The sequence below is a fragment of the Dama dama genome, chromosome 1, assembly GCF_033118175.1.
Source record: "Dama dama isolate Ldn47 chromosome 1, ASM3311817v1, whole genome shotgun sequence".
NCBI lineage: Eukaryota > Metazoa > Chordata > Mammalia > Artiodactyla > Cervidae > Dama > Dama dama.
In genome coordinates, this window is record NC_083681.1 from 68,723,063 (window position 1) to 69,011,420 (window position 288,358).

A 288,358-nucleotide genomic window follows, 5' to 3' on the forward strand; every position below is an offset into this window, starting at 1 on the left:
CCCTGGTGGTTCAGTGGCTAAGACTCTCTGCTTCCAATGCAGGGGGCCCGGGTTCATACCCTGGTCAGGGAACAAGATCCCATGTGCTGTAACTAAGACCTCATGCAGTCAAATAAATAAATAAATATATATAAAATATATATATATATATGTATATTTCTAGAGATAAAGTGCTTTGTTTGTTATTCATTATATTTCTTTGTACAATATTGTCACATGATCTAGCTTTCCTAGTGAAACCTATCAGATTTTTATTTTTACCTGAAGTCTTGCTTTCAGATGAGTAAGGTATTAAAAAATTTCAATATTCTCATTGTGCAGATGATGGGACTGAGAGAATTATCTAATAACATAGTCATAGCTGGTAAGAGAAAGGCACAGCATTTTAGCTCTGCTTTACTGCTCATTTAGTTTCATACTTGGGCCAATTTAGTGTCAGTAAACCTGTTCTACACATTAGAGGAAGAGAAGCTTTGGGTTCTTGGTAGATTAGCATATATAATTTTCAAAAGAAAACTAAATATAGAACCAACAACTTTGCAATTTTATGCAACTTAATGTACTAGTTACATTTGTTGTTAAGCTAGGTCCAAAGTAATATGACCCAGGACATACATAAAATTGTGGTCTTTCTTTGTAGCTTAGTACCTAGAGTAATAGTGACTTCTTTCAAGGTTTTAACATGACCTTCAGTTAAATATCTACATTCCAGGTGTTCAGGAAGAATTCATTTAGAGTGTGAAATTGGATTTGAAATTTCCTTTAGTCAAACATATTCACAGATTTGGCATTTCTACATGTTACATCAAAAAAGAGGGGAACAAAGAAGGAAGAGAAGATCATGCTACGTAATGTGATCAAGGTAAGGGGACAAATAGGGCAGGAAGAAGAAGCAAAGATGAGACCTGAAGAGTTAACTACATTGACTATTCTGTGCTGTGCTTAGTCGGTCAGTCGTGTCTGACTCTTTGAGACCCCATGCATTGTAACCCACCAGGCTCCTCTGTCCATGGGAATTCTCCAGGCATGAATACTAGAGTGGATTCTCATGCCTTCTTCCAGGGGATCTTCTCAACCCAGGGATCGAACTCAGGTCTCCTACATTGCAGGTGGATTCTTTACCATCGGAGTCACCAAGGAAGCCCACATTGACTATAGAGACCAGCACAATTATAAGGCAAAAACAAACGATCTGCAAAAGTTTTCTCCATGTTCAAGTTGTATAAGTCGCAACAAGACAGCTGGAAAACTGAAAGATCCAGATTGAACAAGTCTCCACTCAAGGCCAAATTCACACAGATATGTGCAGATTAAAACGTGGGAGGTAGGTAGGATAGAGTTTGGTGTAAGTGGTTGAAGGAGTAACTGTTCTTATGCCCAATGCACAGTGAGATCAAACAAACTGAAAGTCAGAGTTTGGAGCACAGAAAATTTTTTTGCAGGACTATGCAAGGGAAACAGGTGGCTCAAGCCCTACAAAGCTCCAAACTCCCCTAAGTGTTTTGGCAAAGTATTTTTAAAGGGCAAGTCGGGGTAGGATTCCATGGTCTGTGATCAGATCACACACACAAGTCTCCATTGACATGGTGAGGCAGCAGAGCAGTGTCCCAGGGATTAAAGTTATCAGTCCTTAGGCTCTTGGAGGCCTGGGGCTGTGTGCACTCCCTATTATCAATTAGTTCCTCCATTTTGGGGGCGGGTCACGTCTCCAAAACCATTCAGGAAATTTGCATCAAATACTATTATCTAGGTACTTTGGAGAGGAGCTAAAACAGGATATGGGAAAAAGCCTTTCCCAGGAAGTCTCTTTGGGGTTCTGCTTGGTTACTGAACCAAATGGCAAGTCAGAGGAATCCACTTGGCCAAGGCTAAAACCAAACTTGGGGAATTCAGTCAATGCAACGGTTAATTTTATGCATCAACTTGACTGGGCTAAGGGAAACCCAGATAGCTAGTAAACCTTACTAGGTTGTATATTCTCTTTCTGGTTTTTAACAATTTTAGTTAGTTATTTGTTTATTTTTGACCGTGCTGGGTCTTCCTGGCTGTGCTTGTTTTTTTCTCTAGTTGCAGGGAGATGCGTTACTCTCTACTTGTATGTGCGGGCTTCTCCTGGCCGTGGTTTGTCTCGTGGAGCCCAGGTTCTCGGGCACAGGCTTCAGTAGTTGTGGTGCCCGGGCTTATTTCCTCCGCGGTCTGTCCTATTTTCTGGGATCAACAATGGGGTCTGTGTCTCCTGCGTTGGCAAGCGGATTCTTTACCACTGAGCCACCAGGGCAACCACTCTTTCTCTCTTCTTAAGTTGGGCTACCAATCTTATTCTTCCCCCAGACATCAAAGCTCCTGGTTCTCCTGGTTCGAACTCAAACTGAATTATACCACCAGCTTTCCGAGTTCTTCAGGTTATAAGTGGCGTATCATGGCGTCTATCAGCCTCCATAACTGCATGGGCCAATTCTTATAATAAATCTTCTTTTGTATATTTATATGTACATCTGATTAGTTCTGTTGCCATGGAGAAGACTGACTAATATGGTCCTAGAGAGAAGTCGTTCTAAAAGTATTTTGGCTCACAAAGGGCCTTTTAAAGAAGTAGAATGACTTCTTTGTCTCAGTCGTTTAAATCACTAGGTGCCCCAGGCTGTTCCTGGTAACAGTGATTAACAAATATAGATTATAAAATTATCTGGAGATCTGAGACTAGCCTGGTTAGTTTTGAGTAGGTTTGACCTATAACACCACAGTGACTATGATGCACCATTTTAGAATAACTACAGTTTTCATTTTTTGATTCAGGAAGGTAGCGTTGTCATAAATATATATTTGTAAATGTATGACAATTTCTTAAGAGATGGTTTCTACTTGGAATATACATTCTTAGCTTCTGAAACCTTAACAACGAATGCTGCTCTTCTTTTGCCCAACCCATCAAGTTTCAAATTAGTTTGAAAAGGCTCTCTTTCATGCTGTTTCTTCTAAATGTCTCTTTAGAATTTGACTTTCTTGTTAAAATAGAAATGGTAAGAATACACTAAAACAGACTTGCTGTGGGATAGCCAACATGCACACCCTCTGTGATTTTCCCAGTCTGAGTTCAAAAAGATCTCTGGTTCCCTCCACCCTCCCAGCTCACTCAGAATGTTCACTTCCATCTTGTTTATTCATGTTCAGCCTGGATATTAGAATGAAATTCACACTGACTTAAAGGATTCCTGATGAGTGGTAAATGCAAAATTAAGTTTCTTAAAATTTCAAGATTTATATCAATGAAAAGAAGAACTAAAGAAGAAAAAATTAAAGGCCCTAGGTGGGTTCTTCCTTTAGATCTGTCTAAATGGTATATATTAATATATCTTCAAAAACAGCATAGATATAAAAATGTATAGCTTATAAGCTATATGAATAAGCAAGTGACATTCCTAATTTTCTTATCTGTAAAACAGTGAAGATATTAACTCTCTTCAAGGGTGATTATGAATGAAAAAAAATATTGTGTTGTCAAAAATGCAATGCATGCCATTATTATAATAACTAATGTAAAGCTGTATCTGGATTGGTCATCAAACAAAAGGTCACCAAATGTTAGATAGATGGCATAGAGATGATCACAGTAATTACTCATATTTAGACGTTGAAAAAATATAATTCATAGGGCCTACCCCAGACCTGCTGAATCAAAATTTCTGCAAATGAATTTGAATTTATTTTAAAAGTTCCTCTGGTAATTTTGATAACTGGCCAAATTTGAATTTTACTGAATAAACTCATGTTAAAAACTGCTATTATTAATACCAGTTTTAACAGCTCATTTCTACTGTGTGGTTATGGTTTGCTTGGCAGTTTAGTGCATGTGATACATGATACATTCTTGTAACCACCACAGAAAAGAAGAGCCGTGGGTTAATCTCATTTGACAGATTAGGAAACTCAATGAAGTAACTCAATGAAGTTGACAGAGTAGGATGATGGCAAAGTTGGGGTTGAAGTCTAGGTCTTCCAGGAAACTTAGGTTTCCCTAACTCCAGAACTAGCCTGGCAATCTTCAGCAGTACCCTATTCTACCCATTCTAAAACACGACCCAAACACCCCTCTATTTTTGGTCCTATGGTGTTCAGTAGCTCCACAACAACTAAAACTATTTGAGCACACTTTTTTTATTGGGTTTTGAGCAATGGGTAGGAATATGTTCCCAAATTGAAAATCCATAAGAAATTATGAGTAGATTCCCCTCAATTCTTCCTTCTGTTCTTTTTATGGTGTCAACACATTTGTAGCTTTTAGAATTATCTACACATTTTAGAGCTAATTAGAAAACTTCTAGAAAATGATGAAATATTCACAAAACCTTTCTGTCTTGTTTTTTTTTCCTTTCTAAACATGAACAAGAGCAAATACCCTTTTTCTTTTAGAAAGCTACTCATCAACAAAAGAATCTAATGCTTCTAAGCACCATTTTTTTTCTTCTTCTTTTTTTTTAAAATCTTTATTTGTTGGCTTCCATTTTAACTGACTTGTTAGTTTCTAGACATGAATATGGATCTGTATATGATATGGACTTAGAATTATATGTGAAGGATCAGTTATAGTTACTAATGTGAATTGGTAACTTTGTATTAGGTAAGGATGCTTACCACACCTCTGCAATGAGAGGTCCAAAAACAGAACATCTTATATAGTACACACATTTATTTTATTTTACATGCTCATTTAGGGCTGTTATAGAGGGTAAAAGAGATCGAGCATCCAGGGTTCTTTTATCTTTTGGTCTTGACCTTCCTCCATGTGTGATACACAGATCATGGTTTAAGGATAGCACTGACCCGGACTTGCAGTAAAGCCAGTGTGAAAAGATAAAGACAGGAAGAGTAGTGCACCTCTTTCTTGTATTTTCATGACCACAAAGTTGCTCACTTCTCTTTCCTGCCTAATCCATTGCAAAGATCTGAGTCACATGGCTACACCTAGATGCCTGGGAGACTATACAATATGGCTAGATGTGCAGACAGGCACTCAGGTAGGACTTACACTTCTGTATAAGAGGAAAATGGACGTACAGGAGAAGGCAACTGGCAACCTCTGCCACCATCTTAAAGATCCCATTGTTTAGGAGGTAAACATTTATGAGTGTTTAGAAGAGGTACAGTTCTATTTTCTTCACCTTGGTGCTGTGTCTTGACCTAGTTCACCTAATTCATAGTTAGAACTTAATAAAGAAAGCCTATTTAAGACAAAACTTAGAACACAGACACCTACAGCATCAGTAAACACTTCTTCTTTTTTGACTGCGCCTTCTCTCCAGGTACTAATGAGGTCCTGATGGATGAGAACCTTACAATAAATACTAAGAATTTTTTTTTTAAAGAAAATATTTTCTATTAATGTAGTGCAGCTTCAGCGCCTTCTGTCAAATTAAGCACATCTTCTGCTACTGAAAGCAGCATAAAAAACAGAAAGGGCATTTAACATTCAACAAATGTCAGAAAACATTCATCCTACTCTTGACTCTACAGGTGACTAACTGAATGGCCTTTGGCAAGATATATTGTGACCTTTAAAGGGTTGTGGTCTAAATAATGGTCCTCCAAAGACTTCCAGATCCTAACCCTCAGAACCTGTGAATAGGACAAACGGGAATTTAATCAGCAGATGGGGATAAAGGCAGCTAATCAGCTGACCTTGAGATAGTGAATTTTACTGTATAACCCTTGTGGCTCCAATATGATCACAAGGGTATTGTTTTAAATTGTTATATTTGTGGTAATTGTTATATCAATAATAGAAGGTGAATATTCAATTATATTTATTTATTTTTAAAAGATTTTTTGAAAGATTATTTTAAAAGATTTTTTTGAGGTGGACCATTTTTAAAAGATTTTACCAAATTTATTACACTACTGCTTTTGTTTTATGCTTCCCTGGCTCTGAAGGTGGCATCTTAACCATTGGGTCACCAGGGAAGCCCCTACTTTATATTTAGATTCAAGAGTTTACTACATGATTCAAATCATCTCTGGACTGGCACATTAAGTACACCATCTTGGTTAATCCTTTTGACTTTATGAAGTGGTAATAAAGGAGACCCAGTAACAAGGAAGTTAAGTAATTTTCTCAAAGTCACAAAGAAATTGCTTTAGAGTTTATGATCTCTTATTTAAGACATTGTCTTTAAGAATTTTAGAGGGGTTCTGATGCATTAATTTTAGGTTATAATGAATATCACAGAATAGGAACTGACAAACTTTTCTATAAATAGCCACACAAAAAATGTTTTAGGCTTTGGAGGTCAAATATTCTCTGTTCATCTTTAGTTCCACCATGGTGTCATGAGAGCAGTCACAGACAGTACGTCCAACACAACTTAATTTATACAAATTTACAAAAATAAACAGTGAGCCAAAATTAGCCCATGAATATTGTTTGCCAACTACTGTTCTAGAATAAGAGAGTTTAAATATAGGGAAATCTATAAAATTGTTCTCCTCAATGGAGATTATCCACTATGTGTTGGTAAAAACTTAATAGAAGGTGTAATTAATGATGAATAGGACTTTATACTGGTACTTCCCTAAATAAAATTCCATATGATAATATCAGGGAAGTGAAAAATAGATTTAAAGAATTAGATCTGGTAAACAGAATGGCTGAAGGACTGTGGATGGAGATTTGTAACATTGTAAAGGAGGCAGTGACCAAAATCATCCCAAAGAAAAAGAAATGCAAGAAGGCAAAGTAGTTGTCTGAGGAACTGAATGCAGTTTCAGAGAATAGCAAGGAGAGATAGGAAGGCCTTTTTAAATGAACAGTGCAAAGAAATAGAGGAAAACAATAGAACGGGAAAGATAAGATCTCTTCAAGAAAATTGGAGATATCAAGGGAATATTTCATGCAAGTATGGGCACAATAAATGACAGAAACTGTAAAGACTTAACAGAAACAGAAGTGCTTAAGAAGAAGTGGCAAGAATACACAGAAGAAGTACACAAGAAAGTTCTTAATGACCTGGATAACCACAATAGTGTGGTAACTCTCCTAGAGCCAGACATACTAAGAGTGTGAAGTCAAGCGGGCCTTAGGAAGCTTCACTACCAGCAAAGCTAGTGGAGGGGATAGAATTTCAGCTAAGCTATTTCAAATCCTAAAAGATGATGCTGTTAAAGTGCTGCACTCAATATGCCAGCAAATTTAGAAAACTTATCAGTGACCACAGGACTGGAAAAGGTCAGTATTCATTCCGATCCCAAAGAAAGGCAATGCCAAAGAATGATCAAACTACTGCACAGTTGCAGTCATCTCACATGTTAGCAAAGTAATGCTCAAAATTTTCCCAGCTAGGCTTCAGCAGTAGGTGAATTGAGAATTCCAAATGTTCAAGCTGGGTTTAGAACAGATAGAGGAACCAGAGATCAAATTGCCAAATCCATTGGACTATGGAAAAAGCAAAGGAATTCCAGGAAAAAAAAAAAAAAAATCTACTCCTGCTTCATTGACTATGGTAAGCCTTTAACTGTGTGAATCACAATAAACTGGAAAATTCTTACAGAGATGGGAACACCAGACCACCTTACCTGTGTCCTGAGAAACTTGTATGCAGGTCAAGAAGCAATAGCTAGAATGGGGCATGAAACAACAGACTGATTCAAAATTGGGAAAGGAGTATGACAAGACTGTACATTGTCACCCTACTTATTTATCTTCTATGCATAGTACATCATGAAAAATGCCAGGCTGGATGAATCACAAGCTGGAATCAAGATTGCCAGGTAAATAAATAAATATATATCAACAACCTCATATATGCAGATGATACCACTCTAATGGCAGAAAGTGAAGAGGAATTAAAGAGCCTCTTGAAGAGTGTGAAAGAGGAGAGTTAAAAAGCTGACTTTAATCTCAACTTTGAAAAATCTAAGCTCATAGCATCTGGTCCCATCACTTCATGGCAAATAGATGAGGGAAAAGTGACAGATTTTATTTGGGGGGGGGGGGGGTTCCAAAATCACTTCAGAAGAATTGATGTGTTTGAACTGTGGAGTTGGAGAAGATTCTTGAGAGTTCCTTGGATTGCAAGGAGATCAAACCAGTCAATCCTAGAGGAAATTAACCATGAATACTCATTGGAAGGACTGATGCTGAAGCTGAAACTATAATAATTTGGCCACCTTATACAAGGAGTTGACACACTGGAAAAGACCCTGATGCTAGGGAAGATTGAAGGCAAAAGAGAAGGGAGCCTCAGAGGATGAGATGGTTAGACAGCATCACTGGACCAATGAACTTGAATTTGAGCAAACTCTGGGAGATAGTGGAGGACCCAGGAGCCTGGTGTGCCACAGTCCATGGAGTCTCAAAAAGTTGGACATGACTTAGGGACTGAGCAACAACTAGTTCTTTCCAGAAGCTACTTCCTTCCTGATTTGCATCCCTCCCTCCCTTCCAGCTCCCATATCTACACAGCTAACTCCTCTCCTCTTGCTCTATCATCTAGTCTCTTCTTCTCTTATACCTACTTTGATCAAACCATTAAAAATGACAACATTTTTGCCATTATGGCATGATAGATCCTATTTTCTTTGTTTTGCATATTTTCTTCTAAGATATTCCTTAGCTTTTAATACATAAAATATTTATATACTTTATCCATAACTTAGTGCCTATTTTCTCCTAATAAAGATGACCTTTGCCTGGTTTGTTTGCTGATGTATCACAAGTACCTAATATAGTGCCTGGTACATAGCACACTCTCAATAAGTATTTGTTGACACTTATTGTTTGTGATATCTTATTTGTATTTTTTTTATCAGTCCAGATTTGTAAACTATTAATTTCCCACACTTTTAGTGCATAAGTGGCCACAAGATTTCATTTAATAATAAATATTATTTTCCATTCAGACATTGCATCTTCACTGCCTGGTTAAACATAAACCTGATTTCATCTAACCTACTGAACCTTCCCGCAATTCAAATGGAGATGAGATTTTCTATTCCTAACTCAAAATTCACCTTCCAATGCAGTTTTGAATGTTTGTAGCTTTTCTCCCCAGAGAGTCTCACATCAGTGGTCATAAAGCACTTTGAAAATATTTCAGAAACAAGTGGCTATTTAAATGCAAGCTCCAATATGATAATGAAGGAAAGGAAAGACATTGCAAGACACAAGTGAAAGATAGAGCATGCGTGTGTTTATCCTAGAGCTGTATTGGGATTCCTATCATGATTAATGATGCAATAATATAATAAGAACTCAGTGGCCATGAGGCAGTGGCATTTGCAAATAAAGAATGAGATCGGAAAGTAATCAGCAGCAAGTCTGAACTTAGTTAAGGTTCCAAGTTATGCACCATTTTTTATATCATGTTAGTTCATTTCCTTTCATATTACTACCCTAAATCATTTTGCTCTAAGGAAGAAAGAACAGCTGAGTGGAGTATGAAGATTAACAGGCAGTATATCTATTTCTGTTTGCTACGATGAACACCTAAAGTTTAGAAAGCAAATCAAAACTTCTTGATTTGCAAATTGGATGGGAAAATTGCTTGAGAACAGATTTCCTGCTGAACATACTCTCTAAACCTGGTTCTACTGGAATAATGGAACATTGGTCCTTGTTAAACCACATTCAAGCTGTGAAGAGACCACGAATATATAGGCTAGCAATCACAGTAAACAGAAAAAAAAGAAGTTTTCACAACACGTTAATCAAGTTGAAAGTCTGATGATCTGAATGGGGACTATTTATTAATTCAAAGTCTGTGTCTCTGGAATTTTGCATTTCTTTCTTGATATCATTTTGGGAACTCAGGCCTTATTTTTTTTCTCCCCCAAATTTCCCTCCCATCCAGGTTGCCACATAACATTGAGCAGAGTTCCCTGTGCTATACAGTAGGACCTTGTTGGTTAGGTTATCCATTTTAAATATAGCATGTCTATATGTCAATTCCAAAGTCCCTAACTGTCCATTCCTCTCACCCTTCTCTTGGCAACCATAAATCTGTTCTCTAAATCTGTGAGTCTGTTTCTGTTTTGTAAATAAGTTCATTTGTATCATTTCCTTTTAGATTACACATATAGAGGATGCCATACAATATTTCTCATTCTCTGTCTGACTTACTTCACTCATTATGAGAATATCTAGGTCCATCCATGTTGCTACAAATGGCATTAAATCATTCTTTATAATGGCTGAGCAATATTCCATGGTACCTATCTATCACATTACTTCACTTCTAATTGACTGCTTGACTTCTCCATCTAGAAATTTTGCCTAAGTCCATTGACACTATAAATCCATCATCCCCATGCGGAATTTGTTACCTTCCCTTAAAATGCCTTTTTATAGCACTAGTCAGGCTTCCCTTTTAGCTCAGCTAGTAGAAAAATCCACCTGCAATGCAGGAGACCCTGGTTCAATTTGTGGGTTGGAAAGATGTCCTGGAGAAGGGATAGGTTACATGCTCCAGTATTCATGGGTTTCCCTGGTGACACAGACTGTAAAGAATCTGCCAGCAATGCAGGAGACCTGGATTCCATCCCTGGGTTGGGCAGGTCCCCTGGAGGAGGGCATGGCAACCCACTCCAGTATTCTTGCCTGGAGAATCCCATAGACAGAGAAGCCTGGTGGGCCACAATCCATGGGGTCGCAGAGAGTCAGACATGACTGAGTGACTAAACACAGCACAGCACCAGTCACGCAGATTTGATTCCTCCTGTACTTTTACTACTTAATCACTTACTAAAATCATATAAATCTTACAGGGCACCCCCCACCCCCCTGTCCTGCAATTTTTCTTTCTGCAGTTTCAGTTACCTGTGATCAATTACAGTCTGAAAATGTTAAATGGGAAATTCCATAAATTAGCAATTCATGTTTTAAAGTGGGTGGGTGCTGTTCTAAGTAGCATGATGAAATCTGGCACCATCCTGATCCAACCTGTCCAGGACAAGAATTATCCCTTTGTCCAGCATATCCTGCCTGTTAGTCACTGAGTAGCTAGCTTAATTTTCAGATTAACTGCTACAGTATCGCGGTACTTATATTCAAGTAATCATTATTTCACTTAATAATGGCCCCAAAGCACAATAATAGTGGTGCTGGCAACTCAGATATTCTATAGCGAAGCTGTAAAGTGCTTCCTTTAAGTGAAAAGGTGAAAGCTCTCAACTTAATAAACAGAAAAGAAGTTGTATGCTGAGGTTGCTAAGATCTATGGTAAGAATGAATTGTCTACTTGTGAAATTGTGAAGGAAAACCAAATTCATTCTAGCTTTCCTCTTGCACCACAAACTGTATAAGTTATGGTCACCTTGTGAGATACACATTTAGTTAAGAAGGAAATAGCATTACATTTATAGACTAAAATATTCACATAACTTTTATTACAGTGAATTACTATAATTGCTGTCTGCTGATAAAGTAGAGATATTACTTGGCTGACAAAGGTCCATCTAGTCAAAGCTATGGCTTCTCCAGTAGTCACATATGGATGTGAGAGTTGGACTATAAAGAAAGCTGAGTGCCAAAGAATTGATGCTTTTAAACTGTGGTGTTGGAGAAGGGTCTTGAGAATCCCTTGGACTGCAAGGAAATCCAACCAGTCCATCCTAAAGAAAGTAAGTCCTGAATATTCATTGGAAGGACTGATGCTGAAGCCGAAGCTCCAATACTTTGCCCACCTGATGCAAAGAACTGACTCATTGGAAAAGACCCTGATGCTGGGAAAGATTGAAGGCAGGAGGAGAAGGGGATGACAGAGGATGAGAGGGTTGGATGTCATCACTGACTAGACAGACATAAGTTTAAGCAAGCTCTGGGAGTTGATGATGGACAGGGAAACCTAGGGTGCTGCAGTACAAGGGGTTGCAAAGAGTCAGGCACAACTGAGCAACTGAACTGAACTGATCAATATTTCATCATCAATTGATGTCATTCATCTCTTATTATGCCTAACTTGTAAATTAAATTTTATCATAGGTAAGTATGTATAGGAAAAAATACAGTACATATAATGTGAGGCTGTGTGTGCTTAGACACTCAGTCATGTCCAACTCTTTGAGAACCCATGGACTGTAGCCCATCAGGCTCCTTTGTCCATGAGATTCTTCCAGCAAGAATTCTGGAGTGGGTTGCCATTTCCTCCTCCAGGGAATCTTCCCAACCCAATGATCAAACTCACAGATCCTGTGTCTCCCACAGCAGCTGTCAAATTCCTTACCAGTAGTGCCACCTGGGAAGCCCATAGGGTTCAGAACTGGCCACAGTTTCAGGCATCCCCTACGGATCTTGGAATACATCCTTTTCAAGTAAGGAGGTCTATTGCATATTCTCAGTGTCCTTCGTATTGTGCTCATTTTCACCTATATTACACTAAATCAGGCCTTTATAACATTTCTACTTTGTCATTATAATAGTCTTCTCACTGGTCTATTGCTTTTTCCCTCTTCAAGGCAATATTCTGCAGCAAGATTAATCTTCCTAAATTATAACTCTGACAAGAACCTGCTCATATACTCACCAACTCTTCAGCACCTCCCAAATTAAAGAGGTACTTCTCTTTGCAGTCTGTTCCTCTGAGATATTGTTGAACTACTCTAACAGAAGCATCTCCAGAATGCAGCCAAACACAGAGACCAAACTGTGGCACAAACCTCCAACGTTAGTGCTTTTGCTCATAATATACTCTCTATCTAGAATGTCCTCCCTTAACTCTCCTGCCTGGGACAATTCTACCTGTAAATTTCACATGTGAATCTCTTTGTTAACATATTCCTATTTTTCTTAAAATGTTGTATCCTACTTCTGTTGAATACATGTGATCCTTTGTTAGTATTGTTTATATCCTCAAGCCACTCCAATCAGGGCAAGAAGAGCAGTGCTTCCTCCACATTTGTATCTTTCTTGGCTTCTTGCACAGGCATCATAGTGAATAATCTCTGATTACATGCATGTGGGGGCTTACAAAGTAGCAATAGTGGTAAAGAATCCACCTGCCAACAGGGGAGACCCAAAAGACAGAGGTTCCACTGTTGGGTCAGGAAGATCCCCTAGGAAGCGATAACCACCCTAGTATTATTTCCTAGAAAATCCAACAGACAGAGGAGCCTGATAGACTACAGTCCATGGGGGCACAAAGAGTCAAACATGACTGAGCACAAACGTGCATGTGGAAAAAAAAGTAAGCTGAAGCCAGGAATATGAACAAGAAAATGCCTAAAGATTTCTAGAAGCTAGTGATTTTCAATCTTTTAAAATTACCCTATTCTGAAACTTTTGAATAATGCAATTCTTTTTCACAAGGGAGATCTATGTATTGGTATTCAGTTAATCAAGTATTTGGAACAGTCTAAGTTTATTAGGGCCTAGAAAAATCTAAGTTTCTTCATAAGCACTTTACATAGCAAGATTTAGCAACACATTTGACCTAGAAACAACACATTTGAAGTATTGATGAGTATAAATGTTTTGGAGAGATGTCTACAACTAATATAATGGTCTATAAAAATATCCATTAATTAAATAATTGACAAATCTCAGGTGTCACTAAGATTTCTGTGATTTATCATTAAAGTTATACATAATAAATTAGGTTTGTTGCCTATACTGAGAACTAAAAGTGTAAAGAAATATTTCAGTTAAAACTTAATGAAAAAAAAGCACAGTATTCTCAACCTTCTAACTTTGCTATTGTATCTCTATTTCATCATGGTAAAGTAATCTCAAAGCACATTTATATATTTTAAAGAATCTTAGTTTTTTTTTTTTTTTTATTTGCAATGCCCACTGAGATACCCTACATCATTCTAGAATGCCTCAAAACAATAGATTTGCCTCAATATCCAAAAATCTACAAATAATGGCTCCCAAGAAAATTCCGTAATAATTATTTTACAACTGCAAAGACCCGATTCCAAATAAGGTCACATTCTGGGTTCTGGGTCAGCCTTTTATTCAGAGTACATTATTCAGCCTACTGTGATGGTTGCTCAGTTGCTCAGTCGTGTCCAACTCTTTGCGACCCCATAGACTGTAGCCCGCCAGACTCCTCTGTCCATGCGGATTCTCCAGTCAAGAATACTGGAGTGGGTTGCCATGCCCTCCTCCAGGGGATCTTCCCAACCCAGGTCACCCACTCTGGAGGTGGATTCTTTACCACCGAGCCACCAGGGAAGCCCAAGTCAGCCTACTACAATTACTAAAACAGAAATAGTTTCCATTATTTTGACATCACTTTTCCAAGAAAGGTCCGTCTAGTCAAGGCCATGGTTTTCCAGTAGTCACGTATGGATGTGAGACTTGGACTATAAAGAAAGCTGAGCGCTAAAGAATTGATGCTTTTGAACTGTGGTGTTGGAGAAGACTCTTGAGAGTCCCTTGGACTGCAAGGAGATCCAACCAGTCCATCCTTTAGGAGATCAGTCATGAATATTCATTGGAAGGACTGATGCTGAAGCTGAAGCTCCAATACTTTGGCCACCTGATATGGAGAACTGACTCATTTGAAAAGACCCTGATGCTGGGAAAGATTGAAGGCAGGAGAAGGGGACGACAAAGGATGAGATGGTTGGATGGCATCACCGACACAATGGACATGAGTTTGAGTAAGCTCCAGGAGTTGGTGATGGACAGGGAGGCCTGGTGTGCTGCAGTCTCAAAGAGTCGGACATGACTGAGTGACTGAACTGAACTGAACTTTGTCCTAAAGTAATCACCAATAGAGACCAATAGTCAGTCTCTAGTGTAAAAATAAGAATTAAGAATAAGAATAGTGAGAGTTGACATTACTTTGTTGGACCCTAAATTTATGAATGACTGGTTGTGCTCAGTTGCTCAGTTGTGTCCGACTCTTTGCAATGCCATGGACTGAAGCCCACCAGATTCCTCTGTCCATGGGGATTCTCCAGGCAAGAGTACTGCAGAGGGTTGCCATGCCATCCTCCAGGGAATCTTCCCAACCCAGGGTCTCCCACATTGAAGTTGGATTCTTTAACATCTGAGACACCCGGGAAGCCCGGCCATGCAAACCCAGGTCTCCCACATTGCAGTTGGATTCTTTACCATCTGAGATACCAGGGAAGCCCAGCCATGACTAAATCCTTATAAAAAGTGGAAAAGACATACAAAAACAAATGGACAGAAGAATTGCTACAATGCAGTTATAAGCTGAGGAATACAAATGATTTTCAGAAATAACCAAAAAGAAAGAATTCTTTCCAAGTTCCTCAAAGGTTTGTTGTTGTCCAGTCACTTATTTGTATCTGACTGTTTGCGAACCCATGGCTGCAGCACACCAGACTTCTCATCTTTCACTACCTCCTGGAGTTGGCTCGAATTCATATCCATTGTTGGTGATGCCATCCTACCATGTTGTTCTCTGTGGTCCCATTCTCTTCGGGCCTTCAATCTTTCCCAGCATTAGGGTCTTTTTAAATGAGTCAGCTCTTTGCATCAGGTGACCAAAGTGTTGGAGCTTTAGCTTCAACATCAGTCCTTCCAAGGAATATTCAGGGTTGATTTCCTTTATGATTGATTGGTTTGAGAGAGCTCACTGCAGGCACCTTGATTTTGAAACTCTAGCCTCCAGAAATGTGAAAGAATAAATGTGTCTTGTTTTAGGCCACTTACTTTGTGTCAGTAGCACCAGCAAATAAATACATTACCTAATGTTTCACAGAAATTCTATTTTCAAGGGTCGTGGATAATCATATTTAATTTGTCATGACATTTATTAAGAAAAGCTAAATATCTCAGGTGTTAATAATCCAAATGTTTCACAATAGCTGACCTCTATATAAATACTTTAAGGTATATGTATATATGTATGTGTGTATTAGAAGATCTATATATATATGTATATATATGTGTGTATATATATATATACAAACGTACAAAATAGTGGATAAAAGCTTAGGTTGTGTAGTCAAATAAAGCTGGATTTGAATTCGAGCTTCACCCCTTATTATCTGAGTCTTTGGATAAGAAAGGTAGCATCTTTATGCCTCAGCTTTTTATTAACAAAATTGACAGTTAACTAGAGCTATCTCAGAAGGTTTTTGCAATAACTGAAAGACATAATGTACATAAACTCCTTTCGTAAATGGTACATAATAGGCATACTACAATGCTAGCTATTGATGTTAATTTGGCATTTTTCTATAATGTAATTGTTGCTATGTATCATTACTGTCTTTAGGGGAAGGGATTAATTCCTCTTTCAAAGTTCCTGCAGTCTGATAAAATTAGAACTTCCATCAATGCTTTTCTTCCCATTTTAGGGGAGAAAAACTACTTCCATAGGCGGGAAATTTATCTTGTTGGTAAGATGGAGGTTTGCTATTTAGCAGAGTCTAGCCAATAAGCTGCAGTTTGTGGGATCGCTAAGAGTTGGACACGACTGAAGCGACTTAGCAGCAGCAGCAGCAGCAGCCAATAAAAGATCAGTTTTCATTCCAATCCCAAATAAAAGCAATGCTAAAGAATGTTCAAACTACCACACAATTGCACTCATCTCACACGCTAGCAAAGTAATGCTCAAAGTTCTCCAAACCAGGCTTCAAAATTATGTAAACCTTGAACTTCCAAATATTCAAACTGGATTTAGAAAAGGCAGAGGAACCAGAGATCAAATTGTCAACATCCATTGGATCATCAAAAAAGCAAGAGAGTTCCAGAAAAACATCTACTTCTGCTTTATTGACTACACCAAAGCCTTTGACTGTGTGGATCACAATAAAGTGTGGAAAATTCTGAAAGAGATGGGAATACCAGACCACATGACCTGCCTCTTGAGAAATCTGTACACAGGTCAGGAAGCAACAGTTAGAACTGGATTCGGAACAATGGACTGGTTCCAAATAAGGAAAGGAGTATGTCAATGCTGTATACTGTCACCCTGCTTCTTTAAATTACATGAAGAGTATATTTTGAGAAATATTGGGCTGGATGAAGCACAAGCTGGAATCAAGATTGCCGGGAGAAATATCAATAACCTCAGATATGCAGATGACACCACCCTTATGGCAGAAAGTGAAGAAGAAATAAAGAGCCTCTTGATGAAAGTGAAAGAGGAGAGTGAAAAGTTGGCTTAAAACTCAACATTCAGAAAACTAAGATCATGGCATCTGGTCCCACCACTTCATGGCAAATAGATGTGGAAACAGTGTCAGACTTTATTTTTGGGGGGCTCCAAAATTTCTTACAGATGGTGACTGCAGCCATGAAATTAAAAGGCACTTGCTTGTTTGAAGAAAAGCTATGACCAACCTAGACAGCAATTAAAAAGCAGAGACATTACTTTGCCAATGAAAGTCCATCTGGTCAAAGCTATGGTTTTTCCAGTAGTCATGTGTGGATGTGAGAGTTGGACTATAAAGAAAGCTGAGCACCAAATAATTGATGCTTTTGAACTGCGGTGTTGGAGAAGACTCCTCAGAGACACTTGGACTGTAAGGAAATCCAACCAGTCCATCCTAAAGGAAATCAGTCCTGAATATTCATTGGAAGGACTGATGCTGAAGCTGAAACTCCAATATTTTGGCCACCTGATGTGAAGAACTGACTCATTGGAAAAGCCCCTGATGGTGGGAAGAATTGAAGGTGGGAGGAGAAGGAGATGACAGAGGATGAGATGGTTGGATGGTATTACTGACTCGATGGACATGAGTTTGAATAAGCTCTGGCAGTTGGTGATGGACAGGGAGGCCTGGAATGCTGCAGTCCATGGGGTCACAAAAAGTCGGACATGACTGAGTGACTGAACTGAACTGAGTCAATATTTTAGGCTTGCCTGGTGGCTCAGACTGTAAAGAATCTGCCTGCAATTGCAGGATACCCGGGTTCCATCCCTTGGTCTGGAAAATTCCCTGGAGAAGGTAATTGCAACCCACTCTAGTGTTCTTGCCTTGAGAATTCCATGAACAGAGCAGCCTGGCCGGCTACAGTCCATAGGATCACAAAGAGTTGAACACAACTGAGTAACTAACACACACACACACACACACACACACACACACAAAAGCCATGTTACATTAGCTATTCGCATCCTCACCCTGAACCTCAGAGGTTTAAACCACCAAAGATTTCTGTTTCACTCATCCTACATGCCTGTTTCAGAACAGTTGGTAGCTAAGTCCCATACCTACCCCATTAAGTGGCCCAGGCTGATCTCATATCTACCATCTCTATGGCAAGAGAGTGAGGAATCTTCCTCTAAGAAATTATACCTTTTCTCACATGTCATTGGCTAAAGTTATATCCAACTCTGTGGGTGCAGAAAAGTGCAATTTTACTATGTGCCTAAAAGCAAAAAACAAAACAAACAAACAAACAAAAAAAACTGCCTAGTGAACATTCCTTCTAACTGTCATGGTGTATCTTGTACTGACCCATGCATTTTACTGGGCAAGTGCAATATGAGCATTTTCTCTTCTCCACAGAATAAAGATGCCTGATACCCCCAGGCATCGTTATCTAGTTCCCCACTTCCACAGGGGGAGTTGTGCAGCTCTGTCTATCAACTGAGCCTTTGTCTGAGAGAGTAGCTCAACTCAGGAGAGAGAGGACTCAAGTTTAAAGTCTATTATATTAATCCAGCTTTACAAATAATAGAGCATATGGTTTAATCCCTATGTAACTCCAAATTCTATTTCTCCACTTAAAAAAATATCTGACAGTAAAGAGAATAATTTGTCATTATTAATAAATGGATTCATCAGAAACCTCAACATTTAAGGACACACATCACCCTGCAGTATGTGTTTGCCAAAAATTCATAACTTTAATTTACTCCTGAAAAAAAATCAGACTCAAATGGGAGCATTTTACAAAATTGTTGGCCAATTAAATATATAAAGATCATGAAGACAAAGAAAGACAAGAACTCTTCTAGATTAAAAGAGAGACTAAGGAGATGTGAAAACTAAGTGAAATGTGGGATCCTGCATTGGATTCACTTTAAAAAGGAATAAAAATGAAAATACTGAGATACTTGACAAAATTTGGAACAGAATTGCAGAAATGCTAATTTCATGTCTTTGATTGTTGTGTTTACATAAAATACTACCATTTAGGTGTGTGTGTGCTTAGTCACTTCTGACTCTTTGGGACTCCATGGACTGTAGCCTGCCAGGCTTCTCTGTCCCTGGAATGCTCCAGGCAAAAATGCTGGAGTAGATTGCCATTTCCCTCTCCGGGGGATCATCACGACTCAGGGATCGAACCTGCATCTCCTCAGTTGGCAGGGAGATTCTTTACCACTGAGCCACCTGGGAAAAAGGCAGATGAGAATGCCTTGGTCTATTTTTTATGATATTTTATATAAAATTATTTCAAAATCAGAAGTTTAAAAGGAAAGAATAAAGTTTAAAGAAAGAGCACAACAATTTTGAGAAGCAAAAACCTGGGCCGAAGCCCTTTCAATTTCTTTTCCCAAATCTTTGTCTTCTTGGAATCTCCATTTTCAGTTAATTCAAAGTATTAACCTTTCCCCTACCACTGTTGTTGATGGTGGTGTTGTTAAGTTCCTCAGTCATGTAGGACTCTTTGCAACCCCACGGACTGCAGCAGCACCCCAGACTTCCCTGACTGTCACCATCTCCCAGAGTTTGCTCAAACTCATGTCCATTGAGTTGTTGATGCCGTCCAGCCATCTCATCCTCTGTCATCCCCTTCTCCTCTTGCCTTCAATCTTACCCAGCATCAGGGTCTTTTCTAATGAGTCTGCTCTTTGCACAAGATGGCCAAAGTATTGGAGCTTCATCTTCAGCATCAGTCCTTCCAATGAATATTCAGTGTTGATTCTCATAGTACCAAGTCTAATGATCTTAAGCATATTTTGTGGTTGGCCCTGTTGGATTATCTTTATCTCTTTTTTTTCTTACTAGTTGCCCTGGGAATTGAGCCATATCTCTGAGACTCCTATTTAGAACAAGTCACTTGTATACTTGTGGAATTTATTTGCTTAAAGAAAAAAGAGATTTCATGTAAAGAAAAAGTGTATCTTGTATATCACAATATAATTTAAAATGCAATTTTGCCTTTGTGAACTCAAGGAAAATGTAATTATTAATTATTATGATGCTGTTTAATCATTACATTTGCAATGTTTGCTTCAAACCTAGTGACAAGTTCTGTTTTGAAAATGACCACTTTTGATGAGACAGTCAATAATTAGAAAACCAATGTTCAGTGAACTTACTCAGACACTTGAACCATCAAAAGAGGACACAAACTAGATCCAATCTTTCTAAGGAAAATTATGCCTCAATGCAACTACTTAGTTCCACTTACATAACCTGGCTGCTAAATAGGGTTTTTCTTTCCCTCTTACATGCATGCGCAGTCTCTCAGTCATGTCCAGCTCTTTGTGACTCCATGGACTGTAATCTACCAGACCCCTCTGTCCATGGAATTTCCCAGGCAAGAATACTGAAGTGCGTTGCCATTCCCTTCTCCTAAGGATCTTCCAGACTCAGGGATCAAATCAGCATCTCCTGCATCTCCTGTATTGCAGGCGGATTCTTTACCATTGAGCCACCTGGTTCACCGTCCCACTTACTTATTACTTTCCAAAACAAATTTATGCATTTATTCAAAGGCAGGAGATTTCAAAACTAGTGTTTCTACATCATGTCCCATAACCACTAAATTTAGAGTTTTTAATATCCTGTGCCTACAAGTTTGTCATTACTTGCCTTTTTGCCTCACAAGCATGAGCTGAGACCCACAACACTACATATCACCCAAACCTCACACACTCACAAACTGCAAATCTATCACACACATGCCAAACAAACAAATAAGCAAATGCTACCAATTCATAAAGGAAAATGGTCCAAAACTCTTATTGTTGATTTCAAAGTTCTGTATAACCTGGTCCCTCTCCAGTCTCCTGCTTTGTTATCACACAGTAAAAATACTCTCCCTTGATATGCCTCTGCCTGGGATGGGTCTCCGGGCCTGAAATCTCATCCACTCCAATGGCATCAATTAGTAACATTATGTTGGAGAATTTCTCCACCCTGTTAGTAGCCCAGTTTTCCCTACTGAACTCCAAACCACATTTTCAGATGTTTATTGGTCTTCTTCAGTTTCATGTCTTACAGTTCCTCAAATTCAAAGAGACCCTAAAGAATCACCACCTTATCTACCACCCAAACCTATTTCTTCTTATTTGTTCTCTATATCCAGGAATGAAACTATATTGCAGCAATGACCTCAAGTTAGAAATTAACCATTTTTTTTCTCTCTTGTATACCTTATGCATTTGTTGTTGTTCAGTTGCTAAGTTGTGTCTGAGTCTTTGTGACCCCATGGACTGCAGCACGCCAGTCTTCCCTGTCTTTCTCTATCCCCTGAAGTCTGCTCAAATTCATGTTCTTTAAGTAGGTGATGCTATCCAGTCATCTCACACTCTGCCACCCTCTTCTCTTGCTTTCAATCTCTCCAGCATCAGGGAAATCCAATGAGTCAGCTCTCCTCATCAGGTGACCAAAGTAGTGGAGCTTCAGCTTCAGCATCAGTCCCTTCAGTGAGTATTCAGGGTTGATTTCCTTGAGAACACTGGTTTGATCCCCATGCAGTCCAAGGGACTCTCAAGACTCTTCTGCACCACAATTCGAAAGCATCAATTCTTCAGTGCTCAGCCTTGCTTATGTTCCAACTCTCACATCCACACATGACTGAAACATACCCAAAGCTATATCTTGTTAAAGATCTAACAATATCTTGACTCCATCCCCTTCTTTCCATTCCCATTTCAGTGCTCTAAATGGACACCATCTTATCTCTAACTATGATTCTTTAACTATTTTCTCTAGTCTCTTCATCTGTCCTCCTAAGTATGAGGAGACTTTCCTGTGTATTTTTTCTAATATAGATATCAGCCTCCCCAACTAGACCACATCTCTATTTTTAACAATTGCAAAACTTTTGCATGCCTTGTATAGCCTATAGTGTATATTCAGTTTTTGTCATTATTGTTAAAAATGTATAAAAGTATTGGTGAAAATTAAAAGTGACTATTTTGTTAGCCACAACAGAATGAATAGAAGAGAGCTATATGATACAGAAAAAAAAAAAAAAAAAAGACTATTTTACAAAGAATAGATCTAGAACCAATTTCTTAACAGCTGATTTGTTCTGATAGCAATTTGAGAATATAATCGATAGGAACTGGAGTCTTGATTTGTATATGTATGTAGTTTCCAGTTGCCTAAAATCATTTAGTTCTTCACCTTCACAAAGCCAAAGCTAGACTTCTTGATTGTTAAGACAGTCTCCCATTCTGAACACTTGACACATCAAAAGATCTGAGGGTCACTTACATCAAAGGATCCTTGATGATAAAAGAGATTTTTCACCTAGCTAAAACCTAAAAGTCTCCATGGGATATTGATTTATTATTGGACCCTTGCTCTAAGATCAAACATGTCCCAACTCAGCCAGATATCAATCTATACAAGGTATCAATTGATTAAAAAGTGAGAAGCTAGAAGATGAAACCAATCAAATGCCAGGATTTGTATACTTTCATTCTTGATCACTGAAGTTCTTGAAGAATGTTCCATTCACATCCTTGTAAAAATGGAGGCAGCCTCTTCATTTAAGCTACCCACTGAGCATCATGCAGGGAAGTGTGAGTCAAGTTTTATAGTCAATCAAATCAAATCAAAACAAAAAATTAAAGTCACTAGTGTCAAGAATTAATAAATCCATTGACAAATCTATTAAAAATCAGAGTACCACTCTTGTTTCCTTGTCCTAAACGTTTGACCCTAGGGCTTTGGATTTGTAATGGTATAAGTAACACGTCCTCAGTCCTTTAAAAATAAATACTTTACTATTTCTGCTTTGCAAATAAGTTTATCTGTACCATTTTTCTAGACCCCACATATAAGCATTGTGTGCATTCATACTTAGCTGCTCAGTCTTGTGTCCAACTCTTTGTGACCCCATGGACTGTAGTCTGCCAGGCTCCTCTGTCCATGGGCTTTTTCAAGTAAGAATACTGAAATGGGTTGCCATTTCCTCCTCCAGTGGATCTTCCTGACCCAGGGATTGAATGTGGGTCTCCTGTATTGACAGGCAAATTCTTTTCTGCTGAGCCATCAGGGAAGCCCCACATATAAGCATTAATATACGATATTTGTTTTTCTCATTCTGATATAGAGAACAAACATATAGCTATGAAGGGGGTGGGGCGGGATGGATTGAAAGATTGAGATTGATGTATTTACACTACTATGTTGAAGCAGATGGCTGGTGAGTGCCTACTCTATGGCAAAAGGAAAAATAAAGAAGATACAGTCTGTTTGTGGGACATATATTAAATTAACTAAAATATTTCATTCCAATATACATTGGGTACAGACAAATACTGTTTGATTATACTTATACAAGGTACCCAGAATAGTCAAATTCATAGAATCAGAAACTGCATTAGTAGATGTTAGTGGCCAGGGAATAGGAGGCTGGGGAGGGGGAATGGGAATTAGTGTTTAATTGGGACAGAGATTCAGTTTAGGAAAGTGAAAAATCTGAGAGACTGGGTGGTGGTGAGAGTTGCACAACAATGTGAATGTTCTCAGTGTCTCTGAACTATACAGTTAAATGTGCTTAAAATAGCATGTTTTATATTATGTGACTTTTACCACATCAAAAATATTTAAAAATTATAAATAGATAAATAAATAATTCCCTCCATGAACACAGGCAGTTAATTCAAATCTGTATCATTTTCCTACTTGTTCGGTGTTCACAAGCCTCTTCCATCAACTTTAGGATATATGGAAGCAGATTCACTGTTTTTTTTTTTTTTTTTTTGCTGATGCTCAATTTCAAGCACCAGGCCTGGCACTTAGTAAACAGCTAAGTGTTAATGAAGAGACTCACTGATCATATCTGGGAAATTTTGGTACTTTAACTTCATTCTACCTGATATCTAACCATCCTCAAGAGAGATATTTTTCCTACCAGGAGCTCTCAACCTTGTATGTAAAATTAAAATCACCTAGAAATCAATTTTTAAAAAATTCAAATTGCTTCATCCCCTACACCAATTAAATCAGACAAAGACTAAGGGGTCCAAAATGAGTACATCTAAGAATTACTTTGGAGTGCTTGTTAAAATTCAGATTCCTGGGCCACACAGAGAATTTGAGTCATTCTACTTAGGTGGGGCCTTGGAATCTGCCGTTTAAGAAGTACCCCTAGGTTGTGATCCTTTGTGTTCACGTTAAAATGGCAGCGCTAGATTGAGTCTTTTCTGTAATGTGTTTGTGTACAGCTCAGCCTGGATTCAACTCTTAAAAGGTTAACAGAGTTTGCGCCTGTGTTCAGAATTTGTTTTGTTCAACGGACACTAAGTCATGTCTGAGTCTTTGCAACCCACAGACTGCAGCACACCAGTCTTCCCTGTCCTTCACTATCTCTCGGAGTTTGCTCAAATTCATGTCCATTAAGTCGGTAATGCTATCCAACCTTCTCATCCTCTGTTGCCTCCTTCTCCTCCTACGCACAATCTTTCCCAGCATCAGGGTCTTTTCCCATGAGTCAGCTCTTCACATCAAGTGGACAAAGTATTGGAGCTTCAGCCTCAGCATCAGTCCTTCCAATGAATATTCGGGTTGATTTCCTTTAGGATTGGCTGGTTGGATCTCCTTATAGTCCAAGAGACTCTCAAGAGTCTTCTCCAGCACACAGTTCGAAAGCATCAATTCTTCAGTGCTCAGCCTTCTTTACAGTCTAACTCTAAAATCGATACATCATTACTGGAAAAACCATAGCTTTGACTATATGGACCTTTGCTGGCAAAATGATGTCTCTGCTTTTTAATACGCTGTCTAGGTTTGTAATAGCTTTTCCTCCAAGGAGCAAGCATCTTTTAATTTTACAGTGTTTACAATAGCCATGGACTAATTATACTGGAAGAAGAATCCCTTCCAGAAAATCTATATTTCAAATAGAAAATAATGCCTTCTGAGAAAGCTTTATTATCATCACACGCTAATAATTGATAGCTGGGTTTTGCTGTAGTAAATTTAATTCTTAATTGTTGAATGCTCTCTTGCTGATTTGCTTTATGTTAATTCTACTCTGCCAAACTCCTTGAGGTTATGAATGGTTATAATGATAGAATATGGAGTCAAACCTGGATTTTAGTCCCAGCTCTATTACTTTCTGACTAAATCATATGTCCACACAGTCTACTCCTCTGTAAAATGAATACAAATTCATCTAATTCATAAGGTTGATTTGCCATCATTTAAATGAAATGCTTAGCTCAGCACACAGCAAACATTTTGCATTTTTTTAAAGCTACCAACTACTTCTTTATAATATTTTGTATACTTTCTTGCACCACGAACAAGCCTGGGCCTTTCACAGGTATTTACTAAATACTTTCAATTGCACAATAGTAAAAGGGACTCACATCTTTAAAATGTCTACTGGACATACCTTACTGTGCTAATGTTTTGCATTCGTTTTCTCACAATGTCACAGGAAAGTTGACAGGTAGAAAACCACATTCAGGGAGTCTGGGTAATTTAATCAGAGTCAGAATGTGAATGAGAAGCAGCAGTGATATTGGAAGCTACAGTTGACTTCAATGCCAATATTCTTTCCATTGCACTACACGGAATCAACCTTGAGAGGGGCATATGCCAGGGTTCCCTGCATTCAGGTGGCCCACTCTGGCTGTCGGACTCTGCTTTCCTATGGAGTAAAGACATTACAGGGAAAACGTTCAAGACAGAATGCCCACTAATGTTTGCACCCACATTCTAATCCACACATCAGTTGCCCAGGACCCCAGATTTCTCTACCCAAATACCCCTTGGCCAACTGAAGGCAGACTATGACATGCTTCAGGTCCTGAGGGAGGGCCAGCGTGGTAGACCTGGGAAGTTTATAGTCTTCGTGGTCCCTGGAAGAGCTGGATGAGACTGGGTTGGGAGAAGAGGAGATGGGGTGTCAGCATGAATCGCCCCCCGAAATCACCACGTTCTGGTGGTCCAAGAAAGTCAAATGCTCCCCTGCCTTCCATTCTGGCATAAAGGCAGATTTGTCAATGTATTTTGTTTTCCAGTTTGTTAGCTTAATGTTGGAGTCAGACACAAATGGCTGTCTCCATGGGATCACAGAGTCAGACATAAATGAACACGTGTTGTGAGGCCTAATTTATAACTTTAATGATTTAGTATGTAAATATGGTGTGTGGCTTTCCCTTCATAGCCCTTCCCAGAACTCCATGAATGCTATGGTGTGCTGAGTGCTAGGTTGCTTCAGGTGGGTCTGACTCTTTGCAACCCTGTGGACTGTAGCCTGCCTGACTTCTCGGTTCATGAGATTCTCCAGGCAAGAATACTGGAGTGGGTTGCCATGCCCTCCTCCAGGGGATCTTCCCAACCCAGGGATTGAACTTTCATCTCTTATGTCTCCTGCATTGGCAGGCAGGTTCTTTACCACTAGTGCTACCTGATCTGTGGTGTGAACACCTGTAAATAAATACACATTTCTTGTTTGGTTTAGGTGAGAAAATTATTCTTTAGCTCTGATATGTCTCAGAAGCAAGATTATAAGCATTTTTTAAAATATATTTAGCAATTACAGTTAGCTTACTGACTTCAAATAATGATTTGAAGTGATTTATATTAAAAGACAAAAAGAATTAAAATAATCAAAGGAGAAAATTTTTCACTTACATAATTAAAGGGGAAAAGAAATACAAATGTGGAGGCTGATAGATTTTATAAATAGCAATAAAAGGCACATCAAATTAAATAGGCTCTGTTATATTTGTATTGGGGATCTGGGAAGTGCTAGCTTTAAGTCAACTTATGTCCAGAAAACTATATTAAGAAATCTTTCCGCACTGTGAACTCCTCACAAAGTGAAGCCAGGGAGCCTCCTCCGTGGTTTAATGTGCCTCTTTGTTAGCATAACCAGATATCTGATATCCCCGAACTGAAACTTTCTAACAAAAGGAGAAACCAGCCAAAGACACAGGTAAACCCCATGCTTAAGCTTTTCAGCTCTTTAAAATCATCTTTTATGCAATATCCACATGAAGACATACACATTGGATGACACCAAATAGAAGGACATTCTGCCTCTAGAAGCAACAAAAAAATAATTTCCTGTTATTACATATACTATGTTTCTGAAATGGTTTTGAACAATTTGTATTTTTAAAATCTGACTATTTTAAAAAATTATTTTTCCTCTATTGGTAAAATTTTAAATAATTGTTTTTAAGAACTCTAACAACAAATGTTGTCTCTATTGAAAACTGGTGCAGGTGAGGTTTAGGAGTAAAGTGAAGAATATGTTAACACATTTATTGATTGATTCATCTACCATATAGTCAGTGAGTGAGTGTCTGTCACTGTGCCAGGCAGAGAGAGAGGTGCTGAGTAGGTAAGAGTCTATATATGATATTGCCCCCCCTCCCCCGCCATACTTGGAGCTTCTAATACTGCACAGGACCAGCAAACTAAATAGTAAATTTCTGTACACACTAAATAGCAAATACTTTAGTCTTTGTGGGCCAAGAGGCAAAACAGAGGTTGTTAGCTTCCCAGATGGCGCTAGTGGTAAAGAATCCACCTGCCAATGCAGGAGACACAGGAGCCGTGGGTTCGCTCCCTGGGTCAGGAAGATCCCCTGGAGGAGGAAATGACAACCCACTCAAGTTTTCTTGCCAAAAGAATCCCATGGACAGAAGAGCCTGGCAGACTAAAGTTAGTAGGGTTGCAAAGAGTCAGACATGACTGAGCATGAAAGCACACATGAAGGTATTGAGATATTCAGGCAGAAAACAAACTTCTATAAATTTGATATAGACATGAGAAATTCAAAACCAGGGTGGAAGGGATGGATCTGAGCCACTGCTTTAGTTTGATAACTCCTTGCATAGTGTATAAATAATCTTCTTTCACTAGTAATTCAAGGCATAGTGTGAACTTGCAGCTCAGCTTTGACTTCATTTTATACAGATGCTTTCAACCATCCAATGATTCATTCACTCATTCATCAAATATCTCTTATACCCTTACATTGTGCCAGCCTGATATAAAGGTCAATCTTAGTGCATCCTCCTTCTCTATTTCTTTTTAATAAAACTACCCAGCTAATAATAATTATTTGGGAAAATATTTTTTCACACACACATTTTTTTCAAGTATTCCATGTACCATATCACTGAAGAAATATAAGCCAGCCCCAATTAGGAGATATGAAAACTTAGAGCCGATATAAGAATGTAAATTTGAAGCCACTACAAGAATGAGAATTTCTTTTTAATACTTAGGTTATTTATTTATTTGGCTGTGCTGGGTCTTACTTGCGGCACGGAAGAGCTTTACACAGAGTTTTTAGTTGTGGCATGTGGCATCTAGTTCCCTGACCAGGGATAGAACTTGGGCCTCTTGCATTGGGAGTGCAGAGTCTTAGCCACTGGACCACCAGGGAATTCCGATAATGAGAATTTCTTAGAGGCATTCGGACCGACCCCAAAGACATGCTTGTTTAAGTAAAATCATCTGAGCACTTTCTTGGGTTTTTGTTTGTGTTTTCCAGTAGAAAGCAGAAGTGTAGGGGGGAGGGCCATGCCTTTTATTCATACACCCATTCATCCATCTGTCCACTCATCCATTCCTCCATGTTTGTTGGGAACCTAGTCTATATTTGTTGTTGTTGTTCAGTTGCTCAGCCATGTCTGACTCTTTGCAAACCCATGGACTGCATCATACCAGGCTTCTCTGTCTTTCGCCATCTTCTGGAGTTTGCTCAAACTAACGTCCATTGAGTCAATAAAGACATCAAAACCATCTCATCCTCTGCCGTCCCCTTCTCCTCCTGCCTTCAATCTTACCCAGTATCAGGATCTTTTCCAATGAGTTGGCTCCTCGCATTAGGTAGCCCAAGTATTGGAGCTTCAGCCTCAACATCAGTCTTTCCAATGATTATTTAGAATTGATTTCCTTTAGGATTGATGGTTTGATATTCTTGCTCTCCAAGGGACTCTCAAGAGTCTTCTGTAATACCACAGTTGAAAGGCAGCTATTCTTCAGTGTTCAACCTTCTTTATGGTCCAACTCACATCCAGACTTGACTACTGGAAAAACCATAGCTTTGATTATATGGACCTTTGTCGGCAAAGTAATGTCTCTGCTTTTTAATATGCTGTATAAGTTTGTCATGGCTTTTCTTCTGAGGAGCAAGTGTTTTTTAATTTCATGGCTTCAGTCACCATCTGCAGTGATTTCGGAGCCCAAGAAAATAAAGTCTGTCACTGTTTCTATTGTTTCCCCATTTATTTGCCATGAAGTGATGGGACTGGATGCCATGATATTAGTTTTTGGAATGTTGAGTTTTAAGCCAGCTTTTCACTCTCCCCTTTCACCTTCATCAAGAGGCTCTTTAGTTATTGAGGATAAGATATACACCTAGCCACATGAAACAGACTAACTAACTTTAACATACAATGCCTCTCTCTCTCCTGAAGGGTAAATTATAAGCTTATCTCAGGAAAGGGCTTAAGAAAATAAAAAAAATTATTGCTTTCTCACTGGATCTCTTATTTACTCAGGTAAACTACTAGCCTGACCTCATCCACCCATAGACAACCCCTTCCCTGTGAACAAGACATCTGAAAAATAGTCATTGAGTAATTCCATCGGTACCAATATCTATTCTTGATTTTAATCTTCTTCCATATGGAATGATTTTAAAATACAGTCACATCCAACTTAGGTCAAACAATTCCCTGAAATAAATCTGTGACAGCTCTGGTCCCCCTTGGCTTCTAGTGGGGTCTTGCTGTAGGCTGTCCTAACCTAGGACACTGGAAAATATCTCTTGCCTAGATTGGAGAAAAACAACTTATAAATTTGCTGTTTTTCTAAAATACATAAGTTCTTCAGTCTAATAGTTGACCAGTTATAAAAATTCTATTTTATTGGCAATAATTTAGTGGCAGAGGCCATGCTAATACTTTACTTAAGATATATTACCTCCCATAAACCCTCATAACTACTTCATTGTGTCATAAGATTATTATTCCATTTTATAGATGAATAAACTGAGGCTTCAGAGCTTAAATTGTTTCATTTCTCATGAATGGTGGCGTTGAGGTTCAAATAGATATTCTGAATCCAGGGGCTTAAACTTTTAAGGACATTACTATAGAGTTGTTTCCTTAGTTGTTGCTATAAGAAATATACTTTCTCCTGCAGAAAACTCATATATAACATTATACAGCAAAATGCAGTATTTTATTATATAGATATATATTTCCTAGCAGGAGCTTAGGCAGACTAATCATGGGAAAGATAAGAAAGATTAGACTTTTAGGTTGCTTCCCTAGCACACACAAGTAGTAAGTGTCACCTTCACATATTTTTCTTTTTTATTGGTTCTTCTGTTAAAAACAGTATATATTATCATTTTGCTGTACATCTGAAACTATCACAATATTGTTAATCAACTATACTCCAATATAAAATAAAAAGTTAAAAATAAAAATAGTATACATTGATTTGTAGTTTAAAATTAAAATAAAGAATAAAAATTTTAAAAAAGATGAAGAAAGGAAAAAAAATAGTAACATGATTAATCACATAGGAAATATCAACACTGATAGTGAAATAAACATTTTGAGATAAAACACGTTTTAAAAAGAGCTATAGATGGAATATTTTTATCATAAATAGAACAATGTAATATTGAGGTGTTAGAATTCATTTAAGTACATTTGTGAAGAAATAAGGGCTTCCCTGGTGGCTCAGATGGTAAAGAATCTGCCTGCAATGTAGGAGACTGGGGTTCGATCCTGGGTTGGGAAGATCCTAAAGTTATTTTGAAGTGTCTTTATTTTCATCCTCTAACCTGTGATCTCTTAAGAGGTTATTTTCAGCATAGGCTTCAGTATAAATATCCAGAAGCAGAATCACAAACTTCCACCATATTGCTAAATCTGGAGGTAAAGCTCTTCATTCTTCCCTCCTCCATTTATCTTCCTCTGTCTGAGGAGAAATACATGAAAGGAGGAACCCTAGACCACAAAATTTACCTACAAATTTATCTGTAAAATTCAGCTTCCTGTTTTCTGAGAAGCTTCTATCTTTCTTATCCTATAAAAGGCCTGTGATTGTCACATCCTTAAAGATGTCCTTTGGTGGAAAATCACAACCTTTTTTTTCCTACATCCCAGGTCCCATCTATACACACAATCTGAAAAATATTAACTCCTTTGAGCCTCAGGGATTTTCTTGGTCATTTAAACTCATCATAAAAGTACACAGTTGGCAACTAAGACCATACTTTGCACAAGTAGCCAGTTTATATGGATATACATTTAGGATCATTCAACTGTCATCAAGTATTGTTGTGGTTGTTCAGTCGTTAAGTCGTGTCTGACTCTTTGCAACCCCATGGACTGCAGCACCGAGGACAGACTTCCCTGTCCATCACTATCTCCTGGAGTTTGCTCAAGCTCATGTCCATTGAATCAGTGATGCCATCCAACAGTCTCATCCTGTCACCCTCTTCTCCTCCTACACTCAATCTTTCCCAGCATTAGGGTCTTTTCCAATGAGTCAGCTCTTTGCATCAGGTGGTCAAAGTGTTAAAGCTTCAGCTTCAGCATCAACCCTTCCAAGTCCGTTTTAACCTCCATTGGAAGCTTTATGCTTTGCTTCTACGGATACTCTGTTGGGTTTGCCTGTGTGTGTGTGTGTGTGTGTGTGTGTGTGTGTGTGTGCCGTCATGTACAACTCTTTGTGGCCCCATAGGCTGTAGCACTCTATGCTCCTCTGTCCATGGGATTTTCCAGGCAAGAATACTGGAGCAGTTTGCCATTTCCTACTCCAGGGGATTTTCCTGACCCAGGAATAGAACTTGTGTCTCTTATATCTCCTGCATTGGCAGTCAGATTCTTTACCACTTGCACCACCATTACATATGATTAATCTGCATGTGGTTACTAAAGCATCTAGATTGGCAGTTTTCACCTCTAGCTTATACCAGAACTGTAAGCTGATCTTTAAAAAATTGCTGCTTTAGCTCCATCATAGACCAATTCAATCAGAATCTCTGAAACACACATGGAACATGAATATCACAATTTTGAAAAATCTTCCAACGTGCTTCTAATCTAGAGTCAGAATTGAGAAAGGCTGAGTAGGAACAGTTAAGTGGGAAGCAGAGGCTATGTATAGAATCTTTATGGGAAAATAATCTGGGTAGGAACTTTTCTTTTCTAGGATTACCAGGCAAAGAGAATTTCCTCATTGCTTATTATTCCAAGTGGAGATTTGGAACTTGTTTCAAAGCACTTGGAAGATAGATTGAAAGTTGAAATATATGTCAAGTCAGAATCCTCAAAATATTAGATATTAGATTTAGTGAATTTTGGGCACATTTCAACTGGCCTGCCAACTTTCAAACGCTCTGCAATTATTAACCAAAATGTACTTGAAACCAGCTTAATTTATTCTTTTATCTTCTCTTTGATGTAACTATAGATGGAAGTAGAACGCAATGTAATTGTGTTATTTCAGACAATAAAACAAATCATCTACCACAGGGAAGTAATCAAGCCATTTAAATTTATCATGGTTGCCTGAACACCTGTCTTTTTTTATTTTTAGGCCTAACTATATTCCCCTAATAATTCTAGTTGAAAACGAATCATCAACACAGCAAAGTAAATATTTCTTCAGGAAAACAGCATGTAACTAAATCATCTACTCAATGTATAAGCTCAGCATAAAATAATGTGAAGGTTTCTAGAGAATACTAGCATTTTAGAGGCATTGATTTGATTTCTTTTTTTTTTTTATAAAAGGAAAACCTTCTTGATTAAAACCTGTGGGCTGGTTTTCTTTTGATAATGAAATTCTTGTTAATTTGCTTTGATGTAATGAAAAACATTGAAGGTGGTAATAAATTCTGCAACCAATGAAGCACTAAAGGCATTTCAAAGACCTATTTTAAGTCATGGGCAAGTGTCCAGTGCAAAATTTTACTTATGCATAAATAGCACACTGTTTCAATATCTATAATACTAATGGGCAGTATATAAATGGGAAAGTGAGGAAAAGGTGTTTCTAAAGAATGCAAATATGGGACTGAGTCAAACTATTACAAATTTTTAATCCATATAAGTTACTGTTTGACTGCTTATGATCATAGAGACTAATTTCTTCCTAAACCAGGGATTTAGAGACTATCTATGAAATGTCAAATAATAAATATTTTAGACTTTTTGTCATGTTGTCCCAACTGCAACTAAACCCTGTCATTACAGTATGAGAGCAATCATAAACAATAAGTATATAAACTAATGGGCTTTGCTGTGTTCCAATAAAATTTTATTTACTAGTGGTACTTATTGACAGGTAGGGAGTAGTTTGCTGACCCTGATTCAAATAACCTTTTTTGAAAGTGAAATTCTGCCTCTTGGACCCACATCACTAATCTGGAGATTGTCTATATAGTTTGCAAGTTTTTGATGTATCTGCTGCTTACTGGTCAGTTGACTTGAGATTTCCAAAACTTTTTGCTAGCATATTTTAGAAAAATCAAGGGATTGGATAAGTCTAAAGGAAATTTGACAGAAAAGAAACCACATTTAAAATAAGTCTGGGGCTTTTAAGATCCCTTCTGACGCATTAAACAAGTAAGAGTAGGGAGATTAATTGGGTAAAAATAACCACAACCTGTATATAAGTTTGAAGACTTGAAATTAAAAAAAAAAAAAAAATAGCTGTTTTGTAAAGGTTTCCTTTAAAATTAACTGACATATTTCTATGATGTTTGGTAGCTGTCATATGCATTTTACTTTAAAATTCATTGCATCTTCCTATGTGACACCTTTGTGCTTCAGTATAATTGTAACCAAGAGTTCCATTTCTCAAGCTCCCCTCAACCCCTGGATTTAGAGAAAAGCAAATGAACTCAAAATTCTAGAACTGCATCATGTAGACATTTTCTAAAAGTCTTCAGACTTAAAACACACTGCTTGGCAGAAATATGATTGAGGCTAGGAGGTGACATCCCAAGAGCCCATATTAACTCAGCTCTGTTGAGGAAGCTAGTCCTTAGAAGTATTAAGAAGAGAGACAGACTCGGCATCAGCTTTGCAAAATCATAAACTCTGCTTTTCAGGATGATTTCTTTTACATCCCTAATGGATTTCTTCAGGGCCACATTTCAAAGTCTTGGGTTTCAGGTCACTGAAAGGATTCTGTAATGCTGAAACACATTTCTAAGACACAGAAACGGTTTAGGACCAGAGTTTTTGTGTATGCTTAACCTTTGTGGGGCATGTTCCCTTTTATGGATCTGTAAAAGAGAGGCTTAGTGAAATTAAATTATATTATTAGCTTCTTTCTTCAGTTCTTTCTTTGAGGAACTTATTTATCAAACAGGATTTAATAAAGCAGTCTTTATATGTAAGCAACAAATATAGTAGAGTTCCTGTTTCCTGAGACTAGGAATTATAAGAAGAAGAATAAAAAGGATATGCAATTCTGGCCCAAGTTTTCTCTCTCTGGGATAGACTCTAAATTCATTCCTTATTCTTCTCTCTCTCTCACATGCAAAAAGATATCACATAGTCTTAATGATGGGGACAATTGGGAGACTTGAGGAATATAAAAACAATTTCATGAACCTAAGAGTGGTCTGAACTGTTAATTCAATAAATGTTATCTATTAAAAATTTAACAAAAGTGAAATAATATTAATTAACATTATCAATAACATAGATACACAAATGACATACTGGGAAAAAACTTTTTCTCAGATGGAAAAGAAAAATCAAAATGTGTAAAAATGATCTGGCTTTAAAGTCAAAACCATTTTACTTTCACTATTTTGAATTTGTCTGAAGCCAGTGCTTCCCTGGTGGATCAAATAATAAAGAATCTGCCAGAAATGTGGGAGACCTGGGTTTGATCATTGGGTCAGGAGGATCCCTTGAAGAAGGGAATGATAACCCAATGCCATATTCTTGCCTGGAGAATCCCATGGACAGAGGAGCCTGGAGGGCTACAGTCCATGGTGTCACACAGAGTCAGGCATGACTGATCGACTTTCACTTCCAGTGCACAAATTGATAAAAAGCAAAAGTACACTATTCAGCTTTCTCTTCTGCTGAATTTAAGCTATTAAACTGCTAGAAGAGATAAACTACTCTTCTATGCATTCACTAAAAACATGTGTCCCTTTTTGCACCAAAAGAAAGAAGAATATGAGCATGGGAAAGAACCACATGGATTTACAGCCTACCCCCACACCCCAGCCCACCTCCACCTCACGCACACAACTGTTATAGTCTTGAAATTTCAAAGAAGTAAAAAATGTATGGGAATTTGGAACCTTAAAAATAAGAGCTAAAGTGTAATAACTAGCAATTGGGTGGCTACTATGAAAATAAAAATATTTGAAATTGAAAACCTGAATAGTTGGGATTAGAACAGATGCAATGGTTTGATGATATTTTGTCCTTTTCCTTTAGGCTATTTCTATTCCAAAAATTTATGAGTGGAACTCAATGACAAGTGGATCAATCTAATAGATATGACTTGATCCAAGGAAAGTTTGGCTAAATAGCAATATTTGTGCCAAATGCTGAAATAAAGCTTATAAGGCAAATATTTTAAAAGGTAGGACATTTTCCATAGCCATAGAATAGCCAGACAAAGATTTTCAGGTGTCAAATGAGATGAGGAACGATAAAAATCATGTGTTTTGCAAATATGTTTATGGTCACCCTTTCATAACCAAATGAATAAAAAGATAAAGGGTAAAAAGAAAAACTCAATACATGTATTTTTTTCATTGGATATAGAGTTTAAATGCTTAGTGAACTTTCATTAACCAATTAAAATATGGAAATTAAAGATCATCAACCTCAGGCAAAAAAATCTATCTAAATTCTACACTAAATTTTCCATTTTGTAACACACTTAGAAGGCATGAAATGAAATGATGAAGGACTTCCATGGATGCATGCTGCTAAGCAACCTATCAAAGAACCATAAAGAAACTAATGGAAAATTCAAACCACTAGTATTACGTTTACAGACTGAGATTGTAATTTCTCTAAAGATCTTATATCTGATTAAAAACTCCTCTCCTTGCCTCTATTGTGTCCCTAATTCTAACAATTATTATCTCAATCCAGGTGATGTTACCTGCTCAGCATCCTTGATTTTTTCATTTAATAGCATAGAAAGGAGAAAAGGGCAGTAGAGTTTAAGATGGTATCATCACAGACTCAATGGACATGAATCTGAGCAAATTCCTGGGAGATAGTGGAAGACAGAGGAACAGAAATATTTCACTCTGATCTGCACTCCAAGCATGGCAAATCCAGTCATCATGACTCAGCAAAGATGATCCAAGTCCCCTTTTCTAAATGTTGCTTATTAATACAAAGTCAATTATTATTATGTGATAAATGTGTATCTTGCTGAATATTGCTGTCAACATGAACAGATAACTTGATAATAATGTTCTACTGAAAAATAAATTAAAAATCATTGTCATTTACTTACCTAGTTAACTTTTCTCTTGGAACAAGTACCAAAAGTTTTGAAAAGCTTTCAAATCCTTATATTAATTCTACATGTGATACAATTAAACATTAACTGGGAGGCCTTTGAGATGGAAGAGATGTATTATAATGCTTCTCGTCTGTCTTGGTGTTCACATCTTGCGATAGTTATCTGCAATCTGGTTACCTGCAATCTGGTGCCTAGAGATTTTATTCAATTCATATTGGAGTTTTCACTACTTTTTTTTTTTTTAAACATTATCCTCTAAATTGTAGTCACAATTATGCTGTGCTGTGCTTAGTAGTTCAGTTGTGTCTGACTCTTTGGGACCCCATGAATTATAGTGCACCAGGCTCCTCTGTCCATGGGGATTCTCCAGGCAAGAATATTAGGGTGGGTTACCGTGACCTCCTCCAGGGGATCTTCCCAAACCAGGGATCAAACCCAGGTCTTCCTCATTACTGGTGGATTCTTTACTGTCTGAGCCACCAAGAAAGCCCTCTCACAACTATAAAAGCCTTCTTTTCTCCCATTCACCACAGTTCTTATCTCACTACATTGGAAAATGGCAACTGTGCTTTTTTGCTCTGAGCTACCATGACATCAATTAATAAGTTATTTAATAGGTAATGATAGTGGTAAAGAACCTGCCTGCCAATTCAGGAGTAATAAAAGATGTGGGTTTGATCCCTGGGTCAGGGAAGATGGAAAAGGATACAGCAACCCACTCCAGTATTCTTACCTGGCAAATCCCATGGACAAAGGAGCCTGGTGGGTTACAGTCTATGGGGTTGCAAAGAGTCGGACACAACTGAAGTTACTTATCATACACACACACACACACACACACACACACACACACAATCTAATTTCATTCCCATAATGGACTCCCTAATATTTTGAATTTCATGTTCCATTAGTATTCCATTAAATGCAAATTTTATTACTCCATTGTATATAAAAAGATGAAAGAACCTCCTAAAATGGATTCTTTTGTTATTCAGGGAACTTATCAAAAATATCTGCTTCTTATTTCTCTTGAAATGTTGTGAATTATAAAGCAGTCTGTATATAGAGATCATGAGTCCATGATTATTCAGGAAATTTTCTTTATCTCCCACTAATAGTGGTTCACCCATGTCATATAGATAAGAGAGTACAGTTAATTTTTTTTAAATCTAGGGCATTTTTCTATCATTTTTTCAAGCCTAGAAAGATCGAGATTGACAACTTCATTGACTGACCATTGCATTCTCATAAATTAATCATTCTGATATAAATTTTTGTCCACATGTATTTTTCTTTTCCATGGCTCCTTTATTACCTATGGAATTAAGTCTAAATTCTTTAGACTAGCAGTTAGCTTCCCTTGACCTCTGTCTGGTTCTTATTTTAGTTAATATCAGCTCCCACGAATCTCTCTACTTCCACTTTTCATTTCAAATTCAAAGTAGTCTATCTCATTGACTCCACTTATGCCCTGTCAATTAATTTCCTCTCTCCATGGTAACATAGTTTCCTTTCCCCTTCTCACTCACTCACATCAACATATACAATCATTTACTAAAACTGTTCTTGCTAAAGCCATCACTAACTTCTGGACTGGCAATTCAGCAGCTATTTAAAAATTTCTCATATGATTGTATTTATGCCCTTTGTAAAACTCTATTTGTCTGGCTCTTGTAAATCTCTTGGCTCTCCTCTTCATTTTTTTCTCCTTCATCTCCTTGTTCATCTGCTTCTTTAAGTCTCAGGAACTTAGCCCACGTCAGTTTCTATTTCATAACGCTCTCCCGTTATCTCTCCTTGCTTCACTCCTCTTTGCCTGGCAGCAATTCATTTCTTCTCTTTTCCCTTTCAAAGTCAAATAATCCCATGGACAGAGATGCCTGGCAGGCTACAGTCCATGGGGTTGGAAAGAGTCGGATGTGACTTAGTGACGGAGCACGCATGCGTGCATTAAAGAAACCTACACTAAAAAAAATTCCCTTGTTTTACACCCTCAATTTTCTGATCCTAAAATTTTACTTGATGGCACTTATCACATCTGTAATTAAACAATTATCTGTCTTCTGGCTTCCCTTTTTACCCTGAGACTTCTCTTCAGAGTAATAGGATGGAGGTTTAGCATAGAGCCTGGCATGTAGTAAAGACTCTAGGAATATTTCTTTAATGGATTTCAAATAAAATTTCTCTTCCTTGCCACACCTGTCAAATGTTGCTATTTCTCACTGTCCTATCCTTTACCCACTGTGTACTGATTGGTGCCACTCTCTCATCTTGATGACAGCAAGATAAATATCAGTAGTCCAAAAATACTTCCTGCTGGACCACTCTACTTGGATTCCCCATCAGCATTGTAGAACCAAATTAAAAGGAAGTCACTTATGTCAGGGACAAAATGGAGACAGTCAAGCACATGCATAAACAAAACTTAACCTAACCTAACTGAAATGTATGGCTCTAAGAAGTCAGCAGAGATTACCAGTCAGTCTCCAAACATTAAGTCTGTTCACCCCGTCTCTGAACTTGTTCACATAACTCAGTGACCCTGATTCAAATAGGTAAGAATAGTAGTCAACCTATCAGCTGAAAAAGCCAGGTAGCTTTTGCATTTACCCCATAAACATCCCCAAGTCTGTGAGCAACTCAGAACTTGAGTTTTCTAGCTTGCAACTTGAAAGCTTGCAATAAACTCATCTTTCTCCTTTGCATTACTCAGTGTGAAGATTTTGGTTTTTGACAGTATTCAAACTTTGTATATTTAACATTTAGTGAAGATAAAACCTTGCTTCCCCAGCCACCACCCTGAACAGCATACTCTACTTGAATTGAATAAACATTTTCTACTCTTGATGCTCGGATACATGGAGGGCAGGAGGGAGAGGAGGTGATAGAGGATGAGATGGTTGGATGGCATCATCAACTCAAGGAACATGAGTTTGAGCAAACTCTGGGATATAGTGAAAGGAAGAGAAGACAAGAAAGCCTGGCGTGCTGCAGTCTATGGGGTTACAGGGTCAGACACACCTGAGCAACTGAACAACAACAACAACAACTCCTTACTTGTCTCTGTATTTCTACTAGTTAAACAAATCTAAGAAATTGTATCTCCCCTCTCCTGTCCCCCACCATCCAATGATACACCAAATCCAGCCAACTCAGCTTGATTTTTTGTTTGTTTTTTAACTGGATCCTTCAGCACATCCCACCTGTAATTTCCATTAATCATCTCTTTATGCTTGTAGTGAAACACGTTCCTTGAAATTTTCTTCTTCTGGTATATAGACAGCCTATCTAAAGCTCACATGTGAGGAGCCCACTCCATTGCTTAGATAATGTTGATAGTTCATCATCATCAATAAGCTAAATTCTGTAGATCAACATATTCTACAAGATCTTTAATCATTGTCTTAGCTTGTTTTTAGCCATCTCCAAATTGCATATTTTGCTCCACCAAAACCACTTTCAATTCCATCATATGTGATGTTGCTTATTCCTTGACCTTGCTGTCCATTGTGATGGAAAAGTTGATGAATGCCCTCCTTTCACCTGACTAATTCCTAGACATCCAGTAGGACTCAGTGCAGGCTTCATTTCATAGAAGAGGCAAACCTGATTTCCCCTCCCTTAATCACACAGCCCAGATATTGCCCTTCTTTCTGCTTTCATTGTATGTACTGTCTCTTCCATCTGATGCATCATATTATATTTGTAACACTGTAGTACAGAACTCCTTGAATGCAAAGTCTGTCCTTATTCTTTGTATTTCTGACAAATGTACTCATTGTAGGCACTCAACGAATGTTTCATGAATAAACAAATAAGTGTATTTAGCGATGAAAAGATGCTAAAAAGTGTCAAAGATTTAAAACCAACCACTCATGTCATATTAAAACGTCTACAACCAGAGCCCTATTCTCAAGTCTATCACTCATGCCTTTATGTGGAGAGAAAACTTTCCACTGTACTTCATTGCTGGTCCATATTGACCATTAGTTCTCTCAGGTACCCATCTATTTTTTTCTTATATATTCGCTTTGGCTGCATTCCTCATGAATCAAAAGTAATGCTTTTACTAAGTATGAAAAACAACAAATGAGCATTGATATATAGATGCTTAAATGTGTCAGGAGTTCTTGGTTGGTTAATTTTTTAAAATTCAGAATTGTCCCTTTGACTCTCTAGTTTTCAAAAGTTAAGCTCTAGACTTTGGGGGTATGCTCTGTTTTTTCTCTCTTTGAGCTACTAAAAAATAGCCTGGTGTTTACTTCTTAAGTTGTTTAGATAGCTTTAGTATGTTGTAGCCTAAGAAAGATAAACATTGACTTCATAAAAACAGATTATATGTTTTCATATAAGCAGTTTAGTGTGTGTATTCTAACGAAGATAAATATTGACTTCACGAAGCGGTTTATATATTTTCACGTAAACATAACAATTAAGATTGTTAAAGGGATTTTTTTTAGTGGAAAGGAATTGGAACATAATTTTTTAGTTACTGTGTTATTCATAAATGTATCCATCAGTGACATTTGATTAGAATGTAAATCATTATAGAACTTTAAAAATAAAATACCTAAACTTCATTGATTATGATAAAATTAGTTTCACTGATTTATTTTAATCTTTGAATGCTAGCTGATATATAGTGTTTCCCATTTGAAGTGTCTCTGTGAAATTCAATATTGGTCAATATTCAAAACATTGCCATATTAACCAATCCAGTGCTTCAAAGGAGTTGGCCTACCTAGTTCATCAGTACATTTGAAGGAAAAAATAAGGCTAATACTCAATTACCAATTGTATCCCCAAAGAGAGGGGCTTCCCTGGTGGCTCAGATGGTAAAGAGTCTGCCTGCAATGCAGGAGACCAGGGTTCAATCCCTGGATTGGGAAGATTCCCTAGAGAAGGGAATGGCTATGCACTCCAGTATTCTTGCCTGGAGAATTCCATAGACAGTCCATGGGGTCACAGAGAGGTGGATATAACTGAGCGACTAACACACACACTAACATCCCCAAGGAGAAAGCTGTTTTCTAGAACATAATCTAATAGATTGTAAGAGATAAGTATTCTTAGGAGATGGTTAACAACTTCTATTCTGAATAATAAATGCCATTGCTAAATCACCAATATTCTTCTTTCAATCTTAATTTTCTATATAATTTTTGTGCCTTGGAAAGAGTTTACTCTAATGCTTTCATCTCTAAAGTGGAGATAATGTCTACCTTACAGAGCTTTATAAGGACTGGAGATAATGAGTGTAGACAAAGTACTATAATAATATGATCCTTGTCAATCCTTGACTATAATTCCTCCTACAGGGCATTGTACTTCTGTACTTCTGCTGCATCTACAGAGAACAATCTAGAAACTTTTGTACAGAGTTTGACATTACAAGCATTTGCGTTTATGACCTTGCCCAACTTAGAAACAAACGTTCTGGCCACTGCATACTAGTGGCCAATGTTATCTGGCATTGCCAATAACAATGACATAAGAACATTAATATGATTAATAGAATCAAGATAATAACCAAATGATAAGGTTTGTATGACAAACCTAGACAGTATATTAAGAAGCAGAGATATTACTTTGCCAAAAAACGTCCAGCTAGTCAAAGCTATGGTTTTTCCAGTAGTCTTGTACAGATATGAGAGTTGGACCATAAAGAAAGCTGAGCACCAAAGAACTGATGCTTTTGAACTATGGTGTTGGAAAAGACTCTTGAGAATCCCTTGGACTGTAAGGAGATCAAGCCAGTCAATCCTAAAAGAAATCAACCCTAAATATTCAATGGAAGGACTGATGCTGAAGCTAAAGCTCCAATACTTTGGCCAACTGATGCAAAGAGTCAACCCATTAGAAAAGACCCTGATACTGGGAAATAATGAAGGCAGGAGGAGAAGGGGATGACAGTGGACGAGATGGTTGGATGGCATCACCGACTCAATGGGCGTGAGTTTGAGCAAAGTCTGGAAGATGGTGAAGGACAGGGAAGCCTGGCATGCTGCAGTCCACAGGATCACAAAGAGTCAGACACAACTGAGGGACTGAACAACAACAAAAGGTTTGTAAAGGTGGCGAAGTGATAAAGAATCCATCTGCCAATGCAGGAGATGCAGGATTGGTCTCTCAATTGGGAAGTTCCCCAGGAGTAGATAATTGCTCCAGTATTCTTGCCTGGAAAATTCCATGGACAGAAGAGCCTGGTGGGCTACAGCCCATGGGGTCCCAGAGTTAGACATGACTGAGCGACTGAGCACACACACACACACACACACACACAAGCTTTGTAAGTAGTTTGACCAGCCATCCTGGTTTGCCTTGAGCTAAATGGTTTCCAGGATAGAGGACATCCAGTAGTGAAAGAAGGAAAGTCTAGGCAAACCAAAGTGAATTGGTCACTGAATCACCTAGGGCTGACTTTGTTTTGCTCACTGTTGTATAACCAGAGTCTTGGACAGTGCTTAGAATTAAATAAGTTTCTCAATTCCTATTCAATATGAGCATGAATTCATTCTAATACAAAAATAATCTAACCATGTTCTATACTTTACCATTTACTTTTTTTCCCCCAATGATTTTTCTTTCTGTCTATATTTATGGATTCAAAATATTAATACTTTTACATAAAGACAAATGTACTATTCAGGGAAAATTTGATACATTAATTAAAATGCACTTACATACTATTCTTCCATGGCTTAACACACGAGAAAACAGGTGAAAGCACTTTCTGAGCTATAAAGCACAGAGTTTTTGTTTTTGAATTATCCTGTGAATACCTAATGGCATCCCACTAAATTCCGTAAGCCCAGTTCATCTTTGACATTAATCTAATTGTAGATTTTCACTCCTGAACATCAGAGCTTTCTCTGATTACTAATATGGTTTTTAAATAACTATCACAAATCACTCTCAGGATTTATTAGAAAATGAATTTTATAAAAGTTTAATGATGTCAATAAATTGAAACCATGTTGACTAATAAATGAGATTTTTATCTTAGTTGCATTTATTTTCTGATGAATAATCTAACCTATATTGGCATTTGTCTTCAATAGGAAGTATGGTAAACAAGTTTATGTTCATAAAATTACATATATATGTGTGTATATATATATATATATACACATATATTCTGCATATGTATTTTTCGGCATTGTGAATGTCCTGCCTTCTTCCTTTTTCTTGAAGGTAGAAGATATATTAATCATAATAAAAAAATCAGATCTCTAAAGTGGAGTTCAAGAATAGAAATAAAAAGAGGCATCACTCTGAAAGTGCCTAGGAAATAATTTATTCACCTCTATAAGTTGTCCCCAATATTGATAGGGTTGAACTCCAGATTGAATAACTAAATGTTGTGTAGAAATGACAGATTCTCATTTTATAGTACTTATAGAAAATTTGAAAACATTCTGAGGAAAGAAAACAAGGGATAAAATATACTTCCACATAAAGGTATGTCCTAAAAAAACAAAATGCAATTGAACTCATAAAGGCTAGCATTAACTTTTTAAGAGTGACTTATTTGCAAGACTCTCGAAAAAAATTTAGGGGGAAATACATAGCTACATGACGTTTTTATGGTCAACATTAAGTTCATTTTTTAACATCCATTTACGTTAAGAAATATCTTTACAAGCATGTGTTAATCTGCTTGAGGGCTGCTGGAAAGAGAAACTTTATTACTTCTCCCTTTCATTTTGTAAAACTTTATTTTTAAAAATAGAACTAGCCATAGGACCAGGAAGTCCAATTCAACATTTGAGTTTTGAGGCATTTTACAAATTTTGCTATAGTTAAATTTTTTCATAATGATTCCATTAGTAAAGAAACCCATGATTTCCGTAGTGTTAACAAATTATTTGATTTAAAGTTTTATAGTATCTACCATAAAAAACATATATACCAGAAAATACATCATAATTACTCTTGTGTATGCTTTAATATATTTAGTTCAATTGAAGCTTCATTTATTTCTTTCAGAGAATTAGACACTTTACAAAACTACCAACTGTATTAAAAATGGAAATTAAATTCCATTTTAATTTACCACTTTTAATGTGGGACTAAGGACTGAAAAGAAAGAATTACTAATTGTCATTCAGAAGCCTTACTGATACATAGACATGATAAAGGGGAGGGATTCCCATAATGGATGGATTTTTGTCAGGATCTCCTAGGGCTGAGCTAGGTGGGTGTTCTGCCAAGTTCTCAGGGTTGGAGGACATAAATCAAAATGGGCGCTGCTGCCTCCACAGAGACCAGCCTCTCTCTGTCAAATAATATTGAATCTTCTCTTTGATCCAAGTAAAAAGCTATATATTAACTACTTCTGCCAAACAGATAAGGACAGGACTGATACCATTTGGACAAATTCAAATTCAGGGATTCAGCATCAAATATATATATAATACAGTGTAGCATTAATAACCTGGAAAATGAAATTAAATTACTGGACCAAATATTGAAAGAAAATCTTCACGGTCTGGAGTCTTGTAGAGCTTTGCTTTCTCTATTTTGCCCAGATGATGTATGAGTATCCTCATTTACTGTGCATTAACAAAATTTATAAAATAGAAGGATTTTCCAGTAACATGTGCTTTCATTAAAATAGCTTAATGCATCGCCTATTTTTGCAGCAACACTTCATTCTCTCTCTCTCTCTTTTTATTTATTCTGGAATAAGGCAAAAAAAAAATGGTTTTCTCACTGCTGCTAGGCACTTGTTATACAATTTAATTATATAATTTATATGTAATTTTTATATTTTCTCAATTTAAGAAAAATTGAAATCTCAGAAGTTTGGTTAGCAGCACTTAAAGACACAAAATGACAGGAATTGGTTTTTAAATGTGTTTTAAGAATGCTTCTTTGAGCTTCTACACTTGGATCTTAATTGACAGTGTACTAACAGTAATTCTAGGGGAATTCTTTTTTCTCTCCTAGAACCAGATGTATCTTATTTTATATCCTGGAAAGACAATGGCATCACAGCTGGCTTTTATCTAATACAGAGTGTGTAGGAATTCATATTTCTTCTTATGGCAGAAGAGAAAAAATAGAAGGTAATTTGATGTTTTAAGGCAACAGCTTGACTTATTTTTATCTGGTTGCTTTTGTACAGAAATCATATTCTAATCAAATATAAGAATGTGTGTATAGTTTGGGGAGAGATTTTTTTAAAAAAGAGATTTGACTTTGTGAATATATATTTTATGAAAAACAGACACCTGGCTTCCTAGAAAACCATGACTCCTCACTCAAGCATTCATGTATTATACCCGTGATATTTAGTGATACAACTGTCTTCAATATCCTTATTAATCCCAGTAAGCTGAAGCACTAAATAAACAATTTAAACATTATTTAAAAATTACATTGTTCCAAAGCACCACACTATCCATAAGCACACGTCTGACTCTGACTTGTCTAAGTATTTTGAAGATTATGCCAAGAGGATAAAATGTTTTTTTTTTTTTTCACCTTGATCAATATTTATTTTGGAAATGTTGAGTAGCTTGGTGCAATCCACCTTATACTTTCCTCATGTTTCAGTAAATCTTTTTCTATAAACGTCTTCTTCCTTTCTTTCTCCCATATAAATAACCCTTCCATTGTCAAGTTATTTATCAACAGATCTAAATTCAGAATTTCAGAGTATGCAGGTCTCAAAGAATATCCTGATTTTTGACTTTTTGATTATAAAGCCTAAAAGCAATTATAGCAATTAAGCAATTCCTCAAAAAAAATAATTGAACAATGTTCCAATCGTTAACCAATGGTCCAAAATTCTAATTACCTACTTTAATCTTTGGAAAAGATGACATTTGATTCCAGAATGTTCAGAATATGAGGAAAAATGACTAAAGCTATATCAGGTCCTATGTATGTGAATTGTACCAAATCCTTCTCATATTTTGCCACCATAAATGTGTTTGGACACATGCAAAAGAATTTAGGAGTTTGAGGTGATAGCCAGTTATAAAAGAGCAGGAGTCCAGAATAGGAAAAAAAAATATTAGAGAAGATACCTTCTAAAGCATTCTTTGATATTTTCCCAAAGTCAGCTGCATATCTTTAGTAGGAAAAATAAATATACAAACTAAAATTATCATTATTTTAACTTGGTTAATTGTGAATGACATATTTTTGATGCACATGAGTATTTAAGCATGCTGCCACTTGGTTACCTTTGGATAGAATAAAAACAGTAACAGACATAAAAGGTGTGTTTTGCTACAAGGATAAACCAGATATTTAAATAGTGAAATGGACTTTCTGCTGAACCAAGGAAGTCCATTTTGAGTGATGAACTCTGGTTAGTACAGCTACCTTATTGAAGCTCCCAAAACTAGTGCTCAATGCAGAGCAAATACAGACACTGCTAATCATAAAATCATAGAATTCATTTTAGTGTACTTTAAATAATACTTTTATAGCACTATGCCCTTCATCCCTAAAACCTGCAGTGAGGAACTTTTGTCAAAAGTATTTCTAAATTGATTGGAAAAGTCAAGTGTGGATTAACAAATCTTTCATCAATATATGTAGATTTTTGTTTAAATTTCTAATATGTATTCCTTAGGGCAACTATAATCTCTTATGCCACTGAATTGTATTCTTGGCTTTCTTACCTAAATTTTTAGTGCAAATTCACCTTTTATTCTAGTAGAATTTATCTAACTACTCAGTCACCCCTCACAGTTCAGTTCAGCTCAGTCGCTCAGTCGTGTCCAACTCTTTGCGACCCCATGGACTGCAGCACGCCAGGCCTCCCTGTCCAATCCCAACTCCCAGAGTTTACTCCAGAGGAATTGCGTGCTGGAACCAACTTCTTAAGAATTAAAAGCTCAAATGTAAGAAAGTTTATAATCAACAAAGACAGAGCTCAGAGACCAGAAACCAAGTAGAGAAGGCAAGATTCTTTTCCTTCTGGGTTTATATCAGTCTTCTTTCTATTAGCACTTGCTATTCCTTGGTGAGTTGTTTGGTTAGTTTCTAAGCTGATCTGCAGCTTAGAAATATGAAGTACATTCAATACTGCAGCACTTGACAAATGACAGCCAACATGTGTTTTCCCTTGAGTCTTCTGCACAGTAAAAGCTAATGTGAATTGTATTCCTAATAAAGAAAGTAGGATACGAGGGAGAAAAAGCCACTAAAGAAGTGGTGTTAAAAAAATAGAGGTGAGTTCCTTGTGTGGTCTCATTTGTTTGCTATCTCTTCCTCCCAGCTCTCTGACCCATTTTGCTAGTAATAATTGGTTTTTCATACCTGGAGATCACAAAACCCTGGTGTGATGTCCAGCCTGTAGAGTTATGTGTGAGGATCTGAACTGCTCATTCATTAGGAGCTGCAGTTTTCTCCAGCTTACCTCTAGTTTTCTCTAGTTTAACATTTATCTCACCAATGATATGGCAGATTTCAAGGGCCAGAAATAAGAGGTGTATATTTGGGAAGATCCCCTGGAGAAGGGAATGACTACCCACTCTGGTATTCTTGCCTGGATAATTCCATGGACAGAGGAGCCTGGCAGGCTGCAGTCCATGGGGTTGCCAAGAGTCTGACACGACTGAACGACTAACACACTGTTATGCTACTGTTTTCACTAAGCTTCACATAGATAAAGACAAAAGTCAGACATATACGATATTAAAATATCAGGAGAGTGCTGAGGTACCAGTAACTAGAGAGTTCCTTTTTAACTTGCAAGATAATGTATATTCTTATACCAAAAATACCTTGTTCCTTGAAGTACCTTTAGTGAATTGCTAGTGTGTTAGCATTGCTATCTCTTGGTAAACGTCCATTGCCTGTAGCAAATCCATACTTACACTTCTTTACCACTCTACAATCTGCATTTGGAAGAACAGAATCAGCTCTTCCAGAAGAATGGAAAAAAATCACGAGGAGATTTTGGTCATAACAGTAAACTGATTATTTCAAAACTCTAGGATCCTGCCACCTGCCACCTAACAGGAAAATTAGAACTGGCCCTTGGTAATCAACTGATGTTTCTTTAATGGTATTACATAGAGGTCATGAGTGATTCAAGTGCAGAATCCAGGTCTTACTAATAATGTGTCCACAACACCAACATCAGTGTTTAACACATAGTAGGACTTTAACAGTTAGTGTTGAACTGAACTGAGCTTGTTGACACTCAGCACCTTGGATAATTTAGCATTCTGTGATTGTACTTCATCTAGACAGCAGAATTTTATTTAGGAGCTAGGGAATAAATTATACTGAAACTTTCTTTCAAGTGGAATTGAATTTACTTCACAAAAATCTAAAAATGTGAGCATTCTACAAAGGGCAACACTAACGAGAAGAAAAGAAGACCACAGCATCCTTGAATATAGATCAGAAACTCACATCATCTAATGAAACAGGACCCTGTAGAGACTGGTGCTGTGACTGAAGATTACTGTAATATTACCTTTCTCAGAAATCAGGAAATCTAGTTACCTTCAAATCTCTCACATTTGTGCCAAACTACAAATGAGTTGTATCCAGGTACAGAAAAACCAACAATATTTTATTTATAATCTTATTTTTAGTTTTTGAACTGCAAATTGTATTCTAGATTTGTTTAAAAGATCATGGGTTTTATAGATGCTCATATGTAAATTAATCTGTTGCTTGCTTCCTTTTTTTTCTTTCCCATTGAATGGTCCTCCTCATAAATGCAGAACAGGTCATTACATGAAAAATATAAGATCTTGCATTTTTTCCTTGCTCTCTCTTAAAAATCTATTTCTAATATTGCATTCCCCATTGGACTACTTCATAAGGGCATGAGGGGGAGGAAAGAAAAGAAAGAGAGAGAAAGAAAAAAAAGAAAGGCAAAATAGACTGGATCTCACCACTAGAATTCACCATAAAAATCTCAACGTATAACAGAATTCTTACAAAATTTCCTAGACTAGTTCTTTAGGGAACTGAGATCTCCTATGAAAAATATGGCAATAGGGAAGGCAAGGACGAGATGTGGGAAATAGTAAATAAGTGCAGCAAAAACAGGTTCTGAGGAATACACATAATTTTGTCTGCTTTAGATCACAATAGAATTTTTAATAAATAAATCTTTTCTTTTTTGTTTTTTTTTGTAAAGACACTTTTTTGAAACAGTAGATTTAGCCCAGTCATTTGTGTCATTTTTAATAAACTGTCTTTTTTTTTTTTTTTGATTGTTTGTTTTCTGTAACTGTCAGTGTTTTAGATTTGAGTCTCTTGGACATTGTCTTTAGAGTTCATCCGGATCAATAACGGTTCATGCACTGAACTGTGTATTGAATTTATTGTGTTAACTGTTGTTGTGTGGTTGAAAGGAGATTTGTAAGAGTTATAGTGATTGAGGTGCTCATGCTCAATCGCAGGCATGGGCAGGTGGCTTTCCATGGGTGTGTCTCCTGTAATCTCATCATCCACATTAATGATTTCAACAGTCCTCGTTGGGGCATGATGATTTTGCCGATGATGCTGCTTCCTCATCTTGTAGAAAATGACCAGCATCACTGCTGCCATGAGTGTGATGGCCACGAAACAGCCAATGATGATTTTGGTAGTCTTCATGACCTCATCAATTCCTGGGATCCCACTGTTGATATCAGTCACAGGGATGGTGAATGTCTTTTCTGTTGACCTTGTGCTCTGTGGCGTGAGGGAGGTGGTCACATTAGTGGTCTCCCAGTCGATCACTGGAGTGGGACCCACATTGTTATCTGTGGTCCGTGCCTCATCCTGAGAAGGTTCCATAGTCTCTACCGTGACGGTTGAGAAGTAAGAGAACGGGGTGGTGGTTGCTGCAGTAACATTCAGGGTGGCTGAAGCGGTGGTGTTTCCCACGGAATTACTCACCATACATGTGTACATGCCTGTATCTTGCACGGTTACATTCGTGAAGTTTAACGTGCCATCGCTGAGCACGGCTATCCGCACTTTGTACGCCCCATGTGTCATGACTGTTCCGTTTGGAGTAATCCAAGATACGGAGGTTAGGGACGTGGAGGCCCGACATTTCAGCTCAGCTGCCATGCCTTCAGTGACATTGAGGTCTGCTGGGGGTTCCACAATGACAGGAGCATAGCATGTGAAATAATTCTGGTCAAGCTCCCCAATGTACCTCCCTTTCAGGTTGGGAGGGGTGTTACACCGGGCACAACAAGCCGTATTGGAGGGGGCCATGTCTTTTATCCACCAGCTGAGCCACAGGATGTCACAGTTACAGTTCCAGGGGTTGTGATGTAAGTGTATCCGCTCTAGATGATGCAAGGGTGTGAAGAGGTCATGAGGCAGCAATGTCAGATTGTTGTGTGCCAAGTTGATCTCCACCAGTGACTGAAGGTTATCAAAGGCATTCCGTTCAATCACTTGAATCTGGGACTGTATCATCCACAGTTTCTGAAGATGCATCAGCCCCTGGAAGGAGCCAGGTCTGATGGCAGACAGATGATTCCCAGAAAGATCCAGCTCATCTAGTTTTATGAGTGGCGTGAGGTTAGGGATTTCCCGGAGGTTGCACATGGCAAGGTTCAAATACCTCAAGTTAGACAGACCTTCAAAGGCACCTTCTGAGATGTATGAAAGCCTTTTCAATTCCCCCAAGTCTAGCCGGCGCAAAGAAGGGATTCTGTTAAAAGCATAAGAGGGGATGCTTTCGATGGGGTTGTTTCGCAACCAGAGCTCCTTCAGTTTAGACAAATATACAAAAGCTCCATTCGGGATGGTCGTAAGACGATTGTCAAAGAGTTCCAGCGTGTTGAGGTTTGCCAGACCATTGAAGGCCCCGATTTCGATTGTTCTGATATGATTCCTACTCAACTGTAGGATTTCCAGGTGCCTCAAGTGTTTGAAGCTGTTCACTTTGATGATCTGGATTTGGTTCTCATGGAGGTTCAGCAGCCGGGTGTTGGTGGAGATGCCATCTGGAACGTCACGTAGGTTTTTCCGAACACAAATCACCTTGCTGAACTGGTTGCTGCAGGAGCAGACGGAAGGGCAGGTTTGAGCCCGTACCAGACCAGCCACCACAAGAAGTTGAAGAGCCAGCAGCACCACAAGCAGGGGGTCAAATAAGGCCCTGTTAAACCTAGGACCTATCATTATCTGCTGTGGATGTAAGGTCATCTTGTTCAACATTCATAATTTATCTGGTGTTGGTCCTTCTGGAGTTCAAATAATCTGCAATGCAATAAGAACAAAAAAGAGTGTTAGATCTCCTCCGAACGTCTTTCTCAAGTCATTGTCAGTGAGACAGTGTATCAGCTCAAGCCTTCAGTTCTCAAACTAAAATAACAATAAATCTAATCCCATGTACTGAGCAATGGGGCTCATATTTATTGAGAAGTGTTTCCATACTTTGAGTTATTGGCCAGCCACAGCCCATATTCCATCATTTGTGCAATCACAGAGAAATGGAAGAATGAGGTAGGGGGTTTTACTGTAATGTTTATCAACCAAGGGTGACCTGAATGCATGAGGACACATGAAATGTACCCTCATCATTAGGTTCAATGTCCAGACCAGATTAGAAAAGTTCAGAAAATAAGATTGGGGGACTATACCAATAAACTAAAAACTCCCTTGCAAAATTATCAATAGCTGACAATTTATCGAGGAGTCGTCTGTGTGCCATAGGCTATAGACTTCACAAACAATCCAAGAATGGCTACACAGCTTGCAGGGCTCAAGGCAAAAGGCAAACATGGGATGTCTTGTCAAAAATTATTAAGAATTTCAAGGGGTTCCCTGAGAGTCCAGTGGTTAAGACTTTGCCTTCCAATACAGGGGGTGTGGGTTCAGTCCATGGTTGGGGAGCTAAGATGCTACATGCCTCTTGGCCAAAAAACCAAAACATAAAACAGAACACAATAGACTTTAAAAGTGGTCCACATCAAAAAGAAGTCTTAAAAATTGTATTAAGAATTTCAAATCAGTTATAATAGAGCATTAAGTCAAGCATGGGCCCTTCTCAATACGGAGTCCTTTGTAACTGCACAGGCTGCATGCCCTGATCCTTTCTTTTCCTTGCTGCACTTCTCCGAGGAAGGAATTGTTATAGCCTCCATTTTCAAGATGAAGATATTTAATTGTAGGGGAAGTAGCGTGCATATAGTCACACGGTTAACAAGTAGAGAATCAGGATTCAGATATTCATCTCACTGGTCCAGGAGAATACGATCTCAAACATTCCATGAAAGAAGTTTCTGCAAGAATGATGGCAAAAGCAAAATATTTTTCACAGTTATTTTTGTTAAAATACCTTTCCTTTGGGGGTCACCTCAGCTTGAAACACTGGCAACTTAATGTATGGTACCTGTGAAAATACACTGAAATAATGACATGCACAAATATGTGTAAATTTCTAGAGATTTTCATATATAAAACTCACAATAACAGAGCCAACTGCTACCTGTAGGTAGACATACTACCAATTAAATCACATCTCATGAAACATAATGTTTATGTACAGAAAAAATGATAGTATTAAATATAACAGGATTGTATATGTATTATGTCTTATTGATACTGCTGATATTGATACTACTCTTGTTGATTTCTGGGAAGGGAAATAAAACAACTTACTTTCTGCAGTTCTTACAGCACAAAGAGGAATTCCAAAGCTTGTGTTACCCAGTATACACCCCATTCAACTGGCTTATCATGAATTGGGCACCTGTGTGATGACTTCTCCCAAATTCCTCAATAAACAGTGCCTCTTCTAAGAATCTCTTGGGAAGAAAAAAAAAATGTGGAGACTTATCATAACCAGTTCAAAAAGGCACTAAGACAGTAATTTAGTATTTACTATGTGTCACCTTGGGAGGGTGACTTATCCTCTCCACGGCTCAATCTCATTTGCACAATGGGGATGATATTATTATGTAACCCTAAATGTTATTTTTTTTTTTAATTTTTTTTTTATTATTATTATTATTTTTTTCCAGTGGGTTTTGTCATACATTGATATGAATCAGCCATGGATTTACATGTATTCCCAATCCCGATCCCCCCTCCCACCTCCCTCTCCACCCGATTCCTCTGGGTCTTCCCAGTGCACCAGGCCGGAGCACTTGTCTCGTGCATCCCTCCTGGGCTGGTGATCTGTTTCACCATAGATAGTATACATGCTGTTCTTTTGAAATATCCCACCCTCACATTCTCCCACAAAGTTCAAAAGTCTGTTCTGTGTTTCTGTGTCTCTTTTTCTGTTCTGCATATAGGGTTATCGTTATCACCTTTCTAAATTCCATATACATGTGTCAGTATGCTGTAATGTGCTTTATCTTTCTGGCTTACTTCACTCTGTATAATGGGCTCCAGCTTCATCCATCTCATTAGGACTGGTTCAAATGAATTCTTTTTAATGGCTGAGTAATATTCCATGGTGTATATGTACCACAGCTTCCTTATCCATAAAAGCAGCAAGGGAAAACCCTAAGTGTTATTGTCAGAAAAAAATTAATATCATAAAGAGTTTAGAATAATGCCTTCATAATGAAGGAACTCAATAGACATTGCTATTACTACTACTACTGTTTTATTTCCCTTAGTTAGACATTTTGCTAAGTGCTGAGCATACAAAAGTGAAGACTATAACCCTCACCCTGGAGGGAATTCTAGTTCAGAAGATAAGACAGGTAGGCAAAGAGATGAAACACAATAATATATGTTCATTGCTATGAGACCAAGCCACACTGGCACATGGGCACTAAAGTCAGAGCAACTAAATCTGTGATGCTATAATAAGTCAGGGGAGTTTGAAAGAGGAGAGTCACCTGATCTAGATTTTGTAGAAGTTGATAAAGAAAAGAAAGAAGAGCAGAGGGACCAGCCTGAACCAAGACAAGGAAACAAGAAAGTACTAGAACAACCAAGAAATCATAAAATCTCCTATAGCAGGAGACTGGAAGGTCCAGAAAAGGGAATGAGAAAGAGGTTGAGATCGGATCAAGACTCAATGTAAGCATTCCCATTTATCCTGCAAGGGACTATTCAATATTCTGTTTATAGAAAGAAATGCTGTCATCAGCTTTGCTTTCAAGAATGGTAATTCTACATTAATATAGAAGACAGAAAAGCTCTAGAAGAAACCCTCAGCAAGGAGAAAGATTAGTAAAATCTTTCACTTGCTCAAAATGAACCTTGGAGAGAAGTCAATGCTGGAGATACTTGGAATTTCTTGGCCACTTCTATGCATACCATCCAAGGTCTTGAGAGATTGGCTATATCCTCCTTAGGACGTAACCCTTCCACCAGTAGTAAGATTCTCAGTGTAAATTAGCATTTGTAAATAAACACGTTTTCTTAGAGTACACAGGACAGAGAGGAGACTGTTCCAAAACTAGAAGATGCTTCATTCAGTAAAGGCATCTGTCATGAGCAACTCTTAAACACACACCCACAGTCACAGGCTGTACAAAGGGACCCGAGTCTTATGAACGCGAGGTTTAAAGTCACAGATGCTTTCTGGCTTTAGGGCTTGTTTTGGTCTCCTTCCCTGTGGCAGCAAAGAAACCTGAGCAGTAGGCTGTGGGTTGTTACTCTTTTCCTTTGTGACCCATGGACTGCGGCCCGCCAAGTTCCTATCTTCGTGGAGTTCTCCAGGCAAGAGTACTAGAGTGGGTAGTCATTCCCTTCTCCAGGGGGGCCCAGGGACTGAACCAAGTTCTCCTGCATTGCAGGCAGATTCTTTACCATCTGAGCCAGCAGGGCTCTGCCCATCCAAAGGCTAGCCAGATCCTAGAGATAGTAAAGGGCAGGCCTACAGGCATGCCTGCCGTATTTAAACCGACCGTTCTAAAGCAGGTACCCCAGCCACTTCCTTTATCAGTTCTTACAGCGCTCTTTGCTCTCAAGCCACTACCCCTCTGCCCTCATCATCCCAGGGTTAGACTCCAGGCAACTGGACAGACCCTATGTCCCAGCATCCACTGAATTTACTCACATCACAGCAGTGTGGCTGGCAGGCTTCCCACTCTGAGTTAGATTAGGAGGTATCTTTCATTGTAAATTGAAACACGACCTTGAAAACCCTTGTAGATTTCCATTTTAAATAGGATGCTATTTAAGTTGCCAGTAATCATAACCATTGAAAAATTTTCATTCCTGTGATTCAGTTTTTCATTCATATGTTCCCCTCTTCTCAAAACACACTTCTGAAAGTAATTGGGAATTTGAAAGGAAGAAAGAAAGAGAGGGAGAAAGGGAAGGAAGGAAGGGAAAGGAAAAAGAATATCACCTAAACTCTAATATATTACCTGATTGATGCTTTTAGGATGGGGTTCCTAGGGCCCTACTTTTCTACCCCTCCTCCCACCTCCCAGCCCATGACTCTCCCTAGAGTCCTAGGGTCTCTGGCACTAGAGGTCAAAATAACTGGTGGACTGGAAATAGCACAAAGTGAAAAAAAGTAAATCTTTACTCTGCCATTTGCTACTGAATGACTTCACTTTCACTTTTCACTTTCATGCATTGGAGAAGGAAATGGCAACCCACTCCAGCGTTCTTGCCTGGAGAATCCCAGGGACAGAGGAGCCTGGTGGGCTGCCGTCTCTGGGGTTGCACAGAGTCAGACACGACTGAAGTGACTTAGCAGCAGCAGCAACATCCCTTTAAAATATGAAGTAATAAAGACAACCAAGTCCAATGGGCAAGAGAAGAGGCTTATGATGAAATCTTGAATTCATATGCCTGCTTGAACACCCACAACCCTATTAATGGGAAAGTTACTTCATCTATCTATAATTTACTCTCCCCATCTGTAAAAATAGCAGAGCTACTTAATCAATAGGCTCTTGTTAGTACTGTCATATAATATATACAAAGTTACTGACTCAAAATAAGTAATATATAATACTGAATAAATATTTAATATATATTAAAATAAAGTGATGTAAGCTTCTTCCTCTTAGATAAGATAGGAATAACACTAATACCTATTATTCAAAGGTGTGGCAAGAATGAACTGGAATGACCAGAAACACACTATCAGTAAAACGTATCCAAATATGATGCATTGCTCTTAATTGTAGAGTATATGTGTCTCCCTTGTTTCAGTCTCTGTGTTGTTTTATATTCTACTTCTTCCTTACTTCAAGGTCTTTTTACTATTGCAATTAATGAGATTGCCTGTAAATCAGTCATAGGTAATGATTTATGAATTATAGCTGGTTCAAAGCTAATTTATAACCTGCAGCAAATGAAGTTTGGTACACACCCAGAATCGAATAAACTACTATCAACAAAAGATTCCTATTTTAAAATCTAAATTATGTTACTTTACATCAAAAGCCAGGTTTCAACATCTCTTTCAGAAGATGTTTTTATCACATCAAAAGGAAATTAATTTAAAGGTGCGCACTATCCATTATGATGTCATCTCACAGCATTTATTTACAAATGGATCTGTGTGGGTTTTGAATTAAACTATAATACTCTTATCCTTGTCCCAGAGGATATCCTGACTTTGTCAAGAGACCTTTCTTCTTTCCTTACCCATGCTTCAGTACACTGAGAGACACAGAAGGGACTCAGGAGGGAGTGTAGCTAATGGGGATGCTTTATTTAGCACAGTATCATTGCTAAGTCAGCATAGACTGCTGTCTAGACGGTGGAACTAGTTTGCAAGCAAGGTGGGAGAAAGATAAATTTAGTTAACCACAATCAGTCCTCATATCTCAGTAGACCACACATTCACTGTCAAATATACATTCAACAAACCTCTGTAAACATTGAGAAGCCAAACCATTAACCCCCATACACAGAATGGACACTGAGACCTCCCCTTACCATCAACATCTACTTGACTTAGCTCTTCCATGATTTCTATTAGCAAATCTATCCTCCTCTGAAACTCTCCTGCCAAAGCACACAGTTTCATGGTCCTTACCGAAACTTGCCCAAAGATCCTTCAACCCTTTCATGGAAAGCATTAACTGTGCTCTAAGATTCTTTGGATCTTTTGCCTCATGTTGGTGTTTTCTCCAATCCTGGATCTTTGTATCATGGTTCTTACTTGATCCTCATCAAGTTCCCTTATTGAAAAATCCTCCTAAAAATTAAACTTCTAAGTCTCAATAAACTCTGGCTTAATCATTACCATCCCATTCAGACTCTCCTGGACTTCTGTAGGATCTTAGTAAGGAAGAAGACTCAGATCTGTCTTACCAACCATTCTTGCTGGTAACATTTTCAGAATCAACTGCTTTATGAAACTAAAGTTGGGTTATTCACTTGAAATATGCTTGGACTTCAATCTCTCTGTCTTCTTCTTCTGTGAATTTGTTGTATACCCAATATTCTACTACCATACTCTTTCATTAGAAAATTTTGTTCAGAAAGATTCAATCTCTTCCTAAAAAAAAAAAAAAAAAAAAAAAAAACCCAGAGAATTACATTATCTGCTTTGGGAGAAGGTTATCCAGCCTTCATGTATTAATAGAATCTGGCTTAAGTTAGGACTAAGCAAACTTTTTCTGTGAAGGGCCAGATAGTAAATAGTTTAGCTTTTTAGACCATATGGTCTCTAGTTGCTACTGCTCTGCTCTGCCACTGAAGCTTGAAAATAGTTCTGGCCAAAAAGTCAATGAATGTGCATGGCTATCGTCCAGTTAAACTATGCACATTCAAATGTCTCAAATATTCTTAATATTTTTTCAACCATTTAAAAATTTATAAATATTCTTAGTTCACAGAGCATGCAAAAGCAGATGGTGAGCTAACCTTTGGACTATTGTTTGCTGAGTTCTTGTCTAAACAAACACTGATTGTTCCCTTCCTATTGCCAGAGACTGGTTGGTTCTGAACATGTGACACCATCTGGCCAATAAGAGGTAAAGAGAGGCCAGCTGAGGGGATTCTGGGAATTTTTATTTTTCTCCCCCTAATAGGAAGAAAGACAGGGGAAGGAGTAGTTCTTTATTCTGTTTCTGAATGTTGTTGCGGGTATAAGATACTGAGAATTGCTACAGACAATTTGTGGCCAAGAAAGCAGGCAGCCTGAGGACAAAGCTGTTGTGCTAAGGAAGGAAAAAATGGAAAGAGGGAAGAATTTGCATTCTTGATATTGTGACAAGCAGCTACATTAACAAATCCTGTAACTGTTTTTCCTATTTTATTACTACATGCAATAATCAGTTCCATACATCATAAGCAGCTCATTATTTTTCTGGTTACAGGTAGTCAAACCTACCTGATATTTTCATATTTGTTCTCCTCTCTCCCTCTCCTTTTATCTATCTCTCACTATTCCTACTTCTCAAACCAAGAGCAAAGAAAAGGCAAAAGAAAAAAAATCTAATTTCTTAAACCACTATATATCTGAGGCCTATCAGAAAGAACAGAGTAAGCTGAGGCGACATGATTTGCTTGTAAGAAAGGAAGTAAGGCTCATCCTCATCTTACTAAGAAAGCTTTCTATTATAATCATTTCTCAAGATAGCTCTTTAAATTTTTAAGAGTGCTTTAATACACAGGAAAAGGGAAAACAACAAATTAAATAACACCATTATCAAAGGTAGCTCACCCCTCCAAATAAAATTTATTTTACAAATATTTCCTAATACAGTTCAACTTTTTCCCATCTGAAACCCAATTTTGCAAATCTGTTCAGCTTTCCACCCCTCATGGAGGAATATATGGTTCTGCAGATTTTCAGGGAAAGAAAATTTTTGTAAATATGCTCAGGGCTGACCCTCAAGGCAAATGTAATCGAAATGATGCAAGGTTTAAATGGCTATAACCCAGGTATTTAACCTGTCAAGTCAACAAGAGGCTCTTTAGCTATATACACTGACCTTGCAATGTTTCTAGAAAATGTTGGGACTTAAAAAAAATTGATATTTAAGGAAAGAAAAATCACCTAGGTCTGCATTTCACTTTTCTAGAAGACTTGCTCAATTTACAGTAAAAAACAAAAAACAACTACATGTATTTAGTGTTTAGAGGTGACAAGATTACAACATCATTAGATAAGAAGCAGCAGAGTAGAGAAAACTACATATTTATATATATATATATATATATATTTTTTTTAAGTAAGAAAAAACATAATAAATGATGTGGCCAATATGTTGCTATGTTCTGTTGAGTATAAAAAGGGATATAAAAGAGTCTAAGGTGACTATACGTTTTAGAGCTTTACAAACTTACTGGAGCTATAATACAAAAGCATCAGTTCAGTTCAGTTCAGTCGCTCAGTCGTGTCTGACTCTTTGCGACCCCATGAATCGCAGCACGCCAGGCCTCCCTGTCCATCACCAACTCCCGGAGTTTACTCAAACTCATGCCCATTGAGTCGGTGATGCCATCCAGCCATCTCATCTTCTGTTGTCCCCTATACAAAAGACGTCTGTCTATACAATGTTGTCTGTCTATACAAAAGCATAGATACCTATCAAAAATAAAAAGCACACATATGTGTATCTAGGAACTAACGTAAATCAGCGTAGTCAATATTCAAATCCCGTAAAACATTGTCAGATGTCATAGATAACCTGAGAAAGTTTTAAGAGGGTTTGAGATTTTATGTAGGTCCTGAAGGGAATATAATTTTGTATTGAGGCAGGTGGTAGAGGAGATAATGGATGACTTGTAAAAGCAGAGGGTCTTACCATATGGCTCAGTGGTAAAGAATCCACCTGTCAATGCAGAAGATATGGATTTAATTCCTGAATCAGGAAGATCCCCTGGAGAAGGAAATGCAACTCACTCCAGTATTCTTGCCTGGGAAATCCCATGGAGAGGAGCCTGGTGGGCTACAGTTCACAGAGTTGCAAGAGACTCAGACAGGACTCAGCAACTAAATAACAGCGACTGTAACAAAAGCAGGGGAGTAGGAGCTTGAAATAAAAGAAAATGACTTAATGGAAGCAGGTGACTTATACAACAGAATTAGATTGTTAGTTGGCCCAACTGAGGGGCACTGCATGTCTGGTAGGAGAGTTTGGGTTTGCTTCAGTGATGAAACTCAAGGGGAAACTCCAGGCTCTTAAGCAGGAGGGGTGAGGGCATTATTTTAGGGAGGCTCTGCCCTTATGCATAAAAGAAACTGGAGAGAAGAGGAGTTGATGGAAAAGTCAAATGACTTCAATGATCGACATCCTTAGCATTACTTTAGAGCTGAATGGAGCAGATCTTCAATCCAATTATCTGTTGATATAGATATCAATCCAATATCTATACATTATGAGACATGTGTAACCACAAACTAATCAGTCCTGCTTGAAATCCTGTAGAGGGTGAAATACCAATGAAGGCAAAATTAGCTTCTGTATGCAGTCACATTAAAAACTATCAGGTTTCACAGAGGCAGCAGTCTATCACTTTGAAACTCTGACGAATAAGGGAAGATACAATTTTTTTAAATCTCTAATGTGGTTCATGTCCACACTGTAAATTACATACAGAGAATGATTAAATATACATTCAGCTTTTGTTCTTTGATGATATCATGTACTTCAACTTTATGTTGAAATATAGAAAGACATCCAATCTATATTAGCAAAACCCAGTGGGACAAAAAAACAGATTTAGAGTGAAATCAGGTGGGTTAGAGGGTTGGCCAAGTATTACTAATCATTCTTTGGTAAACTGGCTTTCTCTGAGCTGCACCTTCCTAAGTGGGAGTGATGATAACATTAATAGACATTGAGAGGATCATATGAATTATATGCTATAGCATCTACTGAAAGAAAATTCCCAAACCTGCCCTATACCTTCATAAATGCCACTACCACACATCCAAATGCTCAAGGCAAAAATGTAAGGATCTTCCTTGACTGTTCCTTTTCTTTATTTACATTCAGCATAACCCTACTCATTAAACCATTGACTTCACTATTAAAATATAAGTGTGTTCCTCATTGTCCCTTTCTAGATAAAATCATCTTCATTTCCAACTTGGACCACTGAAATACCCTCTTTTATCAGTTTCTCTAATTTTGCAAATGTTGTACCACAGTTAATTCTTTATACAGCAGTTAGTGGAGTGGGAAATAGCAACCCACTCCAGTATTCTTGCCTGGGATATCCCATGGTCAGCGGAGCCTGGTAGGCTACAGCCCATGGGGTCACAAAGATTCTGACATGACTGGGACTGAGCATTCACACACAGCATTGAGACTGAAGTTTGGATGCCCCTGGTGGCTCAGATGGTAAAGTGTCTGCCTACAATGCGGGAGACCTGGGTTTGATCCCTGGGTTGGGAAGATCCCCTGGAGAAGGAAATGGCAACTCCAGTACTCTTGCCTGGACAATCCCATGGATGGAGGAGCCTGGCGGGCTACAGTCCATGGAGTCGCAAAGAGTTGGACATGACTGAGTGACTTCATTTTCACTTTAGAAATATAAATATGTTCATGCCATTCTCCAGTTGAAAATGTTCCTATTAGCTTCATATCCTTTTGGAGCAAAATGTAAACATTTTTGCCTCTAATATATGATTATCTGATACTTGCCTATCCTCTTATCTTTATACTCCTCTCAAATTCCCTCTCTCTTCAACCATACTGAATTTCCTTCACTCCTCAGGTGTCCCCAACCTTTTTCTCCCTCAGGACCTTTGCACCAAGTTTCCCTCGCCTGCAACACCTGCCCTTTGGTTTCCGCATGATTGATATCCCTTGTCATTCAAGACTCCCTTTAAATTTTACTTTCTCAGAAAAATCTTTCTTGATTACTCAGCCTAAAGCAGATCTTCTATCACCATCAATCAGGTTACCATTTTTATTTTATTCGTATATTTTAATTTTTTTTTTTGCCCATTCCATGTGACACATGAAATATTAGTTCCCTGACTAGGGATTGAACCCATTCGTCCTGCATTGGAAGCATAAGGTCTTAACCACTGGACCATAAGGATAATCCCCAGATGACCATTTTTAATTTTCATTAGAGTACTTCTAATTTGATACTTTTCTCATACACTTCAATGTTTATTTTCTTTTTTTTTTTTTTCCAGTGTTTATTTTCTTACTGCCTGCCTCATCTGAGTAGAATGGTAAATTCCTTGGAGAAACATCTTATCTACCATAGTGATATTCTTCCAAAAAACACTCATCAAACATTTGTTAAATGCAGGAAAGAATGCATAAGTGCCCAAGCAGACAGAAACAGTGTGTAGATAGTTAAGACTATCCACTCACTGAGGACCTAAATAATGTCATATCACTATTTGATCCTTAGCATCTAGTAGAGTCCAATTCACACAATGGGGCTTCTCAGGTGGCTCAGTGGTAAAGAATCTGCCTGCCAAGCAGGAGATGCAGATTCAATCCCTGTATCAGAAAGATCTCTTGGAGGAAGAAATGGCAACTCATTCCAGTATTCTTGCCTGGGAAATCTGGAGGAGCCTGGCAGACTACAGTCCTTGGGGTCAGACATGACTTAATGACTAAACAACAACAACAAGCTCACATAATAGAAATTTCATTAATTTCTGGAATGATCCTTGTTCAGTTTTTAGTTATTTTCATAGAAGTCTTCCTACAAAGAAAAGCTGGAGAGAACAAAGCAATATAAAGGTCATTCCACTGTCTCCTTGCACTCTTTATTTATTTATTTATTTTGCAGGAAAAGCCTTCTCTATTTCTTCATCTATTCTTGTCAATAGCAGTCCTGTTTTAAGTCTGGCCAGACAATGCCCTCTGCTGTATGTGCCTAAAATAGCATGAGTGCCTTGAAAATCCCAACTAGATGATGCAATGAAGCCTGTTCCTTGATTTGGTTCATGCGGCACCCAGATGCACTGCAGATCTAGGGAGGTTTGACTCAGCTTTCAGGCCTTCCATTAGGCAGACCACTTAGAGCAGAAAACAAGAGTTCTTATAGGCAGAAAGTCAAATCATCTACATATCTTCTTTCAAATGGAAGAGTATCTTGATCATTACACCCCTGCTTCTAGAACACATCTGAAGCATTAATTAGAAAATCCTTGTGTGAAAAAGATCTAAATCTTCTGTCACAATCGAAAAGAACAAGATGGATTAGGCAACGTATTGGGGAAGGCGGTGACAGTTCCAACTTTGCCTTAGCAACAAAAAGTCAAATCTATTTCATGTTAGGAAAGCAGACCTAGAAATACAGCCAAAGACTTGGCAAGGCTAAAAATAAAATTAATTTGTTTTTTCCCTGGTTTTTTAGCCTCACATGATACAGGAGAGCTAAAGTGTGCCTAGTATGAAGCTTTTGACTGTTTATGCATCCTTTGGATCATATTCACTTTCTGAGCTTGATTATTTATGAAGAAATGAAATATAGATGATTCCCTGTTTCTCGAATTAAAGGGTGGGATTTGAGGTGTTCAGGGCTGTGTTTGCCTTTTTATGATAGTTGTCGACTGTGTTGGTTTAGTGAAATGCCTCGCCAAGGAAAAAAGCTTAAAACCTCAAGCGTCATATACTGCTTGATATGTCAATCTTTAGGAAATGAAATCAGACCATTCCAATGATCAGAAATGTTGCCTGCCTGTTACAATGCCTGCATTCACTTGTGCACTATTATTTTTTTTAAGTCTGGAGCCTTCTCCACACAGGAAAACTTCAGTTGTCCCCCTTTCCTATTTGTTCTTTCTTTTTACTCCGATTCAAGGTTAACCAATTGATTCATATGTGCTATTCCTTATCTCCAACATTAGTCTTGTCTTTTCATATTGTTCTTGAGGGAGATTTGCAAAGTATGCTTTGCACACTTTGTGTAAGAACACACAGGGACCTCGGCAAATAACTGTCCAAGAAAACATAACTCAGCAATAGTTCCCCAGTGCTTACAGAATAAAAACTAAGTCTCTTACATCCTCTACCCCCTGGATGCCAGGAGCACCCCCAGTTGTGACCATCTGCAGAGCCTCCAGATATTGCCAGTGGCCTCTGTGGGGGGAAATGTGACCTCTTGAAAACTGCTGCCTTAGTGCGACACGTAAGACACTCCACGATGCTCAGCCATACTGTTTCCCCATCTCCTCCCCCACTGTTATCCATCCTACAGTCTAGGCTACAGTCTGTTTCTGAGTCTAAAAATACACTCCCGACTTTTCTTCTTCGGAGCCTTGCTCCTGTTTTTCCCATGCCCTGGGAAGTCGTACCTGGATTTTTCTTTCAAAATTGTACCCTAGATATAATTTACAGTGACCATTTCTAGTAGATCTTCCTTGGTTTTACTGGCCAGTATAAATTCATCCTTCCCCTAAGGATCTACAATACCAAAACTACAACATTTATCAAATGTGTGCTTGAATGCAAATGTTTGGGAATGCATTCAATCTAGCTAATCATAAGCCTCTTAAAGGCAGGAATTGGATGATGTCTAGGCACTCAGTAAATATCTGCTGAATTGCATTATGGAATGTAGTCCACATTTAAATTCACAGTCAGGAGCCAGGTTTATTAGGAAATTTTATCAAGGTTTACTGATAAGACCCATATGTAAAACAAAGCAAAAAATTTAAAACACAACTTAGTACAAACGGTAAAGAGGGGTCTCATTAAAAACTTCTTTTCTTCCTACCCCCCATAAAAACTTGTAAATACAATAACTTTGAGAAGAAGTAGATTATCAAAAATCAACATGTATGTGGGTGATTAAAAATAATTGATTAGGATAAGAAATAAAAATCTATCCTTATCAGCAATAAACTATATCCTAAAGACCATATCTGAGTTCCTGGCACGTGGTATATACTAAATATCTGTGTATTGAGAGAGAGACAGAGAGAGAGAAGAAAGGAGGGAAGAAAAGGAGAAAGGAAGGAAGAATTAATGGGCTCAGGAAAAAACTGGTTGGTGCAGATTATCAACTACTTACATAACTAAGTGAATACTAATGGAATATAGAAATTTGTTTAAAAATAAGAGATTGAAATGTGTGGAGTACTGTCTATAAAACTGCCTATAGGTTGGATATAATACTTTGATTTATATACTCCATTTGTGAGCATACATGAGTTAATATATAAAGAAGGATTTAGAACAGTGTCTGGTACACGGTCAATACTGTATGAATGTTCGTTGCTGTTTTTCTTGTTATTTGTCTAATCCTGGTGACAGCTGAAATCCAATTGTGGAGAATGATTGATTCATCAGGCTATCATAATCAGATGCTAAAGCAATCCAAATCATACAATCACATTTTCTTATTTTGATTTCTTATCAGCCACCTTATTTAATTATAATTTGCTTTTCCATGAAAATTCATAGTTCAATCCCTGGATTCCTAAGACATTCATGAACGGATTTCAAACCATTTGTAAATCTCTTGAAATCATATGTAAATTTTCATATAAATGTGATTGTGTACTTTTATAGGAAGATTATTCTTTGGCTTTGTCATCACATTTTCAAAGAGATTTATGATTCAAAAAAGTTTAAATCGTACAGAAAAAGATTTGACAGACTAAAGTATTTGAAGGTTCTAGTTATAATTTAGCAAATTAGCATTCTGTTCTCTATTCTATATTTCCTATGTGTTTAGTAAGTGTGACTACACCCTTCTCATGATGAGCTACCAAAACCAAATTTCTGAAATGAAGAAACTAAAGACTTGATTGAGGTCTTGAGTAAATTCTTCCAGACAAGTGTCCATTGGGAAAAGTCTTGGAGTACAGTCTTCTCTGGTGATGATGTGACCTGTCATATACCTTATACATTGGTACTCAGGGATAATTTGTCACTCCATGTCATTTCTTTAAAAAATTCGTGTCAGCATAAGATTCAGAATGATGCACAATGAAACAGGATCCAGAATTTCCTCCACAGAAAAGAAACAAGGACTTCTCTGCTCTAGAACTTTCCTTCATTTTGCTAGCTGAATTGCTATGTTTATCTATCTCAGAATAAGTTTGGATAATCATGACTAATGCCAAAGGAGAAAATAATTATTATTATTATTAGTGAAGGTCAACTGTATAACAGGGATGAGAAAAAATAATATTCCATTAAAGCAAACACAACTAAACCCTAATGAGAACCACCCTCTCCACCGAAAAAGAAAAAATCTAATGTTTAATGAGGTTGAATTGCAAAAACTGGACACACATTTTAGCCTATCAGGATGCACAATACAATGATCCTCTCTAATCTTTCAATTTGAAAAAGGGAATAAAAGGAACAAATAAAAGAGGGTGAGAGTTTCCAATTATATTTATAATTATGTTTAATCAAAATATGAAAACTTAATTTTCACATTTCCCTGTGGGTCCACAGAGGCTAATGTTTATTCTTCTGTCTTTTTACATATATTTGTGTATTAACATAAATAGTTTTATACATTTTCTGTCTGGGATAATGAAAGGGCAAGTAATTAAAGAAGCTTTTGAAAATCTAACAAGCCCATCCTAAGCATAAGTCCTTGGCAAGGTAGGTAGAGAAGGATTTGATTTTTGGAAGTTGGTCATACAGTTAATGACCTATATTCCCATGCTTCCTTTGGACTTAGCTGAGAGGAGCTGATAGCCATTAACACCCAACTGATCAAGAATCCTTAGGAAATGCACTGTGCCAAGGTCATCATTGCCTTTTTAGGTTGAAAATAAACCAACTAACAATAGCAACCAAAAGACATATGGATTTTTTTAAATTATTTTTAAAGCAATTTAAACTGCCATGCAAAGAATCTGAAGAGAATAAACGCTACATATACAAAGAAATCCAGATTTTTAAATCACCTTCTAATACTTCGTCAAGTACTTTCTCCCCTGTTTATTATTAAACTGTACAAAGCCATAATTTCCCAGATTGTGATCACACACACATACACAAACACACACACACACACATACACACACAAACATATATGTGCAGGTGTACTCAGTCAATCTGTCAGGTCCGACTTTTTGCGACCCCTTGGACTATAACCTACCAGGCTCCTCTGTCCATTGACTTTCCCAGGCAAGAATACTGGAGTTGGGTGTCCATTTCCTACTCCAGGGAACCTTCCTGACCTAAACCCAGGGACTGAACCTGCATCTCCTGCCTCTCTTGCATTAGCAGGCATATTCTTTACCACTGAGCCACCAGGGAAGCCCTATATGTATGCATGCATATATGTATGAAAGTGAAAGTGAAGTCACTCAGTCATGTCCGACTCTTTGCAACAATAAATATATACATATATACCTGGGCTTCCCAGGTGGTACTAGTGGCAAAGAACCCACCTGCCCATGCACATAAGATGTAAGAGACCTGAGTTTGATCCCTGGGTCAGGAAGATCCCCTGGAGAAGGGAATGGCAACCCACTCCACTATTCTTGCCTGGCGAATCCCATGGACAGAGAAGCCTAGTGGGCTACAGTCCACAGGATCGCACAGAGTCGGACTCGACTGAAGCGACTTCATAGCAGCAGCAGCATATATGTGTAAATATATACATACATACCTACATGTATATGTAAAGATGTCTGGGATTCATTTCATAGCAGGATGCTGGGAAAGAGAATCTCCAAAAGTCATTTCAACTCCAATAATATATGATTCTAAGTAAGTTCGCCAGCACTGTGTGAATTTACCTCTGAGGGAACTCCTCCCACTCTGTAACGGCCTGTCATTTGATCACTTGAAACAGCGTGCTAAGACATCCCTAACATAAACAACAGTCATGAACCAAGGCCATTGTGTATCCTGAGCGTATATGTGACTGTGTGGATAATTACAAGGAGGCTGGTGTTCAGAGAGAACCAATAAGATTTAAACAGTCAGTAACAGCTATGTAGACATGAGATTTATTAGGATAAGTACATTTGGATAAGCAAAAGCTCTGGCATTCCAAGAGAGAGAGAAAGAAAAAAAAAAATAGGCATTTGTTCCTTCAATAATATTTGCTGAGTGCTTCCCAAGTGTCAAGCAGCATGGGCCAAGTGTCACTCACCCATCAAGAATCTTAGAGTTTGCAGACTTCCCTGGTGGCCCAGTGATTAAGAGTTTGCCTTCCGATGCAGGAGGTGTGGGTTTGTTCCCTGGTAGGAGAGCTGAGATCCCACACCCCACATATCTTGAGGGCAAAAAAATGAAACATAAAACAGAAACAATATTGTAACAAATTCAACAAAGACCATTAAAAATGGTCCACATCAAAAAAAAAAAAAAAAAGAAAGCAAGAAAATCATACAGTTTAGTGGGATTCCTAAGGCAGTGAACAAGGAACACAGCAGAAAGTGCAAGGGAAGAATGCATGTAATAGGAAACACACACAAAGACAGAGAGAGAGAAAGAGAAAAGAGTTTGCAGGAAAATAGGCATGTGGTGTGTGGGAAAAGTATGGCAGCGATTATAAGCATAAAACAGTCTGATTTCTAGGCATACAACCTGATTTCTACTAGGACTCTATGCTGAAAAACAGGCGGATAAGGTAGACTAAGTAAAATAACACCCGATTGTGAAGAATAGACCAAAGAAATGGGACTCTATATTGATTCGTAGGATGGATTGCTGGGACTTGATTTTTTTTCCTTTTGTTGGTAGGGAGTAGAACAATGAGAAGAGTAAGGAAAAGCAAATTTGAATAATATGGGATACGGCTAGGAAAGAGAGCACTGTAAGGCCTGACGGTCAACTACAAAATTATGTCAATAATTGAGGTTTGAGTTAATAAGGACCTGTACTAAGCTCTGTTTTTTACCTAAAATATAGGGTGAACATGACAGCATGCTTTTTTCCTACATCTGGTGCACAGTCCTTAACTTGGTGAGCCTCCCTTTACACTTCACGAGGTCTCCTGATTCCTGACCCATCACTGACTGCTTCACATCTGTATATATTTGGGACTCTCTAAAAGATAAGACTATGCCAAAGCCTTTGACTATGTGGATCACAATAAACTGTGGAAAATTCTGAAAGAGATGGGAATACCAGACCACCTGACCTGTCTCTTGAGAAACCTATATGCAAGTCAGGAAGCAACAGTTAGAACTGGACATGGAACAACAGACTGGTTCCAAATAGGAAAAGGAGCACGTCAAGGCTGTATATTGGCACCCTGCTTATTTAACTTATATGCAGAGTACATCATGAGAAACGCTGGGCTGGAGGAAGCACAAGCTGGAATCAAGATTGCCAGGAGAAATATCAATAACCTCAGATACACAGATGACACCACCCTATGGCAGAATGTGAAGAGGAACTAAAAAGCCTCTTGATGAAAGTGAAAGAGGAGAGTGAAAAAGTTGGCTTAAAGCTCAACATTCAGAAAACTAAGATCTGGTCCCATCACCTCATGGAAAATAGATGGGGAGACAGTGGAAACAGTGTCAGACTTTATTTTTTTGGGCTCCAAAGTCACTGAAGATGGTGACTGCAGCCATGAAATTAAAAGACGCTTACTCCTTGGAAGGAAAGTTATGAGCACTCTAGATAGCATATTAAAAAGCAGAGACATTACTTTGCCAACAAAGGTCCATCTGGTCAAGGCTATGGTTTTTCCAGTGGTCATGTATAGATGTGAGAGTCGGACTGTGAAGAAAGCTGAGTGCCGAAAAATTGATGCTTTTGAGCTGTGGTGTTGGAGAAGACTCTTGAGAGTCCCTTGAACTGCAAGGAGATCCAACCAGTCCATCCTAAAGGAGATCAGTCCTGGGTGTTCATTGGAAGGACTGATGTTGAAGCTGAAGCTACAATACTTTGGCCACCTGATGCAAAGAGCTGACTCATTTGAAAAGACCCTGATGCTGGGAAAGATTGAGGGCAGAAAGAGAAGGGGATGACAGAGAATGAGATGGTTGGATGGCATCACCGACTCAATGGACCTGAGTTTGGGTGAACTCTGGGAGTTGGTGATGGACAGGGAGGCCTGGCATGCTGCGGTTCATGGGGTCGCAAAGAATTGGACATGACTGAGCAACTGAACTGAATTGAAAACATCAGAACAAGTCCTGTACATTTGGTCCTGGCTCCTACTGAAGATCTCAGGGCTGCCCCCTTCCAGTTTTCAGCATGACTTAAGAATTTAATAAATTCATCCAAATGACCCAGAAAAACCTGATAAGGAAACTCTTTAATTGAGTCTGTTTATGAGATGTGAGCAAGGGGAGGAAACAGAATAGACTCTTTCTGTGATTTCCAGGCAATGTTGTTTACTCAGAATACAGATAGCAGGGATGGCCTCCTAATTGAACCTGGAACTGGTTTCATGTAACCTCAAAACTGTTCACATTGCATAATGAGGAAACCTGGGTGATGACATGTCAGATAATGGAAGTGACTGTCATCAGTGATTTCTTTGTTTCCCCTTAATGACCACAAAAGAAGGAATTATATGACACATGTAGGCATTTGGAAATAGGATTCTTATTTATTTACTCAAAGTAGTCCTTATTTTGCTCCCTGCTGTGTTAACCAGAGGTCATGCATTATCGAAAACAAGTCCTCTTTTTTTGCACAGTTCTTTTATAACAGAATTGCTCTCAGTTACCATGGAACCTTGCAAAATGAGGACTCCGTTCCAGTATGCACAAGTTTCAGTTAACACAGTACTGCACAAAGCCAGAACTCCCTGTTATTCATTTGCCTACAATGCATCATTTCCAAAAATATATCATGGAAAAAACTCAGGAATATACATGAAAAGCAAGAAAGAACTGGGTATCCATGGTATCCTAATGGGGTAAGAAAGTAAAGTCTGTGTATGTCTCCACTTAAGCCATTAGTTAGCTACTTTCTCCATGATTTAGATAATGAAAATTACTTTTTGGTTATCTCTCCCACCATCTTTATTCCCTAGAGAATGCACTTTAGAAAGAATAATCCAACTGAAAAAACACAATGGTGACAGTCATATCCCAATACAGATATTACAGTTGTGGAGTGACACCTCTAATACAAGCCACTTAAATGTTCTGTACCCTTCTAAAAAGTGAAGACAGACTACCTATGTCTTCCTATGCCAAAGGAATACTGAAAGGATAAAATTTATTCAAAAATAAGTATAACAAAGAGTAAGACCCACAAAATGAGGGAATTATGATATGGTTGTCACCACACACTTCCCAGTTTTGTCTTTTAAGCTGTAGTTGCCACATGAACAGAAATACAAGATGGATGGAGATGTAGGCAAAAAAAAAAAAAAAAAAACTCCAAGATCAGTAGCACTATCCACAGGCAAAATTTGGCCCACTATTTTTTTTTTGTCAATAGAGTTTTATTGGAACACTGCCACACCCATTATATCTGTATTTCCTATGGCTGCTTTCATATTAATGTGCCAAATTGTGTAGTTGTGCTAAACTGTATGGCTTGAAAAAAAAAAAAAAAAAAACCTATACAGCTTCAAAACACTTACTCTCTGACCCTCCATAGAAAGTGTGTTAATCCTATTCTAGAGCATGTGGAGGAGTTCCTCTTCTTACACATTTTCCTCGACTCCAAAACTAACAGGATGATCTACTAGGGCATAAAAGAAAACTATTAAACTTTCTATTTATCACTCACTGTTATGTAAGAGTGAAGTCGCTCAGTCATGTCCAACTCTTTGCGACCCCATGGACTGTAGCCTACCAGGCTCCTCTGTCCATGGGATTTTCCAGGCAAGAGTACTGGGGTGGGTTGCCATTTCCTTCTCCAGGGGATCTTCCCGACCCAGGGAACGAACCCGGGTCTCCAGCATTGCAGCCAGACGCTTTACTGTCTGAGCCACCAGGAAGAAAGAAATTAAGTTCCACTAATTTGGCAATAGTATCATGTGTCATGTAACTTTTGTGAGGAATCCTGATCAGGAGAGGGAGTTCCACAACTCAGAGGAGTTTTCTATAGAGTCATTCTTTGTCCCTGTGGTTTTAGTACATCGTGATGGACTGCTATCTCCATGTGTCTAGCTAAGTGACTTTGGGAATTATTTTATTTAGTTTTAATTAAACTAACACAAAATGGAGAAAGGAGCTTAAAGAAATCCTTCCAAAGACAACATAGAATGAATATTCTGGTCATAAGGCAAGCAGAAGTACAGAACAAATAAAAATGGCAGAGCTAACATTTTTACCTCCTGCTAGAAGCTCTCTGGAGCCATACAATAGTTATATTTCAAAGAAATATTTGTTCTGCTTAGTCTTGAATATGCATGTGTGCATGTGGGCCTATGTGAAGGGTAGGAGGAGGAACAATCACTCTCTCCAGAAATCCTGTCCCATCACTCTCTTGTCCTAGCTGTATACTCTTTTCTGAACTCACTAGGTACCTATCCACATCTCTGAGAGATACCTGGCTTCTTTAGCATTTTTTCTCTCCCTGCCCTTTTTAAACCAGCAACATTAAGACATATTGCCCTACAAAATCAATGCCTCATTTGTACCTTGAGTTGAAGATTATAGTTTTGTATCCCCCTTTGGGGCCTGGGAGAATGACCTAAAGACAGTCTGCAGGAGATAGACTTTGCAGTTACCACCTCCTCACTTCCTCACCTTCCTTTCTTCTTTCCTGCTAAAATGTTCTCTCTCTCAACACTGATTAGACGTGTATGTGTGTGTGTGTGTTCAGTCATGTCCTACTCTTTTGCAATCCCAGGAACTATGGACTACCAGGCTCCTCTGTCCATGGAATTTTCCAATCAAGAACACTGGAATGAGTTGTCATTTCTTTCTCCAGGGGATCTTCCCAACCCAGGGATTGAACCTGAGTCTCTTGCATCTCCTGCATTGAATGTGGATTCTTTACCATTGAGCCACCTGGGAAGCCCACTGATTAGATAGATAAGATAGAATCAGCTGAGTTTAGGCTTTAAAGTTCATGAACTTGGGACCCAAATTAAGAATAATAGACTTTGAGAGTTTTAATTATAAAAAGAAATCCTAGGGAACAAAGTCCAAACTCCCATTTCCTCATTCACTATATGGAAACCTTGTGAATAACAACTCTGAATTTCACTTCTCCCAACCTATAAATGGATGTGATCTTATCTGCCTTTCCTTTCTCATTGTTTTCAGGATAGCTTGAGATAGTCTATGAATCATGAAATAATTTAAAACTAGATGTATTACACAGAGTTAGGAGACCGATCATTTTTTTTTTTCACTTTGTGTCCATACAAACAAAACAAATCAGAAAGTTGGGAGGGAGAGAAAAAGCAAAACGCATAGCACATGGATTTCTACAGGGCTGACTCTCTATGTACTTTGCATGCACAGTTTTATTTAATCCGCATAACAACTGTATGAAACAGATACTCTGCTGATTTGTCACTTACCCCAAACTTAACAATTAGTAACTGACTTCAGGTCTAAGCCCTCTCCTTTTCATCACTGCAACGGACAAACCCACTTTCTACTAGCTGCGCAACTTTTGGACACCTGACTCACATTTTTGGCTGCTCATTTTCATCATTTATAAAGCGATGATGACAAGGACCGCTACTAAGGTATACTATCTGTATTAGCATGTCTCATGCTAATAAAACTCCATTTCTTAAAAATGCTCATATTCATTCTGTCTTTGAGAAACTGAGACAGAATATTAGATATTATTTATCTACTTTATTTTAAACGTTTTACTTTACATTGGAGTAAGGCTTCCCTGACAGCTCAGACCATAAAGAATCTACCTGCAATGCAGGAGACCTGGGTGGGTTCAATCACTGATTGGAAAGATCCCCTGGAGAAGGGAAAGACTAGCCATTAGAGTATTCTTTCCTGGAGAATTCCATGGACAGAGGAGCCTGGCGGGCTACAGTCTACGGGGTCAGAGAGTTGGAGGCAACTGAGCCACTAACAGTCAATTAGCAATTTTTGATAATTTTAGGTGGACAGCAGAGGGACTCAGCCGTACACATCCATGTGTCCATTCTCTTCCAAACTCCCCTCCCATCCAGGATGCCACACCCCACTGAGGAGAGTTCCCTGCACTCTACAGGAGGGCCTTATTTGGTATCCATTTTAAATGCATGTGTACATACCAATCCCAAGCTTCCTAACAATCCCTCCTTCACAACCTTCCCCACTGATAATCATGAGTTCATTCTCTAAGTCCGTGAGTCTGTTTCTGAGACAGAGAATTGAAGTACTGTATGCAAGGTTTAGATCCAGATTGTGATAAAGCCTGAATTTCAACCACCAGCTCCAGTTCCATTTTCCTTTCAGTCCACGGCCTGGCTATACATTTTGTGGCATTAACTAAGACAAGCGAAGGAAAGTACCTAGTAAACTGTCTGGCACAGTTACACAGTATATAGTATGTTTTTGTCTTTCTAAGTAAACTCCTCCTTTTTCTTGGAATATGATCAGCACAATGATTATATGTTCCATTTAGAAGAGTGAAAATTAGGACGGAAGAGAAACATCAATCTGGGGTAACTAAATCAAGGAAAAACCATCGCTGGGATATGAATGTGGACTGTGATATGTCGCCTGCAGACTTTCAACTGGCAGCTAAAGCTTCCTTCTTATAAGCATGCGCCACTTCAGTAAACTTCACTCTCAATTCTTTTGTTTTTGAAGAAAAACATTTCCAGCTAATAACACAATTACACTTAAGTATCAGAGCTCATTTTAGTATTATTGCATTTGTTAAATCTAACTGAGTCCAAATTACTTCCTCATTGCTAATAAGAGAAAGGGGAGAGGGAGGTGGAGCGGGGGAGGGGACCGTGAGGGGAAGAGATGGTTGTGAAGGTTAAAGGAAAACATATACACAGAGGGGCAGAGAGAAACACAGAGCGCTGTCAACGCTACATATAGCCTCAAGTCCAATAAATGTCAGTTAAATTCGCGGCCCATGGTTTCTATGGAAACCCTCTTAAGTTAAGAGTGGAACACAGACATTTTTTGGACTGCAATTCATAAGCTGTTTATTTAATTATGATGAAACATGAAACTGTAAGAGACAATACCATTATCATATTCACAGTATTTAGAATTCAATGCATAAGTATGGCTAAATAAAAAAAGTTGTTTTTCAAAAAGTCATTAGCTTCATATGAGTTGCATGCAAATAGAATGCACCTCGTTTTCCTGGGACTTCACACGTTATTTCCTGCAGGCGAACCCCAAATTAGCCAAATGACATTCGTTAAGAGGGAGTTCTTTGGAGGCCTCATGCCAATTACCCCCTCCCCCATATCCAGCGAGCAAAACCAAGGTCACAGCATATTTTCAATTAAACCCAGGATGGCACCAAAGTGCAGCACAGCTGGAAGAGCAAGCACGTTATTACCCCATAGATCATTTGTGAGCAATGAATAGGTCTCTGGTGTTTTTCTGTTTTACAGGCATTTGAATATAAAAATAAAGAAAATAGCTTCAGATTAGTTTCTGCTTTCCAAAATAAACAACCACTTTGAGGGCATTATTCCTGGTGGTCTGGCAAATAATGACTGGAAGCCATGACTTTCCTGTCTCTGATGATTGGAAGAGGTTTGCTGAGGCTTTGATTAGGCTGCAGGGAACCATACGATTGATGGACTCACTCATATCTTCGTTCCTTCAGTGAACAAGCACCTGATGTCTACCTACTATGTGTCAGGCCCTGTGGCTGGAACAAGAGAAGCGAGAAGATTAAACTCAAGCTTCATTATGGATTTTTATGAAGGAAATACATTAGTTTTGTTGATAAATATTTGTAGAGGGTCAACTATGGCTCATAGGCATTAGACTAAGTAGATAAATGAACCCAGGATCCTGCTTTATAGGAGATTACAATGTAATGAAGACAAAAAGACACATGATCCTAAGTCTTAAAGCAAGGAGGCAGTATTTCTGCCTCCTGCCTTCTGATCTTCTCTCTCTATTAGGTAGAAATACCATCCACAGATGCCATGGGGCAGTAGAAAGTAAAGTAAATGTGTTTATGTGAATGTGCCGTGGGGCAGTAGAAAATAAATGTGTTTGTGTGAATGACATCACTGGCTGGTGGAGGGTGGAGAGGGGAGGGGGAGGTTCAGGAATATTTCCAGAAGAGAACCACATTTCCAGCTCTGTCTATGCGCCATGGCCCTGAGATCATCTTTAGCCCATAAAATATAACTGAAAGGAGAGGCGCTCATGAGAAAAAGGAATCCCAAGGAGAGCCATCTCTGGTGTCAAGCTGGGACCATGAAGGCCATTTCTAAAGTGACAAAGAGAAATTTGCAAATATGACTCAGTGACTCTGTCTTTTCTACTCTCTTGAAGCCTGTTGTTGTTGTCTTTTTTCTTTTTTCTTTGCAATTCAGTAGTGGTTTGCAGTAGCTAGGCTTCCCACAAGTTGTTCCTGCTGCAGCAAAGCCAGTCTTTGGCTGTTATTGGATTTGACAGTGTATAATGAGCCACTTCACATTAGCTGCTGCTGTAGTGTTCAGCATATTGTGGCAAAGATTTAGCATGAATCATCACCCACCTAGCTCTCCACTGTGGTCTCTATGCTGTAAACAGGCAGTGTGTTTGCCAATCTAAGAGGGGGAAAAAGCATCCATTAGAATAATTCAGCACATTTCTCGATCTGCTGTTCCCCCCATCACCACAGACAACACTGGTGACAATATTTATTAAATTGCCACTGTATTTTTACACTCTTCTGGGCATAAAGCCAAGGCAGCTATTTTAACCACTGGCCATTTTGAACAATGCATTGTTTAATGCCAATAAAAAACACACACACACACACACACATTTAGGGTTAGAAGATCTACTGTCTATACTTGGTTCTGACTTCTTAGATGTATGACCTGAAGCAAGTCACATTTTCTCTCTGATCCTCCATCCTGTTCAGAACCACCTCTTCAGATCAAATGAGATCATGTCTTTTGAAGATGGACAGGAAATAGTTAAAGAAATACTCTGAAATGTTAAAATCAAATGGGCTGTTAAGAGTTTGACATAGGCAACTGCTGCAAACTCTGACTGGGATATTTTCTACATCCCAAGCAAGAGAGATGCTAACATTTCTTCCTCCTATACATCCTCATGGACCACTACTCCTTCCCCAACACTCCTGTGACAATGGTAGATCAAAAATTAGAATCAAAGATAGAGGGCCACACAGGATTGGAGCAAAGAAACACAAAGGATAGAGCTGGCATTTTGTGAAGTATAATGAAGTAAACTAAATGATTTCTAATGCCAACAAATTACAAAGCTTTCTAGCCCAAACTTCACCATGCAGTTGGTACAAACATGAAACCTCTAGCAAATGCAGATGGAAGCAACCCATGAAATTAGCAATCAAGATCAATCATGACACGAATATTGAAATCACCAAGAATTATATCAGGAGGAGGGCTGAAGAGAGCATCAGGGAGGCAGATGTTAAAATCATCAAGGAATAAAGAGGAGGGAAGACTGGGTTTGTGGTTGACTCCAACAAGGAGGCGTTAGCAGGTGTTTGGTCTGATGGTATAAGCTTCAAAGCTGGGCATTTTGCTGTGTTAGAGTTTTGTTTGGAACAGATAATGTAAGTGAAAGGGCTTCTCAACCTTCTCAAATAGTATTTTTACTGTATAAGTAAAATTGAATATGATTAACATTTATTTCAGAGATGATATTTGGATTTTATATCATTGGTTTTGAAAAACATGTAATGGCAACCCACTCCAGTGTTCTTGCCTGGAGAATCCCAGGGACGGGGGAGCCTGGTGGGCTGCGTTTATGGGGTCTCACAGAGTCGGACACGACTGAAGTGATTTAGCAGCAGCAGCAGCAGCAACTAAGACTTACAGGAAGTTTCCCTAAATCCCATGGTTTCAAGAACCATTAACAAACCCTTCGGTAGGAAATATGAAATTTGAGTTAGAAGGTAACATGCCTGGTATTTATAATAATGTGAGAGTAAGGCAGAGGGTAGGGATGAGCGTGTGTAGAGAGGGAAATAAAGAGTTGGGAGTGGAAGCTGTGCTTATTACTAAATCCAGTGGCTGACTGTCGGTTTTCGGCTAGGTGAAAATTAGCAACATTTGACATAAGTGACTCTTCTGTCCTTCCTGAAACACTCTCTGCGCTTGACTCCTAGGAAACTGCTCTCTCTCTCTCCCAACTCTTTGTTTACTCTGCCTAACTCCATCGCTAAATCTGGGGCTTCTAAACGCTGGAGTGTGTACCAGGGCTCAGGTAGTGGGCCTCTCCTTTGTCCAAGTGATTCTCTACAGTGAGTTTAGAAATCATCTACAAACTGAACACTGCCAAACATTTATCTCCAGCTGGCAATGCAGGCTTGTAGTACATGTATATAACTGCTAATGCAAGACTTCTACTCGAAGGTAGCGAAAATCAACCTGTCCAAAAATAAAACTCTTGATTCCAATTCAACCTCCATCCTTGACAAAGACTTTTCTAACAGTGACTCCATCCACTCATTGCTTCAAAAAAGAAAAAAAAAATTTAACCTCTTACCCGTGTCAAACAATGGTTCCAGAGAACATCCTTGTAAGAGTTCAGGACAAAGTCCGCTTGATACTTTATTTTTTGGTCTCATCCCCAATTTTGTATCCTTTTATTTCTATATCTTTTTACCTTTATAGCCTATTATCTATACAATGGAAATTCTGGTTATCAAGAGCCTTGGCACTTCTCACCTCCACTGCTACATATTCAGTTCAGTTCAGTCGCTCAGTTGTGTCTGACTCTTTGCAACCCCATGAATCGCAGCACGCCAGGCCTCCCTGTCCATCACCAACTCCCAGAGTTTACTCAAACACATGCCCATCGAGTCGGTGATGCCATCCAGCCATCTCATCTTCTGTCGTCCTCTTCACCTTCTGCCCCCAATCCCTCCCAGCATCAGGGTCTTTTCCAATGAGTCAACTCTTCGCATGAGGTGCCCAAAGTACTGGAGTTTCAGCTTCAACATCAGTCCTTCCAATGAACACCCAGGACTGATCTCCTTTAGGATGGACTGGTTGGATCTCCTTGCAGTTCAAGGGACTCTCAAGAGTCTTCTCCAATACCACAGCTCAAAAGCATCAATTTTTAGGCACTCAGTTTTCTTCACACTCCAACTCTCACATCCATACATGACCACTGGAAAAACCATAGCCTTGACCAGACGGACCTTTGTTGGCAAAGTAATGTCTCTGCTTTTTAATATGCTATCTAGATTGCTCATAACTTTCCTTCCAAGGAGTAAGCGTCTTTTAATTTCATGGCTGCAGTCACCATCTTCAGTGATTTTGGAGCCCAAAAAAATAAAGTCTGATACTGTTTCCACTGTCTCCCCATCTATTTCCCATGAGGTGATGGGACCAGATGCCATGATCTTAGTTTTCTGAATGTTGAGCTTTAAGCCAACTTTTTCACTCTCCTCTTTCACTTTCATCAAGAGGCTTTTTAGTTCCTCTTCACTTTCTGCCATAAGGGTGGTGTCATCTGCGTATCTGAGGTTATTGATAGTTCTCCTGGCAGTCTTGACTCCAGCTTGTGCTTCCTCCAGCCCAGCATTTCTCGTGATGTACTCTGCATATAAGTTAAATAAGTAGGGTGACAATATACAGCCTTGACGTACTCCTTTTCCTATTTGGAACTAGTCTGTTGTTCCATGTCCAGTTCTAACTGTTGCTTCCTGACCTGCATACAGGTTTCTCAAGAGACAGGTCAGGTGGTCTGGTATTCCCATCTCTTTCATATTAGTCCATTATAATTGGATGATTTCAACAATCTGTTTCAATATTTGCTATCTTTGCTTCTGTTCTTGCCCCTCTTCAGTCTTTTTTCCACACTGTAGAGGGATCCTATCAAAATGAAAGTCAGGCCACATTCGGTCTTCTGCTCAGTACTCAGTGGCTTCTGATGTCACTTAAAATAATATTACAGGGCTTCCAGTGGCCTAGGAGGCCATTTAGAGTTTTCTTCTGCATCTCTCCTTCTTTAATCCTATCTTGCTACCACTATCACTTTACTCATTTCACTCTGGACACACAGCTTCCTTGTTTTGCTCTTGTTGTTGTTGTTAGGTCATGCCCGATGCTTTGTGATCCCCATGGGCTGTAGCCCACTCTCAGGCTATTCTGTCCATGGGATTTCCCAGGCAAGAATACTGGAGTGGGTTGTCATTTCCTTCTCCCAGGGAAATTCCTGACCCAGAGATCAAACCCATGTCTCCTGCATTGGATTCTTTACCACTAAGCCATCTGGGAAGCCCACAGCTTCCCTTGCTGCTCCTCCGATATACCAAGAACACTTCTTTCTCAGGAACCTTACATTTTCTCTTCCTTCTGCCTGGAATGATCTTCACTCAGGCAAACCTGAAGCTGTGCATACACATGATACCGGTGGTTCCACCTTTCATCCAGATACTTTTATGTCTTGCTTCTTTGCTTCCTCCAGGTAACCTGATCAGAGAGGCCTCCTTTCCTTGAAGATGCTACCTACAGTATAACTGCCCCTTTCCCCACCTTTCTTTATCCCTGCATTTTTCTTTATTTCTCTTCATAGCATTTTTCACAACCAGAGAAAATACACATGTAGGTAAGCATTTATCTGTATGTATGTTATTTACTTTCTGTCTCCTCCAACAATCTGAGGACACAGAGTTTGTATGATTTGTTTATTGATGGAGCCCCATAATAGTCTTATTTTATACAGATGAGGAAACTAAAGCTTCAGAAAAGATGAATGCCTCTCAAGTACTTTTCTGGAGAAGAAAGGGAATTATCAAGCAAGAAGGAAAGGACAAAGATGGAAATGATGATGAATTCTAAACCAGGACACATGATAGGTGACAGAAGTTAAGTTGATCAATTCTGTCATTAGATGTAATAATTTTGTAACTTGGGCAAATCCCATAGTCTTCCAAGACTTTAGTTTCCTCATTTGTAAAGTGAGGGTGATAATACTACCAATAAACTCAGAAGGTTTTTTTTGAGGGGGCGGGCAGGCCTCACCCAGTGACTGGTGGGACCTTAGTCCCCCAAGCATCAATCAAACCTGCACCCCGCTGCAATGGAAGACAGAGTCTTAACCACTGGACAGCCAGAGAGATCCCTCAGAAGGTTGTTCTGAATACAAAATGAGGTGCTGACCATAAACTACTAAACCTGGAAAACCATAAGCTCTCAGACAATAGGAATGATTGTTAATATTATCTCAGAGGTTTTCACTCATTATTTATTAAGCACTGCTTTAAATACTTGCATGCTGAGTTACTTTGGTCATGTCCGACTCTCTGTGACCCTGTGGACTGTAACTCTCCAGGCTCCTCTGTCCTTGGAATTCTCCAGGCAAGAACACTGGAATGGGTTGCCATGCCCTCCTCCAGGGAGTCTTCCCCACCCAGGGATCAAACCTACATCTCTGATCTCTCCTGCATTGGCAGGCAGCTTCTTTACCACTAGCGCTACCTATAAACACTTGGAGAGTGGCTACAAATTTACCCACTTTTATGAAATTATTATCTGGTGTTGAATGTGGTGCACATCCCCAAATATGTGATCATGCCTGAACATGGAAAATAGAAATCAAGATGGTAAACCATTGACTTTTTACATATCACCATGGAAACAAGATTGGAAATAAGAAAGATGGTGATAAGAATGGTAACTTTTGTTCCTATTATTCATCACAGATTAGAACATTTCCTCACATACATTAACATATCAGACCTTCATAATTATGGAAAGTATGCAGAAGTGATTACACTTTGTTTTTCCTTTTTCAGATGAGATGTTAAAGTTTAAGGAAGTTAAATAATGTTATCAAGTTTCTAAAGCTAACATATAATAGCTATTAATACAGGAAGTTAAATCTTTGGAGCCCTAGACTAGTGCTCTGCCCAATATATGTTTTTAACATGAATATATTAAGGGAGGGAAGAAGCTACTTATGCTGTGAGTTCTTCCAATATTCTCAAAATTTGTAGGAAACTGCTTTTTTTGTTCCTTGAACAGATTTCACTATTACTTCCATATGAGGAAAATGAAAAGAACATTTATTGAGCAATTATCAACTATTGTGTTAGTCATCCACATTGTACTTACATATCTTTCTGCATCATTAGACTACATGTCCTATTGCGACAGGCACTATATTCCATTTTATGTGCATGCATAGCCCAGTTACTGCCACATAGTATGCATTCAGTAAGTACTTCCTAAATAAGTGGATGAAACAGCTTATTTGGTTATATACAGAAAGAAACAGTGGTGAAAGTACATCCTGAATCTAAATCACTTAATCAATCAGTACAATTAGAGCAAACCTCAAAAAGTTGCTATTTCCTCATTAAAACCTGTTGACATCAATGACTTCATATAGTCCAAGCTAATATTGATAGTTTCCAGAGATGAACAATGATTTTGGAAATAGTCAGTTTCCCAATCAAATTTCTGAAATTTATAGAAATCCTCTTCAGTTTACTTCTCATCGTAAAAACGTTTATGTACCAAAAAAGAGCCAATGTTTTGATTTTGGTGGAAAGTTTTCTAGCTTAAAACATTCAATTTGTGAATGGGTAATTAAAATAAAACCAGAATAAGCACATTCAGTACTGAGATATAAAGAGGTCATGTCTATTGATTACCCATATCAGGTCCACAAGCATAGCACAGAAAAGTTAACCACTTGCTCTGCCATAACCTTAAATCCAATGGTACAGACATTGGTATATCAGGGTATTCATGCTATTTTCTCTTAATATAGCTGCTCAAATATTATGACTTCTCACAGTTCTATTGTGACTTCTTCCTTTTTTATTTCACTTTCCCAGGGAGAGAATTAACGATTTGCTCATCATTTTTTCCCCATAGTATTCTCTTCATTATACCACCTGTAACCTTGGGAAAATCAAGACCATCTTCTATTAACTAGTACATGGCCACTACAAAACACTGTTCTGGGCATGCACAGGAGATAACTCTTACTTAGAATGAAGTACCTGAAGGGTATACATGGATGAGAATCTATATGCTACATAAATATTCTTTTGGCATCTAGTGGTATCCTCGTTTCACTTTGGAGATCAAGATGTGGGGGAGTAGAAAATGGTACATACTAAGTGTCCTTGATTTTCAAATCACAGCCTTCTGCTCTAACTGATCTAAATTCCTGGTTGGAAAGGACACAGGATAGTTGTGGTCTGTGTAAATGTGGCATTTATCTTCATGAGTGCAGTAATGAAGAATGGACCAGGGTTGGTACAGTCATGAGTGACTTATCCCATTTCCCCTCACAAATGAAGATAAATGGCACAAAACATCAGTCCCCATGCATTCTATATATTTCCCCACATTTATGCCTACAGATGCAAACATAGAGAAGGTCTTTTCAAAGCCTGAGTTTTTTAACTTTTATTTTCAAAATATGCAGCTAACAAGAACAATGGAGAACATGTGGGAAAGTCATAGGGGATGAAAAATGCTGAACTCACTTCTATGGGATAAGTTATGCCCCTGAAGGGGTCACCTCAACAGACTTTATCTCTGGAAGCTCTATAATGACTACAAGCCTCAAAATAGGATTTCCATGGGTCTCTGAATGCTGTCATTAAGATAATGCTATGAGAAAGTCACAAAGGGCACCCCCCCCCCAAGAATACTGCACTAGAGTACTCACCAACCTGCAGAAAATTCACAAGGATGTTGGTTCCAACAGAGTGACTTCCAAGACCTCCTGTATGTATAACAGACAGTGATACTGGTTTACTTTATTCTCATAGGACATTCATTATCCTCAGAAGGTATGCATTCCTTAATTTCTGAATTGGACTCGGATATCCTCATTGAGCTTTTTAACTGCTGGTAAGATGGACAGGGTACAGAAGGCTGAATAATGGCATCATCCTGGATCTTCTCTGTGCCTAACCCCATAGCCAGATAATGTGGGGATTTAGTGTGAGCCCTGCCCTATGGGGTAAGGAGTTTTCTACATAACCATGCTGTAGCACCATTGAGAGCATACTGGATCATTTTAAGTTCTTGCTTTCAAATGTAAGCATATATTAAAGGAAATTTAAACCTAATCGGAATCTCTCCCTGTTAGAAAGAATCTAGTTCCCTAGAGTTGGTTCACTAGAAAATTATTATTCCCAACTAATCAGAAGGCCAAGTCTCTTCTCTGCCAAAGCAGTTGGGAGTGGTAGTTTTACCTCTGGTTACCCATATCTAACTTATTTCCAATGTTGTTAGTCTTTAGGACCATTTAATGGTAGGTGGTGGACCTCCACCAATAGGCAGAGCAGATCCAAGCCATCTTCTCCATTCTCATTCTCATACTTGGCCTGTTTACATCATTTTTTCAAATCCATCTCTGATCCTATGCTCCAGTAGATTATACTCTATTCTCGAATTACTTTGGGAAATGTTACCAATTTTATCCCAAGTCCATTCCTCCATATTTATTTGCAACCTCTTACAGGGACTCTTGTCTTTGTTATTATAAAATATTCAAGAACTGAGGCCCTCAGTGACTAAGGGCCTGGCTTGATCTTTAAATTTCTAGATACTCCAAATTACCAACTTAATCCCCTCCAGCACTGATAGGCTTTCTGTTAGGTATCTCATTCCACATGAATTGAATGCTTCCTAAATACCAAGGATGATTCTAGACACTTAAGGATTCTGCAGTGAGTCAGAAAGTGACAAAAATCTCACTTCACAGAGCTTGCTTTTGAGAATTTAACAGATAATATAAGCAAACTAGAAAAGATCAGATAAAGATGAGTATTGAGATGAAAATATAAGAGTGATGAGTCAGGGAATGACTTATAGGAAATATTACATATATTGGGTCTAGGAAGACCCCTCTGAAAAAGAGACATTAAGCTTTAAGAATGACAAGAAAGAACTCAGACATAAAAACATATATATAGGAGAAAAATATTCCAGGCAAAGAGAACAACTAACATAAATTCTCCAAGTTTGAGGAAGTGCTATAGTCTAAATGTTTGTGTCCACCCCTCACCCAAATTCATATGTTAAATCCTAATAACCAACGTGATGATATTAGGATATGGCACCTTTGGGAGGTGATTAGGCCACAAGGATGGGGCCTTCATGAATGGGATTAGTGCCCTTATAAAAGAGGCTCCAGAGAGATCCCTAGCCCTTTATTGCATCTGAGGATACAATGAGGTGTCTGAAACTAAGAAGAGGGCCTTTACCTGACCAACACTGGAAAACCATCCCTGTCTCTGACTTCTGGTCTCCAGAAGTATGAGAAATAAGTTCTGATGCTTATAAAATATCCAATCTGTGGTATTTTGTTATAGCAGTCCAAAGAGACAAGACAAGAAACATGTTATACTTAAAACATAATAAGGGGAAATATAGGCTGGTCTAGTAGGAATGAAGTGAGAAAGCAAAAGAGTAAGAGATGTAACTGAGGCATATAATAGTTTCCTTTGGTTTCCATAATAATTATCACAAAAATGATGGCATAAAACAATGGAAATTGACTATTTCCCAGCAATTGAGTTCAGAAGGCTGAAATGAAGAAATCATCAGGATTCTCCTAAAACTTTAGGGGAGAATTGTTCTTTGCCTCTCCCAGGTCTGGTGGCTCCAGACATTCCTTGGTCTATGGCTACGCAACTCCAACCACTGCCTCAGTCTTCACAAGGCCTTCTTGTCTTCTCCATGTGTCTCTTGTACGAGTGTCTCTTATAAAGACACTGGTCATTGTATTTAGGCCCACCTGGATAGTCCAGGATGATCTCATTGCAAGATACTCAAATTACATATGCAAAGATCATTTTTTTCAAATAAGGTCACATCTGCAGGTTCTGAGGCTTAAGATGTGAGCACATCTTTTAGGGAGCCAACATTCAATTCATTATAGAATATTAGGACTGGGAAAGAGTCCACCTGCAATGCAGGAGACCCCAGATCCCAACCCAATTCCTGGGTTGGGAAGATCCCCGGGAGAAGGGATAGGCTACTCAATCCAGTATTCTTGGGCTTCCCTGGTGACTCAGATGGTAAAGAATCCACCTGCAATATGGAAGACCTGGATTCGATCCCTGGGTTGGGAAGATCCCCCTGGAGAAGGGAATGGCTACCCACTCCAGTATTCTTGCCTGGATAAGTCCATGGACAGAGGAGCCTGGTAATCTACAGTTCATGGGATCACAAAGAGTAAGACACAACTGAGCGACTAACACTTTCACTTGGTAAGCCTGGTAGGTCAAGGAAAGCAATTTCTTTGTATACTCTATGCAGTGGTAAGCTCTTGCAGAGTTCCACATTGGAAAATAATACAGCCTTATTTGACTTTTAAACTATCACACTTCTAGCATGAGAACAGATTGAAGTCACAAGTACCAAGTCAGTAGTACATGTGAGAGATGGCTTGTGGTAGCAGAATAGAGAGAATTAGATAATTAAGGGCTTTTCCTGGAAGGTAATGTCAAGAATATTTGTCTAGGGATATGGGGATAACAGGAAAAGAAACCAAAAATTTGCCTTCTGCCACCTTCCAATGTAGCAGTCCAAATAGCAGCTGTTCTGATCTCCCCACCACCATGCTCCACAGGCTTGCAAGAGCATTTGTGTCAAGAAAGCACTTCACTTCCCTAGCTATTCTTAGACCTTTGAACATATTATCATCTTTGCTAGTCTGGCCCTTGTCCTAGTCCTTATGGCTGGTTGGGCCTCATCTCATTTTACTTCAAGCATCTGTCCTGCCCAGTGACCAGTCTTGCTTTATTTATTTATGTGTTTATTTATATGTGTATTTTATTTATTTATTTAGACCAATCTTGTGTCAAAACAAGACTGTTCCAGTTCTTTCCCGTTCCAATTCAATTCCCTGGGCATCCAAGAAGAACTTCAGTGATTTGATTATAACCTTTAAATAGTATACCATTCAGGTTATGTCCAAGAATGTCAGAGATTCTGCATTTTCTTCAGGTTAAGCTGGCACTCTGGGTACAAGTCTAACAAAGTTTCAGAACCTAACTACAACAGTTACCACCTCATGTATTCTGTCACATGCATGCATTCCATACTTAAACTTCTACAGAACTATAGTTTCCAGACTATCTTTTTACTTTGAAGACCTCTTCTGAATACACAAAGAGATTGGCTTAATCAAAATAATACCCACTTTTATGGTAATGTCCTTTGAAGAAAGGATAATTTCAATCAAGTATGACATCTCCCTAGTTAGGCTGAAGTTCTGATAGATGACTGAAATGTAGGGTATCTGAGTAGCTCAATGAAGACAGAGAAAGGAGATGGCAATGTGCTGTGTTTCATAAAGTGACGTCCCTGGATAAAGACCACATTTTCACATTGAGTGAGGCATGTGATGGAATGTAGATAGAAGCCTAGACTATTCTCTTGGATTCTGGGGGAGAAACAAAGAAACATGAAATCCTTGTCCTTATTCTGTATATGTAGCTGTTCCAATATAAGCTGTTCCTAGAAGCTATTCCAGAGCATCTACTAATATTGTTTCTGGTAAGTGCCTCTTCAAGCTTATTTCTAAATAAGTTCCATTTTTCAGAATGATTTCAACATCAAAAGCTACATGCACCTGAAACTAAATTTTCAATTTATCAATTACAGTTTGTGATCTATTCTTTTGTCTCTTAAGAGCAAACGAAAATTTAGGATTTGGTATTCCAAAACTAACAGTAGTTAGAAATAACCTTATTAGACCAAGCTTAAAACCTACCAAGAGAATATATTCTCTGGCATGTGATATCTGGCAGCAATGAAAAGGAACTGCTGCTGTCTGGTTCTGAATTAGAACATTTGTGCATCTGAGAGATCTTTCCCGTGATCCATCAAAGGGGCAATTGTTTAGAATTACAGGTCACCAAAGACTTCCCTCATGGTCCAGTGGTTAAGAATCTGCCTTGCGGTGCAGGATATGTAGGTTCAATTCCTGGTAGGGGAACTAAGATCCCACATGAGGCAGAACAACTAAGCCCGTACACCACAGCTAGAGAGCCCATGTGCCAAAACTACTGAGCCTGAGCGTTAAAACTAGAGAGCCCCGTATGCTGCAACAGAAGATTCCGTGTGCTGTAGCTGGGACCCAATGCAGCAAAATGCATAAAATACTTTCAAAAAAAAAAGAAAAGAAGCACAGGTTATCAACTTAATACCTATCAGCACGTGGAAAAAGGTAGATTCAGTCCTATTCTTATGTTGGGTCTATTTAAATGAGGGCTGCTGTTTTCATCATGAAACCTGTATCAATAATTGTGGGTTAAGAGAAGGAAAAGAGTACAAGAAAAAAAAATTCCTAGATGAATATTCATCTCTTTGCTCAGTTATTTACTCATTAACTAATTATTTTGTTACCTTTAAGTCACCTAAACCTTATTGAGTTTGAAATGATTAACTGGGAATTGGGCAGAGACAGTGGAGTTAGGGTGGATCTTAATTATGCTACACTGCAAGAGAGTGAAGTCCATACTTTCACATAAAGGAAAAAAATCCCCTTAAAGATGGAAATTGATCCTTGATTTTTTTTTTTCCTTCTTCTTCACACTCAAGAGTCAAATCCTCTTCCCATTGTTATTGTTTGGAGACTCCTGATCAGGACAGAAGTCTCAGATGTCAGAGAAAATGTTCAAATTGGAGTTAGAGAAGCCATTCCGAGGTTAATGAGCACAGAGCAGCCGGCATTTAGGAGAGTTTATTTGGAGAAAAGAAACGTCTGCAGAAATCAAGTGATTAAGATGTGATACTCAAAGCGAACTCCAAGCGATCTCATTAGCGGAGACTAAGAATAGTCAACAAATGTAATAAGATCCCTGATACAAGATCACAAACACCCCAGTAGAGGCCAGCTGTGTGGGACTCACTGAAGAGGAAGACAGGGAACCTGGCTGGATCAGATCACGAAGTCTTCCCTAGATGACATGAGTTTTTTCCCAAGACCTAAGAGAGGAAGAACCAAAAGTTTTGTACAAGTTTTATTCATAGTTCTCCAGATGTACGTATCTATATTAAAATAGGCTTCCCTGGTGGCTCAGACAGTAAAGAATCTGCCTGCAATGCAGGAGACCCCAGTGATTCCTGGGCCAGGAAGATTCCCTGGAGAAGGGACTGGCTACCCACTCCAGTATTCTTGCCTGGGAAATCCCATGGACAGAGGAGCCTGCAGGCTACAGTCCATGGCGTCACAAAGTGTTGAGCAGGACCGAGCAACTAACACTTTCACTTCAATTTTTCATATTAAAATGCATTCCACAATTCATTATTTATTGTCCTACAACATGTGTGCTAAGTCACTTCAGTCATGTCTGATTCTTTGTGAGTCTGTGGGCTGTAGCCCACCAGGCTCCTCCGTCCATGGAGATTCTCCAGGCAAGAATACTGGAGTGGGCTGCCATGCCCTCCTCCAGGGAATCTTCCCAACCCAGGGATCGATCCCAGGTCTCGCGTATTGCAAATAGATTCTTTACCATCTGAGCCACCAGGGAAGCCCCATTCCACAATGTAGGTTCTATCATTCTCAACTACTTTGAATAACTCCTGTACAAATGTCACTTTCTCACAGATTTTCCTTCACACATGTTCCTCAAAGGATCCACTACTGATTTGCACATAGCTACTCATATTCTTGCTCTGAAATTACATTTTTTAAATCTATTTTTTCTTAAAAAAAAAAAAAGTTTGGCTATGCTGGGTCTTTGTTGTGGCATGTGTGGGCTCCTCTAGTTGTAACACGAAGGTTTAGTTGCACCACAGCATGTGGGAACTTAGTTCCCCAATTAGCGATTGAACCTTTGTCTCCTGCATTGGGAGGCAGAGTCTTAACCACTGGACCACCAGGGAAGTTCCTATTTCTGTCTTTTTAAAGCTATTCAGAAGAATATAAGTTTCATGAGTATCTGTGTGTGTTAGTCACTCAGTCATGTTCGATTCTTTGCGACCCCACGGACTGTAGCCCACCAGGCTTCTCTGTCCATGGGATTCTTCAGGCAAGAATACTGGAGTGGATTGTCATCCCCTTCTCCAGGGGATCATCCCGACCCAGGGATCAAATCCTGGTTTCCTGCAGTGCATTCAGATTCTTTACCACTTGAGCTATAGGGAAGACCCTTGTGAGTATAGGGACATTATGTAGCTTTTCCACCATCTTATTTCCTGAGCCTAGGATAATGTTTGGACAGGATAAGTCATTCAAATGATTATTAAATTTTAAAAAAAGAATGCTTTTTTATGCCTTTGTAAAATCACTACCTAAATTACACCTTTATGTCTTAGTATATAAATGAAAGAATATTGAAATGGAGGTTTCAGCCAAGGAACCAAGATACAGTAGATGATACATTCTAAGGAGACAATGGTGACTTACAATGGAGACAGTCATAAGTGCCCAGCACAGCTCATAACCTCTTATACAGAGCAGATATATCAATGGGCCAGAGAAAGCTCATAAAGAAGATTTCTTTGGAGAGAGCTATCCTATGCATCCCAGGCCTCAGGGAAAGGGAGGGTAGTAGTCTTACATCCTGTTGGTGTTCAGTCGCTAATTCATGTCTGACTCTTCAATCTTTCCCAGCATCAGGGTCTCTTCCAATGAGTCAGTTCTTTGCATTAGGTGGCCAAAGTATTGGAGCTTCAGCACCAGTCTTCCCAATGAATATTCAGGACTGATTTCCTTTAGGATTGACTGGTTTGATCTCCTTGCAGTCCAAAGGACTCTCGAGAGTTTTGTCCAGCACCATCGAAAACATCAGTTCAGAGTTCAGCCTTCATTATGGTCCAACTCTCACATCCATACATGACTACTGGACAAACCATAGCTTTGACTATATGGATCTTTGAGGGTAAAGTGACGCCTTTGCTTTCTAACACATAATTCAGGTTTGTCATAGCTTTCTTTCCAAGAAGCAAGCATCTTCTAATTTCATGGCCACAATCACTGTCTGCAGTGATTATGGAGCCAAAGAAAATAAAATCTGTCACTGCTTCTACTTTTCCCCTTCTATTTGCCATGAAATGATGGGACCAGATACCATGATCTTAGTTTTTCGAATGTTGACTTTTAAGCCAGCTTTTTCACTCTCCTCTTTCACCCTCTTCAAGAGGCTCTTTAGTTCCTCTCCACTTTCTGGCATTAGAGTGATGTCATCTGCATATCTGAGGTTGCTGATATTTCTCCTGGAAATCTTGATTCCAGCTTGTGAGACATTCAGCCTGGCATTTCACATTATATATTCTGCATATAAGTTAAATAAACAGGGTGGCAATATACACCCTTGGCATTATACTTGCCCAATTTTGAACCAGTCAGTTGTTCCATTTAAGGTTCTAACTGTTGCTTCTTGACCTGCATACAGGTTTCTCAGAACACAGGTAAGGTGGCCTGATATTCCCATCTCTTTAAGAATTTTTCACAGTTTGTTTGGATCCACACAGTCAAAGGCTTTCTTATAGCCAATGAAGCATGAGTAGATGTTTTTCTGGAATTCCCTTGCTTTCTATGTGATCCAGCACAATTGTGTTGGCAATTTAGTCTCTGGCTCCTCCGCTTTTTCTAAACCAAGCTTGCTCTCAGTACACATACTGCTGAAGCCTAACTTTAAGGTCTTGCAGCCCAACCCTCCATCTAGTAAAGAGGGGCTCTAAGAAGATTATTAGAGGAAACTTTTTGAGTAAATTATCAGTGGGCCAGGACTTACCATCATCAGTCTGAAAGAGAAGATTGTAGAAGAATCCCATCCCTCATCTCAAGACTAAAGATAGGACTGTGATGGCAGAGTAGAGAAGATCCAAGGGGGTTCTGTCTAAATCCCGCCTGAAAAATCTCAAAGGCAAGAGACCAAATGTTGCTCACACATTTGGGGGAGTTGATGAGAGAGTCTTGGAGATATTTTAGATTCTATGCAAGAGGTTTGCTTGCAAGAAGTAAATAGCTTACCAGAAGGAATCTGCAAGTATTTCTGGATGCCCAGAGGCTGACGAAGGAGTCAGTGATGTTTCAGAGAACAGATCTTCACTCTCAGCAACACAAATTTGGGGGGAGTGAGAGTGGAGGGTGGGTCACCAAAGAACACATGCACATGGAAAGTCACCGTAAGAAAGTCAGTTTCAAATGTCTGGCAAACCCAAAGATATCAATGTCAACTCAAGATAGTACCAAGCAAGAAATAGCTATCCTGGCCCCCTCTAACCTGATTGCCTAACCGTGATCCAACAAGAGAGAGTGGGCAGAGTTGGCAGATGGAAGAGGAGGAGGAGAAGAGAACTAGGTGACAATAAAGAGAAGAAAACAGTCTTGTCTAGACCCTAGAATGTGATGTGAGGCTTCCTACTCAAAGCCAGGCCTGTGCTAGAGAAGGCAGGACTCTCAATGCAAAAACAAGTTCACAGTTTTAAGCATTAATATAATTTGAATATGTCAATTACTTACCACAGACCCTTATAATTACGTAAATATTTCCAGAAAATTTTCATCTAGCAGCAGAAGCAAATCTAGTTCCAATAGGATAAATTTTAATTAGGAGAGAAAAATGAAATCACCTTACGATTCCATTTATAGTTTGTATCTATTCAATATAATAGTTACTATAATTTTACTAATAACAACATCATGGGATTTAGAGTTTGAAATTCCAGGTATAATGCTCTCAAATTTCAAATTTTAATCTTATTTCTCCCTGGCTATGCTTCACATTTTGCTAATGATTAGTAATGAAGAAAATGGCAGTTAAATAAACCATTAACTTGGGAATAGGGCTTCCAAATTGATACATATAAATCATTTTTTAATCAGCAACAAGCAATTTCTAATGTTTAAATATTTCACTAGAATCTGGTATTTTTAAAAGAACTCATGAAAGGACAGTACATTCAGGAATTATTTGAAAATTAGAGATAATACATCCTACCATATATTCAAACTTTGCTGAACAGTGTAAAGAATCTGGAAGAAAGAGATAAAATAATTATGTGTGCAAGGGATGGGATATATGATAAGACACAAAGGTTAGGAAAATACAAAACAGTAAATATTTTGGAGGAAAAATAAGGCACTGAAAGGGATTGCCTCCATTTCAGTAGAGTACTACTAGCTGACCTCAATGAATCTTTATGAGTTCTCATGAGTTTTATACAATATTTGACCACAAAAACACATGATTTTACCAAATGCAGGGTTCATATGGCTACTTTGGCCTGTTTGGTTGTTCACTTTTATTGTGTGCCCCATATTTTCTCTTTCTTGACTGCTTTTATGGGAGTACTTGAAACATCCAGTCCATATAGTAAAGAGTAGTCAGCTGATCTGACTGATTGAAAGGTTGAAAAACAGCCAATTTGCATGTTTATCCCAACTTAATGTTTGTTATAGATAAAGGCTCTTGGTCTCATTTAAAAGCTGGCAAGCTAAGAGAAATGCAATTCGGGAGCATTATTAAAAGGCAGATATTAATTACTTAAGTTATGAGGACAAACTTATCCTGATAAGAAGTCTTTTGTTTCAACACATCAATTGATTTGACAATACTGTCACATATTAAATGCTCTGTTCTGAGCTATAGGGAAAATAGAAGCAATGGAGACTAAGACATACACAAAGGTTTTATCCTTTTCCTCATTATTGCAATCCTATAAACCATTTCTGACAGGAAGGAAAGAAAGGGAAAGTAGATGCAGAAAAGGTAGTATTGTTTCTCAAGCATTTTATCCCTTGAGACTAGCAAAAATTTACAAAGACTCTAGTTTGGTTAAGAACACAGTACTTTAAATATTCATGAATGAGTGCAAGAGAACAATGGATCATATTCATAGTTCCAATGATTTTACTTCTTACTCATCATCATCATCTATTTTATTGTCTGGAAAACTGATTCCAGAAAAAAAGAAAAAACAGAGACTGACCATTTGACCATCTTTATCCCAGATGTCAGTTCCAAGTTCCAGTTTTGTTGTCTGTTCCTCAGAGACTCAGTCTGTCTGACCTTCATTAGCTCATAAGCATCCTACTTGCAAACTTTCTTCACCTTTGCTTCCCTTTTGCCGTTTTCCTTTGGTCCAAAGGTTAAAAGAAAATGAATTCTAATAATTTGGGGTACAAAATTAGATTAAGAGATATAGACGGAATTAATGAAGAAAATGCTTCTTGGACTTGCTTGGTGGTCCAGTGGTTAAGAATCCACCTTTCAATGGAGGGTTTGATCCCTGGTCTGGGAAGATCCCACATGCTGCAGAGCAACTAAGCATGTGCGCCACGGCCACCAAGCCTATGTGCCCTGGAGTCCGTGCTCCACAAGAGCAGCCACCACAACGCAACGACCACACACCCCATCAAAGAGTAGCCCCAACTCACCACAACTAGAGAAAGCCTGCGCAGCAAGCAAGACCCAGCACAGCCAAAAATAAATTAGAAAAAAATTTTTTAAGAAATTGTTTCCTTTCGGTTCAGGGTAAGAGGGACAACAACAAGGAATCGCCTGTTTGATTCCCTGGGATCTCTACTGCGGGCTGAGACTTCTTGCATCTCTTCTCTTGAATGAGTTAGGACATTGCTCTGTAATTATTCTTCTGCCCAAGTAGCAAAACCCCTCACCCCATCTGTACTGAGCTCCTTGAAGAAATCTGCAAGGGTTTTGTCATCTTTGTAGCTACAAGTTCTTCTGCTTGTTCCCTTGTTTTCTCGTTGTGTCTATTAGGGTCAAGTACTAAAATAAACGCTGTATGTTAGGTATGTCATTTCCATCCACTTCGATGGTAAGGAAATAGTGACATAAAAAGGTTATTTAGGGGTTTCCCCGATGGCTCATATGGGAAAGAATCTGCCTATGATGCAAGAGGCCTGGGCTCAATCCCTGGGTCGGGAAGGTCCCCTGCAGAAGAAAAAGGCACCTCACTCCAGTATTCTTGTCTGGAGAATCCCATGGACAGAGGAGTCTGGCAGGCTACAGTCCATGGGGTCACAAAGAGTCAGACACGACCAAGAAACCAACACACACACACACACCATAATATTTCATCAAAGCCGGTGATCAGCAGAGCCAGGTTTCCAGAAGCCCAGGCTGTCCAAAATCAAAGATGAGGCACTTTAACTGATAGTTCTAAGCACCTCGTACTCAGAAGGAAAGGATATGGTGGCCTTTACTGCAGTCATTTTCATGAAATAGGATTTAATTTAATTCCCAACTTACCCTTAGCCTTTCTGGATGAGAGGTTCTCATTTGCCATCTCACCTCATCTGCAGGCTCCATTATCCCTCTAATCACGTCCACTACCTATCTCTTTTGCCTTGTGTCTTCTATGGTCATTTTGTTAAAGGGCAGCAACAATATTGCACCCCGTCTTGATCAAGCAGGCATGCTATTTGTCAAGGAGCCAAGCAAGAAAGTCTTAAGAGTGGTCCCCTTAAGCGAGTGCTTGGCCTATTTCCCAGAAAGCCTGGTGCATCTTATCCATACCCAAACCACTGTACCACATGCAGGTACATCTATATCCATGAAAAGTTTCAGAATTATTTTGAACCAAATTTGATAAAACAGCCTAGAGAGAAGGACAGCTTCACAGCATCTTGAAGGCTTGATTTTAATAAGGATTGGCTGTCTTTCAGAGGGTTTAGAACAAAGTGTGCTGCATTTCAAAAGGAGTTACCACCTCCTTTGATGTTCTCAGTCTCTTCTTATTCATATTGAAGGTGAGAGTAAGGTAACATAAACTCTCTCTTAAATAAATCACTGAGTGAAATATTTCCATTCTAAAGACATCTGGTGTCCAGGTATCAAGTGTACAGATTGAACTGTGGCTGATTCCAGTCCTCTGTTAGGATGAGAAATTGAAAGGAATTATACATATATTTTACTGTCTATATATGCATGAATATGTGTATATTCTGAAATTCAATATGTTGTTACATAGGAAATGGACAGTAAGTTGTTTCTACAGTCAATATGTCCTGTGAATAGATATTGATTATAAGAGCATAAAAGCAATTATGGTTACTTGGTGGTAAGTACCATATAAAAGAAAATTCTAAAGCCAACTGTGGTAGGCACAATTCTAAGATGACCTTGAGTCATACCACTGTATACTCTCTCCACTCTTCTGAGTACAAGCAGCACTAGTAATCAGCTTCTAACCATAGAATATGACAAAAGTGGTGGGATAGTTACTATCTAGATTAGGGTACATTATACAGCAAAGGTGATGGAAGGTCACTGCCGTGATTGTGTGTGTGTGTGTATAGTGGTCACTCAGTTGTGTCTGACTCTTTGCAAGCCTGTAGTCTGTAACCCACCAGGCAGCCCTGTCCATGGAATTTTCCAGAAAAGAATACTAGAGTAAGTTTCCAGTCCCTTTTCCAGGGGAACTTTTCTACCCAGGAATGGAACCCAGGTCTCCTGCATTGCAGGCAGATTCTTTACGATCTGAGCCCCCAGGGAATCCCCTGATGCAGTGATTACATAATGTTAAAGAAGGCTGGGGGCCAAAGAATAGATACTTTTGAACTGTGGTGGTGGAGAAGACTCTTGAGAGTCCCTTGGACTGCAAGGAGATAAAACACCTCAATCCTAACAGAAATCAACCCTGAATATTCACTGAAAGGACTGATGCTGAAGCTGAATCTCTAATACTTTGGCCAACCGGTGCTAAGTTCAGTTCAGTCACTCAGTCATGTCCAACTCTTGCCCCCAAATGGACTGCAGCACAACAGGCTTCCCTGTCCATCACCAACTCTCCAGAGCTTGCTCAAACTCATGTCCATTGAGTCGGTGATGCCATCCAACAGTCTCATCCTTTGTCATCCCCTTCATCTGTCTTCAATATTTCCCAGCATCAGGTCTTTTCTCAAATGAGTCATTTCTTTGCATCAGGTGGCCAAAGTATTGGAGTTTCAGTTTTAGCATCAGTCCTTCCAATGAATATTCAGTTTGATTTCCTTAAGGATAGACTTGTTTGATCTCCTTGCAGTCCAAGGGACTCCTAAGAGTCTTCTCCAACACGAAAGTTCAAAAGCATCAATTCTTTGGTGCTCAGTCTTCTTTACAGTCCAACTCTCACATCCATACATGACTACTGGAAAAACCATAGCTTTGACTAGACATACCTTTGTCAGAAAAGTGTCTCTGCTTTTTAACATGCTGTTCAGGTTTGTCATAGCATAGCTATTCTTCCAAGGAGCAAGTGTCTTTTAATTTCATGGCTGCTGTCACCATCTGCAGTGATTTTGGCGCCCAAGAAAATAAAGTCTCTCACTGTTTCCTTTGTTTTCCCATCTATTTGTCATGAAGTGATGGGACCAGATGCCATGATCTTAGTTTTCTGAATGTTGAGTTTTAAGTCAGCTTTTTCACTCTCCTCTTCCACATTCATCAAGAGGCCCTTTAATTCCTCTTCAGTTTCTGCCATAAGAGGCTCTTTAGTTCCTCTTCACTTTCTGCCATAAAGGTGGAGTCATCTGCATATCTGAAGTTATTGCTATTTCGCCCGTCAATCTTGATTCCAGCTTGTGCTTCATCCAGCCCAGCGTTTTGCACGATGTGCTCTGCATAGAAGTTAAATAAGCAGGTGACAACATACAGCTCTGCCATACTCCTTTCTCAATTTGGAAGCAATCTGTTGTTCCATGTCCAGTTCTAGCTGTTGTTTCTTGATCTGGATACACAGATTTCTCGGGAGGCAGGTAAGGTGGTCTGGTGGTATTCACATCTCCTTAAGAATTTTCCACTATTTGTTGTGATCCACACAAAGGCTTTCTCATGGTCAATGAAGCAGAAATGGATTTTTTTATGGAATTCTCTTGCTTTTTTCTATGATCAAACAGATGTCTGCAATTTGATCTCTGGTTCCTCTGCCTGTTCTAAATCCAGCTTGAACATTTGGAATTTCTTGGTTCATAAACTGTTGAAGCCTAGCTTGGAGAATTTTGAGCATTACGTTGCTAGTGTGTGAGTTGAGTACAATTGTGAATTAGTTTGAACATTCTTTGGCATTGACTTTCTTTGGGACTGAAATGAAAACTGACCTTTTCGAATCCTATGGCCACTCCTGAGTTTTCCAAATTTGCTGGCACATTGAGTGCAACACTTTAACAACATCATCTTTTAGGACTTTGAAATAGCTCAGCCAGAATTCCGTTACCTCCACTAATTTTGTCTGTAGTGATGCTTCCTAAGGCTCACTTGACTTCACATTCCAGGGTGTCTGGCTCTAGGTGAGTGATCACACCATCATGGTTATCTGGGTCATGAAGATCTGTTTTGCATAGTTCTGTGTATTTTTCCCACCTCTTCTTAATATCATCTGCTTCTGTTAGATCCATAATTTTTTGTCATTTATTCCGCCCATCTTTGCATGAAATATTCCCTTGATATCTCTAATTTTCTTGAAGATGTCCCTAGTCTTTTCCATTCTGTTGTTTTCCTCTATTTCTTTGCATTGATCACTGAGGAAGGCTTTCTTATCCCTCCAAACTATTCTTTGGAACTCTGCATTTACATGGGTATATCTTTCCTTTTTCCTTTGCCTTTTGCTTCTCTTCTTTTCTCAGCTCTTTGTAAGGCCTCCTGGGACAATCATTTCACCTTTTTGCATTTATTTTTCTTGGGGATGGTTTTGATCACCACCTTCTGTACAATGTCATGAAACTCTGTTCATAGTTCTTCAGGCATTCTGTCTATCAGATCTAATCCCTTAAATCTGTCACTTTCACTGTATAATCATGAGAGATTTGCCTTAGGCCATACCTAAATAGTCTAGTGGTTTTCCCTACTTTCTTCAATTTAAGTCTGAATTTGGCAATGAGGAATTCATGATCTGAGCCACAGTCAGCTCCCGGTCTTGCATTTCCTGACTGTACAGAACTTCTCCATCTTCAGCTGCAAAGAATGGAATCAATCTAGTTTCAGTATTGACCATCTGGTGATGCCTATGTGGAGTCTTCTCTTGTGTTGTTGGAAGAGGGTGTTTGCTAAGACCAGTACGTTCTCTTGGCAAAACTCTGTTAGCCTTTGCCCTGCTTCATTTTGTATTCCAAAGTCAAACTTGCCTGTTACTCCAGGTGTTTCTTGACTTCCTACTTTTGCATTCTAGTCCCCTATGATGAAAAGGAAGTCCTAAAGGAAATCAACCTGAATATTTATCAGAAGGACTGATGCTGAATCTCCAACATTTTTGCCACCTGATGGGAAAATCTGACTCACTGGAAAAGACCCTGATGCTGGGAAAGAAAAGGCAGGAGGATATGAGGACAACCGAGGGTGAGATGATTGGATGGCATCACCGACTCAACGGACCTGATTTTGAGCAAGTTCTGAATATAGTGAAGGACAGGGAAGCCTGGCATGCTGCAGTCTATGGGGTTGCAACAAGTCAGGTGTGACTGATTGACTGTAAAACAAGAATGTAAGATCTGTCTGAGAAGATTGTAGCAGGAGAGTCCTCTACTGGCCTCCTAGAACTAAGCCGCCGGTTGTTGTTAAAGGGTGATGTGACAGAGAACCACATGTGGCCTCTAGGAAGTAAGCATGTCACCCAGCTGAGAGCCAGCAAGAGAGCCAACACTTGAGTTCTAAGCTCCAAGGAACTGGATTCTGCCAATAATTACTTAAGCTTATAAAAGAACCCCCAGCTCTATCCAGAGTCTGACAGATACCATCACTGCAGACTTTTGAAACCCTGAGCTGGGAATCTAGTCAAAAACTGTGGCCAGAATCCTGTCCCCAAAATGGGATGACAACTGTATGCTTTTTGAAAAAAAGATTTTCTTGGAGCAGAGTTGATTTACAATGTTGTGTTAGTTTCTGCTGTAGAGCAAACTAAACCAGTTACACATCCACATACTCGCTCTTTTTAAGATTGCTTTCCCATATAAGCCACTACAGAGTATTGAGAGGGGTTCCCTGTGTTCCAGTAGGTCCTTATTCGTTATCAGTTTTATATACAGTAGCATGTACGTGTCCATGCTCCCACAATTTATCCTCCCCTCCTTCTCCTGGTAACCTTATTTTCTATATTTGTGACTCTATTTCTGTTTTGTGAATAAGTTCATTTATACCATTTTTTAGATTCCAAATATAAGCAACGTCATATGATATTTGCCTTTCTCTGTCTGAATTACTTCACTCTATGACAATTTCTAGGTCCATCTATGTTGCTGAAAGTGACATTATTTTATTCTTTGTAATGGCTGAGTAATATTCCACTGATATATGTACCACATCTTTATTCATTCCTCTGCTCATCAGCACTTAGGTTGCTTCCAGATCCTAGTTATTGTAAGTAATGCTGCAATGAACACTGCAGTGCATGTATCTTTTTGAATTAAGCTTTTCTCAGAATACATGTCAGGAGCAGGCTTTCTGTTTCATATGATAGCTCTATTTTTCATTTTTTAGTACCTGCACCAATTTACATTCCCACCAACGATGTAAGAGGGGTTTTTCTCCATACCCTCTCCATCACTTAATGTTTGTAGACTTTTTGACAATGGCCATTATGACCAGCATAAGATGATTTCTTACTGTAGTTTTGATTTGCATTTCTCTAATAACTAGTGGTGTTGAGCATCTTTTCATAAGATATGCTGTTTTAATCTAGTACATTTGTAGTAATTTATTACACAGCAATAGAAAACTACACATATATATAATAGAAACTAAATAGATATGTACACATATATTTACATATATTAGTATGTATATATACATATTAAGTTTTCTATACATACTGATCTCCAAATTGTAAGATCAACATTTCAGTCATTGACAAAGATATCTCCTCTACATAGATCAGCAGAACATGAAAAGAAAGTGTTCCTCAGGGGGACAATAAATCCCTACATTAGATATTATAGCTTATGAATTAAGTGAACATTAGCATGCCCAGTAGATACTAAATGAACAAGCTTGATACCAATCTAGTAGTTTAGCTCAGGGCATGTTACCACAGTAGAGTATAAATGTAAAATCCAGAAAACTTAAAACTGCAAAAATAAAATCACTGTAAAACTAAGTTATGCACATGTGTTTACTAAGAACCCAGCATCATACAAGTATAATCTTAAAGAACATATTCTTTTGTTGGCCAAAGTATGAAATAGGAAAAAATATGGCATATAACCAAGTACGCCAAAGTACTTGTGTGTGTGCCTTGTGTGTCTGTGCTTGTGTATCCCTGCGTGTATCTGCGTGTGTCTCCATGTTCACAGCTATATGTGTATGTGTAGGTCTATCTGTGCATCTGTAAGTATCTGCATCTAAACATGCCTGTGTGTATCTGGGTGTATGGATCTGTGTGTATTCCTCTGTGCTTGTGTCTCTGTGTGTTGTGGGAGGCTATGTGTATATCTACAGGAGGAAAGAGTGTGTGTATGTGTCCGTGTGTCCATGTCTGTGAGAGGACTTGGAGAAGATGGAAAATGGACAAATGACCTTTCTAAAGACCTCCATAAGTGTTAATAAGGAACGGAGAGGAAAAAACACACAAAGCCATTGACTTTGACTCTGCAATTCAATATTAGTTCTAATCCTGTAATATATTAGCTCTGTGACTTTGGTAACCTGCCTCAGTCCTAAGCCTTGTTTTTCCTGTGTAGAAAATGAATTGCTTCATAAGAATTAAAAGCATCTCACTGCTGGTAGGAGCATAAACTAGTTCAACCACTTTAGAAAATTGGTTGTTTTTAATAAAGCTGAACATAGTCACGCCCTATGACGCAATAATTCCTATCCCAGGTATCTACAGCCAATATAGATATGTGTATAGGTTTACCAAAGGCACGTATTAGAATGATTACAGCAGAACTCTTTAGTCCTTATAGGCCAAAACCATAACCGTCCCAATGCCCATCATCCAGTGAATGGGTAAGTTGTGTATATGCATACAGAGGAATAAGATATAGAAATGAGAATGATCAATCTCACATTTAATAGTCTCACAACAATATGAATGAATCTCACAAATATAATGTGAACAAAAAAGCCAGATACAAAAGAGTATCATATGATTTATATAAAGCATAAAAACATGTGAATATAACCTAAATAGGCAAATTTCATCCAGGCCCTTAGAAGTCAGGACAGTCAGCATCCTTGGGGAACATCCCAAGGGGGCATCTACGGTGGGGACTTTTGCTAGCTTCCTGTTGTACGTGCTGGTTACCTAAGTATGTTCAACTTGTGAAATGTCAAGAACATGAATGCTTCTGATATGTGTACCTTTCTTGTTAAAACACGAAATATCAGTATTCAAAATGCTTCAAGACTCTCATAGCATCAGGCAGCTGTGATGAGCACATAGGATAAGGCATAGGCAAGTGGTGGGAACAAGCTGCAGCATTGCAGCCCTATAAGAAAATGGTTTTCAAACTGGGTAATGACCATTCGTTGGTCATGAAATCGACTGATGGCTCATGACCGGCTTTAAATAAAATAAGAGAGGATATCAGAGGGCATTGTATATTGGAAATTGTTTTGTGATATATGTGTGTTTATAACAGGGTTATAAATATGTGTTTATAACTGGGTTGAGATGTAAAATGTACTTTTATAATGGGTCGCAATCAAAAAGAGTCAGTTACCACTACAGTGGGCACACAATGTAAGTTCATCCAGGAGCATCCGTGGCTCACTGAAAGCTCCTACCCATCCTGGCCCTGCATGACGACCCCTTGGGCCAGAGACTCCAGGGAATCCCACATCAATCAAGTGAACGGGCATTTCAACAGGGGCACCCAGGAGTGCAATTAAAGCATGCCCATTTTATATTCCTCAGTAATACCAACTATTGACCTTATCACTCTTGGTCGTTTGTCAGAAGACCTAGGACTTTCCACCCAGTATATGACCTAGAATTCTGCAAATTGCTCCCACAACGGGGAAAATTGCTCTCTTCCAAATCAGAGGTTTTCCTTGAAAGCACACAGGCTCTGTTTCAACCACTTTTCTCCATGAGACTGTAGCAGATGTAGAAAGTGGTGGCACTGTGTACCAGCGAAGATGTGGAATGGAAAATATTGCTCATTTGCATACCCTCAAAATAATGGGATGAAGATAATAATTAATAGCTATTTTTACAGCCCTTGATTTAATTAATTCCAGCTTAGATATTTGTAAACATGCGACGTTATGTTTGGATAAATGTGTCAACGTGAAAATTAGTCACTAATACAAGGCATTAAGGAGAAAAGGAAAAAGCCACAAGCAGAAGGCGGGCCTAGGTGGTTCCTCATTTTCTAGTTTAGGACATGTTTGCCCACAGAAATCACTAGTGGTGATATTCTATACAGAAAGGGCTCTGGAGAAAGGCTGGGGAAGCAATATGGAAAGAAAAAGAATGAATAATGGGATAAGGTGTGGATTGACTAGAGACACAGACATAGAAAATGGACATGTGGACACGCTGGGGGAAGGCCAGGGAGGGAGAGAAAGATCGACATGTATACACGATGGTTTGTAAAACAGATCGAGCCTGCTGTCCAGCCCTGGGAGCTCAGCACGGTACCCTGTTACGGCCTAGAGGTGTGGGGTGGGGGGTGGGAGGGACGGGAGTCCAAGAGGGAGGGGATGTATGCACACATATTGTTGAGTCACTTCGTTGTACAGCACAAACTAACACAATATTGCAAATGAAACATACTCCCATAAAAATGAAATAAAATATTGGATCCCTGTTCAAATATCTATTAAAGCAGAGTAGAAAATGTGGGGTGGGGGCCTGTTCACTCCCAACCTACTTATGCACAGTACTTTTTCCTGAAGAAAGGGGATTTGAAATCAGGAAACAATAAAGGGACATCATTGAAGAAGAAATTTGTTTCACTGAGAGGCAGAGGTTATTCCGAGGTTCTTGGCAAAATCAAATGGGAGAGGGGCTCAGGATGGGGAACACATGTGGATCCATGGCTGATTCATGTCAATGCATGGCAAAAACCACTACAAGATTGTAAAGTAATTAGCCTCCAACTAATAAAAATAAATGAAAAAAGAATCAAATGGGGACCAACCAGTGTTAGAAGAAGGACCATTTACAGGCACAGTGATATAATATGCAAGTTCATGGAAAGATTAAAATTTGTGGAAGACTCATTTGGTTTAGAGTCATGTGGCAAAGAGTGAAAAAAAGGGGGGCTCTGGGTAGGGATGCACAGTGGACAAAGTAGCAGAGTGATCTGGGAATGATCAAGAGGGGCTCTTTCAGATTGGCCCTGGCTTGGATCCAAACACCATGTGATGCTCCAAATCAATGAACCCGCTCCAAGTCTGTGTGGATTGGTAGCATCCCAGGGAAGGAAAGGACCCTGACCATTTCCACAGTATGAAGGGGGCTTCCTTGGAGTTTATTAAAGCTGGGAGCACAGAGGACAAAAAAGTTCCCGGCCTTCAAGTCTGCCAAATGCTCCTGCTTTGTGCAGGGTCAGATGGGGAAGAGAAACCTCATATCAGAGTTAATGATCATAGTCCCGCTTTGCTAATTAATGCCACTGACTCATGTGGTGTGAAAAGGCAACTTAAAAGGCTCCACACCAGCTGAGAAGTGGGAGCTGGAAGAGGAAAAGCACAGGAATCCTTTACGTAACTAAGAATGAAGGAGAATCTTTAATTTTCTGTTAATTACATCTTTTCAATCTATAATTTCTGAGCAGGACAGGCAGGCAAAATCAAATCACTGCTGCCGTGACACAGCGGTTCCATTTTAATTAAAAGCCACCACCTTCATATCACCTCACAGAAGGGCACAGGCTGGAGTTACCCTGGGTCTCATATTTATTTTAGTTTTTCTCTTTTAATTTTTGCATGAGCAATTCTAACCCTTGACTTTCACAAAATAACATTTCAGTGGAGCCTTTTAATTCATAATAGCTATAGAAGCTAAACAGTATGCATACCCTTGGACTTATATACACGTATATACAGTTACATATGAGACTATAAGGTCCAAAGAATAAAATGATATTGCATTTTATGTTTCAAGGGCATAGTGAGCTCCAAGTGGGAGGACCCTGGAATCTTGAAAGGGTTTATGTTCTGTTAACTATTAATAGCTCACTTGCCAGGACAAACAATTTTAGTATTATATAAAACTCAAATTCTTGCACAGGAAAACATATAGATATCAATACATATATGCATTATTTTAGACCTCTGATTAGGGGATCAATTCTTACACAAAATAGAGGGTTTTTTTAAAGATGTTTTTGATGTGGACCGATTTTATGATTTGCTTTGTTTTGTTTTTTTTGCCACTAGGCATATGGGATCTTAGCTTCCTAACCAGGCATCAAGTCAGTACTACCTGCATTAGAAGGCAGTCTTAACCACTGGGCCACCAGGGAAGGCCTACAAGATGGACTTTTAATGTGTAAATATTTGAGAAGGGGGGAGTCAATCCTAAGGTGTGAAATTACCTGAGATTTATTTAATTACCATCTTCACATTGAGGTGTGCACATTTTGAATTTTAGTAGGTATATGAAAAATATGTGTATATATAGTACATATAAATGCATACTTTGATCTTATAAAGTCTGTTTAATGTGTATGCTTATTTTGGGGGGGAAAAAAAACTGTTTGTCAGTTGCAACAAGTTTACTTTTCTGCTGTGTAATCTGTTATCTACTATGAATCACGGGCTTCCCTGGTGACTCAGATGGTAAACAGTTTGCCTGCAATGCAGGAGACCCAGGTTTGACTATTGGGACAGGAAGATTCCATGGAGAAGGAAATAGCAACCCACTCCAGTATGCTTGCCTGGGAGATCCCATGGACAGAGGAGCATGGCAGCCTACAGTCTGTGGAGTCGCAAAAGAATTGAACATGACTGAGTGACTATGAATCACACCCTCTACCTCTTGACCAACTCTAGTCTCCTACATTTAAAAAAAAAAAAAAAGATATATATATATATATATATATATATATAAACTGCAACATCACTGGTAAAATTCATATTTCATACCATTTTATAGGCACTAATTATATATAAAGACAGGTCATTTTGTTTCAAACAAACCCCTGACTAGCACTGATTCCTGCTATATTATTAGAATGTTAATTTGGAAACTTTCTAATTACTCTTCCCTTTGGAGACACAAGCTAATGTTAGACTTTAGTTATGAGACACATTTAATTTCTTTTGTGCAAGAAGATAAGCTCGTAATGTTTGCCTGGCTTTACAATAATATAATACAGAGAGTGGTGCCAGAAAAGTCTGCATGGGAGGTATTATTGAACAGAGTCTCATTCTGACCATGCATGATAATATTGCTAAAACTCTACCTGAAGGGGGTGGGATGGGTGAGTGGGCTTCTGCTTGTGAATATTTGTTTATCTTCTCCTCTAACCCAAGACACACACAGGAATTGTTCAGAGCAAGTAACAACTGTTTACCCAGTGAGTCATCACACAATCCCTGCTTTGTGCTCCTGCAGACATAGCTGCACATTAATTTGGATGGAAACTCTGTTCCAGTGGTAAATACAAAAGCAGAGCACCTCATGCACCCAAGGAGATGCTTGAAAGGGCTCACTTAGTGAAAACATCTGCAGGGTCTATTTTAAATCGAAGCCTCGAAATTATATCTTCAGTGAAAGTAAGCTACTCATTGCACAGGGAACTAAAGGGGCATAGACCTCAAGTAAAGCTACACGAAGAGAAGAAGAGAGAAGAAAAAGTAGAAAAAAACTAGAGAGGAAAGGCAAAGAGGATAGAGGAAAAAGTGGGATAAGAGGACCTTCCAGAATTATCTCTGGGGTGCAACAAAAGCTACTAGCCTTCAAGTCTCCAAGGTTAGAGAGATGCTCTGAGAAACCCAAGGGCTACCATAAAGACGTTCTGGGGTTAAGACATTAGAAATCCAAGGTATGGGAAAAGAAACATTCAAACTGGCTACCAAGTGCAAGTTGACCAGAGAGCTGACACTTCTGCCTCTGGAATTTTCAGGCTCGCTTTATCTTCCCAAAGCATGAGTAAGAAATAACACGCGGGTGTTTCTGTTCACAACAGAATAGATAGAATTGAAAGAGGATGTCTGTGATTGCAAACTTTTGGGAGACTGTGTTGAAATAAAAGCAGACCCCTTTCTTATGCGACTTCTCAGAGCCTGCTACATTCTAGTACACTTTTTCCAAGGTCAAGGAGGAAGTGTGTAATATACAGTGAGAAAGCGGACCAAGGGCTCCCTTTATCCAGAACATTGACATTTGTATTTGGTCCCCATAGCTCATTTTCGGAAAAACTTTTAAATTAAGATGGGGTTCCCAGGTGGCTCAGTGGTAAAACACCGGCCTGCCAGTGCAGGAGACTCCCGTTGCATCTTTGGGTCTGGAAGATCCTCTGGAGGAGGGAATGGCAACCCACTCCAGTATTCTTGCCTGGGAAATCCCATGGACAGAGAAGTCTGGTGGATTACAGTCCATGGGGTCTCAAAAAGTTGGACACTACTGAGGGACTGAGCACAGAACATATTTCAATTAAGACATCTAACAATAGCTTAAGATATTTGTAAAAGCTATTAAAAATATGAAAAAGTTTCTTTTTTATTTTTTTATTTTTATTAGTTGGAGGCTAATTACTTTACAATATTGTAGTGGTTTTTGCCATACATTGACATGAATCAGCCATGGATTTACATGTGTTCCCCATCCCGATTCCCCCTCCTGCCTCCCTCTCCATCCCATCCCTCTGGGTCTTCCCACTGCACCAGCCCTGAGCACTTGTCTCATGCATCCAACCTGGGCTGGTGATCTGTTTCATCCTTGATAATATACATGTTTCGATGCTAAAAGTTTCTTTTTTAAATTGAAGTAGAGTTGGCTTAAAATGTACTAGAGTCTGCTTTATAGCAAAGTGATTCAGTTTTTCACATATATATATGTATGTATATTTATTTTATATTCCTTTCCATTATAGTTTATTATAAGATACGGAATAAAGTATGTGAGGCACACAAACCAAATGGTATAAAATCCATTCTTAGCTCACACATGAATGAAATGCTGTAGGTGAACAATGTAAACCTGCTTTCTTCTCTTGGCCTTGACTACTTAACCTAGGTTTCATTGATTTAAATAAAAGTGAAGACCAGGAATCACTTTCACATGGAGAAGCCATATCCCCAGGGTTACTGTTTAATCCCCAACTAAATGGATGATTTTAGAATCCTCCAGAAACATGAGATATCCCTTTTCAAAACTGTCACCAGAGCCTGTTAGATGGCTAAGAACATCTACAATTCATGATGAATCTGAAGGAGGTACTCTTGCTAGCAACTCTGGGTGTGTGTGTTATATTTTTTTAAATTTTTTCCTGCCTGAAAGCATATTTATAAAGTAGCCATAGAAAATCCCCATGTGTGTTTTTAAAATCTTCTTCCTATACTACAAGCAGAACTGCAGTCTAGTATTTATCCATATAACATTGCCATTCATAGAGACAAAGGAAAAAGTGCAAGAGTCAAAATAATAACCAATGGATATTTTATTGCATTATAGTAAAGTATTTTCCTACTCATTAGCTTACTTGATTCTCCCAGGGGACAGGTCAAAGAATTTATAAATAATATTTCCATTTCAGAGCAGAAGGAACCGAGGTCAAATGCTTTCATTAAAGTCACAGAGCCACTCTGTGATGGGAGTGGTACTAAATCTGTAATTTTCAACCTCAAACCTCCTTTTCTTTCATTACAATTTGCTGCAGTAATTATGTAAAAAGTGAAGTGGGTAGATTAATGGTACAATATAGTTAGATGGAGAGATGGCATGAATGTAACTAGTCTCTTCTATTTCAAGGTAAGATAATCTTACTTTATCATAATTGCCTCTTATCCACTTTGAGCACTAACCCCATCAAGCAGTGATTGCATAATATATTTGATTGTGTCAAACACATGAGGCTGCTTACCCACAAAGCAAAAGATTTAACATCAGTGACTAAATTTACCATTAAATGAGAATTCAGAAAGTTGTCTAAATGTTTTAATAATTCCAAATCTCACAGAAAAAAAAATAGAAAAAGGAAATGGTTGCTCTGATGTCTTAACATCCAGGCTCCCCAGTGAGAAGGGAAAACCAGATTCACGTTCTATTGATTTCTGGGAAATGTTCCACCTAGTCACATTCACAGCTGAATTCATCTACCCCTAAAAAAATATGATTCAAACCTAGACTAACAACCTATAGACGGAAACCATTTAAAGTCACAGTCTCACTTCTCGGGGGTGTTGGAGACTGTTTCATCAAGGCAGTCTCTGCTCTGTGCGTGCTCAGATACTCAGTTATGTTCAACTCTTTGTGACCCCATGGACTGTAGTCTGCCAGGGTCCTCTGCCCATGGGGATTCTCCAGGCAAGAATACTGAAATGGGTTGCCATGCCCTCCTTCAGCAGATCTTCCTGACCCAGGGATCTAACCCACATCTGTTTTGTCTCCTGCATCAGTAGATAGATTCTTTACCACTAGTGCGACCTGGGAAGAAGTGATGCCATTTTCTCATCATCTGGATACTCAGCCCCTGACCCTTCAGTGATGTTACAGACATACTAAATGCAAAGGCTTGCCCTTGATGAGCTGGAGAAACCTAAGCAATCCCAAAGCACCACAGCCTTGCTTAAAGCTTCCAGCACGCAAGGTCTCCTCCCTATAGATTCACAGTTTGCAGCAATTCAGCACTTGATTACATACTGTCTTCCGCTCTCTAATTGTTTTATGTGTTTCTGTCTTGTTTCCCCAACACATTCCTTAGTCATTTAATTTATTTTGAACTCCCAAAGCATCTCAACCCATCAGTAGGATATACGACTTCAGCTACTCTGTGCCCTGCCCTGAGCTATATTCTGGGGCCATAAAGGTGATAAATCAGGATGCTTTGTCCTTCAGAAGCCCCCAAAGTACCAAAGGGGACCCTCACATTTACAGGTCACATGGATAATACGCAAAACCTGTTATCAGCAGAATAAATACATCGTTTGGGTAGTTTGAGGGAGAATGAGACGTTCTCTGATGGAAAAGGAGGGTGTGCGTGAGGCAAGGGTATTTCGGTTAAGAAGAGTATGACCCACTTTGCCTAGTTTTAAAGAGGAGATTTGGCATGTTTTGAGACCATCAAAAGGTATAGTAAGACTGCACATGAAGGATGGAGACATTCAACTGGGTGGGATTACACAGTGAAGGAAACTTGTATTGTCTTCCCTGCTATAATGTAAGCTCACTGAGTGCAGAGACAATATGTTTCCTTCAATGCCTCCTCACCAACACCTAGGACAATCTCTGGCAAATGGTAGCTATTTAGGAACATTTACATATAATTAGATGAATGAATAAATCAATGATTCCATGATAGTTAAAGGGAGCTGAGCATGCTATTCAAGCAGTAGAATAATTAGATTGGGGTTTATTTTTTAAATTTTTTAAATTAATTTTTTTAATGTGGTCCACTTTTAAAGTCTTTATTGAATTTGTTACAATATTACTTCTGTTTTCTGTTTTTGTTTTTTGCCTGTGAGGCATGTGGGATGTTAGCTCCCCAACCCAGGATCAAATCCACAACTCCTGCATTTGAAGGCAAAGTCTTAAGCACTGTACTACCAGGGAAGTTCCTAAACTGGTTTTCAAAGACAACTTTATCTCTTACCTGGATTCTTTCCTTTTACTTTTAAAATTTTTATTCTTATAACCTATATGATTTAGTATGTCTCCAGTTTCTATATATGTCCTCCTATTATCAATTCTTAATGAAACTACAAGGATACTTACAATATAAGCCAACTCAGGATCGTCTCTAATCAGAACCCACCACTGGCTGTCCATCTCACTTAAGGTAAAAAAACATAGTCCCTTCAATTACCTGAAAGGCTTTGTACTATCACTATATCATGACTTCATGGACTTTTAATTACAACTCTCTCCCCCTTCTATTTCCTTTCCAGTCCCACCTGACTCCATGGTATTCCATGAATAAACCAGGCATGCCCTTGCCCATTCCCTCAATTTGGAACCATCTTCTCTCAAATTTATGAAGTTTATTTCCTCACTTCTTTTCAGTCTTTACCTAAATGTCACTTTCTTATAAGATGTTCCCTTAAGCCAGTTATTCAAAATTTCATACATTATCTTTCCTCATCACTATTCCCCTTACCATCTCCACTTTTTCTTTTAATGGAGCATTTATCCCACTCAGACAACTGAATAACCTTTTTTTTCCTATGAATTATTTGTTTTACTCATCTTCCCTCATTTAACAAGATCAGAGATCCTGTCTTCATTTTTCCCCACTGATATAACCTATGTGTTCACACCTAAAATTAAGCCAGGCACATAGTAGGTGCTTTATAAATAATTGTGGGGTTTTTTTGCATTGAATGTTTAGATATTTGAATAACAAATTCAGTTTTGGTAAGTATATCACAGTAGGAAATTCATATGACTTGCCAACTTTGCAGAGTGGCTATTAGAAATGAATATTATAATAAATGTTAAAATCCTGATAAGCATATAAACTTCTATATGTTTATTAGTATTTTATTATTGACATCACAAACAGCATGAATGAAATAGGCCATCGAGACTTCTTACTGCTATTTGGAGGCTGGGTTCCCCAAGGGCAGGAAAAGACCAGAGAGGAATAAGTGAGCGTCCAAAGAACATGGAAAAGCTAATTCATTCACTTGATAAACACACTGCCAGATGGATAGGTTATATCAATTCTGCCTACCTAAAGCTGGATATTTTTAAAAGCTAGATGAATGAACAATTATGAAGTAATTATCAGAAGAGAGAATGCAACACAGAGGTGATTCAAAAGAGAGGGAGTTCCCTGCTAGTCCAATGGTTAAGATTTTGCCTTCCAGTGCAGAGAGTGTGGGTTCAATCCCTGGTCAAGGAACTAAGATCCCACATGCCTCTCTACCAAAAAAATAAAATAAAATAAAACAGAAGCAATATTGTAACAAATCTTAAAAAGTCTTTAAAAAATGGTCCACATCAAAAAATCTTTTTCAAAATATTTAAAAATCCCAAACCCAACAAATGAAAAAACAACAAAAAAAGTAAACCAAAAGAGAGTCTAGAAAGAAACAATGATGCATAATGCCAGTGAATGTGGCAAAACTGCAGCTGGTAGGAACCCAAAAGTGCAGATGTATCCACTTGCTGCTAAAGGTAAAGGTAAATTAGACAAGTTGCAGAATATATCTGGGATTGATTGTTTCATGCTTAAACTTCCGTGTGTGTGTGTGTGTGTGTGTGTGTGTGTGTGTGTGTGCACACACGCGCACGCATATGAGCCCACTGTTTGTGACCCCATGGACTGTAGTCTGCCAGACTCCTCTATCTACGGGATCTTCCAAGCAAGAATCCTGGAGCAGGTTGCCATTTCCTTCTCTAAGGGATCTTTCGAACCCAGCGATCAAACCCACGTCTCTTGCATCTCCTTCATTGGCAAGTAGATTCTATACCAGCTGAGCCACAGAAAAGCCCAAACTTCCATAGGTCCTCTGCAAATACCAAATGTCCCATGATTTCTGTTTGTTCCTCCAGACGCAGTCTCCATCCCAGTAGGACAAGTGCGTATACTTTAGAATCAATGGGTGCCTTTGCCTCTAGATTTGGATGGGCTTCATCCCACAGGGCACACCTGTAGGAGAAGGGAGGAAGGCAGGCCGTCCCTTTGGAGTCATCTGGGTTCTCTGTGACCTTCTTTCTACAAACGTCATTGCTCTTAAAGCGATCTTCTCTGTGAAGCTCTCTCCAGTAATCTCTCCCTACGAGAGCTCTTCTCCTACCATCTCAAGGTTACTTACTCCACAACCCTTGTGGTTCAACAAACCACTGACAGCTTTGAAAAGCCATCTCTTTCTTAAGCCTTATGTGACTTTTGCTAATTTGACTGTGCCAGCTGTTGAGTTTCCTGCTGAGGCCTCCATAATTCACATACACTCTTTGGAATTTAGTTTTCACATCAATGAAGTAAACATAGTATCTGCCACTTACAGCCATAGTGACCATTAAAAGGAAGAACACTTGTAAAGTTCCTAACAAAGTAGCTGACCTGGAAGAAAGTATTCAAATGAAGGAATCTCTTTATCTGCCTTGTTTGTAATTTATCACACTGTACTATGATCACTTGCTTATGTTGTCTGCTTCTCCCTGGAGACTAAGTGTTCTTTAAGGACAGGGCCATGGGCCCAAAGATCCAGACACAGCAGGTGCCCTGAAGATGTCAGTTACATGACCATTGAATGGACACAGTACAGCAGCAGAGAGAAGACAGGACTCTGAGGTCTCACCAGATAAAGCCAGAACATTAAAAAAAAAAAAAAGCCAGAACATAAAGCCTCAGAACTTGAAGTTCAAGATGTTATAATTAAAGACAGGAACATCTACTTTGATCTTTTTGGCTATATATATCTAGTACAATATTGAGAACCCCCGTCTTGCATGTGTTATGTGCACGTGTGTGTTTGCATAAACATAATAGATAGCTGATAGATAGGTAGATAGATAGATAATAGATAGATACATCACAATCTCTCAGTCAAATGTTATTTGGCACATTTTCAACAAGAATGATGCCTTGAAAATGAACCATAACTAATTAAGTAGATAATTACACAGAAATAATTTTCAATTACCTAATATCTTTAAAAAAAAACTGTTGGAGCTGTAATTAAAGTAAGAGTGAATTTGATTTCTAAAATTTGATTGCTAAAATCTGACTCTTTATTTATGGCCCAAATAATATAATTATCAAATCAGCCAAGGTATTAGTTCTTAAAGATTAAAAAACTAAAAATCATGCATTATAATACAAACTTAGTCACCTATGCACATACATATGGGAAAATTGAGAGACATTTTTTTTATTAAAAATATGACAATGAATAACCTAATATGATGGTTTGCTAAGCAATTTCCACTGTTAACGTAGAGTGAAAATACATCTTTTAAAAATCTCCTCATACCCCAGGCTTTCAGCCTGGAGACCCTAAAGTCAGAGGGAGTGTATGTTGGATGGGGGTTATCCTTGCAGCTTAACCAGAAGTCTAGTCTATGCGTCATGCACAAAATCAGCAGAGTTAAGGCAATACATAAAAGAGCACATTTCTGGGGATGATCTCCTTTCAGAATACAGCCAGCCCCCAATTTTATCTCATCCGTCTGTTGATCTCCTCTTTGCCTGACTCTTACTGAAAGCAGTTCCTCCTTTTGTGTCCGTCACTGCACTTCTGCTAACCCAGAAGTGCTGGTTTCTGTTGCTGAATTTCATGACTGTCGAGTAGTTGCTTGTGTGCATGTGTTTGTTAGAGCATATAAGTACACAAACTAGTGTTTGCCTTTCAGTGGAAATGGCATTCTGCCTTTTTCGCTTGGCATTTTTCATAAAGGCTCCATAATTTTTAATTTGACAACATTAGCAGCTAAGAGTGGATTCAGGTCAGAAACAGGTGGCATATTGCCTCTGACTGTGACCCCCAGCAGTGCTGAAAATCCAAGGATGCTACCTGAGCTACAAAGAAGGGTTGTGTGCTTAGCACACAGTTCAGTCAGATACACTTGGGATTGAGAAGCTTCTGCTACTCCCTCTTATGTAGTCTTGGGCATGGCACTGGCTTCCCCCAAGCTTCCCTCCTTTTAAAAAAAGCATATAATTAGAAACTACTTCACAGTGTTAGTCTGAAGAGTAAATAAGATGATATATTTACCATAGTACGATGATAGATTTCACACATAGTTAAGTGTGAAAAGGAACATGATGAAAAAGAAAGAAGACAGAAAAGGAAAGAGAGGAAAAAAGGCAGTGAAGTATTAGAACAGCCCAAAGTTGAGAAGAATCAGAAGGGCGGATGGATGTGTGGAGGGAGGCAGGGAGGCAAAAAAGCAGAGCAGGAGGGAAAGGTCATGACCTTCCTGCTATTCAATGGAAACTGTCCAAGGGAACTTCCTCCTGGTCTAGTGGCCACTTTACACAGTGCTCTGTTTATTGTGAACAAATAGCACAGGTTCTTTAATAATTCCAGTCTTTCCCATACCTGCAGAATATAATTTTATCATGTTTCTTGGTAATTTCTTAGTAGTCACTGAGAGAAAAAAAAGGCAAGAGGTATATATCTTCTTTTCTTGAATATCTGTAGCCCTTTAGCTACAATTCTCAAATGAGATTTCTCCTTTTCTATCCTGATTTTTTTTTTTTTCTGAGTTGTGTACATGTCTTATCGTCTTTCCTTAGACTATATGCTCCTCAATGGTATGTTCCTGTCTGATTTACATCTCTGTCTTCCATGATATGTCTAACAACAGATCTTCAGGAAGGAGATGCATGTGTAAGTAAACAACCACAAGATAAATAGCAAAGTAATAGGCTGTCAGGGCCAGGGATTGATGATTAATACTGGAAAGCAGTGAGGAAGCTTCCAGCAAGGGTCCTTAATTTGCTGTTTTGTATGGAAATCAGTCCTGAACATTCATTGGAAGGACTGATGCTGAAGTTGGAACTCCAATACTTTGGCCACCTGATGCGAAGAACTGACTCATTGGAAAAGACCCTGATACTGGGTGGGAAAGATTGAGGGCAGGAGGAGACGGGGCCGACAGAGGATGAGGTGGCTGAATGGCATCACCGACTCAAGGACGTGAGTTTGAGTAAGCTCAGGGAGTTGGTGATGGACAGGGAGGCCTAGCGTGCTGCAGTTCATGGGGTCACAAAGGGTCGAACATGACAGAGCAACTGAACTGAACAGATGACAGTGATCTAAGTTTGCTAGGAAGTCAGGAAGGAAGGGAGAAGGGAGGAAGGGAGGGAGGAGAGAAGGAAGGAGGAGAAGAAGGTGGAATGAATAAAGGAAGGAGAGAGGGAGAGGGAGAGGGAAATAAACTTTGCTTGTGTAAGTAAAGAAAGTTCAGCCTATTTCACTACTGCAGGATTTCTTCCCCAGGGCCATTAATGTATTTGAATTAATATTCCCCCATGGGGAATTTCCTGGCTGCTCAGCAGTTAGGACTGAGTGCCTTCACTGCCAAGGCACTGGCCCAATTCCTAGCAGGGGAACTAAGATCAAATAAACAAAATCCCTAATAAACATGGACATTAAAAAATTCCCTCGTTGGGCATATCACAAGTACCAAACATATTTGACCAAGTAGTTATGCCTCGGCATATCCTGAAACAGTAGTACTCATCATGTCAATCTGGTTAATAACACCTTTTGAATATTTTTTGAGATTCTTTGTAGTGATGCTAAGCCTGAAAAATATGTTCTCTGTGCCTCAGACTAAGATGGCTCATTGTCATCCCACTATCATCATTCTTCCTCTCCAGGATATCACAGAAAAAAGGTGCTTTGTCCCTCCGTCCTTTCCCCTATTTGAGACATAATACTCCGTATAATATTTATGGAGAGTAAGAAAAGGTAGGGGAGAGAAATGAAAAAACCAGTCATTATGATTTTTTTCCCCTCCTCTTCCTCCAGTGAGTTAGAGGTTAAAATTCTACACTTCACTTGATGGTGAGGCATACTGAAAATTATTCTCTTGGGTTCACCTCTATTCCTCAGGTTTATGGGGTTAGTTACAATACAGAAAAATAGATCAGTGTGGGGTTCACGTGCAATAGAGGCAACATGTTTTGTGATGAACTTTCCATGTAGATGACAAACTTAGATGTCACGAAGAGTCAGGTGAGACAGGACTCGTTATCTTGCTGCAGACCGTCTGAGAGCCAGGCTAGTTCAGCTTCATTTGATGGCCACAGAGCAAGATAATGTGGGTAATTGAATTGCTAGTAAATCCATTTCTGGTCCATTCTTAGCCAACCATGAGGAGAGAGCTTAATAGGGAGTACGATGAGAAAGACACAGAAGCACTTAAATGAACAATAAGAAAGAAGAGGAAGAGAAAGGGAGCTTAGCCCCATCACAGTCAGAGGTCAACCAGAGCTGGTACCCGAGCCCAGTCTGGCCCAGGATTCAGAGTCTTCTTCCTCCTTTGGATGGCCCCCTGAGGCCAATTCCTTCCTCTCTCATATCTCTGAGTGGTGGACAAGAAACACAAGTGACTGAATATTCATTAATGTGAGGATTTTTCATCCCCTGGTATCTTCTCGCTCTTATTAGAAGGGCTAACTGAGTCGGAAGGGAGCAAACCCAAATATTTACATCTGTTTCTGCCTATTAATTGGGAGGTACTTAAAATATACTCTCTCAAGCAATAAGTAAAAATTATTAATAACGATACTAATTATAATTTATTAAACACTTGTTATGCTAAGCACATTACACGCCAGGCTCATTTAATTTAATCCTCATAACTCTATTGTGAAATAGACATTATTATGTCTATCTTCCCAAACGAGGTCCCTCTCTAACCTCCATGGTCCCATCCAGCCTAGTCTAAACTCCCAGGCATAAATCTCACAGACTACCCTGCCGTCAACACCACAGGAAACAAAAGATCCAAAAGAAAAGGAAAAAAAAATCATCTCTGGTTCTTCAGGGCATACATAAGCTACAGAAAAGCAACTCTTGAATTTTTGCCTCACTTCAGCCTCTCAATATAAGGCTTATATTTAAAATAATTATACAAATTAATGCCACAGAATAGATCACTTTTAATATTCTTATTTTGTAATCTTATACAGCCCCAAATTATGAAAATAATGCTAATTGCCTGCAAAATGCTCAAATGACAATGTTTAAAAATAAAAAGGTAGTTAAAAATAAAAATATACAGAGTTATGTTTACAGGATGACACAGATATACAAACACATGATAACCAAAATGAACACATTTCAAATTGTAAGTGTGCCTGGAGGCATACGTGATTTTTGTGTTCATGTGTTTCTTTCAATCTGTCTCTGTATTTTCAAAGTGTTCTCAATTTTCTTTGTAGCTAACATTTACTGAATGTTCACCATGTACTATTCTAAGAATCGTGCATGTATTAACTCATTTAATCCATGCAACAATGTTACAAGGTAAGTGCTATTATTACTCCTATTTTACAGATAAGCAAAATGAGGCACAGTTATGACCCTTGCAAAGGTAGTAGATACCTCAGCATACCCAGGTGGTGTGTTCACAGAAATTTTAACCATGACATGTTGTTCCCTAGTAATAAGATTAGCTTTCTAACAAGAGGAGAAATTATATTAAAATATTATTTTATTTTTAAAGTGCACTCTGCAAATGTGGCAATAATCAGGGAAACTCAGGGATGCACAAACTAGGGTGAAGGCAGAAGGAATTTAATCGAGGCATTTTTTTTTTCTTTTTTAAAACCATCATTTCATTGGATTTCAAAAGCCATCAGATTTGCTTCAGGCCATTAAAAGGCAAATTGGACATTAATTTTTGCATTTGAGTGCTTTTTTTCCTTTGTACTTATCAATAATGAAATTACCATGGAGTACCTGTTTGGGGCACACACACAAAAACACATTCAATGCTTTGCTTTCTTTGCTCACAGTCCCAGAAATGTACCCAACAGCTGAGCTTGCAGATTGAAATGTTCTTCCTGTAATAATCAGTCACCTCACGCCACCTGCCACCCAGGGGGGCAGGATAGTAGAGTCGATTACTGAGAGGCTCACCACTGTTCAGGTGTGTTCTTCTAAGACCTTCAGTTCTACATTGCAGTTTATGGCCTGGAAAGTGGCTTCCACAATGTGATCAAGCTAGGATAATGATCTAATTATAAAACCAATCAGAAACTTGTGCAGCTTTTTTTTTTTTTTTTTTTTTGGTTGTTGTTGTTCACTGAAAGTTTGGGAGATAAAGAGAGAAAAAAAACATTGGAATGTTTGGAAAATGGAAACATTGATTGGAATGCTTGCATTTCAGAAGTGTGGCTCTCAGCAGAGACCAGTTGTATTCCTTCTCAATTCTCAATATCTACTCTTCCGACCTTATGGATATGGCTGGGGTTGGAAATCACTCTACACATGGATGGAATTGGGGGTATCAGCAGTGTAAACTAAAGTTCTTGAGAAGGGGTCAAGAGTTGAGTGCTGGCAGTTCTGAAAAAGGCAATAATATAAAGCACTGACAGAAGACAGAGTTTAGAGTTAAGAACAAGAGAGGAATCAAGTGGCGGCCAGAGCTAGTAAGAAGCAAGTAAGAAGCAAGTCAGCCAGAAGCCAAGAGTACGTGCTCAGCTCGGTGTTCAGCTATGTTTGTGTTCTTCGGGTAACATGATGGCTCAGTCGCCCTGGACAGTTCTGGTTTATATCTGTTGTACACTCAAAAGTGTCCCAATTTAGAAGATTAATTATAAGGGCAAAGTAAGAATTGCTGATATGTTTCTGGCAAAGTTAAATTGGCTCCTAGAATCAAGAAGGAAGCTGAAGCTCCTATAAAAGGAAATAACTGAGGGGCTCTTCCGAAAGAATAATGTTAAACATTGAGATTTTAAATGTGCCCCATTCTTATTGTTACTCTTTAATGGTCAGTAAAATCCTTTATGTAAGCTGTCTCTTCTGAGTGGGAGCAGAAGGAGGTAGACGGAACCAAGGGAGGTCTGTGGTCAGTATTTGAACTGATACCAGGAGGAAACAAGAAAATAATCAGAGAAGAAAAAAGGAATAGAGTGTAAGAAGGAATCACACAAGTTTGAAACAGGGAGCCTGAAGACATGTAGAAGCTCAGATGCCAGAAGAATCTGTGGTAGTCTAAGAAAGGGCATTGGACTTCCACCAGAACTGTGTGATGGAGTCCACGAAGTCCAATCTAGATTATAAGAAAGAGAATGATCACTGCTAATGTCAGAAATTTATTGAACACACACACACACACACACACACACACACATACACACATCACTTACACACATTTCTTGCCCATCTCAGAAGAAGAGAAGGAGCAAGCACCATCAGATAACTGAATCTCTAGAGGGAGGACATGCAATTTCATGAACAAGAATCCTCAATCAGAATAAAGGGATTTTTTCCCAATTTTCTTTCATAAAAGAGTGAATTAATAAATGGAATAAATAAATAAATGATTGATCCATAAAAAAAAGAGCGAATTATTTCCCTTGTCCTATTAGGACAGCTCGTGCTCACAAGTTACCTTCTTTTTATAATGCTTTCTACTACAAATCCACATTCATCCCAGGAGAGAGTCTTTCATACAATAAAATGTAAACAAGGTGTGCAAAGTGGCTTTTAAGCAAGTTTCATGACAAGTGTAAAACCTTATCGGGGGAACTACCTGTAAGAATCAGCTATCAGCTAACATTTTGGTCGGGGGCCCCCTGAGGACAGCAAGGGAACGTGGCAGTGGGCAGACAGATTTGTGTAGAAGACAAAGGCCCCTAAGGGGTAGGTTGGGAAGCTGCTGAGAGAAAAGACTCTCCTTCGGTATTGCCATTTTCTCAATCAAGTACGGGCCACCTTGAACTTAGTTATCCAAAGACAGAGAATAGTGGGGCTGAAAACCATGATTTCCAACTTCCAGACCTTAGCACAAATGGTAGGCAATTGTCAACAATGTCAGATTCAAGAGCCCAAAAGAGGTTTCTGTGGTCACCCCACCCCCAGCCTCAACTTTTCCCAGGCTGAGAACCAACATTGCATCATTTTCTCTCTCCTTAGTCGCTAAGTCGTGTCCGACTTTTGCGACCCCATGGACTGTAGCCTGCCAGGCTCCTCTGTCCATGGGATTCTCCAGGCAAGAATACTGGAATGGGTTGTCATTTCCTTCTCCAGAGGATCTCCCCAATCCAGGAGTTGAACCTGGATCTCCTGCATTGCAGGCAAATTCTTTACCAACTAGGCTATGAGGGAAGCATGTATCCTATATGTGTTCAAATTTCACCAAAACATCTATATTTTATCAATATTTGTATTGAAGTGTAGTTGATTTATAATGTGTTCATTTCTGCTATACAGCAAAGAGATTCATTGATACATAACTTACCCCTCTTAAAAGGGTACTGTCTTTAGGAAGAGCTGCGATTTTAGTTTTTCAGTTTTAGTAGTAGATTTAGTAGATTTAGTTTTAGTTTAGGATTTTGATTTGAAGGGAAGAATAAGAAGAACTAAGATTTGGTGAGCTCCTATAGACCGCCAGGTATTGTGCTAGTCTGTCATTTTATACCAAAAGACTCTTCCATAAGTAGCTTATAGCTTCTATTATTCCCAGTTTTCAGATAAAGAAAGAGGATAAGAGAAGGGAAGAAACATCATCAAGGGAACACAGAAAGCAGCAGAGACAAAATTAGATACCAGAGGTCCTCGATAAGGATGAAAGGAGGCAGGTTATCAGAAGCCTAAGTTCCCCAAGCATCTGAGAAAATGACAACACTCAGAAGTCTGAAGGAGAAGTCGATGGCACCCCACTCCAGTACTCTTGCCTGGAAAATCCCATGGACGGAGGGGCCTGGTAGGCCGTGGTCCATGGGGTCGCCACAAGTCGGACACGACTGAGCGACTTCACTTTCACTTTTCACTTTCATGCATTGGAGACGGAAATGGCAACCCACTCCAGTGTTCTTGCCTGGAGAATCCCAGGGATGGGGGAGCCTGGTGGGCTGCCATCTATGTGGTCGCACAGAGTCAGACACGACTGAAGTGACTTAGCAGCAGCAGCAGAAGTCTGAAATGCTCTTTCTCTTCCCCGCTCCTCTGGCAGCTCACTGTCCTATCTCAGTCCTTTGTTGTCCTCACAGAGACCTTCCCCAACCTCCCAAGCAGCCTCTCCTTCCTCTACCCCATTTATTTCTTGGGCAGCACTTCCCACAATCTGTATTTACTTTGTTTGCTTATTTACTTGGTAAGAATTTCTAGGAAGGGAGCAACCTCGTTGATGCTGATTCACTCTTCTAGACCAGATCTACCTGAGGCTCTTGCCCATAGTCAATGTTCCATGTGTTGAATGGATTCATGGGTGTCTGAAGAGATGGATGAATGAATAAATGAACAGTCAACGATACAAACAGAGCCTAGAATATCATAGGACAGATTTACTCTGTTTCACAATTTGGCACAATGCTGTTTCATTCTCTGTCTGGGAATTTCTCTTGACTCTCCTGTCTGTAAGCTTTTTTTTTTTTAACTCCTGGCAAAAATGCCAGGGAGAAGAAAGACACAGATTCACTGGATGGATGGAGAACAGAACATGACAAGGATGTTCTTCCTCCCCTCTCCCCACTCCATCCCAGAACAAATCTCAACAAATTGGCCGAGTCTTTGGAAAACAAAGCCCAAAGCTTTTTCTTGTAGTCTCTCCTTGCAGCCTCAGAAACTGGGATGCCCCTTCTGCGGGGTCACACAGAGGTTACGACGGCTGGATCTATGAGCCACCATCACCGTTATGCTTTCCTCCTCCAAAGGCAGGGAGCATACAACCTTTGCTCTGCCCACCAGCTCTGCCCACTCACGCAACTACCCTGGGCTGTCGGGCTCAGCCTAGTCCTTCACTAGGGCACCTCAAGTCCGTGCCCTGGAAATGCACCCCTACCATGGGTAGGGGTAGGTTTCCTGAAAGCTCGCCTTGGCCGTTTTTACTCAGTGAGGGAAGGACGCTGGTGGATGGATTTAGCTGTCTCCTTTAAGCAAACCCTGTCACCGCTGTGGACCCTAACTCTTGATCTCTCTGGGTGGCGGGGGCCCCCGCGTCAGGAAGCATTTTATGCAGGCGGTTCCTGGTGGCTCACGAGTGGCAGGGCTGTGCCAGGCGGATCTCAGGGACTGCCGCCTCTGACAGGTTTCAGTCAAGCAGGAGCAAGCCTGTGCCAAGTCGGGAAGCCAACAAAGGCGCTATGGTGACCACCTGGGGCTCCAATCACCTCATCTCTCCCCTGTTCAGTAGGGGGTGGAATTCCAGCCACTCAGCAGTGGAGGTGGTGGGGGAAACCTTAAGAAGCCTGAACCCTGACTCTAGGCTTTGCTGGCTGGCTCTGTGCCTAATGCAAAATTACATCTGAACTCTTAGCAGGGCTCCGGGTCACAGGGCCACGCTCTGCGACAGACGAGGACACTTCAAGGGGAAATGCCTTTGGGGAGGATTTTCTTTTTCTTTTCTTTTTGAGCTGTTGAATCAATGTTCTCAGCTCCAAATGTTAGATTCCTGCACTTCTGTTGGATCAGCTCTGTGTGTAAGTGTTTGGATGGATAGTCCTCTTAAGGCCAGTTTCAACTTCCAGGTTATCAGACAGGGACAACAGCAAGGCCATGTCCCCTCTCCTTCTCAGCCCACGGGGCTGCATCTGATCCTCTCTAAGGAAGGAGCAACCCAGTTTCAAGCACTGGAGATACTGACATCCCTGGAAAAGACCCTGGAGATTAAGCAGCCCAGCCATATGTGGTCCATGAGAATGCATGTGACGTGTTGTTTGGTTATGAAGTTGTGTCTGACTCTGCAACCCCAAGGACTGCAGCATGCCAGGCTTCCCTGTCCTTTGCTATCTGCTGGAGTTTGATATATGAGAAACAAGAAATAGAAGTACAGACGCTTCTTGCAAGTTAAATGATTTCATCATGTCCTCAAGCGCTTTGTCTTCCCTGCAGACTTCAGCCACCTCCTGGAATATAAAAACCAGTTCCTCCGTCACTTGGTTGAGTAGAAGATTCCAAATGGTTTTCATAGATGAAGGAGTTTTCCAATCAGTACCCTGCAGGGAACAGATGCACCACTCCAAGCTTCACTCCAGAAATCAGCTCTTAGGGGGAAAATGCATGAGGTGGGAGGGAAAAAGTGTGTGTCTGTAGAAAGAGAGAGAGGAGGAGAGGGAAGGAAGGGAAGAATGGAGGGAGAGAGGGTGGAAAGAGAGACAGAGAGAAGGGAGTTTTCAGAAATCTTACCCTAGGATGTGGTGCTCAGGTTTAAATATCTATGGTTTAGGGCACAATGTGAAATAACTAATTAGAAGACTCTTTTAAAATGAAGAACAGTGAAGGAAAAGCAACAAATCTAGCTAGAAGCACTAAGAAGCCAATTTTGTCCTTAGCAAATTAGTAAAGAACTACCATCAAGAATCAAATGGTATAGTTCCCACAATTGAGCCTTGAGTCGTTTTTAAAATGTAAACATCATGGTTCTAAAAAGCAAATTGAAATTCTGACTTCCTTTTGGACCTAGAACTCTAAATGGTGCTCACAAAAGATTTATTCTATACCTCTCTTTATATTTCAATAACTTTTCCTTATAGACTTGACGAAGGGGCTTCCCCAGTGGCTCAGGGGTAAAGAATCTGCCTGCAATGCAGGAGATTCAGGAGACATGGGTTCTCTCCCTGAGTTGGGAAGATCCCCTGGAGGAGGGTATGGCAACCCACCCCAGTATTCTTGCCTGGGAATTCCCATGGACAGAGGAGCCTGGTGGGCTACGGTCTATACTGCTGCAAAGAGTCAGACACGCCTGAAGCAACTGAGCGTGCACATAGCTTTGAACAGAAAGAACCCAAGTGAATGCAATATATTTGGCATCAAGTAAAGAGATTTTTAGTAAAATCAGGAAGAATGTTTGGCCATAGAGATTATACTTTACCAAAAATATAAAAAGGAAATATAAACTATTTTTTAGCATGGGCTTAAAGATATTTTACTGTACTGAGTTTTCATCTTCTATTGAATTCTTCTACCATGTACATTTCTATTCATGTATATTTTTATTGTTATCACTTTTATGGTTTCAAAAGATTTGAATACAAAAGATTTAAATCATAGCAGCATTTGCTCTGCTCAGGACTGGTGCAAAGGCAGCAAGAGTTCTTTTCCATGCCCTACAAAACAGGGAACTACTAACCAAAAATAAGGGGAAAAAAATCTACATCTGATGCCAAATACAAATTGTGGTCCTGATTCCTAGAAAGAGGCTTCAAAGTGGACCTTGATGATGTGAAATAAAAAGGATGCCAAAATAGTTTGACATGAAAGCTTTCTTTGTGCACACCTGTGTAAGTCTTTGATATGCTATTGATTCATAACTTCTCTAAGGAATAAATTTCAACATTAAATTACCGCAAACAGTCATGAAGGCTTTCTTTCAATCTCTTAAACGCTCTCACATCAGGAAAATTTATTATGTAATGGGGAAATATGCCCGTGTGTCAACAAAGCCAGCCTGTCTGCTGTTCCCTTTTGGATCTAGGCCAGGGCTATATTAATCTGCTTGGGGTCTAAGATTTAGGTCATCCACCTGTAACTTGAATTTGACCCTGTGGCCTTATTTCTTTCCATTTTTTGTTGCAATTCAATAAGTAAAAGAGACATGATTTTTTGTTTTTTGTTTTTTTTTTGGTTCTTCCTTGTTCACTTTTCCATTTCATAGTGTCTGGCAGGAAGGTTTTTTAAATACATTTTTGATCATTTTTTTTTCTTAAATCATAACCAATTGGTTTTTAAGTCCTGGTTCTTTATCTATGAGGGTAGGCCATTTTATTCCAGTATTTTTCCTCATGCAAATTCACTGGACAAAAAGATGTTATAGACTTGCATGAGTTTTGAAATTGGGAAGACTTGGAATGAAGTTGCTATTCTGTTGGGCTGCTTATCTCAGTGGGCCTCAGTTTCTGAACCTGTAAGAAAGAGGAATCATAATACCTTCTTCAAAGCTCTCTATAAAGAGAAGCGCGACGGTTGAGAAACAGTAAGTAGTGGGCTTCAAGTATCACATATCAGCTACTTGACAGGAGGCAGGTTAACTAAAATCAGAAGAAAAATTGGCTAAATATTCACACTGTAACTTGAAAAAATTATAGAAACAAAAGATGACAAATACTGTATTTAAATTTTATTGTACCTATCCGAGGTTTCTGTGCGGTCATTTGAATATGTGTGTGCATTTGAGAGCAGGATTATATTTAAAGGTAGAAAGGAGCCTACGGCTTCCCTGGTGGCTCAGCAGTAAGGAATCTGCCTGCAATGTAGGAGATGAGGATTCGATCCCTGGGTTGGGAAGATGCCCTGGAGAAGGAAATGGTAACCTACTCCAGTATCCTTGCCTGGGAAAGGCCATGGACAGAGCAGCCTGGTGGGCTACGATCCATGGGGGTCATAAAGAGTCAGATAAGACTTAGCAACTAAACAACGAGGAAGGCCCTAACGAGGATCACTGGCAATATTTTCCATGAGGATGAAACTGAGCAATATAGGTTCACTTTTTAAATGTAGATGCTGTCAAAAATGTACCATGTTGTTAATATGATTATCATTTTCAAGAAGCAGCCATTTTTTCCACATAGGAGTTACCTTTAGTTATCTAGTCCCAAATTTCCATGATTGTGAAAAGAATGACAATAAGTGACATTTCCAAAATAACAGAATATTGGAAGTGAAACTGTCACATTCACCAACATTGTAACAAAGCTAAAAGCTTTCCTGCCTTTTCTGATTAAGTAAAAACAGCTGCAGTTTTCAGCTGACTACAAAACCCCAAGAGAATGATAGGAAAGATGTAATAAGGAGAATTAAAAATGGAATTTTGAAGCAAATGAGAAAATTTAGAAGCAAATGAAGAACTCTAGATCAAACCAGGTCTTATTGCCAGGTCATCAAACTACACTTAGAATCTATACCGATGGTTTCCAATCTTAGCTGATCATCAGAAATTTCTTTAGAAGATTAAAAAAAAAATCAGAATTTTAGAGTACTAGTTTGGGGAGTGGAGCAGACAGAATACGGCAATGATTTTTAAAAGCTCCTCCAGGAGATCCTGAGGCTCTGTCAGACTTGGGAACCACTGGATGAAGGGCAGGTGATGTCCTTACGCCATTATCAATCAGCTTTATCTTGCGGCTCCCCTGGTGCACAGCTGCATGCTTAATTCTAGATATGTCTTGATTAGACACAGATGCATTTAATTAGCAGTTTGTATCATCAATTAGAAGATGAACCCGAAAAGTCACCTTCTTGCTTAGATATGCTTTGAACACAGATTTTAATATAAGTGATGATTCCTGAAGAAAAAAAGGAGGGGCATTCTAATGAAGTCATTAGGACATGAAAATATTTCACCTAGGGATATAGCCTAGAAAGTAAGAATTCCTGAATAAGCTAATAGTTACCATCCTTAGTAACCTTAGTCAGAGAATCTGGGTACCATAGATTAAGAAAAAGAAAGTGATGATAGCAATAGGTTACATTTCATTTTTATGTCCTTTCCCCCCAAAGCATTTTCAAAAGCCACTCCTCTTCCATTTCCATGAAGGGAAGACATATCATTGGGAACTTCTAATGTCTGCAGATTCCCAAAGTCTTCCATTTGGTCAAAATTTTTCATTTAGTTCTGATATCAACAGGAAAAACAATAGCTACCACTGTTATTACTATGAAATATTACTCACCCACTTATCTAACTTTATGCCAAGCAGATGAAAATATCAATCAAAATATGTCACATCCATTGACCCAGTATTTAGAACTGAGGAATAGGGGGCTCAAAGCAATGGGAGCCAGAATTATCCGAACATAGGTTAGTGTGAAGTCGAGGCCATGAACAGCACACACACCAGTGAGGACACGGAGACTGCAGTTTCAATGACTTCACCAAGGAATGACTTTCCTATTTCTCTTCACCTTCCTAAACTGGATTCTACCTTCAGAATAGATGTTTCACTTTCTCACATCCACACTCAAAACACCCGTTTATTCCTCACTTTAAACCTGTAAGTTCTATAAATTTTCTACACTTCAGTGTCTTTCTTTTAAAAGGGGGCAGTTAACCCTATATGCAAAACAGAAAAAGAGACACAGATGTACAGAACAGAATTTTGGACTCTGTGGGAGAAGGCGAGGGTGGGATGTTTCGAGAGAACAGCATCGAAACATGTATATTATCTAGGGTGAAACAGATCACCAGCCCAGGCTGGATGCATGAGACAAGTGCTCAGGCCTGGTGAACTGGGAAGACCCAGAGGAATCGGGTGGAGAGGGAGGTGGGAGGGGGGATCGGGATGGGGAATACGTGTAAATCCATGGCTGATTCATGTCAATGTATGACAAAAACCACTACAATATTGTAAAGTAATTAGCCTCCAACTAATAAAAATAAATGGAAAAATAAAATAAAATTTAAAAAATAAATAAATAAAAGGGGCCAGTTATAAAATACTGTGCCTGACTGCAGGAATTCCCGCTCTGATCCCATCACAGGCATCCATCACTAACTGATCACGTGGGCTGAATGCAGTTAGAAGTCCTCCTTATCCACGCAACTTAGAGAATCACATCTTCTCCATCTGAGTTGGTATTCAGGATGAAATCTATTTGCTATTTATAGTTAACATATTCCCTAAAGTTATTCTTCATTTTCTGATCTAAAATTCCATAAAAATATATAAAGCTGTATATAAAAATTATATAAATCTGTGAATCAGTTTACATTTAAATGTGGGTTTATGATAATACTATACGGACACTTAATGAGTCTGAAGGATGTTAACCATATCAATACGCGGAACATTCCAAGAACAGTGAAACAGTCAAAAGAGTTTCTTGAGTTCCAGAGGACAAAGAGCATTTGATTAACAGGTTTAAATATATATATATATATATATATATATATATATATATGAATAAAAATATATATTTAAATATCTACATATGTGAAATTTCTTAGATCTTCTCTAAGAGACAAAGAACAAGGGTAGTATGTAGAGTCATGAAGCATTTATACGTTCTGGGCAATTTGTTGAAAATCATCACAAATGGAATTCCCAATATGCTTTAGTAAAAATCTATACAGTGTACTATGTAAAAGTGAATTTATTTTCTGGCTGCCAAAGACACTTTACCTGAACCAGGGGTATCATAAAGCTTAAAGAATCCCAAAGCTTCTCAGAAAGCAGTTCTTTTTTTAAAACTAAGAACTGTGGAATGCATTGTAAACTAAATTCTGTTTAGGAGCTTTTTACTCAGTGCAGGCAAGAACTGAGCAGGCAGGTAAACCAAGACTTTGATGAGGAAAGCTTAGTGAACATTTAGCACAGATATGACATGAGGGAAAAAAGGAGGAACTAGACAGAATAGAAACTTGTGATACAAAGACACCAGCCCTTGGGGAACAGATAAACTACTACATTTATGAGCCGGTCAGAGCATCCGGTTTCACCAGGTGGACAGTAAAAGAAAACCACCCAGCTCAGCTCCAGGTTGGATGAAGAAATGAAGAGGAAAAACAAAAGCAAAACCTACTGTGTCATGTAGCTAGCCCATGACTTGATTTCCTGAGATTAAACCACAGATAAAATACACCTTGGTGGTAACCACAACCTATAACTTACCTCCAAGCCTTTAATCCCGTTTCATTTTTCTTCCTTATGCAATACATATACGTAGACATCCATATTCACCCATGCACGTATGTGCACAAGGGCTCAGAAATATGGCATGCAATTCTCATTGTGAGGTACATATCTCATGGGTATGGAGTAAACCCGAGATTTGCTGAAGTAGCCATTCAAATAACTAATACAATGAACTCGGGCTCTGAGCAGAGTGTCTGGCATACAGTGGGTAAATATTAACTATTACTATCATGTGAAAAGGGCTGGTGACTCTCTATATAACAATCTAATTACAATCCTCATGAGGATATTGATTGTGGCAAATTGGGCTAAAGTTGTGACTTATCTAAGACCACTGGTGAAGATAGTGTTGTCATTAAAATCCAGAGATAGCTGGCCATTGAGCTGTGTTCATATTAAATATTACTTGGATATCAAAAGGGTTAAAAACATGCCCCACCCCACTCCCGCCAAAAATTTAAGTAAAGTAACAAGCAAAAAAATAACTAACCTAATCCAGAACCAGTCACTCATTCAGAAATGCAAACTATAGGACTGATGGAGAAGTTTATTTATGCTTGAAAAACATGAATGCTGAGTACACTGAAGCTTCCTGCACTAATAATTCTCTCAAGTATAACACTTCAACTTGAGCCTCTGTAAATTGTGCTCACTTCAAGATTAACCCCCTTCATTCACCTGCTTATCTGACTGATGGAAGTTTATAATTAATCAGACTGGCACTCACCTATCCTATCAATTCACAGGTTCACACGAAAGTGAACTATATTTGCCAACAGATAATCCATGCTGCACTCCTTGGCCAGATATTAATCTTATTAAAAGGGTGATGCCATCAGGTCCTTTTCTTGCTCAGAAATGACCAAGGCTTCCTTGTAGCTTCTGGACTGAGAGCCCCACAGCTCAGCACACATTTACAACTTTACATGGGTGAGATCTACCCTCTATTCCAAAATTTTTTCATCCTTAATTCTTTGAATGAATCCACTGTTGTGGCAAGTCTGCTTTGCACGTGACTCTGGCTGTCCATTTTCCCTTTCTTTCCATTCAAATTCTACTCTAACATCCCCCAGGGAATAGGGCACAGATGCTGGCTCATCTCTGAATTCCAACAATACCTATTATCACAATCATTTTGTTTCTTATAATCTATTGCATTAAACCATGCTAGGAGATGGAGAAGGAAATGGCAACCCACTCCAGTATTCTTGCCTGGAGAATTCAAAAGACAAAGGAGCCTGGCGGGCTACAGTCTATGAGGTCGCAAAGGGTCAGGCAAGACTGAAAGACTATCACACATAAATGCCAGGAGAGGGGCTTCCCGGGTAGAACTACTGGTAAAGTACCTGCCTGCCAATGCAGGAGACATAAGTAATGCAGGCTCGATCCCTGGCTGGAAAACTCCTCTGGAGGAGAGCATAGCAACTCACTCCTGTACTCTTGCCTGGAGAACCCCATGGACAGAGGAACCTGGCAGGCTACGGTCCATGGGGTCACAAAGAGTCAGACACGACTAAAGTGACTTAGCACACAGCAGAGGCTAGGAAAATGTTTTGTCTCCACAACAAAATTGCAAGGTCGTGGAAGACAAAGACTATTTCTGGTAATAAATGTTGTTTAGGGCCTAGAACAGTGCTTCATATCTCAGCACTGGATAAATCCATCCATTCGTCAAGCAAGTATTGTTAAACACTTGTTGTATTCCATAGACTATGCTCTTACTTCAAAATACAAGTGTAAACAACATATACATAGTCATTGTTCTTACAGAGCTTATATTGAACAAGATGGATACAATTACTTTATCAGCATTTTCAATGAAATGGGATATATGCAACAATTGGGGTAAAGTTCATGTTGTAAACAGGCAAGTGGCAGCCATGGAAATAGGGTGAGGGTCAGGAAGGGCTTTTTGTAAGCTACTATTTACTCCTTGAATGAATAATTGGATCAGGGAGAGAAGGAAGGAAAGGAGAAGAGGATGAGGCAGGCCTTGAAAATTCATAATTACATGTCCCTGCACTTTGGTCTGTTGTTCGGTCACTAAGTCATGTCCAACTCTTTTGTGACCCCATGAACTGTAGCCCGCCAAGCTCTTCTGTCCATGGGATTCTCCAGGCAAGAATACTGGAGTGGGTTGCATGCCCTTCCCCAGGGGATCTTCCCGATCCAGGGATCAAACCCACGTCTCCTATGTGGCAGGCAGATTCTTTACTGCATCTACATAGATAGACAGATACAGAGACAGACACACAGTACACATACCATATACACACCATATATACCACTGTCTCCCTACTTACTTACTGGGAGAAGAGTAATGTCTGACTCCAACTGGTAAATCTTATAGCCAACTATTTTCAGTAGAGATCCACCACAACAATTCCATTACACACTTGAATTAGTGGAAACCTAAGCTCAATGATTCAATTACTTTCCTGACTCGATGAACAATTATCTTGAGATACACAGATCCTCCACAAATATTCTTTCTTACAATATCAGTGCAAATGCTCCTGATCCACACATCAAGATGCACCATGGCATGTAATCAATTTTTATATTTATTTATCCCTTTGAGGGAGTTCAAGGAAGTCCATTTTGAAGCTCAAATAAAGTTCAGTTTTAAATTCCAATTCTAGGTTGAGATTTATGCCAGCTCTTATTAAGCATAGGCACCCACCCGTGTCCATAGGCCTTTCTGGTTTCTGAAATATGGAATAATTCTCCATGCATTTACATCCTTTCAGCCCACTTATTCAGCAAGCTTTCTAAACAGATGCTGGTTTGTGCTAGGGTAATAAAGGGAGCTAAAGGGGACCTCGGAATCAGGGTACAAGGTTAGCAATGGACACTTTCACATAGTGATAATTACAAAAATCCACACTGTGGATAGGTTTATTTTTGCAGAGATCTCCCCAGAAGGAAGTGAGGTTGTATACTGGGTGGATATCCAGGAGATAATCAGGCAGCTGAAAGGCATGTTCAAAAGTTTTAAGGCAGAAATATGTCTGATGTGTTCCACTGGAAGAACAGGAATGGGGGCAGGGCCTTGGGGACAAAGAATTACTGTTGTTTTGGCTGATGAGGGAGGAGGGGTCCCACTGCAAAGGGCCATTTCAAGAATAAAGTTTTCACCCTGATTGAAGTGAGCTATTGGGTTTTGAGCTGCAAAATAATTCAATACACTTTTATTTTAAAAGGATTCCCTTTTTCTTCCTTGAAGAAGTGATCAGACCTTACCAGAAAGACCAGATAAGAAAATATCTTACTGGTGGTTAGAAATGACTGGTCATTTTATGAGGTATTAAGTTTCTAGAGTACAATAATACACTATCCCTTTAAGGGCTTCCCTGATGCCTCAGAGGGTCAAGAAGGCACCTGTGAGGCAAGAGACTGGGGTTCAAGCCCTGGGTCAGGAAGATCCCTGGGAGAAGGGAATGGCAACCCACTCCGGTATTCTTGCCTGGAAAATCCCATGGACAGAGGAGTCTGGCAGGCTATACAGCCCATGGGATGGCAAAGAGTTGGACAAAACTGAGCAACTGACCCTTACCTTATCCCTTTAAGAAAGCCAAAAATCTGTTTGATTCTAGGGTTTTTTTGTTGTTGTTTTTTCTAATCTGTTATTAATTTTGCTTTCAAAAAGTTTCCACAATGGGAAATTTTCTTGCAGGAAGTGCAAGGAAATGCACAACATGAGAAAGAGCCTCTGATGTCCTGCTAGAGACCCCAGGGATGTTCTCTGTTTTAATCCTCAGAGGAACCCTGCAGAGTAGGTGCTATTTTTCTAGAAATGAGAAAGCAGTTTGGAGAGAGTAATCGGCCCAAAGCCATACAGCTGGAAATGCAGGTGATAAAATTCGGACTCACTCACTTTGTGGATTTTGATTTTTCCATGCTGAATCAAAATTCCCTGTTTGACAATTAAAATTCTTATTATAACTTTTAAAAATAGAAATTCTAATTTTGCAAATAGTCTTCCAGAATTCTGATAAGCATGAATTAATACCACTGAATGCCGGGTTGGTGCAGTGAAGCTTGATTGCCAAATTCGAACTCTTGAGTGCATGCGTGCTAAATTGCTTCAGTCACGTCTGACTCTTTGAAACCCCTTGGACTGTAGCCTGCCAGGCTCCTCTGTCCATGTGGATTCTCCAGGCAAGAATACTGGAGCAGGTTTCCAAGCCCTCCTCCAGGGGATCTTTCAAACCCAGGGATTGAACCAGCGTCGCTTATGTCTCCTGCATTGGCAGGCGGGTTCTTTACCACTTGTGTCATCTAGGAAGCAGTTAGACCATTTCTTGGTTTGTCCACCAAACTATAGGCATTCTTGAAAATATCTGGAACAAAGCCTTATTTAATAAAGTGGGTAGGTGTATAGTGTGTATATTTATGTAATGCATGTGTGGATGCATGAGTGTGCAGGAGAGGGACAGGAGGGATGAAGGGAGAGAGAGGGAGAGTCTTGATTCCAGCCATGAAAAAGTGTAGCCACACCACACGTAGCTGATCCCACCCCAAGGGCACACAAGAAGAAAGCACACTTCAGGCAGCCTGAACTTCCAGCCCCAGCCTTGAACCTCACACTTGGCACTGGGAATTGCATACCAGGGCAACCTCATCATTTTTAGAGCTCAGTTAACAAATGACATATTTCAGAACATCCATCTATAGAGTCCTTGCTTCTCTCCTAATCATCTCCTATTCTTTCTCTGACTTGCTTGCTATTTTTTAAAACTGACTTTAATTTTTTTCTCCTAGAGAAAAGAAATGCATCACTCTTAGTGGGTACAGCAATAAAAGTAAATGAATCTTTCCCCCTCCTTCAAAGAAAGAAGCTTTTTACTTTTATCTTCCCAAGCAGACTAGAATAGAGTCTTTCTTTTTTTGCCTTAGCAGTGGGGGTGAACGCCTTCTATTCAACAACTTAACCCATGCACTCGGTGGCTGCCTCCTCAAAGGGTTGGTAAGGTCCGAAGAACTCACAGAAAAGGTGATGTGAGGGTGACCTAAACGACCCTCACGGACAGTCAGATGTCCACTTCGAACTAAAACTGCCCCAAGGATTCATAGCTAGGAACAGAGCAAAATTGGTTCTGATGGAGTGAGGATCTTAGGGTAAGGATGTAGCGCCCGGTGTTTCCTAGGTGGCGCTAGTGGTCAAGAACCCTCCTGCCGATGCAGGAGACAGAAGAGTCGCGGGCTCAATCCCTGGGTCGGGAAGGTCCCCTGGGGATGAGCATGGCAACCCACTCCAGTATTCTTGCCTGGAGAATCCCATGGCCAGAGGACCCTGGCGGGCTGCAGTCCATAGCGTTGGGAAGGATTGGAACGACTGAAGCGACTTAGTAGGGCCATGCACATGCGTCTCCCTAGAGACTTGACGGGGTGGAGGAATCAAACTTAGGTTGAAATACCAGAGGGGTGAGGAGGGGCTGAAAGAGAGGAAAGACGTTGCCAAGCAGCAAATGTAATTTCACAGGGTCTTCATTGCAAACAACTTGAATCATCCTTGCAAGTAGTTCCCTTGGGCTGTTGGATGAAGATGATAATGAAGCCAAATTAGCTCAGAATATTAGCTAAGGACCCAGGGCTTCCCTGGTGGCTCGGTAGTAAAGGATCTGCCTGCCTGTGCGGGAGACACAGGTTAAATCCCTCCATCAGGAAGATCCCCTGGAGGAGGAAATAGCAACCCACTCCAGTATTCTTGCCTGGGAAATCCCCTGGACAGAGGAATCTGGTGGGCTACAGTCCATGGGATCGCAAAAGAGTCAGAAATGGCTCTGCTCCTAAACAACAACAATTGGCTAAGGACCCAGGTGCTAGAATCACCAAGATCTCTGTTCCAACCCCAGTTCCTATACTTATGAGCTGTGTGATTTGGGACAAGGTGTTTAACACCTCTGCGATGTCTAATTGAGCTCGGCAATCAGAAAGTGGTTGGGCTCATTAAGGTAAACAATGTGCTGGAAATGCTTATTCAATACAGAACCTGGACAGCCTTCCTCTGAGGGTACCCGTTGATTACAACGGAAAGGGACTCCACAGTAGACTAGCCAGAAGGAGGCCGTCCAAAACAGAGGCAGTGTTCTGAAAAGCATAACTGATTAACAACTGTGTTCCCATTCACAAATCAGCCCGAGTGCACCACCTAACCTTGAGACAATTACTCAGTCACAAAGAAAGGGTATCCGTTGGAGGCAAAGCCAGGCAGGGAGAGGAGATCCAAGTTCTAATTCTCCTTCTGTGCCCAACAAATTATACTGCCCTGGGCGGGTCTCATTAACCTCTCTGGATCTCACTTATCTTTGTGTAAATTGAATGAATTGGGCTAGACTCAACTCTGAGGCTCCAAATTCTAAAACTCTTTATGGTCTTATTTCCCCACTAGAGGAGGGGCCATTCTTAACTGTAAGCATGATAGCATTTGACGAATGTCCCCAGTTCCTGGATGATGGTCGGTTATCAGTTGCAATTATGGGACTAGAAGAGGAGCAATCTGAAACCAGCCTTGCAGGGATCTGTGCCTGAAGGGAGGGGACAAAGCTATTAAGGGTAATGATCAAAGCCTGACCATTTAATGGGGAAGCTGTTAGGCAAATTCACTGCTTTTCCCTGGCATCATTTCTCCTGGTCTAGCAGTCTGCAGGGCAAAGCATAGAAGAGAGTTCAGCCACTTCTCCAGAGGAGACAAATGAGTCTTGAATGTGTGCACTTACAGTATTAATTATGAAATCGTCTATTTACTTTTTCATCCTTCTTTACAAATCATTCTAAAAATAATATCATTTAAACACTGATTCACTTGCTGTGCCCAAGTGAAGTCCCCAGGGAAATCCTAGCCACTGTAATATTTGAAAATGCACCTCTGAATTAGCAAGCCTTGCACAAACTCTACTGGCAAATTCAATCATCTTCCACTGGGTATTGTTATTTGTGGTTCCTTTAAAGAACCCGAGTTCGCTAGCCTTCATTTCCATTCAGGCTGAAATTACATGAATAAGCTGTGAGTTTAGCGGCAGTGCCTCCGTTAATATCAGTATACAATAAAGAACTGCACCGTATAATAAAAACAAAAGCTCCAAATGATATCTGAAAAGTCTTTAAGAGCAGAATAAATGCTCCACTGATTCTTGCCTCTCCTCTTATCATCAAGACTCTTTTAAACAAGAGGGTATAGGCTGTGTTGGCATTTACATTCAGGTGCAAAAAAAAATGTTGAGGGATTGTAATAGAGTCAATTAGCTTCATAATTCCTGGATTTTCCTAACCAAATGAGGTAGTCTGTTACTAAAAGTAGAAGTTAGTAATTTTTTATTAGAAGCACCACCACCTCATGTTGACGAAAACAACTACAAAGAGACATGGAATTTTAAATCTTTGGATTCTACAAATAGAATGAGAATAATTGGGGCTCCTGGAAGAAAGCCATAGAGAAGACTCCATGAAGGAAAAAGAACTATTATGAAACAGCATCTCACTCGGAAATGGGAACGCCGATGCTAGATTTTAGACCAAAGTTCCGTGTACTAAAAATAGAAGCAGTTCATCTGATTCCAAACTGTGTGGAAGTGATGTCTGGATGCCTTCTAGCTAAGTGAGTGAAATCCCCCCACAGAAACCCCCCTTCCTGATTTTTGTCACCAAATTGCAGATACAGGAAATGTCAGCTTTGTAAAGTATTTAATAATGATAGGTTCGAATCACACATTCTGTACTGGATTTCCAGCTTTATCACTTGACTGTGTGTTTAACCAAGATCAGCTTAACCTTTCATCAGCTTGATTAATCTTTAGATGGGCTTCTTCCTGACGCTAGGAGCCTCAGCAACCCTATTCTTACAGCATTTACTGTAGAAAACTTGTAATTTTAAATCTCTTCTCTGCCCCTTGGAATACAAATATTTATTAAAGCCTCTGGCCAGTTTTTACCACCCGGGAATATCTTTCTCAAGGTCCTGGGAACCATCTCTTTGAAATATAATCAACAAAGGAAATAGTAACCCAATCTTCCAATTTCAATGGAAGAGCAGAGACCTGACTTGGCAGGCACCTGGCTCCAAGTTGCAAAACTACCTCCTGTCATAAAGGTATAAGAACTGTTTTTCCTTTGCCAATTAGCAAACGCAGATGGTCTATGACTTTAATAGCCTCCAGTACTTTTTCGTTAGTACACAGCAGCCCTTAAAAAATTCCTACCTCTTCTTCTTCAGTGAAATTGAGTTCAGTTTTGTTGTGGCCCCTGTCCCTTGTTGCAATAGCCTTAAAGTCTTCCTTGCCTGTTTGACTTTGGCCAGTGCAATTTTTGCTTTGACATCTTTATCATGCCCATACCAGAAGCTTTCTGATGATGAGGAAGGGTCCCAGAACCTCCTTAGGCAGCCATTCCTTGTTTGATCATCCCTGACATTAGGCAGCTCTCCCTTACATTATTTATTATTACTTTATAAATTCTACCCAACAACACTGGCTCTGCCCTTGGGACCCCTGTGGAATGTGCCTGATATTGTACAATTCCTACAAAGATCTAAGAAAAATGCCTATTTCCTAGGTCTAGCCTTCCTAGAACCTTCACAGAGGGCTCTGAACCTTTGGACTGGAGTTTGGCTTTGGCAAAGGATTTTCCCTAAAGGGAATGTCTGCGGTGCCTCCAGATCCAGAAGAGGTAAATGGATGGATTTTGTTTCACCTCAGATAGCTATCAGTGCAATAATTCAGGACACAACCCACAGATCAGGGGTCATCAGAATGAATTTCTTACAGCTTTCAGTAATGCTTTTTTTCCTTAAAGTTGCATACATTTTTAAATTTATTTTTTAATTGGAGGATAATTGCTTTACAGTATTGTGTTCGTTTCTGCTATACAACTCAAATCAGTCACACACACACACACACACACACACATATATATATATATATGCGTGCTAAGTCACTTCAGTCATGTCCAACTCTTTGCAGCCCTATGGACTGTAGCCCACCAGGCTCCTCTGTCCGTGGGATTCTCCAGGCAAGAATACTGGAGTGGGTTGTCAGGCCCTCCTTCAAGGATGGGTATATATACATATATACACACATGTATATTGATGAATCTCCTCCCTCTTGAGCCTTCCTCTCCTTTCCTATCTCACCCCTGATGAATCTAGAATCTGTTATACTTCTGTATACTTCTGTATGAATTAAGTCAGAAAGAGAAAAAAAACAAGTATCATATATTAACACACACACACACACATATATATATGGAATCTAGCACAATAGTACTGATAAACATATTCACAGGGCAGGAATAGAGATGCAGATAGGAAATTGGGGAAGAGATAAAATTAGGATTTGAAGATTAACAGATACCCACTATATATAAAATAGAAGACATGCTTTAGGGCACAGGGAACTATCTTCAATAACTTGCAATAACCTATAATGGAAAATAATTTGGAAAAGAGCACACACACACACACACACACACACACATATATATATATATAAAATGTATAACTGAATCACTTTGCTATACACCTGAAACATTGTTAATCAACTCTGTGCCAATAATAAAGGAAATAAGAAATTAAAATTATATTTAAAACTTATTAATCTAATACCTCATTGTATCAGACATGGTTTATGATTAAGAAGCAACCAATCAAACAAGCAATCAAGTTTTATTATTTAACTAAGCAGGTTCACCATCGGAGAAAATCCTGTAAGTCACAAATGTGGTAACAGTTGACCTTAAGGGTCACACTGAGGGAAGGATGAAACCACAGCATCATTATGTGACTTCCTCTTTCTGAAAGATCTGACATTCATAATCCCTACTGCTTCTCCATCATCCCCTTCTGTTCAAAAGTAATCTTTTTATTTTCATAACCTATATAGAAATTTTGTGTCTCTCTCTTATCAAGTATGCTTTCAAATTAATTTTATTGTCCTGTGTAGTGATGGTAGCTTCTCTTAGGCCTAGAACTCCTCAAGGGCAAAGCTATTTATCTTTATATAGCCCATAATAACCAACACAGCACCTGCCACATAGTGTAACCCAATAAATATATTTAGAGGTGCAAAAATTGAGAAAATTAATTAAGGAAATCAACCCCACCATGATGTAAGACAGAGAGAGGAAGTATTATTTATTGCCATTCTTCAGTGAGTACTCGGTGCTCAACATGGGAGGTCATCCTTCCTGAGTAGTGAATATACAATCTGATATGCTGACTGTGGGTGTGCAATCACACGTGAGGTTCCATGATCCCTGTCTGTTGGAGATGTGTGTCAATTGTGGCTATTTGAAGAGACAGACTAGAGGCAGCATAAAGCATGATTGTGCTATGTTAATATGTGCGTGCACATGGATGGTTGTGTGTGGGGGCAAGGTCCAAACTTGCATGTCACTAATTCTCATTCTGTTCTGAACACACAGAACCCACATAATCATCACATTTGGCTCCAGGCAGAATGACTTCTCCATTTTAGGTATCCAAAAAGAAGTATAAATCTGGGGCAAAGGCAACACTGCCCACACTCACTAATAAACAAGTAAACAAACAAAACTCGCGATCGATCCTTCCCTTGAAAGAAGCAGTGGTGGCAATCCTCTATATTAGACAACTTGGCCTCTCAGGCCTGAAATCTTTTCAACTCCAGAAAGAAAGCCCACGTCTGTGAACCTATCACCCAAGCCCTCATCAATCTCAGTTTATTGTACAAAATTGTTGGTGAGGCTGAAATGGTTTCTTATTTTCCATTTTAAATTCTCACTGATGGATTCATCAGGAGGTAGAAATGAGAAGTTTGAATAAAGAACATAAACACAGAGTTGCTTTCTGGACTGTGGGAAAGTAAGAATCTGGCACAATGGTACATATAGCCAGATTCCACGGTTTTCCAGGATTAGAGAGTCAAGGGATTTGTGAGAGCTGCTTTTCTGATATTTAAAATATCCTTCATTCCCTAAAAAATAAGAACGTTAATTAATCCATTAGTCATACCAGATAGCAATATGACCAGATTTTATCAGTGAAGTTTATAGTCACGGGTTCATCCAAGCTCCTGCTCATCTTAGGTAATTCATGACTCACTGAGTATTTTTGTGTCCTTGAGTCCCACTCAAATGAAGAGCAAGAACCATAGGGAAAAAAAGAAAGACTTAAACTTTATAAAGGTAGCATTATATCTGGACCCATAGCACCCTATCCCTATGGCAGTCAGAGGCACCCAGCGTCCTTGGGACTCTCCCAGTCAAGGAAACCAAGCTTGCAGGATAGCCGGTGCTGCTGTTACCTGGCTCTTAATTTCTAACAATGCTACTGGAACATGGGAAACCTCTCTGACAGTTCAACATAAATCCCTACTCTGGCCTCAGAAACCCCACATGTCTAAACTCTCCCCTATATTGTGTTCAAAGAACTTTGCAAAAACATAAAATCATGACCCTCATGTGCATATAAAAATGTACACATATTCAAGAATTAATTTTGCTTAAATGTTCCCTGGAGGCCCAGTGGTTAAGACTCCATGCTTCCACTGCAGAGGGCACAGGTTTGATCCCAGTCTGGGAAGCAAGATCCCACATACAGTGTGGTGCAGCTCCCCCAAAAAACGTTACGAGGGAAACAAGAAGACGTTTTATGAGTTCAAAGTCAAAATAATACAAAATTATATGGAATCAAGGAAAGTTGAGCTAAATTGCAAATGAAGACAAACTGATTTTTCCACTGGAAGAGGGAGGGAAGTCAGTTCTACTGAACAAGACAGAATTTGCACATCCATCAACTCCTTACAATTCATAGGGGTGCAAAATAGCTCACAACAATGAACGGGACTAGAACCAAACAGCCAGATCTGTGTGTTATAGATCACGAATAGTTTCCCACTGAAGTACTATTTTTTAAATATGAAAATTGTCCTAGTAATTTTTATGCAATTCTAAATTGCAAAAAAGTGCCCTGAAAGCTGAAAGCTATTTTGTATATGCCTGGCATTTATATATACCTCTTGTGTGAAAACCAATTTGTGTTAGAGCAGAAATATTAATATTTTTATTACAGGTATTTCCAGATTCCTCTGGAGGTGTTACATACTACATACCATATTTACATATTCAGAAATCTTCTGAATTCTTAAACCCTTTAGATTCCTAGTGATGGTGTGCTGGAGTCAGCTTTTGCTTCAGTCAATCATATGCTTTTCTTCCCCAATTCATGTCAGTGATTCCAACTTCATAACTTGAAATTAGCCAAGGTTGGAGTATTTATACAGGGAAATAGGCAAATGCTACAAATCAGAAATTTCTTGTGTGTGTGCGTGCGTGCGTGCGTGTGTGTGTGTGTGTATTCTGAGAACTCGTTGTTAAATAGTTACCACCGTACCACTACCCCAAGGGGATTATATGCCTGCATCCCAACTTGCACGGTCTATGTGAGAATGAATAAGATATACTCCCTGACCTTGAGGAGTTCACAATCCAGTGAGGAGCTGTGGTCTCGTAAATAAATTTACATATTTATAAGTGTAATGCTGTTCTATGGTTTATGCTTCTCTCAAAGAGGCTCCTTCACGACAGATTTGTGCCTACTGTCCATCATGAAATGGATCACACCTGCATGTGTGCATGCCAAGTCGCTTCAGCCAGTCTGACTCTCGGCAACCCTATGGACCGAAGCCCATTAGGTGGAATTCTCCAGGTGAGAACACTGGAGTGGGTTGCCATGTCCTCTCCTGGGGATCTTCCTGACCCAGGGATCGAACCCCGTCTCATAGTCTCCTGCACTGACAGGCAGATTCTTTACCGCTCGCGCCACCTGCGAAGCCCTAGATTACACCCGCTGCTGCTGCTGCTAAGTCGCTTTAGTCGTGTCCGACTCTGTGCGACCCCATAGTCGGCAGCCCACCAGGCTCCGCCGTCCCTGGGACTCTCCAGGCAAGAACACTGGAGTGGGTTGCCATTTCCTTCTCCAATGCATGAAAGTGAAAAGTGAAAGTGAAGTCGCTCAGTCGTGTCCGACTCGTCGCGACCCCATGGATTGCAGCCCACCAGGCTCCTCCATCCATGGGATTTTCCAGGCAAGAGTACTGGAGTGGGGTGCCATTGCCTTCTCCGAGATTACATCTAGATCAACTCAATTCAAGAAAAATGCAGGGGCATAAGGCCACTAGATGCTTCAAAGGATATACACAGTAAATCACATAGGAGATTTAACTGGAATGTAAAACCACACATTTTACTGAGTAATAAATTGTGATAAGAGCTAAAAGCTTCCCCTCAAACACTGATGTTTGGGGAGAAACAAATTACATAATTAAAACACAATGTACGAATTTCCTATTTACTTCACACTGTGAACGTTAACATTAGTCTTGTCTTTAATGGGAGAGTCTTTCATATAATAAGACATATTTCTAAACACTGACTATGTGTCCAGCACTTTGTTACGTATTAGAGTTTCGACAATACATAAACGTTGCATTCTGTCCCTTAGGAATTTTTGTTCTACTGGAAAAAGATAATATAAGCAAATACTCCTGATAACACCCTATCATGCCTGATGTAAGTACTAGGCTGAATACAGAGAGAAGTAGTTGGCTCTGTGAGAAAGAGCTGGGGAAATCATTTCAAAGAGCTGGCAATACCATTAAAGAAGGGTAAGATTTTGTCAGAGAAATGAGGAAGGACATTCTTGTCAGAGGGAACAATATACACAAAATTCAACACACACAAGATAGAGTTCTTTAGGAAAAAATATAATGAGTTCAGGGACTTCTCTGGTGGTCCAGAGGTTGACTTAGCCTTCCAGGGTAGGGGTTCAGGTTAGATCCTTGGTTGGGAAGCTAAGATCCCACATGCCTCATGGCCAAAAAACCAAAACATAAAACAGAAGCAATTATTGTAATACATTCAATAAAGACTTTAAAAATGGTCCATATAAAAAAAAAAATCTTAAAAAATAGATGGGTTCAAGAACAGGATGGGGGTTAAGATTTCTGAATATCTTCAAGAAAGGAGACAAATGACCTTACTTTTAAGCTATAAGATATAAGGCCTATCTTGCATGTAAAGGTTCTATTAAGCAAAGAAGAATAGGAAAAAAAAAAAATCCTGGCTATACAGGTACAGAATGCAGAGGTTATAAGCTTCCTGAGCTGACCTGAAGTCTCTAGAGAGTAAGCACTTTGAGGAGAGGAAACATTCCATATTATTCATACTTTAACTTCTGGACTTAATCAAAACATCTCACACATGGCAGACAATCATTAAATAACTGGTGAACTGAAGAAGGGAAAAATCATCACAAAAACATGGTCATTCATTTTCTGTTTTTCTTTGGCTGCTGAAGTATGCTACCTGTATTCTTCAGAGTGATGGAATTCTCTCCCCTCTTGTCTACTTGGCTCTGATCTCTCTGCCTGTTGAATGCCTCTGTCTCCCTGTCCGTCCTTGAAGTCCTCGTTCTTCCTAAGCACAGCAGGGGAAGCCCCTTCATGATCTTTCCCCTGAAGGTATTTGTATTTCTCTTCTTCCTGCTAGAGTGGCTATCGTGATCACCCGCTCAAATTTCATCTCCCAACCCTCTCTATATCCTTACTATGTTTTATTCACCACAACTGGACATTACATTGCAGGTTTGTTATTTCCCCCTTTCATACATACGCCCCCTATTGGCTGACACTGTGTATTGCTCTCTCTTTTATTCTCGGCACCTAAAATCAGTGCCTGGCATGTGAAGTTCCATGGCAGATTGTTAAGTAAGAAGAATAAAAGGAAAAATTTCCCTCTTTGATGATGCTTTTATGAGAAGTTTCCCTGTATTTTTTGAAAACTAATGCTTTATATTAATAAACTTTAATAAAATAAAATCAAATAGAAAAAAATCACAATTGAATTGTAAAGAGACTTTAAAGGATATGAAAAAATGCTTCATATCATAAGAAGTAAATATATTTTAAACATTTAAGTACTAAAGAAAATCAACAAACTACCAACAGACAAAATAAAAGGTTAATTTTAAATGTGCTAGTTGTACACAAAAGGCCATCTTCCTCTTCTTCCTTAAAATTTTAGTTTTAGTTTGGAGGCTACACTGAGTTCCAAACACAAGATTGCACTTTCCAGAGTGTTCTCTACCTAGGTATAATTATATGATTAAATTCGAACTAAATGATATATACATCAAAGTGTCCTATAAGAATACTAAGAATTATGTTTTAAAGGAGTAAAGGTCAGAGTAGAGATGACCCCAAAATGTTCTTCCTCTATTTTCCTTTCTGCTTCCCAGAATGTGGATATAATGGCTGAGGCTTTAACAACGCTCAAGGGCTATACTTTGACCTTAAGCTGAAAGCCTTGTGCTAAAATATTGGAGCAGAGCCAGAGAAGAAACTTGAATCCCTTATGCCTCTGTATAGCCCTCATACCAAATTTGCATTATTTTCTGACTTTTCTATGAAACAGAATAAGCTTTGTATGCTGAGGTCACTGCAATTTTTAGTTTTCTTCAATATTCATGAAATAAAGTTCATATTTTATGTAAATATCTTAAAATATCCTTAACAGCATGTTTATTGGCCTGGGAGTACACTTACCAGGTTGGGCAGTAAATGTGGAAAACATGCTTACCAGACTCAGTAGTGAGTCTGAGTGATCTAAAGAAGTACTGTTGTTGCATTATTGTTCTGACTGCAATTGTTGATATATTCACCACCTGTTTAGGTAAGGACATCCGTCAATTTTCATGACTTCACTAAGTCCTGCATAAATATTAATTAAGCACAATAGCTCTGAAAAACAAACTAAATGCTTGTTATTGTGGATTTAGGAGCAAAGTACTCAGGGTAATTACATGCTTAAATTGGAAACTTCCTGTAGTTTGTAAAAACACACAATTCTTACATGGCATAAGCAAGATAAACACAAGGAAAAGAAGAATTATAAGAGCATTAAAAAAATCTCTGAACCTACTAGGAAGCTAAACATTTGGGAATTAAAATGATTTGTTGTATCTATTCCAGTATGTGCAAAGAGTTACATTGAGGATTTGCTTGCAATGAAAAGGTAATAATAATAATAGCCAATACTTCTAATAGTAGCCACTGGGTATGACATTCTAACAAGCTCTTTAGTGTTTTAAATGTAGATTACATGTAGGCTCTTTGCAAATGGTCAATGATGAAGAAGCGTCATAGCAGCCCTATGAGGTAGGTACTATCATGACCCTTGTTTTTTGCAGGAGCAAATGGAGGTGCAGAGATGTCATAACTTGCTCAAGGTCCCACATCTAGTAAACACCGAAACCAGGATTAGATTCCAAGCAAGGAAGCCACAGATTCTGTGTGCTTAGCCATCACACTATGTTACCATTGCAGGATGGCTGTGAAGAAACCACAACTCAGGGAGCATCACTGAGACATTCCAGTGAAGTGGCCAAGCTGGAGATAGCACCAACTAAAGGAAACTAGATGATGACGCCCACACCACAGAGAATGAGATTGAAATCCAGAGGTTTAGGCTGTACATCTTGGAAACAGGACGCCCGCAACACCTGCCCTGTTCTCTTGATAAAAGCTGAATGTCCCACAACACTTAAAAGCTAAACTCAACTTAGACCAACCATTCTCAGCCCATTTCCCAATATACCATTGGACTCCTACATTGAGGAGGGTCTCAAGTAGCTTGTTATCATATGTGTCTGAGTAGCAAAGTTTGGAAAAAATGTCTTCATTCTGTTTTTTTTTTTTTTTTTTTTTTTGATATGAAGCTTTAGTGAAGTATAAGTGCTTTACAATGTTGTGTTCATTTCTACTGTACAACAAAGTGGACTGGCGGTATGTATACATATATCCCCTCCCTTTTAAGCATTTCTTCAGACCCTCCCTCTGCCACGCCATCCATCTAGGTCCCCACAGAGCACAGAACTGACCTGCCTCTGCTAGACGGCAGGTTTCCACTAGCTCTCTATTTACACACGGTAGTCTATATACATCACAGCTTTTTTCTCAATTTACTCCAATCTCCCCTTCCCCCAACCTGTGTCCACAAATCCATTCTCTATGCCTGCTTCTCTATTCCTCCCCTACAAATAGATTTACCAGTACCATTCTTTTAGGTTCCATGTATATTCGTCATAAGATACAATGTTACAAACGGGGGATATTCAAGATTCTGCCAGGTCACTGCTTTTCTCATTAACTTTTTTTTAAAATTTTCTTCACTGAGTAAGAGCAAAAGGAATGGCATTTCAGCTAATGTGATGAAATTGGGTATTGCCAGCACCTATGGGGAATGTCATGCGAGGATCATCTACGGACAAAAAGTTGGAAGAACTGGTGTAGTGGAAAGAACACCAGACTGGAGTCAACAGGCCAGGGATCTTGGCTCTGTTATTTAATAGCTGAATGACAATAAGCAGATTCTCTCTAACTGTGATGACCTCTATTTGCTGGTAGGCAGGAAAAAAAAAGGACTGGAACTAGATCAAGCTGGAACACCTTGATCCCCAAGGTCTGCTTCCTCTCTTAAAATCATGATGTTCTGATATATAAAACCCCCATTCAGAAAGCTGTGAGCAAAGGCAGATCTCACCCCACGTAACAAAGTAAGGTTGCAGCATTAAATAAATTAAGAATTGAGTTTCTTTCTTTTCTGGGCTTCCCTGGTAGCTCAGTTGGTTAAGAATCCGCCTGCAAAACAGGAGACCCCAGTTGGATTCCTGAGTCAGGAGGCTCTGCTGGAGAAGGGATAGACTATACACTCCAGTATTATTGGGCTTCCCTGGTGGCTTAGATGATAAAGAATCTGCCTGCAATGCATAAGGCATGGGTTCAATCCCTGGGTTGGGAAGATCCCCTGGAGAAGGGAATAGCTACCCAATCCAGTATTCTAACCTGGAGAATTCCATGGACAGAGGAGCCTGGCAGACAATAGTCAATGGGGTCTCAAAGAGTCAGACACAACTGAGAAAATTTCACTTCCTTACTTCTTTTCTACCAACTGTTGCATTGATTAAGCAACTAATATATGCCAAGTTTTCTGCACTGTGACTTATATGCTTTGTGCTGTGCTGAGTAGTCGTGTCAGACTCTTTGTGACCCCATGAACTGTAGCCTGCGAGGCTCCTCTATCCATGGAATTTTCCAGGGAAAAAACTGGAGCAGTTGTCATTTCCTGCTCCAGGGCATCTTCCCAACCCAGCGATCAAACCTGTGTCTCTTGCATTGGCAGGAAGATGTTTTACCACCTGAGAAGACCCATGTTTTACACATTCAGTAATATTTATTACAACTTATGTGGTAGATAAGATAATCTCAAGAGAGAGAGAGAGAGAGAGAAAAAAAAAGGGGGGGGGGAGCGCGCTCAGAGAGAATTTTAGTACTCACTCAGGCTCAAACAGCTAGAAAACAGTAAAAAGCCCGTAGCTCATGAGCTGGAATAAAGGGTATTTATTTATTTATTTAAATAAAAGGTATTTAAGCTTGGACTAAACTCCATGTTATGGACTGAATTGAGTCCATGACCACAAAAGTTGATATGCTGAAGCCCTAATTCCCAATGTGACTATATTTGAATATAGGGCCTTGCAGATGTAATTAAGGTTAAGTAAGATCATAAGGGGTCTTTCCTGGTAGCTGAGTGGTAAAGCATCTGCCTGCAATGCAGGAGACCCTGGTTTGATCCCTGGGTCAGGAAGATACTTTGGAGGAGGGTATGGCAACCCTCTCTAATATTCTTGCCCAGAGAATCTCATGGAGAGAGGAGCCTGGCAGGCTATAGTCCATAGGGTTGACACAGAGTTGGACCTGACTGAAGCTAGTAAGCAGCAGCAGCGGCAAAGTCATAAGGGTGGGGCCCTGATCCTTTAGGATCAGTGTCCTTATAAGAAGAATCATACACATTCTCTCCCTCTACCAGGTAAGGACACATGCACGAAGTTGGCCATTTGCAAGGCAAGAAGGCAGCTCTCATCAAAACCCAACATGCTGGTAGACTAATCTCAAACTTTCAGCCTCCAAAACTATGAGAAAATAAATTTCTATTGTATAAGCCACCCAGTCCATGATATTTTGTTAGGGCAGCCCAAGAAGACTAACTCCTTGGAAGGAAAGTTATGACCAACCTAGACAGCATATTAAAAAGCAGAGACATTACTTTGTCAACAAAGGTCCATCTAGTCAAGGATGTGGTTTTTCCAGTGGTCATGTATGGATGTGAGAGTTGGACTATAAAGAAAGTTGAGCACCAAAGAATTGATGCTTTTGAACTGTGGTGTTGGAGAAGACCCTTGCGAGTCCCTTGGACTGCAAGGAGATCCAACCAGTCCATCCTAAAGGAGATCAGTCCTGGGTGTTCATTGGAAGGACTGATGCTGAAGCTGAAGCTCCAATACTTTGGCCACCTCATGTGAAGAACTGACTCATTTGAAAACACCCTGATGCTGGGAAAGATTGAAGGTGGGAGGAGAAGGGGACGACAGAGGATGAGATGGTTCGGTGGCATCACCGACTCAATGGACATGGGTTTGGGTGGACTCTGGGAGTTGGTGATGGACAAGGGAGGCCTGGCGTGCTGCGGTTCATGGGGTCACAAAGAGTCGGACACGACTGAGTGACTGAACTGAACTGAAGAAGACTTAACACTGTATACACTGAAATTTTTCTTTGCCATTTTAATTAAGTCATGCATAGTCAGTGTATTGAAAAGTGTCTGCAGAATAAGCAGAGGAATCCCTGAGGAGTTGGTGAGCTGATATTTTATATTAGATGGCTGTTACTGATGCTTCTTGGAATTGTGCTGGCATAGCCTGCATGGCCTTACCCCAAAATCCTTGCTACCTCTGCATAATTAACATTAACTTGGGGCTTCCTTGGTGGTCCAGTGGTAAAGAATTCACCTTTCAGGGGAGGGGACAGGACAGGGGTTTCATCCCTGGTTAGGAAATTATGATCCCACATGCCCTGGAGCAACTAAGTCTAAGCACTGCAGCCAGAGAAACCTACACTGCTCAAAGACTTAACACAGCCAAAAATAAAATAATAATACTACTAATTAACATGAACTAATAAACATGTCACTGGGTAACAAATGCTTGAACTGTCACCCTCCAGGACTACCATGATTCATGCTATTAATATTCGTTCTGCTATTGATTCTATTCCTTGTCCACCACCAGCATCTCCACTTCGAGTCAATTTTTACAAATGCTTTAACAATCCATCTCCAACTAAAATTCTCCACACTACCCCCATGATATAAGTATTATATCCACTTAGGTGGGAAGTTGAGAGCGCTGCCGAAAGTTACTAATCAGTGGCAAAGTCAAAACAATAAGTCAGGTCCCTATTCAGTGTTCCTGACCTATACACTCTAAACGTGTCCATATAGCCACCTTTCTTACTAAGCACTTTCACATCTACTATTTTATCATGTTTAAATGTATTTTCCAGATGCCTAATACATTTTAGGTGGCAAGAATTATTTCCAGTTCATGCCAGGGAATTTCAAGCATTCTCCACCCAACACGCCCCAGAAATCCATACTCGGTCAGACTAAATTCAGCCCTGGGAGTGTCACTGATTAATTTCATTAACTGCTATCCAGATAGCTCTTGGAGTTACAATGGTTGTTGAACAATTTTAGGAAAATTCATTAGATTGATTAGTTCAATTAACTCAGAAACCAACATATTAAAACAAGCAGGAAACCCCTGCTGTGTCCAAGAAATAAATAATAGACACACCCCAGGCCTTGACTGCATGAGGGATCCATGGAAATTTACCCATGAAGTCAAAAAAAACACTAAGACAGTCTGGGAAAGGAACCAAGCTCAGGACTGGTTCAAGAATAAATAAATAAATAAAAGAATTAAGAAACTGCTAGGAAGGCAAAAAGACTAAGGAGAGACCTCAAAGGACAGGAACCTTTTGGCGAGTCCAAAGATCAAAGAACTAAGACAGAAATTCTTAGTTTTCAAGCATTTAAGAAAACCAAGAGGGAAAAGGTCTATGAGTAGAGAAACATGGCTGGTAATGGAATTAATCTTTTTTTGTGAGCAAATGGGCCAAATAAGAAAAGTAAGACGGGGAAGTCCTATTGTTAAAAGTGCATATTCTATTAGAACTAATAGGTGTGTATATGTATGGCTGAGTCACTTTGCTGTGTACCCAAAACCATCGCAACATTGTTAATCAGCCGTAAGAATAAAATATAGCAACATGGATGGACATAGAGAGCACTGTACTTATTGAAGTCAGAGAAAGACAATTACTAATGGTATCACTTATATGTGGAACCTAAAAATACAGCTGGATTTTTATACAAAAGAGAGACAGACCCACAGACACAGAAAACAAACAAGGTCACCAAAGGGGAAGGGGGAGGGAAAGACAAATTAAGAATAGAAGGAGGGGGCGGAGAATAGAAGGTAACAGACACAAATTACTATACATAAAATAGATAAGCAACAAGGATTTACTATATGGCCCAGGCATTTATATTTCATATCTTGGAATAACTTGAAATATAATCTGAAAAAAGTAACTGAATCACTTTGCTGTAGACCTGAAACTCACATAGAATAATAAATCATTTATAATTCAGTTTTTAAAAGTTACTATTCAGTCACTGATCCCTTTAATATATTATCTTGGGGTGCCATTATTATCCACTGTTTTGGGTAAAGTTTTTACTTAAGTATGAAAATACAGGGTTTATCTCCTTCTCTTTCCCTTGCATTTCATTTAGTTTCAACTGAATGGTGTAACTGCTAAAACTACAGATTTCTGCTATGACTAGAACCCCATATCCACTGTGACTTTTATATTGCTGCTAAAACTTACATAATGAAGACAACCCTGGCCATTTTATTTGTGGTGGAGGATGGGTGGGTTGTTCTTGTAGCCATCAAAAGCCCTCATGTCCTCAGGGCTAAAATACCCACAATGATTTCCAAAGTTAGCTAGCCAAAAAGACCAACACACCAACAGAACACTGATGTCCCTTATTCTCCCCCTGACTTTTCCTATTTTCTGTGGATCAGCATTTACCTTGGAGGTGCAAAGTAGCACCTCCCAGGATTTTACTTTTTGTCCCGCTGGGTTTCTTTTCCAGAAGGAAGACAAGGCTTTTATGATACCAGATGAATCAATGAAGTAGAACAGACCACCTCTCTTCTAAAATGAGACCCATAAGGAGACGATGGTAGACAAGGGAGCAGGGAAACCCAAAATGAATGTGAAACTTTGAGAAAGGGAGCCAGCAAATTCCCAGAAACTAGAACAAAGATAATATCTTTCTGGGAATGTCCTCAGTCATGAAATAAAAAGTGAAAGTGAAAACAAACTGCATCATCAACATGCCTGTCAATGTTCTGCCCTAAGTTGTTCTTGGTTACAAGTCGTTCAAGTAATGGGAAGACCTCAAGTTCTTTAGAAGTGGGAGGATATGGGGATAGACAACAAGATGCCAAAGTCAATCTCTTTAAAAACACTGATTACAGGCAGACAGCAGTCCTCACAAGCATCTGAGGAAATCCAGGGATCATTTTCAGTTCTGGGGAAGGAAGTCATTAGGAGGTTAATCAATTTTCCTGTTAGCTCATTAATAACAGTATCTGGTTGCATATAATCTGTAAATTATGGAAGATCAAAATTTAGGACTGGTGTGGTTGGAAAGATTGGAGGAGCATAAGGTTTAGAAAATCTATTTTATTATACCACATGGAATTAATATGCCAAATAATGTCTTCCATTTCCTGCTTACACATGCAGAAACATTGATAAAATGATTAATGATAGCTAGAATTTATGAATAATTCCTCTGTTCTAAGCACTTTGTTGCATGCTTACATGGACCATCTCATATAATACAGTCACTGTGGAGCATATTTAATGTTAATATATATATCCCCATTTTGATTAACTTTTAAAGTTTTTCATTTTTAAAATAAATGGAAGTTAAATATTTTAAAATGATTAATAAAATAATCAGTGTACTATATTCTAAGTGTCTAGATCCAGGTCCTAAATAAATCTTAAGTGAATGCTAAAAACAAAAAGCTCTGTTTTATAGCCAAGGAAATGAAGGGCTAGCAAGAATAACTTTTGTAAGAAATAGTTAATGTTTTTTGTTGTTGTTGTTATTGTTTTTCAGTCATTAAGTCATATACAACTCTTTTGTGACATCATAGACTATAGCCCCCCTGGCCCATCTGTCCATGAGATTTTCCAGGCAAGAATACTGGAGTGAGTTGCCATTTCCTTCTCCAGGTGATCTTCCCGACCGAGGGATCAAACCCTGGTCTCCTGAATTTTCAGGTAAATTCTTTACCACTAAGCCACTAGGGAAGCCCCTAGAAATAGTGAATACAGATAGTAAATAGCAAAACTAGAACATAAAAATATTATTTTATATATTTTTCATATATCAATAATTGGAGAGAGAGAAATATGATGGAAAGAACATAGATTTTACAGTTAAAAATGATCTGGATTGAGTACTGGTTCTATTATGTACTAGTGTGTGTTAAGACATATTTTACATCTCCTTAATTTTCTTATTTTCAAAATACGAACAATTTTAGATACTTTGCAAGTTTGGTACACAAATTAAATGATATAATGCATGGACAGTGAGTAGTATATATATATAAGGAAATAATAGTAGAGTTTCTTCATTATTTTGTCCATATAATAAATTTACTGTCACTCAAAAATAACACACAGTGTTGCTGTATTTACAGGCCCTGGCACATGATGGGCACTCAAATAATATTAATGTCTTTTCTTATTCTTTCTCATCTCTCTTTATGAAATGACTACACGTTCCTGACATAACTATTGAGCCAAGCAGATAAGAAAACAAATTTAAAAAGCAGCAATTTTAAAATACTGAAGCTTAACTGAATAAAAATATGACCCTGAATATGCATTTTAAATGGTTTCCCAGGTGACTCAGTGCTAAAGAATCCACCTGCCAATGCAAGAAATGCAAGAGACCTGGGTTCAGTCCCTGGGTGAAGAAGATCCCCTAGGGTAAGAAATGGTAACCCACTCTAGTCTTCTTGCTTGGAAAATTCCATGGACAGAGAAGCCTGGCGGGTCTCAGAGTTGAATGTGACTGAGTGACTGACTGACTGATGGACACTATTTTTAATTAAACTTTGGATGACTTCCCTTACAAAGCAAGTAGGATCCTTTTTAAAATAAACTCATAGGTAAAGCCAAAATCTAAGATAAAATTTTGCTGTATGGCAGCTAAGTGCCAAGAAGGTTGAAAATGTGACATATTACAGTGAGATGAAATTCAAGGCAAATTTCCCTACCACCCTGTACAGTTTTATGTGATAAAACCTCTAAATTCTAAAATGTTCTGCACTCAGATCTCCTGTGCCACAACCTATAACTCTCATTAATTTTACAGAATTGTCTGCCTATGAAAACTGGCATGTTTTTCTTCCACAACACGTTTCCATTAGATTTAAATTTTAAAGATAAACTCAGTCAATCCCAAGGAGGAAAACAAATTTGCTGGGGTGAGGAGAGACCAAAAGAGGGTTGTGGTCATCAGTATTGCTCAGCATGGAGGGGAAATGCATGTCCCAGAGTTACTTGGAGAATCGCTGAACATTTAAAATTCTAGACTCAATTATGAAATAAAAATGTGACCTGATAAAATATTCTAGCTGGCCTACAGGTCCACAAAGGACTTCGGAGTAACCAAGGGCTCTTGTGAGTTTTGAATCTTAAATCTTCAGACTAAGAATTTATACATTTTCATCCATGCATGCCTGCGTGCTAAGTCACTTCAGTCGTGTCCCTACAGACCCTATGGACTGTAGCCCACTGAGATCCTCTGTCCATGGGATTCTCCAGGCAAGAATACTGCAGTGGGTTTCCATGCCCTCCTCCAGGGGATCTTCCCAACCCAGGGGTCAAACCTGCATTGGCAGGTGGGTCCTTTACCACTAACTTCACCTGGGAAGTCCCACATATTCACACACATGTAATTAAACCTAGTCTAGAGTTCCTGATACCTTATCACATCTCCCACTTTCTGTCCACACACTCACTCTCTTGCATCTACAGTGGTCTACATTGTCATTCTTCTTTCAAGACACATAGCAACCACTTGAAGGTCTCAGCAGTTCCCACTTGCTATGCCCAGGAAAATTTTCTTCTAAATATCTGCATGACATATTCTTTCACCCCTTTTTGTTCACCAAATGTCTCTTCAAGATGTCTTTTCTGACCACTCTATTTATAATTTCCATTACTCCTCTACACCCTGTCCACCTCTTCATATAGGCTCTGAATCCTTAAACTACCTAGACCTTTGCTCTCCAATATGGTTGCTACTACCCTAGGTATTTAAGTTTATATTTGAATGAGCTAAAGTGAAATAATATTTATAATTTAGCCCTTCAGTCAAACTAGGCTTCTTTCAAGGGTTTAATAGCCACTCGTGGCCAATGACTATCATACTGGACAGCAAAGCTATAGAATATCTGATAATGAAGAAAGTTCTATAAGACAATGTTGCTCTAAACATAAATATACACTTTAGAAAGATTTCTTTCATACTCCTGTCTACCAGCCTACCCATAAACATCCTAAATTGTAAGCTCTGAAAAAGTCAGTACTATTGTCTGTTTTGTTGACTGCGTTATTCTCAATTCCTAGAATAGTACTTCGTCCAGAGCAGATATTCAAATAATATTTGTTGAGTGAATAAATGGATTAAATCATAACCACTCATTGTGGTCCATCACTCAGTCATGTCTGACTCTTTGCGGCCCCATAGACTGTAGCCTGTCAGGCTCTTCTGTTTGTGGAATTTTTCAGGCAAGAATACTGGAATAGGTTGCCACTACTTACTCCAAGGGATCTTCCTGATCCAGGGATTGAACCCACATCTCTTGTGTCTCCTACATTGGCAGGCAGATTCTCTATCACTAGTGCCACCTGGAAGCCTAATCATTCATTCAGTTCAGTTCAGTTCAGTTGCTCAGTCGTGTCCAACTCTTTGCAACCCCATGAACCGCAGCATGCCAGGCCTCCCTGTCCATCACCAACTCCCGGAGTTTACCCAAACCCATGTCCATCAAGTTGGTGATGCCGTCCAACCATCTCATCCTCTGTCGTCCCCTTCTCCTCCTGCCCTCAATCTTTCCCAGCATCAGGGTCCTTTCCAATGAGTCAGCTCTTCGCATCAGGTGGCCAAAGTATTGGAGCTTCAGCTTCAGCATCAGTCCTTCCAATGAACACACCCAGGACTGATTTCCTTTAGGATGGACTGGTTGGATCTCCTTGCAGTCCAAGGCACTCTCAAGAGTCTTCTCCAACACCACAGTCCAAAAGCATCAATTCTTTGATGCTCAGCTTTCTTTATAGTCCAACTCTCACATCCATACATGACCACTGGAAAAACCATAGCCTTGACTAGATGGACCTTTTATTCCCCTTAAAAATGTCAGATACTATAGAGTAACTGCATCACCCCTCCTTGGAGGGAATTTTAGCATGTCAAATATCTCTTCGCTGCTTTTCACCAGGACCACTTTATACACTGTTTGTAATTGTACAAATACCACTGCATGTTAAATCTTTTAAGACTATGGTTTCCTGTAATCACTTGTCATTTGTGCTAGAGTGAGAATCACTGAAATGTGTCTAGATTTATAGCAGAAAAGTCTGTCAACTCCTAAGCCTGCCAAAGACTGTTAACAATCATAACAATTTTAGGAATTGAGCATTTCATTTGAATAGATTTATCATATCCATACCACACCATGGAATATACATGTAGATTACTGATGGGTGGAGACCATTAGTCAATCTATTTCATTTCATATTTTAAGTACACATTTGCCCTGTAAAATTCATTTTTTATTCCTATTTACACTTATTAGAATGAAAGCCTAAGTGTAAGTGATCATGCTCTTCCTTGGGTGACCTTGCAAAGACCAAAAAGGACTCCTGAAACTCTAATTCATTACTGTCAATACTGTACAGGATCATTTGACATGTAGTAAAAATCCTTATCACTAGTCAAAGCAACATCTTTCAAGTTGGATCTAAACTTAAAAAGCTCTAGATCTGTAGGTATCAATTTTTTTTTTTAATTTTGTAGAACTGATTTTATCATATTTTCTTTACTCTAAACAAACCTTAGTTCAGATGGTAAAGAGTCCACCTGCAATGCCCGAGACCACAGTTCAGTTCCTGGGTTGGGAAGATCCCCTGCAGAAGAAAATGGAACCCCACTCCAGTCTTCTTGCCTGGAGAATTCCATGTACAGAGGAGCCTGGCAGGCTACAGTCACTCATGGGGTCTCAAAGAGTCAGAAACAACTGTGTGACAAACACTTCACTTCAAACAAAATGGAACTTGACAGAATATTAAAAAGTACACAAAACATTTAAATAAAAATACTTAAAAGAAAAATCACACATAATATAGTCTGAATATAATATTTGTTAATATTTTGGCATATTTCTCTGTTGTTTGCTGTCTCCTCCCATCCCTGTTTTTTAAATGCATACTTAATTCTACATATCTCTAATTGACTTTCAGCTTTCCTCTCTTAACATTACAATAGTCCTTGGCATTCATGTGTTCCACTGTTGTTACTTTATTTCAAATTGCCCTGACCAGTAATGATTTGTATTTTCTAAGATACAAATTTGAATCATGCAGGGAATGTGAATAATTTAAGCTGATGAATGAGTCTATTAGATTGCCTATAATTTGAAGCTCGATGTGGCTCTATTGCTCTGTCCTCATTGCTGGATATATAATGACTTACATTCATGGCGAAGCTGTCATTGGGAGGTGGAATACAGTGAAGAGAGCCAGTCACATTTGGGTTCAGATAAAACTTCCACTGAATCTGTGGATATTCACTTAACCAGGCATGATACAAGCTTCTGGATAGACAGACAGTTGATTCTGACTAGAGCTTTCTATGCTCCTGGTGTTGTGGTCATTCAATCCTCACAACCAGTATTATCTCTGCTATATTGTTAATAAAATAGACACAAAGTGAAAGCAAATAATTTACAAGTGATGAAGCAATGGCTCAAACTCAGGCATTCTGACTTGTTTCCCTCCTCTTAACCATCATCGCTTCATTGGAAGTGCTCGGCCTTAGAAAACTTATTTAACTGCGTTGAGCCTCGGTGTATTTTCCTGTATTAAATAAGATGCAGGGCAACTCAAGATGCCTTCGCACATTTTGAATGATTAGTAAGTATTGGCTACTATTATTATCCTCTTAATAAAAATGTAGACACCGTCGAAGGGAACAGGAAGAATTCCCCGTAGATGTCAAGAATTTACTATATATAATCATCATTTTCCCATGGTATTAAAATCTCTTCATAAGCCTTATTTTAATGACTGCGGCATAGTCCACATATGGATGTATTATACACATTTAAACATTTCCTTTACCCCTAGGCATTTATATTGTTTCCAAATTCAGTTTTTGCTTAAGCAATGACTAAAGCAAAGGATTTCAGAGACATAATCCTTGTACATTCAATAAATATTTATCCATCATCTCCCATGTTAAAAACTCTGTGACAGAAACTTCAGGTACCACAGTGAGCGCTCACAGTGGGTTAATATGAGTCCACAGCGAAGATGCCAGGCAGTGTTAAACAGGCCGAAAAGAGGGCGGGACCTCGTTTACCAGGGAAGGTCAAGATCTGTTTTTAGGAGATGATAGAAGAGTTCCAACAGGTTAAGAAATGCAAATGAAGGATAAAGAGTCCAAGGAGTATGGGAGGTGATGGTAAAGGCAGAGGGAGCACTTTGAACAAAGGTGGCCAAATATGAGCCCAGTTTCATGGGTAGAGAGTGGTCACCAGACCAATTGGAGCAAAGACGATGGAGAAAAAGGGTAAAAGATTTAAAAACGAAGATACAAGAAATATTAGAAATTATTAGTTTAAAATGTTAGTTTAAAAGGTAAGAAATATGGACTAGTTGAGTGATAGGGAAACGAATCCAGTATTTTGTTTGCAACAGGGAAATCATGATAGATTTTCACTGAATATAGTGGGTACAAGTTAAAATGGCACAAACAGCATCATATAATGTCGTTAGAAAAACCACTGAGGCCTGGATCAGCTAGGATGCAAAAGATGAAATACACAGATAAATTAAAAAAAAAAAAAAAGTAAGAGAAAGAATACCTGCATTTACATAGGCATAGGGCAGTGGACAGTGAGTGCCAATCTGACCCAGGGAGTCAGAGAAAACAAACACAAAATATTAGGCCAGTTGAATGGCTCCTTTCAATCTCATAATCTTCTCTTTCATTGTTAAATAAGGAGAATCCAGGGATATCAGACAAGATAAAGAGCCTCATAAGTATTTAATTGTTCAGTCGTGTCTGACTCTTTACAACCCTATGGAGCCCACCAGACTGCTCGGTCCATGGGATTTTCCAGGCAGGAATACTGGAGTGGATTGCCATTTCCTTTTCCAGGGAATCTGCCTGACCCCAAGATTCAACCCGTGTCTCCTGCATCTCTTGTATTGGCAGGCAGATTCTTTACCACTGAGCCACCTGGGAAATCCAAAGAGCCCCAAACTCCCACTTAATAGACATCTGGGTAACGACTTCTGCTATTTATTTTTAGATTTCCTTAAGAAGGAACTAATCAAGACTGGGTTCAGTGTGTCCAGAGTGATGCGTCTGAAAGGTGGATTTCTCATTTGCATTATTGGACAATCATTAGAGCACACACTATTCCAAAATGTCACCCAAGAGAACAGACAAGATACCAATAAGAGGGGTATCTGCAGAATGAAATGTGCCAACCACAGTTTTATCTGCAGTGCCTTTAGGGAAATTAATTCTTTGCTTCCTTTCCAAGACCTTCCATTCATGTATCCCTTTGCAAAACTAATTATTTTTAAATGACTGCATGTTTTCCATCCAACTGTAGGCGTCTTTAGTTTCCCCAACTTATTCTACAATTTTTTAGTTTCTACCTGCAATTGATTTTTGGAAAGGTTTTCTGTTCTAAGTTTTTTACTTACTTAGATTAAATTCATTATATCAATACACTGAGACATGCAGTTTGTAAGACTTAAAAGTTGTTTTGAATGTGTGTGTTTGTATATGCCTTTAACACAGAGAGAACATTTTGGAGATCAGAGATATATTTTATCCAATTTAGCTTTATATCCCTCAAGTGATTCAGCTTCCAATATTTCCCATGAGACGACTTTCAAAATCCAATAGCTTTTTATTCTATGAAGGCTGCCAAATACTCAATAGCCTCGGCATTTATTAAAATCTTTATTGCACAATGTTGATCTGGGTTATATATAATTCCAGTTTCATTTAGCATCTGTATCTTTCAACATATGTGTATTAATCCCCTCCTCATAACTTGGATTTATTTAATAACCACTCATCTCTTAATGTCTTGGTCTGCCAAATCCTATTCTTTCATTATTTGCCTATTTTCTCAGCTTTCTGCAACTTGCACTTTTTAAAGCTTGTAGTATCCATGATAAATGCAATGTGATAACCACAATTTATAAAGACAAGACAACATAACCCAAAGATCATGACCTTTGACTTAGATAAATCTGATTTTTTGTATAATACTTTTATTCATTTGCTAAATGCATATTAGAAAATAACCTACTGGTTCCTATAAACCTGTATTTATTAGTTTATCTATAAAATTAAAAAAAATAAGTTTTACCTACAGGTTTTTTTTTGGGATTAAACAAGTTAATGTATGGAAAATTCTTAGCCTGCATGGAATAAATATTCAATAAATTATTGTAATTTCATCCCAAGGCACTGTCCTCATTTCCCATTAACAACTAGTCCTTCTTTTGCTATGACTTGTCTCAACTTTAGTGCTTAGAGTCTGCTTTGTTCTTTGTTATGCTCTCTTAGTAGTTATTTGAAGGGCCACCTGAAGGCATAATAGCTTATGCTCCATGAGTACTGAAGTGACTGACAAAAATGGCATGGAGGAGAAGCAAAGATCTCACACGCTTCCTTCAATCTTCTTCCCTTAGCCAATCTCTTCTCCCAAGTTTTAGTTTAAGCACTATGTTTTTGAGAAATGATTCCACCCCAAATGTAGTTAGGACAAATTAACAGAATAACTAGCACTGCATTGTATCCACCAGACTAAAACACAGTTCTCTCTCCAGGTCCTGTATCCCCAAAAGATGGAGCTACTTCATATGGAGAACATGTTTCAATCCATGTGTCGCTTCACCTCTTAGGAACAATGTGACATGAATTATTTTGAATTGGAATCATAAATAACACAGTGAGACTCATGATATCCATTCACATACTTTTACTGACCCTACTTCTAGAGCTTTGTAATATTGAAATATCCTCCTGATGTTATCTTGTTTATCTCCCATCATCTGGTCAGGCAGAAACCCATCCGGACAATGTCAGAAAGATGCTGGTTGATCCTATCCTCTTAAAATAAAATGGAATCACCACAGTAACCTAAAAGAATCTGTTCTATAGACCATGATTATTGACAGGACGTGAAGCACTTGTAAAATAGAGAAATACCAACAAAATCTAATGTGGAAAGTGAAGTTGCTCAGTTGTGTCCGACTCTTTGTGACCCCATGGACTGTAGCCTACCAGGCTCCTCAGTCCAAGGAATTTTCCAGGCAAGAGAACTGGAGTGGGTTGCCATTTCCTTCTCCAGAATGTGAAAAAGAATCCCTATAATTTGCCTGTGTAAAAAAACATGAATTAGCCAGCTGAAGCTGAAATAATGGCCTAAGTCTATTGCTCATATAAAACGGATATCATCTATTTGAATATCTAAAACTTCTGTCATGAACTAGTCTAAACTTCTGTAGGGGTTGAGAGGAAGACAGAGATAAACATTGTTTCTTGATGACTTTAGGATTAAGTGATTAAGCTTACTTTGTTGTCAACATAACTTAAAAATCTTAAAAACAAAAGGAAGATGCCATATATATACATAGAATATTACCAAACCATAATCTGGGACAACCCAGAGGGGAGGAAGGTGGAGGGAGGTCGGAGGGGGAGTTTCAAGATGGTGGGATATATGTATGCCCATGGCTGATTCATGTCGATGTATGGCAAAAACCACCACAATATTGTAAAGTAATTAGCCTCCAATTAAAATAATTTTTAAAAATAAATAAAAATTAACAACAACAACAACTGTGAAGTAATGCCTTTTGCAGCAACATGGGTGGACATAAACCAGACAAAGGAAGACAAACATCATGATGCTCCTTGTATGAGGATCTAAAATTACAAATGATACAAAAGAACTTACATACAAAACAGAAATAAACTCACTGACATAGAAAATAGATTTATGGTTACAAAGACTTCCCTGGTGGCTCAGGGTAAAGAATCTGCCTGTAATGCAGGAGTTGCAGGAGACTTGGGTTCGATACCTGGGTGGGGAAGATCCCCTGGAGGAGGAAAAGGCAACCCACTCCAGTGCTGGAAGAATCTCATGGACAGAGGAACCATGAGGCTACACAGAATTGACACAAAGGAAGCGACTAAGCACTGTGCAATTCAACTTTACCTGAATTAACTTATATAATTTCCCCCAAAATACATGATCTAGAAGCTATTCTTTCAGTTTTTAAAAAGGGTGCCTTGAGGCTCAGAGAAATTCAGTGCTTTGCCAGAAATCATGTGGTTATTAAGGGAAATGTTGACTTGGATATTTAATTTCAAGTCACCTGACTCAGGGTCCAGCACTCATTCCTTTATGACCCAGATGACCAGCCTATCTTACCAGCAAAAAAATTTAGGCTAGATCAATATTAGACCAATAAATTTACTCCTTCTTTTGTTCTGATATATACAGTAAAACTTTATGTATTTCCTGTGAGCAGTTTTCAGCTATGCCTCAAATCCACCACAACAATGCATTAAACTTCATTCGATTGTGAAAGGTGGTTGCCACCCTGGCAAATGATATGGATTGTTGCTAGTAATATTTCCCTAGTACAGAGTTAGCTCCAAGCTTATACATTCCCCATGCCCAATGGGATGGAAAGTCATTTACGATCATTCAGGTAACAGTAATAATCCTGCTTATGCTTGAAAATAGTTTAAATCCAGTCACAAACTGTTTCTCCTTAGTTCTTAGTCAGATTCCATAAAGTCTACATAGAACATTTATGAGAGTCAGTCTTGTATGTTGTACAGAGCAGTGAGTCTAAGAAATCTGGGTTCTAGTTTGGTATCTAGTCCTAACAAGCTCTATGATCTTGGGAAAATTGATTTCTGAGCCCAGTTTTTAAATATATAATATGAAGTTTTTAAGTATATAATAGCCTAAATCCCCTTCCTCTTGGAATATAGCTTATTTCACACACGCAGACAGACAGACACACACACACGGGGCTTGCCTGGTGGCTCAGACAGTAGAGAATCTGCCTGCAATGTGGGAGACCCAGGTTCAACCCCTGGGTTGGGAAAATCCCCTGGAGAAGGAAGTGGCAACCCACTCCAGTATTTTGCCTGGGAAATCCCTTGGACAGAGGAGCCTGGTGGGCTACAGTCCATGAGGTCACAAAAAGAGTCAGACATGACCTAGCAGCTAAACAACAACAACAATCTCAGGTTCTGGAGGATCTTATTTATTAATCGAGTCTCACATCCCCCCACGGACAAAGGAGCCTGGTGGGCTACAGTCCATGGGGTCGCAGAGAGTCAGACACAACCGAGGGACTAACACACACACACACACACACACACACACACACACACACACATCCCCCATTCCTGAAAAGTGAGACCTCAAAAACTGTTTTTCTGTTGTCGCCCATATGGTGCCATAACATGAAATTAACATTGGAACACAATGCACTGAGAAGCAACTCAAATAAAAAATGTCCTTTCTGGAAAAAAAAAAAAAAAAGGCTAAACAGAGGACACACAATGCAAATGAACTGAATGGGGAATCTGGGAGGGAGAGCTATGTAATTTTTATGGTGGGGATTTCTGGCCGATGAAGTTGGTTTTAAAATTGGGTATAATTTAAATACACAGTAAATCAATGGTATCTCCTCCTCTCTCTCCTCCTAATGGATTAGCAAAGCCTATAAAACTCACCTTATATGTTTCTCTTTTAATCTACGTAAGCAGGTGATCCTTTTTCAAGGTGATGATTATGATGATGACAGTTTTCAGCCTGCCTATATCTCTATTCTATTTTTCCCAAAATACTGCTCCTCTGTAAAGTTAAAATTAGGTCAACGAGTTTCTCTCTAACACCACTCTCCTCCCAAATATTTATGTACATATCTGGTTCAGAAGCACACAGCAGGGGAAGGAGAGGGTAGCATGAACTGAGAAGGTAGCATTGACACGTACACACTATCATGTGTGAAGTAGCTAGCTAGTTGGAGGCTGCTATACAACACGAGGAGCCTAGCCTGGCGCTCTGTGATGACCTAGAGAGGTGGGATGGAAGCACAGGGGTGTTCTAGAGGGAGCAGATATATACATAATTCTTGCTGATTCGAGTTGTGGTATGGCAGAAACCAACACAGTACTGTAAAGCAATTATTCTCCAATTAAAAAAAAAGCCACAGAGCTGAAGCATGGGTTTGTTTGTTTTCTGGAAGGAGACAGGGGAATATAAAGGTATAAAGTCTTAGATTGATACAGGGTTTGCAACTTCTCATTTGAATGCAGGATCATTTCCCTGCATTCTTGAGTCAATTATTTCTTGTTGAGAGCACAGGGTTACATAAACTGTAGAAACAATGGGTGCTAAGAAGAGAAGGAAAGAGTGTAAGAATACTAAGAGAAAAAAGGACCACAAAATATAAAAAATTTCTAACCATGGTTACTGAAAATCAACAGACTGGAAATAGAACATGAATTTTTAATTTCTAAGAAAATCTAAAGATATCATATAATAAGGAGGGGAAAAAAAAAAAGCTACGCTCAAGTTAGACCTGCCACTGCAACGTAAAGAACATGATGAGTCATTTGGTACCCCATGGGTTTCCCTGGTGGTTCAGCGGTAAAGAATCTGTGGATTCCATCCCTAGGAGGGGAAGATCCCTGGAGAAGGAAATGGCAACCGATCCCATGGACAGAGGAACCTAGTGGACTATAGACTTGGGGTCACAAAAGAGACATGCCTTAGCAACTAAACATCAATAACAATAATCCAGAGAGCAACCAGCATGATAGATTTATTAAGGTGCTGTTTTACAAAAGAGAAAACTGAGGCAGAGGGATGTGGTAGGCAAAAAAAGAGGAAGGAGGATGTGAACCCAAGTCTTTCTGACTCCAGAATTCCCATGCTGCAAACCAGAAGCTCTCCCTTTTTCCATTAACTCGTATCTCCCAGTTCATCCTTCTCTTCTCTCCTTCAACCATCTCTTCTAAATAAAGTCCTATTATCCCATCTCATCTCAGCAATATCAAAAAGGTTATGATATTTACTGGGCAACCTCCACGTGTGAAGCATTACATTCTTCCATGGGGCAAATCTAACTGAATTTTGATCGCCATATTTGCCCATGTGTGTGTGGCTTCCAGACAAATTGGCAAAGCATAATAGACTATAGTTTGGACTTCATTCCAAGGAAACTACAACATGCATTGTGACTTGCAGCCTTTTTATGAGAGTCTTACTTCAAAGTGAAACAAAACCATCTCAGGGGAAGGGGAAAAAAAACAGTTAATAAATGTTTCCTTTACTTCCATACCGAAAGCTATGGTATACAAACAAGTCTACCTTAGTCTGGTTTATAGAAATCAGAATATGTGCAACACAATAATTAACAGAAGTATGTTCCTAAAGTGCTTCTTCATGAATTATAAGTAACTCCTAACAATGATTCTTTGCTTGTGTGATGATGCTCACAAATAATCCTTTCAAATATATGACTCTTGTCTGCACTTGAGAGGTTTGCATTTGTGAATTACAAGCTCTTCCTTTAGTCCAGTTTTTCCTTCTCCCATATTATAAATATGATAACACATTGATCAAGGAAGAAGTAAATTCCATTTTCCCCTTGGCATACTGGGAAGTGATCTGTAGGGTGACTGCATAGACCAATAAATATGTATTTAGCAGAGACACAACTGTTTGCTAACAATGCTGGGCCATCATACCAGGTCAGGACACACAGGTGAAAAAAGGATGTGAAGTATTAAGGCACACCAAAGTTTCAATTCTTTTAAAAATATAAGGAAAATATAGTCACTTGAGAATTCAGGATATAACAATCCATTAACTTAAGAAATATTCAAAGCAAATTGAATCTTCTCTCTTTCTACCCCTTCAAGGAGTAATTGTCTTAACTATTCCTTCCCCTCAAAGCAATCTTTTCCTCTTTATCTACTGCATTATTCCATTTAAAATCACACATTTTAAAGACACAGTTAAACTTTTCATTTTCACCTATAGTTCATATTCAGCAGGATAAATAACTATTTTAAAATACATTAAAAATGAATGAAGGAAAAAAGAAAACAATTATAGTTATTTTCCCAATGATTTTTCCTAGAAAATTAGAAACACTTTCCGAAGTCCAGGGAGGTGTAAAACTCTAAATGCTCACAGATTTTTTTTTTTTTTTAATACAGCCTACAAGGGAGAATAGGATTCATTGCTTACTATGGACCTACTATATATTCCAGATGCTTTTACACTTATGTTCATGAATTAATAAATGGCCTTTCAAAGAGCATGGACCAGGGACTTACCTGGTGATCCAGTGTCTCAGACTTCAACTTTCAAGGCTAGAAGTACAGGTTTGCTCCCTGGTTAGGGAGCTTAGATCCCACATGCCTCAGGGCCAAAAAAACCCCAAACATAAACCATAAATGATATTATGGCAAATTTAATAAAGACTTTAAAAATGCTTCACATCAAAAATATCTTTAAAAAATAAAATAAAATAAGAAGCATGGACAAGAAATAAATTTCAGGAACAATCGGAATATGATAAGGGCCAACTTGTGATATCTTTCATTATTGTGATGTTAATTATTTTTCAATGACTAATAACAATGAATAACCTAAAAAAAATTAAAAAAAAATAAAAAAACAATGAATCACCTACTTCTTCATAAATATGAGCTGAAGTATGAATTCTCCATCCATATCTTGAGCATTTGAACATTTGAAAAGGACTCTAGGATTCATAGTTGGAACTACCTTTAGAAGCATGAAATATCAGTGATGGGAAGGGAAGAGAAATTCAGCAAGTATATCAATGTGGAAATGTGTATGAGGATGTTTTTGAAGTTCATAGATCAATAGAATTTAAAATTAGTATTCTGTGTTAAAGAGAAACATTTTCCATCCACAGGGAAAGGGACAACATAGGGATAACACTTAATAACCAAAGCACTGACTTAATTTTCTGAGCTTTCTCTTTAAGCACTACTGCCTAGCAACTTGAGATTGTTTTCTTATCCTATTAATTTGGGGTATAAAGATTCTGTGTGCATGTGTTTACCTAAAAGGGAAAGGAAGAATATTGGCAGACGATGAGGAGTCTTTGATAAACTATAGGCTCTGACCTGTAGACAGGCAGTGAACATTGACCGAGGCTTTGCGACTTCAGTTGGGGTGATTTTGTGGGTGATCATACATTTAACAAGAATTACACATATATAGGAGGAAAAACCATTTTTGTGAGAGGAAGGAACATAATGAATTTGTTTTAGGCAGAATGAATTTGAGAGATCTATGGAGCATCTACCTACAGATTGCCAAAAATCAGATGAAAATAGGATTCCATTCTGGGGTAAGAAAAAGTGATAGCAATTACTGATAATCATTTGGTTATCTTTAGTATGTAGGTGGTAGATGAAGACAAGAGGGTGAATAAAAATAGATACTTAGAAAGAAATGTTCCCTTTAAGTTTCCTCTATTTAATTTCCATCCTTCTCTATTTAGTTTAATGGTACACAAATATGTACATAATAATTAACCAGATGTTATCTAGGAGGGTGAATACATTCTTACTTTAAAAGGATGTACTGCACATTGTTCACATCATTTTTATTGCAATTACTTGCTTTCTGGCTTGTTCTCCTAGCAGACTGTAATATTCTTAAGGATAGGCTGTAGTTGTTAGCACAGAGTAGAAACCTAATAAATATTTGTTTACATAATGAATAAAGGAATAAGTGATTAAATGAGAGAGATCAGGATATAGAAACTGCCAGAATTTCAACACATGTGAAGTCATAACTTCAGGGCTAACATTCAACTTTCGATTTATAAATAGCTTCCCAGAATATAAATAACCCACTCTCCTCCCCTCCAAAAATGCAAACGCAAACTAATTTTACCAAAGATGTCTATAAGGATATATGTAATTTTGAATATCACTGTACAACCATTGTTGTCATAATAATCAATAGTAAATTTACTGTATGTAGGGCTTTCCAGGTGGCTCAGATGATAAATAAACTGCTTATAATGCAGAAGACCCAGGTTTGTTCCTGGGCTGGGAAAGTCTCCTGGAGAAGAGAAGATTACCCACTTCAGTAGTCTTACCTGGAGAATTCTAAGGACAGAGGAGCCTGGTGGGCTACAGTCCATTGGGTTGCAAATAGTCAGAAAAAACCTGAGAGACTAACACTTTCACTCTTTTCATATGTTATATATATTAAATGTTATGTGTTAGGTGCTAAATCAAGCACTTTGTCTAAAAGAGTTCATTTTTATTCTCCCAGGCACCCCAAGAGAAAGGAAGTATTATATTTATTTTAGACACATAAATTAGAAATATACATATATAAACCACTGAATAGGTTTTTATAGATGTTCAAGACAGAATGTTCAATTTTCTAAATACGTCATTCAAGACCCTGCACAACTGGGTTGTGTGTATACCTATTTAATGTTTACATAATTCACATGGCATATATTTTGCGTGCACAGAGGTAGGTAAGTCTCTTATTTAAATACATAAAATTTTGATTTTTTTATTGGGGTATAGCTGCTTTACAATGTTGTGCTAGTTTCTGCTACACGACAAAGCCGTATGTGTACATATATCCCCTCCTTCTTGGACCTCTCTCCCTGCCCAACCCACCCATCTAGGTCATCACAGAGCACTGATTGACCTTCTGTGCTCTAGGGCAGGTACTCAAAACATCTGTTTTACACATGGCTGTGCACATATGTCAATCAAATTCTCCCAATTCATCCTCCACCAGGTCCACCTGTCTGTTCTCTACGTTTGTGTCTCTATACCTGCCCTGCAAAATAGGCTCATCTGTATCATTTTTCTAGATTCCACATATATGTGTTAATATAAAATATTTATGTTTGGCTTTCTGATTTCAGTCTGTATGATAGACTCTAGGTCCATCCATGTCTCTACAAATGACCCAGTTATTGTTACTTTTTATAGCTGAGTAATATTCCATTGTATATATATACCATATCTTCTTCATCCATTCATCTCTTGATGGGCATTTGCAGTTTTTAGCAGAACAGTAATAGTTAAAAACAAGAACTGGTAAGTCAACATTTTTATATCTTCTCTATAGTGCAAAGAACAAAACAGAAGACCACTGCCACTAAATTTTAACTTTCTCTGCAAGATAAATAAATTTTCTATTGCACATGATGGCTTATTGAGGTAGAAATTTTGTATACCACCAATAAATTAAGGTACCTCAACTTAGGCCAAAGTCCTATAGAAACAGCATGGGGGCAGGGGTGTAAAAATCACTTGTTAAGAAAATTTGCTGATTAAATGCAGTAACAGATACTTTTTAAGCATTATACAAATAAAATTTAATTGCTGTACCTTTGGATTTTTGCTCATTTGGAAATAGACTTTTCACCAATTGTAATCCTCTGTAATGTAGCCAAGAACAAAGTCGAAGGTAAACAAGCCAAAAAGGCCAAAACAAATCTTTCCAAGTCCGAAAACTAAATATTCTCTTTCCTGTCACAGAGAAATTTTAGGTTTTATTTCTCAGAATGCTTACTCCCACTAGATATACAATTTGCATGGCTTTCATCACGTCTTGACTGGAACACTGTGGTAACTTTCTAACAGGTTTCTCTGCCTCCATTCTTTCCTAATTTTTAGCCATTCCTCAGATGAAAATCTATCATATCAACAATAAGCTTAAACTTTCTAATGGTTCATTATTGTCTATTAACTAAAGTAAATATTTCACATGTTTTAGAAGACCATATAAGATTGAGCCCTTGACTATCTTTATCACTTAATCAATATTCCACCAACCTGGACTTTTTTTTCAGTCTCTAGCCATACTGGGCTTTAAAAGAATGCCTTCATTTAGCACCATGCCCTGTCTGAAACCAGGAACTTTACACATGCTATTGCATCTGCTTGTAATGCTTTTTCTCTTTGCCTTACTAACTAAGACCCACTCACGTTTCAGATTGTCACTTGATGATCAATTCCCCATGAAGGCCTGTCTTATATCTCATGCTAAAAGGGTTTGCCCCTAAGTATAGCAACAGATACTGCTCCGTCTCAGCATGGATCATATTTGAATTAAATAATTATTTAATTGGCATTATATCATTAATGTTTTCCTCCGCTAAATCATAAACTCCAAGAAATGATTGTTTAGTTTGGGTAACTAATATATCTTAGCATAGCACATCACTTGTTCAATAAATATTGAGCAACTAATCAAATGTAATACTTAGAAAAGTCAAGAAAAGGTAGAAACTACAAGAGTAAGATAGTGGCTATTTTGATAGAAAGGAAGCAGAAAACAATATTTTAAAAAAGTAGAGAAAAGAATGAAACAGTCCAGCAGCCTACAGTAAGAAAAATCCTCATACACCAATAGTTTTAAAAGCTTCATACGTCTTAATCCAGTATAAGAAACAAAAGCTTGATGACAAAGCTCCTGACTGAACAATGAAATGATAAAGAGTATTTAGTATTATTTTTTTAAAGAAACAAGGGACTTTAAAATATAACTATAGAACAATTTTCATCACTCTGTTTTTTAAAAAAATGGGCTGGTATTTTAAATGGTAAGGTTTAGTTACTTAGAAAATGAATATACATGTTATGCCTTATCTAACAATATTAAGTAAATTAATAATAAGTGTTAACAACTGTCTGCTTCTAAGTCATAGACACTGTCCTAAGTACTTTCTGTTTATACTATCATTTAAACCTCTAAACTCTAGAAAGTTTAGAAGATACATACTCCTTATACCCTCATCTGACATATGCAGGAACTGAGGCATAGACAGTTCTAAGGCATTTGTTCAAGGTCACCCGTATAAGACTTAAAACAAAACGTTGCCTGATCTAGAGGCAGTTCTTTCTAACACCTGGTCAACAGCAGTCTTTGAGGGTCTCAAAAGTCTCAATAGTCTCTTTGGACTGTTTAACCAAAGTTCATCATTTTTTCAGCTAAAATGTTTGATCATCAATGAATGCCAAGGATGATACTAATCACTTTGTATATGTTCTCTCATTTCATCTTCAGAATAATCTGTAGGGTAAGTATTATTATTTCTAATTGATAAGCAATTAAACTAAGGCATGCTGCTGTGCTGTGCATAGTCACTCTGTCATGTCCAACTCTTTGCGACCAAATGGACCATAGCCTGCCGGGCTCCTCTGTCCATGGGGATTCTCCAGGCAAGAATACTGGAGTGGGTTGCCATGCCCTCCTCCAGGGGATCCTCCCAACAAAGCTTGAACTCTCAAGGTCAAGCCTTAAGCCAGAATTGAACCCCAGGTCTACTGACTCCAAAGATTGAGCTTTTAGTTACATAAGTTCAGTTATCTAATAAGAGAGGACTCTTTCGTACAAGGTCAATCTTGGTGATGTGAAGTTTTGGTCTGGATAATACTTGCATTGCCCTATGCATTGCAGGATGGTTAGCATATCTTTACCACTCCTCTCAGTCTTCCCTGGTGGTTCAGTCGGTAAAGAGTCTGCTTGCAATGGGGGAGACTCAGCTTCAGTCCTGGGGTCAGGAAGATCCCCTGGAGAAGGAAATGGCAACCTACCCCAGTATTCTTGCCTAGAGAATTCCATGGACAGAAGAGTCTGGTGGGCTACAGTCCATGGGGTCACAAAGAGTCAGACACAACTAAGTGACTACCACTTTTCACTCAGTCATGACAACAAGGCATTTCCAGACTTTGCCAATTGTTCCGGAGGTGAGGGAGAATACTGGAGTGCGTTGCCACGCCCTCCTCCAGGGGATCTTCCTGACCAGGGATCGAACCCGCATCTCTGATATCTCCTGCATTGGCAGGCATGGTGCTTAGCACTAGAGCCAGCTGGGAAACCCAAACTTCCAGTTAAAGTGGGGCTAATAATGGCCCCTGCCTCTCATGATTATGCAGACTAAATGAAAAGGTACTTGTGAAACACTCAGCCTAATACTTAGATTATAATGACTCCCCAATTAATGTTCATGATTATATTATCATTATTATTTGTGGAGTTGTCACAATTTGCCTTTCTAGTTTATCTTCAAACCTCAGAAGTCATCATAGCTCCTCTCCAGATTGGCTGAAAATATTTACTTAGAGACCCTAACAAAATTCCCTTATGTGGATATCACTTAAAGTCAATGAAAGTTCAAAATCAAGGCACAGAAAGGAATTGTAGAAAGGAAACATTTGACAATGAAAATCCAAATATTTAAGTCTACAGACAAGGCACATAACAGTATGAAGCAGTTACAAACAGTAAACATTGTTCTCACCCTAATAAAAACTTACAGAAAACAGTACAGATTTTTATTCTCCCTTTCCTTATACATCAACATGACACTGATATTTTGGCTCTGCAATTATTTTTATATAAAAAAAATTTCTAACAGAAACTCATTACCGAACCAAAAGGAAAGTCTCTAGACTTCCCGGCAACATGTCATCTTCAAACCAATACCATGGACCATTCATGCTCTCACATCTAAACATACTTGCATGGCCTTATTTGTATTTTTTATCTTTTCCTACTCTTATTTCTCTACACAGTATAGATCTGTCCTTAAACTTTGCTGTTTGTATAATATGGTTAATGCTAGAAAATTGTAACCATATTTGATGATTCGACTCATAAATGCAGAGATATTTATAAACAGCAACTGCCCAACAATAACAAATGAGCCATTCGGGTTCACGTCTTCATTCTGCCCTTCCTGGTTTCCAGGAGCAAGGAAGTAACAGTTGACATGAGCCCACTAGTTCCAGAGAGGAATTTTGAAGACCCATGCTTAATTTTTAAACACTCTTTGACCTCTATTGGAGAAAACAAAGTGAACGGCATGAAGACAAGAGGACACAAGGAATTTTAAAACCTCAAGTTAGTTATTTCAAATGAAAAAGAAATTCTCCAAAGGGAACCAGCAGCTGCTGGCTTGAGCCACAGGCCCTGCCAAATTGTAATACAACCCTAAATACCCCCTTATAATTATTGTTTTCCTCATAGAACGGCACAGCTCTCACTGGAGATGACTTTAAAAATGTAATCTGTGTTCTCTCAGAACTTGTGATATATCAACAGCCCTCACCAGTATCTATTAATTCTTTTCTTTCTCAGACAGAGAAGGCCAGACTTCTGATCAGCCTCCTTGCCATCATCCTCACAGTTAGGTGGGGCTGGATGACCTCCACAAATGGATACACTTACTGATATCATGCATAAAATAGATATGACACTATGTATAAAATAGATAACAAATGAGAACCTACTACTGTAATAGCACAGGGAATTAAGTGCTCTGTGGTGATCTAAAATGGGAAAGAAGTTCAAAAAAGAGGGGATGTATGTACAACTGATTCACTTTGCTGTACAATAGAAACTAATAGAACACTATTAAAGTATAGCAACTATTCTACAGTATGCTATAAAGTGTAGCAACTCTATAGTAAAGCAACTATAATTCAATTATATATATATATGTTTGGGGAGGGGAGGCAGAGAAAATCCTCCCAAGGAACCTCTGGTTCTTTTATCCCGATGATAACAATTTGGCAGCCACATGTTGAGAAGGGGAAGTCATAAGATAGAAAAGCAGACTGGGCACCTATCACATCACTTGACAGGGACCTGGCCTGTCAAGAGGTTATGGTAACAGTAAGGCCCATGATAACCTTGGCAGGTACTAAAACCAAACTTTGGTTGTGTTCATCCACTGGGATTTCAGGGTTGATCTATTATCATAGCAGAGTTCAGACAATCCTAATACAATTCTCAACAGAGTTTCTAGTACCCAGTAAGTGTTTAATATGAATCTCTTTAAAGAATGAATGGAAGTAAGTCAGAGGAAGACAGCTATCATATGATAGTACTTGGGTGCAGAACCTAAAACAAAGATACAAATGAACTTATTGATAAAACAGAAATAGACTCACAGACATAGAAAACAAATGTTCTGGTTTATCAAAAGTGATAGTGGAGTTAGGGGAGAGTTGGAGGAGAGATAAATTAGGAGATTGGAAATAGCATATACACACAGCTATATATAAAATAGGTAAACAACAAGGACCTATTGTATAGCACAGTGAACCATATCTTAAAAAACCTGTAGTGGAATAAAACCTGAAAAAGTGGACTGAGCAGCTATGAATCCCTTTGCTGTACACTTGAAAATAACATGACATTGTAAATTATATTTTAAATTAAAAGAAAAGAGCAAATGGGCAGAGCTAAGAATACTTTTTACTAATAATACTTAAGTCTAGATAGGGAATATAAAGGGGAAAAAAAACACAGTCATCTTGATTTATTTAAAAAGCAATTTCTGCATGTTAAGCATATACAGACTATCAATAGGTTAAACAGCTCAGGCTGACCTAGCACTGTTCTAAATTGCTGAGTAAGGAACAAACAGGTCATATTCATGTACAAAGAGAATCATTCCCATAAAGCAGTCCATATATGTTGGGTTCAAAGTCTGCAAGTGGATGAAGGGAATCTGATTTAAACTGGAGTTGGGAAGCTATAAAGGCAGATCTCTCACAGAGGTACATCTTGCTGCCAACAAGAAATCACCACAACCCTGAATGCTCCTTCTCCCCAGCAAACAACCCTCCTCCATTTCTTCCCAGACCTAATAAAAGCGAGCCTCCCCTTTGTTTCTTCAGACTCACCTATGGCTCTCCATAATTTGCTTGTCCTGAATTGTAATTTCTCTGCTATTCCTAAATAAATTCATTTTTGTACTCAATAATTGCCATTCATGTTGTTTATGGTCAACAAAATGAAAGAAGAGAATAATCTAGTTGGAAGGGAGTGGAACTGCAGCTTTGACTCAGTTCTCATCCTTTCTCTGCCTTTCATTTAAATGGCTTATCTTGGCATGGTTCAAACTACTCTGTGAACAAAGAAGGATGGCACTTTCCCCGCAGCAACCACTGTCCCCTGTTTTTAGCCTGGTGGTAGAGAGAAATTAGAGATTCAGGTTCTGGGCTCAGCTCTGCAGGTGGCCATCTGCATGACTTTGATCTCTAATTAGGACCTGGCTTACTCTCTTTTTCCAATGATGTCCCTGATGCAAGATGCAAGGTCATGGCAAGGATTGAGCATCACCATGTATACTAAGAAGCTAGCAAAGTGTTTCCTACATGTTAGTTTCCTTTCTTCATTACCTTTCTCTTATTTTCACATCCCTCTTTTTACCTTCTCCCATAATTCCTTTCAAGTCTTGCCTGTGTGCTTATTTAAACTCAAAAACAAAGGGGATGGACACTGCATGATACTCAAAACAATGCTCAGTATGAAATACCAATGCCCCTGTTGTTTGTTTTTTACCTGTAACTAGAACTGAAACAATGATGCTTCATAGCATCAACATCAGAACGTGAGAAGAGAAGAAAAATTGAAGAATAAAGCAATAACAGAACAAACGACAAAAGGTGCAAAGTAACCTGTAAACAGCCAAAAGCAGAATGGAGTTTTTAAAAAACAGAGTTTCCTAGGGTCACCCTTGTCTATTGTTTTCTTGGATTTTAATTCAGGTAAGTTTAGAACACATTTTAACACTGGTGGTATATCACTTAGCTCATATGTGCTAAATTGCTTCAGTTGTGTCTGACTCTGCAACCCTATGGACTGTAGCTGCCAGGCTCCTCTGTCCATGGGATTTTCCAGGCAAGAATACCAGAGTGGGTTGCCATTTATTCTCCAGGGGGCCTTTCCAACCCAGTGATCAAACCCTCATCCCCTGTGGCTCCTGCCTTACAGATGGATTCTTTATCACTGAACCACAGGAGAAGTCCATCACTTTGCTCAGTGAAATGCAAAAGGATCTGATGTTTATACAGTTGACCCTCAGTATCCATGGGAAGATTGGTTATAGGACCCCCAGTGATAACAAAATCCTCAGATGCTCACGTCCCTTTATAAAATGGCGTAGTACTTGCATATAACCTACAGGCATCCTCCTGTATATTTTAAATCATCTCTAGATTATTTATAATACCTGATACATTGTAAATGCTATGAAAATAGTTGCAAATACAATGTAAATGTTTTGTAAACAGTTTCTAGAGCGGCAAATTCAAGTTTTACTTTTTGAAACTGTCTGAAATTTTTTTTCTGAATATTTTTGACCCATGGTTGGTCACATCTTCCGATGTGAAACCTACAGACACAATGGGCCGATGATATAACAGCCCCAGCTTCACATATTCAACTGTGCTCCGAAGACAGTATTTTCAATGGGTGGGCAATATGTGTGCTTAGTCGCTCAGTTGTGTATAACTCTTTGCAACCCCATGGACTGTAGCCTACCAGGCTCCTCTGTCCATGGGGATTCTCCAGGCAAGAATACTGGAGTGGGTTGCCACGACCTCCTCCAAGGGGTCTTCTCAACCCAGGGATTGAACGCAGGTCTCCCGCACTGCAAGCATATTCTTTACCATCCGAGCCACAAGGAAAGCCCAAGAATACTGGAGTAGGTTGCCATTCCCTTCTCCAGGGGATCTTCCTGACCCAGGAGTCGAACCGGGGTCTCCTGCATGGCAGGCAGATTCTTTATCAGCTGAGCTACCATTTTCAAATACTTCCTTGTTGCTTTAAACCAATCTCAGCCAACATACTCAATAGCCATTAAGAACAAAAACCTCACACTGCAATTCCTCTGTTCTATCTAACTGTTTCTTGATATGTTCCTGATGACTTTTGAATTTTCAGTGTATTTCACCTCCTATGGCCCCAAACTTACTCTTGGATTTGATAATGGCTATTATTCTTTGATTATCCTCACTTCTGTCTGCACTTGATCCTCACATGGCATTGACTATAGTAATCTGAGATAACACCCCAATCCCATTCTATCCAGGCAATGATACTAACTGGGGCAATTAGCAATCAGACAAGGGTTGTAGAATTATTATTTTAAATGGCTAAGTGCCAGCATACCAAAGAGATACAAAAGGCTTCTTCTTTATGACCAACAAACACTTTAAAGTAACTAAACTAATGGCAAAATTCATTCACAAAGGAATTTAAATTCACACAAGTTAGAGAAATGAACTTCCTTATCACTTCTGAGTGTTACAGTTGTAGAGAAAGATCACTTAATGGGTAAATGACTTGATATAGCAACACATTTTAAAGGCAGTTTGAAATCTTTTCTCTCCCCTCCCTGACTCATGTACCTTCTGAAATGCTATGTCCCTAGACTAAAAGGAGGTATTTATATAAAGGTGATCATTTCTCCTGAAGTTTCTAATAAACTAGGCCCAACGGAGAAAAAAAAAATCAAAGTTTGAGAGTAGCAATAGCTAAAACACAGCGCTGCTGTGTTCTCCCTCAAACAATCCCACTCAAACTTTAAGTATTAGCCTGAATTCCAAAGAATGAGATCTTAATCTCATAATTTGACTCTGTTAGTCAAATTCCACTAGGCTATATCTCTTTGTTTTTACTCTCCAATTTATAGACCTACAAAATAACAATGAGTTAGTTTTGACTGTCCACTGGCCTCCATGTGCAAGTGATCTTGTTCCAAATTCTTCCCTTCATGAAGCCTTCCTAACTCCCTTCCCAGCAGAGCTGATTTCTATTTCTTTGAGATCTCTAACATGGTATTTCTAGATCTAGCATGTTTAAGCTCAGCCTGCCTTGTATTGGGTTGGCCAAAAAGTTTTTCAGGTTCATAAGTTGCTATGGAAAAATCCAAATGAAAATTTTATCCATCCCAATACTTGGCTATTATGCCTCCCTTCCCAATCAGTTGGTCTAAAGGAAAACTGAGGATTTTTAGGACCAAGTTTCAAGATCCTTATGCTCCTTCCAGAGCATGGTCCACTACTTTGTAACCTAGTACTTTAGTAAATGTTTATTTGAGTTGAACATATCATAAAGAGAGAAATATCACACATGATTTATTTCTGTCTCATATTTATATTTAAAGAAGCGAGTGACTCAAGTCAATGTAAATATACAACATGCCAAGGGAAAATAAAGAGTTCAGACAACCAATTAGATATCTGATACTCTTAAGGCAGAATTCAGTGACCTCTGAGACAAGGCCTGCTGAAGGGACAGAAAGAAATCAACCACCTTCCTAGTGTGCTGGCTCTCTGTGAAGTTAAGTGAAGTGTAGTCGCTCAGTCATGTCCTATTCTTTGTGACCCCATGGACTGTAGCCTACCAGGCTCCTCCATTCATGGGATTTTCCAGGCAAGGGTACTAGAGTGAGTTGCAATGTCCTTCTCCAGGGGATCTTCCTGACCCAGGAATCGAACCCGGGTCTCCCGCCTTGCAGGCAGGCGCTTTACCCTCTAAGCCACCAGGGAAGTTCCAGCCCTCTAGATCTTGTTTATTTCTAATTGTGCTTATATAAACTTCTCACTAGCTGCTATCTTTCAGCTAGAAACCTCAGCTGATAGAAATAGAATCCTTTGTGAACACTTAATAATGAAATTGGAAAAATGCAGAAAGTTCCTATATTGTGTGGCAAGGTAGGGGACCTTCACCGGGCTAGATGGTATTCCCTTGATACGTGAATCCCAACACATGAACAGATTGATTCATTTTCCAGTAACATACTTAGTTCACTTTTGGCTATGCATATTAATCTGATGGGGGACTTCCCAGGTGGCTGAGTGGTAAAATATCTGCCTGCCAATGCAGAAGCAGCAGGAGATGTGAGATCGATCCCTGGCTTAGGAATTTCCCATGGAGGAAGAAATGGCAACCCACTCCAGTATTACTGCCTGGAAAGTTCCATGGACACAGAAGCCTGGCAGTCTACGGTCCCTGGGTCACAAAGAGCGATAGGATGCAATGAATTATCAATCATATTCCAAAGCAGGGTACATTTTCAAAATGTTTAATCCAAGTCCATATGCTGTACTGAGGTATGTATATATACACAATGCAAAATATGAACTAGAACTTCAGCCTTCATCAGAATGTTTGAACACCGTCATTTAGACACCAAAAGGCATCATTTTTGCAAAAACTTCTTGATTATTGCAAAGTGGAAAAGTCACATTGGAAGTTAGGAGTCTAAGACTAAAAATTACGTAAGTCAATTATTAGAATAAAAAGGAACTGTAGAGAAGTAGGGTAGATCTACCCCTTATTGCTGTTCAGTTGCTGTCATGTCCGACTCTTTGTGACCCCATGGACTGAAGCAAGCCAGGTTTACCTTTCCTTCACTATTTCCCAGAGTTTGCTCAAACTCATGACCACAGAGTTGATGGTGCCATCCAACCATCTCATCCTCTGTCGTCCCCTTCTCCTGCCCTCAATCTTTCCCAGCATCAGAATCCTTTCCAGTGAGTCAGCTCTTTTTGCATCTGGTGGCAAAAGTATAGGAGCTTCAGCTTCAGCATCCTAAGCTGAAAGAGGCCACACAAATTATTGCAGGTTCCACTGTTGTATGTCACTGACTAACTGAATAACTCTGGGTAAGCCCCTCCTCTCTCACCCTCAGTTTTGTGACTGAAAAATGAGGTGATTAGATCCAATGGTATAAGATCCCATACACCCTGAAAATGCTATTATTCCGCAAGCTGAGAAGCCAAATCCTAGAACACCCCCGCCTTCCAAAAGCAACATACAGGATGATGAAAAGATACTTAGGTGGCACTGGGCACTGCTGGTGTTCCAGCTTATGGATACTCTTTTTTAGCTTCAGAACCTCAGAGCTTGCTGTGCCCACCACAGACAGATCAGGAGAGAATGATTGTTGGCATATTCTTTGCCTAAAAAGGGTTGCAGCTGTCCAGAGTAATGGGAAATCCACCCCTCCCCACTTCTGAGGATCTGGTGCCTCCCTCAGTCTGGGCTTTGCCTCAGAGATTTCTACTTAAGGTTCTCTGGAGCCCTGGGAAACCTACTCTTGACCTAACCTCAGACAAAGATGCATTTCCTCCTGGAAGACTCCCTGACTGGAAAGTCATTCAAAATCGACCTTAAAAGAGACTTTAGGCTCCAGGGAGCTGCACATTTTAGCATATTTTAGTTAACTGTCTGGCTTTGTCTAGTCTGTAGTGAAAACTATTTTTTTTATTACAATTCTATTATGCTAATAAACAAAGTATTGATATGCTCAGTGAAAAGGGCAAATTCAGTCTTTGAATGGAGGACCTGTTATGATCACCAGTCAGGCTTTAACTACATTTGCTTATTTTCTACCCCTCATTATTACATAAGGGAGTATCACTGAAATAGCTTCTATTTACTTTTTACAATGAGTTTCAATCTTTCCCCTTCTTTCTTTTTATTACTGTTGTTTTCTAATGTGCAATCAGAAAGTCAGGCAATGGTTTAGGCTTTTTAAAGGACATTACATATAATCACTTAACAAGGCAGAACCCAGTTATTGTGCATGCGAAAGTGGGCACTGCCAATGACCCTATCAACGAACTCAATCACTAAACCAAAGTTCAATTGATTTGGCTCAATTTAATGATGTACACCAGTGAGCCTGAAGCATTGTGTTTATTAGCAGTACACATTTAAGGAAAGCTAGTATTTACAACTAAACACTGTGTTAGTCGCTCAGTTTTGTCCAGCTCTTTGACCCATGGACTGTAGTCTGCCAGGCTCCTCTATCTATGGAATGCTCCAGGCAAAAATCCTGCAGTGGGTTACCATTTCCTTCTCTGGGGGATGTTCCTGACCCAAGGATCAAACCTGTGTCTCCTGCATTGCAGGCAAATTCTTTATCATCAGAGCCACCAGGGAAGCCAATTATAGACAAAATGTGGTCAACCAAGAGAAGAATTCCATAAACAAAATCTAATCCAGTAAATACTGGGTTGGCCAAAAAGTTCATATGGGCTTTTCAATATGATATTATGAGACATCATATGTATAACATATGGAAAAGCCCAAATGAACATACATAACATCACATGGTAAAACCCAAATGAACTTTTTGGCCAAGTCAATAATTAGCACTATTACTATCATTTGTTATTTACAGATCACTTATTATGTGTTGGTCACATTCCTAAACACTTTGCATGAGTGTCCTCTTCTAACCTCACAAAAACACCGAGATGTTAATTAGCCCTGTCAGAAGATTTGGTGACGAGAAAGGGTCAAATAGTGGCCTCAAAGAAGTGTTACCTTGTTGAAAAATATGATCATAAAATTTTAATTGGCCTTATTAGGCAAAACCAAGAATGAAAGTTACAGGGAAATCTAATTTGTCTCAAGTCCCAACTGTCGGAACTGAACAGCAGATATTCCTTGCCATCAGGGAGCCTGTTTATCAGTAAAAGTACTCAGAAGCAGGATTCTATAGCCCTCAGGGATGCTATAGAAAGGGATTCTAGCAATGGAAAGTATTGGAAGGGTTATAAGGACATGCCAGCCCAGGAATTCTGGATAAAAATAATATTGTGAACATTGAGAGCATGGCTGTACAAATAAACAAATGAATCAATACATGGATGAACAATCTTAGAAATTTATCCTTGTATGTGTCTCAGTTAAAGTACTCATTCTACCTTGTGTGAATTCTATGCATGGCCTTTCATTTGCATTTCTATTAGATTAGAAGTTTATCGAGTCTTGACTCACCATGTACTAAATATTAACCTTGGGAAAAGTGCTCATTTTCCTCTTCTGCAATAATGGAACATGTCCTATAGCACTGCCATAAGGAATACATTAAATTGCACATGTAAAATTTAATGCCAGCCCAGTGCCTGGCACTGGTAAGCAGCAAATAAAATTAAATAGAGCTTTTAATTAGTATAAATATTACTACTATTATTTACTACTGTCATTATTGTGATTATTACTAAGTCACAGATAAACATCTCAGGCTCCGTATTTTTTATTTCAGAGCTTAAGAAACACCAACCAATAGCCATTTTTATATTTCAATAGATCAACCAGAGCAGCAAGATTTTATCTTCCAACCTGCCAATCTAACTTGTCTGAGGAGAGAGAAACAAGCCCATAGTATACCCAAGAGTTTATTGAAGAAGCAATTAAACAAGATGGTTCATCATGCTGCTGTCTTAAATAAATAAAGAATATGGAGTAAGGAAAAGAGAAAAATAAAATATTTTATTCCAATCTCTTAAAAATTATTATTCTTTGCAGCTTTTCTTATGCATAACAGATGAACATACATTTCTCTCTATCTGTAGTGAAGAAACTATTATATGCCTTTGCAATTAATTACTATCTCCAACATTCCTATGAGATTAATGTCAAATTCATTTGAATGTGGCTTCTGGACTAGCAGGACCTCTTGCTCATTTCCTGTGTTACTATAATAATAGCAGGATGGACTTTTAAATTGCATGAGTTCAAACTGATTTAAAAAGGCAAATTTCCACACTGCAATTTACACCAATATTTTAGCATGGAGCTCTTCCTTTTAAAGAATATCTTAGTCCCAACATAATCTAAGGCACTTTAATACCTATCATTGGCTAAGAAAATATTTCATTCTGGTGGAAGTACTGAAGTATATTCCTAGAGTTTGAAAAGTAGGTAGAAAACAAGCCATAAATCCAAATACCATATATTTATTGATGAGAAAAAATGAATCCCCAAAGGGGTGAGGAGTGATTTGACTATGTCTCACAGCTATTTAAAAGGCAAAAGTTAGGACTCACACATTCATTCAACTCATGTTTATTGAAAGCCTTCTCTGTGCTCATTCTGTACTAGGCTTCCTATATATCTCTCACACTAATTATTTTTTAATGTCATTCAATTTTCATTTGACAACAAGTCATTTGGTATCTACTAAGTGCAGACACTGTGTTTGGTACAGTGTGCTGAAGCTTAAGGATAAAGAAGAGTTGCTCTCTGTCTGGAGCATTTTAAATACTAGTTGGGAGTTTACCAAGTATATAAATAGAGTAACTGGTAGAATGTAGGGCTTCCCTGGTGGCTCAGATGGTAAAGAATTTGCCTACAATACTATAGACCCACATTCAATCCATGGGTTGAGAAGATCCCCTGGAGAAGGGAATAGCTACCTACTTCAATATTTCTTGCCTGGAGAATTCCATGGGCAGAAGAGCCTGGAGAATTACAGTCCATGGGGTTCCAAAGATTCAGACACCACTGAGAGAGTAACAGTTTCACTTTCACTTCAGCTAATATCATAAGAAATAAAATGTGGCTGGAGTTAATGTAATAATTTCCTAACCATTTATATACATTTAAAAACCCTCTATCCAGTAACCAACCATCAAAATTGTATTCATCATATAGGGAAAAACTGTAAATGTGAGTAGAAACATTCAAGAGCATCTAGAAGTTTACAATCTGTTTAATTAGCTGAGATGTACAAATAAAATACTATTTTAAAAAGTCAGGACAATAGTTAACTGTTAAGTGTAATGAAGCTAATTCCATATTACAGAAATTATTAAAAGAGAAAAGCTCAGTGTGAATTGACTTTGAGACTCTAAGAGGGCTTCAAAGAAGAGGTAGAATTTGACCTTAAAGTATTTATTATTACCATTTATATTACATTAGAAGCATTGATGTATTCCATTACACCTAGATTTCTTAACACATGCCCATTGGAATAACTACAATAACAAACTTCTTCTAATTAGTAGCTTATGACTAACTAGCAAAAAATGGCATTATAATATCAACAGACCCCTAAAAAGTCACCTAGCAGTTGTTGAAAAATTGAGATCATTTCTCCTAAAGTCAGGAACAAGACAAGGGTGCCTACTCTCACCACTACTATTCAACATAGTTTTGGAAGTTTTAGCCACAGAAATCAGAGAAGAAAAAGAAATAAAAGGAATCCAGACTGGAAAAGAAGTAAAACTCTCACTGTTTGCAGATGACATGATCCTCTACATAGAAAACCCTAAAGACTCTACCAGAAAATTACTAGAGCTAATCAATGAATATAGTAAAGTTGCAGGATATAAAATTAACACAGAGAAATCCCTTGCATTCCTATACACTAACAATGAAAATGGAAAGAGAAATTAAGGAAATGATTCCATTCACCATTGCAATGAAAAGAATAAAATACTTAGGAATAAATCTACCTAAGGAAACAAAAGACCTATATATAGAAAACTATAAAACACTGATGAAAGATATCAAAGATGACACAAATAGATGGAGAAATATACCATATTCATGGATCAGAAGAATCAATATATTGAAAATGAGTATACTATCCAAAGCAATCTATAGATTCAATGCAATCCCTATCAAGCTCCCAATGGTATTTTTCAGAGAACTAGAACAAATAACTTCACAATTTGTATGGAAATACAAAAAACCTCGAATAGCCAAAGCGATCTTAAGAAAGAAGAATGGAACTAGAGGAATCAACCTGCCTGACTTCAGACTATACTACAAAGCTACAGTCATCAGACAGTATGGTACTGGCACAAAGAGAAATATAGATCAATGGAACAAAATAGAAAGCCCAGAGATAAATATATGCACCTATAGAAACCTTTGACAAAGGAGTCAAGAATGGAGAAAAGACAATTATTTAACAAGTAGTGCTGGGAAAACTGGTCAACCACTTGTAAAAGAATGAAACTAGAACACTTTCTAACACCATACACAAAAATAAACTCAAAATGGATTAAAGATCTAAATGTAAGAACAGAAACTATAAAACTCCTAGAAGAAAACATAGGCAAAATACTCTCTGACATAAATCACAGCAGGATCTTCTATGACCCACCTTCCAGAGTAATGGAAGTAAAAGCAAAAATAAACAAGTGGGACCTAATTAAACTTAAAGGCTTTTGCACAACGAAGGAAACTATAAGTAAGGTGAAAAGACAGCTTTCAGAATGGGAGAAAATAATAGCAAATAAAGCAACTGACAAAGAGCTAATCTCAAAAATATACAAGCAGCTCCTGCCATTCAATTCCAGTAAAATAAATGACCCAATCAAAAAATGGGCCAAAGATCTAAACAGACACTTCCCCAAAGAAGACATACAAATGGCTAACAAACACATGAAAAGATGCTCAACATCACTCATTATCAGATAAATGCAACTCAAAACCACAATGAGGTACCATCTCATGCCGGTGAAAATGGCTGCTATCAAAAAGTCTACAAACAATAAATGCTGGAGAGGGTGCAGAGAAAAGGGAACCCTCTTACACTGTTGGTGGGAATGCAAACTAATACAGCCACTAAAGAGAACAGTGTGGAGATTCCTTAAAAAACTGGAAATAGAACTGCCATATGACCCAGCAATCCCACTGCTGGGCATACACACTGAGAAAACGAGAACTGAAAGAGACATATGTATCCTAATGTTCATCAAAGCACTGTTTACAATTGCCAGGACTTGGAAGCAACCTAAATGTCCATCGGCAGACAGATGGATAAGAAAGCTGTGGTACATACACACAATGGAATATTACTCAGCTATTAATAAGAATGCATTTGAATCAGCTCTAATGAGGTGGATGAAACTGGAGCCTATTATACAGAATGAAGTCACTCAGAAAGAAAAACACCAATACAGTATACTAACACGTATGTATGGAATTTAGAAAGATGGTAATGATGACCCTATATATGTGCAAGACAGCAAGAGACACAGATGTAAAGAACAGATTTTTGGACTCTATGGGAGAAGGTGAGGGTGGGATGATTTGAGAGAATAGCATTGAAACATGTATATTATCATATGTGAAATAGATTGCCAGGGCGCTCAGGGCTGGTACACTGGGATGACCCTGAGGGATGGGATGGGGAGGGAGGTGGGAGGTGGTTTCAGGATGGGGAACCCATGTACACCCATGGCTGATTCATGTCAATGTATGGCAAAAACCACTACAATATTGTAAAGTAATTAGCCTCTAATTAAAATAAATTAATTGATTAAAAAGTCAAAAAATAAAAACAAACAACATCAAAAAAAGAGTCACCTAGTAGTGGAACAGTTCATTCTTCAGCTACTTTGTTTGTGACTTCTGTTGTATCCATTCTGATTTTTTCAACTGTTAACCCAGTAAGCATTTCAGAATTGACTAGATCTCCATCAGAGTTGGCATATTGTAAGACCACCTAAGAAGTGTGGCTCAGAGGCTAAAGTGCCTGTCTGCAATGCCGGAGACCTGGGTTCAATCCCTGGGTCATGAAGATTCCCTGGAGAAGGAAATGGCAACCCACTCCAGTATTCTTGCTTGGCGAATCCCATGGACAGAGGAACCTGGTGGGCTATAGTCCATAGGGTTGCAAAGAATCGGACACGACTGAGCAACTTCACTTTCACTTTCAAGACCACCTAAGAAGTGTTCACAATCTTTTCTCTTCCAAAATTCCCTTACCAATTCTCAAGCAAGTCAAATTTCTATCTCCCTTCTCTGAACAATGCAATGGTCTGCATTTTTCACTTGAAAAATCTTTTCATTTTTAATCAATTATTTGTGTATGTCACCATATTGTTTACAAATAACTTTTTTCTCATCTATATCAGAAGCATAACTTATACCTAAGTATAATGTTTTTAGGAGCCTGGCAGGCTACAGTCCATGAGGTTGCAAAGAGTCAGACATGACTGAGCAACTGAATACATAGTGCTTTACAAAAAAGCCTCTTAATAAACAGTCAATATTGTAATTTGCATGCAGTGGATAGGCCCACATGAGTTACAGACACACTGTAGTTCACAGCCTACAACTTATTTGAGATGCTTTATTCACTTTCCCTCACTCCTAGGAGGAAAAAAAGAAGAAAGGAAAGAAAAATAAAGAAAATCACAACACTTAACCCTAAATAGTAGGATATATTCTCCTCTCAAATATGCCACTAATTAGCTGTGCCATGTTGGATTGGGGTGTCTACTCAGTCTTATCCATATAGTAGCTCTACGGAATTGACAGTTTGCTGAAATATTATATAATGGTCTTCTTTCAGATCTTTAGATACTAAAGGAACTAACCAGGAACAGGTATAATATGAAAATTATATCTATTTTGTTTTGTGAATTAGAAACATAGGGTGAAATATATGAGCAAAGTATTCTTTACAGTTGTTGTTCTAAAATTTTTCATTTTATACCGTATCTCCCAGTAAGAAATCTTTCTCTCTCTCCCTCTCTTTCTCTCTCATCACTATCTATATCTTTTTTTTTTTCTACCACTCTCAAAACTGAAAGTAAAGTCTCACCAATTACATTGTATAATAAGTAATGTACTCTTAAGTTTTTTTATTCTGTTCTATTCTATTTCTATCCTATTCCATCCTATTCTATTATGTCTTACTTTATTCTATTTTATTTTAGAAATTGCAGATTTGTTGAACAATTAAACTGATCCCATCACCTTCTCTGGATGCATGAATTCAATCACATTCTTAATCTATTCTAAGGAATATTTTCTTTATTTGTAGAATGTGAATAATAATTCTCTTTCTCTCCATTAGTATTTGCTTTATGTATTTGGGTGTTCCTATATTAGGTGCATATACACTGATGGATAAACAACAGAGTCCTACTGTATAGCACAGAGGACTATATTCAATATCATGTGATAAACCATAATGGAAAATAATATAAAAAAGAATTTATATGTATAACTGAATCACTTTCCTGTACAGCAGAAAATAACAGAATATTGTGAAACAACTTATACTTCAATAAAATTTTAAAAATTCTATTTAAAGCATTATTGTTAGAACTAAATAAAATACTGCTGCTAGCACTGTGCTTTGGGTTTAGCATTCAATATCGATGTATTATTTTAACTATTTTGATCATTCTAATACTAGTATAAACTAATTTGGAGACTGTTAACGTGTTATGCTTCCCTGGTGGCTCAGTTGGGGAAGAACTGCCTGCAATGCAGGAAACATGGGTTCGATCCTGGGTCGGGAAGATACTCTGGAGAAGAGAATGGCAACCCAATCCAGCATTCTTGCCTGGAGAATTCCATGGACAGAGAAGTTTGGCAAGTTACAGTCCACGGGATCACAAAGAGTCAGATATGACTAAGCGACTAACACTTTCATGTTCAATATATGTTATGGTTCTCATGTATATGACACCGATTAAAGCTAGGAAATTCTGAACTTTGGAATTTGGATTTCAATTTCAGTTGTTAGGAAAAATGAAAAAAAAAAAAAAAATGAATAGAACTGTTCCATATTTGTTCCAGATATCAAATACTCAATATTACTTTGGTTTTGACTAACTCTGCAGAATTTTGATTTAGTACTTAATCTCCATGGTGATTAAGGGATGTGGAAAATGATAACATTGCATTTCATTTAGATGCTTCTGTGAGGTGACATATATGACAGATTCATTCTTCTAACTTAACAGTGTTGAAAATCATCTCATCTCCTATTAGCAGGAGAAATATGAGCAGAAGCGTGTGGTTCCTTCACCACTAATATTTGTACCAGGGGGAAGATATTAGCTAAAGGAAACTGAAATCCATCTTCTGATATTTTAATAATCCTAGTTTGAATGCTCAAATCACTGTTTACAAAAGAGGTTATCTGTAGAAGTATCATATTGTGGTTTCTACCTTTTTTAGGTTAGAACAGCTCATTCTTTAATGATAAAATTCACTAATGAAATTTAAAATTAAAATATAAACACAAACAAAATGTATGTATGTGACATATATCTTCTATGCTCACAAACAGCAGAAAATAATTAGTTTACCATTCTTGCCATGACTTCTCAGGAATCTGAGCAAAGAGGAACAATATCACCTGCTCAGCAGGAGATAAGTGATAACCATTTCCCCAGGAGGACTTTATGGTTGTCTTCTAATCACTCAAGAGACTGAATTCTTTTTTAATGTAAACTAATCTTGCTTGCTTTCAACTTCACACCCCCACCCCTTCCCAATCCTATAATTTCCTCCTTTTTCATACCAACTGAAATATGGAGCTTTTAACATCATCACGAGTGCCATCAGCACCAATGGTTCAAAAACATCTTCAGCATAACCACTACGTGTACCACATTCCCTTCATTTTGTCAGTTGAACAGTTCTTGAACAACCTCATTATCTGCCCGCAGTACTCCACATTTTCCTATTATAAAGACATTCCTGCTATGTCTCCTCTACCAACCAGGAAGGCTAAAATCTTGCTTCAGATCCCCCATGTTTTCACAGCACAATGAGCAGAGGGAAAATGATTAATACTGAGCGCCTCCTACAAGTCAGGTGATAAAAGGTACTGTATTTAATCTTCAACACAGTCTTATGATACAGATATCATTATATGCACTTGAAGAAGAAGAAAGTAAGAGTGAAAGAGATTCTGTTACTTATCAAAAGTCACACAAGGGGCCTCTGAGGAGAGCGTCTGAGAGCCCACACTCTGGGCCATTGCACAGTACCAGCTGGACTAAGGAAACACTGAATTACTCTCTCGTCTTTTTCTTTTCTGTCAGGGAGCCTTTTGGAGGTCTTCATATTATGAGTCTTCCAGATATTGGAATCAAGTTAACTCACAAGGGGCTCTAAGCTGTGTAAAGCTCTTGTCCAGAGTCCAGGTTCTAGAACGTTTTGGAAGAGAGTCAGTCTATAAACACAGTGACTGCACTATGGTAAAACTGAAGCCAGGATGCCCGGAAAACTTCCTCCTGCTTGTAGAAGATGATTTTATGCCTTCTCTTCCCTTAAGAGATTTTGAATATACAGCTTAAAAGCCTCATTAGAAACAAACAAAATCCCTACCACATAGAGTTATGACATTACCCTGGTCTGCATATAATCATGAATCAAAGTCTGCCTCAGAGGTGACTGCATACAGCTAAAGCCTTGTGGCATGATTAATTTTCTATGTTTTGCTCATCTTTGCCGTTCTACCCAGAATGACTCTCTGCCTTTCCACCCTCCCTTAGGGAAACCATTCTTCACTGTTCTGGGCCAAGCACCAATGTCACTTGCTCCACAAAGATCTTTCCAACACCTCCCTACTTCCAGTTCATCTCTGAGTTCCCCCAGCCCTTCATTCATGTCTCTAACATAGCATTTATCATAGTGCATAATATATTCCTCTACCCTACAGACAAGGATTTTCAACCTCAGCACTACTTCCTTTGGGGGCTATATAAATAACTTTTTATAGGGCTACACTGGGAATTGTGGGATGTTTAGAAGCATCCCTGGAATCTACCCATTGAAAGCTAGTGGCATCTCCCCTTGAACTGTGATAACCAAATTTGTCTCTAAATATTGTCAAATGTCTTCTGAATAATAAGCAGCATCACCCTCACTTAACAACCGCTGCTTTAGCTCATGGGGACCACATGAACAGTGACTGTCCTTTTTTTTTAGCCTCATATACCCAGAAGTATCAGACCTATCACAAACAGTTAATTAAATCTATTGGTTGGAAAAGTCTCATTTCCCAATAACTGCGTACAGTATTGGAAAATGCACTGAGTTCATGCCCTTTCAAAAGTGAAACAAGTGCTCGGTTGCTCATTCAGGTCCAGCTCTTTGTGACCCCATGGACTGCAGCCCACTCGGTTCCTCTTTCCATGGGGTTTCCCAGACAAAAATGCTGGAGTGGGTTCTAATCTCCTCCTCCAGGGGATCTTCCTGACACGGGGGTTGAACCCATGTTTCCTGCATTGGCAGATGAATTCTTCAACAGTGAGCCACCTAGGAAGCAATGTAACTGCTGAATTACAATCTGGATTCAAAGAAAGTGACATTGAAAGCCAACAGATGTCAAAGTGAAAAGAAATACTTTTCTCTACATATTTAAGAAATTAAAAAATTATATATGTATATATATTCTACATATAGAAATTATATATTAATACATTGTTTACATATGTACACACACACACACACTTAATGACCTTCCCTGAAAAGCTTCATTCTGAAAAATAAATAAAAGCAATCTGGTATCTCTAAATACATCATATTTAAAATGCTTTGTTCACTAAAATATGCAGCACATTTCTAGCTTCCCCCCCCCTCAAAGATCCATTCATGAAAAAAGTGATGCTTATTTTGAAATTTCCAAATCAGAGAGACTTGATTAAATAAACAGCACAGACAGTGTGATATTGCCTTTCTTCCTGACAAGATATTCATCTCTTCCCAATTTAGTTCAGAACAATTTAAAGTCATCTGACTTTGCTTATTTCTGTAGACTAGTTAGCTATTTATTTGAATGGAAAAAACAGAAGCACTGTGATCTTAACATCAAGTTGTGATGATGAAAGACTTTTTCTCACCTCAGAAGTGAATTGGCTCTGCATATCTCCATTTATTTCTCTACTTGAGGTTGTAGTTAAAAGTGACATAGATTTGTCTGTTCAGGTTTATGTAGTTTTACCAAAATCAGATATCTTCATTGAGATAGTACAAGCAGGAATGGTGCATTTGGCAGGTCAGGAATCTTTGTAAGAAAGAAATACAAACACAAGACCAGCCTCTCCAGAGTAGTTACAAAGGACGTCACTCAGAACCAAAAGTCATGTTCTGCAAACTGGAGAATACCATCATTTCAGTGGCCATACTTTATTGGTGGTCTTTTTTTGGTTTTAAATACATTAGTTACACTTTTCATTATAATACTAGGAGCAGTGATTATCCTTGCTGCTACAAAGAGCAAGTAATTAAATATCAGGGCAAGCAAAAAAAAAAAAAATGCATGATGCCATTTAACTATTCAGTGGGTGAAGCAAAATTCACCACACTGCTCTTCTCTGATAACAAGCAGAAAGGAACTCAGTACATAGCATTCTGTTGTGCAACCAATCTTCCTCCAAACATCAGCCACATTTATATTCACACTTATAACCGAGGCATTTTCAAACCTCCTCACTCCCTCTCCCCCTGGACTGCCCTCAGTCAGCGCCCCCAACCACCCCATCCCCCACCCCACCACCCACTCCCATCCTCAAAGGGTGCAGCAAGGAAGGTAAAAGTAACTGAATTTCAGGGGAACATGAATGTGTGGAAGAGTTCATTCAGGAGTTGAAGGGTCTGTATACCTGAGATAAGAAACAAACAGAACTTTCACCTCCTCGTTTCATATCAACTGGTCTCCTTTTCTCTGATTTCAATTTAAAGAAATTCCTGGGCTCCAACAAATTACAGAACTTTAATTTTAAAATGTTTACTTCCTGCCTTAAACAGATTTCAGTTCTTAGGATGCAAACAAGTTATTTTCTGATATTCTCACAGCAACTTTCAGTGAATCATTCATACTTATATTTAACCTATTATCTCTCTATATGTATCTCTCTCTCTCTCTCTCTCTCTAATCTCCTATTTCAAGGAAGTGAGTGAAAGTGAAAACTGCTCAGTAGTGTCCGAATCTGCGACCCCATGGACTATAGTCCATGGGATTCTCCAGGCCAGAATACTGGAGTGGGTAGCCTTTTCCTTCTCCAGGGAATCTTCCCAACCCAGGGATCAAACCCAGGCCTCCCTCATTACAGGTGGATTCTTTACCAGCTGAGCCACAAGGGAAGCCCATTTCAAGGAAACTGAAGACTAAAATGAGATGCTCTAGGTAGCATTGTGTAAACCACAAAACACTATTCACATCTAGCAACCAAGCAATTGCACACACACAAAAAAAAACACACATACACACAGTGCCAAAGGGAACAGACAGCTTTCAAGACAAATAAACCTTACCACACATTTAAGGGTCCAATCATCACAGACAGACTTCACTGTATCTTGGTAGGGGTAAAAACATTAAGCTTCGACAGCCTTCCAGGAGGAGAGGAAAAATAAAAAGCTCTTTCTAAAAATTTTTACTCCATTTTGCTTTCATTTAGGGTTTCTGTGTGATGCAGAGAAGGTTTAAAATCCACAGGATGGCAAAGATACAGAAGCCCAGCTTCTAAATGTGTACTTAGGATCAATTTTACTTGTCCTTATAACCCATAATATACAAAATGGAAAGCTCCTATATTGTTGCAGTAGAGAATGTATGACAAATGAATGTCAACAATCAAAGCTTTATATAATCCATATATTAAAATATGTGACATGTTTATTCACACATACAATGTTTTATTGAAACACTTTTATATGGACATATTACTGCACAAAACATCAATATTCTCTTTTTGAGAAATAGAGACTCTAGACTCATTTTCCCAGACCTTAAGTGCTTCTCTGCTACTAAATGAAGTGTTTACACAAACACTTTAATGATATATGGGTAACATTTTAGAGCTGACTGTGACCATGGAGAGAAAAGAATTTTGGATCAGAAGACCTAATCCCTAAGTGTATAGAATACTATTTGGCCTTTATACAAATACAGACAAGTTCTAAATATCATTATGGTTGCAGAAGCATTCTAGGCTGAATTCCAAAGTTATCATTCACCTATATGCTCAATCTATGCCTTTATGTTCAAATATCTAGCTATTATTTTCGGACTCTGAAAATTAAAAAGAGTTGTAAACAATTTTAAGTCTCTGGAATATATTTGGCTTTATGAAGTTATTATTAGAAAACAGAGTATACCAGAAGACAATGAAAACACAATCTCCTTCTGTTTGCTTGCTTGTTTACTTAGTATTTTTGTCTAAATACCAAGCAAAGAAGCAGGTCAGTATGCAGAGCTGGTGTAGAATCACTTGCATCTTGTTTTGAATCCCAGATTTGATACTTTGTAGCTGAGAGACCTAAAACTCATTCATTAATCTCTAGAGATCACTGTTATCTATAAAGTAAGAATAATGGTAACTATCTCCAAATGTACTCATGATGTATAAATTAGATTACCAAAGAAAATTACTTCCTCTGTTACCAGGTTCTCACTTCCCTTCAAAGGATCAGAATGGACATGGTTGGTCCTAGGTAAGGAAGGTGATGGAAATAAACTGATTTGTGAAATATTTCACTTAACCTTGAAGCTGCATGACAGCCCAGTAGCTACCCATTGCCTTGGGTTCAAATCCTGATTTTAATATAAGACAGCTGAGGGACCATGCATGAGTCATTTAACCTTCTGCCTCCAATTTCCCAACTGTAAACTGGGAAAACATTGAGATAGCTTATTGTCTTGTTTTAAGGTTTAAAAGAGTTAACTGTGGAAACAACAAACTGTGGAAAATTCTTAAAGAGAGGGGAATACCAGACCACCTTACCTGCTTCTTATATTCCTGAGATATCTGTGTGCAGGTCAAGAAGCAACAGTTAGAACCAGACATTGAACAATGGACTGGTTCCTAATTGGGAAAGGAGTATGTCAAGGCTGTATATTGTCACCTTGCTTACTTAACTTATATCCCAGGGATAGAACCCAGGTCTCCCACATTGCAGGCAGATTCTTTTTAACCACCTGAGCCACAAGAGAAGCCCTAAATGCAGAGTACATCATGCAAAATGCCAGGCTGGATGAAGCACAAGCTGGAATCAAGATTGCTGGGAGAAATATCAATAACCTCAGATACACAGAAGACATCACCCTTATGGCAGAAAGTGAAGAGAAACTAAAGAGCTTCTTGATGAAAGTGGAAGAGGAGAGTGAAGAAGCCAGCTTAAAACTCAACATTCAAAAAATGAACATCATGGCATCTGGCCCCATCACTTCATGGCAATTAGGTGGGGAAATGGTAGAAACAGTGACAGACTTTATTTTCTTGGGCTCCAAAATCACCACGGATGGTGATTGCAGCCATGAAATTAAAAGTTGTTTACTCCTTGGAAGAAAGTTATGACAAACTTAGACTGCATATTAAAAAGCAGAGACATTACTTTGCCAACAAAGGTCCATATAGTCAAAGGTATGGTTTTTCCAGTAGTCATGTATGGATTTGAGAGTTGGACCATAAAGAAAGCTGAGTGTCAAAAAATTGAAGCTTTTGAACTGCGGTGTTGGAGAAGACTCTTGAGAGTCCCTTGGATGCAAGGAGATCCACCCTGTCTATCCTAAAGGAAATTAGTCCTGAATATTCATTGGAAGGACTGATGCTGAACCTGAAGCTCCAATACTTTGGCCACTTGATGGGAAGAACTGACTCATGGAAAGGATTCTGATGCTGAGAAAAATTGAAGGCAGGAGGAGAAGGGGACAACAGAGGATGAGATGGCTGGATGGCATCACCGACTCAATGGACAAGAGTTTGAGCAAGCTCTGGGAGTTGGTGATGGACAGGGAAGCCTGGTGTGCTGCCATCCATGGGGTCACAAAGATTCGGAAGTGACTGAGAGACTGAATTTACTTTTTAAGTATTCAGTCAATTCTGTCAGGTTTTTAAGTATTGCATGTCTTAAAATTTCTTACATTACATGTATTTATACGTATGTGCTTTTCATTACCTATTCCACAATATTCACTTGATGCTTACCATATGCCTTCCTCTAGGAACTGGGGATGCCCAGTGAATACCACACAAAAAAAACTCACCAAAAAATGCCTTGTCTCTTCAAGTTTACACTAAAGAAACAACTAAACTCTATTATATCTAACATGATAAATACTTTGGACAAAATATGGCACTAGTGGTAAAGAATCTGCCTGCCAATACAGGAGATACAAGAGACGCCAGGTTTGACCCCTAGGTGTGGAAGATCTCCTGGAGAAGGAAATGGCAACCCCCTCCAGTATACCTAGAAAATTCCATGGACAGAGGATCCTGGAGGCCTATGGTCCATGGCGTACCAAAGAGTTGGACAGGACTGAGCACATGCTCCCATGCCAATCAAGGTAAAAGACTAGGGGGGCACAAAGATAAGATTGTACTTTTATATCAATGGTCAAGAAACTCCCCCTGATTAGGTGACACTTGAGCCCAACTCTGAGGCAATCTGGGCTATGCCATAAAGCTGCCTGCTCTAGACCGTTTCAAGCAGAATCAGCAAGTTCAAAACCCGTGTGTAGGGAGCAGGCCTGACATATTTGAAAAACACAAGAAATTTCCTGAAACTTTCATGATAATTTCTAGCTATTATTCTGAAGTGTCAACATAGCAAGTGTGATAAATACTCAGTTCTCTGATATAGCTGTCCTGATACCCTAGATATATGAAAACCACCCAAACATTATTTATAATCTCTGAGAGAGCTATTTTTTAAGAATTATGCAAAGTAATTTAACACAATAATGGCTAACCCACAGAGTGTTTAAGCAAAGGGGAGGAAAATGAAATGTATCTGCTCTTGCTTGAGCTGTAGACTTTGTGCAGGCTATTTGGTCTCTCTGAACCTGTCTCCTCATTCATACAATAGAAAGTGTGGATTCTGTTCCATGCTTGTCACTAGTGTTATTCCAGTCTTGGATTGGAAGGCACTTTATAAAAAATTACTTGCCACACACATGCAAAATATTTTGGTAAAATCTCATTTATATGAAGGCCATTTGTCTGTCAACTTTACTCATATGAGAGATGGCTAAGTCTTTATAGGGAAGCCAAAATGTCCTGTAGAAGACAAATTGGTATTACATCGTTGATATACCAAACTCATATATTTCACTTCTAGAAAGGCTCAAAGACTCTCACTTTAGAGTCCATTTATTCACCCCTTAAGCATAAGTTTAATATTCTTGAATACATAGGTTTCTATTACTACCACTAGTTGACTTCAGCATTAAGATGTGTAACTCTTTCCGTTTTGTTGGGTTGGCTTGGATCTACTCACAAGTTCTGGGGAGCTAGTTCTATGAATTAATAATAGAGAATTATTAGTAAGGCTATCTGGGTATTTAGATATCAAGGTAAATTTGTGATTAGGGGAGAAAACAATCTGATTCATGATGGAAAAATTCTAATTGTGGAATGCCATAATCCTGGGTTCAAAGCCAAGATCACCACCGCCAATGAGAGTCATATTAAATTGTGAACTTAATATCCAGGCCTTGATATTCTGTTCCTGGAACTGGCGATAGTGATAAAAGTCCTACAGAATAGTAAGAAGTGCTAGGAAGGAATTATGTAGAGGTGATCTTAATAAAGTGCATGGTATAATCCACTTCACTTCCTCCCTTGCCCTACACATGACCCAAACCTAGGACCTGGGCCTCTGCAAAACCCTAATGTTCCCAGCACAACATTACCTGGAAAAAAGCAGCTACCTCTTAGTAATAGCATGAATGTATGAATGAATCAACCAATGAATGAATAAAAAAATTTATAAAATTATCAATTAACTACATAATAATACCTCCTGAAACTCACAAGTCTTGAAGGCAGATACAATACCTCTTGATCATATCTTCTCTTACTAAATACTAAATGGTGTAGTATTCTTGATAGATAATCTTTCTTATCTTTACCGCCAGGATCCTAATTTAGAAGACACAAAGATATTGGGCTGAGAAATGTGCTCCTAGGCACTCTGGCAGAAGACAGGAAGTCATTTTCTTTAAACCACTGCTTTAGCTTCAGCCACAGTTATTCATTCTCTTTTAGAAGGAGGAATTCATTTATGTCTTCAGGAGACAGATGTATCAAGCCATCGGGTGTTTCTGCCAATCACCTCCTGCCAAAGCCCTGATGTTTTATTTCATTAGTGCAGGCACTTTCCATTAATTTAGATACTGTTTAAGAGTGTTAGTTTCAAAGGACGTTGTTTCTTGGCTCTTCTATTCTGAAGGGCTATTTAATACATTACTGCAATGAACTGACCCTTTGCCAAGAAAGAAGCAGTGGCCACCCAATTCTAATCAGTTTCTGACAATGTGATTCTAATGCTTGGCCTGATGATATATTCATTGTGCTCTACCTGGAACTGACAGAAATAAGCCAGAAGATTTCTATCAGCTGCGTAGTAAGACTAAACAAAGCACATTATACGAGGGCTTTCTTCTTTCCTTCCTTCCTCCTTCCTTCCCCTTCCTTCCTTTCTTCCTTCTTTCCTTCTTCTCTTCCTTCCTTTCTTTTCCCTTTCCTTTCTCACTTCTTCCCTTCCTTTCTGCTTTCCCTTCTTTCTCTTTTTCATAAAAAAACACAAGAGTATTCTACTATATGCCAAGTGTGAGAGACACTGTTGATGCCTAAAATCATAGATCCTTATCCCCATTCTTTCTTATTCCTAAGTAAACCTCTGTTTTATTCAGCTCCTCCATGCAGCTCTCCATGAAGCTTCAAAGAATGGATCCTGACTCATCTGAAACATCATGGTTTCTTCATTTCCTTTGCTAGTGATTGGTCTGAGGATACAATTCTACCCAATGAAACATAAACATAGGCTTAATGGAGCTTTCAGAGGAAGTTTTCCTTAATCTCAAAAGACTCAAGAAAGAGCTAAACTCTTTGGTCCTGGCCTATATCATGTCTGGATATGATGTCTAGCACTGTTACAATCTCTTGTAACAATGGTGACAAGAACACAACAGTAGAGCAAAATGATGGAAAGATTTTGTCCTTGATGCTGCTGTTGAACCAGGGAGATAAACCAGAACCACTCTTTCCCTGAACTTCATGATCTATGTGAAAATACACTTCTTTACTTTCTGAACTTCAGTCGACATTGTAGGCTATACTAGTCCATGGGCGAAATATCAACAGAGTGTAAGATTCTGTAATAGAATTAGCCCTTCAAGAATGCTGGAATTACAAAGTGAGCTACTCTGTATAGTTAAATATTACAGCAATGTGCTTGTCCCTTAAAAATAGCAAAACTGAGCATTATGATTTATTTAGATCATGCTCATAGTCTGTACATAAATCTGACATTCCCACAGTTATAGTGAGGAGGATATTTTACAGTGATGCATCCAACTTTCTGGACGGCAAGTTTGCACTTGGACCCAATCAAAATGCTCAGATACTTACATGAACTTGTTTCACACATAGTTGGAAGCTTTGGAAAAATTCACCTCAAAAACAATTTCTGTCTAAACTTCTCAATTCTTTCAACTCATTTTGGTTCTCAATTTTTCAAATATGTGTTTGGAGAATGGGTAATTATTTGAACTACCCAATTGCAATGCCTATAGATATATAACCATCCAATTGCAGTAATTCCTCTAGGTATAATGTCTATAGGTATATAAATATATACATATTATACATTTACTTAAATGTATTTACTTATATAGTTAGACATATAATTTCTTCACTTACATATAAATGTGTATATATATATATATAATTTATTTCATAAGTCTTAGCCTTTTTTCATGGTTTCCTCATTTCCTTGGCTAGTCATTGGTCTGGTTATACAATTTGAGCCAATGAAACAAAAATTTAGGCTTAATGGATTTCAGAGTAAGTTTTCCTTAATCTTAAAAAACTCAAGTAAGAGTTATACTCTTTTGTCCAGGACTATATCATGTCTGGATATGACATCTAGCACTATTTCAATCTCTTAAACTAGAATTTAAGATCCCAAGCAGCAATGTCTATATTCTTATTGTATCACTTGTAGGCTCTAGCCAAAAGCTACCTACAGAAAAAAATGATCAGTTATATTTTATGACCAGTTAAGTTACTGAGTGAAGTCGCTCAGTCATGTCCAACTCTTTGCGACCCCATGGACTCTAGCCTACCACGCTCCTCCGTCCATGGGATTTTTCAGGCAAGAGTACTGGAGTGGGTTGCCATTTCCTTCTCCAGGGCATCGTCCCATCCCAGGGATTGAACCTGGGTCTCCCGCATTGTAGGCAGACGCTTTACCATCTGAACCACCAGGGAAGTCTAAATTACTGAGTAGATATGACAAATAACAATCTCAACACATTTTTCCTTCTACCATGAGTGTTGAAACCTGTCTTCAATTAAGCCTATAATTACATTTTGACTCTAACCTAAATCTGTTCTGAATAGTAAGAGTAAAAAAAAAATTCAGATTCTTCAAACTATTCTTTGCTTAAAATCCTTTTGTCCATCTGAGTATACTTAAACCAGTGAGGAATGGTTCACTTGCTGCATTTGGACATCTCAGTGTTGACAAACCAATACATCTAGCAATCAAAATATGAGCATACTGATAACCAAATGGTTATTAACCAAGTCCACAGAAAGATGACCCTGAAGAAAATGATGACAAACAGCTAAATTGTATCAGTTGTTTACCATGCACCAGGCACTCTTACATCCATTTAACTTCTTAAATCTTCACACTAACTCTCCAAGTTTCAGCCTATTGTTATCCGCATTTTGCAAATGAAGTAACAAAGACACAGAAAGAACACTGATTTGCCCAAGGTTTCACTGCTTACAAATTGAGTGGCAAAGACAAATTTAGGGAAGTGGGCTGTTTTACCTTAAAAAACCACCAAAGTGGTCCACCCCCAGAGGATCCTATTCTCCATGCAATTAAGAGAACTACAGAAATAAATACTTGTCCAAGGAGCTTTCTTGAGAGATGACAGGACAAGCATCAAAGACCATCATTCCTATAACCAAATTTTCATCTGAAAATAACAAACAGGTATAAAGCACTAACTGGGATTAGTAGATTAGATGCAAACTATTATATATATAGGATGGATAAACAGTGAGGTCCTACTGTATAGCATGGGGAACTAGATTTAATATTCTGGGATAAATCATAATGGAAAAGATTATCTAAAAATCATATATTTGTATCACTTTGCTATATAGCAGAAACTAACACAACACTGTAAATCAACTATACTCCAATTAAAAAAAATTAAAAAGGAACAAAGCACTAATTCACTAACAAGTAACTACTGACATCGCTTCTCAGCCTTTCGACGAAGATCAAGTGTAGCATCTCTCCACATATTGCTAATTTAAAAACTAATCCTGCCTCTTTCCAAAAGATAAACAAAAAAATGTAAAGTGCATGTATACACAAAATAATTGCCAAATATATATAAAAGAAACAATTATTTTAAAAATATTATGTAGTCTAAAAGTTTAAAGGAAGAAAAAGGAACAGTAATGTTCTAGTAAAAAAGAAAAAAAAAATGAGTCAAGTGAGAATTTCCTCCCTCTCTTCATAAAGTTCCCCCAAAATGTGTAAGTTAGAGTTGTATCTTATCAGAAAGGAGGACCATTTGCTGTGGCTGATATATTTTCCGGTGCTAAGGAGAAAGGATTCTTCAGTGGGGTAGCAAATATAGTCTTTACTGGAAGACAATAGAAAAAACTTTCATCTTGCCTAACTGACAAGGTTATAAATCTGGGCAATAAAAATGAGTTCAAAATTTATGATATATGGGAAGGGTATGAAACAAATAGCCAAGTTCAATTATAAAAGCACATATCTTTAAAACAGAGAATATCACCACTTAACACTAGAAACAAAATTACATGCACTGATGAAGCTGAAAAAAGGATACTCTTTGGCCAGAATTTGAAATTTTCAACATACACTCAATGAATCGAGCTACCTCATATTCCCAATGGAATAAAAAAAAAAAGACACACACATACAAAACCTCTACAATATACTACACAACTCCCTGAAAATAGTAGTATCTTACTAACATTGATATATTAACTGTACCTAACTCAGTGGTAAAATAATCTGCCTGCTAAGCAAGTGACATGGGTTTGATTCCTGGGTCAGGGAGATCCCCTGGAGAAGGAAATGGCAACCCACTCTAGTGTTCTTCTCTGGAGATTCTCATGGACAGAGGAGCCTGGCGGGCTACAGTCCATGGGGTCATAGGAGAGCTGGACACGACTTTGGACCAAACAATACCACCAACAATTACAAAGATAACTACAAGATCAGTTTCTCAGGCCGTAGGGAAAGACAGCAGAGTTTAAGAGCACAATTTCTGTGCCAGATTGCTTGGATTTCACACTGCTCTGGCTACGGGATCAGTAATTTTAAACAGATGTGACTGAGTTGCCTGTAAAGATGAATTTGAACCTGGTAGGTCATTTTGAGGGTTAAAGAGGTTAATACATCATGACAGAAAACACTCATTGTCTTCCCACATCCAATCTCCCCTGCTTCCTTTTAGTACTTTCCAAACAGGGCTGCTCTGCAGCCCAACCTCAGCGTCACCATTCACATTATAACCTACAGGAATGGCAGTCCCAGGAACCATGAAATATGGCAGACTCATTCCCTTGTTGCTCATTCATGTCCAGCTCCTTATGACCCCATGGACGGCAGCACACCAGGCTCCCCAGTCCTTCACTGTCTCCTGGAGTTTACTCAAATTCATGTTCACTGAGTCGGTGATACCATCTAACCATCTCATCCTCTGCCTCCCTCTTCTTCTTTTGTCTTCAATCTTCCCCATATTGGCAGAATAGAAGGCTACCCAGTTAGAGTCCAGGGTCCTCTTTATCTTTTGCAAGAAAGGCTGTTCATATGACTAATTTCTGGATGACGAAATGTGAGCACAGGTGATGGATGCTGCTTCAGGATCAGGTTTGTAAATGAAGCTACTTGTCCTACAGCCTGATATGGGGGCTTGATTTCAGACATCCAGCACTACATAGAGGAGGATCAAACCCAACAGCATGAAGAAGGAACCTGGGTGTGCTGGGAGGATGCTGCGAATAAGCGCATCACTCCTACCTAAGCCACCCACCTCTGTGTTGTTAATGTGACAGATAAATGAAATATAGATCTTGTTTCATCCATTGTACTAGGTCTCTCTATTCTAACAGCTGGGTCTATTGCTTATTAAACATTTCTGCATTAAAAAAAAAAAAAACAAAAAAACTTGGAATTGTGCTTGGCACATAGTAAACTCTCATTAAATGTTAGCTACCATCTCAATAAATGAAAGAGCCAGTATTTGAAAATGGAGAACACTCGGTACATCCAAAACCCATGTTCTTTTCTTTCCGGGAAAGAACACTGTCTCCAGTGCACAGGCTGAAAAGGCAAAATTATTTGCTATAAGCACATCAGTTGGCAACACTTTAAAATCACTTACAGTAGGAGAGGGGTTTTCCCCCACATTCCCCAAGTTTTATGTGATTCTTAGTTCAAAATTGCTTTTTTAAAAAGATATTGGTTTTAAAGTTAGTTTGGTGAATAACTTGAAATTATCTGCTACTTGGGCTTTGGACTCACTCCTCTTAGTCATCCCAGAATACAAAGAGTGGTGAGACAACAGAAAAGAGCTACCTGTACATTGTTCAAGTAGAATTTTCTGACCATTAGATATAAAGGATTTGCTTTCTGTGGACCATAAAAGATTCTTTTCCCTCTAACCTGATGAATACATCCAGGCTCTCCTTGAAGAGCCATGTCTGCAACCTAATTTGGATGAGAATTCCTATATTATCATTCTGCCTCTCCTCCCAAGCCCCTTTCCTGGGGGCCAAGAAGAGGGATCATGTCTTCAGGATCCACTGTGATTATTTCAGAACCTGCTCTCATTCTCTGTCTAGGTCCAGCGCAAGAGTCAGGGGGCACTTTCTACAGCTTCCAGTCTCCCAGTTGCCTGTCTACCCACCTGCTAGGAAATTTACAAATTTGAAACATACACAGACAAGGAATTTCCTGGTGGTCCACTGGCCAAGGCTCCTTGCTCCCAATGCAGGGGGCTGGGGTTCCATCCTGGTAAGAGGACTAAATCCCGCATACCAAAACTGAGTTTGCATACTGAAACTAAGACCTAGGGCAGCCAAATAACTAGATAAATAAAGAAAGTACCTTTTTTTTTTTTTTTTAAGAGAAGAAACATACATAGACCATCCATTTCTACATATATGGCCTTTCCATATATATGACTAATAGGCTCCTTCGGAAACAGAGAAATGCATTGTTGCAGGATCACTTTACAACACTGAATTAAATAGCTGAAGGTCAGGGTCTCATGCCACACATTTAAAAGGGCAGACCAAGTATTTGCTGGGAATAACTGAGAAATCTGCTGTTTTGAAGGCAACAGAGATTTAAATAAAGCCTTTTCTTTTTATCCTCATTCCCCTCCCATCTCTAGCACAATTAATGTTGCTTCCTTCCGTTTTCCCATAACACTTTGTGCAAAATTCTATCAACATCTCTTCCAGTGTGCTATAAATATCTGCTTCCATGTCTTTTTTCCCTGAGCAGACTCTGTAGGTCTGTCTTTCATTATCCTCTTGGCATGATTGATCTCATTACTTTGCCCTTTTACTTTGCCTCGTGTATTTCATGTTCGGGCTTTCCAGTGTCGTTTTATTATTGCAGCTGTTGAAGTAATTTAAATATGCTTTGAGAGTATACATAATGTTGGGAAACTTATTTTTCAAAGTGAACCTCACAGATTTAGACATTTTTAAAAAGGCTACAATTTCCCTCTTCTTTATAAATCCTCCACAGTCTAAATATTCCGTTATCTCCTTTTGCAACTCCAAAGTGTCTCAAATTAAAAACCACACTTCAACTAAAGTCACAGCCAATGAAGAAGATCGGATTGTTCTCTTTTCTGGAGGATAGACACAGCAGGTATTGAATATTTCAGCAAAACTCAACTCCTAACAGCACTAACAGTGCCATTTGGCACTAATGCATTGTCAGGAATTAAAATCTGAGCAGCAGAGTTAGGAGCAAGAAAAATATATATATCAATAAAAATTAGCTCAGGCAGACAAGTATGTGGTCTGCATTCAATGGAGGGATTATATGCATACATAAATAAACCATTATAATCCTCCTGCTAAGAGTCTGAACAATTCATGGTGATTTGAGCTGCTGAAGGGGCAATGGCAAATCTAAATATAATTTGTTTGTTTGCAGGATGAGAAGGAAGAATTTGACAGGTTTTGAACACGTGGAGATAGTCCATTTCTACATTTGTAGAATAGCTAATATGGTATTTCAGTAAAATTGTGGAGCACATTTTCCAATGTGACTTTGTAAAATAAATTTTAAAAATATAAACTGCTATGGTCAAGTCCTATTCCAATAGTTCCCAAGGCACCATCTAAATACTCCATCACATTTATCATGTATTATAGTGAATACAATATTGCTAAAGGTACTGTGAGTAGAAAAGGATGTCACAGACACTTATGAAATCCTGTGCTTAAGTATATATGCTTGGGGCTTCCCTAATAGCTCAGTTGGTAAAGAATCTGCCTGCAATGCAGGAGACCCCAGTTCAACTCCTGGGTCAGGAAAACCCACTGGAGAAGGGATAGGTTACCCACTCCAGTATTCTTGGGCTTCCTTTGTGGCCCAGCTGGTAAACAATCTGCCTGCAATGCGGGAGACCTGGATTCGATCCCTGGGTTGGGAAGATCTCCTGGAGAAGGAAAAGGCTACCCACTCCAGTATTCTGGCCTGGAGAATTCCATGGACTGTATAGTCCATGGGGTCACAAAGAGTCGGACATGACTGAGTGACTCACTGTCATGCTTAGGTATTTTATGAAATCCTTATGACTCTCTAAGTCACGTTTATTAACCTCATTCAAAGATGAAAAAAAAAAAAAATGAAGAAAGGCTTTGAATCCTGCCCCAGTAGAATATGATTGAGACCAAATTCAATGGGAAATTGCTTTGGCACTACCATCCATCTTCTCCCATTGTCTTACACTGTTGATATAAAATTCATTTTAAAATGTTGGATTTCAGGGCATGAATCACTTCCTCTCTATTCAACACATACATTTACATCACTCTTAATTTCCTCTCTGTCAAAGGCCAATTTAAATTTTGTCTTTATCCTAAGGCTTTCCCATTTTTGATCTTCAATGGCATGCACAGCTTCTATTACACAATTCCAATCTTGAGAGCATACTGTCATGTTGGGGGCTGGGGGGAGTTGAGTAATTATTTCTCAAAACTTGTTATGTATCCTCAGATAGACTATGATAATTCTCTTAACCTAAGAAATATGTCCAACTTCATATGTAAATTCAACAACATACATCATCTTGGCTCCTGATAAATACATATCAAAACTTGTTCCGAATTGTTGTAACTCAATTATACAATATTAATGAGTGGTACTTCATACATTAAAGTTGTTTCAGTGTAGTCAAGTACAAACATGATCTCTAGGAAGCTATTGTGTTTAAATGAGGTGCCTGTTGGGACCTTGTGAGGAACTTTTTATGTAAAACTAATAATTGTACCTTAAGGTGTAATATGCACAAGTCTGAATTTTCAGCTACTAGGTTTGCTTCCAATGGGAGTACAATTGCAAACTAAAAGGAAGGTAGGGGACTATAGAATGAACTTCAATAAAAAAATAATGGTAGGTCTGTATACTAGAAAGTGTAATAGACTCCCTGCTATCTCCTGGAACATATTTAACTTTCTGTAATCATTGCTTTCGTAAACTCCCTACTTCAAACCTTCATTGCTTTCCCTGTTCTTCTTCCATCTGGAGATGAAATTACATACGAACAGCAAATCAATTGAAGGAAGAGAAATTCAATGTTTTAAGAGAGTGGTATGAAGCTTCCTAGTCAGCAAAGAATCCTGTTCCTTACTGTATCACTGATTTGCCATACAATACAAGAAAGGGTAAGAATGCCTTTCTGGGGAGAGAGTCTTTTATCCTACTTTCCATCCTATCAGATGGTGAGGCCCCTCAGACACAAACAGTGATTTCTACTTGGCGAGTGAATTGTTAAAGCATCTATCTAGTCCATGTCTTTCTACAATGAAAAATTAATATCATTAACTATTGCAGTGAAAAATACTTGCAAATGAGATATAGGAGGGTCATGGGTTCACATTGCATCACAGTCCTTCAACCCAAGAAGACTTGAAAAAAAAATCATGATGCTTCCTAAATTAAGTACAAAGCAAATCATTTTGTGATTCTGATATTATAGAAGGAAAGGTGCATCTGATTGTATATTTGTATGATTTTTATGACAGAGCTTTAAATTTTACCCTGAAATTATATTAAAATGTTATATATTTTAGAAATGAAATAATAAATAAGAATTCTTTTGGAAAAATGCCATAAATTTTCAAGACTGATTTAGATTTTATATAACTTACAATTGTGGCACTGGCAAAGAGATCAGTTAAAAATAAAAAAGGTTAAAAGTACACCGTTTCACACAGGACATTTTGGGACCCATCTGGGGAGTCTATTTAGAATCGTGATTATCAACACAGGCTGTATGCACTTCAGAATCACTAATGGAGCTTTTGGAAATTTACTCATCCCTGGAGAGTCTGAATCAGCAGGTGATGCTCCCATATTGATAACTTTAAATTTCTTCAGGAAATCCTGATGCACAGTAGGGATTGAAAACCACTGATTTAGAGACTGTAGGCAAAGTCATTTAAGTATCTTACTTTACCAAGTCCTGTTGATTTCAGCCCCTTTGAAACCTGGTTTGAATTCTAAACTTCTCAGCTTTCACCTTCTGAAGGATGAAGCTAATATTAGTACTTAAAGGCTCTGTGTTTTAGATAGAAACTTAGCTTACAGGCTTCAAACAGGATTACTTTGAATTTATTTAAAATGTACAGCTGGTGTTGCTATCTCAAGGACTTTTCACTCTCATCTCATCCTAGTGATAACCCTCATGCTACAGATATGATATTTCTCATAATGAGGGATAATCACAATGATGCTTACCAATCAGTCAACATAAAATGTCTGTTTAGCTTAAAAACTGTTCCACTGAAAGAATATGTTGAAAGTAAACACCATAAAAAATAATAGTAGTTAACATTTACTGATTTCTTTCTATGTGACAAACAGTTTACGAGGCGCCTACTCTTTTCCCCTTAATGATAACAGCATATGGTGTATATTACCAGTATTCTTCTTTACAGTGACTGTTACTATGCCTATTTGCTATTATTTCTATGGCAAGGAAAGCAATATTTAGGAAACATAAATTCTAAAGATTATAGTGATAGCATCCAACCATGACAAAGTTCAGAGTCTATCTTATTTGCTCGTAAATATCCCACAATACCACCCCCAACTATTACCACTGCTGTGCAGTAAGAACAAAATCAAACTAACAAACTTTCGCTTTTTCTTTCTCCTTTATTTAACCTGAGATCTGTCTTCTTAAGTACTACACAGTGAATAGTAAATTCATATGAACAGTGAACAGGTTATTGATAAACAGCCTTGGTTTTGTGTATTCCAAGAGATGTAAATTTCTTATCTCTGCCCCACTTCAGGAGGAAAAGATCCCTGCAGAGCAAGTTTTAGGAACTCTAATGAGTCTCTGAGATAATCTTTATTTGGGGGGAAGATCCTGGTAGATCTGGCTAAATAATACTCTTTTAGAACTTGGAATTCCTTCTTGGAATCTGTATCTCCTAAAAGAAGTGCTGAATGGAAGGAGGTTATACCACCCAGTGAAGTGAAATTCACTCAGTCATGTCCATCTCTTTGAGACCCCAGGGATTGTAGCCCGCCAGGTTCTTCTGCCCATGGAATTCTCCTGGCCAGAATACTGGAGTGGGTAGCCATTCCCTTCTCCAGCGGATCATCCCAACCCAGGGATTGAACCCAGATCTTCCACATATATATAAAACTAACCCCCATGTGGGGTTTCTAAGGTTAATGCAAGGATTCTTGTAAAAGAATAAGTCTTGTACACCCTTCCTCCCATTCTCATGGACAGTCGAGCTGATGGTCTATGCTTGCTTGAGATGATGAGAGAATCCATTCTTTTGAAAGATACATAAATCAAACCATTTTTCTAGTATGATCGCCATGGCTCACCAATCCAATTAAGGAAAATGCTATGTATCCATTTGCTCAGGCTGCCATCACAAAATACCACAGTGACTTAAAATACCACAGAAATTTGTTTTCTCACAGTTCTAGAGACTAGAAGCCCAAGGTCAAGTTACCTTCAGTTCTAAGTTCTGAGATCTCTCTAACTTGCTGCCTTCTCACTGTTTTCTCACAGCTTTTTTCTCTGTGTACATGAAAGCCTGTGTCCACCTGTCCTTTTTATAAGGACAGCAGTTATTTGGGATTAGAAGTTGCCCTAAAGACCTCACTTTAACTTAATTACGTCTTTAACAGCATTATCTGCAAATACAGTCACATTCAGGGGCACTGGAGGGTCAGGACTTTGAAATATGAATTTTGGAGGACAAGATTCAGCCCATAACACTCACTCTTTTTCTTTTTAAGGAAAGCAGAGATAAATATTAAGATTTAAGATGCTCTTCCATTTTATATAAAAACCTCTACATTTTCAACGAACCTAAGAACCCAAATCTTTCCTCTGATGAGACAGAGGTGAAGAAAGGAGAAGAGGAGTATTGACTTCCATTTTCACACAGTTGCTCCTTGCACAGTTGATTGGAAGCTGGAAATTCAATAAACAAAGATTTCCGCTCCCACTGGGTGTACAGCTGCAACTAACAAGATCATTGACTGTTTATAGGCAGAACGAAGTTGAGCGTTATCATGCGTATCTGGTGATTTTGATCACAGTAGTGTACACAAACAATCTGGATAAGCCAGCTCTAATGCTCTTTTCTATTTTTCCTTCTTCAATAAGGGGGCTACTGGGAAAAAGGCTGAGCGTAATGACGCTGGAACACCTACTGTAAGCCAGGTGCTGCCATGGAGATGTAAACTCTCAATTTGAATAACCTGTCAAAATTCATAAGAGGTTTTCAGGCACTAAAGGGTTGGATGCATTTTATGCATCCAAAAATAATTTTCATCAACATTTTCACTCCCAATTCAACCCAGATGTATATCCTATCTAAAGAAAAACAACTAGCCTGTCATTCAAAAACCAGTCTCCAAGGGATTCCTTCCTTTCCAGTAGACTGGAAAACCAAGACTTTTTTTTTTTTTCAATATATAAATTCGGTAGTTTCCTTGGCTTTGCCATCTGTTTCTTTCTTTTCAGCAGTACTAAATGTGGGAAAGACAGCAGAACAACTTCATTTTACAGATCAGGAAAGAGGGCTTCAGAAGGGTTAAGTGACTTTCCAGAAATGGTGGAACACATAGGCTGGTAATGAAAGTTAGATTTGTTTCCATTACTAACTTTAAAACTCTATGTAATTGAGAGGATTTCCTAACTAGTATGTATTGGTAATGGCTAGCATGTTACAAAACAGACATTTGATAATCTGTTCTGCACTGAACTGTCAGCTCTGCCCAGGTTCTGGTTCTGGCTGAAGTAGACTCAATGAATAGGAGTTGGGGATATGCCTTGCCCCCTTAAACTACTAAAATAATGTTTCTGTTCAACCCTAAACTTCTCACTGAGGTTTGAGGCATTCATTCTTCACTCTCATCAACTTTGCAAGTAGATTCCCTTTGGCAATATGGGTGAGGGCACGTGAGGGGCTCTTTCAAGCCTGGCACATATGGATAATCTGGTGGACATCAAATGGTTTCACTCTCAACTACATCCCAGACCCAGAGCATCAGTGACAGCATTTTATTTCATGACATCCTATGATTTGACAAACTAGAAACAAATCACAGTGTGCAGGCCACTTGCTTTATCTCCCACCTCATTTAGTTATTGATATAATTCCAGCCAGACAAGCATTCAGTCCTATTCCAAAAGGCTGTATCTGAAGTTCAGTGCTATAAAATATCATTAAAAATCTTAGCATGACACATTCATCCATGTCTGCACATTACAATGGGCAGTCTCCAAACCGATTACAACCTAAACAGAGAAATACTCAGGAGTTCCAGAAACCTGAAAGTTTCTCATTAAGTTGAAGCTGTTTGAAGAGATGGAACCAATAATGGAAAAGTATTTTGAGATTTCTACGAGAAAAGAGTTATTTGGTGGCTTTCCTGGAGCTAACATTTTTCTCCAACAGGCTCAAAAATAAAAAATCAAAAGCAAACAGAAAAAAAAAAACCCAAGACAAACAAAAACCCGCAACAAAACTCATTCACAAAGAGTAGGCTACAAAAGATCCAATACTGCATACTCAGGAATAAGATAAAATGAGTATCTGGGAGTACAGTGAATTTAAACTTTCCTTGATTCACTCATGTTTGATTCAGAAATTGAAGGCAATGATAAATATCTAAGGAGATTGCTATGAGTTATAGATTGGTAGATGATCCAGGTAAACTTATTGATAAGAATCACATCTATGAAACAAGAACCATGATCCATGGAAGAGATTCTGTGAACTCCTTGATATAATTGAAAAATTGTGTGTGTGTGCACAGAAAGGGTAAACATCCTATAGAGAAACAACAATGGTCCTCAGACTCGTTCAACTTAGTGTATCAGAAAAAAAAAGTTGCCGTTAGAAATCATAATTTCAACAAAACATCTTCATTTAGTTCAAAGTCCCAACCAAAAATCATGTTGGAGGAAAGCAACTCTTATTATACAAACATTAATTAAATTATCCAGACTCTATGAATACAGTGTAAACCTATGATTCATTTTCTTTTTTCTGCCACTGCAAAAAAACCAAACGCATTACTACTTCAAAAGGCAAAGAAGAATCCTGAATGATTATTTATCTTTTAAAAAGGGTGCAAATTCAAATTCTTCACTCAAAATCAATAATCTATATATACCAGCTCTCCTACCTTTAGTCACAGATCCTACTTTGTGGAATGCGTGCACTTCCTTGGAGTCCACAATTATGTAATTGTATCAAAACTAGTCAAAGTACCCAATACTTTGTGAAACTCTTTTATTTTAATAAGTTATGATAGTTCAACTGTAAAAAGATGTTAGGAGCTAAAATTTAGCAGCAAGCAAGTTCTCAAATGGAAATCAATGTGAACATTTGTATAATATTATTATACAAATATAATACATACAAAACATATTATACAAATTATTATACAAATAATTGTCTTACCTTTAACTTTGTAGTCAGGCTATAAAAACAATAGTATTGGGTTTTCAAAGGAATGTGATTTTGAAATAATATTTTCTTGTATTAATTATTGAATGAGCCATAATTATATTACACTAAATTCCAACTATATGTGATCCCTTTTATAATGATAATGAGGTCACTCCTGTACCAATGCAAAATAACCCTCCATTAACCTTATCTCCCACATTCTATTCATAATTTTAATGACAGCCTAATGCTACTAACATTATATCTTGTGGGCAAAATACTGAAATTAAGACCATACTTCTAAATTATGATCTACTAAGGAATATGTATGCATATCTGTGCATATATACATACATATTTATATATATGGGCATATGTACATATATGCCTATGTTTATATATTAATACATATAAACACATATGCATATAAATTTCAGATATTATCAAATAAAACTATTTTTTAAATTGAATGCAACAATTAGACAAAACTCATATGTTTTGTTTATACCATAGGATTTTGAAAGGGATTTAACAATTAACAGTTTAATTTGACCTAAGATAAGCCATTCTCACCTTAGATTTCTTCATTCTGTCTCTGTATTTTTCAGAACAAACTTACAAATATAAAGCAGTTACACTATAAAAAGTAGAGCTTACTGATTATACTGGGAACATTTTTTTTCCTTAATAAACATTATTGGCTATCTTGGTTAAAACTAGTTAGTTCCTTGAGTTATATTGATTCATCATATTTTTAAAACCATCTGTAGATAAGTTTTAAAACCTAAGGTAGTGTCTTAAAACACAAAGGCCTAGAACAAATTTAATAGCACTATTAGATAGACTAACTCAAAATATCATGATATTGAATGTTACAAATGGAAATTTTACTCAAATTCAAATTGTATTACCAACAGAGGGATCAAATCTTGCTCTAAACAAATTCTAAGCTTCAACTGTTCACTATTTCATTTATTTTCTTACAACACTGATTGACCTACTATGTACCAAAGAGGTACATGAAGAAGCCTGGCTCTTACACAGGAAAAACTCAAAATTATGTAGGGAAAATAGATAATAAACATATAATTACTAAGTGATGTGATAAGTACCACGGTCAAGGTGTGTACAACAGAGGTTGTGCTATAAAAGAGAAAGTTAAGGTCAATTTATGTTAACAACCAGTGCACACAATGTACTAAACGGAGAAAATAAAATTAACTGTCTTAAGGCAAAGAGCACACAGTTCAGGACTTTTAACAGACACAGAAGATAAAGAAGGTATAGGAAAGCAAAGAACAGTTATTTAGTACATCATTCTTTTAGTCCATTTGCTTTAGACAAGTAACTGAACTGTCTGGATGGGCTCCAAGAAAGCCTTCTTTTACAGTGGAAACCACTGTAGCACAAACCACCACATTCTATTCCATTTTACCATAAACATGTTTTCTCATTTAGATCCTTATTTGTTGGGATGTGGAAGAAGCTGTGAGTCCCTACACAAATCAAAAAAATCGTAAAAAGTTAAATACAGCTCTGTGACAAGTGACCACCGTAACTGTTATTCACTTGTGTTTATTATGGGCTAAAGCACAAAAGAATGAAACACGATGAGATTGTTGAAAACAGAAACAAAACCAGATTTTAAGTGACTCCTTTTTCTGAAAACCAGTTGACGGTTCTAATGCAGGGTATGGAACCCTAACAGCTTCTTACTTGAGTTCTTTTTGATGGCCACACGGTGAAGGTTTCAACTAGGTGTGCATTCTTCTTTCTTCTTGGGGTTGGGGGTAGGCGGACAGTGGCTGGGTGGGCATCTGACATGGAATAGACAGGCCTGACATCTCAGTAGGCATCAAAATGAAATTCTCCAGATGTCAAAATGGCAAACCATTCCAGAATTCTTGCCTGGAGAATTCCAGGGGCAGAGGAGCCTGGCGAGCTACAGTTCAGGCGGTCGCACAGAGTCAGACAAGATTAAGGGGCTGAGCCTGCACGGACCCACAATGAAAATAGAACTGAAGCCACAGCAGGAAGCTTGGTGAGAAGGAGAAGAACAAGCAAGGATTGTTTCTGTAGTCACAAAGAATGCAATTCCTGTCTGATGCTGCTTCGGTCATTTGGCTGCTCCCCAGATGCATGAATACTTCTGAGAAACAGCGAGATCGCTATCTAGTGTGGGAAGTCAAACGAAATTTCAGGGGGAGGGCCAGATTCCCGTCAAGCCTCTGGCCACATCCAGGGCTTCCCTTTTAATGAGTTAATATAAACATCAAACCAAGTGCTGAATCAATGAATTCACCTACTTAATTTTGTAGTTAATTAGTGGAAGCAATTCTAAAATGAAGTGCTTACCCTGCAGAATTGCCACACACACAAAATAGGCAACTCTAATGTGAAGAAGGACTTGGCAAGATAGAGACAGGAGAAGAAAGAAAGAAATTTGACAAGCATGATTTTAAAAAAAGAAAAAGACAGAGAAGGGCAAGAAGATGTAAAGAAAGGAAATAAGCTGGCCAGAATATCTGGGAAAAGGAACAAGGGAAAGGCATTTCCATTCTCTCTGGCAAATGCAGTCTTGTTACCTGCAAATAGTTCTATGAAATGCCTTAGACTCTAGAAAGAGAGTGCTCAAAGGACTACTACAGAGCATCTAAGTCCAGCTTCTCATTTTACAGGCACTGAAGGATACAAACAGGAAACTTGCTTAGAGTTCTGAGGCCAGGGAGTAGCAGCATCAGTCCTGGAAAAAGTTCTATTTGAAAATAGCATTCAGCAGTGGGAAATGACCATTACCAAGATGCTGTTGGGGAAGCTGCAGAGATACAGGCTCACTTTCCTATTTTATTCAGAACCACCGGCTCCAGGTTTTTTCTAGGGCTCTAAGGTTTATATCTTATGGCAATGTTCTAGACTATTGAACTATTGAAGTTAACTGAAGTTAATGACAGATACAAGAGTCATTTGTCACAGACCAGTGAACCCACACACACACACACAGTAACTTATCTTGCCAACTATAATGAAATTAGCAGAACATTTTTATTAAATACCATTTATTACCATAATCATTCACCTTTGAAAAAAGGTCATTTGGAACCTAATAAAATGACAAGAAAATAGAAAAGAATAAAAGTCAGTTTTTAAATCATATCAACTTAATTTTGTGAGAAACACTATATTCGGCTTCTCTTCCACGTTTTTTCTTGCAAACTTCAGCATCACACCTGCCCATTTTGTGGATTCTCAGGAATCAATGCCACACATAAGAATAATATGGAAATACAGCCAGGAGATGTAAAGGAGTCAAACTTCTTTGTTATGCTCCTTGTAAATTTCATAGCACAGGAAGTTGGGGGAAAATGACATCACAAACGTGGACCTTGGTCAAGCCTGGGGAATCCATTATCCTGTGAACACTAGAGAAAAATGGGAGCTAGTAGGCCTCTGCAGAAGACACACCTGTCTCTGCCCAGAGAAGCACATAGCTTTAACTTGGTACCTTCACATCCCTGCTAAGCAAATAGCCATGGGAAACCTGAAGCTCTGATCTACTGCTCTCTAAGGGTGTCCTGCAGAAAACTCAGCAAAAGAGAATTCCTCTTATGTCAAAGAAAGACACACTGTCAGATGGAGTCCTCTAACAGAAAAGGTTGCCTGTTCCCAAGTAGAATCTATGAGGCTCTTTATTAAGAAAATTAATGAAAATCTAATTAAAAACAAAGCACTGTTCCATAAAATCTTGTTAGATCAGCAGTTAGAAGTTTATAAAAGAAAAAAAAAATATATCAGTGGCAAAGCATATACTGAGCATATCTTATAGGTAAGGCTTGGGGGTGAAGACACAGAAGTGACAGCCAAGGGCTGACCTCAAGTGAGAAAACAGACAGTAGGTACATAGAATGATTACCCATACCGAGCAGGGTATAGGAAATGAATACAATACACCCTAGCTAGAGGGACCAGAGATCAAATTGCCAACATCCCCTGGATCATAGGAAAAGCAAGAGAGTTCCAGAAAAACATCTACCTCTGCTTCATTGACTATGCCAAAGCCTTTGACTGTGCGGATCACAACAAAGTGTGGAAAATTATTAAACAGATGGGAATACTAGACCACCTTACCTGCCTCCTGAGAAATCTGTAAATAGGTCAAGAAGCAACAGTTAGAACTGCACATGGAAAAATGGACTGGTTCCAAATAGGGAAAGGAGTATATCAAGGCTGTATATTGTCACCCTGCTTATTTAACTTATATGTAGAGTTCATCATGTGAAATGCCAGGATGGATGAAGCTCAAGCTGGAATCAAGATTGCCAGGAGAAATACTAATAACCTCAGATATGCAGATGATACCACCCTTATGGCAGAAAGCAAAGAGAAACTAAAGAGCCTCCTGATGAAAGAGGAGAGTGAAAATCCTGGCTTAAAACTCAACATTCAAAAAACAAAGATCATGGCATCCAGTCCCATAACTTCATGGCAAATAGGTGCGGAAACAATGGAAACAGTGACATACTTTATTTTCTTGGGCTCCAAAATCACTGCAGATGGTGACCGCAGTCATGAAATTAAAAGATACTTGCTCCTTGGAAGAAAGCTATGACCAGCCTAAACAGCATATTACAAAGCAGAGACATTACTTTTCCAACAAAGGTCCACCTAGTCAAGACTGTTTTTTCCAGTAGTCATATATGGATTTGAGAGTTGGACCATCAAGAAAGCTGAGCACCACAGAAGTGATGCTCTTGAACTGTGGTGTTGGAGAAGACTCTTGAGAGTCCCTTGGATTTAAGGAGATCCAACCAGTCAATCCTAAAGGAAATCAGTCCTGAATATTCATTGGAAGGACTGATGCTGAAAATGAAGCTCGAATATTTTGGCCACCTAATGTGAAGAGCTGACTTATTGGAAAAAACCCTGATGCTGGGAAAGAGTGAAGGCAGGAGGAGAAGAGGATGACAGAGAATGAAATGGTTGGATGGTATCAATGACTCAATAGACATGAGTTTGAGCAAGCTCCAGGAGTTGGTGATGGACAGGGAAGCCTGGCATGCTGCAGTCCATGGAGTGGCAAAGAGCCAGACATAACTGAGAGACTGAACTGAACCGACCTGAACACCATAGCCAAGACACAAACTAAAACTGAGAGAAGAGAAAGAGTTGAGACATAGAGGCCCTCTGGCAGAATGCCAGGTTTTGGGGTCCAGCATGTATTTCATAAGTGAGGCTTTACTAGTAGGAGAATTGCACAGAAGCAGTGCCTTTGCAAGATAAACAACTAGTGACAAAGATAGACAGGACTGAGGAGGATAAATCAGGGCATGATTAGAGTTATCTGGGCCTGATAAGTGCTAAAAGCCCGAGTTAGGTTAGGAAAGGGGCATATTCTACATAGAGTGTAAAATAAGAACCTACTCTGTCTTGCCAGCCCCAAGGGACAGGAAGCAGTGGTTCAGATATTATAAAACAGTGATTAGTCCAAGCCTCTTCCATTTGTTTTTTAAAAGGCCTTAGAGTGGGGGATAAGAAGTCACAATTGATATTAAAATCACTTTATATTCTTTGAGCAGAAGATATTGGGTCAAATATATGGGAGGCAATCAGGAGAATAATTCTCAGCTGTCAAACCATGCCCGGAATCCAGAGTCTATTACCAGGTACGCAGTTCTTTCTCTTTTTATCTTGAGCCCTAGAGAAAAATAAATGACACATGTCTCTAGAAGGCCCTTCAGAAGTCAGGTAGGAATTTAGTACACGGAGGTAAGGCTCTGGGGATCATGTGTGTGCATCCGTATGTGTGTACATGGGCACTGAGTGAGCAAGCATTTGTGTCCATAGCTCCTGCCATGACAGAGTGTGGTGACTGCTTCCCCTGTTCCTGCAGGGTTTGTCTCGCAAGCAAAAGAAAAGGAGATAGGCTGAAGGAGTAAGAAAACTGATTTGGGGCATTGCCTCCCATCTGGCCTGATGCCCAGATGAGCTGAGAATAGCAATTTTGTTGGGTGACTTCTTGAGAACGACAGCAAAAACAGTGTCTCAGAGCTATGCCCCCTTCTGCTTCTCCCACGTACCATCCTCATGGGGAAGAGTAAAGAGTCTTAGGAACCATTGAGGAAAGGGCCAAGCGTTCCTTTTCTATCTATGGAAGAAGACCTCTTCTGATGGTTACAGCTGAGTAAAGAAATGCATGGCATAGCCTCATGCAGCCAGGCTCGTGATAATTAGTATCACTGCATCTTAAGGATGAGGGCCTGCCAACCACTAATATCTGCAGAGGTATTGAAAGTTCAGTTGCCAGGAGACCATTGAGAGATGAAAGGTTTCTTCACTTTTCCCAATGTATGACAAACAACAAGCCCTCCTAAAACACCTCTTAGGTTTATGTGTGATAATCTCCAATGGCTATATTTAAAATAAATGGGGAAGGGAAAGCTTTACTTTTACATCTAGAGTTGTGGCAGGCAGCTGCCCTGGCTGGGTTAAACTACAGGCTGAAAAGTACTATAATGGATTGTCAAAATGGAGAGTACCTAAGAAAAGAAGGGGAGGGGAAGGCAGGACAATAAAAAGCAAATGAAGTTAAAGGAAAGACTTACTCTGGCATTTCAATTTCTTGAAACTTAAAAGAACAAATTTAAGATTGTTTTTTGTTTGTTTTCAGTTAAGTAGTCTCCTGTGAGAGGCAGCACAGCAAAGCACAGAAATAGTAGGGTTGATCAGAAGTTCAAAAGAGACCTGTTATTTATTAGTTCTGTGATTTGAGGAAGTCATTAAGCCTATCCAAACTTTCTATCCTTCATACTAAAAAATGCAATTATTTGCTTGTGGATTCAATGTTGTTACAAAGCTAAGGCATATGGAATAGCACCTACACATAGTAATTAATAAATGTTCCCTATTATTGGTTTCTTTTTAACCATTGGATGCTTTTGAACTATGGTGTTGGAGAAGACTCTTGAGAGTCCCTTGGACTTCAAGGAGATCAAACCAATCAATCCTAAAGGAAATCAATCCTGTATATTCATTGGAAGGACTGATGCTGAAGCTGAAGCTCCAATACTTTGGCCCCCTGATACGAAGTGCTGACTCATTAGAAAAGACCCTGATGCTAAGAAAGACTGAAGGCAGGAGGAAAACAGGATGACAGAGGATGGGATGGTTGGATGGCCTCACTGACTCAGTGACATGAGTCTGAGCAAGCACCGGGAGATGGTGAAGGACAGGGAAGCCTGGCTTGCTGCAGTCCACGGGGTTGCAAAGAGTCAGACACAACTGAGCAACTAAACAGCAACAACAAATTATTGGTTCCTGACACTATTGTTATTATTATTGAAATTTTGTAAGGCTGTGAGATAAAATATGTAAAATAAAATACTATAATTTCTACCATATAACAGGTAATCAAAAATGCCCATCTTTGTTTAACTTTCCAGGCATAGCCTCTTCCACCAGCAATTTTCTCTACGTCTTTTATGAGAAGCATATGAGCATGGTTTGATTCTCAGAATCATTGCATGACAGAAGCATGTCATTGCATAAGCATGAATATAGTACCTACACTATGCACAATATAGCTACAGAGTGTGAAGACTACAAAAGAGATTGTTCCTAGTCCTAGAACCTTCTGAGCAGTCCTCTGCTTTGAACAGGACTGACTTCCCAACAAAGATTTGTATTCAAAGCTCAGACACTTATTTCCTCTAGCTCATCCATTAAGAAACAAAGGATACCATGCCATATTACCTGAGTCGCCATCCCTGGGTGGGCAGAATGGAGAATTTAGGAATGGATGGCATGACTGCTGAGATCTTTGCAGTGGCAAATTCAGTGAAATCAAAGCTGGAAAAATGCACACCCATGGCTGGTGCAATTGACCAGGAGCATGGGTGTTTGAAATGATTTAAAAACCTCTGCCAATAAAGTGAAGAGGATTCTTTTGTTTTTGCTTTTGTTTTCTCACTTCCAAAAAAGCCCATAAATTCCCTTTCAAAAGCAAGGACTTGTTCCTAAGAGATGAGAGGAGCAATGCAAAAACAGCATGAATGCAGATGAAGTTGTTGCTCTGAAAAATTGATAGCTATAGCCAGATGATTTGCTGGAAGAACAGAACTCCTTAGATGGTTATTAAAACTTCAATACCTATATACAACATAACACTACAAAGAAGTAGAAACAAAATTAATCTTTGTAGCAAGTTACAATGTGAAACAAAATAGCCCATCCTTCCTGCTCACAACCATTAGACCTATGGTTATTTGTGATTATCTCTCCATCTGCAAATTCTTCTTGTCTCTCAAGGGCCCCTAAATTCCATCTAGGGATGTATCGGACCCTCAATTCCATTCCCTCCAAGGCCGTGATTGGTCCATGAGTGAGCATATGGCCTGTTAGTCGAGTCACCTTAGATCTCAGGATGCTCTCTGGGAATAATGGGATAAAAGTGTGAATCTTTTTTTTTTTTTTTTTGGTTGAGGGCTAAGGAAGTGCAAACCCAATAGCCTAAGGATGGAAATAGTCCATGTAAGAATACTGAGCCAAGAGAATTACAGAGAAAATAGAGCAAGAATCCCCATGACATTGTTAGCATCTGGATCAAATCATAACTGAACTCCATGCACTGCAGGCCTTTTCAGTTGCATATGTCAGTAAATTCTCTGTTTTTGCTTAATCTAGTTAGATCTTTTAGTTTTTTCCAATGTAAGACATCACAGCTGATACAAGACATCAGTTTCACAAGAAAACTCTAACATGGTTGAAATTAAACTTTTGATCGAGAATGAATGCAACAAAAATCTATTTTAATGATCCTATTCTTCTTTCAAACTGTAGAGTTATACCAAATATATCAGGAATTTACCATTCCAAATTCATAAATTCATCTTCCAATATTATTTTCCTTTTTTTCATTAAGCAATCTGCCCTTAACTATTTTTAATTTTGTTCTGCCTTGAGGCACAAGCCTAGTGATTATTTCATAATATTGTTGTATGAAAACACCTCTTACATTTTTACAAATAATAGTTTGAGTGTTTTCTACATGCAAGCATTCTGCTAAAAGCTTTATACGCATTATTTCAATTATAACTCACCACAACTCTGTACTATATTTATTCTCATGCTGCACATGAGAATGTGAGGTTCAAAGGGGGTAAGTAAATTGGCCAAAGCTACAGATCTAAGCAGGGACAGGACTCCAGTCAATCTGGCTCCTGTGTCTATGCTGTCAAATTATCCATCTTATAGAATCATTGGCCAGTCTAAATAAGAGACAGGCACAGTACCTGGCATATAGCATTCAGCATTTGGCAGCTACTACAAACGGGGCTATTGAGTATGAATATTCATTGGAAGGACTGATGCTTAAGCTGAAGTTCAGATACTTTGGCCACCTGATGTGAAGAGCTGAGCCTTAGAAAAGACCCTGATGCTGGGAAAGATGGAAGGCAAAAGGACAAGGGGGCAACAGAGGATGAGATGGTTAGATAGCACCACTGACTCAGTGGACATGAACCTGAGCAAACTCCGGGAGATGGTGAAGGACAGAGGAGTGTGCTGCAGTCCATCCAGTCACAAAGAGTCAGAGATGACTTAGTGGCTGAACAATAAGAACAAATGGGGCTATGTGTTGGGAGATAACATTTGATTTTAAAATCTCTAGTATATGAATCACCCCTCCCCCAAAGCAAGAAGACCCTCTTTATTAACAATACAAAGTCTCTGATGACTCAGGGCTTCCCTGGTGGCACAGTGCTAAAGAATCTGCCTGCTAAGCAGGAGATAGAGGTTCCATCCCTGGGTTGATAAGATGGGAAGATCCTCTGGAGAAGGAAATGGCAACCCACTCCAATGTTCTTGCCTGGGAAGTTCCATGGACAGAGGAGCCTGGTAGGCTACAGTCCATGGGGTCGCAAAGAGTCAGACATAACTTAGCAATTAGACAACAACAATGCTAATGACTCATTTAGCCCTGAAATACCCATCATCTCTTTCAGGTGAGTATCTGGGCATATATGCCAGGAAGTCTAGAGACAACTTTGATGCCAGTTGTAGGGAAAAGAGAGGGGGCCTCTGGGTGTCAGAACCCACTGGCTGCCTCCAACCTATCTGTGAAGCTCAAAACCTTTCACGTGTCCTCTCTACAAACACCTAGATGTGTTGTGCCTCATCCCGGTCCACACTGAAAGACCCAGAGGCGCCTTACAATGAACAGTAGACAGAGAAGGATGAGACTGAAAGCTTTAATACAGACAGAGCCTCTGTCCCTTCTTGGCTGCAGTCAACAGCAGCAGGGTTGGACCTGAAGTGATGGCGCGGTGCCGGCAAAGCACTTTGGCACATGCCGGGATATGAAAGGCTCTAATGAGACCCATTTCACAATTCACTGGCCACGTGCATTCAGCAGGCAAAGATTTCTTCTGAACGTCCCCACAATATATCCTCCGGCCCAGGTCTGCAGCAAGTCCCCCATCACCCACAAAACCAGATCTCTCACTGTCCCCTCACGTTTCTTTCTTTGGCAGTAAAAATCAGCTCAAGGAGAGGCAGCAGCCTTCCTTGAAAGAGACAGGAGGCATTTGCAAGGCAGAGCTCTCTCTCAGGGTCTACAGGAACCTTCCTGAGACCTGCAATGCATGCTAATCCTTCTCCAGTTAAGAGTGGGCTCTGTCATAGGAAAGTCATTGTTCTTTCTAATTGTCAGAGACTGCTGCTCTAAACTTGCCTGCAGCGATCCGATTAACATATCACCACAACACCAACCCTTATAATATGTTTTGTGTCCTACCAACAAGGGAAAGCCCCAACCCTGCTTCCAACCACAGCTTCCATCTAATTAGGTCTTTAATAGGTAAACACAAGTGGGAATACAGAAAGCCAGAGAGGAGGCTCTATGTCTGACTCACTTTCTGCCTAAAAGTGACTCCTGGACTTGGAATATTTTTGTGGCTAATAAGGAAAGATTTGAGAAGGTGAGGGGAAAAAAAAAAAAAAGAAAGAAAGAAAAGACAGATGAAAGGCAAATAAGGATGGAAAGATAAGGACTAAGCATTCAGGGAGGTAGGGAAGGATAGAGGGAGGATGAGAAGGAGAAGAAAACCCTGTTTGCTCCTTTGGGGAACTGAGAAACATGTAACTTCTGCTGGAAACGATTGCCATGGCAACATTCAAACAATACAGAGAAAGCCTTCCTAGTTCCATGCTTGCCTTCCCAAACAGCACTGTGTAGACATTAACTCTTAGGATGGCTCCTGACTTTCTGCCTTTTCAGTTAGAAGAAATCACAGTCCCCTGATCACTCCCCATAATGCATTTGAATTCATTCACCACACCCAGGCTCTGGTCCCTATCTAGGGCTGTGCTTCTCTCTAGAGATCCACTAACTATACTCAGCCTTCTCTCTGCCCAGGTTACAACAGCACTGTAGCCAGGCTCAGAACAGAGCAATCTCTCTCTCTCTTTCTTTGTCTCTCTCCTTTCCTCCCTCCCTCCCTCTCCCTCCCTCCTTCTCCTAAGGTTGTAAAAATCAGCACAGTCTGAGATCCAGCTCACATTCAACCTTAAACCATCCTAAAGAAGCACAGTTTTTATATTTTCAAATGCCATGCACCTTACAAAATGAAACTTTTAGTTACTGAACTTTCCAACATCATTAAGTCAATAGTTAAAGAAAAACAGGCTATTGTCTTGAGAATGAGCTCCTTAATGCTATGATTCCTAGAATCAAAAACAAAAACAAAATCAAACCAAAAAAACCAACTATATGGACCATAGGATATTTATTAAAACATTACAAATAAAACAAATGACTTGTTCTAGGCAGGACCATATCTACAATTTTAGATGATTTTAATAATTAGAGGACAGTAGTAGTCATCCTAAGAGAAAAAAAAAAAAGTTATGTACTTTTTTAATCTATGAAACTTAACCACCATCCCTGATACCTATCTTATCAGCAAATAAATATGCATATATGTATAAAGGAATAACTAGATTCTCTTATATTCCCTCCACCGACTTGGTGAAAATTGATGGAATAAAACACATAGACCCTTCCCAAGCAAAGAGGGTTGTCTCAGAGGTTGTCTGCACTTTGGCAGAAGCAGGTGTGCATTTGCTATTATTTAGTGGAGCCAGTGCTGAGCTTCCTCTCTCATTTACTATGGCTATTATTAGTGATTCCTATTAGTATTATGAGAGATGAAAACAGCAACCCCTACACTGGGAATAAAACTAGAAGAAAAACATGGAAAATATACTGAAAGAAAAGCATATGCTCCAATTCAACATATTCAAGACATTTATATTCAAAGATTGAAGGATAAAATTAAACCATAATTAAATGGGTCTTACCATTTAGCATTTTCATTTAACTTCAGTGTCTTCTGCTGTTTCTTATGAAAGAAAGGAGGAAGAATCCTTCTAAAGCATGAAACCAGAGCATCTCCTGTGAATATATACCTGGCTCCATAAAACCAGGTATTTGCACCAAAGTTTTAATCCAGACACTTTTAGTGAGGAGAATATATTTTTTAATTCTCCCATTGCATAAGCCCTTATTTGGGCATGACTCAAAATTAAAAGTCATGATTCTTTCCAATAGTCATTGCTGACTATTCATACAACTGTGCATACAACTTCATACAACTGTGCAGCTCCCGCAATGCCCAGCTCCAAGTCGCAACCCCATTTTTGGGAACAATATTCTTTGTGAACAATGCCATTAAGGAGCATGCATTGCCAAACCTGCACTGAGCCTATTAGCAGCTCTAATTAGAGCAAGCACCACAATATATTTCCAGAATTATTTTAAAGACTAGAAGCCTCAAAGACAACTCTTATCAATATTTCAAAAAGCCAATTAGAAATCATGCATGTACTCCTATAATGGCATACGGTATTCTGCAAAACATCTTTTGGCTCAGTTTATATCAACTCAAGGTCACAATGTTCAATCAGCACATTTCAAGAATGGGGATGGGCAGGTATATGTTTGCAATTAGGAAAGTGGAGGAACACGTTGCAATGTATTTGTTGGGCAAAGTTTTGAAACATGGATCCCTAGAGGAATAATAATAAAAAGTTGATCTTAGTGGGAAAAATATTGGGAAAATAATGGCCTGTACCAGAGACTGAATTCAAGGAAGCTCTTCACCTGAAGGATGTGTTAGATCAGTCCACTCCTTGGTTGGCTCTGCCAAAATACATTTGAATACTCCTGTGCATTATATTAACGAGATGTGGGAGATGACAAGCAGGTAACATGAGGTTCATTTCCTAAAAGAAATCACAATCTAGCAGGTTTCAGCTAAGTAAACATTGATATAAGAGTGATCAGAGCTATCACAGCTCTATGAACAAAATGCTGGTGTAACAGAGACAAGAGGATTCGTGGGTCTAGGAGAGCTGGGAAAGACATTCCCAGAGGAAGTAACCCGCTCTGAAATTTGACCTGTGAAGAGCAGATCCTAGGCAAATGGAGTAGCTTTCACAAAGCTGGAGCCAAAATCTAGCCTGGGATATCCCCAGAGAAATAAAACCTTCAGTATGGAAGGGAGACCAGGCAGCACCGTGGAAAAGCGTCCACCTGCAAATATGCAGATTTGATCCCTGCGTCAGGAAGATCCCCCGGAGCAGGAAATGGCAACCTCTTCCAATATTCTTTCCTGGATAACTCCATGGACAGAGGAGCCTAGCAGGCTACAGTCCACAGGGTCATGAAGAGTCGGACATGACGGCATGCACGCATGCACCTCTGGTATGGCAGACAGATGAGAGGAATAAACAGGCTGGTCAGAGTGTGTATCATTAGGAGAAGAATCTGAATTTTATTCTATATTCACAGAATACAGAGGAGGGAATGCTCAGTTTTATTTCTTAGTAAGGTCCCTCTGAAGGAAATATGAATGATGGACCATATTGAAGAAAAGGTAGCATCAGAAAGATTACTTAGGAAGGTATCTAGGAAAGAAACAATAAACAATGGACTGAGGGATAGAAAAGCTAAGTTTGAGACAGTGAGTAAATGGATGAATGATTAGTGGTTGAAGAGATATTGATATGAAACTGAAAATATATAGGCTCCTGGAGAGAAAGTAATCAATTACAGTAAGTGGATTAGATTTGTGAGGCCTACAAAAGATCAGGTAAGAAAGTGAGATCTTGCTGGCCCTGGAGATTTAGGACTTGTCAGATTACAAAACGTGGGCCAAAGATTTGAGCATCTTCTCTCCAAACAAGCCCAGCAGACATCTCAGAGATGCAGAGAGACTGGGAATAGAACTGATTCATAGAAGAGGCTTTCCACATTTCAGGAGATAGCAGGAGAGGACAGGAGGAGGATAAAGTGAAAAGAATAAAGGAGGTGATAGCAAATGGCAGATCAATCCCACAGGAAGAGTTTCAGAAAGCCAGGGGCAACCAGTGGTACTAAGTGCTACAGAGATCTAACATCACAAGGACTGAGATCAGGTGATGGGGGGAGGGTGCCCACAAACCAGGAGTACATCAGATTCCTAGGATACTGTAACAAAACTCCAAACTTAATTATTAGCATTGACCTTATTTTTCATATGATCATGAATTTCCAGATGATCTCATAGCATTTTGCACCAAAGTCTTTCTGTCCAGTAGTTGTGTTGAGTGAGTTAGGACAATTTTATCCCAAGTCTTTCTTAGAAGTTATCTCTTCCTCAGGTAGGAGCACATTTAGATATTAAAAAAGACTGATCAAAAGATAGATGCAAGATATCTGTAACCTAGTATCTGATTACAACCTTTGTTTCAGCAGACAGGAAAACTACAGATATCTGAGTCCCAATAAAGATATTCAGCTTGAGTATCAGGATAGAGGACAGTGAGCTGGCATGTGTATTTGATACCAAGGCAACATGTTTGCATTTACTGATTCTGATCCTATTTCTAAAGTCCTGAAAGATGGAGCTCCTACCTCCAGCTCTATCACTTAGTTGCTGGATAACCTTAGACTAATTACTTATCCTCTTTATGTTTCAGTTGCCCAAGTGAGAACTCTGGAGAAAAATATAAGTTATATTATCAGCATAGTACCTGGTACATATTAAATGCTCAATAAACGGTAGTTACTATCATAATTATAAAATTATACCCATAACCTCGGTAAGTGTTGAAAGCACCCACAACCATAAAAAGCTGTCATTGGCTTATGCCTAAGTTGAAATAAGTTTGTTAATCTTACATAAGTTGTTCATTATTTTTAAACTTCACTATGAATCTGACATTGGAAACATTATCAAAAATAATATTATCCACTTTGAGAGCAAAGTTGCAAAAGATCCTCATTTACATACTCAGTAAACGTAAAGCAAAACACTCACAGACTTTCAGTTAAATGTTCCTGTTTCTGTGGAAAATAACCAAAGAATTCAATGAGAAGAAAGAAAGTGAGCTAGCGTTTATTGTGTACTAACCACGTGCCAAACATTTAGACATCTTAATTAATGCTCCCAAAATAACTGCCAGAAAAATGATCTCCATTTTTATAGTTGAGCAAAATTGAGACATAGCAAGGTTAACTTGCCTACTTAGGATCCAGCTAACAAGGAGTGAAAAACATTTGAGATCCAATGTTTGCCTACTCCAGGTTTATTCTATTTCTCCTTCATGCCCTCTAGATACTTTCTTTACCTTTTTACTCTGCATATCTGTCATTGTGACAGATTCTGCCTTTCTCACAGAATACGATGCTGTTCTCCACGTTGTGACAACTCACAAGCTGGAATCAGAGATTTTGTATGTTTTCAACTCCTAGGAATCTTGAATTTCTTGGTAGTCAGTTATGAATACAAAATCCTAAAATCTTAGTGCTTGAGAGATCCTTAGTTTTTAACCGTTATTTCACAGGAAAGAATATAAGACCAACCTAAGAGAGATGAGGTGACTTTATCAATTGTTATGGTCCATTACTGATAGCACTAAGATTAAGAAAAATACACTGTATCACAGAGCTTCCAGATCTCAGCTTTTCCAACAGAAAGAAACCACTCAAAGGGTGCTTAAAACGTCTGTGTGTGTGTGCAGGTATGACAACACACATAAACACAGAGCCATTATGCTCACTGATGTTTCTCATTAAGCTTCCATAGATTCCTAAAGACCAGGCTTCTTGTGTGTATACACCTGCATTTGAGTTCTTTGGAGGTGATTCTCTTAATTAAGTTCAATCAGTCACTCAAGGAATGTCTACTGCAGGCACACCAGTTGTTAGACACTCTTCTGAGATGCTAAGGACACACCAAAGAACAAATAAAATCCTTACCCTCAGAGAGTGCTACAAGTACAGGGTTTCTACCACAAGACCTGCTCAATCAAGTTTCAACTGTCGAATTTACATTTCTCCAGAGAAGTCATTTTGAAGAAACATGCAATAGACTCTTGATCCCTTGGATTGGAAGCATCTTCTAACACACTGTTTATAAATTATTATTTTGTATGCCTATATTATAAAATACTTGACAATCTAAAGTTTACATGGACAGACAGTACATTTTACACAATTTATAAGGTATGCTGTAATCTTTCTTAAAGAAATTGCATTCACTAAAGCACTTCCAAATACATTTTAAAAGTCTAGGACCTTACCAAAAACAGCTAAATCTATTTGTGTTACTCTAACCTTGTCTATAAATTTCTCAGTTTTTAATCTATATCAACAAGAATTTATATGAACAGCTTCCCTCAAACAAGATCTTATCTGTTTTTTGCAAACTGTGTGCTACCTAAACTAAGATCAGAGGTGCTCAATTTAAATGTGCATTTATTGAACACTTGCTGTGCATGACATATTACAGTCTGATTCCATCTTTATATCAGTCAGCTCCATGAGGTTGTTGTTTTTACCTCTCTTTTCAGATAAGCAAACAGGCTTAGAGAGGTCAATGACTCACATTAACCCAGTGGAAAGCTGAGTATCAAATTAGGATGCTGGAGTTTGAATTTACCCAATTTCTCAGTCATCTTTAAGAAGCACACCAAAAAGTAAAATAAACAAAACCATAAGAACGTTCACAAATGATTTCCATCTCTTTTTGAGATCAGTGAAAATAGTAAGCTTTAGGATGCTTTTCCAAAGCTAACATAGAATTCAAATTGCTTTCCTAATTGAAAAGAAGCAGTACAAACATCCAACAGGCAACTCCTCAGCCTGACTGTCTTATCCGCAGCTGAGACATCAAGAATACTAATAATTAAAACAGTAGGATTCTTTTTCCCTCAGAGGGAGAACAGGTTTCCAGAAGCATATTGAGGAAATGGACAGAACTTTTGGCTGCTGATGTAGAGAATGAAATTATAAACTGTGACCGTGACTGACAGTCTCGGAAAACTACTGGCTAGTTGGTGTTGGAAGATTTGCACATGCAAACAATAAGACACATAAGTCCACATGAAATCTTGACCCCACAGAGTCTAGTGAGTCTTTATCCTTTCACAAAAATGAAGATATATAACTAACATGGGATTCATTATAAATAGGAAGACCGTGAATCCAAATTGTGGACTTGGGTATCTTAATATTAGTAATGTAATTTTAAACCATCCAATTTAATCATATGCTTGCCAAGAAATCTGCCTTTACTTTGTGCATTCCACATCCAGATAATGCAATATGTAGCCAAAATTATACCATTAATATATAATTATCTCCTGCAACTTTTAGACCAAAAGAACATAGAACACAAGAATAGCAATATTTTCCCCTAAAATCTCATTTAAGTATTACTTTTGCTGAGAATTATGTTTCTAAGAAAATATTGCTTTTCAGTTTCCAGCTTTAAGCAATGTTTCATATCTAAAATGATATATCATAAAAACTCTCTCCTCATAAGACCTCAAAAGAAGAATCTGGCAACTACTGTAGGGTAAGTTGCACATTTGCTGGTTCTTAAGTGTAGCCATCAGAACTTGCAAAGTGCTTGGCCAGCCTGTATTCATCTCAGGAAGTTAATCCAAATTAATCCAAGAACAACCAAAACAAACAGCTCTCCTTAGAGAGCCTATTAGGCTGGGGCTTTGCCTACCATTACTTTAAATTCACACGACCATTCTAATTTGTTGAAGTTCAATTTGTTAATATTATTCCCATCCCACAGTTGAGGACACTGAAGGCCAGGGAGATTGAAGGTATTGCCTGAAGCTCATAGCTATTAAATTAGAAAAGGAAGACATTTGAAAAGGTAACTTGAAACCCTGCAAAACTTGGCAGCTTTCTGGGCCTGTGGTCTTCAACAAATTCCAGTACACAGTTACCTTGCTCACAAATGTCACTCAGTGGGTACCAACTTCAGTCCTGAAAGATGCTCATAAACTAAGTTTCCAGATCTACAGTTGGCCACAGTTCTTTCATCAGTCCACAAGCAAGTTGTCTAAAATACAGAGCCAACTCTGATTGTCAAACCAAAGGAACTAAACCCCAGTCTGGGCAATGCATGTCCTGAAATGTTGTGCTGGTGACATGATTCACCAGCCTGAAAAAGGATGACATCCTTAGATGTTCCATCATCTCCAGATTTGCAGAACAGCTTCAAGTGGAGGTGGGTGGGAGGACACATTTCAGCCCACGATTTTAAACACATTCATATTTTCTCTCCCTATCCCCCACCCCCTTCCCCTCTTCCTCAGTAAAGTTTGCATGTGGGTGTAAATGTGGAGAGGGGGTGACAATGTGAAGGAGAGGGATGCAAGTTGAATCAGAGGAGCAATGAAGAAATTTTGATGTCAAGAAAGAAGGAGAGGAAAGAAGAAAGAAGGCAGGGAGGGGGTAAAGAAAGAAAGATAAAATGACAGACAGAAAGGAAGACAGAAAGAAAGGAAGGAAGAAAGAAAAGTCCCCTTTCCTGATTGGCAGAGCCAAGCTGATTGCATGGCTGGGTTTCCCACGTGAATCCCAGAGCTGAGCTATGCAACAAAAACCTTCACAGTACACTTTTTTTTTCCTTTCTTTTTTCTTTTTTATCAGTTGTTCTAAGTTGCAACTGAGTAGGAACTTCACGTAACTGGTGTCAATCTATGACCACCACTGATGACTTAACAGTGGTCATGTAAAAACAAAACAAACATGCAAAAAATATCTGCAAGGAATGATGAAAATGCAGAAGAAACCTACAGGGATCTCAGGGGGGTGGGGGGTGGGGGGGGGGGGGACGAACACAGCCGTGCACAATTATTTTCATAGGTCAGTAAATGCAGTGCCGAACTGTGTCCCAACTGGAAACATGTGCCCAGAAAAATAAATTAGAGAAGTGCTCAGCTGTAGGCTAGTTTAGTTAGGGGTAATGAAAAGGATAAGAATAGATGATGTGAGTGAAAGAACAGACTCAGAGGCTTTTAGCAGGGAGTTTCTGGTTTCTATTATCATTCTCTCATATAAATCTAACTCCACATTTCTTTAATGACTCTCCAGGGACCACCACTCACTGGATTAAAAGTGCCCAACACCAAAAAGGAACCAAAAGACTGCTGCCTTTCATCTCCTTTAGGATATGCCAGCAATGTGGATCATATTTTCTTTTCAAACAGTATTAAAGGTAGGGTTATCTGAGTTCTTCTATTAACTTAAAAAAAAAAAGACTTAAGACTAAGACTAAAAAAAGATATGAATGCTAGAGATGGACTACCGTTGAGGTCTGGAATGTCAGGAGTTTACTGCAAGCTCTCAGGATAAGTACCTTCCTTGACCCTTCTAGATAAACATGGCAGCTTTGGGGAGAGAAGTCATTCCTTCCACGTATGACTGGTTCCTGTCCAGTTTGGATCCTAAACTGACTTTCATCAGCTCTTGTGGGAGTCACCGGTCTCCTATGATCTGGCCATTCACCAAAGAGTTATGGCTTTTCCAGGCCTCAGTTTCCTTTTGTATTGGCATGAGATCTCTGGGGAGTCTTTTGGTTCTAAAGTTATATGAGGCTATGATTCCGATAGAAGGCCCTGGAGAGAAATAATAGAAGACTGACAGGCAGAGTTCTGTTATAAAATGAAACTAAAGAAAAGCCAGCTCTCTGACCCTGGCAGCGATGGGGGACGGAAGAGATGAAAAGGGCGATCTTCCAGACCCTCAGGCTCTTTAAGCATATTCAACCTTATAAAAAAATTTCCTTCAGTGGCCTCTTTCCCCCAAGACAAAGCTGGCAGAGGAGAAGCAGTGATGCTCAACCCTCAGACCTTTATCTAAGTTGCCACAGGACACTAGATTTCTGCCTCTTTTCTTAGAAAAGCCCTGACCCGATCATATTGGGAAGGTTTCTGGCAAAACTGAAGGCAACTAACTGTCCCCAGGCACCTTCATGGACAGCCTCGCAGTTACTCACAGAAGTGGTTAGAAGGGGGTGGGGTTGAAGGGGGTGGTCCTCTCATTCCTAGCACCGGGGAGCATGTAGGTACCTTCCAGCTTGTGTGTGCAGGAGAGATGTGCAGTCAGCCAGCCGCTGTTCTCCATCATTTCCTCCCCCACCCCACTCCCCCTCCCTCCACCCACCCACCTACCCGGCCAGAAGCCATCCTTCATCTGCTGGGTTTATTATCATATTTCTGTGTTAATACATTCTGTTGATCTGCGATGTCAGGTTGGATAATGAAATTTAAATTGGGTCCCTTCGATTTCCAATGGCTAAACATCTGTGAATCTAACTCTGGGGCTGCCAGGCAACTTAAACGCATTCTTGAGTGTCAATCACACAGCGCAAGGCACCCCACACTGCAGCGGCTTTCCTGGGGAAATTTTTTTTTTTTTCTCTGATGAACATTTGCAAAGGCGTTTGCCCGGGTTGCAGACAACCTGCATCATTATAGCAAACCAGCTTATCAGTGAGCACAGCCCAATGGAGCAAATGTGTGGGCCACCTTCTCCCTATTTTCTGGCCTCCCACAGCCAGGTCTTTAGAAACGACACTCAGGGGGTGAAGGGATAAAGGGATCAGGGATGCTAAATTCATGGCCATTTTCTTCACCAATAAATAAGAAAAAAAAGGTTCACTCACTGTATTTCAGACTGATCACAGCAACATCCAGATGGATATCCAGGTGGTTAAGAACAAGTGGAAAAACGCATGATCTTGACACCAAAAAGAAAAAAAAAAGGGGGGGGGGTTGGGGGGGAGAAAGGAGGTTGATGAAGAAAAAATCCAACTGCAATTATCCGTCAATTTTAGTCAACATAGGCACAAATCCAACTGTCCTCTGCTGGCTTCTCTCTCCCAATCAATGCCTCATTCTGCCGCGGTCAACTTTTCTTCTCCGAAATTTCTTTGCAGATGTATTATTAATTCCCTCTCCTCTTGTGGGAAATTCAAAAAGAAAACACCACCATATCAGGTCTTTACTTTCCTAAAAAAGCCCCAAACTTTTCATGCCAAAAATATCTCCTTGGCTTACTTTCTCCTTTATAGAAAAAAAAAAAAAAAAAAGCACATACTTTTCTTTGTGGATCCAAGGTTCTCCATTTCCAATCATCCTTTTGGGGAGGGGAGGGGTCGCTGTTTTTATGGTTATTTATTTATGTCAGAATACATCAACCCCCGAGGGTCTGACACTGGTTTATTTCATTTTTCAATGCTCCCTGTGTGCACATATACACATGTGTGTTAAGATCCAGGTCTCACAAGAAAAACCTTCATTCTTCCTTCTCTCTTGCACAATCAGTTTATCCACTGCGTTCGGTTCCAAGAGATAGCTGCGTCCCGCATCCTTCATTTTTCCAACGCACCCAACCTCCACCGCCACCAAAAAAAAAAAAAAAAAAGTCTCCTTTTACATAGCCGATTCCTCTCCCCAGCCCCCACCTCGAAGAAGAATTTGGGGCTCAACTCCCCCCACTCGCCACCCTTCCGGCCGGCCCCTTCTCCAGAGATCTGATTAGATTTCTCATCACAACCCAGTGCGCAATTGGATTTTTGATTTCAGCCACCCGGCCAGCCACCTTCCCCTCTCCCTCCAAACTCTCTGTTATATCCTGTCTCCTTCCCTCCGCCGCCTCTGCAATTTCATAATCTCACGTTAAATGGAGTGCGGGGGGCGGGGGCGGGGGAGGGGGCGGAGGTAGTGGAGGAAAATTTCAAGGCTCCGTCAGCTGTCAAGAAGAAACCCATTCCTTCCCCCAGCTACTTCGTCTTCTTCTTTTTTTTTTTTTTAAAGGTTCGGGGTGGCTAGGGCTTCCTCTGTCCCCGCCCCCACCCCCGGCACCCGGTCCAGATTCTCCAGGTGTAGCAGAACTCCAGGATCAGGGCCGGGATCACGGGGGAGACGCGTGACGCGGTCCCTCGCCGGTGGCCCCTGCCAGCCACCGGGTCCCCTTCTCATCCATCAGCGGGCTGCGAATCCAGGGGCGCCGCGACGAAAGAAGTTCAAATTGGGCTTTTATTTCAAATAAGGAGGGCGAAGCGAGGGGCTCCACGGGATTGTCAGGCAAGTGAAAAAAAATAAGGAAAGAGGATAGAAAATGGAACGAAGGAGGGTTAAAAAAAAAAAAAAAAAAAATCCTTAGTCGCTGGCTCCTCTCATCCTTCTCGAATGAAACTGCAGCTCTGATCTCATTTCCAGCTGCGTCGGGTACATTTTGGAGCCACAAGTTGGTCCCTCTTCTCGCAGACCTTCCCGACGCCGGCTAGTCCTCTGCCAAGAGATGCGATTCTGGGAGCGCAGCTGCTCCGCGCGGTCCTTAGCGACATCGCCCCGACTCGCGGCTCCCAGCGCGGCATAAGCCCCGGTCCCCCTCCATCCACTTCAGCTGGAACTCTCTGCCTCCCCCGCCCGCTCCTCTCCCCTCTTTCCCCTCCGATATTAAATGCGCTCCCAGGGCGGGCGGTAGCTCCTTTCTCTAAGCCAACGCCACGTCCCGAAGGTTTGCGTCCCCGCTCCCCAAATCTCCTCTCGGACTGCGGTCCCCTTCCTTCCTCTGCCCCCTCTTTCGTTCCCTTTTTCCTTTCCCTTTCCCTGCTTGTGATCAGTAAAATACAATTACCCAATTACCTCCCATCATCTTAGCACTGATTGGTCAATTGCATTAACACTTGAAGTCGGGGACGAGGGGATTGGAGCCTCTGCGGTGTGGCACCGCTGCCACCTGGAGGGCAGAGCCGGAACAGCCGCGCTTAGAGCCACCCCCGCGCTCGGAGGTTAGTAATAAGCAGAGAAACTCAGGGGTGGTGTGGGAGAAGTTATCTGCCCCCCTTCAAAGCCTGGCTGTTTTCATCCTGAAAGCCAGGAGTTGGAGCTACAGAGGGGAAGACATAGAAATCAAATCACCATTAGCATCCTGAAATATCATTTACACAATGCTGTTGCTTTCATTGAAAGCTGAATACGAGCTTCTTCCCTCCCTAGGTAAGGAGGCTGCTCACAAGGTAAGGATTAACACAGTACTGTTACCTAAGATGTACTAGTCGGAATCTAGGAGGGGCTGAAAAGGGGTCAGGGAGGGAGCGTGTGGTCTTGCAGGATAAAACACCAGGAGGAAACAGTGTAGAAGCGCGATAGGCGCCTTCAGCCTATGCAGTGTTGCAGTAAATTGCCCTGTTCAGTTTGTACAAGACATCCAGGACAGTTTGACAACTCAATTCCAACATCCCTCTCTCCTGGTTATGGGCTTTTCCGTCAACTTATTTTAGGGGCAGGGGCAGGTGGCATTTTTCAACTTCACTGCATCTTAGAAAGATGGAGGGCCCCCATAATAATATGATTAATAACATATTTATGTGGATTTCTTTCTCCACTATACAATTGTCAGAGGCTTTTTCTGTAAGCTATAGTTATATTTTATGCCATTCACATATGTGACCTTGAGATATGAAATAGATAAAATGAATGATAATTCAGATAATAAAATATTATATTCATTGGGAGAGGAAGGCAAATAAGTATTTCTTTGTTTCAGGTTGCATCATCAATGATTTCTGTGCTGGTTTACTTTTAAAAAGTCAGAATACCTACTTGGTTGGAAAACAGTTTTAACAGGCAGTAGACCACTCTATTAGAGCATATTATATACTTAACATTTGAATCTTTATGTTACAACTCATAATGAGTAGGGGCATTCAACAGAAAGGGAGAAAAATTTTACTAAGGAAACATTAAAGGCATATCGAAATTCACACCAAATGTTATATATATATATATTTCCTATTCCCTTTATAGTACATGGGTATTTCCTCCTTTGGCGTCTTCCCAAGTGGCTCAGTGGTAAAGACTCCACATGCTAAGGTAAGAGACCCAAGTTCCATCCCTGGGTCAGAAGATCCTCTGGAGGAGGAAATAACAACCCACTCCTGTATTCTTGTCTGTAAAATCCCATGGACAGAGGAGCCAGGAGGGCTACAGTCCATGGGGTCGCAAAAGAATCAGACACGACTTAGTGACTAAACAATATTTCCTCATTTAGAGTTAAAAAAGAACTGCATCTGTATATTTCTTTGGGTATCAAGCACATATTCTAGAATGTATTACCGATGTCAGCACCTGCAAGGGAAAAAAAAGCCTTTCTTTACACATGGATTGTAATTTACTTAATTTCTGTTTTTGGAGAACTTTGATATAGCTATGAATTGCATAAAATGTGAATCTGTTGAGAGGTAATGGGATTGCTTCTGTTTTTAAAAGACAACTCTATTGATTGATTCAAAACTCTAGTGGGCAGTTGACTATAAGTTTAATTTGTTTTTTGAAGCTCTTACCCTTATGTGCCAATTACAGTTTACCAACTAATAAACCGTTAAAAAGTGCTTTCACTAGCTGCTCTAGATAGCTTCAAAGGAATCTACCTTCTGGTTCTGAGCTAAGCTAGAAGCCATTTGAAATGAAAATTTTCCTTTTAGGGATTTTGACAGCAAGGGAAAGGCCAATGATTTGTTTTTCAAAGATGATTACTAGCTACCTACCAGATATATTTAAAGCCTTTCAGAATGAATTAATCTATCAAACAAAGCAGCAGTGAAGGAGCAGTGTTATTTAACCAACAAGAAAAAGGAAGATCTTCCCTTTTCTGTTTACCTTCCCATTCAGCAGCTACTATTTCTTTTCCACTTCAGTTGCTCCTTCACACCATATTACCTTGAATTAGTCATTTGGATTTCATTTTTTGATTCATATTCAGTGTTTTGGGGTCATCCCTGTGGCATGGTTTTCTTTTGCTGACTTCTCATATACATCAATCACTCACCTTATTTAAAACTCAAAACAACCCCTTGAGAGACTTTTAAAGATGAGGAAAGTGATGCTAAAGCCACATATTTGGTAAATATGTGTTTTCAAGACATAGGCAAGTCTTGAACTCAGATCTACTCAATTCCAGTTCTTCCAATTTTGCTACAGTTTCTAGATTTCAGGAACTTATCTAAGATAGTCATAGGTGTGCACACTGTCATGATCAGTAGTGAATCCCAGAGATGAATTTGTAATCCCATGGGGGAAATTGACACATTTGTCTCAGAATGGTCTTACTCAAAGAGAATTGAAATAAGTAGTCCACATGCTAACTGTCGGACAAATGCACAAACAAACTAAATTGTTAACTAATGACATAAATATAGATATTTATTGAGTAGGAGTTGCCAGATACTGTCAATGATGACAGCATATGTGTTTAAGTAAAATTCTTCATGAAAGTTCTTTTACAGGAAATAATTGCATGAAGAGTAATGGATTGATCATGTTGTCACACTTCCAATTAGTTCATTTAGTTATCAAAAGCATGGGCAGGACAGATGCCATTAAAATATGATGAAATTAAAGGAAGAGGAGCACCGTGCTTAACAGGGCAGGTTTGTTCTATGAACTTTGAGAAGTCTAGGTTAATTCTTCCCTGATTTGTAGGCATTTGGGTGGGGAAACAAAATTATGTTATTTCACTATGTGCCAATGACTCTACCTGGTGTCATCTTTAGCAAACAGCAGAGGACAGCATCTTGTAATTGAAAATATAAAATAGCAAGGAGAATGAGCTTGCTAACTTTGCTTTGCAAATACAGAAAAAAAGATGCATTTATTAATGTATTTATTAATTTGATTGAACAGGCTGTATGCTACCCTATTCAAGCACAACACATAAGATTTGAGCCTTCACGTTAACACATTCTGGCAATAGATACTCTCTTTTCACTTCCAATACTATTAAAAGGGACCAGAATGTCCTGTGGGATAGTAGTATCAGGCTTGTCTCTGTCATCACGTAAAATGAATGGCATGTGAATTAACTTCATTAGACCAGCTTCTTCTGATAACTACTTTAATGATCAAATGCCATATTTAGTGGGAACTTACTGTATGTGTTAGGTGACACAATATTCCAAGAACATTGTAGTACATATTTAGAAGATATCATAATCATCACCTATTCTTTGTTCCTTGAAATATACTGAAGATACCAAAGTCCAAGTAGATTTGTGAATTTATGGTTTTTAAAGTATCTCTTCTACTACCCCTCCACTGAGTCTGTACCCTCTATGGTCTTTCTTCACTGGACCTTCACGTTTTTAAATTTTTTAAATAAAACACTAGCCCCTATTGGTTGCTCATGAGTGTAAAACACACTTCTAAGTATGTTACAGATGGCAGTGCCAGCAATCTCCCAATGACTTTATGAAGTAGGTACAGTTACCATCCCATTTTATAAATAAATAAAATGGAATTGAGGTTAAGTAAGGTCCACCTAGGAAGTGACAGAAGAAAGGTGTCCAACTAAAGTTATTTGGCTTCAGAGGTCATTAAGTTCCTATTATTACTTATTGCAATGGATGCAAACCATTTGCTTGTTATTTTCCCACTAAACCATGGTTGATTTCATGAGAGTGCTTTTTTGTATTTCTCATGCTGTACACCTAGTTGAATAAATGAATACCTAAGATTAAGACATGGCTTCTCAGGTGGCTCAGTGGTAAACAATCCGCCTACCAATGCAGAAGATGTAAGAGACATGGATTCAATCCCTGGGTTGGGAAGATCCCCTGGAGTAGGAAATATCAACCCACTCCAGTGTTCCTGCCTGGAGAATCACATGGACAGAGGAGCCTGGTGAGTTACAGTAGCTCTTCTGTTCATACGGTCGCAAAGAGTTGTACACAGCTAAGCGACTGAGCATGCACGCATGCAAGATCAAGACATTAGGAAAGGTCTACATTCTTTGTCTCTTACTGACCATTCCTCTTACTGCAGTTCACAGAGTGTTAGTAATAGGAGATATTTAGTGCAATTATTACATAGAAAAACTTAGAAAACATGCCACCAAATGAATTCATTTAATCATAGAATTATAACAACACTTAGCTATTGCTGAATAATAAACCATTCCAAAGTTGGTAGCTGAAAACAGTAATTATTTATTATTTCTCATGATTCAGTAGACCAGATAGGGGATTGGTTACATGGCTCTTCTGATCTTGACTAGGTTCACTGAGAGCTGATCTAGAATAGTCTCAGCTAAAGTGATTGGGATAACCCAACTTCCTTCATCAACATAACCCAAGCAAATTTCTTGGCAAAAGCAAAAGTTCAAGAGAACAAGCAGAATGTACTTTTTCAAGGTTCTGTATGAATCAAATCTACCCACTTCCCACTGGCTAAAGCAAATTACTTGGTGGAACCCATCATTAAGGAATTGAGCAGATCATGCCGCCTACAATGGGAGGCCTCTGTAGAATTACACGACAAATGAGTCAAGAATCAGAGTGATCATCACAACTTCTATTCTTTACAAATAACAAATTTCCCTAATGATTACTGGGGTTTGCAGGAAAGAAAATTATCTGCATTTAGCCAGTCACTTACTTATTTCAGCAGCTGAGTATTAACCTCCCATTATGTGCCAGGTACTATGGAAGTTATCACTGCCTCCCCGGACTGCCTTCACGTTCCTCGTCACATCTGTTGATGCAAATTCAGGAATGACTCATTCATCTGCCCAGTTCTCCCACTGTATTACATTACTAAGACCATCCTCAAGTTCCTCAGCTGACTTTTGCACTAGTCTTTCTTCTTATCCATACCATCCCCTCCCTAGCACCTGTTAGTTTCTGAAAAAGAGACTGGCGAGAAAGTTTAAAAGAAGAAATGGTAAAGAAAACATATGTATAATAACAAAAACCAAAATACAAGGAAAACTATTTGCAATGCAGAGAACAAAGGATCCCTATTCTCAGTCATAAATAGTTCTTAGGAATAGCTTTTAGAAATAAATGAGAAAACCACAAGTAACCTTCCAGATAAGTGGGAAAAATACGCTACTAATCCATTTGCAGAAATACTGGAATTGAATACTTATTGGTACCTGCATTTCTTAGCACAGTGCCTAGCCCTTTGGCATCCAAATACATTTTGATCAATTGGATGAACAAACTGTTTACTTGGTTGTGGGAGGAAAGTGGGTAGATAGTAAATGTGGTAATTATAAGCAATGGTGGTATAATAATATTTGGTCAAAATTCTACCAGAAAGAAGCATAAAAGGACAGCAGAGGTGGCAGTAGCCACCTCACTATGGGGACGGTCTCAGGGGACTTCTCAGATAAAGAGACCAAACGTGTTCAAAGTTTTGAGAATGTTAGACTGCAACTGATGGATGCAGACCTGCAGCCAGAGGACAGAGAATGAAGTTTATTCTAAGGAAAAAACACTTTGTGGCCCAAAGATTGGTAGGGCTAAAGCTTAGCTAAATGATATGCTTGGTTACAGGAGGTGTGATCAACTAGATGAAATGTAGAGATCAAAAGAGTCTAGATTTCGAAGGTAGTTGGTAATATGCTTTTTCTAGAAGTGTGCCAAGCACGAAGGACATCTGGGAAGGGAGAGCATGAGTGAACGGGGAACATCTTGAGGGAGAACGCGTCCGTTCTCAGACCACCCGAGGCGACACGGCACATTCTAGGACTGACTTAACCGAACAAGAAGAAAGCTGAAAGGAACAATGGGTAACAATTTGGAAACCAACTCTACACCAGCGTCGGCCCAATTACATTTTAGAAATCTGTTATTTTTTTTTAATTTCATATTAGGATATAACTGATTTACAATGCTGTATTAGCTTCAGTGGTACAGTAAATGATTCAGTTATACATATGCATATATCTATTATTTTTCAGATTCTTTTCTCATATTGGTTGCTACAGAATATTGAGTAGAGTTCCCTGTGCTATATCGTACATCCTTGTGGATTATCTATTAATATCTATTTTGTATTTAATAGTGTGTATACATTAATCCCAAACTCCTAATTTATTTCCCCAACTTTTCTCCTTTGGTAACCATGTTTATTTTCTAAGTCTCTGAGTCTGCCTCTGTTTTGTAAATAAGTTTATTTGTATCAGTTGTATATATATACATATATATATGTGTGTGTATATATATATATATATATCTCGCACATATAAGTGACATCACATGATATTTGTCTTTCTCTGTCTGACTTACTTCACTTAGTATGGAAAATTCTATGTCCATCCATGTTGTTGCAAATGGCATTATCACTTTAAACGGTGACCCAAGCTCTTGAAGACCACAGGCTCCTTTATCAAATGTTTCTAAGAAAGTTGGTATTTGTGCAGAGAAGCTGCATGGCGGCATCTTTGTACTGTCTAAATTAAGAGTCTTTGCACTGAGAAGAAAATTGCCTGTAAAGGTATCTTTAAAACTCCACCAGGAATTAATAGATGGTGTGAATCCAGTTGTGTAATTTGGGAAGACAGCTGCCTTTGATCTCGCTAAATCAGCACTTGATACTAAACAACTCCTAAAGTATGTCACTTTATTTCTGCATTAGCCATGCAGAAAATTCAAGAAATGATAGCCTTGTTTTCCCCACCATACTACTATTGTGTTTTCAGGAAATGAAGTGCCTAGACTTCAAAATGCCATTCTCTGCCCATTGAAGATGCATGAGTACATCTGTGATTCTAGGCCTCCAGCTGATTTAGTAGTACATGATTTAAAGAATGCTCAACCATCTGCATTTTTAAATGTCCAGGTTTCTAAAATTCACAGCATTTTTGAGGGAAGTAAATGACTGTCTAGGAGATATTGCAGTTTTTTTTTAAAAAATAATGTACTGTATTTACACAGAAAATGAAAACACCTTTATCACTGGAATGAAATAATTCTCCAAACACTATAAATAAACATACATAAGAGATATATATCTCTTTCATAATATATAGAAGATATACTGCTCAGAGTGACTTTGAAAATGGGGAAAAGATCTTTAAATTCGTCAACATTATGTGAAGTTCACAGGAAATGAGTTATAAAATAAATATCCCTGTCACAGGTGAAGATTTTGGGATGTGCATGAACTTGTGGTCCTTTGAACAGAGTGAACATTGGGGGACTGTGAAAGGATTGAGTGTTTGACTTCTACTGCAATCTAGCTGACAATCTTTCTGAAAAGAATGTTTTATTAAAATTGTATGAATTTTAATAGAAGTTTGTAAATTCATGAGGACAGCAGCTATGTCACAGTGCAGAGGACTTGAACAGATATTTTTCTGAAGAAGACATAGATGGCCAACAGGGATGCAAAAATATGTTCAGTATCACTAATCATCAGGGAAATGCAAACCATACCTGTTAGAATGGCCATTATCAAAAAGGCAAGAGTAACAAGTGTTGACAAGGCTATGGAGGAAAGAGAATTCTTGTCCATTTTTGGTAGGAATATAAATGGGTGCATTTACTATGGAAAATGGTATAAAGTTCCCTCAAAAAATTTAAAATAGAATCATCATGTGATCTAGCAATTCCATTTCTGGGTGTGTGTATGATGTGTGTGTGTGTGTATATATATATATATATATATATATGGAAAAAATCTTAAAGAGATACCTGCACCTTGATGTTCATTGTAGCATTATATATAATAGCCAAGATGTGGAAACAATCTAGGTGTCTACTGACAGATGAATGAATTAAAAAAAAAAACCAATAAAAAATAATGTATTATATACTTGAAAGTTTCTATGAGGGTAGAACTTAAATGTTCTTACAACACACACACAAATAAAATGGAATCAGATGAAGTGATAGAGGTGTCATCTTATTTTGGTAATCATTTCACAATACATACATGTATCAAATCATCACATTACACAGTGTTATATGTCAATTATATCTTAATAAAGCTTGAAAAAATGACTCAAGAATACTGAAAAATAGTATGCTATGTTAGAATTTAATTTCTTTAATTCTTATTAATGATGCCTCCATTTTTTTTTCCTATTCTTATTGATTTTAGTGGCTACGTTTAAAAGGTGACTGGATTTTCACTTTTTCTATTCCTGTTTCTGCTTCTTTTACCTCTAGGGTTAGAGAGTGATAAAATAATGATATTGGAAAAAAGCTTATCTTTGGAGAGTTCCACCCCCCTTTTTGATGTCTTTTCCTTTTTAGTCTTCTTTATAGAAGCCTAAGGGCCCATCTTATGTATTTTTCTTCTCCAGTAAGAAAGATACTATAAAAACAAATTTCCTTATACGTGCTAGTTAACAATTTAGCCCAGCTTAATCCAGTCCATTTATTTATTTAATAAAATTTTATCAAGCACCAAATTCATTGGGTTCTGTATGTACAGACAAAGGATTAGGACCTTTCCACTATTTTCCAAGATGCTTACATTTTCAGACAGGATTCATGTATATTCACAAAAAGGATATATTTGATCCAAGGAAAGAGCATGGAGAAGTGCCCAGAGCAGTAAGTTTAGAATCACAGAGACCTGAGTTTGGATTTGACAAACTGTCATTGTTTGTACTTTAGGAGAACTACAAATACTTTAGGTCTGGAGCTTAAGGAGAAAGTGTGTCAGGGAAGGGGATGAAATGCCAAGAAATGAACTTGCATAGAGCAGCCTGATAAAGGATTTCTTTTTTTGAAGAAGAAGAAGTTCATTCCAAATATCAGTATCATTTATCACTGAGCGATGTTAAGTTAAGGTGGTAACATGGTGAGTTTGGGAATTTCGAAAGACATTCCAAAGGACATTATGCAAGTAAATTGCAGAAGAGGAGCAACTTGGACACAGGAGAGCAATTAGGAAACTAAAGGAGGTTGTAAGGATACAAACAAGGCACCAGCTTTGGAGCAGGAGAGAGAAGAAGAGTATAAAAAAAAGTCAGGTGTTAAAATCTGCAAAATTTTACCAGTTTGCATGCTTACTATTTGCACGTGTGTGTGTGTGTGTGTGTGTGTGTGTGTGTGTGTGTACATGTGTGATGTTAGACCTGGTGCCTGTACATGACTCCCATTTTATGTAATCAAGCACTTCCTGAAAATAAAGCTTTCTTCATGAGGAATGAGCCCTTGTAAGATTGTCATTGGAGTTGTTCAAGCCTAAGCTTAAGTTGTGTCTGAGTCCTTAAGGCAGGTATAGATTAAATAAGCAATTTCCAAACATCATCCCCGATTAAATTTCCACTAGTCCAGCACAGCAAACTGAGTGGAATAAGGCCAATGGACTGGGTGTGTTCTATAAATTAGTTAAATTGCAAACAAAAATCTTCAGTTGGTGATGAATTTTTTCTTATATTTTTCAACTATGATCTCCTTTCTTAGTTTTATTTAGTAACATTTTAAAATGTAAATAGCTGGCAAAATCCAAAGTTGGGGACATTTTATCAAACCACTGTAAATTTATTCATTTTAATGATATGAAAGGTGTTAAAGACTGAGACTTGCTAGACTGATGGCTTTTATGGGCCCTTTGGTCTCTTAAATTGTATGCTTTTATCAGAATATGTCTGCCTGGAGAAGCGCTTTCATGTAGATCCAGAGTGGTGTGATCGACATTATTCAACCTTTCATAAAACAAATCGGTTTGTCTCAGACAAGAACTGCAGAAAATGCTCCCAAAGTTTCCAGCCCTTACAGAAAGCCAAATTCTAAAGTGAAATTGATGACATCTTACAAATCCTCGCTCAGATGTTCCTCTCACAGCAAAATAACGACACTGGAAAAATGTTAAGTACCAAATTGCCAGTATCAGTCACCAAAGTGGAGTATTTTGGCTCTCCCCACATGCAGACCTACAGACCTGTGTCAACCATCTTCTGTATGTAACCACTGACCTGAGGGGCCTGGCAGTCCACACTCTTTTTCCTTGAGGTGCTGTGACAAGCAACACCATTAAACTCAGCTTCAAGTCAGAGAAGGTGCCTCAGTGCCTGCGTAGTCAAATGCCACAGGATTGCAAATGGAAATGACATGAATTAATTTCCTAAGAACAAAAAGAAAAGGAAAGATCAAGAAGAAAAGCAGCTTCTAGGAGCACAATATGCAGATTAACGGTACCCACTGATTGATTGAAGTGTCAAAAACACACCTTTCAGATATAAATGAAACTGCTGAGAGTTTGGAGCTCACTCACACTCTTTTTCATATGAAATATTAACTGATAGAGTCAAGGTAAAATTAAGTTTTTCTTGTATCTTTAACTTTTTCTCGACCCCAAAAGCTAAACTTTTGGACACCTGTCCCTGGTAAAAAATGATGAGGTCTACTCAGAGGGGATCTCATTGCATGAGGAATAAAGTGAAAAGTCCTTCAGCCTGTCATCAAACTTATCATTCCTCATATCTTCTCACACCTTAGTTTCTCCTTCTGGAAGGGTCTTCGTTCTGTGTAGACCATAGGGTCTTGGCACTAGCTATTCCCTGGAGTAGGAAATGGCAACCTGCCTGGGAAATCTCATGGACAGAGGAGGCTGACGGACTGCAGTCTGTAGGGTCACAAAGAGTCAGACACAACTAAGTACTCACGCACACGCTAGCTATTCCCTCCACCTAGAACATTTCTTCTCTGTTCTTTGCAGGCACTGGTCTTTTTGATCCTCTGAGAGATGCCATTTCTCCCAGGCATCTGAGGTAGCCACCCAAGGGCTATCACATCCCCATATTTTAATTTGGGGCAGAACACTTAATCTGATGGTCTTTTTCTATTTGTGGAGTTGTTAGTCTTCATCTGCTAGAATGGGATGTCCATGGGACCAATGGTACTGCCTTTCTGGTTCATGCTGTATCCTCTACTCAGAGAATTCACAGGGAAGATGATGAATTCAGATTTTTTGAAAGAAGAGCTAAGATGGTAAAAAAAAGTGAGGTTCAGAAGCCAACTGTACAGCACTGATAAGGAATAAAGGTGGGGATTTGAGAAAGAGGTTTGTTGTCCCTTAAACAATTGTTCTTATGGTTGCCCTTCAGTTCAATTCAGTTGCTCAGTCATGTCCCACTCTTTGCGACCCCATGGACTGTAGCACGCCAGGCTTCCCTGTCCGTTACCAACTCCTGGAGCTTGCTCAAATGCATGTCCATCTAGTCGGTGTTGCCATCGAAATATCTCATCCTCTGACATCCCCTCCTCCTCCTGCCTTCAATCTTTCCCAACATCAGAGACTTTTCCAAGGAGTCAGTTCTTTGCATCAGGTGGCCAAATTATTGGAGCTTCAGCTTCAGCATCAGTCCTTTCAATGAATATTCAGGACTGATTTCCTTTAGGATGGACTGGCTGGATTTCCCTGCAGTCCAAGGGACTCTCGAAAGTCTTCTCCAACACCACAGTTCAAAAGCATCAATTCTTTGGTGCTCAGCTTTCTTTATAGTCCAACTCTCACATCCATACATAACTACTGGAAAAACCATAGCTTTGACTAGATGGACCTTTGCTGGCAAAATAATGTCTCTGCTTTTTAACATGCTGTCTAGGTTGGTCATAACTTTTCTTCCAAGGAGAAAACATGTTTTAATTTCATGGCTGTAGTCACCATCTGCAGTAATTTTGGAGCCCCCAAAATTAAAGTATGTTACTGTTTCCATTGTTTCCCCATTTATTTGCCATGAAGGGATGGGACCAGATACCATGATCTTAGTTTTCTGAATGTTGAGTTTTAAGCCAATTTTTTCACTCTTCTGTTTCACTTTCATCAAGAGGCTCTTTAGTTCTTCTTCACTTTCTGCCATAAGGGTGGTGTCATCTGCATATCTGAGGTTGATATATCTCCTGGAAATCTTGATTCCAGCTTGTGCTTCATCTAGCCCAGTATTTTGCATGATGTTCTCTGCATATAAGTTAAATAAACAGGGTGACAATATACAGCCTTGATGTACTCCTTTCCCAATTTGGAACCAGTCTATTGTTCCATGTCCAGTTGTAATTGTTGCTTCTTGACTTGCATACAGATTTCTCAAGAGGAAGGTCAGGTGGTCTGGTATTCCCATCTCTTTAAGAATTTCCCACACTTTGTGGTGATCCACACAGTCAAAGGCTTTGGTGTAGTCAATAAAGCAGAAGTAGATACTTTTCTGGAACTCTTTTACTTTCTCAATGATCCAACGAATGGTGGCAATTTGATCTCTGGTTCTTCTGCCTTTTCTAAATCCAGCTTAAACATCTGGAAGTTCATGGTTCACATACTATTGAAGCCTGGCTTGGAGAATTTTGAGCATTACTTTACTAGCGTGTGAGATGAGTGCAATCGTGCAGTAGTTTGAGCATTCTTTGGCTTTGCCTTTCTTTGGGATTGGAATGAGAACATTTTCCAGCCCCGTGCCCACTACTGAGTTTTCCAAATTTGCTGGCATATTGAGTGCAACACTTTCACAGCATCATCTTTCAGGATTTGAAATAGCTCAACTGGAATTCCATCACCTCCACTAGCTTTGTTTGTAGTGACTCTTTCTAAGGCCCACTTGACTTCACATTCCAGGATGTCTGGCTCTAGGTGAGTGATCACACCATCGTGGTTATTTGGGTCATGAAGATCTTTTTTGTATAGTTCTTCTGCGTATTCTTGCCACCTCTTCTCAATATCTTCTGCTTCTGTTAAGTCCGTACCATTTCTGTCCTTTATTGTGCCCATCTTTGCATGAAATGTTCCATTGGTATCTCTAATTTTCTTGAAGAGATCTCTAGTCTTTCCCATTCTATTGTTTTCCTCTATTTCTTTGCATTGATCACTGAGGAAAGCTTTCTTATCTCTCCTTGCTATTTTTTGGAACTCTGCATTCAGATGGGCGTATCTTTCCTTTTCTCCTTTGCCTTTCACCTCTCTTTTTTTCTCAGCTATTTGTAAGGCCTCCTCAGACACCGATTTTGCCTTTTTTGCATTTCTTTGTCTTAGGGATGGTCTTGATCACAGCCTCTTGTACGATGTCATGAAACTCCATCCATAGTTCTTCAGGCACTCTGTCTATCAGATCTGTTTGTCACTTCCACCATATAATTGTAAGGGATTTGATTTAGGTCATACCTGAATGGTCTAGTGGTTTTCCCTACTTTCTTCAATTTAAGTCTGAATTTTGCAATAAGGAGTTCAAGATCTGAGCCACAATCAGCTCCTGGTCTTATTTTTGCTGACTATACAGAGCTTCTCCATTTTTGGCTGAAAAGAATATAATCAATCCGATTTCATTATTGGCCATCTGGTGATGTCCATGTGTAGAGTTGTGTCTTGTGTTGTTGGAAGAGGGTGTTTGCTATGACCAGTGTGTTCTCTTGGCAAATCTCTGTTAGTTTTTGACCTGCTTCGTTTTGTACTCCAAGGCCAAACTTGTCTATTACTCCAGGTAACTCTTGACTTCCTACTTTTGCATTCCAGTTCTCTATAATGAAAAGGACAATTTTGGGGGTGCTAGTTCTAGAAGGTCTTGTAGGTCTTCATAGAACCGTTCAACTTCAGCCTCTTCAGCATTACTGGTCAGGGCATAGACATGGATTACTGTGATATTGAATGGTTTGCCTTGGAAACGAACAGAGGTCATTCTGTCATTTTTGAGATTGCATCCAAATACTGCATTCTGGACTCTTTTGTTATTATGATGGCTACTCCATTTATTCTAAGGGATTCTTGCCCACAGTAGTAGATATAATGGTCATCTGAGTTAAATTCACCTATTCCAGCCCATTTTATTTCTATGATTCCCTTAGGTTGGGCTTAACTGAATGACAACTCTGCAGTCAGTCTGATATATTTATTCTGTCAAATTACAAAACAAGGAAGCATTAATGTTCCTAATGTCTAGGAACATTAGTGTGTGTGTATGTGTTAGTTGCTCAGTTGTGTCCGACTCTGTGACATGGAATTTTGTCCATGGAATTCTCCAGGTAAGAATACTGGAGTGAATTGCCATTCCCTCCTCCAGGGGACCTTCCTGACCCCAGGGATCGAACCTGGGTCTCTCTTGCATTGCAGGCAGATTCTTTACCCTCTGAGCCACCAGGGAATCTCAGCTATACATGTATAATAGCGTGTCAAAGCTTGGACACTTGAGTCGACAGCTGAGGTTTGAATACTGGCTCCACTAGCTCCTAGCTATGAGACCTTGGGTAAGTCACTAACCTCTTGAGCCTCAGAGACCTCATTGATCACTGGTCACATCTATTTCACACAGTTATGAGAATTAAAATGAAATAATGTCTAAGGATTAGCTAGCACAGTTACTGGCATCTAATGAGCACTCATTAAGTGTTAGTGATGTTTGCTATCGTTAATAAATAAATTTTACCCAGCTTTGAGTAACCCCGGGCCCCCCTGTCTCTCCCACATATTGCTACCTGGCCAGCCACGTGTTTCTGTTTTATTGGTTCTCCCATAATGATGCAGCACACGTGACAACGATAACAACAAAAAATACAGAACCTCATTCCGCACTCTCTGAGCTCTTCCTTGGTATCTCTACGTATCTCATTCAGCTAGAATGCCTGACTAGAGGTTAAAGTTACTTTCATCTATATATATGTACATAGCAAAACAAACGTTAAAATGGGTTTTTTTTTTTTTTTTTTTTTTGGAAGCATATTAAAGGAAATGTCATTTTGTCCTTATCTCTCCTATAAAGACTTAGTTATTGGATCTTTAAAAAGGTCAAGCTTTTCTTCTCCCCATATTTCTAAAGAAAGCTCCAAATGCCGTGGACCTTGAACTAATTGCTTTACCTTTTTGTGCCTCAGTTTGTCTGTTTTAAGTAAGTATCATCCTTCCTAACACGGCAGCTGTTCCCTTCATGGTGGTGAGGTGAAAATTAGTTTCTCGTGTTCAAAATCAGAGTCATCTTCAAAACTCCCCCCCCCGACACACACCCACACTTTCCTTCATTTGTCAGGCTCTCCAGTTCCCCGTGGGTAACATCTTTCAGCACGTGTCTCTTCCTGCACAGACCACCTGCGCTCACTCCATTCAGCCTCTGAACACCCTGCCCTGGTCCCAGACTGTTTTTCAGTACCTGGCCTCTCTGTCCTTCAGTGGAGCCCCCTCACAGCTGATGCCCCTCTTAAAGCCCCACTGATCATTGAAAACGGCAGGGACGGTTTACTGGGTGCTTGCTATGTGTCAGGCCCTGGGCTAAGCACTTGATCTGCACTGTCATGTAATTACAGCTCCAGTGACTGACATGCCCACACTCAGAGACTCTCATTAGCTTCTTGATTGTGTGTCCATTCCTCACTCTCTAGATGGGGACCCTAATGTTGGTCTGCCATTTATCATTTAACGATCTCATGCAAGACATGTACTCTCCAATGCTTCCATTTCCTCATCTTGTCAAATCAGGAAAAAGCAATACAGCTTCCTAAGGTTATCGTAAGGTCTATTATCTGTGGCACAGCTTGGGGTTTGGGGTCAGATGATTCTTTGGTGGGGAGATGCGCTATGCATTCCAGGATGTTTAGCAGCATCCCTGGCCTCTATCCACTAGATGGCAGTATCGCCCTCCCCTCTCTCCCCCCCCACATCCCTCTCACCCCCATTTTAGAAATCAATGTGTCTCCTGATCATCTTCCAACACAAATATATTGAAAACTACCAGGGTATTGGAATGAATAAATTAGATATTCTTAGATGCTGGAGGTAAACAGTCCCTTTCAGTCTCTTATATCTTGGGAACTCCTTGTAATTTCCCTACTTCTCAGCATAACCAGCGGACTTGGGGCTCCCCCTACATGAGTCCTCCATTTTTCTGCCTCCTTGCTTTGTGGTTCTTTCCACTGATAATACTCTCCTATGCTGCCTCTACCTTGCAAACTCTAACCCATCCAGAATACTTCTGCAGAAATTTCACCTAAATTTTCCTAACTGAATTATAGTTTTCTCTCTAAGGACTTTCACTCGCTATCTTTGTACCTCAATCATTCTGCCATATTACATAGTCATTGGTGTAGTTGTAATATTCTCCTGTTGGAACTGAAAACTCCACGAGAATAAGATTCTTTTATTTATTTATTTATTTATTTGACCTTTTAGACACAATAGAAGTGAACATGATTTTCTGCATATATTATTTGCTCGTTAAATGTTTGTTAAATTAAATTTAGAGCACAGAAGAAATAAATGACTGAGTATAAGGCAACGCCTCCAAGTGTACTAAAAAATGTTAGAGAAAAACTTAAAATTATATCCAGATGCTTGTTGAAATAATCAGATAATTGAGCCAATAGAGGTTTATTGTTTAAATGATTCATGCACCCACCATGGTTCTGTTTCTCTTTGCATATGTAGGAACAGCTGACAAAGAATTATAGTTGTCATTGGAAAGCTATTAAGTGATTTGCCTACTGGTGGAATCCATATTCTTCTGCTAGAAACAGAATTTGTCAAATAAAGGAGGTGCAAACAAATCTACATTACTGCTTTGTTCATCAAGAGGGAGGGTCAAGGAGTCAACTGCCACTGTGGTCTTTTTTTTCTGCCTCTTTCCGTTGTCTTAGAATAAAGCATCCCTTCCCCCTGCCCATCACAGGCAAGCACATGTACACACACTCATGCATACACAGACACACACACGTGTGCACAGAGTTTGTAATGGTAGGTGAAATTCTTTGCTCTCTAGGAATTTGAAACCTACACAAACTTGTACACAGCCACTGGTATGTGATACATTTGTGATAAAGTAGAAAAACTGTGTTAGGTTGAATGATGCCCATCCCCCTCCCCCCACAGGAGTTCTACATCGTAATCCCCAGAGCCTGTCGATATGTTGCCCCATGAGGTAAATGGGACCTCACTGATGGGATGAGTCAAGGAGATGATCTTGGATTATCCAGGAGGGCCCCAGTAAGAGGGGCAGGTCAGAATAACAGAGAGGGGGCTGTGAAGATATTATACGCTGTCTCTGAAGAAAGAACAAGGGGCCACAAGTCAAGACCACTGGGAGCTAAAAAAATATCAGGAAATGAACTCTTGCCTGGAGCCTCCAAAAGGAAAGACACCTTGCTGACACCCAGATTTTATCCCCTGGGGCCTGGGTTTAGATTTCTGAGCTCTAGAAACATTTATTGTTGTTCAGTTGCTCAGTCGTGTCTGACTCCCTGTGACCCCATGGAGTGCAGCATGCCAGACTTCCCTGTCCTTCACTGTCTCCCAGAGTTAGCTCAAACTCATGTCCATTGAGTTGGTGATGCCATCCAACCATCTAGTCCTCTGTCACCCCCTTTCTCCTCCTGCCCTCAATCTTTCCCAGCATCAAGGTCTTTTCCAATGAGTCGGCACTGATGGCATCAGGTAGCCAGAGTATTGGTGTTTTAGCTACAGCATCAATCCTTCCAATAGTCAGGGTTGATTTCCTTTAGGATTGACTGCTTCGATCTCCGTGCTGTCCAAGGGACTCACAAAAGTTTTCTCCAGCACCACAGTTCAAAAGCATCAGTTTTGTGGTGCTCAGCCTTCATGGTGATCCAAGTCTCACATCCATACATAAGATATTTGTGTTGTTTTAAGCCACTAAGCTTGTGGTTCTTTGGTACAGCAGTCATAGGAATCTATAACAGTGGACTTGATTCACTCTTCCATCTCTTTAAGCCTCAATTCCTAAATTTCTAAAATTTGGGCAATATCTGTGTCACCAGATTACTTGGATGACATAAAAATTTAAAGTAGTAGATACTGGTTATTTGAGGCATTTTACCATGATTTAATTATTCTTTTGATAGAGTTTCTCAGTTTTCTTTGCAGGTCTTAAGGCTCAGACACTCAGATGGGGTTGACCACCTCATACAGTTAGGTGGTAGGGAAGCCTGATGGGCTGCAGTTCACGGGGCTGCAGAGAGTCGGACATGACTTAGCCACTCAGCATGCAGCAAATAACGTGACCAATCCATCAAAAGAATTGGTTGTGAGAAGGTCGATCTCTCAAGGCATGCCAACCACAAAATGTTTTACAAGGATGATAAGGAAGGAACTTGATCCATTGAGGTTGCCAAAGTAATGTAAACCTATAGTTGTTTGGGGATTTCTTGGCCACCACGCAGGAGAGATTGCCTGAGAAAAATGCTAGCAGTGATGAGAACAGAGTTATGAGATTAACAGTGATAGATTTCACATACTAGCTATGGAGTACCTAGATCTACCCATGCCTAAAGCTACGTGATCTTGATTTTGGCAAAAATGTGCTAGGTGAAATATGCATGATCCATAAGAGAAAAAAAATGAATAAATAGGACTTCACCAGAGTTAAAAGCTTTGACTCTTAAAAAGACAATATTTTTTTTTTTTTTTTAAGATACGGGAAAGATAAGCTACAGAATGGAAGAAAATATTTACAAATCTCATAAAAGATATAACCAGAATACATAAAGAACTCACAAAACTGAATAAGGAAACAGACAACTCTAACAAGAATAATGGCAAATAAACTACAAGCCATATAGATGGCAAGTAAGCATGTTAAAAGATGGTCAGCATCATTAGTGATTAGGGAAATGCAAGTTAAAAACCAACATGAGATACTACACACCTATTAGAATGACTAAGATCAGTAACTGTTGGCAAGAAAGAGAGGGGTCTAGAATTATCGATCATTGCTGGTAGGACTGTAAAATGGTAGGAGAGTTTGGTACCATATGATCCAGCTGCTCTACTGAGTATTTATGCAAAAAAATGAATGCATGTGTCCAAACAAAGATTTGTTAGCCAATGTTCATAGTATCTTTAATTGCAATAGCTAAAAACTGAAAACAATCCAAACGCACATCAAAACCTGAATGAGTAAGCAAACTGCAGGATGAATATATAATGGAATATTACTCAGCAATAAAAAAACACTATACTTTTGAGACATGAAATAAAGTGGATAACTATGAAAATTATGAAAAGAATGTGGATAAAAAATTACATACTGCATGATTCCTTTTACATAAAACTCCAGCAAATAAAAGTGAATCTGTAATGACAGAAAAAGATCAAGAGGAGCTTGAGAATCAGTTGGAGGAGGAGAGTCAGAATACAAGGAAGACAAAAGAGAACATCAGGAAAATTTGGGGGGTGATAAGCTTATTATCTTGATTATCATGACTGTGGTGATCATTTGACAGTGTTTACATAAGCCCAGGCTTATGATATTGCATTTTTCAAATATGTCCAGGTTATTGTCTACCAATCATACCTCAAAGTTGTGGAGAGACAATAAAAGGGAAGGGAGAAATCAAATGAATAATGCAAGGAAGGGCACAATCACAATCTGGGCCCAGCAATTACTTCCGTGTGTCCAGATCATAGAGGATATAACAACAGAGGAAGTTTGTCAGTAGTGTGTGAATAGCAAGGTAGTTAAGAGCAGAATTCTGAAGTCAGACTCCCTAAGTTCAAACCCTGACTTTGCCTCTTGCGAGCTGTGTGACCTTGGATGATTGATTTTTCTTATTTTGTTCATATTAGAAAACAGAGGGCTTGCTTAGTGGTTCAGTGGCCAAGATTCCATGCTCCCAATGCAGGGGGTCCAGATTTGACCCCTGGTCAGAGAACTAGATCCTATAGGCCGCAACTAAGAGTTTGCGTGTCACACCTAAAGATCCGCATGCTGCAACGAAGGTCTGGCACAGACAAAAGCAAAGGAATATTAAAAAAAGAGAGAGAGAAGAAAATGGAAATAAAAATGGTACTAGCCTCAGAGGATTATTTTAAGGGTTAAGTAGATATGCAAACTTAATATATGCCAAGTTGATACATACAAAATATCCCAGGCAACATGACATGGTTATGATAATGTGGGCCATTCCTGTTATAGTTTTTTAACAGTTGTATTGAGATATAACCCACATACCATGCCATTCACTCATTTAAACAGACGATTCAGTAAGTTTTAGTGTATTTACAGTGGTGCAACCATACCACAGTCTCATTTTGTAACATTTTGTCTCCTCAACAAGAACCTCCTTACCCGTTGGTGGTCAGGTCATTCCCATCTCCCTCCCTTGCCTTTGGCAGCCACTAATCAGCTTTCTGTTTCTATAGATTTGCTTAATCTGTATTCAAATTGATATCGAACTATATCCATAACATATTCATATTCAACATTTCATATAAATGGAATCATACCATATGTCACCTTTTATGTCGGTTATTTCCCACTCAATATAATGTTTTCAAGTTTCATCCATGTCGCAGAGTATAGCAGAACTTCATTCATTTTGTGGCCAAATACTTTTCCATTGTGTGGATGTAGCATCCTTTATTCCAGTTATTATTGCAGAATAAAGTGGTTTTGACCAAAGGGAAGGGAGAAGGAAGGAGCAGAGGTGTGATCTTAGTACTGCCCAGAAGCCCAGGAACAATTATATTTGACCAGAGAAAAGAAAGACTGGTGGAAGAACATTGAACATTTCACAAACACATGTCAGAGACTCACACATTTCCTTGGGGCTGGCACCCCCAGAAGTCCAAGGAATAACAGGTGACTCATTTAGTCTATATAGAGGCAATCTAAAGAAGAAATTCCTGCTTTCTTACTCCCTAGTTCTGTTAGCGTGGGCAAGTCACTTCACTCCTGGAAATGTCAGTTTCCTCCAGTCAGCTCCCCGCCCCTCCATTCATCCCTCCAGCCCTGGGCTTCCTCCCAGCCCCCTTGGGAGCATCATATCTTATGAAGGTAAAAGTATTTTGTTAACCAGACATGTTTTTTAAAGTAAAAACCTTCTTCCATAGTACAGTGTGCTAGAGGCATTTTGAAATGTTTTCTGATAACCAAAAAATGCTTTATAGAGCCCTGGATTTCTTAGGAATTGATAGATAAGTAAAGAAGAAATCAGAAGACAAATCATGACCCCCAGCTAGTCATTGCAGTTAGTTAAAAATGTTCTGATAGATACCGACGCCCTGGCAGGTAGAATTACATTCTCTTAATATTTATTTTGTACCATATTATTTGCCACAATTTCCAGGATATGGTGATATCGCAGTATAGCTATTTTTAAAGAAAAAAACTGAATTGCATATTACTGTGCATCAGTTAAGATGTGCTTTATTTTTAATGAGACAGTAAAGAGGTATTATTGATAATAACCTAGTTTACGTTTAATGAACATGTACTGTGTGTCTAAGAGTATGCTAAGTTCCTTACATGCACTGATTCCCCAAAACCCTGCTGTATAGAGAATCTGAAGACAAGAGAAATAAGTAACTGTTTCAAGTTTTAAAAGTAATTTGCAAAGCTGGGGCTTCACTGCACTTTGACTTAAAGCCAAAATCCTTGAAAAGGAGGTCTCCCCAGTTGGGGCACGTGATAAAGAATCCATCTGCCAATGCAGGGGACACAAGAGAGATGGATTCGATCCTTGGGTCAGGAAGATCCCCTGGAAACAGAAATGGCAACCCCCTCCAGTGTTCTTGCCTGGAGAATCCCATGGACAGAAAACCTGGTGAGTTACAGTCCATAGGGTCGCAAAGAGTTGGACACAACTGAAGTGACTTAGCACACATTCATCCTTGAAAAGGATTTCAGTTTACTTTTTTCACTAGAGTTAAGTGTAATCATTACATATTATCTCATGTACAAAGGGTTTTAGAGTCTAAAGAAAGGATCTGGAGAGGGTGTCTTGTTTTGCCTTTTGTTTAGACTCCACTTAAAAATATTCTGAAAAATACACACATCAACGCTGCTTTCTGAACCTCCCTAACTGGTTCACCTGAGCCATCATCTAATTCAAATTACACTCCTTGAAGACACTGAGGACTCTTTGAATCCTTTGTGTCATCCTCTCTGCCCAAACCGAAAATGTCTCCATATTCTGCGCCACCATACTTTATTCTGTCACGTTTCCCCCAAACTTTTCAAAACTCAATTCATCCATGAAATCCGTGATCAAGGCGGAAGCCACCCAGACATTCTGTTAATATCTTCAGTGTGATTGATATTTCTCTCCTGGAGCGTGGCAAGAAAGCATATGCGTATATGTGGGCAAGCATATATATCTTTATGTTAATGTGCATCTGTTCCTCCCATCTCTACCATATCCTATTAAGATATTAAGCTCCTTGGGTCTGTCCCTGCTTCCCTCCACAGAGGAGAATGTGAATTCACCTGGGTCACCCCAGTGTCTAGCTCCCTGGCCTGATAACATGTTCAATAAACATGTACTGAACGAGTGAGTGAGTGGGTGAGTGCTCCGCATGGCAGTGACAACCTTGAAGGGAAATCGTACCTGGCGCACAGAGAAAATAAGAGCACGTATAAATTAACTGCAAATAGCTTGTCTTCTCGGGTATTTTATTTTTAAGCATTCTTAGCTGAAATGTGCCGTGGAACAGCTGAGACTTCGCAGGTAATTTTCATTTCATCTCTGTTTTCCAAATAGTTACCACTTAGCAAATATACCTCCCTTAGAGAGTGCTTTCCCCCCTTCAGGTATGACACTACTATACGATGCTATATGCTTTGGACATCTTTCCTTTTTAAAGCTATGGAGATCTTTCTCCATATAATGTTATTATATGGATCTTTCATATAATGTTATTAATATTTGTGTGTGTGTGTATATGTGCTGTGTGTTTGCTCAGTCTATCAGTCATGTCTGACTGTTTGTGACCCCATGGACTGTAGCTCATAAGGCTTCTCTGTCCATGGGATTTCCCAAGCAAGAATATTGGAGTGGGCTGTCATTGCCTTCTCTAGGGGATTTTCCCAATCCAGGGATCAAACAGGCATCTCCTGCAATGCCAGGAGGATTATTTACCACTGAGCTACACCTGGGAAGCCCCCAGCAAGGGCCCTTGGCAGGTGATGATTTGTAGTTGACACCCTCTTTTGTTATTAAAAAAGAAAAAGAAGAAGAATATCTGAACATCCAAAGTCTGAGTCCTGCGGGCCTCTGGCTTGGTTAAATCTGATGTCAGTCTGATTTATTAATTAACAGTAATAATGTTAATTATCACTGTTGCTTCAAACAATAGTCACCATAAATAGACTGTAATGTGTTCAGTTCTACAGAGTCAGGAGAGCTGCCAAAGTTTAAGAATATTTGAATCATACAGCCTAGATTTTAGCCCCACCTCCACCTCCTTTCTATTTGAATGGCCTTGAACACTTACTTAACTTCTCCCCACCTCAATGTCTTTATCTTTGAAATGAAGGTAGAAAGGGTGCTTGAGGATTCATTGAGACAATTCCTGTGAAGGGGCTTAGTTCCAGGAAGTCCTTCCTCCATTACTGTTACCAGTCACTATTTTTATGATAATAGTAATGATAAGATAAGAGGTTCCCATTCAAAACCTCGTAGCAGAGAAATTCCTAATCTCTCCTGGCACCAACACAGCTTCATCCAAGAATGCTAAGTGGAAAGTGATTTCCAGGGAACTTAGATTTACAAGGCTGCTTCTGCCTTAGCCTTACCTGCAAAGGACGCTTTCTTTACCTCAGGATTACTAACTACTCCATGAAGGCAGTATGACGGTGGTTCTTGTGGACAAAAAATGTTGCCTGCCATTTCAGTGCACAACAAATGTTGCCCTGCAACAAGCCATCAGCCACTGCAGTCACCCCCAAATGGTGAACCCTTAGGGAAATTCAGAATGGAGAAAATATAGAATATTGGCCTTAGATAGTTAAAATGCATATCGAAGGGATAATTTTGATGAGCCCAGACTCTTGCATCTTCCTATACATAGAAAAGCATGGAAATCATTTATTTGAGATATCTGATTTTTGTGAGTAGCAGTAATCTCTGGATGATGAAATATATTTTTTATTTTATTTTTTCCGGGTAAATCTCCTGTATGTCCTTTTTCCTCCCTTACCTCTTTGGAACAGTTCCTCAGAGCTACCTGAGAGGCTGATTCCTGGGCTATAGTCCTCAGTAAGTTCCTCAAATGAAACATAACTGTCAACTTTTAGATTGTTTATTTTTCCTTTTTGGTTGATATTCCAATGTTCTAGAAGGGGCAGTGTCAACAATCTGGGTGAAAGGAGAGAGGGTTTAAAGGGCATTAGCTGGAGCATTTAGTTGCTTCCAAATATTGGATAGTGGTTCCACAAGGGCTCAAGATCTCCCAAGCAGGACTCAGTGGGTACCCTTTCTTATGTACTTTACAAGCTTGAAGGATTGTGAATTTGTCTTCTTCACTGTCACTCATGCACTCCTTTCACTGAGAATCAAATAAGCTCCATGGCAGGAATCATCTTGGCTTTACCCTGTTACCGAGCACATGAATCACTGCCTTCCTCGTTCAGTCATCCTCAGTATCGCTTTTCAACCCCCTAACCCCAGGAGGCATATCTCACAGTCTTGTTGTTTAGTCCTATTTGTAAATGACAGCTGGTTTTGTTTAGTTTTAAGTTCCCCTCCCGCATGCTTTTATCATATTGTCAGTGGCCACAGTCCTTCAAATCTGACACAGAGCAACAGTCAAGAGATGCTACCCCTTATAAACTAGGACAGTAGGAATCACAGCCTGTTTCAGCCCCATTTCCAGGAAAATATGATAAATCCACAGACTCACTTCCTTTCAAGGCTCCCTTCTGGAGTAAAAACAGTATTGATTATAAAGGGGGAGTATGTATGTACATTTTTTATAGAGGTAGAGGGTCTTGTCTTACCCTTTGAAGAACTTTTCCCTTAATTTGCCATTTATTTTTTTCTCTCAAATTGTATACTTACATGTCTTTTTATTCCTATTAAAAACCAATATATAAAAAGAATAAGCCATAATCCTATTACTCAGATTTTTTATACATATACAATACATAACATATATGTAACATATAATTATTGATGTCACACTTGCATAAATTCCTGTAATCAGATTTTTAAATTGCTAATGTATTGTGAATATGTCTCATGTCTATATATTCAGAGCAGCAGCAGCATTGCTAATGACTGAATAGTGGTTTATTATATCAATAGGCCATATTATAATAAATCCTTTGTTTTTCAGACATTTGGGTTGTTTCCAATAGATTGCACCTATTTATATTGCTGCAATGATTACGCCTGTACATATATCTATATTCATTTGTTAAGTGATTTCTTTAAGATAAATCTTAGAAAAGAAAATGTCAGGTCAGGAGCAGGCACATTTTAAAGACTTCTGACAACACGCCATGTTAGTCTCCAGAAAGTTACACCAAGTTACACTATCAACAGTTTTATAAAACACTGTTTCTCTACACTCTCGCCACTACTGGGCGTTTTAACTCAATTTTTAATTTAAAGATGCTAGGAGGAGGCATCCCATAGAGCTTGAAATCTCCCTGAATAAGGCTACATCAGATTTATGGTGTAAAGATTTGTTAACCAGGGCCTGAGTCATGGGAATGTGGGCATGCTTTTTCTATTACCATGAACTCTGTGAGTCAGATCTAATAACTATTTCAGTCACGACCAATACTGCCCAAAGAGACAACCCAAACTGGAAAACAAAAAACTATGTACTTTTTATCCAAAAATTCCCATTGATGTGATAATAGCAAATATCCTTTTAGTTCTCTTTAGATTGGGGCAATAATATTGTTTCACTTGAAATTTTAGACCTGGGAGATGTAATTTATAGATATATTTCCAGGAATAAGAGGGATTCTATCTGTTCCTAAATAAAAATGCCAATCATCAAGGAACAGCCACTGTAACTTAAGCCATGTAGATATCTACTTTTTGTATATGAATCACAAACCTGCCAAGGATATTTGGAACTTCACTTGTTCCAATCTGTTGCCCTGTTCATACAACTACCTTTCAGAAGACAATAATTCTCAGTCCTTCTATTAGCAAGGAGAAATCAGAAATGAGTACTGGTAGGCCAGTTCTTAAAAACATTTCCAAATGGGACAAAAGTCTGCATGACAGAGTTTATATATAATACGTAGGGAAGAGCTGTGGTAGTTAACCAAAGGAACGGTTGGATTTTCTAATCTCCCGTAAGATTTTTAATATGTCTTTGCAAAAGATTCTTGGAAAATGTCCCTAAATACTCAAAATTCCTATGGAACTCGTTATCCATTCATTTTACTAGCTGACTCAAAATCTGATTAGAAACTTCACAAATCTCAAGATAAAATTAAAATTAGAATGCTACCACTATAATCTAATTTTATTTTGCTATGATTTATTGGTGCCCAGGAATCAGGTAGCCTTGAACTTCTGAGATAAATTCTTTAAGATAAATCTATCAGGGATGGATAGTAGTTTCCTCTTAAGTTACCTGTGTCTTTTTGTCTTATGTTTTTTCATTTTGGTTTCCTAATACTATGCTAAAAGCATGATGTTATAAAGGCTTTGAAGTTATGGAGAAAGGGGAGAAAATTGGTATTGACTCATTTGAAAACAGATGGTTAAACATGTATATTTTGAAAAATTGTCTAATATATTGAAAATTGATTATTCATTCAATCTTTTTTTTCAACTAACATTTATTAAATATCAACAGTGAGTACATCTTTGGTTGAACTTAATCTGGAAGAATCTTGAGGTGTTAAATTAGGGTTCTAAATTAAGATTTGCATTTGTTTCTTCCTGGAATAGGAAGCCTTACTGACCTAGGACTTCTTTATCCCTCTTTAAAGGTTTTTTGTTTGTGAAAGATTCTTAGATTTGGCTACCCCAGTAAATTTCATTTTTATATGTCCTTACTTGTCCTGTTCTCTCTTTAAGCATAATATATTTTGGGGGAACTATTTGATGTCATACATTCAAGCTGACATAAAACTTGCAGAAATACAACTTTTGAGTGTCAAGTTAAAAGGTTGATCAATCTGGTAGTCCCTTGACCTTTTTTAAGAATATACCCGAGACATTTGCTAATAATCAACTTTCTAAATGTCACTATAGCACATACATTTTTGTAATTACCCATGGTAATAGGTGATACACCCTTTGTGCTATAAGGTGGTATGTAATAAATATTACTAAATATAGACTCCTTCATCTGGAGGATAGCCCTATCTCATATTTGATTATTGTTAATTAATCATGATTAATTATTCTCCATGATATGTATTCTTGGTGGAGTGGCAAATCCACATGACCACTGATCCATCATTGAAGATAAAATTTTCCAATCCATTTTGGCTTCTTTTGCTATTCCTATATAACCAAGGGAAGGACAAATCACTAAAATTTGACCAAATTGCATGACCAAAATAAATCAAAATGTTTCTTGCATGATCTTGAGTCTCCGATGAGGAAATATCAATATTAAAGGAACAGGATTTGTTCATTCTAGAAGCACCATCCAGTTGAAAATATTAGGTGGGTACTGCTGCTAAGACCTTCTACAGATACTTGTTTTGGTTTATGGCCCTATACTAAGTCTATTATTTACTTTTCTTCAAGCTTATGATTTTTTCCCCTGTACTTTCAAGAAATTCCCTTTCCTTGGTTTTATTTTTACCAGCAAATACATCCAAGAGACACAGATGATATATTAAACTATGATTACAATTCCCATTGTGACAAGTCTACTGAAAAGTAGCTAAGCTCACTTACTACCTGGATAAACTATTTCCCTCATACCATCTTCACAGAATTATTAAAGAGTATGCTTAAAAATTTTTAAATTACTATATTCATGTAATGGACTTTTTAAAAATAGCTAAACCACATATGCCAACAGTCTATCATATTTGCTCTATGATAATACAGATGTGTCTGTTGTGCTTCTGATAATACATGATGTCTAATAGGCAGCTGGCAAAATTTCTGTTTAGAACCTGGCTTGATTCTTAGAGCAAGCTTCACCATCGCAATGCTGTGGCTACCTCCATCACTCAGGAGGGATTCTCTTAGTGCGCCCCTAGGTTAACAAAATCCTCTTGCAAACTTTGAAGAGCCCTTCCTTTTCTTAGCAGGATTCTCCTATTTTTCAATAGTATTAGGGAAGGATACTTATTCTGTATTTCTACTTTATTTCTCCATGTTGAAAAAAAAAAAAAAAAAAACTCCATTATCTTAGCTATTCTGACTTCTCTTTACTCATTTCTTTTCTTTGGTCATTAGAATTGCTTATGTGATTGGTGAATTGGGGAGCCAGATTTTATCAGTTGTACTTTAACACAGTCTTTCACTTTCCTCTGTAGGATGGGATATTTATAGATGCACTCATGCCTGATACTCCACAATGGAAATTTTATAGGGCAGGCCATCATGTCAGGGGATCCTGCAGTTGCCCGGGACTTCCTGGTAAATCTATTCAATGGCAGGGTTAAATGTCAAGAATGTTAGCTGCACAGTGAAACAACATTGATCCTCAGTGCAAAGAAATCAGTGCAAACATTTCATTAATGCAAAGAAATAGAGGAAAACAATAGAATGGGAAAGACTTGAAATCTCTTCAAGAAAATTACGGATACCAAGGGAACATTTCATGCAAAGATGGGCACAATAAAGGACAGAAATTGTATGGACCTAATAGAAGATATTAAGAAGAGGTGGCAAGAATACACAGAAGAACTATACAAAAAAGATCTTAATGACCCAAATAACCAAGATGGTGTGATCACTCACTTCTAGCCAGACATGCTATAAGAAGTCAAGTGGGCCTTAGGAAGCATCACTATGAACAAAGCTAGTGAAGGTGATGGAATTCCAGTTGAACTCTTTCAAATCCTAAAAGATGATGCTGTGAAAGTGCTGCACTCAATATGCCAGCAAATTTGGAAAACTCAGCAGTGGCCACAGGACTGGAAAAGGTCAGGTTTCATTTCAATCCCAAAGAAAGGCAAGCCAAAGAATGCTCAAACCACTGCACGATGGCCCTCATCTTAAACAGTAGCAAAACAATGCTCAAAATTCTCCAAGCCAGGCTTCAACAGTATGTGATCCGTGAACCTCCAGATGTTCAAGCTGGATTTAGAAAAGGCAGAGGAACCAGAGATCAAATTGCCACCATCCATTGTATCATCAAAAAAGTAAGAGAGTTTCAGAAAAACATCTACTGCATTATTGACTACGCCAAAGCTGTTGACTGTGTGGATTACAACAAACTGTGGAAAATTCTGAAAGAGATGGGAATAGTAGATCATTTTACCTGCCTCCTGAGAAATCTGTATGCAGGTCAAGAAACAACAGTTAGACCTGGACATGGAAAAGCAGACTAGCTCCAATTCAGGAAAGGAGTACCTTAAGGCTGTATATTGTCACCCTGCTTATTTAACTTCTATGCAGAGTACATCATGTGAAATGATGGGCTGGCTGAAGCACAAGCTGAAATCAAGATTGCCAGGAGAAATATCAATAACCTCAACTATGCAGATGACACCAGCCTTAAGGCAGAAAGTGAAGAAGAACTAAAAAGCCTCTTGATGAAAGTGAAAGAGGAGAGTGAAAAACCTGTCTTAAGGCTCAACATTCAGAAAACTAAGATCATGGCATCTGGTCCCATCACTTCACAGCAAATAGATGGGGAAACAGTGGAAAGAGTGGCAGACTTGATTTTCTTGGGCTCCAAAATGACTGCAGATAGTGACTGCAGGCATGAAATTAAAAGATGCTTGCTCCTTGGAAGAAAAGCTATGACCAACCTAGACAGCATATTAAAAAGCAGAGACATTATTTTGCCAACAAAGGTCCATCTAGCCAAAGCTATGGTTTTTCCAGTAGTCATGTATGGACATGAGAGTTGGACTATAAAGAAAGATGAGCACTGAAGAATTGATGCTTTTGAACCGTGGTGTTGGAGAACACTCTTGAGAGTCCCTTAGACTGCAAGATCAAACCAGTCAATCTTAAAGGAAATCAGTCCTGAATATTCATTGGAAGGACTGATGCTGAAGCGGAAGCTCCAATACTTTGGCCACCTGATGTGAAGAACTGACTCATTGGAAAAGACCCTGATGCCAGCAAAGATTGAAGGAAGGAGGAGAAGGGGATGACAGAGGATGAGATGGTTGGATGGCATCACTGACTCTATGGACATGAGTTTGAGTAAGCTCTGGGAGTTGGTGATAGACAGGGAAGCCTGGCATGCTGCAGTCCATGGGGTTGCAAAGTGTCGGACATGACTGAGTGACTGAACTGAACTGAAACAACATTCTCAGATATTAACTGTATCATTTATAGTGAGTGGAATCTGGCTCTCCATTTCTTTACTCTTTTGACTTCTAGAACATTACTTTTTCCCTCAACTTTGTAAGCTAAAATGAAAGCTGCAAGAAAGCAGTTAGTGGTACCTGGAACCTACCTTATCAAAAGTCCTCCACAGGTCCTGATCTTCCTGAGAAAATCCAAAGAGGTTAAAGAAGTATTCTGGATTTCTGTAGATAATGTTTCTTTTATACCTGCAGGAAGATAACATAAATATCATATGTTTAAATCATACTGTGAAATTGAGAACAAATTGAGGGTTAGATATGCCAGCTTGTCATACTCCCCCAATAGAATTTATTTAGTCATTCATCTTTTTAATATAGATAGACATTGATATAAACGTCAACATATAGGTGCAGATACAGATATAGATATTTGCTTTAGCTTACCCATCTCTAAATTTGACAGTTTTTCTTTCCTTTGTCAAGGGTCCTTGCATTGTATTATTGAAGTGTGTCACGTATCATATGTATTTCATTGAAGAAGTTTTTTATCTATGAATAAATTTTTGTACATAAATCTTGAAAAACTTACTTTAAAAAAATGTATTTATTTATTTATTTGCCTGTGCTGGGTCCTAGCTGTAGTATGCAAGTTCTTTGATCTCTGTTGCTGCATGTGAAATCTTTGGTTGTGGCATGCAAACTCTTAGTTGTAGCATGTGGGATCCAGTTCCCTGACCAGTGATCAAATCCAGGCCCCCTGCTCTGGGGGTGCAGAGTCTTAGCCACTGGACTACCAGGGATGTCCCAAGAGACTTCTGACTCTTACCTCATCCCCTGTCATGAGCTCAGAACAACAGAGATGATTATCTGTTTATTTTAACCCTAATAGCCAAATGGACATTAAAAAAAGCCTAGGAAATACACACTGTAATTTACAGATTTTTGTTTGATAGAACAAAGAAAATAAGTAAATATTGGCATTGGACTAATAATCAGAACTAGATTCAATTCATAACCCTACTATAATTAGCTAGGAGATTTTGGGCAAGTATCCAAACTTCTCTGAGTCTTTATCTCTCCATGTATGAAATTAACAGCTTTGTGCAGAATTGCCTCCAAGTCCCCTCCCATCTTTCAAATCCTATGATAATTTTCCTTCTGAGGATGTGGTGTGATGTAGGTAGAACGGTCAGATAGAATTTATGGTTGCAAACCCCTCATGCTTAGATAAAGTTTTTTTTTTTTTTTTAGATAAAGTTTAGATAAATTTTTCAAAAATTTATTCCAGGTACTCAATTATTGGCTTCTATCTCTGCTGGACAATTAGTTACTTGTAAGTAAATGATACAAAGTTGACTGTAATCAATTATTTTCAGGTTTTTCTATTGAGTAAATCAACAGTGTATCTCATGGAGCTTAACAAAATTGAATTTTTAATTCACAGGATTCATAATCCTCTGGGGCCGGTGATTTAGCTGTCTGTCTTCCTGCTATTCTGACATTGAGAGAAAGAAATCTGAATTCTCTAGGAACTGGGAAAACTAAAGGCTACTTGTAAGATAGCTTACAGAATTTGACATTATATCACGTGTTCCCTCCATCCCTGTCAGATATCTTCCAAAGGAAAAAATATTTTGGGGAGAAATATTCATATTTAATTGATGTTTCATGTATCATTGTCCTGCAAAAACAAAATAATTACTAAAATTGAGAATTGAGTAATAGCTGACACTATTATTTATAATGAAAATTTAAAAACTAACCCATGAACATTTGTTGTTGTTGTTATTAAAGTAACGGGTATAATTTAAACTCTTTATTTTATAGATTAAGCCTTACAAGTACCCTACATATCCTGAAATTTTTTATTGATGTTTCTCATTTTATAGGTGAAGAAACTGAGGCGGGAGTTAATTGCCCAGAAAGAGATAGTAAGTGGTAAAGTTAGCAGGCCTGTGTGATCCCAGGGCCTATAGTCCTCACTATGCTAAGTACTCTAGCTCTGCGACCTTGTTGGCTATGCCTAGGCCAGTAGATATTTAATTTCAGAAGCTTCTCTCAGGCTGTTACTATCGGAGCCTCTGAATGCACTGGTAATATTTATCTCTTGACATATAGAGGTCTTGTCTGATTTCTCTCTAGGACTATGGTTTTTGTATTTCACTTCTATGTTCATGGGAACAAAACGCTGCTTTCTCCATCTTAGCCTAAGTTTTCCGCCTGGCATTTAGCAGGTTTCAAAGAAATGTGTTGCAAGCAGAATGTTTCCTTTGTATGCACGTGGCTACAGAGAACTGATCTAGGCGGGGCTGCCTGCAGGGGCAGAGGCATCAGATGTGAAGAAACTCTGGAGTGGGTGTTTGTGAAGGGAAGGAGCAGGCAGCGGGTTTGTTGATCAGAACAAAATGAATCATATCATTACACAAATTCACAGAACGTGGGGCTGGAAGAGGCCTCGCTAATCAGTTAGTTCAAATTTCATAGTGTGTAGGTGAAGGAAATAAGATACAAGGTGTTTAGGAACTAGGAACCAGGCTTCTGGATTTCATCCATCCCCCCAACTTCTCCATTGCAACACCAAATCCTTAATTACATGTTCATATGCATCGCTTCAAAAAGAAATCCATTATTCTAGGTCTGCATGTATCGATCCCACTGTGTGATTTAAGATTCCGCACACTGCTTATGAAAAAGACTTTGAGGTGAAACCAACATGACTCCTAGGGCCAGCAACATCCCTTCCTGTTTGTGGAACTTTAGGAAAGTGACATTCTCTTTCCGGGACAGTTTCCTAATCTGTAAAATAGGGTAAAGAGAGAAGCCCCCCTCTCTGGTGCTTTGGGGACTAAGTGAAACGTTGTTTTAAAAGACTTTTTATCAGGATCTAGCACAGACTAAGAAAGCATATACAAAAATTTTCATCATCATTGTCATCAGCAGCATTATTTCTCTTATGTGATGTCTTAAGACATCCTTTGAAAAATGTGTTTTCCTTTTAAATAAAGAAATATCCCAATGAAAGGGGACTCTGGATGAAGAATTAAGAAAATTGACTGCAATCACCAGCATGATCACAGAGACTTTAGGTTTCTCTTCAGTGAAATGGAAAAGACACCGATCTCCATATATATTTGAAATTACGTGTGCAATATTCTGAAATAATAGATTCAGAATTTGATCTTTTTGCTGAGGACTGTCCAAATCAGTTGCACTCAAAGCCAGAGGTTCTCATAATTAGACCTTACAACTAAAACAAATGATCTTACATGACAAAACAAGAGAGAGAAAAAGAGGAAGCCTCATTTTTTTCTTAATTATAAGTTGGTATGAAGAGATGGCCATTTGGATTCTGCTGCTACAGAACTCAGTTATGCAATATTCATACAAAAATAGTTCCAAATCAATACAACATGTTTTAAATTTACATTAACATTTAAATTAATGAGAAGCTCAATGTGAATTATGGAGTTTTAGCTGTTTAGGACTATGTTCCTTCTTGCCAAATTGGAACAGGGTCTGTTGACTCACCTTCTGAGTCTCATAAACAGCTTCCAGACTTTATGTGTTTTCAGTGCCAGAGGACTTTCAGGCTGGTGAAAGCTGCCATATTGACATCACCAGGGAATGAAATTGGCCCTCTCCACTAAAGACATAAAATGCTTCCAGCAACTACACACACTTTCCCTGAAAGGCAGGTTGCCATACACAGTTGTCAAGTCTGGGAATGCTCTAAGATTGGAGCTTACTCCACACCCCCTGGTCTCCATTCGTTTATCTGACACATATTTCTAGACCACCAAAGATGGGCATAGAACTGTGCTAAAACAAAACAGATTCTTCTTCAAGGAACTCATCATCTACTGAAGGATATAGTCACGTATATAAGTATATAAACAATTTTAGGATACTCTACCATCTTCTATGATAAAAGAAGGTACATAGTGGATGCAATTAGAGGCATTTGAATTATATTGGAAGAGAATGAAGAACATCTTTCTGAAGAAACAAGACTTGAAAGACAGAATTAGACAAAGAAATAAAGGTAGAAACTCTCACCACTCTGAGGAGACAATCTAGAAAAAACCTTGATACTCTACTTCAATGAACAAGAAGTTCTGAATGATTAGCAAAATAGGTGGGCAAGGATGTGTTTGTGTGTGTGTGTACACATACACACAAAGAACAGTGGATGTCAGAGATTAACATGCATGGTTAGGCATGGACAAGCTCATGAGATATCTCACATGCCATGCTGAGAAGTGGGAACAAAATTATTAAAATAATATAGATGTAGATGGTCTGTTGTATTTTTGTTTTAATAAGCTTGTAGAGAAGTTTCAAGTTCACTGAAAAATACAGAGTTCCCCTATTTTTCCTATCCCTAAACATGAAAAACCTCCCACACTATGGACATCCCCCCAAACTGCGATACATTTGTTATAATTAATGACCCTACATTGACACATCTTTATCACCCGAAGTTTATAGTTTGCATCAGAGTTCACTCTTTTTCATGGGTTTTAGACAAACGTTTCACACATTTTATGGGTTTAGACAAAAGTATGCTGACATGTAGAGCTTCACAGGTGGCCCAGTGGTAAAGAACCCGCCTGCTAACGCAGAAGATGCAGATCTGGGTTCAGTCCTTGGGTCAGGAAGATCCCCTAGAGGAGGACATAGCAACCCACTCCAGTATTCATGCCTGGAAAATTCCATGGACAGAGGAGTCTGGCAAACTACAGTCCATAGGGTCTCAAAGAGTTGGACACAATGCAACTGAGCATACATGTACACATACTGACTTGTATCAACCATTATAGTATCATCCATTGTAGTATCATACAGAGTAGTTTAACTGCCTTAAACATCTTCCGTGCTCCATCTATGCCTCCCTCTCCCCTCCCCTCTGACACAGGGCAAAACTGACTTTTTTTTATTGTCTCCTTTGTTTTGACTTTTCCAGAATGTCAAATAGTTGGAAGCATATCATACATAGTCTTTTAAGATTGGCTTCTTTCACTTAATAATATGCATTCAAGTTTCTCCATGCTTTACTTGCGGCTCGATAAGTCATCTCTTTTGAGTACTGAATAATATTCCATTGTCTAGATGTACAGCAGTTTATTTACATATTCTCCTATTGAAGGACATCTTGGTTGCCTCCAAGTTTTGGCAATTATGACTAAATCTTCTATAAACTTCCCTATAAAAGCTTCCCTGCTGGCTCAGATGGTAAAGAGTCTACCTGCAGTGTGGGAGACCTGGGTTCTATCCCTGGGTCGGGAACATCCCCTGGAGAAGAAAATGACAACCCACTTTAGTATCCTTGACTGGAAGATTCCATGGATGGAGGAGTCTGGCAGGCTGCAGTCCATGGTGTCGCAAAGTGTCGGACACGACTGAGCTACTTAAATTTCTCTCTTTCATTTTCTTCTATAAACATCCATGCGCAAGTGTTTGCAGACATAAGTTTTCAACACCTTTGGGTGAATGTCAAGAAGCTTAATTGTTGAATCATATGATAAGAGTATATTCAGTTTTATAAGAAATCACCAAACTGTCTTCCAAAATACCTGCACGATAATGCATTCTCACCAGCAATGAAAGAGATTTCCTATTGCTCCACATCCTCACCAACATTTGGTATTGTCAATATTTTTAATTTTGGCCATTCTGATAGGTGTGTAGTAATATGTTGTTACTGTTTTAATTTGAATTTCCTTAATGACATATGATGTGGAACATCTCTTCATGTATTTATTCATTATTAGTATATATTCTTTGGTGAAGTTTCTGTTGGGTCTTTGGCCAATTTTTAATGGGGTTATTTGTTTTCTTATTGTTGAATTTCACAAGTTACACATTTTAGATAACTGTCCATTATCAAATGTGTCTTCTGCAAACATTTTCTCCCCTTCTTCTCATTCTCTTGACAGTATCTTTCACACAGTAGAGTTTTTAAAACTTTACTAAACTTTATCAACTATTTCATTCTTGGATTATACCTTTGGTGGCATGACTAAATTCTCATTTCCATGGCCAATATCATCTGGAATTTCTTGTATATTAGCAGTTTTATACTTTTGCATTCTATATTTAGGCCTATGGTGCATTTTGAGTTAATTTTTGTGAAAGGTATAAAGTTTGTGTCTAGATTCTTTTTTATTTTCTTTCTTTTCTTTTCTTGCATTGTGAATGTCTACTTGTTTCAGCATGATTTGTTGAAGACTGTCTTTGCTCCATTGTATTGCCTTTGCTTCTTTGTCAAGGGCTATGTGAGTCTTTCTCTAGACTCTTTATACTGTTGCAGTGATATATTTGTCCATTCTTTCACCAAGAGCTTCACTGTCTTGATTCCTGTAGATTTACAGTAAGTCTTGAAGTCTAGTATTGTCAGTCCTCTGACTTTGTTTGTCTCCTTCAATATTTTGCCTCTCCATGTAAATTTTAGAGGGACTTCCCAGTGGCTCTCCTGCAATGTAGCACATGCAGGTTTGATCCCTGGTTTGGGAAGATCCCCTGGAGAATGAAACAGCAATCCACTCTAGTATTCTTGCCTGTGAAATCCTATGGACAGAGGAGCCTGGTGGGCTATAGTCCATGTGGTCACAAGAGTCAGACACATCTTAGGGACTAGTGAAATTGGAAGTTGCTCAATCATGTCTGACTTTTTGTGACCCAAATTCTCCAGGCCATAATACTGGAATGGGTAGAGGTTCCCTTCTCCAGGGGATCTTCCTGACCCAGGGATCGAACCAGGGTCTCCTGCGTTATAGGCGGATTCTTTACCAGCTGAGCTACCAGGGAAGCCCTTAAAGCAACAATAAATAAAAGTTATGATTGTTTGTCATGTAACTTGCTGGTATTTTTTTTAATCAGAATTGTCACTGAATCTATAGATTAAATTGGGAAGAATTGACATCTTGACATTATGGAGTCTTCTACCCATGAACGTGAAATATTTCTCCATATATTTACTTCTTCCTTGATTACTTTTGCCAAAATTTTTTAGTTCTCCTCATGTATATCTTATACACATTCTGTTAGATTTAAATGTATTTCATTTTTTGTGGTGCTAATACTGGGTTGACCAAAAAGTTCATTCAAGTTTTTCCATAACATATTACAAAAAACCTGAATGGATTTTTTGGTTGACCCAATATAAAAAGCAATATGTTGTTAACATCAAATTCTATTTATTTATTGCTGATATATGGGAAAGAGACTAACTTTTGTGTATTAACTTTATATCCTGCAACTTTGCTATGCTCACTTACTCTGGGAGGTTTTTGTTGATTCCTCCAGATTTTCTATACAGACAATGATGTCATCTGTGAACAAAAAAAGTTTTATTTATTTCTCCCTAGTCTGTATACCTTTTATTTATGTTTTCTTGTCTTATTGAATTATATAGGATTCTAATGAGTTTAAGTGGGCTTGGTTTAAGAACTATTGCTCTGGCAATATTGTAGAGATGGATGGAATGTAGTAGTTCCTTCTCCACAACATTGTCAGATGTCAAAAAAGGCCACAGCAAGTCCTTGATTGAGTTCATGTGATAACAGATGCAAGACAGGTAGCTGGGAATGTCAGGAAGACTCAGCAATGCCAACCTTCATGGCTTTCTTTTGACTCTGGAGTGATATGGGTCAAGGAGAGAGAGAGACTTTGCAATGCTTTCCCTGTGTTCTACCACTCTTATTCTTTTTTGTGAGACTATATTTGTTGAACACCAACTATGTTCCAGGATATATATTAGATTCTGTGATAGAATAATGAATAAGCCAGCCATTATTATTTGCCCTGAAGAAATTACATTTTGGTGAGAGATGAGGGAAAAAAAGAGTTAAATAAAAGCATTTACAGATTATGGAAAAACTATTAAGAAACGAACAGGATGAGGTTAACATACTAGGATGGGGTCAGGTAGTGTTTCTTAACGGTCAATGGGGTGAACACTGGACTGAGACTCACTAGATTCAAATTCCACCTCTGCCACTTCCTAATTATCTTCTGTTGGCAAGAGTCTTCATTTCATTTCCTCATCTGTAAAATGAAGGTAAATATTCTAATCCATAGGCCTTCTGTGAGGATTAAATTAGAGAATAAATATACAGCGATTAGCCTAGTACTTGACACATAGAAATGCTCAAAATTATTTTAGTTGTGGTTATCATTACTGTTCTATGCTTACTGTTACTAATTCTTTGGATAGCTTGGTCAGGAAAAGACTCTTTGAAAGGGTGACATTTGGGCTTTAGCCTGAAGAATGATAAGAGCTGGTATGTGTAGAGCTTTAGGAAGGGTGTTTTTATACCATTTCCTAGACAGTGACAACAACACTTGGAAACTTCTTGAAATAATGTTTAAATGTTTTCAAATAACAGATATTACTTCAGTGTAGATAGTATATTATATGTCTCAGTTCCTTAACATTTGACTCCAGGAATAAAAGGGACTATCTGTTTCAATCAGTAACCCATAATCCAAAGGTCATCAGCTAGAATTATATAAGAAATTTCACACTCCAAAGATAGCTACCAAAACTTTCTTTTTTTTTTTAAATCTCTTTATCAACACAAGATCATCAGCTAATTATCAATCACAGTTATTAGAAATAAGTAAACTGGTGTTTATTGGCAAATAAATGTCTTGATACTTTGCATTAAAAATTTATAAAAATGGGCCTTTACTAGTGAAATTAAAGATATTCATGATCTGTAGGTTGACCTACATATTTTGGGAACACCCCTCATCCATTTTTAAAACTTTGTCTTTATTATTATGGTTTTAGAATTGAATGAAACATGAACCTTACATTCTTATGTCAGATTATATACCTAAGGATTGAGGCATAAATTGTTCACTGCTAAGCCATGAGTTAGAACATTTCACTGACTGATTCAACTAAAAGGATATACTAACTCTGCCTCTGGATTGCTATCTGCTGAAAGGTGGCATTCAGAACACCTAAAAGAACAAAAGGTGGAACTTAGTAGCATTTTTAGAACTCTTTTGTGCTTACTCACTAATGCAAGCATGCACATCTAATAAACATTTGCTTGCTTGGCAAAATCAGGTCAGTGACTTTGATTTGCTATTACTTAGTACTGAAAGGAGAGCTAATCCTTATTCAGCTCAGGCTTCTTTGTCTGCTACTATCTCTCAAAGCAAGGAATCCAGTGCATATATGTTAGTCAGGACCAAAACAACTTAGATCAATTTGCAACACTTAGCCTGTCCAAGGAAAAAACAAGAAACTGTTGCCTTCTGAGTGTGATAAGAAAGATACTGTTAGAAATTGACATTGGAGAGGTAGACAAGAAGGAAAAATGCAAGGACTTTTAGCTCCTGATGATATTTTTGGATTGAATTCTCAGTGTAATAGAGAACATGTAAGATATATAAGAGAATCTGATCTGCTTTACATTTTTAAAGATGATATTAAGCAATGTGTAGAAAATAGATTGTAAAGATATGACTGGGAACAGGGAGGAAAGTTGAGGAGCACTGCAAAACTCCAGGCAAGAGGGATAAAAGTTTAGACTCAGTGATAGAAATGGATGTGAGAAATGTGGATGGACTTGGAGACATTTTTTTTGTAAGGAAGCTAAGTAGGATTTGCATGTGGATTGGAAGTGACAAATAGGACAAAGAAACACTCCCAGATTTGAGGCAGCTGGTGAGAAATCTTCAATGCTGAATGCGGCTGATAGAGAAGGTCTATGCTGGAGGTAAGCTTTGCTCCAAGGGGTGTCTATAGCAACAGCAGAGGAAAACATATCATAAGCCTTCTGCTGACTTCCACATTACTTTGCTAGTGTGTGAGATGAGTGCAATTGTGTGGTAGTTTGAACATTCTTTGGCATTGCCTTTCTTTGGGATTGGAATGAAAACTGATCTTTTCCAGTCCTGTGGTCACTGCTGAGTTTTCCAAATTTGCTGGCATATTGAATGCAGCACTTTAGCAGCAATATCTTTTAGGATTTGAACTAGCTCAACAGGAATTCCATCACCTCCACTAGCTTTGTTTGTAGTGATTCTTCCTAAGGCCCACTTAGCTTCACATTCCAGGATGTCTGGCTCTAGGTGAGTGATCACACCATCATGTTTATTTGGGTCATTAAGATCGTTTTTGTACAGTTCTTCTGTGTATTCTTGCCACTTCTTCTTAATATCTTCTGCTTCTATTAAGTCTGTACCATTTCTGTCCTTTGTTGTGCCCATCTTTGCATGAAATGTTCCTTTGGTATCACTAGTTTTCTTGAAGAGATCTCTAATCTTTCCCATTCTATTGTTTTCCTCTATTTCTTTGCACTGATCCCTGAGGAAGGCTTTCTTATCTCTCCTTGCTATTATTTGGAACTCTGCATTCAGATGGATATATCTTTCCTTTTCTCCTTTGCATTTCATTTCTTTTCTTTCCTCAGCTATTTGCGAGGCCTCCTCAGACAGCCATTTTGCCTTTTTACATTTCTTTTTCTTGGGGATGGTCCTGATCACCGCTTCCTGTACAATGTCATGAAACTCCATCCATAGATCTTCAGGCACACTGTCTATCAAGTCTAATCCCTTTAATCTATTTATCACTTCCACTGTATAATAGTAAGGGATTTGATTTAAGTCATACCTGAAAAGTCTAGTGGTTGTCCCTACTTTCTTCAATTTAAGTCTGAATTTTGCAATAAGGAATTCATGATCTGAGCCACAGTAAGCTCCAAGTCTTGTTTTTGCTGACGTATAGAGCTTCTCCATCTTTGACTGCAAAAAAATATAATCAATCTGATTTGGTATTGACCATCATGTGATGTCCAGGTATAGAGTCTTCTCTTGTGTTGTTGGAAGAGGGTGTTTGCTATGACCAGTGTGTTCTCTTGACAAAAATCTGTTAACTTTTGCCCTGCTTCATTTTGTATCCCAAGGCCAAACTTGCCTGTTACTCCAGGTATCTCTTGACTTCCTACTTTTGCATTCCAGTCCCCTATAATGAAAAGGACATCTTTTGTTTTGGTGTTAGCACTAGAAGTCTTAGACAGCATATTGAAAAATAGAGACACTACTCTGCTGACAAATGTCCATCTAGTCAAAGCTATGGTTTTTCCAGTAGTCATGTAATGATGTGAGAGTTGAACCATAAAGAAAGCTGAGTGCCAAAGAATTGTTGCTTTTGAACTGTGGTATCAGAGAAGACTCTTGAGAGTCCCTTAGACTGCAAAGAGATCAAACAAGTCCATCCTAAAGGAAATCAGTCCTGAATATTCATTGGAAGGACTGATGCTGAAGCTGAAGCTCCAATACTTTGGCCACCTGATGCGAAGAACTGACTCATTGGAAAAGACCCTGATGCTGGGAAAGATTGAGGGCAGGAGGAGAAGGGGATGACAGAGGATGAGATGGTTAGATGGTATCACCGACTCGAGGGACATGAGTTTGAGTAAGCTCTGGGAGTTGGTGATGGACAGGGAAGCCTGGTGTGCTGCAGTCCATGGGGTCACAAAAAGTCGGACACAACAGAGTGATTGAACTCCACTGAACTGAACTGACTTCTACATGGATATATGCAGAAAGTCACTGATTTCTACCACAGGACTTTAACACAGATCCTTTGTGGAGGGCACATGCCCTATCAGCTCATGTGAGATGTCTTGTTCACATAGGAAGAACTCTTCTTCATGTCTAAGTAGAAAGAACTAAATGAAAAGTGTCAGTGTTTCAGATTTATTTCAAATTCATTGAGCTTTAATGTTCTCTGGGAGAAAATGAATGATCAAGAAGAGAGCTTCTATCTTCATTTGCCATCATTAAGAAGATAATATTAATCAAAAGCTATAGAGCTTCAACATAATTCTTAGCTCTTAGTTCAGTGTGTGAGTATGTTTTAGTAGTCATTGATTTAGTCAGTCAGTCCATCTGTCAGTTTGCTAGTCAGAGATTCACTTAATAAACACTTCCTATAAATTAGCCATGCACAGGCCAAGTGTTGGAGATGAGTCTTACATAACTTCTCTTTGGTCTGTATATCTCCTAGATATTTAGTCTGCTAAGCACCAACAAAAAATATCTCAAATGCACTTTATTATTTTAATTTTTATTGGAGTATTGTTGATTTGCAATGTTGTGTTAGTTTCGGGTGTATAGCAAAGTGAATCTCTTATATGTGTACATATATTCACTCTTTTTTAGATTCTTTTCCCATATAGGCCATTACAGAGTATAGAACTTCCTGTACTACACAGGAGGTCCTTATTAGTTATTCATTATATATATATTAGTTATAAAATATATATATTAGTATATATTAGTGTGCATAGGTCAGTTGCAATCTTCCAATTTGTCCCTCCGTTCCCTTCCCTTCTGCTAATCATAAGTTTGTTTTCTACATCTATAACTCAATATTTGTTTTATATATAAGTTCATTTGTACCCCGCTTTTAAAGGTTGCACATACAAGTGACATCACATGATATTTGTCTTTCTCAGTACTCAGCCAGAAAGAAAAGAATGAAATAAAGCCATTTGTAGCAACATGGATGGGCCTAGAGATTGTCATACCGAGTGAAGTAAGTCAGACAAGGAAGTCAAGCGCAATTTAGAAAACTGAGGTCACTGCACTGTATATTGACTTTGGCACTCCCGTAAAAATTAAGGGTTAAAAAAAACAATAAACTTGATTGCTTCTGTATTTGATTTATGAAATCTTCACATCCTTTAGAAAATCAGATTTTATTTCATTTTATACTTCCAATTTTTAACTGTGGATATATTTGAGATTTTTCTTTTTAAAGAATGTGATCAATGCATACATATATACATATATAAGTAATTTCATGATCTTTAAACATGTTGATAGGTATGTAATGTAAATACCAACTGGATTTATACACAGACTACTCAAATTGAAATAATTTCACATATATTTTAAAATAAATTAGCTTGCACAGTAAGGACTAACATGAGACCATTTACACCCAGACTTGATATTTTACTTTTCTGTGGCCTGTATAGCTTTGAAAAGAGACCTTTCAATATTCTGTGTCATAGTTATTTCATCTAAAGTGGAGCTAATACCCTATAGCCACTTTAAACTATTCTTATTCAACATGATAATCAAGACTGGTGTCCAAGAAGTTTTCTAAGCTCTTTGGTTTTCAATTTCAAAATAAACAGAGCATATCATTACTATTATCTGCAGTAAATAGGTTAAGAAAGCAAGAGGTGAACTGCCAAAAAGAATACATTCACATTGTTATCAATTCGATGATATAGGACAAGAAGTCTACATATTGCAGTTGTTTTCATATTTTTTTTTTAACTATTGGAGACAACTAAAGTAGTTGACAAGCTACATGTATTTATCAAGCAGTGAAATCACATTTTCTCTTGTACTTCTCAAAGGTAGGCAATAAGAGTCAACTACCGGATTGACATTTAAAAATTGAGGTACAGGACATTTTCTAATGACTCATGCCAAGAGACTGAAAAAACTGGTAGTCTCTGGAATTCCTATGTGGGAACTCCTTGTTTAAAAATAAATCTTTTAGTTTATTTGTTTCACCAGAGATTAATAATCACGATGATTATTTCTGTCATAAAATGAAAGATAGGAGAGAAATTATATCCATTCAAATATGGACTATTTTATAGGCTATTTAGCTTTTGGAGGGCTTGGAAGAGTAGTAGTTTTAATTTAGTTCACAAATATGAAAGAGGTTACTGGACAGCACCATGAGGGGGAAACCCCCAAACTTTCTGTACTAAATATTGCTTCTTTGCATTCAGAGACCTTAATGAATTTTAAGACTTTTTCATGCCACTTTCATAACTCAAAAATTGCTACAAATATGTCTCTTTGTCGGCAAAGATAAATTGAGACTTCTATGATGAGCCAAAAAGTAAGCTCAGTGAACAGAGACTGTGGATGATGACAAAATGCTACGCTGTGAGTGAGGCTGATTCTGTCCTCCATACATTTTCATTCTGTATTCTGCTAGTGGCACAAGGAAGTGAAATAACAGTTGCCGGGTGCAACATTAGGATTTAATTAAGCCTTGTTTTACTTGGGCAAACTAGCCATACCGTGATTTCATGGGAGAACACAGCCCACACTGTGCTGACTAGCAGCAAAAAGGCATGGAGCTGAAATGCCACTGCACGTGGTTGATGTAAACAAGACGAGGGAAGCACCTGGAACAGAGCTGTCAACTGAAACCGTGTCACATGAGCCATGCTGTGAGGGTGTGGAGTCTTCAGAGAGCAAACAGACTTGCAGGATGCTGGCCAAGAATCAGGATCCCTGGGTCGTTCTGGTAAAGTGCAGTGAAAACTCTTTGGTGTGCCTCAAGGCACAGAAAGAACAAGGACCCTATTTGGTAATGACGGGAAATGCAATTTCAGCTTCACATCCGAATAAGTGTCAAGGCCATCAAAACTATCCAAGGGTGGAATAGCTTCCTTTTAAAGTAGTGAGCTTATTATCATTTGAGTATTCAAGTATAGACTATACAGTCACTTTGTAGTTACTTTCTTCTTAATATAGTGTCATTCTCTGAATCCGATGAGTTAGGACAGTTTGGTATTAATAGAAGAGGCAGCTGAATTATAAACATATATGAATTGCTGTTGATTGTGTGGTAGAGTTGGAGATGGGATTACTAGCATTGACCTAAGTGCCTTAACTTGTGTATGAACATTGGAGAATTTTTTTCTGTTTTGAAAAATTATTTATTTGCCTGTACCAGATCCTTGTTGCAGCACATGGCATCTAATTCCCTGACCAGGGGTCAAACTCTGACTCCCTGCATGGGGAGCACAGTCTTAGCCACTAGACCACCAGGGAAATTCCTAGAGAAGTTTTTCTAATGAAGTTTTATCTACATATGTGGCCTTTAAAAATCAAATGCACTTGAGCAGTGTATTAGTTTCCTGGGACTACTATAACAAAGTACCCTAAAAAGGTTGGATTTAAACAACTGAAATTTATTCTCTTACAGTTATGGAAGTCAGAAGCTCAAAATGAAGATGTGGGGAGTGATGTAACATCAACAAAATGGCAATGAGATGTTTCTTGCACATATTCTCCCCTTAGCAACAATGATTTGGCATCCATCCACAGACAAAAGTGTCTTCATGGGAGCTCTGGGACTCAGGAGGAGATTGTGAAACCCCTAAAGTCCAAGACCATGGAGAACCAGTCAGATTTGCGAAAAGCTAACTGTGATCCTTTGAAACTGACTGTGACCCTGGCTACAAAAACATAAATGTCTCAGGAGACCTGAGAACTTAGCAATAGCCCCTTTTGGCTTTGGGTCTGTCACCATCACCATACACCAAAAGACCTGGAAAAGACCATGTCCACCTTTGCATTTGGGAAACAGACATATGGACACTTAGTCCTGACCATGGACCATGATGAGTCCTGCGAACCAACTTCAGACCTTCTTGGCCACTATCTGTTGAGCCTCTGAAAGTGGGCCCACCAAATTCAGTCAATCTTTTCAGTTCTGAAAGTATCCTGTATCTAAGCTGCAGCCTGTCCCAGGCACAATCTATGAATATTCTAGGTGACACAGGGACCTTGTAAGAAACACTCCTATCTGCTTCTGCAAAGATCCTGAATTAGCTTTCTACTAGGCATCAGCCCCTGCTAACTGCAGCCTCATGAGCTGAAAAACAGACACAGGGTCAAACAAGGGAACTCCCATCTGTATCTCCCGAGATCCTAAAAGGTCCCTGCATGCTTATCCAGTTTCCTCACAGCCACAGTCAGCCAGCCTGGCAGCAGGAGTTAATCTCCTCTGTGCTCTTGGAGAGGCTGGGTCTTATACCCAGCTTCAACCCCTCCAGCCATTTTCAGAGATCAGTCCAGTTGACCTAGAGCCCTGGCAGGAGACAGTGCAGCTGATCCTACATAAATATGAAGGACTTAGGGACTCATCAGCAACAACAACATAAAGACACCAGTCATTGAGTTTAGATGCCGCCCTAATCCAATGGGACTTCAGCTTAACTTAATCACAGTTGCAAAGTACTATTTCCAAATAAAGTCACATTCACAGCTATCAGGGGTTAAGATTTCAACATGTGTTTTTGGGAAATACAATTCAGACTACAACAAGCAGTTTAACATCTTTTTCATCATTAGCACCTATGTGTGAATTAAGGTATCTGATTTTTCCTTTTAAGGTTCTTCCTTTCCAGGGTTCCAATTCCAAAATCTTATCACTTTTGCTTTACAGTGTAACAAAACTGAAGCACATCTAATTCCTTGAAAATGTCATTTTCTTTCATATCACTGTTCATGGACTAGTTCCCTGCTCTGTCCTCCTGACAACTCTCTTCTTGGTGTTGTTCGGTTGCTCAGTCATGTCTGACTCTTTGCAACCCCACAGACTGCAGCTTGCCAGGCCATCCTGTCCTTCACTGTCTCCTGGATCTTGCTCAAACCCATGTCCACTGAGTCGGTGATGCCATCCAATCCTCTCATCCTCTGTCGTCCCTTCTCCTCCTGCCCTCAATCTTTCCCAGCATCAGGGTCTTTTCCAATGATTCACTTCACATCAGGTGGCCAAAGTATTGGAGCTTCACCCTCAGCATCAATCCTTCCAGTGAATATTCAAGGTTGATTTCCTTTAGGATTGACTGGTTTAATCTTCTTTCTGTCCAAGGGACTCTCAAGACTCCTCCAGCTCCAGAGTTTGACAGCATCAATTCTTCAGCACTCAGCCATTTTTATGGTCCAACTCTCACATCCATACACGACTAATGAAAAAAACCATAGCTTTGAACATACGGACCATCGTCGTCAAAGTGATGTGTCTGCTTCTTAATACACTGTCTAGTTTTGTTGTAAGCTTTCTTCCAAGGAGCAAGTGTCTTTTAATGTCATGGCACTGGTGTGTTTTCCACATTTGTAGGTATATTGACTGCAGTACTTTAACAGAATAATCTTTTAGGATTTGAGATAGCTGGAACTCCATCACCTCCACAAGCTTTGTTCATAGTAATGTTTTCTAAGGCCCACTTGACTTGACACTCCTTGATATCTGGCTCTAGGTGAGTGGGAACACCATCTTGTGGTCAACTCTCTAGCTGTTCTTTAAATTTTAGCACATCTTCAGTTTTCTATATCAGCTAGGAAAAACTGAGTGTTCTCCCTTTGTTTACAATATACCATATACATATATTTCCACTAAGCCAATTATCAGACTGTATTATGAACATTTGTTTATATATACATATTTCCTCATATATATGTATATGTATGTGTGTGTGTGTGTGTGTGTGTGTGTGTGTATTTCAGTTCAGTTCAGTTCAGTCGCTCAGTTGTGTCCGTGTCCGACTCTTCGACCCTTTGCAACCCCATGAATTGCAGCATATGCCAGGCTTCCCTGTCCATCACCAAATCCCAGAGCTTATTCAAACTCATGTCCATCGAGTCAGTGATTACATCCAGCCATCTCATCCTCTGCCATCCCCTTCTCCTCCTGCCTTCAATTTTTCCCAGAATCAGGGTTGTTTCAAATGAGTCAGTTCTTCACAATAGGTAGCCAAAGTATTGGAGCTTTAGCCTCAGTGTCAGTCCTTCCAATGAATATTCAGGACTGATTTCCTTTAGGATGGACTGGTTGGATCTTCTTGCAGTTCAAAAGCATCAGTTCTTCGGTGCTCAGCTTTCTTTACAGTCCAACTCTCACATCCATACATGACTACTAGAGAAACCATAGCTTTGACTAGATGGACTGTTGTTGGCAAAGTAATGTATCTGGGCTTTTTAATATGCTGTCTAGGTTTGTCATAACTTTTCTTCCAAGGAGCAAGTGTTTTTTTATATTATGGATGCAGTCACCATCTGCAGTGATTTTGGAGCCCCCCAAAATAAAGTTTGTCATTGCTTCCACTGTTTCCCCATCTGTTTGCCATGAAGTGATGGGACCAGATGCCATGACCTTAGTTTTCTGAATGTTTAGTTTTAAGCCAAACTTTTTACTCTCCTCTTTCACTTATATCAAGAAGCTCTTTAGTTCTTTACTTTCTGCCATAATGGTGATGTCACCTGCATATCTGAGGTTATTGATATTTCTCCCAGCAATCTTGATTCCAGCTTGTGCTTCATCTAGCCCAGCATTTATTGTAATGTACTCCACATATAAGTTAAATAAGCAGGGTGACAATATACAGCCTTGACATACTCCTTTCCCAATTTGGAATCCATCCGTTTTTCCATGTCCAGTTCTAACTGTTGCTTCTTGACCTGCATACAGATTTCTCAGGAGGCAGGTCAGGTGGTCTGGTATTCCCATCTCTTGAAGAATTTTCCACAGTTTGTTCTGATCCACACAGTCAAAGGCTTTGGCATAGTTGATAAAGCAGAAGTAGATATATAAAACCATGTATATTTATTTATAAAATAAGCCAAAAAATTGCTTTTTAACATAGTTACTGAAGGCTTGGTGCTCAAGTTGGAAAAAACTGACTTAGTATTTAAGCACATCCTGTTTAATTGTGTACAGAGAAAATTCCAAATGGGATCTTGTTTCATTTTCTATGGAGGGACACCTATCATGCTTTTAAAAGTATTTTGGAGAAGATCCTTACATGAGTTCTAAATATTAAGTTTGTACCTACTGGGAACTTTCACTTATTACCCAAGACACAGTACAACATTTCAGTGAAACTTTTAATAATCATTTCAGAAAAGACTGTCAGGAAGAGCATGCTATTGGGTACAATTTTCCATATGGATAATAGGATAGAGTTTAGGAAATAAGTTGAGGACATAATTAAATATTTTAAAAGCAGTTTGTATCAGTGCTTCCCAGTAATATACCACAAAATATGGGTAGTGAGGGAAGGTGGCTACATTTTATTTGGCTATCTACATGCTATCTCACTGGGAGTATGCACTCATAACTGGTTACTTGCAAGAATCCAGCAATTATAATCATATTCATTAATGGGCAAAGTATTAAGCGAATAGTGAAATCACCAGATACATACATATATACATATATTACCTACATATGTGTGAAAGTGAAAGTTGCTCAGTTGTGTCTGACTCTTTGCGACCCCCTAGACTACACAGCCCATGGAATTCTCCAGGCCAGAATACTGGAGTGGGTAGCCATTTCCTTCTGTAAACATACATCAATAATCTATCCAGCCAGTCAGCAATTATGATAAAACATTGACATAGTCAGCCACTATTGAGAACAGTATGGAGTTGCCTTAAAATACTAAAGATAGAGCTACCATATTATCCTGCAATCCCAATCCTGGGCATATATCTGGAGAAAACAATAATTTCAAAAGCTACATGTACCCCAATGTTCACTGAAGTGCTAAGCTAAGACTTACAATAGCTAAGACATGAAAACAACCTAAATGCCCATTAACAGATGAATAGATAAAGATGTGGAATATTTATACAATGGAATATTACATAGCCTTACAAAAGAATGAAATTATGCCATTTGCAGCAACACAGATAGACCTAGATATTATCATACTAAGTGAGCCAGACACAGACACATATCATATGATACAACTTACATGTGGAATCTAAAAAAAGAAAAGATTCAAATGAACTTATGTATCAAATAGAAACAGACTCACTGACTATATAAAACAAACTTATGGTTATCACAGGGGAAAGGAAGATGGGAAAAATTAGGAGTTTGTGATTAACATATACACACTGCTATATAAAATAAATAACCAATGTGTACCTACTACAGAGCACAAGGAAATCTACTCAAAATTTTGTAATAACCTATAAGGGAAAGAATCTAAAAAAGTAGACATAGGTATGTGTAACTGAATCACTTTGCTGTAAACCTCAAACTAACACAAAATTGGAAATCAAACTATACTGCAAATAAAAAAAAAATTGGGATTATCTATAACAAGCTTTTATTTTCTTTCTTTCTACCATTCTCTATCTCTTCCTCACTGCTTTCATTTCTTTCCCTTTTTTTTATTTCATTATCTTCTCTGTAACAGATCACCACCTTTAATTCAGGAAAGTATAATGTGAAAGCATTGTTTAAAACATTTGCTCTGAGCTCACTCTTCAGTATTATGGCTATTTTCCTAAATGGTTATGATATCTTGGCTATGACAATCCTTTGAAAATACTAGTGAAAGTACTTTTCATCTCCTCTTAATTTTGAAAGAATTAGATCTTTTCCCAGATGCAAGACTTTCAGAAATCTCTATATGAGTGACATATAATTCAATGATGCCAAGTCCTTCTACATTTCATATCCCAAGCAAAATTATGAAAGAAAATCAGCAACAACAAAAACAAGAAATCAAAATGACAAGAAATAGGATAACACTGATATGGCCACTTGAAATCATTGAGATCACAGAAACCATTAAATACTGGTTATTATTAATGTTTTTTGAGAATTGTTAGTTAATATATATCTGGTTGATCCATAAAATCCTATGTATCCATAACTTTTAAAATAACTAAGCAACTATAGACTTTTCATTCATAAGTATTGTGTTTTATACTATTTTTTAAATTAAAAAAAAATCTAGGGACTTTCTGGATGGAAAAGTTTTATACATTGTAGTGTCTCATAATTATTCTGATTTCCTGTGTTACATTTTTGGTGCAGAAACCATTACCATAAACATAGAAGTCAGAATGTGAATTCTGTCTGTTCTAGAAGAAAGATTACTGTACACATATTTATAGTATATAAAGAAGGAGATGAGTTTTTGTGAATGACATTTAAAGGCATATCACAAAAATAGATTTCTGAATTAGAATTTAGGCTTAACATTTCTCCTTCAGTCTATAAACCCCATACATAAGTCTTCTATTATTAGGATTTAAAACAGAAGGTGAACTTTCTCATTTAAAGGGTTCTCAAGCAGCATTCCCAGCAAAATAGCAAAAAAAAAAAAAAAGAAAACAGAAAAAAAAAGAAAAGAAAGAAAAATAAAGGAATTAAGACTTTTAATAAAAATGGAATGGATTCTAAGTGCATTTACTTTGCTATAGCATGAGAAATGTATTATGTGAGCAGGATGGGGAAACAGAGACACTAAGATTGAACTTGAGATAATTGCTGAATGTGCCTAGTTAAGATGTCTACATAGGGAGGAATCTCTTTTTCATTCTTCTTATGTGATGCCATTCTGCCTGAGATAATATATTGGCAGCAAGGAAGAACTTACCTTTTATGAGGGCGACCATCCCAAATAGAATAGACTTCATAAACTTTTGAAATTTCTTGCTAGTGTAGTTATTCATTCAATAAATAACTAGATTATCACTGTTTAAAGCAGTTAAGAACATGAGCTTTAGATCCAGATAAACTGAATTCATGTCTCTCTGACTTTCACTATCTCTATAACCTCAGGAAATTTTTTCCACTGTCTCTGTGTTTCATTAACTTCATCCATAAAATATGACAATAATGGCACCTACCATAGTCGGTCATTTTTCAAACTCATACTGATATGAGTATGATACTTTATTATATTTATTTACTTTTAGTTGAGTGTGTACAATAAAGCAGGCACTCTCCTAGGTGATGGGGACATTGTTGTTGGGTAGGTTGCTAGGTCGTGTCCAACTCTTTTGCGACCCCATGGACTGTAGCTTGCCAGGCTCCTCTGTCCATGGGATTTCCAAGCAAGAATACTGCAGTGGGTTGCCATTTCCTTCTCCAGGGGATATTCCCGACCCAGGGATCAAACCCACATCTCTTGCACTAGCAGTTGGATTATTTACCACTGAGCCACCTGGGAAGCCTAATAAGGATATACTAGTATTCGAACTAAAATCACATCTTATGAAATTTACCTTCTAATTTGAGCAATGTGGCAGAATCTAGGTAGTTATTCACCAAAACTCTTCATTCTTCCTTCTTTAAATAATTAATTAATTAATCTATTTGAGATACAATTAACATATTAGCTTCAGGTGTACAACATAATGATTTTATATATATATATATATATGCATTGTGAAATGATCACTGAAATAAATCTACTTAACATCCATAAGCATATAGTCACAATTTTTTTTTTTCTGCTTTCACTGACAGCTGAACTATATTTACTTATCTTTCCAAGGGTGATGTGTGTCCATAGGACTAATCTCTAGCAAAAGAAATATACAGTTTTAAGGTCTGGCTCATCAACATTTTCCATATACCCTCCATTCTCTCCCATTGCCTGTTGGCTACAATGAGGATTCAGGATGAACTTGAGAGCAATGGGTCAGATGTGTCCGTCTTCATTCCTGAGTGACTTTGGGCACACCCTGTGTTCCATCTCCCTGCTGCCAGTGACATTCAAATTTGTACAAACAGGAAAATGATATGCTACTGTACCATGGTGCTAAAATCACAAGATTTATCTCTCATAACATTATTATTTCCATTAATATGAAGAGAATAAGGAAATAAATATAGGCATACCTCATTTTATTGCATTTTGCTTTATTGTGTTTCATGGATATTGTTTTTTTCCCCCCACAAATTGAAGGTTGGTGGCAACCCTGTGTCAAGTAAGTTGGGACTATTTTCCCAACAGCATTTGCTCACTTCATGTCTCTCTGTCACATTTTGATAATTCTCTCACTAATTCAAAATTTTTTTTATTATTATATTTGCTATGGTGCTCTGTAATCAGTGATCCTTGATGTTCACAATATGACTTGCTGAGGGTTCAGTATAATAGCATTTTTTAGCAATAAAAATATTTTAAAATAAAATATATTTTAATTAAGATATATTTCAATTACAATATGTACATTTTTTTAAAGATATAATACTACTGTACAATTAATGTGCTCAGTAGCTCAGTCGTGTCCGACTCTTTGAAGTCCTCATGGTCTGTACCCTGCCAGACTCCTCTGTTCATAGGATTTTCCAGGCAAGAATACTGGAATGGGCTGCCACTTCCTACTCCAGGGGATCTTCCCAACCCAGGGATCGAACTCACTTCTCTTGTGTCTTCTGTATTGGTTGGCAGTTTCTTTACCACCAGTGCCACCTGGGAAGCCCCACACCCTTAACAGGTGACAGTAAGGTGTAAACATAACTTTCATATGCAGTGGGAAGCCACCAATTTGTGTGACTCACTTTAATGTGATATTCCCTGATCTGAAACCAAACCACAGCAGCTCTGAGGTATGCCTGCAAATGTAAAACATCAATCACTAGTACTCAGTGTCTGGTAGAAAAGTGATGCCGAGAGACAGAGGAGAGCTTGGAGCAAATTGGTCAGGGAAGTTCTCATTTAGAAGCCATCTGAAGAAGTCTTGAGTAAATGAAGGTGTGAGACACATGCACAGCTATTGAATAAAGCCCTGCCGGCAACGGGAATTACAAGATCAAAGACCATGATGCAGGAATGTGCTCAGGGTTTTGGAACCTTCAGGAGAAAACCTGTGTGGGCTGGAGGCGAATATGAAATGGGTTCAGAAGCAACCAGGGAACAGACTAGTAATAGTTTACAGATCATGGTAAGGACTGTGGGTTTTCAATATGGAGATGATCCAGTGCCATTTACATTTTAAAATAATCACTCTAGCATTGTGTAAAGGTTGAGTTAGGGGGAGAGTGTAAGCTGATGTATCAGCTATGAAGCCAT

The 288,358-nt window shown here is 38.7% G+C and overlaps 1 protein-coding gene and 1 non-coding gene across 5 annotated transcripts; one reads left to right on the forward strand and one right to left on the reverse strand.

Moving 5' to 3' along the window:
* Positions 1-49,646: 49,646 nt before the first annotated feature.
* LRRC4C (leucine rich repeat containing 4C) lies at positions 49,647-233,321 on the reverse strand. Of its 4 annotated transcripts, XM_061140333.1 has the most exons (4): positions 232,971-233,321; positions 232,537-232,610; positions 84,002-84,058; positions 49,647-51,762 (listed from the first exon to the last, which is right to left on the reverse strand). In XM_061140333.1, the coding sequence occupies exon 4, from the start codon at positions 51,718-51,720 to the stop codon at positions 49,798-49,800; it is 1,923 nt and encodes a 640-aa protein (XP_060996316.1). In that variant the 5' UTR covers positions 51,721-51,762; positions 84,002-84,058; positions 232,537-232,610; positions 232,971-233,321; the 3' UTR covers positions 49,647-49,797. The 4 variants fall into 4 exon arrangements, with proteins under 4 accessions (XP_060996316.1, XP_060996325.1, XP_060996307.1 ...); XM_061140342.1 differs by having other exon boundaries at positions 84,006-84,058; positions 232,537-233,321; XM_061140324.1 differs by lacking the exon at positions 84,002-84,058 and having other exon boundaries at positions 232,537-233,321.
* On the forward strand, positions 148,158-148,229 carry TRNAC-GCA (transfer RNA cysteine (anticodon GCA)). The gene has a single exon. It is a non-coding gene; the product is annotated as a tRNA-Cys (tRNA).
* Positions 233,322-288,358: the final 55,037 nt, after the last annotated feature.

Coding starts and splice junctions, on each gene's coding strand:
- LRRC4C (XM_061140333.1), bottom strand. CDS start 51,720: ATGTTGAACAAGATGACCTTACATCCACAGCAGATAATGATAGGTCCT.